The 288,358-nt window shown below is 42.4% G+C and overlaps 3 protein-coding genes and 1 long non-coding RNA gene across 5 annotated transcripts; 3 read left to right on the top strand and 1 right to left on the bottom strand.

The window, feature by feature from the left end:
- The first annotated feature begins 2,966 nt into the window (after positions 1 to 2,966).
- On the top strand, positions 2,967 to 4,607 carry olig3 (oligodendrocyte transcription factor 3). Its single transcript, XM_055635914.1, has one exon. It carries the CDS (start codon positions 3,061 to 3,063, stop codon positions 3,853 to 3,855), a length of 795 nt encoding a protein of 264 aa, XP_055491889.1. The 5' UTR covers positions 2,967 to 3,060; the 3' UTR covers positions 3,856 to 4,607.
- Positions 4,608 to 75,659: 71,052 nt separating this feature from the next.
- LOC129697407 (uncharacterized) lies at positions 75,660 to 229,602 on the bottom strand. The gene is made up of 4 exons (XR_008723520.1): positions 229,513 to 229,602; positions 131,080 to 131,193; positions 95,796 to 95,903; positions 75,660 to 78,737 (listed from the first exon to the last, which is right to left on the bottom strand). It is a non-coding gene; the product is annotated as an uncharacterized LOC129697407 (long non-coding RNA).
- LOC129697406 (interleukin-22 receptor subunit alpha-2-like) lies at positions 182,716 to 218,982 on the top strand. The gene is made up of 7 exons (XM_055635915.1): positions 182,716 to 183,103; positions 208,193 to 208,322; positions 208,424 to 208,605; positions 209,908 to 210,068; positions 212,918 to 213,074; positions 216,185 to 216,291; positions 218,632 to 218,982. Exons 1-7 carry the CDS (start codon positions 183,010 to 183,012, stop codon positions 218,860 to 218,862), a joined length of 1,062 nt encoding a protein of 353 aa, XP_055491890.1. The 5' UTR covers positions 182,716 to 183,009; the 3' UTR covers positions 218,863 to 218,982.
- Positions 229,603 to 241,090: 11,488 nt separating the features above from the next.
- Positions 241,091 to 272,426, top strand: LOC129697409 (interferon gamma receptor 1-like). Of its 2 annotated transcripts, XM_055635917.1 has the most exons (8): positions 241,091 to 241,308; positions 249,821 to 249,947; positions 253,037 to 253,212; positions 255,085 to 255,233; positions 257,829 to 257,973; positions 264,626 to 264,871; positions 269,967 to 270,079; positions 271,645 to 272,426. In XM_055635917.1, exons 1-8 carry the CDS (start codon positions 241,230 to 241,232, stop codon positions 272,059 to 272,061), a joined length of 1,452 nt encoding a protein of 483 aa, XP_055491892.1. In that variant the 5' UTR covers positions 241,091 to 241,229; the 3' UTR covers positions 272,062 to 272,426. The 2 variants fall into 2 exon arrangements, with proteins under 2 accessions (XP_055491892.1, XP_055491893.1); XM_055635918.1 differs by lacking the exon at positions 264,626 to 264,871 and having other exon boundaries at positions 241,092 to 241,308.
- Positions 272,427 to 288,358: the final 15,932 nt, after the last annotated feature.

Here is a 288,358-nt window from a genome sequence, read left to right on the forward strand (position 1 = left end):
GTTCATCTTAATTATCTGAACATGCGATTAGTATTCGAATGATTTTGGATGCGAGTTTCTCCACGTTTTTGATGAACCCGTGTGATTCGTGTACTGGAATAATGGTTATTTTGATTACTTCTGCATCCAACTGCTAAACGGTTGCAGGGGTTTCATCAATAAACTAACCGTTATGTTTTATAAATATGAAGTTTACAAATACAATAAGAACGTGCGTGTGTTCGGTATCCCGCTAAATATTTCCGGCTTTATCGGTAAAACAAATACGTCCCATTTCCATAAAAAATGTCCAGGAGCATAGATTACTGATCGCTTGAGTGTTTATTCCAATCACCGGGAACTAAAGATTCCAACGAAACCCAAGGTACCATTCCCAAACACACTTAACCGTGGCATTTTTGTCGTCACCCATGTTCTACTAAAACATTGGCATTCACAATAAACATCAATGCAAAGAGATCGGTGACATGAGTGAATAAAGAGCTCATCTTCTATATAGACCACAGATCAGGAACTTCGACATCACGTCGTTGACCAAGAGCCCTCTCCTTTTGACCGCCAGTTGGCAAACACATTAGTTTTGAAGTCCAGTAGAACTTTCTCCTTCGGTTAAAAAAAAAAGTAAAACAGGAATATAAATTTAAAATGGGACCATTGAACTTTAGTGTCGCTTCTTGAAACCTCTATATCCCGTCTTCTCCGTATCTGGTTTATTTCCCTATTGGTAGCTAGTCCTCTTCAGAAATGACCAATACGTTGACTAACAAGCGGGACAAATCATTCCTCGCTGTGTGTGTGATTACAAACAAGCTACCGCAGTTGTTTATAAAGGCATAATATCGGGAAGGATAAAGGTGAAGTTGAAACTTTAACTCGGCCTACAGTTTCTGCAGGAAACCGTAACACATTTAAACATAATTTCGTTCCATCGCTCAAAAGTATGGAATTGTGAATTATGCTTTATGGATTGCAGTTTTGTACTATAGGGATTGTTTTCTCCCCCCCTCTGAGTATGTTTATAATAAGAATGAAGGAGAGCCGGAGGGAAAATCTGACAGTCAGCCCTATTTACCTCAGTGTGCGCCTTCCCTCTAATGATACACTTATACAGTTACTACACACAACATACAAATAATAAAACACATCACCTCTTTGACGCGCGCACAAACAACCAGTTCAAATCTGACACAGAAACATATACAGACGCAAGGAGAGGTAAACACATGTAGTCACGGGTGCATATAGGATATATAAACTGTTCGCGGCCCCGAACACTGCAAATTGAGAGCGTCCGCCAAGAACTTCCTCCAATATATCCACAACCTTGCGAATTATCGATTCTGAAAACAAGTTACAGATCGCTTACGGCCGTGGAAAGGGCGTTCAGGAACCGCCGCATATTTTACTAAACGTTGACGCGCACATTCAACCATTCTGCGAACTCTTTTGATTTTCGATTGCCTTTAATGTAAAAGGCGCTGCTGACAAAGGAAGAATTAAAAAAAAACAATTAATTGTTTTGCAATAACCAGGGTACTGATTTGGATGGCAACGAGTCAACAGTTTTAGAGACTCAATTTCACCGGGAATGAAGCATGTAGCATATAGTCGACCCATTGTTGTAGATCAGGAAACTGGAATAAGTTACAGGCAACCATAAAATATGGCATTACGACGTTAAATCCATTTGATCAAAATGTTACAGATCTCATCATTTATACATGACAACTATAAACACGAATTATGTGCATACAACATTTTCAGTGCCGTTGAAGATTATTCCGTTTATGTTTGTGTTGAAACACTCTTACTACAAGCTTCCCATACACTGATACGCATCATCCAACTTATTTTATCCCAAGCATCTTCTGAAAGAAAATGTTCTCGTTTTCACCAATTAGACTCTCAAGTTTTTGAGAGCTTCGTAGTTCTGCCCTCCTCCCCCCCCCCCCCTCCCCCCCTCTCTGACTATAGCTCTCGCTCCCCCCCCCCCCCCCCCCCCCCCCCACCTTTCTCTCCCTCTCCCTCTCCCCTCGGCTCTGCGCTGATCTGTCGCTGGGAGGCGCGTGCTTTCTCTTTGCTTGAAGCCTTGTTCAGTTTCATCTTCCACATGCTGGCTCTATAATCCCTCCTTTCTTGCCACATTGCCCCGTTCCGTGATATGAATTGCTATATTTTTGCGCGGGGGGGGGGGGGGGGGGGGGGGGGGTGTCTGTTTTACGGTGTTTGTCCAATTGTAAACAGACATTGTCGTACTGTTTCAGGCATTTCAATGTAAAATACATATGGTATAGATTAATTTTTCCAAAAACAATCACGAAACAGCAGTCGACCAGTTACATCTTTTCCGAGTTAGTGTCAGCAATTGCGTGTTTTAGTTAAGTTATATAAAGTTACAATTGTTTCGTTTAAAAATATCGATTCGTGTATTTTTTATAACGTTAAACATATTAGCTATAATTTTAAATTAAAACGATTTAACGTGGACGTCAAGATTTGATTTGTGATTTAGCCGAATTTGTAATCTTGGTATAAATGGTAAGTTTAAATTGATCTGAATTACAAACTTAAAGGACTGGGGTCAGTGCGCATACTGCTATTTAAACGTCCACTTGCTGCGAGGTAGCAGCCTCCTCCTCTCTCTCTCTCTCTCTCTCTCTCTCTCTCTCCACATCACCCATGGTAGGGCGTCCCGTAAAGAGAAAGCACAATGAATATGAATAAGACAGAGCTAAATGGAACCGTCAAAGCTGCACCGCCCTCTAAGATCTCCACGTCATACTAACAAGACCATTATGTATAGGAGGGAGCTTTTGTTTCCCTGCACTCTGCACCTCTATAAAAAGCTTCTTTTAAAACCAAAATTCGTTCAACATCACAACTGGCCAAGAGGTCCAGCCCGTTCGGGGGAGCGCTTCTGAGTTAATAGGAGACGCCTGCGTGTGTGTGTGTGTGTTTTTTTTAGTTGCTTGTTTTTGTCATTGACGTTGTAGGTTGGCAACAAAACAAGATCTCAAGCTATTGACTAGAGAATATCTCATAATAACGAGAGGCATTAAAATGAATTCCGACTCAAGTTCTCTGTCTAGCAGAGCTTCTTCGCCAGACGTGGACGATATTTATTTGCGAAACCATCTCCAGCACCAGGACTCCAGGATGAACTCAGTTTCTTCCACGCAGAGTGATCTGCTCCAGCAGCTCGCCAACGAACACAACATCACAGCCCTCAGCAATGTAGATGATAAGTCGGGGGGCAAGTTCAAAGTGAAAAAGCTCCTCTCGGAACAAGACCTGCAGAACCTCCGGTTGAAGATCAACGGGAGAGAGCGCAAGAGGATGCATGACTTGAACCTAGCGATGGACGGTCTCCGGGAGGTCATGCCTTACGCCCACGGACCGTCAGTGAGGAAACTTTCCAAAATTGCTACTTTGCTGTTGGCCAGAAATTACATCCTGATGCTGTCGAACTCTCTGGAAGAGATGAAAAGACTAGTGGGGGAGATTTATGGCGGGCACCATTCTGCTTTTCACTGCGGGACTGTTGGACATTCTGCCGGGCACCCGGGACACCCCACATCTGCCCACCAGATCCATCCCATATTGAGCAGCGCCTTGACCTCTTCCCCTTCATCGATTTCAGCTTCGCTGCCGGGGATCAGCGCGGTAAGGCCCCCTCATTCGCTGTTGAAAACGTCTCAGGTGCCCCCTGCACCGTTAGGTAACACCTTCCAACACTGGGCAGGTTTACCGTGCCCTTGCACCATCTGCCAGGTGCCACCGCCACCGCACATCTCAGCCCTAAGCACAGCGAGCATGGCAAGGCTCTCTACAGATGGTAAAGACTTAATGAAGTAAGGTCTAATTTTGCCAGCGGTGATTGTTATTACACAAAAAGACGCCTTGTTGCATAAGAAGACTGATCTTATGCTGCGTTTTTTTTAAAGAAAGACTATCAGCTAACTCCAGCGACCAGATCTGATTGCATGCATGCTTGAAGTTTTTTTTTATAAATTGTGAATTTTCTTTTTCCGAAACGATATCTCGTGTAGCCAAGCAAGTTATGAAAAAAGGGCATTTCCTTGTAACAAGGATTTGGCACTTGAGTATTTATTTGACTGTATAAATAACTACACGTGGGAAGAAGCATGGGAAACAGTGCAAATAGAGTAAGAAAGTGTGTGTGTGAGAGAGAGAGAGAGAGAGAAAGAGAGAGAGAGATAGAGCGCGATAGACATAGAGGCAGTGAAAGAGAGAGAGAGAGAGAGGGAGAGGGAGAGAGACAGAGAGAAACAGTGAGCGAGAGAGGGAAACAGAGAGCGAGAGAGAGAGAGACAGACAGAATGTGATTTTGTCATTATTAGAATCCCAATAGCGCCAGAGGTAATGAGATTGCTGAAACGTAGTTATTAGCGGAGGTGTGTCTGTGTTGTCCATGTTGCTTGGACCTGCATGGCCTGTGCATACAAATTTGTTGTAAAATAACTCACTCGTTCTCCAACATTTGCTGCAACGATTTTGTTACACATCCAAGACAACACCCGTATCTTTTATTTTTGTATTATCGCGATGATTTATGGATATATTTATTAAAGCCCAGTGTCCTTGAATGATCACGTTTGAATAAAAGTCAATTTAAAACGAATTGAAGCAAGAATTCTTTTTTATGTTTATTTTTGTGTTGTCCATTGGCATACGACCGACTCCTGCACGCAGCTTGTCATTGGATTAAACTCCGTGCAATTGACCAAAAGTTTTTTTTTACGATGACCTTCTAATGTTGTAGACAATTAGATAAATCGCACTGTTTAGCTAACTGCATTTACCGTTTATTGCTACATAACGCATGCATTGAAGTTACCTTAAACACCTTAAATTTGACAGATAGATTATGCAATATCTTACTTGTAGAAACCTTCCCTGCTAATACTGCATGTTGTAGCAAATCTGGCATTTGCTTTCAGGGTGTTTTTCAGTGATCGGATAATGGACCGGTGCATTGTCAGTGATAATGATATTTATGCTGTCGCATTGGCGTTTGAACGGTCTCCGTACAAATGGAGCCACACTTGTAAACACCCCCTTAACAAATGTGTTTCTTAAACCCACCGCTGCATTAACAGGTTAATGGACACGAGAGAGCGAGCGTGAATGGTGAATGGCCCCAGCCCAGATAAAATCGGGTTTTTGATAAATTAATCTTTAATTTGGATTGTACCTGTAACTGATATAACACGCACTCACAGCGACAGTGGACATGATGCTTAAAATGGTGGGGAACCAACTCGCTCCAAACACGCGAAGTTTCAGTTCTCGCTTTTAGCTCACCCATGGACACAGAGCTGCGTGTGTCGCTCGCACGCCTTTGGTGGTTAGTCCACAACATCTGAGATTTCAGAAGTATCGGTGGCCGAAGTCTTCAAGTTCAAGCTTGTCAGCAAGAAGCGAGTGGGAGGCGACAGCTTCCCCTGGTCAAAGTCGCTGCGATGAGTCGCGGAAGAAAGGATGCGAATCGAACGAAGCAGAGTTCTAAATTGGGAGTACATTATGAAATGATTTAGAATAATATCGCACAGAATACATCGACGTTAGGTTTTGCTTCACTAGCTTCATATCGAGTCTGTTGACTAAGTGTTTTGGGCGTAAGAACGCTTCAGAGATTTCTATAACAATAACAATAATATATGATATAAAGGAAACAATTGGGTTAAATCAGAACTATTGGAAAGTATTATAGACACAAAATACTGGAGGAATTACTCGGTGGGACAGTGTGTGTAGGAAGGAACTGCAGATGCTCTTTTAAGTAACTTCGTTTCTCGGTTGAGCCGGGGATAAATGGAAACTTAGTCAATGTCTCGGCAATGTTTTAAGATGTTTTTGCTTTTACTATCTCTGAACTCATCCACAAAACAATTGACAAAGGGCTGGTTTAGCGAAAAAAAAACACAATTCGGGCCAAGCATTGAAACCGCCAGCCGCGGATTGACAGTTTCCTGACTATTTTGTCTCACGACTAGACACAAAATGCTGGAGCAACTCAGCATCTCCGGATAGAGCAGTTTGTGTCTATCTTCGGTTTAAACCAGCACCTGCAGATCCTTCCTACACATGTTGGCTTGTCTCATGAACATCCACTGCCCCATTGCAAGAAGCAAATTAAAAACACCAGACTCTGCTGTCAACGGAAAGGGATCTTTAAGTCCTAAAAACACGAATCTTTCTTCCCACTGCTCACTGCCAGTCTTCCGGGTTATTTACAAAAGCCTACAGTTCAAAAGCTTTAATACAGGCTTACGGTTTCCGCCTTTCCTATACGCGCACTTGTCCAAAATATATAATAAATATAAAAAGTGATATGTGCTCACGTTTCTGTGTCGATGTAGTTCGGACGTTCAAAAAACTACTTTTCATAAACTGGGTCAGGTAAGAGCAACACAATCCAACACATCATCTTTATTTAACAATTGAGATGAGAGTTAAAATGTTTCCTGATTGGAAATTAAAGTGATGCAACATCATACAGACACGACAATGTAACTGCTGAACATCGGGGGAGATGAATTACAAAATCTCGTGAAATTGATTACATTTCCTGTTTCTTATTTACTGGCTGGGCCTGTTCGCTACATTCCGCGCAAGGTTTGGGGAAATCCACGAAAGAGCCAGTAAGCGGAGAATGTAAGTAAATTCTTGCGGGTGAATAATGGGAGGAAGTACTGAGGGGAGTCGGCGGAGTGTACATCACACACTCGTTAGTTGAAGCAAGCTCAATGCAAGACTACACATTCCATCCACTTGTTAAGTGGTGCAAATAAAAGAGCGGATTGAGTTCCTGTTGTACGTTTATAGGTTGGAAGCCTCTTGTTTAGTCCCCGTCCCCCCGTCCCCCAGATTTACTGCTAACAATAAAGGCTTGTCATTTAGCATTTCGGTTTCGGCTGCAAACAGCACTGAACAGCAGCAGAGGCGCAGAATGGACTGGCAGATGGAGCAAGATTAACTACATGCAAATGTATTCCTTTTGCTTGTGGTGGTGGCCAGCTTATTCGCAAATAATTGTCATTTTTACTATCCCCATTTAATTCATAGTTCACCGAAGAAAGTGCCAGCCGTTGGATTAAATCTCGGATATATTGCACGTATGAAATGATTTCAGCGTTTCCTTAAACTATTATTTATTGGATCCTCGGAATAATTCCTGTTTCAATGTACATCAGTTCTCGTTTTATATGTCATGAAAAGCAACAGCCAATTAACTAACTACACGTTCCCTAACAATTGGCAAGTGGTTACTTACGCTTAATTAAACACCTTTGTTATCAGAAAATTAAAAAAAAACGAAATTCTCCAGTAAATAAGTGAAGTGAATGTACAGATATCGGGTACCTTTGACTGAAATAATCAATAAAATCACTGCTGGATCGTTGTTCGTTTATTGCTGTTTTCCAGACAAGGAAATTCTGAAATAAAGGTGTTTTTTTAAAGTTTATTTTTGTTAAGATTTACTGTGAATATCTCACAATCGCTTTAGTTTCACAAATCATTGCCACTCCTAATGGGTACTGGTTATTCCACTTGCACATGGATCACTGATCGGATGCTGTCGAATAAATGCTTCTCATTGACTTTTCATTCACTTTTCAAATTCTTCTCATTGAAGCCGAACACCACGTTTTTCGATTTTATACTTTGCTTCTATTGGCGGAACAAATCGCCGGTAAACAGAATTTTAGCTTCCAATTAATTTTAATTGAAGATAAGCCTGATAACCAAGCCTGAGCGCCCGATCACATTAACTTAAGGCGTTGGACTAGTGTCGGTCTCGCGTTGACTCAAAACATAGACAGGCTTAAATAAAAACATCCTAACCAACCAGAAATAAATGTTTTGAGGCTGCTAAACCGTTTTATTTTCGAAGATCTAACCTTTAAAAAAAAACTCGGTATATCATCGTGGTCAAAATTAGAAAAAAATTGTCGATAATAACTTTTGCAGTGGATTAGAAAAGACTTGTTTTAATTACCACACCCTTTAGTTTTCTAGAAATTGTCAAATCATTCCGAATCGTTATCTTAACACACCCATCTAGAAACGTTTTATATGTTTCGTGTTTTTCTTTTCTAAATCCTCAGCCGAACAATGTCAACATTATCAGGGCGCTTTGGGATGGGAGCGAATAATTTTTCTTTAGTTTTTTTTTAATCGTAGAAACCCCCACGCATCTCACCAGTGGCCACTAAGTAGATAAATCTGCTAAATTAGATGCGAAATGTTTCGCTGTTTTCTCCAAATTCTCAAAGGACACACCTGTTGTCTAAGCAGTTTTTAACCAGCTTGCTAAGCAGATTTGACAGATCAAAGGAATCGAGCGCTACACATGAACTTTAATAATAGAATAGCCCTTAGCTAGAGCTACAGTCAGGCCGTGGCTTGTGCCAGGGACATTAAGCTTGCAATTGAAAATAAATTTTATTTGAATAAGGACCTCTGCCTGATCAGAGGGTTCGCCGACCCTGAAACAAAGGCAGTTGGAGATAACTTATTGACTCAATTGACAGCCTGAATGCAGTTCATTATACTTGCACACTCTCACTAAATGTGGCAGGTTTTAAAAGTGAATTAGGCGGCAGGTGCACAAACCATTTCTCTTTTCTCTTGGGAGAGCAGTGGACCAGATATCACCTGATTCCGTATGTACTAGTGTTCGCAGTTCGCGCTTCCTCTTTCCCGTGCCCGCTCCTTAAACGCCGACATTGGAGCTGACCAGAATTTCGTGATATTTTAGTTTGTATTTCTCAATGCCCGGTTCTTAGTTCCGACGATGTTGCATTTCGCCCCCTTGTTTTGTTGCTGCTGCTAAAGCAGATGGCGTTGGTCACAAATGGCTGTCATTGAGTGTTTGTCTGCCTGCCAGTAACCTATAGTTCAGGGAATCCCTCAGAGAGTGTATCAGCACTCGGTCCACGGATAGAACAATCGGCGCCAGCCAACTGCACTGTCTTATGATCCACACGACCATGTTTATTGGGCAGCATATCACAGAAAAACTGTTGCCACGACTTGTGCGCTTACTTTAAAGACATCTTGAAGTGTGTTCCGTGATTGTGTTACACTTCCTCCCCCCCACCACCACCACCGCCCCAAAAATAAGCATTTGCACCACTCGCGAAAGTGGTACATTGGGTTAACTTTTGCTGCGTTCTCGCAGTTGCTGGATGAAGGCTCCTTTCAACTGACATCGATGTGAGGTGCAAATCAGGGTGGAGGTGGGAGGGGTGGGGCGGTGGGTAGAGGGACAGAAGCGGTTCCCATTTCAGGACATCAAGGCGAACTTGTGGCCCTAATGTCACTTGCACATTTCTTAAGGACTACTGTTCCCAATTTCAAATTTCACGTTTTGCCACTGTACCCCTTGAACATGCCTAACAAAGCAAAACAAACGACAACATTCCCTTCTTTCTTTTAATAAAACTGAGCTGCGAGTGGCTCGCTTAAAAAATCCTTCGTTGTTTTTAAGCTTAAACGATACAATTTTGACCAAACGCGCAGTAACACAATTGTACGTTGAAATCTTGTGAACAACAATAAGAATTAAACAGTTTGCTTTGGGACTGCTGTGAAGTCGCTACATGTCTGATGTATTTCTACTCTCGTTAGCCATAGGCCTTCTCAGCATCTTTATATTAAACACAACGCATAAAAAAAAATAATATTTCCATGGCGTATCTCTAAAACAAAAACCAAATATGCTCAAGTTTCCCCTAGCCTCTCAATATCTGTAGGAGAACTGGAGTAAGTATAGGGATGAACTGTAGATGCTGGTTTACACCGAAGATATACCTCAAATGCTGGAGTACTCAGCGCGTCAGGCAGCATCTCTGGAGAAAATGAATAGGTGATATTTCGGGTCGCGACCCTTCATCAGACTGGTTCATATTTAATTTTAGTTTTTCATCTTATATTCTTTTTGTCTTATATTTGGGCATGCTGACACAGAATCTCACGCACCTACTTACATCCACCAAAGAGATTAGATATAGTTTCAGTATATAACTAATGAACATAGATTCAGTTTCAGTTTAATTTATTGTCACGTGTACCGAGGTACGGTGAAAGACAATACATGATTACAATCGAGACAGTGTATATATACGTGATAAGGGAGTAACGTTTAATGCAAGGTTTAGCCAGCAAAGCCCGGTCAAGGATAGTCGGAGGGTCACCAAAGAGATAGATAGTAGTTCAGGACTGATCTTTGGTTGTGGTAGGACGATTCAGTTGACTGATAACAGCTGGGAAGAAACTGTCTCTGAATCTGAATCTACGCTACTCGAAATTTCAGTATATCTCACTCGCGTGCAATATTAATGGACTATAACATGTTTGAACCTGTGAGAAGAAGGAAGGGGAGGAGGGGGCTTTCTGAAATATCTTCTGAAACCTGATAAATATTGAATAATAAAAGGAAGCTACAAATCTGTGAAAGGAACAGGTCGCTGAATAATTTCCACTGGGTTTGGTTGATGCTTGGACCAAGAGAAATGTACACTTCGTACACTGGCAAGATTGCAGCGTTGTGCAGTGACGTGGTGTGGTGCCAGGTCTGTTCGTGCCCAGTACTGTAAAGTGTTGACTGGAGTGTGTAGCGAGATACAAATGCGCCAAGCCTTGTTTACGGGCTAAGACCTTGGTGGGGTTGGGGGTTGTTGGGAGGAAAAAAAATGACAAAGCAATATTTACCGTGCATCAGTGTATAAAGAGTAATGGAGGGTCGCCGTAAGTGTTTGTAAATTATTGATCACTTTGATTCAACAGAGAAACATTTAGCAGACTGTGATAGCATTTGGCTGCAGTGCAGAAGGGAACCTGCGTGCACATAAAGTCACTGCAATGAGAAAATGGTAAGATCATTCTTATTTCTACTGATCGACCGATTTGATTACTAAAAGGCATAAAAAGCCACGAGCAGCAAATGAAGAAACGCATGCGAATTTGTTTAAAAATTCTGGACAGTTAAAAGATGGAATGCTTGCAAATTGAATTCGCCAAAGCTTAGACGGGGCAGTGAAAATATTTTGCATTTTAAGGAGCAGGGGAGAGGATAGTGGAGTGAGGTTTTGTTCAGTGTTTCAGCAATAGTACTGATCCAAAGTCAAATGGTCTAATTTTTTATTGCAGGTTTCTATGATTTTGTTTTAGTTAATCCATGGAACACAGCTTTAACTTGGTATTTTTTCTTTATTTTTGTTTTTTTGAGAAGGGGGTGGCTAGGCACTTTCCTGAACAGTGAATTTGGCATGTTATCACATTGCTTTCCAGTAAACCTATTGGAGCTGACGCCTTTCTCCTTTTCTTCATATATAGTCACAGTGTGGGATATAATGAAACATCTAGATGAGTAGACGTTTCATTATAATTTGTACAATCTTGATCTCTTTAGACTTTTAGATTAAATCTCTTTAGACTTTTAGATATTTTAGATTTTAGAGATACAGCGCGGAAACAGGCCCTTCGGCTCACCGAGTCCACGCCGACCAGCGATCACCCCCGTACACTAACACTATCCTACACAGTATGGACATTTTTAAAACAATTTTACAGAAGCCAAACCTGTACGCCTTTGGCGTGCGGAAGGAAACCGGAGCACCCGGAGAAAAACCCACGCGGTCACCGGGAAAAGGTACAAACTCCGTACAGACAACATCCGTAGTCAGGATGGAACCCGGGTCTCTGTCGCTGTAAGGCAGCAACTCGAACAGCAACTCGAACATTGCAGCTCTTACAGTTTTAACATTACATTTTTTTTAATGAGAGTCCTGGAAAAAGAAAATACTTTTGAAAAATGTACTTTTTTGCTTATTATTCCGATAATTATATGTGTTCAGATACTGATATCAATAATGATATCCAGAGTTCGATCAGTTCTAAATTGTTATCAATCTTCAAACTTTGGAAGGTAACCCTGCATTTGTTTTTAGATTGTACTAAATTCTAATAGTGGTCATTGGCTTGACTCTGTAATGTTAATTTACTACTCTGTCTTCAAAATGTAGATCAGCAATCCACCTTCCAGTTTTGTTTTTGCCATTCATTGTCTTTAGTGATTTGGGAGTTTAACCCCACAATTCTCTTACAGTGTTGTGGTTTTGATTCTTAAAAACAGGACATTAAAAATAAGTACTTAGTTTGTGGTAACAAAAGCAGTGCTTCGCCAGAAAGTACCCTGTAGTAAACTACCTGTTTAAGTGATAGATAAGGAAGGATTGAAACACATCATGGACACTGCCATGTACAATAGATTATCATACATTCAGTATCTGGAAATTTCTTCCTCACTGTAGGTGTTTAGTTTTGTTTAGAGATACCACATGGAAACGGGCCCTTTGGCCCACAGAATACATGCCAACCATAGATCACCCAATGTTATTCCACTTTCTCATTCACAATAGTGGTAATTTATAGAGATCAAGTCATCTACAAACCAGCACATCTTTGGAAGGAAACAGGAGCGCCCGGAGGAAACCCACATAGTTACAGGGAGAATGTGCAGATTCCACACAGACGGACCTCAAGATCGGATCGAACCTGGGTCTCTAGCGCTGAGGCAGCAACTCTACCAGCTGCACCACTGTGTTTGGATTAATTTAATTTTATATGGTAACATCTTCTTGTAAGATTGTTAAGAATCCATTTCATTTGCATTTTCCGTAAGTTTTATTATAGAATGTTTTAAATATAGTGTTTGAATTCTGCTGATCCATCTGCTCCCGACATTGGTTTTGAGATGTTTTCAAACTTGTTACATAAAGTTGAAAGTTTACCATTATTAGGTTTGGTAATTTATAGTCTACATTGTTGTATTTTAATTTACTCAACCTTCAACTAAAATCGGAATTATCGGTAAAGAATGCCTATGGAAGATTAGATCCACGCACATTCCCCAGCCCTTCACCCCATATCCTTCCCTTCAGAAGAAGGTTACACACTACAATGGTCTCACCTATTTAATTATATTGGTATCCATTCTTATGGTCTACTGGATTCAGTCTGACCATTTTTAAAACAGTTAGGATCAATGTAAAATTATTCTTTGTGAAATCTCAAGGCAGCAAAATGGATGAAATGTCACCACGTAAATACTCATGATTACAATCTTTTTGTTTTACAGGCCAGTAGAGATGTCAAATGTTGAATAGTTTCCTCTCACTTTTGGCTCAAAACATTAATTGTTTTAACAGTTCTGATTGCATTCCATCACAGCAAGCAACAATTTCATCAACTGAATTGAATTAATATCATGTTCATAAGTCATAGGAGCAGCATTAGGCCATTCGCCCCATCAAGTCTACCCCTTCATTCAATCATGGCTGATCTATCTTGCCCACTTAACCCCATTTTCCTGCCTTCTCCCTGTAACCCCTGACACCCGTACTAATCACAAATCTGTTAATCTCCATCTTGAAATGTCCATTAACCTGGCCTCCATGGCCTTCTGTGGAAATAAATTCCACAGATTCACCACCCTCTGACTAAAGAAATACCTCCTGTGACAATGTGACAACAGGTGCCATGTCAGTGTGACAGGTATTGATGACTGCCAGCCCCCCCCAGTAATGATTTATCAAATATTTATACGTGGCTGCAAGAACATTAAAACCTTTACAATAAATACAATTTGACCGGCTTATCCACCGATGACCACACTTCATCTTGATGCTTTAAAAGTATTGCATTGGCTGGAAAGCACTAACATATGTCCAAAAGTACTTGACAGTAAAGATAACAAGGGACATCCTGAAGTTGTGAAAGATGCTGTAAAACTGAAGAGCCAATGAGTCACAATGGCACAAAAGGAAGCCCCAATTCAGCCTTCAAGCACCAATATAATTTCCATTTGATATTAATGATCATCTCAGCTTCTGTAGGCTGCGAGAACTAGGTCCCTACGATTTGCTGCATTGAAAACAACTCCCTCACATTGTTCCTGTTTCACTTGTTCAATATTCGGTATCTGTTTTCTCTTATCTTCGGACGGCACTGTGGCGCAGCAGTAGAGTTGCTGCCTTAACGCAGCGGAGACCCGTGTTCGATCCTGATCACTGGTACTGTCTGTTTGGAGTTTGTACATTCTTCCCCTGATAGATTGTGTTTTCTCCGGGTGCTCTGGTTTCCTCCCACACTCCAATGACATACAGGTTTGTAGGTTAATTTGCTTCGGTAAAATTGTAAATTGTCCTTAGTGTCGGCACGGACTTGGTGGCAAGAGCGGAACTCGCTATCAAAACATGGAGGGGACGGGAGACACAATTTTTTGGCGGCCACGCGCGCATGCGCACACTCACACACACACAGGGGTCACAGTTTAAGGATAAGGGGGAAATCTTTTAGGACCGAGATGAGGAAAACCTTTTTCACACAGAGAGTGTTGAATCTCTGGAACTCTCTGCCACAGAAGGTAGTAGAGGCCAGTTCATTGGCTACATTTAAGAGGGAGTTAGATATGGCCCTTGTGGCTAAAGGGATCAGGGGGGTATGGAGAGAAGGCAGGAACAGGATACTGAGTTGGATGATCAGCCATGATCATATTGAATGGCGGTGCAGGCTCGAAGGGCCGAATGGCCTATTCCTGCACCTATTTTCTATGTTTCTATGTTTCTATGTTTCTCACACTCACACACACACACGCGTGAGGCTTCGGAGGCTCAATCCAGCTCTAAATGCAGCTCAATTTTGCCTGTCTCACCGGGTTAACCAACAGGCCTGCCTGGACTGACGGGACACCAGTGCTACTTCTCCACGCTGGCCATATTTCCCGCAAGTCCAGGGAGGGCTGTAGGTTCACTTGGTGGGACAGGCAGAGTTGAGCTGGGTTTAGCGCTGTTTCTCTGCGCTGGCTGTGGGCCTGGAGGTACAGCTCTCATCTGACTGCCGACCTCTCTGGCCACCCATGGGAAGGGGGGGGGGGAGCACTCGGGACAGCGCCGGAGACCCGGCCAGGATCGATCCTGCCTGCGGATGAGGCGCAGGTCTGTGCCACGTCTCCTTCCTCCAATCGCCGCGCTCTATCCTCAGTCCCACTGCCCCCCCACTCCTCCCTCCTCCAATCATCGCGCCCTCGATCATCAGTCCCACCCCCACTGTCTCGCGGAAAGCGGATATTTTAGAATCCGGATCCCAAAAACTTGGGGGGGATGTCCCCTACCTCTCAAAACATGGGGGGGACGTGTCCCCTCTGGGCCCCCCCGGGTTTTCCGTCCCTGCTCGGTGGGCCGACAGGCCTGTTCCCGCACTGTATTTCTAAAGTCTAAAGACTAAAGCAACTTATCATTACGTGTTTAAGAAGGAACCGCAGATGCTGGAAAATTGAAGGTAGACAAAAAAGCTGGAGAAACACAGCAGGCGAGGCAGCATCTATGGAGCGAAGGAAATTGGCAACGTTTCGAGTCTGAAGAAGGATCTCGACCAGAAACGTTGCCTATTTCCTTCGCTCAATAGATGCTGCCTCACCCGCTGAGTTTCTCCAGCTTTTTTGTCTACCTTATCATTATGCGTGTATTCTTGCATATTCACATTTTTTTATCTACCATATCTAAATCTGCCATTATCTCATCAACACGTCCATGTCTTCCCTCAACCTTCTTGTCCAAAGAGAACAACGCCATATCTCAGCAACCTAACGGTAAAATACACGAAACTATTCTGATATATCTCGCCTGCAGGCTCTCGTACCTTAATATTTTTTCCTAACGTGTGCTGAGCAGAAATAGATGCAAGATTGTGGCCAAACCAGAGCTGTTATAATGGTTCAGCATAACCTCCATGTTTACGCATGGATCACCTCAATTTAAGAAGTCAAGGGCATCAAATTGAAGTCAATTTAAGGGTGACACAGTGGCGCAGTGGCACAGCAGTAGGGTTGCTGCTTTACAGTGCCAGAGACCCAAGTTCGATCCTGACTATGGGTGCTGTCTGTACGGACTTTGTACTTTCTCCCTGTGACCGGCTTGGGTTTTCTCCAGGTTCTCTGCACTCCTTCCACATTCCAAAGACGTACAGGTTTGTAGGTTAATTGGTTTTGGTAAATTGTAATATTGTCCCTAGTATGTAAGATAGTGTTAGTGTACAGAGTGATCACTGGTCAGCGCAGACACAGTGGGCTGAAACGCCTGATTCTGCGCTATATCTCCAAAGTCTAAAGTCCAAAATCCCTAATACTTTACTAACTACTTTCTCCATATGTCTTTCCACTTTCAATGCACGTAAACTTCCAGGTCTCTCTATTCCTGCAGCATACCAGCCATTTGTCAACCACTAACTTTATATTGAAGTTGTTTTAATCATCTTTGCATGTGGCCTAGTTAAATGCATCTTAACAATTGTAATTTAATTGAAAGGGATCTAAGAACGATAAGAAATTTGTCCCTTTACCCTTCTCCAATCTGGAGTATGGAGTGAAATGTGACAGGCCTTTGTTGTCTTTTTGACGCAGCTACTCACTACTTTCACCAATTAGGACAATGATAATCCCATCCTTACAATCTTCAATAATCAGTTGCATCTATACTAGATTAGAATGGTTCTTTCGATGTCTGCCATCTTCCAGTCCCTCAGTGGGCAGCACGGTGGTGTCAAGAGTCAAGAGTGTTTTATTGTCATAAGTCCCGGATGGAACAATTAAATTGTAGAGCTACTGCCTTACAGTACCAGAGACCGGTATTTGTCTGTATGGAGTTTGTACGTTCTCCCCGTGACCTGCGTGGGTTTCCTCTGAGATCTTCGGTTTCCTCCCACACTCCAAAGGTTTATATGTTAATTGGCTTGGTATAAATGTCAAATTGTCCCTAGTGTGTTTTGGGTAGTGTTAATGTGTGGTGATCGCTGATCGGTGTGGACTCGGTGGGCCGAAGGTCCTGTTTCCGTGCTGTATCTCTAAACTAAACTAAAAGTCAAGAAACTGCCCTTCCATGTATTGATGCAGACAGGGTGCAAGGTGATGTGATCAAACATATTGCCAGACCCTCAACTAATCAAAATCCAACTCCCACATATGGGAGTCAATGGACACTGTGATCACAGATGAGAAACTTGTTTACACTCATCTCTTGAATCAAAGCATAGTGAGAACAGTCACAATATCCCTGTGTGAAGTGAGAACTCGGGGACTTGGACTTTACGACTCAACTATTTCCTACTTTGACTATCTGAGCCATTGAGAGCCAGCCCCACACTAGCAAATCACAGCACATAAAGCAATAAATCTTTAATATATATATATATATATATATAAATATCACTAACTTTGCATTCTACACATTTAAAGATTATGCAGACTTTTCCCCAGATATTATCACTTTTAACATTTCAAAATTGATGTCCTTTACTGAAAAATTGAACCCCTAATTTTGGAAAGTTTAAAAAATATATAGGTTTAAATATATCAATTTTATTTTTGCAATTTTGATGACTGCATGGGTAACACAAAACCCCCCCATAATTTGATATGAAATAGAAAGTGACAACAGTGTACCTGCAGTTCGATGTAAAAACATTGTTTTTTTAACATGCTAATTGAGTGAAAATATACAGATAATGCTGGGAAAAAAAACCTCCTGTTAAAAATATGGCCACAGTTGCTGAATGTAGGTAAGAATTGTGTTTGTAGTGAAAGAAGACCATTACGGAACTGAAATCAGAGATGATATCGGAGATTAGATGACCATATTGGCCGAATCTCAAGGGAGGTGTGTGAAATGAATCAGATTAAATGAAATTGATACAGTGAATACTTAATCAAACAGACAAAGGTAGTCTGCACAGCTAATTAGGGGCAAATAGTGTGTCCCTCTTGTACCTCATTTAACTGACAAATTGTGCAGACAATTTTAATGGTAAATCTGTTTAGTAAAGAGATGGCTGATCAACTGACAGCTTGGCAAAATGTGGTTTCTGCAACACCACATGATGCTTATGTAAATGAAGCTGGGTACAGCTGATCTCAAAGACTGACAATATCTGTTTGAACCAATGTCAGATGGGGTTCCTACATGGAGTTTATTGTATACTTCCATTATTTTTACTTCCTTTCTTTTAATTACAGACACCTAGGCTAGATTTAATTAGCCTTCTTTCGAATCACATAACATATAATACCTTTCACATTTTTTAAGTGCATCTCACATGAATCCACCACAGCAAAAACAGTTTATGACGAGTCTGTATTTATAGGACTGAAAGCTGTGTCATACTGTGTTTCTTAAGGTTTCTGGTGAATGCAGTATTACCTCCACTTTGTGTACTTCTTGTTGTTTTTATTACTCTTTGTAAGATTTTCTGATAAGCCTTTCCTGACCTACAATCTACCTCATTGGAGACCCTCAGACTATCATTAATTGGACTTTACTGGGCTTTATTTTGTTTAAATGTTATTCCCTTTGTCGTGTATAGTCATGTGTAGTCTTCCTGCCGACTGGATAACATGCAACATTGGAGACCCTCGAACTATCTTTGATCCCTTTATCTTGTATCTGTTCACTGTGGATGGCTCGATTGTAATCGTGCATAGTCCTTCGGTTGGCTGGATGGTACACAACAAAGAACTTATCACTGTACCATGTGACAATAAATAAAACTAAACTAAGATAAGGATAAAAATACATATTTTTAAAAGATGGAATAAGCTATGTACAATATATTATAGAATGCAGCTGATTTTCGGCCATGGGTTTAAAAATTAAACCCAAGGGAAAGACTTACTTGTTAAAATGCTGAAATGTACAGAACAGTTTGAGCTGCTTGAGGACAGTGAGGTTAAGCCTTGCTCAATGATGCTCCTTGACATCAGTGATGCAGAAAGAGTATCCTGTGCAATGTAAAATGGCTCTGTTGAACCTTATGGGATGAGACTGGCTTGATCATGATCTTTCCCAGAAGGCCATCCTAGGAGCTGAGACAACTAACTTCCCAGCAGGCAGTAGAAGCGGCTCCTAACTGACATTCAATCCAAAGAGAGACACAAAATGTTGGAGTCATTCAGCAGATCGGGCAACATCCCTGGGGAAAAGGAATAGATGACTTTTCGGGTCGAAACCCTTCGTCAGACTGAGAGTCAGGGAGAGGGAAAATAGAGTTATGGGATGGTGCAGAACAAAGCAGAGCCCGCATCGATGACTCAGGAAAAGTGGAGCCCACAATAGTTCATTGTTGGCTGGGGATGAAGTCTGCAAAATGCTTCTTGCGTTTTATAAAGACCAGGGTACTTTAGAAGTAATCAGTAGGTCGAACAGCAAGCAGGGGGAAAGAAAAGGAATTACATCTTTGGGCCAAGGACCCTTCCCCACAACTAAAAAATAAAACAAGTTATGTAGCAATGAGGGGAAGAGGTGGAGGGAATGTTTGCAATAGTATGCAGACCACATTTGACAAAATAATAATTATTTGAAAGTTCGGCAGCTGGAAACAGAAATGAAAAAGGAAGCAAACTGACGTATGTATGGAGAGAGAATAAAACACTTTGGATGCACCTAATACCATTTTCCTCTGTTCCCTCTGTCCTTCCTTTCTCTGCAACATAACAAGCTTGTTTGCTTATTTTTTGCTCTTCAGATTAAGGGTACTTGATCAAAACATCAATTCTGTTTCTTTCCCCATTGATGCCATTTGAACGCAAGAATAAGAATTCAATTCATTTGTTGAATTTCTGATTTATATATTAACTGTGTGTATTGGGTTTAGGGTTAGGTTTCTCACATGTGCAGTGAACAGCTTTGTTTTGCATGATATCCAAACAGATCAGATATACCATACATAAATACAATCAAGTTAAACTCAAATACAATAGATAGAGCAAAGGGGACGAGGCAGAGTGCGGAATTAGAGTGCATGGTTTAAAAGTGAGAGGGGAAAGATTTAATAGGAACATGAGAGGTAGCTTTTTCACAGAGGATAGTGGATATATGAAATGAGTAGCCAAAGGAAGTAGTGGAGGCAGTTAGAATAACAACATTTAAAAAACATTTGAACATGTACATGGATAGGAAAGGTTTTGGAGGGATACAATCAAACACAGGTAAATGGGACTAACTTCGATGGGGCAATTTCGTCAGCTTAGATGAGTTGGACTAAAAGGCATGTTTCTGTGTTGTATGATCTATGACTCATATTTCATTGCTACAATATATTATCTTTAGTTTAGAGATACAGCGCGAAAACAGGTCCTTCAGCCCTCCGAGTCCATGTCGACCAGCGATCCCCGCACATTAACACTATCCTACACCAACTAGTAGCGTTGTTACAAAACCTACCATCAGCGGCGCTCCAGCTCTGCCACTGCGTGCAATTCCCGAGGCTTGGGGGGGGGGGATTGAAATGCAGGTTTGCATTGGTTGTCGGAGAGGGATTTCCTCGGGCTGTTAGCTGATGAAGAAAAATCGTACGCGCTTCCCTTCCCGGTTTAAAAAAGCATTTGCTGGACGATTGCATCGCTGGATTGAACTTAAACACGACTATAAACACCTTCAACATCACGGATCACAATATCAGGACAAAACAAAAGGTATGTCATTTATTTAACATATTATTTTGCTTTTTGGTGTGGCTTCATTTTAATCTTATAGTGGAAAAAATGTTATTTAGGCCCACATACGAACCGGCCGTGTCTTGCCTGCCGATATGGGCTTAAATTTATGGCAACGGCCACATTCCAATTGATCACATTCCAGAAACATCCACTCTCAAGATAATCAAATCATTATTTTTTTTGCACAATCATGTCAAAAGAACATCTAAATCATCAATATTTTGTGTTATTGTCCATCCATGATCAATATTTTCATACTAAGTATCCACAATACAATTTTAGTCACATGTATTGTGCAAAAAATAATGATTTTGATCATCTTGAGAGTGAATGTTTCTGGATTAATTTATGGGAATTAAACATTAAATTCCTTCCATTTGGCATATAAATTCATGACAAAGTGAGATTTAAAAATCATGTTATATTGCGAATTCTTGTGTGAATGGGAGCAGTTTGTTACTTGTTATTTGGATGCTTAGGCTTTTTTAATTTGTTATCCTTTTCTTAAGAATTGGATAGATGTTTAGATCTAGTAATTGAATTCAGATTAATTTAATTGATTAGATGAATTTAATTGATTTGATGAAACTGATGAATATGAATTTTTTGTTGGGTATTTATTATTTGTTTTAGCATTTAATTTTTATCATTTCTACCTTTTTTTCTAAAACTGCAAATAATAATGTTTCTGTTAATGCTGTTCAGTGAGTTTTTTTTCTTTACATTTTAAACAGATGTCTCCGAAGAAGAAATGCAAAATTGTCAATCCAAATGCCCAGCAAAAGAGACTGATTTAGACAGCATTCGCAAAGATCCTCCGAACTTGGACTACTCCAAATGTGATGATCTACAGGACATTCTTAATGGGAAAGTAGTGGGCAGAAAGGCATGTCATGTATTTGAAGACCAAAAACTTGTAGTTTACAATGCCAAAATTGAAAAGTTGAGGAAAAACAAGGTGTTCAGAGTTGCTTATTGGTTACAATTTGAGAAGTATGATGATGCTACTGATTTAAAAAAAAATAATTGCACTACTATGACTGTATGCATGTAAATATATTAATTTATTGCTCATATTCTATGTCGCTCTTCTAGGGAGATGCTAACTGCATTTTGTTGTCTCTGTACTGTACACTGCACAATGACAATAAAGTTTGAATCTGAATCTGAATCTTATGATATGCCAATGTGATCTTCTCCATAAAGACTTGGTCTTTTGCTAGAAATTGACATTTCTTTACCTATCTGTTACAGCGTTTATTACTATTTCCGTCACAACGGTCAATTTTGTAATTAGCTACATTGAGGTAACTAACTAATTATATGCTTTAATTTCAGGTCATCCAAGTAAGATGTTTCATATTTGTTTCAGAATGCTTCAATCTATAATAACTGAAAACTTAATTGCTCTCTTAATTTTTAAGAAAGTTATGGGCTTTTGACTGTCCTCGATCACAGCTTTTGTGTTAAGTCAATGGAAAAGTAATAGGGAACAAGATGCTAATTAGGTATCAAATTAAAGTTCATGCTTTTTTATGTTAATTTATGGGATAAATTGCAGGCTTGATTTTTTAAATCTCAAAATGTTGTAACATTCCTACTACTAGTGACAATTTACATACACCAAGCCAATTAACCTACATACCTGTACGTCTTTGGAGTGTGAAGGGAAATCGAAGATCTCGGAGAAAACCCATGCAGGTCATGGGGAGAACGTGCAAACGCTGTACAGCCAGCACCCGTAGTTGGGGTCTTCTGTTGAAACATTTTCAATGTATGACTAGTACTTTCATTAAAAAGTATATACATACTAGACTCACAGTATCAGTGTGCAAGTCTAGTTTTCTTTAGTTTTCAACCATCTTGAGGATAACGCAGTAATAATATCACTGTTTTATGCTACACTTATGCAGTATGCTACCCACTGGTATAATAGCATGGCATACCTACTCGTCAGAAGTCAATTTTCTTGCAATCAGAGCCTTCATGAACAAGGGCCTGGGTGGGCTTTCATATTATTTCAGCTCCAGGATAACAGCCGGTTAAGTCAATGTAATGTGGATTAATCTGATTTACCTCATTAGTTGCAGAAGTCTAACATTCCCACCTGGGAGAATAAACTGGCACTGGTAGTACAGTTGCTTTCATGTGTTCTGGGTAAAGCCAGACACAGTTAGCACTCCAATTGGATGCACAACTGAGAAAGCCAATCCACATGACCAGGCTAAGCATGATGAAACTTTAAGGGTGTTCAATTTGGCATGACAGATAAAAATGCAGCTAAAATCTGCTTTGTTCGCCTCTAAATAAAGTTGTTATATCAGTGTGTCAATTAAATTGAATGATGCCCATGTTATCTCAAGTCCACCCCGTACCTTTCTCATATCTGAATCAAGAGGCTAGAGACTCAAGTCCCATTCTGGAGCAGAATGCCACAATACAGGTTGACAATCCAGCGCAGTAGTGAGGCAGTGCCACTGTGCAGGAGCTACAGCTGTACAGATCGTACCTTAAAATGAGCGCCTGCCAGCTCTCCAATACGGATGAAAGAAAAAATCTCCAAACAGCACAAGTTATCCCAGGTCTCTCTCAGCCAACACTTATCCTTCGTTCAATGTAACCGAAATTGATTATCTGGTCTCAGGGAAGAACTTAAACAAGAAGTTAAGGAAACTAAAATAGGCCATGATCATATTGAATGGCGGTGCAGGCTCGAAGGGCCGAATGGCCTACTCCTGCACCTATTTTTTATGTTTCTATGTTTCTATGTTCTGGGCAAGTAAGATTAGAGAGAGTGATCAGCCATGATTACATATATTAAAAAAAAGTATTAATCTTGCTGTTGCAATTAACTCAAAAGGGGTATTGTAATAATAGTTTCATTTCAACCTCAATTTACAATGTCATTTTTTTGTTGGACATGAGGATTATAAATGAATTCTGCGATATAGAAACATAGAAAATAGGTGCAGGACTAGGTCTTTCGGCCCTTCGAGCCTGCACGGCCATTCAATATGATCATGTGCTGATCATCACACTCAGTATCCTGCACCAGCCTTCTCTCCATTCCCCCTGATCCATTTAGCCACAAGGGCCACATCTAACTCCCTCTTAAATATAGCCAATGAACTGGCCTCAACTACCTTCTGTGGCAGAGAATTCCACAGATTCACCACTCTCTGTGTAAAAAATGATTTTCTCATCTCGGTCCTAAAAGACTTCCCCTTATCCTTAAACTGTGACCCCCTGTTCTGGACTTCCCCAACATCAGGAATAATCTTCCTGCATCTAGCCTGTCCAACTCCTTAATAATTTTGTAAGTTTCTATAAGATCCCCCCTCAATCTTCTAAATTCTAGCAAGTACAAGCCGAGTCTATCCAATCTTTCTTCATATGAAAGTCCTGCCATCCCTGGAATCAGTCTGGTGAACCTTTTCTGTACTCCCTCTATGGCAAGAATGTCTTTCCTCAGATTAGGAGACCAAAACTGTACGCAATACTCCAGGTGTGGTCTCACCAAGACCCTGTACAACTGCAGTAGAACCTCCCTGCTCATATACTCAAATCCTTTTGCTATGAATGCTAACATACCATTCGCTTTCTTCACTGCCTGCTGCACCTGCATGCCTACTTTCAATGACTGGTGTACTATGACACCCAGATCTCATTGCATCTCCCCTTTTCCTAATCAGCCACCATTCAGATATATTCCTATTTAAAAGTCTTTTGATTTACTTATACGTCACATTTAAGAAAAGTATAGGTAAAAACTGCAGAACCTGGTTTAAACCGAAGATAAACACAAAATGCTGGAGTAACTCAGCAGGACAGGCAGCATCTAAGAAAAGATTTGATCTAGATTTGGCTCAGCAGAGACCTGGATTCGATCCTGACTACGGGTGCTGTCTGTGAGGAATTTGTACGTTTTCCCCGTGACCTGCGCGAGTTTTCTCTGGGTGTTCCGGTTTCTTCCCACACTCCATAGGTGTACAGGTATGTAGATTAATTGGCTTTGGTAAAATGGTCCCTAGCATGTAGGATAGTTCTAGTGTACGGAGATCATTGGTCGGCGTGGGCTCAGCGGGCTGAAATGTTTGTTTCCACGCTATATCTCTAAACTAAACTAAACTAATCAGAAAAAGCTGCCAATCTGTGAATAAAAAGCTTAATTCGTCTGAAGCAAGTCTGAACGTGGTGTTGCATTCACAGAACCTTGTAATAGAAACCATTGAGCTGATAATGAGGAATAATTGCTGGCTTCAGGCTCTCACAGCCCATCAAGCTTTACCAAAATGTAAGTGTGTAGCCAGGGGCTAAAGAATAAAAACCAGAGGAGAGAGCCTCAGGCGAGCCAGCCATTGTTCACACGCACTGTGCTAAGATTGATCACAGAGGCAAAACCTTTGTCATTCATCAGTACATCAGTGTTACTGATGCAGTCTTGTTTACAGCTGCCACAATGTTTCGTATTGAAATGCTAGAGAGAGAGCTACCGTCTACCTCATTGGAGACCCTCGGACTATCTTGATCTGACTTTACAGGACTTTATCTTGCACTAAACCTTATTCACATTATTCCCTTTATCATCTATCTTGGCTAAATTGTAATCATGTAATGCCTTTCTGCTGACTGGTTAGCACCCAACAAAAGCTTTTCACTGTACCTTGGTGCATCTGACAGTAAATGGAACCAAACCAAACCTAAACTAAACTAAACAAAATGGTGTACTTTAGTTTAGCTTCCTTTAGTTTACTTTACTTTAGTTTAGTTTAGTTAAGTTAGTTTAGTTTAGTTTAGAGATTCTGGGTTCGATCCTGACTATAGATGCTGTCTGTACAGAGTGTATACATTCTCCCTGTGACTGTATGGTTCCGGTTTCCTCCCACACTCTAAAGACGTACAGGTTTGCAGGATAATTGGCTTCCATAAATTGTAAATTGTCTACTGTGCGTAGCATAGTGTTAATGTACAGATGAAGTGATCGCTGACTGGCGTGCAATCAGTGGGACGAAGGGCCTGTTTTCCCTCCGTATTTCTAAACTCTAAAGTTAATCCCATCTGCATGTGTTTGACTCCTAACCAGCAGGCAGTGAGGAAAGCGAATGGTATGTTAGCATTCATAGCAAAAGGATTTGAGTATAGGAGCAGGGAGGTTCTACTGCAGTTGTACATGGTCTTGGTGAGACCACACCTGGAGTATTGCATACAGTTCTGGTCTCCTAATCTGAGGAAAGACATTCTTGCCATAGAGGGAGTACAGAGAAGGTTCACCAGACTGATTCCTGGGATGTCAGGACATCATATGAAGAAAGACTGGATAGACTTGGCTTGGACATGCTAGAATTTAGAAGATTGAGGGGGGATCTTATAGAAACTTACAAAATTCTTAAGATGTTGGACAGGCTAGATGCAGGAAGATTATTCCCGATGTTGGGGAAGTCCAGAACAAAGGGTCACAGTTTAAGGATAAGAGGGAAGTCTTTTAGGACCAAGATGAGAAAATCATTTTTTACACAGAGAGTGGTGAATCTGTGGAATTCTCTGCCACAGAAGGTAGTTGAGGCCAGTTCATTGACTATATTTAAGAGGGAGTTAGATGTGGCCCTTGTGGCTAAAGGGATCAGGGGGTATGGAGAGAAGGCAGGTATGGGATACTGAGTGGGATGATCAGCCATGATCATTTTGAATGGCGGTGCAGGCTCGAAGGGCCGAATGGCCTACTCCTGCACCTATTTTCTATGTTTCTATGTATCTAACCCTCTAAATCTTTCATAGAAACATAGAAACATAGAAAGTAGGTCATTTGGCCCTTCAAGCCAGCACTGTCATTCAATATGATCATGGCTGATCATCTAAAATCAGTATCCCGATCCTACTTTCTCCCCATATCCCTTGATTTTGTTAGTCCTAAGAGCTAAATCTAACTCTCTCTTGAAAACATCCAGTGAATTGGCCTCCACTGTCTTCTGTAGTAGAGAATTCCACAGATTCACAACTCTCTGGGTGAAAAGGTTTGTCCTCATCTCAGTCCTAAATGGCCTACCCCTTATTCTTAAACTGTGACCCTGTGGGACTGGACTGCCCCAACATCGGGAACTTTTTTTCTGCATCTAGCCTGTCTAACCTCTTAATAATTTTATATGTTTCTATAAGATACCCTCTCATCCTTCTAAATTCCAGTGAATATAAGCTCAGTAGATCCACTCTTTCATCAAATGTCAGTCCCGCCATCCCGGGTATTAACCTGGTGAACCTATGCTGCACTCCCTCAATAACAAGAATGTCCTTCCTCAAATTAGGAGTCCAAAACGGCACATAATTCTCCAGGATTACACTACTCTGTGCACCTACCGATCTATTCCTCTCATGATTTTATACACCTCTATGAGATCACTTCTCTCATAAATGATAGTTCAGTGCTTTGAGCTGCCAATACAAAACACAAGGAAACAGGTACAGCACCTTACATTTTACACGTGTTTGATTTCACTTATTCAATGATTTGATGGTTCAATGGTCCTTTATTACCACATGTACCTAGGTACAGTGAAATGCTTTGTTTTGCATCCAACCTTGTAAATACATGCAGCACACCTCTCCTGGGCCGTGTAAATTCATGCACCACACCTCTCCTGGGCAGTACACAAGAGTCACCATGGTTTTGGTGCTGACAAAGTTACAAAAGGTTCATTGAACAATTTTATCTTCTGCTTGCAGCAATGAACCAGGCCTGCCACTGCTTTTGGCCATAGTTTATGCGTTGAAATAATAGAAACATAGAAACAGGAAATAGGTGCAGGAGTAGGCCATCCGGCCTTTCAATGTGATCACGGCTGATCATCCAGTCAATACCCCGTTCCTGCTTTCTCCCCCTATCCCTTGATTCCATTAGTCCTAAGAACAATACCTAACTCTCTCTTGAAAACATCCAGCGAATTGAGGCAGAGAATTTCACAAATAACGCACTTGTTTAACTAATACCAAAAGCTATTTTGCACGCTGTATTTTTTAAATAATGTGCTCAAATTTATGCCTATTTAAATGTTTAAATGTATATGTTTAATTTATACTTTGTTGAATTACACCCTGCTTTTCATGAACATAACCCCCAGATAAAACACAAGGTGACTGTACTGTAATCAGTCTGAAGAAGGATCCTGACCCAAAATGTCGCTTATCCATGCCCTCCAGAGATGTGCCTGACCCACTGAGTTAATCCAGCACCTTATGTCATTTCTTCAGTTACCCAGAATTTGGAGTTCACCTATTTTTGCTGCAGGGCAATAAGGTCGAACGTCTAACCAGGAGATCCACAAAAAGTTGCTAAATTATTGAAATTTAACGAAATTTTTTCAGCTGTCGACGTCCCTTAAAAATAATCCCACATGTTGAATATGCCTCATTTTGTGGACACACCTCGAGTCCAGAATCTTGGGCCACAGTTTAAGAATGAGGGGTAGGCCATTTAGGACTGAGATGAGGAAAAACTTTTTTACCCAGAGAGTTGTGAATCTGTGGAATTTTCTGCCACTGAAGGCAGTGGAAGATTATTCACTGGATGTTTCCAAGAGTTAGATATAGCTCTTAGGGCTAAATAAATCAAGGAATTTGGGGAGGAAACAGGAACAGGGTACTGATTTTGGATGATCAGCCATGATCATATTGATGCTTGCAGGGCCAAATTGCCTACTGCAAATTTTCTATGTTTCTATGTTTTGCTGAATTAAAACACTGACCATCACAATTCCTGATGGAAGCTGCCTGCACAGATCACAGCCAAGATTGATGCCAGGAATTAAGAGGAGCCTGTCAGATCTTCAAAGTGCATTCTCCACAGCAGTCACAGCAGCTGCACAGAGTACTGACGTGGAGAGAATGGAAAACACAGGGGAGGAGGGGACACTGGCCTTCACTGCGACTGACCACATCTGGACTACAGCGCAATCCAGCGATTGCATCCACATGTTCACTCCTGTACATGTCCAAGCTACTGTCTAGAGGGATCAAAACTTATAGGAGGTTGTTTAGGCCATTCGGCCCATCAATCTACTTTTCCATCCAATAATGGCTGATCTATCTTTCCCTCCCAACCCTCTTCTCCTGCCTTCTTCCCTTAAGCCCATACTAATCAAGAATCTGTCAATCCCTGCCTTAAAACTAGGTACAGGACAGCACAATGGCGTAGCTAGTAGAGCTACTGCCTCACAGCACCAGAGATCCCGTATGGATCCTGACCTTGGGTGCTTTCTGTGTGGAGTTTACATGTTCTCCCTGTGACCGCATGGGTTTCCTCAGGTTTCACAAGTTGCCAAGTTATAGGAGTTGACTTAGGCCATTCGGCCCATGGCTGATCTCTGCCTCCTAATCCCATTTTCCTGCCTTTTCCCCATAACCCTTGACACCCGTTTGAATCTCCCGTTTCCTCCCATATCCCAAAGACATGCAAGTTTGTAGCTTAATTGGCCTCTTGGCTCAATGGCCCCTGTGTGTAGGAATAAGGGTGTGGGATGACAAAGTGGAATAACATAGAACTAGTGTGAACGGGTGATCAATGGTTTGGTGGGTCAAAGGGCCTGTTTCTACACTGTATCCCGGAACTTGCATCTGCCTAAGTGAACCCAATTTCTTGATCAAGCTTTCACATTTATAATTTCCTGGCAGTTGTGCTTCGAATGATCGGACTATCTGGAGGGGATTTTAAAGGTAGAATGGTCATTTCATTGCACAAACGGAGGAAAGAGAAGTCATTTTGGCAGGCTTGCGGAAGAGTCTGGCTTCTGATATAATCGATTAACCAGCTAATGAGATTTGTCAGAGAAATGTCAGAGATATTTACGTATGTTATTATTTGTGGCAAAAAAGTTTAGAACAAACTTCAAAAAGAGGCACCAAAACGTCCCTGGTAGCATCTATAGCCTTAAAATATTCTACATAATTTCAGTAAGGCCAAGTCTTTTAAAATACTAATATTTTACGTACATCAAAAGCCTGATTTGCACAACTTTGCTGCAGAATATTTTAAACCAAAGGTTACACTGCGTTAGAAAATGCCATCTGCCTAACGTAATTTTAATTTCTTGGGATTTCAGCCAATTCCTCGTGGGTTGCCACAGATAGAGTTAATAATGGCACTAAATTAGTGTTGACCAATAAACAGAAGTGACAGCACCAGTGGTCTAATCCCACGGTGTCATTGAACAGTGGTTCTGGCCTGTATGTTTTGCATACATAACTAATCACAAAGAAACAAAGAAGTAGATGCAGTATCTGCACCGGCAGAACTTGTTTACAGGGAAAGTCAACAAACTATTTGATCGTTAATCGCAATATAAAAACCGTGATCATTTGATACAATCGGTTTGGAGGCTAAAATGATTTCACTCTGCAAAATTTTATTTGCACAGTGCTAAATCGTATTGTTTAAGATTAGATTCACTTAAATATCATTACCTGGTGGATCCTGTGGAATAAAAACAATTTTTGAGTGAGATCTCATTGGAATTTTCTCTCTTCTTTTTCTTTTAATGATGGCTCATGCATTTCAGTTACATTTACATTTACGGTTCAGAGGTACAGTGTGGAAACAGGCCCTTTGGCCTACGAAGTCCGCGCCGATCAGCGATCCCTGTACACTAGCACTATCCTACACACTTGTGCCAATATACTATTTGCTTTACCGAAGCCAATTAACCTACAAACCTGTGGTCGTTGGAGTGTGGGAGGAAAGGAGAGCACCCGGAGAAAACCCACGCAGTCACGGGGAAAACGTGCAAACTCCATACAGCCAAGCTCCCCTAGTCAGGACACAAGTCTTGGTCTCTGGTGCTGTAAGGCAGCAACTCTACCACTGCGCCACTGTGCCGCCCCATGGTATTTTTGCAGTATTTTCTCAGCATTGGACGATTTGCTGTGCAACAGCGCAGAGAATCGCGCAGGTTGGCCTGAGGAAAGAGACATTTCAGTGTTGGAACTGCCAATTAAAACTGACAGCATTGAAATCTGTGTTAATGTCTTCAAAAGCTGGGTGAGCCAACAATTAATGAGGTGATTTGCTTGAGCAGAAGCCAGACACACCGCCGGCAAATGTGTATCTTCTCAAACGTAAACATTAATTGTTGTGTAACCCAATAGAATAACAGCATTGCAGAAGGAATTGGAACAATGTATCAACGCACTGCTACTCTTACACATTTCTCTCAAGTTAGTCCAAACATCTTCTGTGGCCATTAGCCCAACAGCCCAGCCTCTCTCGATACCACCCAACCGGAAGTACTGTGTTGCGGAAATTCTGATCCATTCATTTTGCCTCCCCAAAAGGGGAGGAAACTGGCATTTAAAATGAGACTTTAAGAAAATCCCCACCAGTCTGAGTGTAGGTTATTGACGAGAGAGTAAAATTAATTCACCAGTCTTGTAGAGACAGGCCGAATGTGGTGTCCGAATTTTAAAATTATGTTTTGAAAGAAAAATCATGGAAAAAAATCTAGATTATAGTACCTAAAATTACGGATACCTAAAATCAGGTTCCTATTAAATCTTTCCCCCTCACCTTGACCCTATAACCTCTCGTTCTCGATTCCCCTACTCTGTGCGTTTACTCATCTTCTGCTCTTCAAGGATTAGAATCCTAGCCTGCTCAACCTCTCTCTATAGCTCAGGGCCTTGAGTCCTGACAACATTCTTGTAAATCTTCTCTGCACCCTTCCCAGCTTGATATCATCTTCCCTAAAACATGGTGCGCAGAACTGAACACAATACTCTAAATGTGGCCTCACCAACATCTTATACAACCAGCAGACTTCCCAACCTCTATATTCAATGCTGTATTATAGAAACATAGAAACATAGAAAATAGGTGCAGGAGGAGGCCATTTGGCCCTTCGAGGCAGCACCGCCATTCATTGCGATCATGGTTGATCGTCCCCTATCAACAACCCGTGCCTGCCTTCTCCCCACATCCCTTCTCCACTAGCCCCCAGAGCTCTATCCAGCTCTCTCTTAAATCCATCCAGTGACTTGGCCTCCACTGCCCTCTGTGGCAGGGAATTCCATAAATTCACAACTCTCTGGGTGAAATTTTTTTTTCTCACCTCAGTCTTAAATGACCTCCCCTTTACTCTAAGACTGTGGCCCTCTGGTTCTGGACTCGCCCAACATTGGGGACATTTTTCCTGCATCTAGCTTGTCCAGTCCTTTTATAATTTTATATGTTTCTATAAGAATTTACCCTCATCCTTCTAAACTCCAGTGAATACAAGCCTAGTCTTTTCAACCTTTCCTCATATGACAGTACTGCCATCCCAGGGATCAATCTCGGGAACCTGCGCTGCACTGCCTCAATCACAAGGATGTCCTTCCTCAAATTAAGAGACCAAAACTGTACACAATACTGCAGATGTGGGCTCACCAGAGCCCTATTGAGAAAATTGTGATCCATACATCTTGCCTCCATGATCCTTATGGCTAAAGGGATCAGGGTGTATGGAGAGAAGGCAGGTACAGGATACTGAGTTGGATGATCAGCCATGATCATATTGAATGGCAGTGCAGGCTCGAAGGGCCGAATGGCCTACTCCTGCACCTATTTTCTATGTTTCCATGTTTCCCTGCATCAGTCCCCACCCCATTTCCCTCCGCAGCATCAGTTCTTCCCCTGCATCAGGCCACTCGGCTGCATAGGTCTCTTCCCCACATTAGACCCTCCCCTCCATCAGCCCTTTCCCTTCATCAGTTGTCCCTCAAAGCCTCCACCCCACATCAGTAGCTGATTAATCTTATGAAGTTCCCATTATTCGACACGGGCTGGGGTGGCATCAGTAGCTGTCCGTACGTCTGTCCACTATAACCAAAATCCGTTATAAAGAGATCCGTTAAAATGAAGGTTTAGTGTACTTTTATTTAGAACACCTGCTTGAAGTGGTAATTTGTTTTATTGTATGATGTCCTTCTGTAAAAATAATTGTATCCAGCTTGAGAATGTGAACATAATCAGCACAAATTGGACAGTCCTGTTCGATAACAATTTCTGCCTCTCATTAAACCTAACAAGATAATTTGTGTTTTATCTCTAGCTGCAGCTAATGACGCAGTTTAATCCTACATTCTAGGTTGTGTTACATTTTTCTGAGTATCTAGAGAGAAATGATTCAGTGTCAATGTGGATATTGCAATACCGCCTGGGAGAGGATGTTCATACTGGTGTCAATGTCATCTGTTCCAGTTAGCTTGCAGCTTCTGTATAAGGCAAGCTGCTCTAGTCAAAGTTAACTAGGTGTATTTCAATTCATATTTCATTGGGCAGCACGGTGGCATGGTGGTAGAGCTATTGCCTTACAGCGCCAGCGACCCGTGTTCGATCCTGACTAAGGGTGCTGTCTGTATGGAGGTTGTACATTCTCCCCGTGACCTGCGTGGGTTTTCTTCGAGATCTTCGGTTTCCTCTCATAATCCAAATATGTACAGGTTTGTAGGTTAATTGGGTTGGTATAAATGTAAAATTGGCCCTAGTGTGTGTAGAGTATTGATATTGTGAGATATCGCCGGTCTGTGCGGACTCGGTGGGCCGAAGAGCCTGTTTGCTCACTGCATCTCTAAACTAACCTAAACTAAACTAGACTAAACTAAACTAAACTAAACTAAACTAAACTAAACTAAACTAAACTATACTAAACACATTTCAGTAGTTGAAAAGTCACATTTCAGTAGTTGAAAAGAGTCCCCAATGTCAACACTAAACAATAAAACATTTAGGAAGCCTTAAGGGTAAAGACTGAAATGAAATACTATCTTCTCCACCACCATTGAGATGGGGATAAACAGTGAATATTGCAAAATCAGAGTGAAGAGGTTGACACCACAGTATAGGAAACCCAAATAGAGCCTGCTGGACCAGAAGCATGTTGCTAGTGGAGTTAGCAATGGGATTTAGGAAGGGAGAGTTGGAAACGTAAGGGACAGAGTGGGAAAGGGAGGAAAAGAGGAGAGAGGACAGGAAAGACGAGGGTTACAGAGACAAAGGATGAGGGAGAGTTTAGAGAGAGGAGGGCAGGCTCTGGATGGAAGGGGGGATGGAAGGGGAATGAGAGAGTTTTCAAGAGAGAAGTAGGTTTAGCTCTTCGGGCTAAGGGAATCAAGAGATATGTGGAGAAAGCCGGAACGGGGTAATAATTTTTGATGATCAGCCATGATCATATTGAAAGGCGGTGCAGGCTCGAAGGGCTGAATGGCCTACTCCTGCACCTATTTTCTATGTTTCTATGTTTTTATAGTAGGGAAAGTGCAAGGGGGAAAGGGAGGGTTTGAGGAGCTGAGCATAGAGCAAATGTGTCTCAAAACAAGGCATTTGCCAAAATGATGTTACTTGCCAATGTATAATAGGCGAGAGAGATACTGAACATCAAACAGAAGGATAGAACAAAATATAATTGTAGAATATTGCATCCATAATACATCTCATGCCATTACAAGCCTTTGGTACATTTTATTCTGTGAAAGTACAAGCTTTAGCAACAAAACAATCCTCCACCTTGAAGCACATAGTATTTAGATGAAGATGGTCACAAAATGCTGGAGCAACTCAACTGGGTCAGGCAGCATCTCTGGAGAAAAAGAATAGATGATGTATCGGGTCAACACCCTTTTTCAGACTGAGAGACGGGGAGAGGGAAACTAAAGATATGAAAAGGTACAAAGAACAAATGAATAAAAGGTATGAAAAGAACAAATCAAAGCCAGCAACGATTATCGAGCCCACAATGGCCAATTGTTGGAGCCAAGATGGAGCCCACAATGGCCAATTGTTGACTGTGGAAAAGGTGATAACAAGTGGATACAAACAGTGAAATTAAGCAGGATGACAGTGAAACTAGTGGGCCAACTAGGGTGAGGGAGGGACACAGGAGAGAGGGAATGCAGGGTTACTTGAAATTAAAGAAGTAAATATTCATACTGTTGAGTTAAGCTGCCCTAGCAAAATATTTTGTGTTTGGCTCCACTCTGACAGCGGAGGAGGGGCAGGACAAAAAGGTCTGTGTGAATGGGGGGGGGGGAGTTAAAGTGTTTGGCAACCGGGAGATCGCATAGGCCTAGGTTGCTCTAGCATTTTGAGTCTATCTTCGGTGTAAACCAGCATCTGCAGTTCCTTCCTACATATTTAGAAGAAGCATGTATCATCTATTTTCAGATTCTTGGTACAGAATCTAATAAATAGAGAAAGGCCTCCGCCTTTTAGCCTCCACCTACCAAAACGATGCAAACGTATTGGTGTTATTGATTGATTATAGCAATTAGTCTCTACAAATGGTCTGCAATAGGTCCTGATCCAAATAAAACTGTAATGCTGGCACATACTTTAAACCATGGATCCAAAGTTACTCTTTACTGCCAAGAACACATTCATCCACCATTCCTGCCACAAATTATACATGCTCTGTGTCCCGAAATTGTAGTACATTCTATATTATAGAACCTTTCAAACCCATCCACAAGATACAGTTGACTAAAAGCATTTATTCAGTTATGAAATTAGGTGGTGCAGGGCATTCGAAGTTTTGTTGAAATGTTTTCAGTATTTGGTCTCTTGAGTGTGATTATACCAATTATATCAAGATTTTCACAAATTTCTTCTAATGCAAATGTGTCCTACCAGCTCACACTGTGGCTGGTATCTAAAAATGATACAGTATCATTTTGTATATCTGAAGAAGGGTTCAGACCCGAAACGTCACCCATCCTTTTTCTCCAGAGATGCTGCCTGGCCCGCTGAGTCACTCCAGCACATTGTGTATAAATTACATTTTGTTTTCCCTTTGATTATACCCAGCTAGTTTGTTCATCCCATTTCTATAATACACCGGTATTATGACTGTGTAACTCATAGCACTTACTCAGAAGCAGTGAGCTCTATCAATTTTGTCAACCTATTAAAAGTGACCATTTTATCAACTGCAATTAATGGTATTGGAAATTGTCTATCTTAAAACAGAGATTGAAGAAGGAAGATGATGCTAACTTGCATGATATGGAAAACACAGTAATTTAAAAAGGAAATTGGAAGTTAATCTAATGAAAGATGTGAAGATAAATATAAATGGTAATAATAGCCAAGAGATAATTGAAGGATAACAAATTAGACTAAAACAAGCATAAGAAAAGTGTTAATATAGTCATTTCTTATATTAAAATGTATTCTAAGTGCAAAATGTACTAGTCAAGGTTATAATGTTGTAATAATTTCCTGATATTCCAAATATTTAAGTAGAATGCATTAACATTGGCATATAATTCTGAATGATGCATTGATATTTGGATGAGAACATACAGGGCAAGATTAGCAAGTTCGTTGATGATACAAAAGTTAGTGGTTTTGTAGATGGTTGTGAACGATTGCAGCAGGATCTGGACCGATTGGCCAGGTGGGTGGAGGAATGGTTGATGGAATTTAATACAGAGGAGTGAGTGTGAGGTGGTTTATTTTGGGATGTTGAATAACGGCAGGACCTACACAGTAAATGGCAGGCCTCTGGGCAGTGTTGTAGAGCAGAGGGATCTAGGAGCACAGGTGCATGGTTCCTTGAAGGCCGAGTCGCAGGTAGATAAGGTGGGCAAAAAGGCTTTTCGCACTTTGGCTTTCATCAGTCAGAATATTGAGTATAGAAGTCGGGAGGTCATGTTTCAGTTGTACAAGACATTGGTGAGACCGTATTTTACTGTAGAACATTGTGTTCAGTTCTGGGCACCATGTTATAGGAAAGATAATGTCAAGCTTGAAAGGGTTCAGAAAATATTTATGAGGATGTTGCCAGGACTAGAGGGTGTGAGCTGTAGGGAGAGATTGAGTAGGCTGGCTCTCTATTCCATGGAGCACAGGAGGATAAGGGGTGATCTTATAGAGGTGTATAAGATCATGAGAGGAATGGATCTGGTAGATGCACAGAGTCTTTTGCCCAGTGTAGGGGAATCGAGGACCAGAGAACATAGGTTCAAGGTGAAGGGGAAAAGATTTAATAGGAATCCGAGGGGTAACATTTCACACAAAGGGTGGTGGGTGTATGGAACAAGCTGCCAGAGGAGGTAGTTGAGGCTGGGACTATCCCATCGTTTAAGAAACAGTTACATGGATAGGGCAGGTTTGGAGTGATATGGACCAAGTGCGGGCAAGTGCGACTAGTGTAGCTGGGACATTGTTGGCCAGTGTGGGCGATTTTGGCCGAAGGGCCTGTTTCCACACTGTATCACTCTATGACTCTATGTCTCTATGACTGATTTGCCTTGCATGTCATCATGAAATGTTTCTTCTGACTGTGAAATGTCTCTAGAGATTTGTTAATACATACAAAATTGAATGTTTGAAAACATCACAAGCCAACATGTGCCACGAAAGCATGTCAAAACCATTACTTCCTCAAAGGTCTAAGGAAATGAATAAGATTAATTGGTGAGATTGGTAAGAAATATCCTATTTCGTTACAGAAATAGGACGCTTTCTATTGTGATGTATCCTGAAAGAAAGCATCCTATGTGGATGCATCACAGCTTGGTTTGATGACTGCCCTGCCCAAGATGATGAGAAATCGCAGGGGGTTTTGGACGCAGCCCAGTCCATCACGCAAACCATCTCTCTCCCCCCCTCACCCCTCACCTCCCCTGCTCCGGATCAACTCTACAATTCCATCTACACTTCACACTGCCTCAGGAAAGCAGCCAACATAATAAAGGGGCCATGGACAACCCACCCATTCCCTCTTCTTCCCTCTCCCGATGAGCAGAAGATATTAAATGCATTACAGCCCGTATCATCAGATTGACGATCAACTCCTTCCTCACTGTTATCAGGCTACTGAACACAGCTCTCATCCGCCAAGGATGCAGTCCCAGTCTCTCAATCTATGTTATTGTGGCTCTTGCATTTTTTTTAAATCTGCACTTTCTTTGCAACTATAACTCTACATTTTGCACTTGTTTTCTTTCTTTTTTTTTGCACTGCCTGCTGTACTTGTGTATTGTTTGATTGTTCTCATGTAGTGTATGATTTGCTTGCATGAGATGCATAACAAGGTTTTTCCACCATATCTCAGTAACAATAATAGATCAATACCAATATGAAGAATTCAGACAATTCTAAAATGATCTAATTACCCACTCATAGTGTAAAGAAGTGAATCTCACACACTTGTAACTTTACTTAACTCTTTAATAAACACACAGGTTAAACATGATCCAGCACTAACTGCATTCAGTCTGTCACCGTGCTGGAGAGAGAGATAGAGATAGGAAGAGAGAGTGTTATTATACTTGACAACTAAGGCGTGGTTAGTGGTACTGAGGTAGCTACATTATTGGTTGCATGCATAAATCATTAACATATAGTTTATATTATATCATCCATGAGATGACTGCCTGCTTATTTTTCCCAGGTATTTCACATTCCCTGTTTAATACTTTGAGGTTGTATTTTTGTTTCATTGCAAAGTATGGATTATGAACGTGGCTGAGAGTTGATGGTGTCTTGTTCATCGATCTTACTGAAATGGTTGTGTCTAGGGGAGACACGGTGGTGCAGCGGTAGAGTTGCTGCCTTACAACTCTTGAGACCCTCTTCGATCCTGACGAAGGATGCTTGTCTGTACAGAGTTTGTACGTTCTCCCCGTGACCTGTGTGGGTTTTCTTCAGTTTCCTCCCACACTCCAAAGACATACAGGTTTGTAGGGTCATTGACTTGGTATGATTGTAAATTGTCTCTCGTGTCCAGCGATCGCTGGTCGGCGAGGACTCGGTGGGCCGAAGGGCCTGTTTCCGCGCTTACTTAAACCTGATCTGAAAAACATTTGAGTATTTAAGCCACAATCTCGGCAAGCATTTAGATGTAGTTTGGAAAATCTGGTGGACGAAACCCATTTTTAACGGCGCACTTCATTACGACTTTCGGCAGAGTTTGGTGTGATGCTTGACGAGGTTCGCAGCCCAGATGCTGACGGCTTGATTGACTTGACTGTTGGTGGTGACACTCCAGGAGGTTGCGACACTGATGGAAAGTGATTGATGACCCTGACAAAGTACCCACCCTGGCCACTTAACCATGTGCATCACAGTAGTTTCCCTAGGCCCAGGTTGAGCAATGGAACAATGACTAAAATAAGTATTCAAATGTGTTAAAACAATGCAGTCGGATCCAACCGGGTTTTTTTTCCACACAGATTTATATCCACTAATGAGTTGCTAATGTGAAAATAATTTTCTTTTCTGACTGAAGTGCAGGAAATAAAGACAGACGTAGGGAACCTATTGGGCTGATGGGGGCTTTGTAAGTAGTTCAATAAATGTAAAAGAAAAATCTGAACCTTCTGTTTCTGAAGAGTGACAGCAACCACACTTGTCACTTTCACTTGTCAACAAGACTGTCACGCCAGCTCTGAAACAATTTATCTTGGTAAAGAAAGCATCTTGTTAAAATGCAAGTTTCCAGTAGGAGATTCCAGGAAGGGCTTGAATATTCCAATTGGAAACAATTCCAGTTGCAGACAATTACATTGTTTGCTGCTGATTACTTGAGACTGCAATACTTGAGAGCATTAAAGAAAGCACCTGATTTGCTGCCATTTCTTTTCCTGTACTGGGGGTGTTCATTGGGTTTGCTCCACTCTTAGGGGCGGCACGGTGGTGCAGCGGTAGAGTAGCTGCCTTACGGCGCCAGAGACCCAGGTTCGATCATGCTGTCTGTAGGGAGTTTGTACCTTCTCCCCTTGACCACGTGGGTTTTCTCCGGGTGCTCCAGTTTCCTTCCACCTTCCAAAGATGTCCAGGTTTGTAGGTTAATTGGCTTTGGTTAAATTGTAAATTGTCCCTAGTACGTGTAGGATAGTGCTGGTGTATGGGGTGATCATTGGTTGGTGTACACTCGGTGGGCCGAAATGCCTGTTCCCCCAATGTATCTTTAAACCAAACTACATCTTCCTGACATGGTTTACAGCTTTTATTTTTCTCATTGCTAATATTGTCCTTTTCTCTCCTAGGTTACTACTGGTTCTGAAAAAGGCACCACACTCAAAACTTTATAATCAATGGTGCTGCTAGAAATCATAGCAGACTTTACATCATTAATATAATTCCCATGCATACCAAAATGAAATAACACTAATTTTGTCATCTATCTTGATATGTACCTAAGGGATCAAATTCCATTCTTTGATAATGGTTTGGTCTTGAGGGGGGTCAAAGACTTTAAAGGTGGAAGCATCTTCTTATGAGTTATCAATGCTTTCTATACTGAACATAGAATAGACTGCAGATTTAAGATAAGGGTGATCTGAATGCATAGCTAATTTAATACTAACCTGGGAATTAGTAATGAACACATAATTATATATGTAGCTTTATTGGTATAATAACTACAATACAAGGTTTCACTATAACACGAAGAGGTGAAAATGCAGCTGCGACATATCTTTAACTGGGATACTGATGTATTACTCATCATTTTGTTTATTTCTTGTAAGATGCTCACTCACTTACTTCAAATATGTAAATGTTGTTTCATAGAATTTAAAAGTCAAGTTTCCCTAGTGAATAATTTCAAATACCTTTTCAAGAATTAGAAAAATTCATTTAAACACATCAGTCAACATATTTTACTCATCATATAGGATTTCATTTTGCAAGATTAGAAGATGGTAATATAACTGTGAAGGAAGGAACTGCAGATGCTGATTTACACTGAAGATGGACACAAAACGCTGGAGTAACTCAGCGGGTCAGGCAGCATCACTGGAGAAAGGGAATAGGTGACATTTCGGGTCGAGACCCTTCTTCAGACTGAGAGTCAGGGGAAAGGGAAACAAGAGATATGAAAAGATTCAGAACAAATATGACCTGCACCGATGATCAAGAGCAGATGGAGCCCACAAATGTCCATTGCTGGCTGTGGAAGAGGTGATAACGAAGGAATATATGGATGCAAACAGTGGGACTAGCAGTACGGCTAGGATGGGGGGAGGGGCAGAGAGGGAATGCAAGGGTGACTTGAAATTAGAGAAATCAATATTGATACATTTGGGTTGAAAGCTTCCCAAGCTGCCCAATAAAACTAAACTTTTCCGATAGCTTTTATTTTGCAAGCTATACTTTACAGGATTTACACACACTTCATTTTCTACGGTCTTCATTTAAGAAATGTATTAACTTTTAGAGCAATGTATTCCTTGGAGGCCTTCCTTCTGGTGAATGTCCCTGATCATTTGTATGACTGTTGTGCATTGGAATTGCTTTTAATTCGCTGCATTGCTATCTATTTTACTCACAGTGTTTTTAGCAACAGTGTTGAGCAACTGAGAACAACATCATACTGAGTTTTCCAGGGTGGCAATAGCTGTAAATTGCGTAAACTAATTTGGGGGGGGGGGTGGTTCCTCACATGGTAGTCATATAGAAGTCAGGCAAGGTTACTGCACATAATCCATGTGTACTTCAATAAGAGCTACAGGCACTGCAAATACCTTTCATGTGTAAGAAGGAACTGCAGATGATGGTTTACCCTGAAAATAGACACAAAATGCGGGAGTAACTTAGAGGATCAGGCAACATCTCTGGAGAAAAGGAATAAGGTGGCACAGTGGCAGAGTGGTGCTGCCCTTAGAGACCCGAGGGTTGTCGTATCCCGACGGGAGATCTTCAGTTTCCTCAAGACCCAAACGTCACTAGGTATTCCTTTTAAATCCAAAGAATTGATGTTGCTGGTTACCCGGGGATCGCTGGCCTGCGCGTACTCCAAGGCATTTATCTCTAAACTAAACTAAAGGTGACGTTTTGGGTCAAACCCAAACGTCACCTATTCCTTTTCTCCAAAGATGTTGCTGGACCCGCTGAGTTACTCCAGCATTTTGTGTCTATCTTCCAAATACCTTTCATTTTGTTGCATTTCTTTCTCATAATAGTGCGTGTGGAGGTACTATAAAAGTGTGTTTAAATGACTGGACTAGCACCAAGGGACCTGGAATATTAATCAGTTTGAATCCTGTCACTGCCGTTGGAAAATTCAAATTCCAGTAGATAAATAATAATGTGGACCAGGAAGGTGGACCTTGACACTACATAACTGTTGCAAAATCAATCTCATCAAAGAATCTGAATCAGAAGAAGGGTCTCAACCTGAAACATCACCTATTCCTTCGCTCCATAGATGCTGCCTCATCCGCTGAGTTTCTCCAGCATTTTTGTCTACCTTTGTTTTTTTCAGCATCTGATGTTCTTTCTTAAACTATAACTTTCCATGATCAATTTTCAACCCTAATTCTTGTGCTTCCCCCAATGTTCAGCGCTGTACCATCTTTTCAGCTTTCGTTCTCTGGAATTCCCTCCCTGAGCGTCCTCAACTCTTCATTTCAGGGTCTTCCTTACAGAACATATTTGGGTGACATTTTGTTCACCTGATATCTCCTCCTGTGATATAGTGTTAAATTCTGTTTGATGATGATGATGAAGACGATGATGATGATGATGATGCTTCCTGGGACATCTAACAATGTTATAATCACTGATTAATTGCAAGCTGTTGCTGTTGTATCTCAATGCCTACCACAATCAAATGTTAATGAATTCAGTCTTGTCAGGGTCATGGCTGCAGGTTTGATGGCTATTGGGTTACACCAAGATTCAGAGTCCCTGCTTTCTGCATTGATGTGACTCCACATGGTTTATTTAACTGACTAGCTCTCTGACTGTGGGGTATATTCCAATGGAAAATCACCCCCTGCTGTAACTTGGTCCCTGATGGAGTCCCAGTTTCTGACCTTGTTGAGGAGGAAGAGTGAATTGGGCATTGTTGGGACTGAGAACCAGCTCTTCAAATCCAGGAAGAAGCAATCTTCTTTCAACACCCTCTTCATCTTCTTTCAATTGCTTTGTTTCCAGGAATCTGGCAAAATGAAAGCTGCAAAGCTGGTTAGGCCAGAGGCTGCTCATCTCATCAAAACATTTATCAAAAAAACTGATGAAAGGCCATTGTCCTGAAACATTATCTATTTGTCTCTTCACAGATGTCGCTTGACCTGCTAATTATATTTGGCAGTTTTGAGTCTGATGAAGGGTCTTGACCCGAAACGCCACCTATTCCTTTTCTCCAGTGATGCTGCCTGACCCGCTGAATTACTCTTTGTCTCTACCTTTTTTTTGGCATTTTCTTGTTTTTATTTCATTGATATATTTGATCTGTTCACCTGAGTTTTGATTGGCTTCCCACTCACTATCTCAACTACACTAGGCGGTAGGTCAAAGAGAACTGATGTAGACTGAGAGACGGAGAGCTTTAAATGTTTTTATCATCTTACCTAATCACAAAACAGAATAAGATTCAACCTATATCTTATTACAATAAGCAATCAGACGAAGAACACATTATTTTTGGCATTCTGAATTGGATTTAATCATGGGTTCTAGAGTTGAAAGGCAAGTGGCTTACCATTCCTTTGCACCCAGTGCTGGGTAAAGCCTCCCCTTAAAGTGGTTTCCTGCACCCCATGAGACACTAGCATCATCCCTCTTACACTACAGTACTGCTATGAAACTTGGTGTCATTGTGTACATATTACAATATAAATGTGACACAGGAGGATTCGCATTGAATTGTAAAGGCGGCTTTCTAATCGTGTACTAAGTGTTGAGAAAGATGTTGTAATCAGTCACAGTGATGATATTGATCTCACTGGAATCTAATGTACATTAATTGGTTGCATAAAAACCACTTCATCAGGATTTGTCGCGTGATTGTGACTTACCGCCGCAACTGCTCTCAGCTCAAACTTCCCCGTGCGAACAAGTGCACTGAGTGAACCGTTTGTCCGTGAATAGTTCCAAGGTAGCTGCAGCCATCCATGACACCTCATTAATTCACTTTTACAATTGCAGTGAGCAATCGCACACTGTGATAAATCTACACACGTTCGTATGGGAAAATATGCAAAAGGTGACAGCTGTAAAGGCAGGAATGGTGTCGTCTGATAGACAAAACATCCAGAAGAGCTGGATTATCCAGGCGGAGTTTGTAAAAAAAAATGTAGGAAGGCACACATGCAGGATCAGAATAATTTTTGGCAGATAAATTATTTATTGTCCTTAATTAGAATATCTTAATGTTATGATCAGAAAACTATGAGGATATTCAATTTCCCAAATCAAAACTGCACTCCTGCCATGTTGAATATGTTCAGATAAATACAATATATTTGTCAAGAAATATCTAAAAGTGCACATGCGGGGCCTTTTCTCGATAAAATGGTCTTTCAACAGCAGATAAATAAATTCCGCTGATGGATGGTAAATGAAAGATGAAAGAATTGGGCCAACCTACAGCATGAGTCCCCTTTTTATTTACTGTACTTTCATCTCTTTACACGTAAGTGCTTGTGAACCCATTTCATATGTTCGCTGAAGAGAGGCAAAGCTGCACAAAAGGTGTGAAATCGTAGCTGTCTGATAACTGGATGTGGCTGATTAATAGAAATTTCTCGGTGAGGCTCCTGCAGCTCAGGGCTTGAGCCTTGTGGGGGTGACTGGAATGGAGCAGCTGTAGAGACATCAGGAGCAAGGAGGACAGCTTGACCAGCCCTTCCATGGTAAGCACAAGTAGAAGGACAAATAAGCTCTTTAGCTTACAGCATTAGCAAGAGTGACAGTGAGCCATGCTAATTGGTCTTTAGCATACCAATAACGCATCAGTCCCCTGCTTACTCCACCGGTTTAGAAAATGATTTAAAGCAGTTCAGTCAACTTTGTTTAGATATACAATTCCCGTTCGATTAAGCAGCTTCAAAATTGATTTAAGCCTGAATTTCTGGCCCTGCACTGTTAAATTGACTGCTCCAAATGTAAAATTGAGTTGCTTGTTTGAAACCCTTTCTCAGTCTTTTTTCGAGGCAGTGGGAACATTTTAATTTCAGGTGGCCAAAGCATTGACGAGTATTACAGGTTTAGGTTTTACTTTCTGAAAGCATTCAACGAGCAATTTACATTCGATCGTCTACATTTAAATGAAATGTAACGTTCTCTGTCATTTCTGATGTAGATTCATGTGGGATTCAGGGACAGTTTCTCCCTAGCTGTTATCAGGCAACTGAACACTCCTCTCCGAAGAAAGTTACAAAAAGCTGGAGAAACTCAGCGGGTCAGGCAGCATCTCAGGAGAAAAAGAATAGGCGACCCGAAATGTTACCTATTCCTTTTCTCCAGAGGTGCTGCCTCACCCACTGAGTTATTCCAGCTTTTTGTGTCAATCTTCATTTTAAACCAGCTCCTTCCTATAAGAACAGTCCTCTCATCAGCTAGAGTGTGGTCCTGACATCCCATCAACTACATTGGAGGCCTTTGAACTATCTTTAATCAGACTTTATCAGAGTATGCTTTGCACTAAATGTTGTCCCCTTTATAATTTACATTTGCACTGTGAATGGCTTGATAGTAATCATGTATAGCCTTTTCTTTGACTGGATAGAACGCAAACATATACTTTTCACTGTACCTTGGTACACATGACAATAATAAACCAAATTAAATTAAACAATTATATGAAGATTTTCATTCCATCTTCAAGATGTCTCATTGCTGATAAGAAATCTCATCATCTTGATTTCAAGGGAATGGCTTTAAGGAGATGGAATACAAAAGCTCTACCTCGTCGCTGACCAATGTGGGAAAACTGCCCTGTGATGAATGTTGTAACCACTGATAACTTTCACCATAAAAGTCAGAACTTCCCATTTAAATTTTTATAGCAATTTAGATTTGAAATAGCACAGTTAGAATGTCAAGTGCTTTTTATTAACTGGGTAAGTTCTCACCTGAGTTAGTTATCCAGAGGAGATACTAAAATATTTATTTTAACTTATCAACAGGTAAATCTTTTACAGCCGATTAAAATTCTTTACGCTGTTCAATGCTGTCACAGGAAACCATTGTGGAGGGTGGGGTGGGGAGGGGGAGGGAAACCCTCTTTGCAATAACACCAGCTGTAGCTTAAATTATCACTTCACAACCCGATGACCACAGGATGATGCCATCTAAATTGCTTTGGTTTCAAATGTACCTAACGATGACAGAATAAAACACAGCCAAGGCCCGTGAGAAGAGAACTGGCCACCACTGTTAAACAGCGAGTGGGTGCTTAAAAAGGCCGCTCGACTACAGGTCAAGCACAGAGGTATCTGCATGCAAATGCATTGCTTTAAACGAGTTCAAAGGAAGGCATCAAAGTAAGTGGCCCCAACCTGACATCAAGATAAAAATAATAGCGACCTAGCAGTCAGAGGCAGACTTTTCCAATGCTGAAACTAAATCAAAACTTTCCCAACAATGGGGACCTTGTGACATTGATGTATATTTGTGAAGCAAAAGGTGACAACGTGAGGAAGGTCATTCGTTCTCTGAGCCAAAGGACAGCATCCGAACGTCCCAGAAAGGGAGCAGTCAGTTCAGCAATGATACAGGGAGCGCGGTGTAAGGCTGATAGCAAATATTTTCACAACATTACGAGCTTAAGGCATCAATACATCTATGGGTGCACAAGACACGTGGCAGAAAAATCTGAAGGGTGTGAAATTGGCATGATTAATAATTAGAATTATTAGCACATATGCCAGCTGCTCATGTATGAGCTAGTCTTTGATTTATGGCATCATGAGATTCTATATCAGTAGTAGCAGAAAGCCAGACTATAAAACTCTAGGCATTTCTCTCTCAGGCTCTGGGGTATCCTTTCCATCTATGCTCTCTAGACTAGGATCTGTTTCCTTTTACATTTTTTTTTTTTTTAATAATCATTTTCACCCGGCTTATGGGATACATGAACCGGGTTGTTTAATGACGGAGGACGGATGGGGGAAGAGTGGGATCCGGGATGATGTTCAAGCTACTAAAAGGGGCTGGCAGACTCTCACTTCAAACTGTTGCCAGGCTGCAAACAAGTACTTCATGGGAGATAGAGGAGGTACGAAAGGAAAGACCATTTACATTAACAATAGAAATAATAGCTGATACCACAGGGGTTGTAAACAAGGGCATCTTTTTTTCCAGCGTTAGTTTGATGCATTTATTAAACTGTCACTATATATTTCTGTATCAAAGTACTTATATATCAAAGTAGTTTCTCACTCTTAGAATGGACAGTATCATTTTATCACCCCTGCAGTGGCCAAGCAATTCCTCTTGGTTGTATTTCAAAACTTAACAACAAAGAAATCTACATGACATGGTGTTTTCAGCCCTGCTACATCTTTATTGGGTTACAATTATTCAAATCAGTTGGGAAGCAGTAAAAAAAAAATTAAAGATGGGTAGATCTGGTTTAGAAAGTAAATAAAATGTAGAATTTTATACCTTTTGCAGAAATTGCGATTGGGAAGGTTATTTTATGCTGATTTTGGATGTGGTTTAGCATTAATGCTCTTCAAAATCTTATGCATAGTGCTACGAGGCAACATAAAACATCCAAGACAACTGCAACTTGCAAAGGGAGTTCTTGTTAAAAACTTTATGAAATGTAGGTCTTTACTATGCAGCTATTGCCTTCAAGAGGCATTTGGGGATACCTGCAACACCAAAAGAGATAATTGTGGATGATCCTGCAACATATCTGCAATGTAGTGAGAAGTTCACGCTGGTTCGGTTTTCAGATTTTCAACCCCTGATTGAAGTTGCTCCGTTGTATGTCTATGCAGATTCCATTTGCATTGTGTCGACCTGCAGTGAAATGTGATATACTGGCCTTGCTTAACCTACCATTTTACTGAATATCTTCCCTCTCCCATCACGAATTGACACAGGGGATCAGAACATAAAATGGACAAATTTAGCAGAGAGGAAATTCAGTAGAAATATTCTAAAATATGACATGTATAGACAAAAAATATAGAGAAACTGGTTTGATTTATGTTATGACTGAAGACTAGAGAAGACAAATGTTATTTGATTGTCAAAAGGACTAAACAGACAGAAGTATTTTTTTTTTCACAGAATAAATAGTTACAACCTGAAATGTACTGTGTGATAGTGGAAGAAAATTCAACGCAGTTTTCAAAAATAAATTGCATAAATGCTTGAAGGTAAAGATAATTGCAGGGTGTGGGGAAAGAGGTGAGAAATTGATCTAATTGAATTAATCAGGGCAGTTACGGTGGCACAGCGCGAGAGTTGCTGCCTTACAGCAAAATGCAGCGCCAGTGACCCAGGTTCAATCCCGACTACGGGTGCTGTCTGTATGGAGTTTGTACGTTCTCCTCGTGATCTGCGTGGGTTTTCTCCGAGATCTTCGGTTTCCTCCGACACTCCAAAGATGTACAGGTTTGTAGGTTAATTGGCTTGATAAAAATGTAACATTTTCCAAGTTGCCGATATGCAGAGTACTGTCCTGTGGCCTCATTCTGTGCTATAACCGTTCTTTGAGTCTATGAAACAGGATGCTATGAACGTAAAGCAACATTACCGACATGAAACACATTACAAAACACACCAACAGAGCTAACATAACCTTCTTGGAAGATTATATTTTGATTTGTGTGGTAGTATAAAATGAATTATCACAAATCAACAAACAATTTTATGAATGATCAATTTTTACTTTAATTGAAGGCGACAGAAATAAAAATCAAGACAAGTGTGCATTGGGTCACCAACATATTGCTTCCTGTTTTACAGTGCTGCTCAAAGCCAAACAATGTCATTAGGGAGATGGGTTGGAAATAAGTGTTTCATTGGTGCCCTGCTTATTTGAAAGCTCGTATATAGCACATAAGCCAACAATTCACACAATAACATCTCGTGGAAATATGTCGCCCGTACTTCATCACCACGGAGTTGAAATTCTGAATCTCCCTACCAACAGATTTGTGCAAGTACCTTAAGAAAGCATCTCACCACCACCTTCTCAAGGAATGAACAATAAGTGTCTGCCATATTAGCGATTTCCAGATCACCCAAAAAATGGTAATGAAAATATCATGGTCCTGATTGCTGATCATTTTGATTTGAAGAATGAAGCCATATATATATATATATCAGGTTGACCACAAGTGCTGACTAGGCACATTTTCTGTGCAGTGCTAAAGTGGGCTCCTCTCCATAATGCCATGAATTTGCTGTGCCTGGTGCAAAGCAGCATGTTGAGGATAAGTTAGGGATCAAGGGAGCTGGCGGATAGGTCCTTCAATGTGGAATTGGGGAGACCTATGGAGGTCCATAGGGGGAGGGTGAATCCTGTATATTCCAAGTGAAAGAGGCCATTTCACCCTTCTCAGACCTCTGAGCCTCCCTCCTGTTTAGTTTCGTTTTTAGTTTAATTTAATTTAATTTAGTTTAGTTTAGTTTAGTTTAGTTTAGTATAGTTTAAACTCCCTCTTTCAGTGACTGCTAAATGGGGAGTGGTAAACTATAACATGACGTGAAGTAATGTCTTCATCAATGTGGATCGTAAATATTGTTAACACCCTGGTAAAGTGAGCTAAGGAACTGCCCTAATGTGAGTAAGAGTTCTTAAAGGCTGTAGGTATATACAAATATGAAGTTATGAATTTTAATTATAGAATATAATTGATATGAATGCTGTTTACTCCCACACATCGGGTTGTTATGGAAGTGGGCATCAGAACATGAAACAGTACAGGACAGGATTAGGTTATTTGTCAAGTTAAAGTGATCTAATCTGTCTGTACACGATCCATATCTATCCATTCCTTACACTTCCATGTGCCTATCTAAAAGCCCCTTAAACACCACTATTGTACTTAGTATCTAGCCACTATTGTTTCAGCTGAATGCTGATTACCAAAGTGCTGCTCAGACAATAGACAATAGACAGTAGGTGCAGGAATAGGCCATTCGCCCCTTCAAGCCAGCACCGCCATTCAATGTGATCATGGCTGATCATCCACAATCAGTACCTCGTTTCTGCCTTCTCCCCACATTCCCTCACTCCGCTATCTTTAAGAGCCCTATCTAGCTCTCTCTTGAAAGTATCCAGAGAACCGTCCTCCACCGCCCTCTGAGGCAGAGAATTCCACAGACTCTCAACTCTCTGTGAGAAAAAGGGTTTCCTCGTCTCCGTTTTAAATGGCTTACCCCTTATTCTTAAACTGTGGCCCCTGGTTCTGGACTCCCCCAAAATTGGGAACATGTTTCCTGCCTCTAACATGTCCAAACCCTTACTAATCTTATATGTTTCAATAAGATATCCTCTCATCCTTCTAAACTACAGAGTATGCAAGCCCAGTCGCTCCATTCTCTAGCATATGACAGTCCCGCCACCCCGGGATTTAACCTTGTAAACCTCTGCTGCACCCCCTCAATAGCAAGAATGTCCTTCCTCAAATTAGGGGAAGGTTCCTCAGGTTCTTTAATGATTGCCAGCAGACATGTTAAGTAGCAATCAATCACTTAACAGGTCTCCAGGAGATAACAGCCACCTTCAATTATTTTTCCCAGGGAGAATCTTGTGCTAACTATGAGCTAAGCTCATCATCTCAACAACTCTGAAATACCTCAAATATTCTGTTAAAACTGATTTGCAAGACCTACCACAGCAGCAAGACAAATAGTTTAAATTCAATGTTATCATGCATTACTTTTTCAGGTATTTCCCCTTCTTCAATTCTCATATTTCCAACTTGGACTATTAGCTTTGGGTCAGAGGTAGTCCATTTTCCACTGTGTCACTGATAGGGAGGTCTCAGATTCTAGCCTTCACTCTGTAGACTGGAGTCATAATCCACTCAGACTCCCAGGTGCAGTAATAAGAGTCCAAATCACTCTACCTATTTCCTTCTGTGTGTGATGGCAGATGTATGCATTTTCCTGCCTTCTCAGGTGCATGTACAGAAATCCTGTAGCAATACTCTAAGAGCCTGAGTAGTGCCAGGCAAATATTTCTTGCTTGATCAATGTTATTATCAAGTAGTTTATCTGGCTGCTTATATTTGCACTATTGTTCTTGGAACTGTAGACTTTACTTTAGACCTTAGAAATAAAGCACGGAAATAGGCCCTTCATCCCACCATGTCCGCGCCAATCAGGTATCACCCAGTACGCTAGCACCATCCTACACACTGGGGACAATTTACAATTTTTTTACCGAAGCCAGTTAATCTACAAACCAGTACGTCTTTGGAGTGTGAGAGGAAACCAGAGCACCCGGAGCAAACCCATGCACTCACTGGAATAACGTACAAACTCCTGACAGAGAGCACCCATAGTCAGGATTGACCCTGGGTCTCTGGTGCTTTTCAGCAGCATCTCTACCGCTGGACCACTGTGCAACCCTTTTCTTGGGTACAGTGAATGGTTCTATAAGTGTAGACACATAGTTCCATGATAGCAGCATCACAGTGGTCAATAAGGTTTTCAGCACATTGGCATTCATCAGTCAGAGTATTGAGTATAGAAGTTGGTAGTTCATGTTAGAGTTGTACAAGACAATGGTGAGGCCACATTTAGAGCATAGTTTTCAGATGTAGTTGAGGAGGAAAAGGTACAAAGAAGATTTACAACGATGTTGCCAGGACATGTGGACCTGAGCTATAGGGAGAAGTTGAGCTGGCTGAGACTTTATTTCTTGAAAGGCAGGAGAATGAGGGTTGATCTTATAGAAGTTTATAAGATCATGAGAGGAATAGATAGGGTAAATGCACAGAGTATTTTACCCAGAGTAAGGGAATCAAGAACCATTGGACATAGATTTAAGGTGAGGTGGGGGGGGGGGGGAAGTTCAATAGGAAGCTGAGGGGCAGCTTTTTTACACAAACAGTGGTAGGTACATGGAGCAAGCTGTCGGAGGAGGTAGTTGAGGCAGGTATTATCACAACATTTAAAAAAACATTTGGACAGGTGCATGGATAGGATAGGTTTAGAGGGATTTGGTCCAAATGTAGGCAGTAGGACTAGTGTAGATGGAGCATGTTGGGCCATGTGGACATGATGGGCTGAAGGGCCTGATTCCATGCTCTATGACTTCAAGTCTCTATGACTCTAATTCAGCTGCTGATTTTCTTGGCATTACAACAGTAGCTACGTCAGAAGTTGTGTGTTAGAATGGTCTGGAGACATGAAAACACCTAATAAATGCGTGTTTATTTCATCTTCCTCAGGATTAGACATCATGCAATAGAATCAATACACCATGTGTTGTAGATTTTATTGTGTCAGGCAACTGAAGAAATTAAGTGATATTGTAATAAAGAAAATAATAAAGATGAAGACTTTAACATTATAATTTTATGCACATTCTAACTCTTTAATGGCTCACATATTTAATTTGTTAGACCATTTAAACTTCTAACATATTTTATGCGAAATCTAGAAATGTCAATGGACTAACAAATTAAATACGTGAGCCATTAAATTGCAAGTGTAGGGACTTAATATGTTGGCTCTATTGGTTGCTCAATTTGCCAGAGTTTTAGAAATGATCTGGGTGTAATGAAGGCCACTTTGTTCCCTGATTTGTGTGCAATGCATGGGTGGACATTTGTAGCAGGAGTCATGGAACCTGCCATTTTACCAGAGACATGGTGGCACTTTCACCCCTGGAAATATGTAGGGCTGGCAGATAATTACGGCAGTCATTGGGAAAAGCTCATTTAGCGAAAGCGCTGCCAATTGAGACCTTGGCGATTCAGCTATTGCCATTCATTAAGAACATACAACAGAATACACAAGAAGGAAAGGACCCCATCTGTAATGGTTAAAGAGATGGTTAGGTTCCTTCAGATTAGTGGCTGGTTTGGGTACAGTGATATTTGATACTTACAGATATCCTTCGAGCTTGCAAAGTTGACAGGAAATGAGACCTGCCTTAAATCCATTGTAATGCCTAAATCAGACATGAGCATGAGAATGCGGTGTGGCTGGGAGAAATTTCAGGTGCCACGAGCAAGGTGATATGCTAGAAAACGAATAAATGTGATTCAGGGGCAAGAATGAATCACGGAGTTACGGAACTGGAGGACATTTTGGATATAAGGAAAGGAGAGGTCATGGATGAATTTGCTTGTCATTCCCTGTAATTATCAGTCTAAAGATAGATCCTGACTAGAAACGTCGCCTATTCCTTTTCTCCAGAGATACTGCCTGATCAGCTGAGTTACTCCAGCACCTTATGTCTTTTTTATGTCAGGTTGTAAATGATCACCTGCAGTTCCTTGTGTCTCTCATTTATCCTCTTTCTTGATAGGATATACTTTCAATTATTACATAATTGAGTCATCAAATGCTTTAACTGACAAGAGTTTGTAGCGTTATAGAGTCATACAGCATGGAAACAGGCCCTTTTGCCCAACCATGGCAACCAAAACGCCCCATCTGTACTACCTGCCTGCCTTTGGTCCGTATCCCTCTAAACCTTTCCAGTCCATGTACCAGTGCAAATGTATTTTAAATGTTGTTATACGACCTGGCTCAATGACCTCCACTGGTAGCTCATTCCATATACCCACCACCCTCCGTGTGAAATAGTTGCATCTCAGGTTCCTATCAAATCTTTCTTCTCTCACCTTAAACCTGTGACCTCTAGTTCTTAATTCACCTTATCTGGATAAAAAAAACCTCCCCTATCTATTCCCCTCATGATCTTATACACCTCTATAGGATCATCCCTCATCCAGCTGCGCTCCAAGGAATAAAGTCCTAGCCTGCCTAACCTCAGGCCCTTGAGTCCTAGCAACATCCTCATAAGCCTTCTCTGCACCCTTTCCAGTTTAACAACATCTGAACACAATACTCTGTATGTGGCCTCACCAATGTCTTGTACAACTATAACATGGCCTCACAACCTCTATACTCAATACTCTGATTGATGAACGCCAATGTGCTGATAGCCTTCTTGACCACCCTAGTGACCTGTGATGCCCCTTTCAAGAAGCTATGTACCTGCACTTAAAGATTTTGGATTTTTATGGCACTTATGGATTGTTTGCACACAGGGAACACCGACAGGGGAACAGGTTGCATTACAGTGCAGTATAGAAGAAAAAAGGACCACAATGATTTAAAAAATCAGCTTCCAGTCACTTAAATCCAACCTGATATTCAATGACATGCATATATCCTCTGCATCATCACTGGCTGTAAGTTTCAAAACAAGCAACATAACAATCTTTAGCAATACCACAACCTTCCAAAGATCATATAAGAATGTAACAGGATTCCTGGAACATGCACCTTTTATAACCAAACTGTGCTTGAAAACTTTAAATGTTTCCTATTGTCTTTGTGCACACAATGTTGGCAAGGGGGCTGGATACTGCTAGTGAGCATCAATGGGTTTGTAGCGGTGCAATAATAGGCTGGGCATATGAATACAGCATTACTACATCATTTCATATTCCATGTTTAACACCAACAGCTGTGGCACTGGGATAACTATATCAGCATTGTCACTGCTGAGCTTTTCAGCAAGCCTCCTTTATTGGGGAAATATGAACAAGCATGGACAGATGTGGATGAGCAGAATGTAGTGTCTATCATTTCAGAAATAAACAATAAATTAATGGGTCCATTAATCACCATCAAACTGTATTGGCTGTGATGATAGGCAAAGAGAGCTTATCTGAATTTGTCTGTCCGTAAACCTGTCCGGATTGTAATGCAATTACCACCCTGCCTGCATCTGGGGCACTTCTGGGGTGATTTTTGATGAAATTAAGTAGACAAGCCATTCAAGCGTATAATAGATATCTAAATCACGACAAACATGCAAAAGAAGGACATTTACCAAAAGGAGATAATTTTAAATAAACTGACATAGGAGGGAAAGTTGCCAATGTTTCACCCCACTTTTTTGTATAAAGCCAATACTTTTATTCACTAATATTATTTATATTTCCCTCTGGTTGCTTCATTAATCTCATAAACATGATACTGCATAGATTTAAATTAAGCATCATACGTGTGCCCTGACTCATCAAAAATCAAATCTGATTCCCCCCCCCTCCACTCTCCGTTCTAGCAATGCAGCTGAGGACTGGGGTGTATATTAAATACTGCGGTATGTTTTGTTCAATCAACCACACTATATCAGGCACCACTGTGTGGTTCAAACATGTACCTATAATTGCATTATACCCCTGTGATTGTCTTACCTGTTACAGGTTAGTGAGCTGTACACTTTCACATGGGCGTGAGAATGCAGGGTTAGTTTTTAAAAAACAATACATTTATTTTTCCTGTCGCATATTTTTAACTAAATTATATGGTGAAATAATCTTAAGCGGAAACTCAAAAGTTCTCACAGCTGTAAGCAATATTCCAGATAAATATCTGCCCGTGAAAATACATTGTTAAAAACTCTGGCGCCCGGGCAACGCTGTAGATAATGAAAATATAGCATCGTACTGTTGGCAATTTCATTATTTATTGAAGACTTAAGGATGCCAATAATGACATGTATACTGGCCACTGAAACCAATAATTCTTAGGCCGGGTGCCAGTACCATTGTGTTCTCCAGACTATTATGACTACATCACTGTCCTTCTGCCTGTACTAAGGAGCTTGGCCCTGTTTACAAAAATGCCTCGGGGTGAGGAAAGCTGCCATTCACAGGACTGTGCCTGCGGGCCACCTCATTCTACCTGACATCCCTTTGCAGATGGGCTTTTCCCCAGGTAGTCCTGGCAAAGCTCTCTCCATTAATCATTGCTTAAACCACTCTCAAAGGGAAGACCTCAGGTTAGTCATCATTTGAAAGCAAATTGGGTGAAAAATAGTGCTGGCAATCAGAAGGTTATGTTGTAATCCCCAGTGAGACTCGAGCAAATGCAAGAACCAGACTCTTCCTTGCAAGCAAGTAATCTGTCAGTCAGTGAACTACATCATAATCCAGTTTAATATCATAACAAACAATACAAATTACAACTTGATTTACTTTCCTTGTCCCTTGATTTATTTTGCTTTGAAATATACGGAGCCAAGGGACTATGTAAAAGGAAACAAAAAGGGTAATTTATATAAATTGCGATAAACCTACCTAATAGATCTGGTGTAGTTTAAAATTTAGATCATTCTTATTTCCGTATGTATGTAGAAGGCTCTGCAATCAGGCTAAATTCTGAATCAGAACACGAGAGCTTACTTCAGTATTTTTATCCACAGAAGCTGCATCTAGCTGTGACCAAAGAGGCAACATCCCTCGATTATAGCTAGAGAAATAAATCTAGTTACCCTTTGAAGGCTGTGATCGAATCGGTATACCGTGCCCCAAGACATTACAAGACTGATTGAATGAAAGATACAGCATTGAAAAAAGCCTTCAACCAACCAAGTACACTTCGACCGTCGATTATCCATTCACGTTAGTTTTCTTCACACCCAGTCTGAAGAAAGATCTCAGCCTGAAACATTACCTATCCACGTTCTCCAGAGATGCTGCCTGACTCGCTGAGTTACTCTAGCACTTTGTGTCTTTCTCTACATTATCCCAGTTTTACATTAATTCCCTTTACACTAGGGCCAGTTTACAGAGGCCTTTAAGCCTGCACGTCTTTGGGATGTGGGAGGAAATCAAAGCACTTGGAGGAAAACCCACAGTGTCACAGGGAGAACGTGCAAACTTCACACAGACAGCACCGAAGGTTGGGATCAACCCGGGTCTCTTGTGCTGTGAGGCAGCAGCTCTACCAGCTGCACCACTGTGTCGTCCAATATATTTTCCCACATTTATTTTGCAGCTGTTCTGTGTTATTCATAGTTTGTTATTCTATAATAATTGCCATTTTATTCTAACATTTCATGTTAACCAATTGAGAATGTTTGATTCGCACATTGCATACCTTCCTTTGAATGGTGACAATGGTTTGATTGCTCACACTCACTTCTGAGTCAGTTAGTTGTATAACCATATAACCATATAACAATTACAGCACGGAAACAGGCCATCTCGACCCTTCTAGTCCGTGCCGAACACATAATCTCCCCTAGTCCCATATACCTGCGCTCAGACCATAACCCTCCATTCCCTTCCCATCCATATAACTATCCAATTTATTTGTAAATGATAAAAACGAACCTGCCTCCACCACCTTCACTGGAAGCTCATTCCACACAGCTACCACTCTCTGAGTAAAGAAGTTCCCCCTCATGTTACCCCTAAACTTCAGTCCCTTAATTCTCATGTCATGTCCCCTTGTTTGAATCTTCCCTATTCTCAGTGGGAAAAGCTTTTCCACGTCAACTCTGTCTATCCCTCTCATCATTTTAAAAACCTCTATCAAGTCCCCCCTTAACCTTCTGCGCTCCAAAGAATAAAGCCCTAACTTGTTCAACCTTTCTCTGTAACTTAGTTGCTGAAACCCAGGCAACATTCATGTTCAAGCCCTACTCCAACAGCTTTAGAACAAAAAATCCAGGTTGACACTAAAATATCAAAGTGCTGCAAATTTGGAAGCACCGCCTTTCAGATGTTGTATTGAGAAGAACAAGGGACCCATCTATGGTGTCACAGCCTATGTTACCAAATGATTCATGAATGCAGTCCCATGATTAGTTTAGTTTAGTTTAATTTAGACATATAGAGCGTAAACAGGCCCTTCGGCCCACCGAGTCTGCACCGACCAGCGATCTTTGCACACTAACACTAACCTAAACACACTAGGGACAATTTACACTTATGCCAAGCCAATTAATCTACAAACCTGCACATTTTTGGATTGCGGGAGGAAACCGCAGATTCCGGAGAAATCCATGCGGTCACTGGGAGAAAGTATAAACTCCGTGTTTAATAGATATTGATACATTGATAAAAAATACATCTATTGATGCTCTTGAACACATCATCAGTGATGTAACGTGGGGTCATTGGGTGTTTCGGGTCTTTCAACATCAGACACCCTCACCCAGGTGACCCAGCCGTGGTTGATCAGACCACGATTTGTGTTCAGGTGGCATTCGCTCCTCCCCATGGACCTCCTCTCCTGATCCAGAGCCATCTCAAAGCTTTCTTTGCTGTCTCTGTGGTGTTCTTGATGGCTCTTCTCCTCTCCATTCCATTGCACTCAAGGCTTTGTAGAGCGATTGCCCTGCAAAACCTCTGCAGCCAACCTCGATGGCCGTATGCACACCTTGCCTTCCTGCCCTGCTTACGGCATGTCTATGTTTAACAAGGTTAAATGTGTAGGAAGGAACTGCAGCTGTTAGTTTATATCAACGATAGACACAAAGTGCTGGGGCAACTGAATGGGTCAGGCAGCATCTCTGGAGAAAAGGAATAGGTGACGTTTTTCAAGATTAACGCCATTTGAATGTTGCATATAGAAACAAACTACAGTATTATGTTTGCCAGAAATCTTAAATCCAAACAGAAGGTGATGCATAGCATCTCAGGCAGCACCTATGAAAGTGAAAGAGGGTTAATGCCTGAAGAAAGGTCCCAACCTAAAACGTTACCTATCCATTTTCTCTGGAGATGTTGCCTAACCCACTGAGTGACTACAACATTTTTTGGTCTACCTTTAACATTTCAGGTTGTTGGCCTTTTGTCCAACCCAATACGATAGAAATGTATGATGCATCATAGTAGTTACAAAGTTAATTTTCAGGTATAGATTATGAATGGGCGACCATGGTAAAGGTTAGAAGAACTTAGCTGAACAGACATGGATAAACAAACACTAATATTAGACTGTAGGGTACAATCTTGTCATTTGTTTTTTCTCTAGGTGACTATGGACGATTCCAAAAAGGCAGATACATTTTCAGATCAAGTCAGACTTTGAATGTAAGATTTAAATTGGCTTTCATTCACATGAGGCCTGAAATTCATTAATTACCTGTAATCCTCGCTTGAGGGTGAGGGAAGAAATATCAGAGGATCTTGCTAAATATTTTCAAATCCACTTTCACTGTAGCTCTGGTACCAAAGGTCGCGAAAGATGTTAATGTGGTGATGGGTGCATTATTTGTTCGTAAATGTTTAAAATGCATAGATTGATCAACGACAGTCTGTGGGCAACTGTTAAAAGAAAGTCATGTTTGATCGAGATATTCATTTTATTTCAAATGAGCATACCTGGATGGTTGAAAAGTGGAGTATATTTCATGGAGATAAAATAATTCAGTACATGGTCCCATAGAACAGAATGATCCAAGAGAAAGTGGGGTTTGTTAAAAAAAATTCTCCCAATTTCAGAAAGCTATAGGTAGTTATTGGAGTTGCTGTTTCTCTGTTGTTGGAGAGTTTCACAGGCCTCAGTACTGAGTCAATTCCCTTTGATGGTAGATATCTATGTGTAGGACAAATGGAGAGGCCATGATTAAGATGCTAGGTAATGATATCAAAGTCAGGTGTGTGGTGAGGCTTCAATGGACTTAGCACTGGCAGAAAAGTGGTAAACAGAGTTCAGATTAGAGAAGTGTGAGATAATGCATTTGGAAAAGCCAAAGTCCACACTGACCATCGATCACCCATGCACTAGTTCCATATCCTACACACTAGCCGCAATTGACAGAAGCCAATTAACCTACCAACCTACACGTCTTTGGAATGTGGGAGGAAACCGGAGCACCTGGTGAAAGGGAGAACGGACAAACTCCACACAGCCAGCACCCGTTGTCAGGAATCTGGGTGTCTGGAGCTACGAGGCAGCAGCTCAACGACATATAATATAAGGGTGGTCAGACGAGGACATTCTTGTATGAAGTACAATTGAAGTTTCAGCCAAAATACAGTTCTAGTCACCAAACTGCAGAAGTTATATGATAACAGTGGCTGAGGAGATTGCCAGTCTCAAGATTATCCTGGCTTGTTCCATTTTTCCGTCGGAAAAGGATTATTGAGTGTAGATTTATTCCATGTGTGTAAAATTATCAAAGGGATACAAGGAATAAGCAAGATGCACCTATTCCACAGGTGGAGTGGTCAGTTAGTGTGGCATATATTTAACAATATTGGTAGCAGAACCTTTTTGATCCTATTTAAAAATATTGGTGGTGGGAGATTTTTTTTCAACAGAGTAGTTAGTGGGGGTGGGGAGGAAGAGGGGAGGAAGGATTCAAGCTCAGTAGATGAAAGGTTGGTCATGGCAGAACCTATCATCATATTTACAAATGATCCAGATAAGCACGTGATGTATCTCAGCCTCCAGGGCTATAGATCAGTGGCTGGAACGTGCAATTAGTCTTAGTTCTTCCTTGTGAACATCGAAAAGGTGTGTTGAATGTCCTCTTTTATTGCCACATGATTCTGTTATTTAATTACCACATTTCCCTTTGTATCGCTTTGTATCCCTTTTGCTCTTTCTGCTCCTCTTTTTTTCTGCATTTCAAAAACAAACTTTTCTCCCTTTTCAGTTTTGCTTGAAGGTCATCAGTGTGAAACAGCGACCCTGATTATTTCTCTCTACATTTGCTGCTTTGGCTGCTGAGTATTTCCTCATCTCTTATCATATGCAATATCATATTTTCCCTGAGCCGATAAGATACAGGAGAAAACATACATTTTATTCAAGAAAATTTGATAAACAGATGTGAATTACAAGACAATAGTATAAGCCAATATATGGATTAAAATGTCATCATGGGGCTCAGTTCATGCACTTGCCTAGGTTCTTACCTATGATTTCTAATATATTAAAATACCGAATTTTTTGGTAAATTTCGCCTTTTGATTTTAAAAACTGTTTATTGTGAATTTATTAACCAATCACCGAATGTTAGCTTATGTCAGATGCTAAATAAAGTATTGCATGTTTCTCTATATGATTTTGGAATGTGCTAAAAAGATAGATATGATTTCACAACTATGAATGTGAGTCTTAAAAAATCTATTGGTCATTTGATCTCTGAAATTCAATCACCACTTGTAATCTTCTCCCATATTACATGAAACTGGGATGATCATTATTGTTAATGCCAATGATTTTACATGACGCAAATTAACACATGATCTAATAGACACCCATTATATACCACATAGCAATGCTTTCTCATTGTCTTTCTTAATTATGTTGACCAACAGGCAATCTTTATTTCAACACAAATATTTCATCATAAATGCTTATGTTGGAATCTATCCAGGGAAATTATTTAGCTTAGTTTAGTTTAGTTTAGTTTAGAGATAAAGCGTGGAAACAGGCCCTTCGGCCCACCGAGTCTGTGCCAATCAATGATCACGTACACTAATTCTATGTTATCTCAGTTTTGCATCTGGCACAGTAGGGGCAATTTACAGAAGACAATTAACCTACAAACTCAACAGACAAGAGTCAAATGTGTTTTATTGTCACACGTCCCAGATAGAACAATGAACTGTTTTAAATATCTGTGAGTCCAAATCTCTGAGGATATGACATGGTCATCACACGCCTCAGCACTGGTGAGTAAGGCAAGGCAGCGCCTTTACCACCTCAGGCAATTGAGGAAATTCAGAGTGTCTCCGAGGATCCTACAGTGTTTCTACGCAGTGGCGGTGGAAAGCATCTTGTCCGGGAACATTACCATCTGGTTCGGGAATTGCTCTGCCAAGGACAAGAAGGCTCTGCAGAGAGTAGTGCGTTCGGCCGAACGCACTATGGGAACTTCACTCACCCCCCTGCAGGAACTATACAACAGCGAGGTGCAACTCCAGAGCAAACAAAAATCATGAGAGACCTCTTCCACCCCTGCAACGGACTGTTCCAGCCGCTACGGTCAGGCAAACGCCTCCGTTGCCATGCAGTGAGAACGGAGAGGTTGAGAAGGAGTTTCTTCCCAGAGGCAATTCGGACTGTAAACGCCCATCTCACCAGGGACTAACTCTACAGAACGTTTTTCCTTCTATTATTTATTATGTAAAAGAATATGTGTGTTATGATTGTGTTTATAATTTGTTTGGTTGTTTTGTTGTTTGTCTTTTGCACAAAAGTCCGCGAGCATTGCCACTTTCATTTCACTGCACATCTCGTATGTGTATGTGACAAATAAACTTGACTTGACGTTGACGTGACTTGACTTGAAATTCTTACTTGCTGCAGCACAACAGAATATGCAAACACAGTACACTGTAAACAATATGATAAATGAGACAAAAAGTATATATACATATACACATACACACACATGCACACACGTACACAATAAAAACAAACAATAATAGTGCAATAATAATAATAATAATAATAATAATAATAATAATAATAATAATAATAATAATAATAACAATAATAATAATAGTCTATTGGAGTTCAGAGGTTGTAGTATTTGATAGCCTGATGGCTGGAGGGAAGAAGCTGTTCCTGAACCTGGACATTACAGTTTTCAGGCTCCTGTACCTTCCTCCCGATGGCAGGGGTGAAATGATTGTGTGGCCAGGACGGTGTGGGTCTCTGATGTTGCTGGCTGTCTTTTTGAGGCAGCAACTCTGATAAATCCCCTCGATGGTGGGGAGGTCAGAGCTGGTGATGGACTGAGCAGTGTTCACAACTTTTTGCATTCTATATAACTTAATAACCCTGTAGAATTTGAAATGGTCATGCAAACTTGCAATGAAGCATGAAATTAGTCACCAAGAGATTAGAAAAAGCATCTTAACAAGCAGCAAAACGCCCCCTCCCCCTTATTACCATATCAGAAATAATAATCCTATCCATACAATGATTAAAAATGCCTAAACCAATTCAGCTCTAAACTGTGAAATCCAATAACCTATTGGGACTTGGTGAATAAAAATATAATTATTGATTATTTTGAGACATCTCTTACAAGAACAACATGATAGTTGTTTTTCCACCTTTATTTGTTCTTAGGTTGGATTACAAATAAATAGGACTGTGAACAGAGCGTATGAATTGTATTTCCATTCCTATATGCTACATATACATTACCGTTTACATTTGCCACTAGCTTCTAATTAATATTAGCAACCTATAGTTAGGCTGTTGTAGACTGCACATGTTTCTTCCTGAATCTTAAGGAGAAATTAGCTTCATGTTTTCCCATAAACCTAAGAAATATTGTACCCGTGTAGTCTTCTCTGGATGAGTATATACATAAATTGATGTCAAACGGCAACATTTGAACAACATTCTTTTGTTCTCCTTCCGTGTGGTGCTGCACTCTGAGAACAAAGCTGGCAAGGCATTGTTTCTCTTCTACAATATGTATGATGCACATATTTAAGTCCTGGTTTTCAATCATTGATGTGACATCTGGTCGGAGTTGGAAACAGTAGCTATTGAAAACACACACCCATAAGCAATATGGATAATTGTAAACGACATCTGCGTCGCCGCATTTACGAACGTTTCATACAATAAAACCGATATAAGGTACATAGGGTGGATATCGATTAATTCTAGACAACAGATTTTAAAAAAAAATCGACCCTCATTAATTCACCCTGGGTGTATTATGATGTGATCTCCTGTATGAAGTGTACAGCAAAACTTGTACTTCCAGAGAGGTCTATCTTGTCGTTTTTCAGCGGACCACAAATTTGTTTTAAGAGCAAAACATAAAGTGTGGAGGGTTCTTCAGCAGGTGTGGAGGGTCGGAAGAAGGGTCTCGACCCAAAAAGCCATCTATTCCTTCTTTGAGTTACTCCAGCATTTTGTGTCTATCTATGGAGGGGAGGGGATGGCAAGGCGAGGGTCCCTTCTTCAGACATTTTTTAAAGGGCTCGGAAAGATCTAAATTTTCACTTGTATTTAAATATGTTGTTAAGAATATAATTAGCAGTGTGGGAGGAAATTTCATGAGCCACAATTGCCACATACATACCCAAAAGTAGAAACGTAGAAAGTTACAGTGTGTAAAAAAAATAGATATTACGAGCTTTGTAGTCTCCTTGTACCAATCAAACGGCAAATTCAAAATTCGATCTATATTTTGAAAACGGGTGAAGCAAAAAGTAGCATGTTCTCTAGAAAGGCTTATCCTAAAATAAATGATCGGAAGAGTGCGATTTTCAATCAGGAGTCTGTATCACTTCCCTTTTCTTTTATCCATTCATTTTTTTCACCTATTTGTTCTTTCACCTTTTTCTTCGCATACCCCTTCTATCCAGAGATGCTGCCTGGACCGCTCAGTTACTTCTGTATTTTGTGTCTATCTTCACTCTTGGTGAAACGGTTAGCAAACCTTTCGTCACTTTGCAGAACTGATGACTAAAACCACACCAGGTTTTTCAACACCATCAGAAAATAGTGAAAGTTGAGAAGATTACTGTTATTTTACACGTGAATTTGATCGGACTGTTTCCTTTGATATGTAACAACATCGAAGAGGAATAATGGAATGAAGATCGTCACAAAAAGTTGGAGTAATTCAGCTCAGCGGTCAGGCAGCATCTATGGAGAAAAAGATGGGTGTCAGTCTGAAGAAGGGTCCCGACCCGAAATGTCACCCATCCCTTTTCTCCAGAGATGTTGCCTAACCCGCAGAGATACTCCAGCACTTTGTGTCTATCTTTGGCCTAAACTAGCCTCTGCAGTTCCTGATACAGTTCCTGCAAAACTGTTTAGGCCGTTCTCCAATCTTCATCTTGTTCAAAGTCACCAACTTAAATCTGAAAAATTAAAACAGATGTTTCATGCTTGTGATAAAACAGATTAAAAAAAAACTTCTCTGCACACGACAAAGGTTACTGTGCCATTGCTGCCAAACATTGCTCAGCGGTAGAGTTGCTGCCTTACAGCGCCAGAGACCCGGGTTCGATCCTGACTACGGGTGCTGTTTGTACGCTCTCCCCGTGACCTGCGTGGGGTTTCCCCGGGTCCTCCGGTTTCATCCCACACTCCAAAGATATACAGAGTTTGCAGGTTATTGGTTTCAGTAAAGATTGTAAATTGTCTCTAGTGTTTTCGATAGTGCTGGTGTACTGGATAGGATAAAGATTGTAAATTGTCCCTAGTGTGCATAGGATAGTGCTAGTGTATGGGGTGATCGCTGGTCGGCGCGGACTCGGTGGCATGAAAATACTTTTTCCGTGATGTATCTCTAGATTAAACTAAAATTGTGCCAATGGACATCATCAAACGAGAGATTGAACGATAAATGTACTACGAATTAGGTCCAATGTTTGCAAAATTAAAATATATATATAATGCATTAAAACATTGTTCTCGAATATGTTTCGTGATTGAGAAATCCTTTCGGGTTGTTGAAGATGTTTGAAGTACCTGGGCTAAGCAGGCAGACAGACACCCATCTGATTAGTGGTGTTTAGACGCCATATTGCAGTCAGATTTCCCTCGGTCATGCCAATCAGAAGGGCAAGGTGTTGAGTTAGCAAGGCCGCCGTTGCAATCGTACAGCCTCAATATGCTTGTTCTTCCCCCGCAGTCCCCCAGAGATAACCTGCAGCCTGCCTCAACCATCATGCCGGATTATTAGGTTGACTGCACCGGCGTGGCAACCCAGAACAGCGGCTATCAGCGGCAAGATTTATTGCTTCATTTGACAAACATAGATTTGCAAACCACGCATGACACTCCGGGGACCGAGATTTAGCACCAGGACACAACCGAAGTTTTCTAAATAAAAAAAACGCCACGAATCCAGTCTTTCGTCCGGCTGCATTAGCATAGAATGGCATCTGGCTTTCACTGTAAACTCCATGTAATAATTAAAAAAAAAGCAGCTTTGATCGCTCTCATACGTTTCCTTAGGCAGCGCAAGGAGAACAAGTAGCCAGTGAGACTCTATGGAGTGAAAAAGAGACAGGACTCCCGGTGTAAGTGTGTCCAATATGGTTTTCTTTCCCATTCTCCACAGTGAAGGGCACAACATGGGGCTCTCATCTGTCACGGAGGCCCTGCTCTACCTGCCTCCTCTCTGAATCTCTCAGCTGCCAGCTCACGATGAGATCCTCTGTCTGTCTCCACATAAAATATTACACTGTCATCTGCTGACCTGATTGTGGTCCTACTTCAGAAATCAAAGGATCGACACTAAACAAGATGTCAAAGATAAAAGCATAAGACGGTAATTGTTCCCTATTGTCCACTTAGGATTCAGTCCTCCTTTAAGAAGGATTATGCATAATAGATCACGGATCCCGTTTTGATACAGGGTCTTGTGTACATTGTCTTTAACATCTCCGTGTCTACAGTTTTCTATTTTTCTACGTGAAACATTGGGGATTTGAATCATATCACAGCAGAACAAATGATTACAATGGGAGAGTAAGATGCACTATATTCGAACCAAGGATACCAATAACAAGTGGGGTGGTATAATTGGGGAATCGATCTAAGTGACCCAGGGAGCCAACGGTATGAGCTTTCTTTCTCCATTGTTAGTAGACCTTGCCATAGGCTCATGTTTAAGGGAAGGTGAGAGTACCCTAACCTGGCTCTCGGTGCGAGCGAGCAGTGAATGCACGCTATGCCACAAGTGTCTTCACATAAGTCATCTGGCCGCTGCTAATTTTGTAATACTTCAGTAAGGGGAGAAAAAAACACACCATTCAAATGATGGCCGGTAAACTTAGAAAGAAAGATAGAAAACGGATACCGTCACTGCCCGTTAATGGAAAATTAGCCGAACCAGAAAGAAGGACTGGGCATTTCAATGATTTTATTACAGGAATGAGGCGTCAATAGGAAATGGCAAAAGAGAAAGTAAACAGCAGAGGAGATGGGGGGGGGGACTTGTGGTAAAGGACTTGCTTCACGTTGTGTTTTGCTCAAGATCCCAGCACCTGATGTGCCTTCTTATGTCTGTGTTTTATTTTGCAATAATCTTGTAATCTTTTGTAAATGTGTTTCGCTTTCACTTGTAAGCTCTAACTCCCATTCTCTGTCTTTGCACCTTAGAGCACTTTGGCAAGGATTCACCACATGATTTCTCTCGCAACCGACCCCGGGCGCAGGTAACAGACCGACTGGATTCATTTCAACCGATTATTTAACTTGTTTGCTAAATTGTTGAATGGATTTTCTCCCCACAGTGTTCACTTTTTATCATGGCTCGGTTCGTGGAGAAAGAGTGAAGTAAATGATAACGTGAACAACACACACGCACAAGACGCGTGGAGACGAACAAACACTCAGGAAGTTCTTGCTTTGATGCGCGGGGGCGATCCAATGCAGAGAGCGAGGCCGGCGGTGAGTCGCTGATTGCAATTGTCAGTGCAGTTATAATTAGAGATTGAAGTGTTTGCATTGAACTATTTCAATGTCACTTTGCGGCTCCCCCCCCCCCCCCCTCTTTCTTTTTCTAAAACAAAACAAAAGCTCGCATCTTTACAGTCACAAAGCTAAAGTTAAAATTAACAGCTCGCCATTAGTTCCGCCCTGACGGATAAAAGCTAAATATTTTCAGGTTGACTGAAAGTTTAACTTTCCTAAACTATTTATTTTGCAGAAAATCCACCGTGACGTGGCACGCGCGTAAGAAAGAAATCCCATCGCCATTTAACAAATTACTTGTTTTTTTCATCTTCCGGAGGGTGCGAAAATGCAGCGGTCGGTCCCCGCCTTGTTGTTGTGGTGTTTCTTCATTTGTGCGAAATTAATAGCGTCAGTAAAGGGGACTGAAAGGATGAGATTAGTTAGTCCTTTGTGTAGCGGGGACAGTCTTTGTAGAAAACTTCACTCGGGCCCACTGAGCAGAATACAGCGAGAATACAGAGGATTACAAACCACCGATATATATATATATATATAGCCATTTGTTAAAGTGAGGATAAAGGCAGACAACAGGCGCATCTAACATTAGTCGATAGTCCTAGAAAATGTATCATATATCAGTGCTTCATCATATTAAAAACAAAATCATAATAGGAATTTAGTTTAGAAATCAGTAGCAAGTCTGTTTTTACACTATTCACGTTTAAAAACACGGGGGAAATAACTTTGTCGATTCTTTCTGTAGTGTCTGTAGACCGGGACTAATGTTTTAACACTATCGAGATATAAACATATTTTACAGGTTTAGGGACACGATCGTGCAAAGTTAGAAATGTTAGGGTGTGACGATTTTAGTAATATTAGTTAGAAACAGTAAGGAACAGCAGACGCCGGTTCACCAAAAGAGATACAAAGTGCTGAAGTAACTCAGCGGGTCAGGCAGCATCACTTACTCCGGAGAACATACTTGATCCGTTGAATTATTCCAACACTTTGTGTCTTTTAAAACAATATATAGTTATAGTTAATTTAATTAATACAGTTAAAGGCATACGCTTCAAGGATACCGGCTACTTTGACTTGAAGCGCGCGGTTCGTAATATGGTCAAAGGATAATAAATGAATGATGTGAGTTAAAATTGGAAGTTATATATTTAACTGGTTGACGAGGAGTGGCAGGTCACAAAGAAAAGGGGGTGTACAGGGCTGATATGAAACGAAGCCATTTCTCTCCTGTCATTATATTTACACCGTGTCTCCCACACAACAATGCCATTATTTACTGCCCCTTGTCCTGATCACGTTAATATTTTCCAGTTGGCCTGAGCTGGTTTGTTCAGCCCCTGTAGCCCTGGATCCCTCCTGAGTTGCTGCCCATTATCTCCACCCCCGCCCGAACGTGTTCAATCACCCAACAACTACCCTTCCCGTTTATCACACGGCCGCTTTCCAGGAAAAGAACAGCAAAGATGAAACGAAGGGAGGAGGGAGAGGAGATGGGAGGGGAGGGGGGTGAGAGAGAGGGGGACACAATTAGGAAACAAGCGACAGATCTTCCAAGCTGAAAACCTCAAGCCAATTGTAGCAGTTATATTTGATATTAGACACAAAAATGCTGGAGTCACTCAGCGAGACAGGGAGCATCTCTGGATAGAAGGAATGGGCGAACGTTTCTCGTCGAGAGCCTTCACCAATCTATTCGATAGATAGTTGTAATATTCGGTAGTTCAAAGTGATCATCGGTTGCAAAGAAGGGGGAAATAAATCAACGGATAAAGGTGCTCAGAATCTGCCCACTTCTACTTTATTTGTCAAGACGCTACGATGAACCAGGGCATGGCGTCCACTGAAATTTACTTGACATAGTATGTTTGTTTCTTTCAAAACAGGTATCGCGTTTCATCTTAGACACAATATTGTAATTCCAGCAATCTAGGAGAGACTCGGCGTGAGAAGACACGGGGCTCCGAACTTATATTTAGGTCCTGATAAATTGCGACGTGTTTTCTGTTTTCCCAGGTCAGTGACCAGGTCTCGGCTCAACTCGCCACTGCCGCTTCCCCGGGGCGGAGAGGGCGCTTCCTTTCATATTGCCTCCGATTCAAAGCTAAAGGTAGTGTTGAAGCCCGGCCCTTTCTCTGGCCCTAACTGAGGTGACAAGCCACTCGGGGTAATGGATTGCTGTCCCGAGTCTGAACCCACTGCCCAGCCGTGCATCAGTTCCAGAAACCCCCAGCAATTCCACCCCGCCTCTCAGCGTCCTATTCGTTTTTAGTGCATCTGAATGTTGCGATGGCAATGACTTCAATATTACTCCGTCACCTAACGTTAAATTGCCGATATATATATATATATATATATACATATATATACCTGTGTGTATGTGTTTGTTGCATCCCGCAAGTTTACGTACAAATCTCCGGGAGAGAGCGCCGACTTTTGCAGTTTGTTCAGGTGGAGTTAGAACTAAAATTCTCCACCTGGTTGATGATAATTTCAAAGCTGAAAGCATATTCAATAATCGCAACGAGTTTTCAAACGCACAGTTTGAAGCACAGGCTCCACTTTCCTCATCTCTTCCTGTCTTAATCCGAGATTTCCCCATAAATAAATGTATGTTATTGCTGTGTGCTTTTGTTTCTACAAGTCGATTTTTGTTTAGACGTTGAATCAAGGAAGTAACTCAGCGGGTCAGGCAGCATCTCTGGAGGCCATGGATGGGCGCCGTTTCAGACCGGGACCCTTCTTCAGACTGTCTTGATGTTTTGGGACGATTGTATTGCATTTAAATTAAAAACAGCAATTGTTCACAGTTTGAAAGAGTGCTTAAACCGTTCACTGTGTTAACAAACTCCCCTCTTAGTTTGCCTCTCATTGTGCCCCATTTATTTATCTTAATTTTTTTTTCTTTTCGCGTCTCTAATTGGGACGCTTAAAATGGACCAATTCTGGGTTCAAAAACACTGCAACCAAATTCAACGAGATTTGGAAAAAGATCTTTACAAAAGTGATTTGGGTGCAGTTACACTGAAAGTGATCCATGCAGAGGTAGACCAGTGCTACTACCCTAAAGACAAGACATGCTGGAACAGTGGGAAGGGGTCTGGAGAAAATCAGGATGGAAGTGATGTCATAGCTTAGAAGGCGCTCTTTTAGAAAGGAGGTGAACTAGCCAGAGCCTAGTTAATCTGTGGAACTCATTGCCACAGAGGGCTGTGGGGGCCAAGTCAGTGGATATTTTTAAGGCAGAGATAGACAAATTCTTGATTAGAACAGATCAAGGGTTATGGGGAGAAGGCAGGAAAATGGGATCAGGAGGCAGAGATCAGTCAAGATTGTTTGATTGTCATATGTCCCAGATAGAGCAATGAAATTCTTACTTGCTGCAGCACAACAGAATATATGAGCATAGTACATAAACGGGAGAAAAAGGTTCAGTGTGTATATATACACATACTCAAAAAAACAAACAACTATAGTGCAATAATAATAGTCTGTTGTAGTTTGCTTGAATGATGGAATGCACTCGATGGCTGAATGGCCTAATTCTACTCCTATAACATGTGAACTTGTAAATATAATCTGCTGGTGAAAAGCCAATAGTTTCCCCCAGGTGAACACCTAAGCTATGTTTTTGGCCAAAGATGGTGCCAGAGCCAGGTGACTCTGTGTGCTGGTCCAGAAGGAGAATTTGCCATAATTCTTTACAACCACTCCACTACTTTAAATCTTTACTTCAACAGCAGCATTTCTTACACTAACTATGCTCATCTTACCCTATTGGAGACCATTGAACTATCTTTAATGGGGCTTTACTGGGCTTCATCCTGCACTAAACATTATACCCTTTATCCTATATCTGTACACTGAGAAGGGCTTGATTGCAATCATGCATAGTCTTTTCGCTGACTGATAACATGCAACAAAAAAGCTTTTCACTGCTCCTCAGTACACATGACAATAATAACTAAACTAAACTAAACCAAGTTACCCTTGTACAGATTCTGATGTATCCACTCTGGATATTGTGTACAGCTGCTTTTATTTTTGAGTTCCAGTAATATTTAAAATATTTATTTGCAATATTTTTCTTCTCGCTTTCCCTACAAATTAATGGGAAAATACGTCGGAAATATGATTTCTGATTAAGATGTGCCCCGGAGAACACAGTGGTGCAGTGGTCGGGTTGCTGCCTCACAGCACCAGAGACCCGGGTTCAATCGCCAGCCAGATCAATGGTTCCTGCAAAAAAAAAAAACTGGTGCAATTTACAATTTTACCACTGAGGTTGGAAACGTTTATTCCCCCTTATTTACATTTATTCCCCCTTATTTTTCCCTTTTAAGCACACTTTGCAACCAAATGCAGAGACTTAACTTAGGCCGAAGCAGCATGGCTTTGTGAAAGGGATGTCTTGCTTGACACATTCTTTGATGAAGTAAATAGCAGGACAAAAGAGAGTCAGTAGAAGTTGTTTACTTAGATTTTCAGAAAGCCTTTGATAAGATGCCATACATTAGGCTGCTTAGGAAGATGAGAGCCCATGGTATCATGGGCAGATACTAGCATGGATAGCAGGTTGGGTGGATGGCAGAAGACAAAGAGTGGCCAAAAAGTGGGCTTTTACAGATTGGCCGGCCAGTGACTCGTGGAGTTCCGTAGGGGTCGGTGCTGGGGCCACTACTCTTCATTTTGTATACTCATGATTTGGACTTTGTGGCAAAGTTTTGTGAATGATACGAAAATAGGTGAAGGGAAAGTAGTGCAGAGAAAGCAGGGACTCTGCAGAAGGACTTGGACAACCTATGATGAGTGTTGGTCTGCATTGGGCCTGTACTCGCTGGTGTTTAGAAGAATGAGGGGGGACCTCATTGAAACGTACAGAATAGCAAAAGGTTTGGATAAAGTGGGTGTGGAGAGGAAGTTTCCACTAGTGGGAGAGTCTAGGACTAGAGGTCATAGCCTCAGAATTAAAAGACGTTATTTTAGGAAGGAGATGAGGAGAAATGTCTTTAGTCAGAGGGGGGTGAATCTGTGGAATTCTTTGCCACAGAAGGCTGTGGAGGCCGTCAGTGGATATTTTTAAGGCAGAGGTACAGTAGATAGATTCTTGATTAGTACAGGAGTCAGAAGTTATGGGGAGAAGGCAGGAGAATGGGGTTAGGAGGGAGAGATAGATCAGCCATGATTGAATGGCATAGACTTGATGGGCTGAATGGCTTAATTCTACCTATTCCTTATGACCTTAATTTCATCCACCAGTGCCGCATTGCCAGAAGTACTGTCTTTTTGGTGGTTACACATGACATTAAAGTTAAAGATGAGAACAGCCCAAACCCTGATCTACCTAACAGCTAATGGAGATGAGTGTTTAATCCCATCAATGTAGCGTGAGTTTACATCTGAGTGCTGCAGATGACTAGGGAGCGACAGATAGTATTTACACGCACTAGATCAACTTTTCAAAACACATCATATTTAGCCATGCTTTAAGGTAATGCATGGCTGGTATAATGTTTTCTCAGAAAATTGCTACTTACGGTATAGTAACATATTAAAACATATTGGACGTCAATTTGAATATTCTTATGGCACATACGTTCCCTCATTTTTTTATTGCAATTTAGTAGATAGCTATTCCATTAACAATCCTAACTTGAATATAATATACACAGAGAGTGCTGGAGTTACTCTTTTTGGTGTAAACCAGCATCTGCAGTTCCTTTTTGTGACTCTCTATCTCTCGCTGTTTCTCTTTCTCTCGCTGTTCATGTATATGCTTCCAGACTTTATACTCATATTCCATACTTCTCTTGAAAATGGAGCAATCCCCTCTAGAATTTTATGAAATTACAATAATTTATCTTGTATATTCAGCATTAACTCATGCCGTGCATGAAGAAATTTATGTTTTTTTCTTATAGGTGATGAGTGCAGTTGAATGCAGGAGTAAGTATATAGGGGACTGGTATATAGTAAATAGGTGCAGTTGGAGTATTATACATCGTTTTGATCTCCCTATGTACATACCAGGGAGCGAATGCTAGTAAGCTTCATTTGACTAATTCTGGGGAGAGTATATTTGCTCTATGAGGAGAGACAGAGTAGACTAAACTATGTTCTCCAGAGTTTGAAAGAATGAGAAGACTTACTGGAAATGAAAATTGTAAAACTGCCAGTCCTGGAGGTCTCATATTGTCATAACGTCATAAGGTCATAAGTGAAAGGAGGACAATTAGGCCATTTGGCCCATCAAGTCTACTCTGCCATTCAATCAGGGCTGATCTATCTTTCCCTCCTAACCCCATTCTCCTGCATTCTCCCCATAACCTCTGACATGTGTACTAATCAAAAATCTATCTCTGCCTTAAAAATATCCACTGACTTGGCCTACACAACCGTTCTGTGGCAAATAATTCCTCAGATACACCACCCTCTGACTAAACAAATTTATCCTCTTTTCCTTCTAAAAGAACGTCCTTTAATTCTGAGGTTAACCTACTCATTCTAGTAAATGTCCTCTGGACCCTCTCTGGAGCCAACTCATCCTTCCTCAGATATGGTGCCCAAAATTGCTCACAATATTCCAAATGCAGTCTTCCCAGCGCCTTATAGAGCATCAGCATTACATCCCTGTTTTTGTATACAAACCCTCTTGAAATAAACATTATGAGGTCATTATGCGTTTATTGTCATTGCTTACAGATCATCTACATTTCAGTCCTGGATAAACCTCAGTTTCACTGTCCTGTTATCCAGTTATAGTCATACAGCATGGAAACCGGTCCTTCAGTGCAACTCATATATGCTGACAAAAGTAACCATATGTTCTAGTCCCATCTGCCCATGTTTGGCCCTTATCCTTTTAAACCTTTCCTATGCATGTACCTGTCCAAATGCTCTTTAAATGTTGTTATTGTACCATCCTCAACTATGTAATCTGGCTGAAGATAGACACAAAATGCTGGAGTAACTCAACGGATCAGGCAGCATCTCTGGAGAAAAGGAGTAGGTGATGTTTTGGGTTGAGACCCTTCATCAGACTGGCTGCTTGATCCATAAGTCATCTTCCTCTATGTGAAAATGATTCAGGTTCCTATTAATCTTTCCCCTCTCACCTTAAACTTGCCCTCTCATGCTTGATTCCACAACCCTGGGAAAAAGTCCTAGACTGCTCGACCTCTCCCTATAACTCAGTCCCTCAAGGCCTTGCAGCATGTTCTTTACTGCATACTTTCCACCTTAAGTTTGGAGCAGAACTGGCAGCTCAAACTGGGCATTCACGAGGTGCCATGGGCCATAACCAGCAGCACAAATTTACGCCACCACAAATCACCTCTTGGCTTTGCATAGGCCTCACTCTATCATTACTTTCAAGCCAACACTCCAGCTAAGGATGAACACAAAATGCTGGAGTAACTCAGCGGGCCAGGCAGCATCTCTGGAGAACAGGAATGGGTGACGTTTCGGGTTGAAACCCTAGCTAAAGAATCTACTCTGATTTAATGTGTCCAAGAAGGAACTGCAGATGCTGGAAAATCGAAGGTACACAAAAATGCTGGAGAAACTCAGCGGGTGCAGCAGCATCTATGGAGCGAAGGAAATAGGCAACGTTTCGGCCCGAAACGTTGCCTATTTCCTTCGCTCCATAGATGCTGCTGCACCCGCTGAGTTTCTCCAGCATTTTTGTGTACTCTGATTTAATGTAGAGTGCAGGAGAACATGCACGAAGCAGTACCAGGAATACTGGGAAATGATGAGGTGCAGTCACATGAATCAGCAACACAGCATTGCATATGTGCTGAACTGAAAGAGACAGCACATGATCTACAGACTTAAGCAATCTCAATAGCAATAAATAGATCTGCTGTCTTAACATATTGAGTTGTGAATACGGGTGGACAATGAAGCATCAAACAGGAGATGGAGGATCTATGAAAAAATCCATCCTCAATGATGGCGAGCCCAGCACCCGAGTAAAGACGAGGATGGAGCATTTTCAACCAGATTCAGTCACGTGGCAAATAGATGACTCTTAGTCCAAAGAAGATTCTCGACCCAAAATGTCACCTATTTCTTTTCTCCAGTGGTGTGGCCAGACTCATTGAGTTACTCCAGCTTTTTGTGTCTATCTTTGGCAAATAGATGATCCAGCTTAGCTTCTTCTTGAGATCCCCACAAGTGCAGAAGTTGGTCTCTGGCTGATTCGGTTCAATCATGATACAACTTTGAGCACTGGATACATCTAAGGCGATGGGATGCAAGTACCCATTGCAAGTACTGGAGCTCTCTGCTACCGATCTAGCCCCATCACTACCCAATCCGTCATGCATAGTTACAACACTATACTGTGTGTTAGTGTGAGATTACCCAGTATGTCCCATTCACAAAAACCCAATCAAGCTAATTACCAGTTATCCTCAATCATCAGTCAAGTAGTGTACTTTGGCATTGACAGTAATAAAAAGACACACTTCCTCACCAATAAACTGCATACTGATGTAGAAACAAGGAACTGCTGATGCTGTTTTACAAAAAACGACACAAGATGCTGGAGTAACTTAGCAGGACCTGCATGCTGATGCCCAATTTGGGTTTCACCAGGACTGTTCAACTTCTAGAGATGAAGTGAGAGTAACTGCCGACATCAATGCAGCATTTGACCAGCCGCAGCATCAAGGCACCAGGTGAAACTCAGATCAATGGGCATCAAAGTGAAACATATCCAGTGGTTGGAGTTGTAACTCACATAAAGGAGGATGATTGTTGTTCCCAGATATCGATCATCGCTGCCCCAGGACATCATTGCCCTGTCAATGATGGTCTTTCTACCCTAAGGTTCAGAAGTGTAGGGATCTTTGATGATGGATTACGCAATATTCAATTCTATCTCCAGAATCAGGGACAGTTTATTCTCAGCTGTTAACAGGCAACTGAACCATCCTATCAACAACTGGAGAGCGGCCCTGAGCTACAATCCACTTCACTTGAAGACCCTTGGACCATTTTTAATCAGACTTTACTGGACTTTATCTTGCACTAAACTTTATTCCCTTTATCATGTATCAGTACACTGTGGATGGCTCGATTGTAATCATGTGTAGTCTTTCTGAAAACACAAAAAAAGCTTTTCACTGTACCTCAGTAGACTTGAAAATGAGCTAAACTAAAACTAAACCCAAACCATTTCAGCAATTAATATAGTCCATATCTGCTTGCAGCATGTCTAAGAGCTGATGACCTGATAAATTAAAGTAACATTTGCACTACCTAAATGACCAGGCAATCTCCATCTCCAATCTGAAAGAATCAAACCCTCCCACCCTTAATATTCATTGAAATGATCATCATTGTGTCCCACATCATCAATATCCTGGGAGACATCATTGACCAGACAGTCAAATAAACCAGCCATGTCCACAAGAGAAAATTTGAGGCTATGTATTCAGTGGCTAGGGAGTCACCCCCTGACACCACAAGGTCTGTCTGCCATCTTACAAGGCATAGATCGGAAGCCTCATTGAATATTGTCCACTTCCCTAGATGAATACAGCTCCAACACCTCTCATGAAGTCCAACACCATTCAGGACAAAGCATCCCATTTGACTGGTACCCAACAACCACCATTTATTTCCTTCACCATTGGTACACAGTGGCTGCAAAGTGCACATCCGCAACATGTAGGGTGGTGAATCTGTGGAGTCCTTTGCCACAGATGGCTGTGCAAGCCAAGTCATTGGGTATCTTTAAAGCGGAAATTGATGGGTTCTTGATTAATAAGGGCGTCAAAGGTTACGGGGAGAAGGCAGGAGAATGGGGTTGAGAGGTAAAAATAGACCAGCCATGATTAAATGGTGGAGCATAATCGATGGGCCAAATGGCCTAATTCTGCTTATTGTCATATGGTCTTTATGGTTAGTTGAATGACCGGTTGCAGTTTAGTTTAGTTTAGTTTAGAGATACAGTGCCCACCAAATGCACACTGACCAGCAATCCCTGCACTTTGACACTATCCAACATTCCAGGGACAATTTGCACATACCAATCCAATTAACCTACTAACCTGTACGTCTTTGGAGAGTGGGAGGAAACCGAAGATCTCGGAGAAAACCCACTTGATCACGGGGGGAACATCCAAACTCAGTACAGACAGCACTCGTAGTCAGGATCGAACCCGGGTCTCTGACGCTGTAAGGCAGCAACTCTACCGCTGTGCCATCGTGCCACTCTTGGAGGCATAAAAAAACGTTACTTTTAATTGATTTCTGTCTCCTCATGCCAGCGATTCCCAACATGACCACATGGAAATGTGTCAAAGTTCAACACTACTTAGTTGGCACTGGTTATATGATGCAGTGCATACATCAGTTTCAGGAATGTCCTGCACCAGTTCAAATCGCATAGGTTACTCATTCAAAATGGATCCAGTACAGATTTTGTTCTGGATCTATTATGGTTGAATGCTTCCCCACAAAATATATTCACTTCTTTATCCAAGATATGACACTGCCGTATACCTATGACTATCCTCATACCAGTCAATACATTATTGTTATGACATTGCTGATAAAATATGACGAATTTTAAGATTTGTGCAGAGTTCCTTCTGGCATTGTAACTTTGGTAATGAGAATAATGCTGAACTATACACGAGACTCTACATTAGTTTCATAACATTTTATTATCATATACTGTTATGGAGCTCATTTTACCCTTCAGATTTAGGTTTATATGTAATCAGTTTTGAAAAATACTGCAGCATTCAATCATACAAACTTTACATATCAATAAAGGGCTTTAACCATATAAATTGTCATTTTCCCCTGGTCTATCTGGTATTTTGCTCAAACCATCAAGATAAGATATGAAGGATCTTGAAATAATTATCGAGTTATCAGAACAAAGGTCCGCATTTTTACTTAAAAATATAAAATGGTCAATGTTTAAAAATAATAGAGCAGAACCAAAAAGAACTGAGTGATGCTGGGCTACTTTGTATGAATAGATTGTTAGCAACTGGCAAGGCACTGTGGCGCAGCGGTAGAGTTGCTGCCTTACAGCGCCAGAGATCCCGGTTTGATCCTGACTACGGGCGCTGTCTGTACGGAGTTTGTACGTTCTCTGTGTGACCACGTGGGTTTTCTCCAGGTGCTCCGGTTTCCTGCCACACACCAAAGACGTTCAGGTTTGTAGGTTAACTGGTTTCTGTAAATTGTAAATTGTCCCTAGTGTGTAGGATAGCGCTAGTGTACGGGGTGATCGCTGGTCGGCCAAGCCTCGATGAACCGAACGGCCAGTTTCCATACAGTATCTCTAAAGTCTGAAGTCAAGATGATGTATTTTTAAACGATTTGCTGTATTATGTTTAGAATTTACAATGAGAAACAATTATCTTACCTAATTTTACTAAAAATGTAGCATCTTATTGTCCTACAAATGGAGGAGTGCTTCAGCTCATTGAACTGCCTTAAAATGCCTCGGTTGTAAGTACATCAAGCCAGTTGGTTCTGAACCACTGGTTCTTAAACTTTTCACCTCTTTGTAATTGTACTCTAAACTCATTTTCCAACCACTTTTCCTTAGATCAGTTCAAGTGGGCCTGAAGTCTGATTGATTCTGACATGAACACTCTTGAAGTACTTCTAATGGGACTCTTTTGCATTTTATTCCTTTGAAACCATTGCAGTGTGTTTACTGGTATTTACATTTTGTGGCCTAAAAATGAACCATGGAAATTAGAAAACAAACTCCTATTCAACATTTCATGTCAAAGGTGATGGCCATGCCTGTGTGTTGTCTGTGGGACAAACATTTTCTGTGATCTTCAGGCCTCTGTTCTGCAGTGTTGCACTCTCCCCAGTTACATACCTGTCTGGGGGGAGTGCTGCAACTTATCTTGTCAATGTGGGAAGTCCTAGACGATGCCATCAAACTGATGGATGGCAGAGATGCTCCTTTGACACGCGCACAATAGCGCTGGCAGAGAAGAAAGAAAGTGAGCCATTCTTTAAACAATGTTGCTTTTGAGTTGTACAAAATTCACACTCGCTGAATGAAACAGTTGCCGTGTTCCGAAGTTCACTTTGTACTTCGACCTTCAAGGGGAGAGAGAGAAAAAAAAATCACGCAAGGCTCCTGTGCAACTTGCAAAGTGCTTAATTTAGTTAATTTAACCATCAGCTACACTGAGCACATAGACTGCTGCAGAGTGCACCTGTTAGGCTCTGTAGCGTGGTGCCTCCGGCTGTTTGCTTTTGTTTTCAATCACAATTGTGGACTGTTAGTGCTGTTGCCTGATTATCGCAGTTATCATATAAAACAGTCATTAAGGACTAATGTGCACCTGCTATAGGAAATGCATGAATCAAGTATGGTCTCATTTCATTCCCTGCTGCACAGATTCATAGATTTCACTCATTGAATCCCGACAATGCCCTGGGCAGCAGAAGATAGGTCGACACATACCTTTTCTGCAATAAAACAGATTTCAGACATTTAATATAAATGTTCCAAGCTCTCAGGACGCTAACTCTTCTAGTCGGCAAGTTAGAAACTCTTTCGGAGTCCCATCACCATAAGACTGGGCAGCAATTGGTGACATGTTTAGGTGGGTACGAATGTTAACTCTGGGATGGCTGAAAACCAGTAGAAGTGCGGTAAAAAAGGTAGACGAGAGAAAAAAGGGCTTTGAAAACAGATCCTCTAAAATTGTTGTCAGGGCCTTGACGACGTATGAATGGAATGCTGTTTCATTTATGTGTTCCTCTTCAGAACTGGAGATTTCCGACAAGATAGTGCATGAGCTTTCTGAAAGGGGAAAGCTTTTTGTTTTTTCACACAAACATGCTCAGACATAGCTTTCCTTTCAGCTAATTAAACCGTTTTGAAGGAAACTGGTTAAACAGTGACATCTTTGTGGGGAGCCTCGGAATAAATAGCGCAATATAGAAGAGGGGACATTTAAAGGGTGACTTCTGCCATTGTCTGTGCTGGAGGAATCTTTTCTACTTGGTCAATGCCGCCAGAGTGACCTTTCACAATGGAGAGAATTTGTAGCCAATAACCTCGAGAGATGCCATTAAGAGGACAATCTCAGAATAACATTTCATGGTAGGGAGCCAAGCTTGCTTTCTCTCGGCCCATGATGCTTTCAACATTTCACATGCATGGTTGTTTGCTGCTTACATGGTGTTGGTGCCCAAACAGTTTCAGATCATTTTTCACAGCTTCTGCGTCTTTTTGAAGTGTGTGTTTAAAACATGACAGAGTTTAAGTACAATCAGACACAATCTGCTTCGCATAAATCAGGCGCTTTTAAAAAATGTTAAATTTAAATCTGCAAGGACTGGAAATAACATTAAGCACTTAACCAACATTTTGAGAGATTATGCATTATGCATAACAAGCATTATTCACATCATATATATTTAGTCAATGGCAAATCAGAAAGTTTTTATGAGATTTATCAAAGTATTTGTTTCAAATAATGTTAAGATTTTATTCTCAATTCTTTGTTTTATCTTTTCTCTACAGCTTGTGGTCTCAATTAAGTCTTACATGCTCAACTCAACTTAAACAAGAATGTTTCAAATTCACAGAGAATAATAATTCTCTATTTTGCTTAAATTGGCAGAACAATCTGAAACCATAGACATCAGCCATCTGAAATTAGAGTAGAATTGCAAACTGAACTGACAAAACAGAATGTTAATATGTATTAAACAGCAGGGAAGTCCAAAATAACACTTTATTAAAATTAATTGGTAAAAAGATAATTTGCCTGAACCTTTTCAAAAACCTGTGAGAAATGTGGAAACAAGAAACTTCAAATGCTGGTTTATTTTTAAAAAAAGGCACACAGTGCTGGAGTAATTTAGCAGGTTCATGTTCATAAGCGATAGGAGCAGAGTTAGTCCATTCGGCCCATCATGTCTACTCCACCATTCAATCATGGCTGATCTCCCCTTCAACCCCATTACCTTGCCTTCTCCCCATAATCCTTAACACACATACTAATCAAGAATTTATCTATCTCTGCCTTACAAATATCAATTGATGGCCTCCACATCCTTCTGTGTCAATGAATTCCACAGATCCACCACCTTCTGAATAAAAAAAAAATCTTCCTCATCTCCTTCCTGCAGGAACATCCTTTTATTCTGAGGTTATGACCTCTGGTCCTAGACTCTCCCACTAGTGGAAAAATCTTCTCCACATCCACTCTATCCAAGCCTTTCACTATTCGGTCAGCTTCCAAACTTCAGCTAGTCGAGGCCCAGCGCCTAGGGTCAGGCTGCATCTCTGGAGGACATGATATTTCAACTTCATCACGCCTTGCTTGGCTGAAGAATACATTTCAACACTTGCAAACTATTCCTGGTAAGACTGTGCATTGCAGGAATGGTCCTGGAATGGTAGGAGGACCAAAAGGTGCTGCAGCTCTGTGTCAGGTCTGTAGAGTATAACCAATTCATCATGCCAGCCTTTAATCTACTGATTTGTTTGAGGAGGTAGTTTAGGTCCATCCTTCCTCTATCTTCATAGGAAACTGCTTAGTCACCCTGATGCCGTAACTGACCAAATCAACAAAGTCTCCAGGTCATTCCTCCCACACCTTCTTGAATGATTTTGCCAGTACAGAGTTTACTACTTCTGTTGAGAGAAACTCCTGCATCTCTTTAGGCATTTTGCAATCTCGGTGTTTGGTCTTGGCACTGGTTTATTATTGTCACATGTACTGAGATATAGTGAAAGGCTTTTGTTTGCATGCTGTTCAATTAAATCGGATCATACTATTCATGAGTACAATCAAGTTAGACACAATTACAACAAGTAGTGCAAGCTGAAAAATACCAGAATGCTGAATATAGTTTTACAGTATTGGAGCATTACAGTTCCAGAGAAAAAGTCCAAGTGTGGAAGAAGCTGTTCCTGAGTCTTCTGACCTCACGAGAGGGGAGAAGAGAGAATGAACGGGGCAAGAAAGATAGTTAATTTTGTTGGCTGCTTTACACACAGAGGCAGCAAGTGTAGGTGGAATTGGTGATGGGAACGCTGGTCTGTGTGATGGACTGGACACCTCTCTGCAATTTCTTGCAGTCTTGGGCAGAGAGGACCCAATATCTGCCCACCTATTCCTCTCTGCTATACAAGCCTATACACCAAAATGGGCCAAACCCAGGCAGGTGGGACTAGTGTAGCTGGGACATGTTGACCAATGTGGGTGAGTTGGGCTGAAGGGCCTGTTTCCAAACTGTATCACTCTATGACTCTATCATCATGTTAAGCACAAAACACTTGGTCCCCTGATCAAATATTTGATATAGGTTATGAAAAGTCAGGGCCCCAGCAGAGGTTGTCATACATTCTACTAGTTGTTCCTCGCCAACTTGAAAATCACACATTTATACCTACTTTCTGTCTGTCCATCTCAATTAATGTCATTCAATTCTATGTGATCCATCTAGTTTTGCATTACATCCTCTTGATTGATATCTTAATAAAGTCCTTATGAAAGTGCAAATCCAGGAGATACACAGGTTCAGCCAAATCTATTCTGCTCGTCCAACATCAAAAAGGCACTTAAGCAGATTCATCAAATTGACTTCCTTTTCATAAATCCAAGTTGGTTCCACCCAGACTAATTAATATTTTCTAAGTGTCTTTTTGATACTTCCTTAATATTAGCTTCTAGCATTTTCCATACCAACAATGTCAGGCCAACAGATCTGTAGTTGCCAAGGTTCTCTATCCTTCATTTCTCATATAATGGGGTTACATTTACTATCTTCCCATCTTTCAGGACCAACTAGAATCCATGGTATTTTGGAAGAATACATCCAATTAATCCACTGCAAATCTATGTTAAATTAATGCATATTGATACATTGAGGTTTACCATACAATTCTTTGGCTAACTGTATAAAATATATAGTCTGAATCTTAGATAGACACAAAATGCTGGAGTAACTCAGCGGGACAGGCAGCATCTCTGAAGAGAAGGAATGGGTGACTGCCTTCTGGAATTCTCTGCCACAGAAGGTAGTTGAGGCCAGTTCATTGGCTATATTTAAGAGGGTTAGATGTGGCCCTTGTGGCTAAAGGGATCAGGGGGTATGGAGGCAGGTACAGGATACTGAGTTGGATGATCAGCCATGATCATATTGAATGGCAGTGCAGGCTCGAAGGGCCGAATGGCCTACTCCTGCACCTATTTTCTATGTTTCTATGTTTCTATGTTTCTATGTGACGTTTCGGGTTGAGACCCTTCTTCAGTCTGATTCTTAGTCTGATGAAGTGTCTCGACCCGAAATGTCACCTATTCCTTTCCTCCAGAGATGCTGCTTTACCCGCTGAGTTACTTCAGCATTTTGTGCCTATCTTCAGTATTACAGCATCTGCAATTCCTTCTTCCATTTATAAAATATATATCTGTAAGCAGTTTGCTAACGGTCTCCATCATCATGGACTGGGAGTTCACTGAGTGCTGGCATCAACACTTTGCAGAAAGTGATGCCATTTTAACTCCTCGATTAGATTACTGCCTTCTAATTGTTCCCAGATAACCATTATTTCTGATTTATTTTCAGCGAGGAAACAAAAGTACATTGGGAATATCTCTTCAATCAAAGCAATCCTATTCATTTAGGAATATAGTATTCCCACCATATACTTTTGTGTTGTTGCTCCATGGACTTAAATTTTCCTGCTATTATTGAAACTTAAATATTGCCTAACTCCATCAAGGACCACTATACATTATGCCCACTGTCCACTTTATTTCAATTTCCTTTAATTATAAATGGACAAGGCGGGTGTAGTTATTCTGAAATTAAGTCTTAGAAAGATCCTAGCCCAAAATATGAGTTCCCTCTTTCAGGTAGCTGCAAAGTTATCTTCACTGATTATTCTGGTGTATCATTAGGGCACTGAGCACGAATGATTGTTCGATGCTTATCATTGAGAGCTGGAAGGTAAGATGAGGATTTTCCATCAAACTATATCTTTTTTTTTTTAATTTAATTTATTAGAAGTAAGTACAATACAGTGGTACCTTTTTACAGCTTCCCAAAATTATGTTAGCATAATACATTATCTGTACAAGAGAGATAAGAAAGAAAGAGATAGTAAAGAATAGAGGAAAATCTAATGTGTGTGGAAAAAAAGAGAGAAAACGAGCTAGTAAAGAAAAGAAATGTAGGAAAGTGAAGCAGGAGGGAGATTATCCACTCGCCACAAGGAGATGCTTTTTTATATTCTTGATCATCTAATTCACCCATACCTGAAACTTTTAATTTTTACAATACTGTTGCACCACATGAATCCAAAAAAACAATAAATGGAGATCAACTCGTTAAGAATTGGTCTTGTTTGTCTATTAGGAGGAGTCTCATTTCTTCCAAGTGTGCTGTGTCCAACATATTACTGGTCCACATTTTAAATGTTGGTATAGTAGCATTTTTCCAAAATTTAAGTATGTTTTTTTGCTGTTATTAAACCATAATTAAAAATGAATTTTGGGGTATATTTAATTTGTTCCCATCTCCCATTACTCCGAATATAATAATTTCAGTATTAGGTTCCATTTTTATCTTAAGTAGACTAGTGAATATATCAAATATATCACACCAATATTTATGAAGTTTTGTACAAGAAATAAAAGAGTGTGTGATTATTGGCATTTTGAGAAAGATATTTGTCACAGATGGGAGAAATATTTGGGTAGAATTTATTCAACCTAGTTTTTGAATAATATTTATCTGTGTAATATTTCAAATTGATTTTAAATTGTGTCTAGCATTAATCGAACATTTATGTATATATATCAAATACTTTTCCCATGTTTCTTTGGAAATTTTTATCATTAATTAATTTTCCCAGTCTTCTCTAATTGCCTCTGTTGATGGCAATTCTCTGTTAAGAATACTATTATATAGATATGATATTAATTTTTGTGTGTCCGCCTTAATATTCATTGCTTCTTCCAGTGGGTCTATCATTATGCTCTGAAATCTTGGTATGTATTTCTTCATAAAGTCACATATCTGTAAATATTTAAAGTATTGGTTGTTATTCAGTTTAAATTTTGATTTTAATTGTTGAAATGATAATAAATTTCCCATTTCATACATGTCACCCACCTTTTTAATTCCCAATCTTTCCCATTGTCTATATGTTTTATCCATAAGAGATGGTTTAAATACCGGGTTATTCACTATTGGTGTTAGTGCTGATAGGTTTCTTAATTTTAAAGTTAATTTTATTTGTTTCCAAATTCGTATTATATTATGTATAATTGGATTCTTTTTATATAATGTATTGTTCAATTTTATCGGGGAGAAGAGGATCGCTCCTAAATCGTACGGAGAACAATCCTCTTTCTCCATTCTTATCCATTCCATCTGTTGAGAAGGACTATCCAACCAATAAATTATATTCTTAATATGCACTGCCCAATGATAATATAAAAACTTAGGCAGTGCAAGTCCCCCTACCTCTTTGGGTTTGCACAAGTGGTTTCTTTTAATTCTATGTGCTTTATAGTCCCAGATAAAATTGGTAATATTACAGTCTAATTTTTTTTTTTAATGTTTTGGTATATATATATATGGGTTGAAATAAGTATATTATTTGTGGTAGAACTATCATTTTATAGCGTTTATTCTGCCAATTAATGATAATGGGAGCGTTTTCCAAAATTTAATCATTCAATTTATTTAATAATGGAGTAAAATTAGCGTTAAATAAAGATTTATATCTTCTAGTAACTTGAATACCCAGATACTTGAATTTTTCAGTTGCAATTTTAAATGGAAATTTTAATAGGTGATTCGCTTTCTGCGGGTTTAGTGAAATAATTTCACTTTTGTTCCAGTTTATTCTATATCCAGAAAAAGAACCAAATTCCTCTATTAAATTTAGTAAATTCGGGATACTCGTTTGTGAATTTGTAATATATAAAAGTATATAATCCGCATATAATGACATTTTGTTATTAGAGTCATTAGTATTATATCCCTGAATATTCAGATGCGTTCTTATCCTTTCAGCCAAAGGCTCTATCATAAGGGCAAATAGCAGGGGTGATAAAACACATCCCTGCCTATTGCCCCTTGATAATTGGAATTTTGGAGATAACATATTATTAGTTAATATTCTTGCCATCGGTTTATCATATAGTAATTTTACCCATCTAATAAAATTATCTCCCATATTAAATTTTTGGAGTACTATGTATAAATACTGCCACTCTACCTGATCAAATGCTTTCTCTGCATCCAAAGATATAACTAATAAGTCTTCCTTTTCCATTTTATGTGAATACATTATATTAAAAAGTCGTCTCAGATTATTAGATGATTGTCTTTTAGGTATAAACCCCGTTTGGTCCAGGTTTATCAATTTATTAATATATTTACTCAATCTTCTTACTAAAGTCTTTGCTAAAATTTTCTAATCTGTATTTAAAAGTGATATGGCTCTATATGAGCCCGGATCTTCTAAATCTTTATTTTTTTTAGTATAAGCGCGATTGTAGATTCTGCTAGTGTTTCTGGTAATTTCTTTTCGGTAAAGGCAAACATGTATAATTTAAGTAACCGTGGGACCATTAACTCCTGAAATCTTTTATAAAATTCATTATTAAAACCGTCTGGTCCTGGCATCTTCCCATTTTTCAGTTCTTTTATTGTTTCTATTATTTCTTCACGTGATCTGAGCCCCTAATTCCTCTTGTTCTAAGATATCCAATTTTGGCAGATTACAATTATCTAAAAAATTTATAATTTTAATGTCTTCCATTTTAGTTTTAGATGTATATAAGTTTTGATAGAATTGAGCAAACCTTTTATTAATGTCCTTGGGTAGAGTTAATAGTTCCCCATTCTCTGATTTGATTTTAATAATAGTATTTTCCTTTTCTTGCTTCTTCAATTGTCGCGCTAGTTTATGTGGTTTATCGTCAAATTCAAACTGTACCTGTTTTGTAATCTGAAATAATCTTATTACTCTTGCCGATAATATTCGATTAAGTTTCAATTTCAATAATGTAATCTTATTATGTTTATCTATAGTTGGGTCTTTTGTGTTATCTAATTCTAATAGTTTAATTTCCTTTTCTAACGTCCATTGTTCTGTCCTATTATTTTTATTTTTGAAAACTTTGATATGAAATTATAACTCCACGGATGAATGCCTTAAAAGTTTCACATAATAAAGATGGTGAAATACCTGGTGTCTCGTTTGTCTCAAAAAAAAAATAATTTGTTGTTTTAAATACTCGTAACCTTGTGGGTTATTAGCTACTTGTGTATTAAATCTCCAAAAAGATTTTATACCTGGCATTCCCTCAAGTTTTAAAGTAAAAGTGATCAGAAATTACACTATTATGATATGTAGAATTAATCGTGTATGGGATTAATTTTGTATCCCCTAAAAAATAATCAATTCTTGAGTGGGTTTTGTGTACCGATGAGTAGAACGAGTATTCCCTTCCAGTTGGATTAACTATTCTCCATACATCTGTTGTATTATTGTTTTTTATATATGTGTTTAAAAATTCACTAGTCTTGGATTTGACGCTGCCCTTCCTTAGTTTTATTGATTTGTCTAAATATGAATCTATAACACAGTTAAAGCTCCCCCCCCCCCCCCCCCCCCCCCCCCCCTAATATTACATTTTGGTAATTATACTCATCTATTATATCCGTGATTTTCTTAAAAAATTGGGGGTTATCAAAATTTGGAGCATAGATATTTATCAGTCAATGGTGTAGAGTAAATTTCTCCCGCAACTATGGTGAACCTTCCTTCTTTATCAGATATAGTATTCTTCAATATAAATGGTATACCTTTCCGAATAATAATAACCGTTCCTCTAGCTTTAGAGGTAAATGACGAGTGATAAGTTTGACCTATCCAGTTTGCCCTCAGTCTCATCTGTGTTTGTAGTTTCGTATGAGTTTCTTGCAGAAAAGCTATGTCCACATTTAAAGATTTTAACTGGGCCAGAATCTTGCCCCTCTGAATTGGGTCATTCACACCCCTAATATTCCAACTACAGAATGTGATTCCTCCATTCTTTTTTTTGCTATTGTCTTGCATTGTTAATTGGTTTTGGTGATTTTGATTCATGTGGTGCAGTTAAATACCTCAGGATTTTGGGTCGTCCCGTGCTTCTGACGTTATTTTACATCTCCTCCGTCTATTGAACCTCCATGAGAAAAAGAGAAATGTGTATTGAAAGATAGAAGAAAAAAAGAAAATTTATTGAATGAACCACATAAAAACGAATTTAAAAAAAAAGTGACTTTAAGGTATCAAAAAGGTGATACCTTAAATTCGAGATGCCATCTATGTTGGCCAAAAATTGATTGACCTCCGAAGTTGGAATTATACATTGAGCTCAGCCCCCTAGATAAGATGTCATAGACGACAACATGCCGCTTCCTCTTAATATATCAAAAAATCATTTAAAAAAAAGTTTCATCAATAGAGAGTTATCATCATCTGCACTATTTCAAATATTCTCTTATGTACCCAGGCTTTAAACCTTCTATAGTGCTTACTCAGTATCATAGAGTCCATCTTCAGTAATATAGCATCTGCAATTCCTTCTTACATTTATAAAATATATATCTGTAAGCAGTTTGCTAACGGTCTTCATCTTCATGGACAGAGAGTTCACTGACTGCTGGCATCAACACTTTGCAGAACGTGATGCCATTTTAACTCCGCGATTAGATTACTGCCTTCTAATTGTTCCCATTGATTTATTTTCAGCAAGGAAACAAAAGTACTTTGGAAATATCTCTTCCTCCAAAGCAATCTTATTCATTTAGGAATATAGTATTCCCACCATATACTTTTGTGTTGTTGCTCCATGGACTTAAATTTTCCTGCTATTATTGAAACACTTAAATATTGCCTAACTCCATCAAGGCCCACTATAAATTATGCCCACTGTCCACTTTATTTCAATTTCCTTTAATTATAAATGGACAAGGTGGCTGTCGTTATTCTGAAATTAAGTCTTAGAAAGATCCTAGCCCAAAATATGAGTTCCCTCTTTCAGGTAGCTGCAAAGTTATCTTCACTGATTATTCTGGTGTATCGTTAGGGCACTGAGCACGAATGATTGTTAGACTCTTATCATTGAGAGCTGGAAGGTAAGATGAGGATTTTCTGTAGGGTTGTGATTCAACTGGGTGAGACTTTCCTGCTAAACTTGCACTTTTTGCATGCAGCATGATTTTTAAAGTTTGAACAATTTATCATTGGAATTCCACTCAACACGGGAGAAGGAAGTAGAATGATATACATTTTTTTTAAAAATTAGAGGCATCTGCATATCATAGTCCAAACGAATACAAACTTTGTTTAACGATTACATATTAAATATCCAGGATTCCAGGGACCCAGTTACCAAAGTAGCTGGGATCCTCCTTTATCGGTTACATATTAACATTGCCTCTAATTATTTATTTATATTTATAGATAGGAAAAAGAAGGAAAAAAAGAAATTAGAAATGTAGGATAAACTATCAATAATACAACTTAGGAAAAAGGTCCGTAGGTCAGATAACATAACTATCCATCTAGTCCTGGATTCAGGTTTCAGAATAATTTTGGAGAACATGAGGGTATATTGGAGAATATGGCATGCTTGCTTTATAGATCAGGGCATTGAGTATAAGAGGTCATGTTGTAGCTTGATAAGAATTTGGTAAGACTGCATTAGGAGTATTGCATGCAATTCTGGTCACCCCATGAAGGCTTTGGAAAGGGTGCAGAGGAGGTTTATCAGGATGATGCCTAGATTAGGGAGTAGTAGCTACGGAGAGAGGTTGGACAGGTTTGGATTATTTTCTCTGGAATGCCAAATATTGCAGGGGAACCTGATAGAAGTGTATAAAATTATACAGATAGTCGTAGGTGCAGTTGTAGTCGGGTCGCCATGTAGTTTTAGGTAGTCATAGGTAGTTTTAGTTTATCGCCTTTGCTGACTGGCCATTTTCATTGGCTCATTTGGGGAAAAAAACATAAGCAGGAGTTTTCAGAACCAAGGAAAACCGACCGGTAATGTTAAATGTCCGCCGATCTTCACAGCTGTGTTTCTCTGGCTTATTAAAAGTTGTCTCCACTCCTTCTCCTCCCTTCTCCTCCCCCCCCTCTTTTAAAGGACTCACCGTACACTGTGCTAGCCATCTTAATTACAGCGCCAACCTTCCTGTTCATCGCGGAGTGTGTCTCTATCACCTTGGTTTTGTACCGTGCGAATTTCAGACAGCGCTCCCCCCGCTTGCCCTGGCCCCCACCTTTGCAATGTGTGTGTGTGTGTGTGTGTGTTCCATTCTGACAGTCGCCATTCCAATTCCCGGTTTCTCAGGCGACTGCCGGCAACTTGACAGACGTCGGCAGTCCGCTGAAAAAAAATTGCCTAAGTGGTCAGGCCCATAGCTCTCTCTTGAAATTAAAGAGATTCAATTAAATCTTTCCCCTCGCACTTTAAACCTATGTCCTCTTGTTCTTGCTTCCCCTAATATGGGTAAAAGCCTGCATTCACCCTCGTTTTCCCCTCGTGATTCCCTGATTCCCCTACTGCCTCCTCACAAACCTCCATAGTTAATCAACACACAATTTGCCTTGACAAATCTTTGCTGATCTTTCTAATTTAATCCATATATTTTGAAATGTCAATTACTTTTGCTTAGATTTTTGGCTCTGAAAGGCTTCCTTCCCACTGATGTCAGGCAAGAAGTTGCTGAGTGCAGCCATCTGTTGAATTTAAGCAGAGGTTTAACAAGTACAATATTCCGAACCTCTGTCTCAATTCCACAGCTAAAGGGATTTGGAAAATTGTGGTCAAGGTCTCTGCACTTTCCATCTTTCTCTCCACCAGCAGCTGAGCAATCAAACACTGCGACTTCTTCTTAAGTTGTGCCAACTCTTAAATGCTTCTAGTATTTTTGCTTTTTTTCCTATTTCTCTACTGCTTCTGCTTTAACTCTGCCATTTACAGCATTTTTTTCTGCAGTGATGGATTCATTCCTAAAGATTCCTTAGGAACATTGGGAAGATTCCTTAGCCTCACAGTGCCAGAGACCCGGGTTCGATCCTGACCTCAGGTGTCTGTGTGGAATTTACACGATCACCCCGTGACCACGAGGATTTCCACGTCCAGATTCAGGGACAGTTTATTTTCAGCTGTTATCAGGCAACTGAACTATCCTACCAACAACTAGAGAGCAGTCTTGAACTACTATCTACCTCATTGGAGACCCACAGACTATCTTTGATCGGACTTTATTGGACTTTATCTTGCACTAAACGTTATTCATGTTATTCCTTTAATCATGGATTTGTACTGTGAATGACTCGATTGTAATCATGTATTGTCTTTCCGCTGACTGGATAGCATTCAACAAAAGCTTTTCACTGTACCTCGTACACGTGACAATAAACTAAACTCAACTCAACTCTTCTGGGTGTTCTGGTGGTCTCCCACACCCCAAAGACATGCAGGTTTGTAAGCTGATTGGCCTCTGAATTGCCGCTAGTGTTTTGGGAGTAGAGAAAGTGGGATTACATAGAACTAGTGTGAACCAGTGATCAATGGTCAGCGTGGAGGCGGGGGGCCAAAGGATCTGTTTCCATGCTGTATCTCTAAACTAAACTAAACTAAGCAGACCACTTCAAGGAAAAATAAAATCATTAATGTTGAATTAAAAAAGGAATCTCTCAAACACATGGCAATTTATTTTTGTATCCTAATATTTAGTTTAGTTTAATTTAGTTTAATTTAATTTAATTTAGTTTAGTTTAGTTTAGTTTAGTTTAATTTAATTTAGTTTAGTTTAGTTGAATTTAGTTTAGTTTAGTTTAGTTTAATTTGATTTAGTTTAGTTTAATTTAGTTTAGTTTAGTTTAATTTAGTTTAGTTTAGTTTAGTTTAGTTTAGTTTAGTTTCGAGATACAGAGTGGAAACAGGCCCTTCGGCCCACCAAATCTGTGCCAACCAACGATCACCCTTACACTAACTAGATCTATCCTATCCACTAGGGACAATTTACAAAAGCCAATTAACCTACAAACGTGAAGGAAACCCAGGTGATCACAGGGAGAACGTGCAAACTTCGTACAGACAGCACCCCTAGTCAGGATCAAACCCGGGTCCCTGGCGCTGTGGCAGCAACTTTACTGCTGTGCCACCATTTAATGAAAGAGTTTGAGCTCTCATTAATGCTACACTTTCCCCATCTTACTTCTGATACAAACTTGTCCATGTTCAGGAAACCTTTTCAGCTGACATCTTACAGCACCACCCCTATTGTGGTCGAGGCTGCCATGCCAGGACTTGAGAAGGGGTGTTTGTACAGGAAGAGTGGTTTCTGGTGTCAGCCAACACACTGCATGGACTCTAGTGCTCACCTGGATTGTACTCGCTAAAATTTAGAAGATTGAGGGGGGATCTTATAGAAACTTACAAAATTCTTAAGGGGGTGGACAGGCTAGATGCAGGAAGATTGTTCCCGATGTTGGGGAAGTCCAGAACAAGGGGTCACAGTTTAAGGATAAGGGGGAAAGCCTTTTAGGACCAAGATGAGAAAAACATTTTTCACACAGAGAGTGGTGAATCTCTGGAATTCTCTGCCACAGAAGGTAGTTGAGGCCAGTTCATTGGCTATATTTAAGAGGGAGTTAGATGTGGCCCTTGTGGCTAAAGAGATCAGGGGGTATGGAGAGAAGGCAGATACAGGATACTGAGTTGGATGATCAGCCATGATCATATTGAATGGCTATGCAGGCTCGAAGGGCCGAATGGCCTACTCCTGCACCTATTTTCTATGTTTCTATGTTTCTATTTACGTTTCAATTTCCTTTCTCATAGCTCCCGTAAACCTCACAACATCGTGATCATTGCTTTATAAATGGGCCCTCAATGGAAAAACGCGCCATTTATTTCACTTCTGTCCTACCGATTAATTCAGCATTTCTCCTTTTTTTTTATATCAAAATTAAATGTATTCAATTATTTACAATAATAATTAGAAAACAAACAATAACAACACACTCTCCACCATAATACAGACATTGCCAAGTATTCTTATTGTACTAAGTGTCAAATTATTATGTTACTATCCTGATCCAGTAGACAGTCAAGCCCGCTCAGTGCCCAGCGGTCCCGGAAATCACCCACGGTGCACGTGGATATCGCGTGCTCTTTCTCACGGGACATCCGGGTGCGGATGTAGCCCCCAAAAATGGAACAGGCGGGTCATGGTGGAGCATGATGAGGCATAGGAGAGAAGGGGGAGAATGGGGTGGGTGTTACCTAAAATTGGAGAATTGGAGAATTAAATGTTCACGCTGTTGGGCTGTAAGTTACCCAAGTGGGATATGAGGAGCTGTTCCTCCAGTTTGCATGTGGCCCCACTCGGGCATGGAAGAAAGTCCAGGGCAGAAAGATCGGAAAGTCCAGCGGGTCTTGGTGGAACTAGGCCAAGTGTGAAACGGTCGGCTGGTCTACGCCAGGTCATGTCATTGTACAGGCGGCCACATCAGGAACACCGCATGCAGTGGGTGAGGTGAGAGGAGATGGGCTTGGAACAGATCTAGCAGCTCAAAATGTGGCATCTGTGGACCATCAATAGCAGCAGGCATTTATGCCACCACAATCTTTTCCCCAAGTGGAAATGTCAAATACGAGAGGGCACAGCTTTAATGTGAAAGGGCAAAAGTTGCAAGGAGATTTACAAGAGGGGGTTTGAACATGGAGAGTGGTTGGTGTCTGGAATAAACAGCCAGGGAAGATGGTATAAACAGATAGCAATGTTTAAGAGGCATGTGTACAGATCTATAGACGACGTGTAGGCAGATGAGATTAGTTAAAATTGGCATCATTGTCTGCTTAGATATTGTGGGCCATTGAAGCCTGTTCCTGTTTTCTAGAAATGGCCTCCAGGGAAGCAAAACTGAAATAACATTTCTTCAGTTCAAAATTAACTTCCAAGGGAAAGAGTAACAAGAGTAACGAGTAAAATAAAATAAGTCTGTTATAATTATCGAAGGGCTTGTGATAAATGTCTAGCCCAAAAGGCAACTATAACACACTCCTTAGTTTCCTGCATAAAACTTTATAGATTTTGGAATGATATTTTTGAAATATTTACAAAATTATTCAAGACAAGAATGGAACCTAATACTGAAATGATTATATTTGGTGTAATGGAAGATGGGAATAAATTGATCACATCTCAAAATCTATTCCTTAACTATGGTTTAATAATAGCAAAAAAATTAATACTTAAATTTTGGAAGGGTACATCAATATCATCGCTTAAAATGTGGATTGCAAGTATGTTGGACACCGCTCATCTTGAGGAAATGCAATTCCTCCTAATGGATAAATCAGACCAATTCATAACGAGTTACAATACAGTGTGGAAACAGGCCCTTCGGCCCAACTTGCCCACAACGACCAACATGCCCTATCTCCACTAGTCCCTCCTGCATGCGTTTGCCCATATCTCTCTAAACCTGTCCTATCCTTCAGGGGATATGGGGAGAAGGCAGGAACGGGGTACTGATTGTGGATGATCAGCCATGATCACATTGAATGGCGGTGCTGGCTCGAAGGGCTGAATGGCCGACTCCTGCACCCATTGTCTATTGTCTATAATCTAATTTGGTATTCAAGCTTTCTGCTTAAGGGTGAACATTCAAATCCTGTCATATGTTTTTCTCTCCTAGACCACTCTGAGATCCTTAATAATTTAATTAACTGAATGATTTCTGGTAAATGAATCTGTCCAAGACTGCTGTAGACTTTTAAATGACTCGGAGTGGGGCCTAACATCGCCCGGCATGGCTTAAATGGCCACGGGACTTACCATCGCCCGCCGGTGGCTTTAACATTGTGAGCCCCAGTCACCTCGATGCTGCAGTTGGACTGCTGGACCGCGGGAGAAGAACAAAGGGAAGAGATAAGACTTTTCCCTTCCATCACAGTGGGGGGGGGGGGGGGGGGGGGGGGGGGGGGGGGATTCAAGAATTCACTGTGATTGTGTCGACCGTGGGAACTCTTTAACTCAGCAGGGATTGTGTTAAGTGTGTGTCTTGGTTATTTTTGTAATGTCATGGCTGCAGGAATGAAATTTCATTCAAACCATGTCTGTTTGAATGACAATAAAAGGAATTATTTTATTCTATATCATTTGTTTTCTTCACTGCCTGCTGTACCTGCATGCTTACTTTCCTTTTCCAAATCTAACACCATTCAGATAATAATTTGCCTCTTGTTCTTGCCACCTAAGTGGATAACCTCACATTTATCCACATTATACTGCATTTGCTATGCATCTGCCCAATCGCCCAACCTGTCCATCATCCTGCAGCCTCATAGCATCCTCATCACAGCTCACACTGTCACCCAGCTTTGTGTCATCTGCAAACTTGGAGAAGTTACATTTAATTCCTTCATCTAAATCATTAATATATATCGTAAATAACTGGGCCCAGCACTGAGCATTGCTGCACCCCATTAGTCATTGCCTGCCATTCTGAAAAGGACTTGTTAATTCCTACTCTTTACTTCCTGTCTGCCAACCAGTTCTCTAATCATGTCAAATATCATCAGCCCTAATTTTGCACACTTATGGGACCTTGTCAAATGCTTTTTGAAAGTCCAGATACATCACATTCACTGGCTCTCCCTTATCCATTCTACTTGTTACATCCACAAAACAATTCCGGAAGATTAGTCAAGGATAATTTCTCCTTCATAAGTCCATGCTATTCGCTGATGATTGTTTGCTGTACCGTCCAATTAAGTCAGCTGATGATAAAGATGCTCTCCAAAAAGATCTCGCTACTATGGTTGAGTGGTCACAACAATGGGGCATGCAGTTCAATCCTTCCAAATGTGAAACTATGCGTGTCACAAGAAAGAGGAATCCAGGCCAAACATCATACAATATACTTGGTGCCACCCTTGAAGAATCCAAACAGACCAAGTATCTTGGCATCAAATTACAGAACGATCTACGTTGGAATGGTCAGACTCATCATGCAACGGTGAAAGCAACAGGTGTCCTAAACGTTCGGAGCGCAACTTTCATCATTGTTCAACATCTATCAAGGAGGTTATACTTCACCCTCGTTAGACCACATTTGGACTGTGCAGTTGCAGCATGGGATCCATACACAAATAGAAACATTTCTTCCAATGTCCAAAGACAGGCAACTCGATTTGTTACAAATACCTATGAGAGAGAAGCAAGTGTTACCAAACTTCTGAATTCACTGGGGTGGAACCCTCTCCAAGACAGACGTAAAGCTGACCGTTTGACCTGTTTTTACAAAATGTTAAATGGTCAGCTCGACATAGATAACCAAACCTACACCAAACCCAAATCTTTTAGGTTACACAAAAAAGCTGGAGAAACTCATCAGCGGGTGCAGCAGCATCTATGGAGCGAAGGAAATAGGCAACGTTTCCGGCCGAAACCCTTCTTCAGACTGATCGGGGGCGGGGGTGGGCGGGGACAAGAAAGGGAAAAGGAGGAGGAGCCCGAAGGCTGGGGGATGGGAGGAGACAGCAGGGGGGCTGAGGAAGGGGAGGAGACAGCAAGGACTAACAAAATTGGGAGAATTCGATGTTCATGCCCCCGGGATGCAGACTACCAAGATAGATGTGTACAACAATTAATTCTTCCCCCGCACAATTAAAGCATGGAATAGTCTTCACCCTACCATAGTTACTCAACCAGATGCAACTAAATTTAAGGTAGCTCTTCTTCTCCAAGAATCCTTTTTTGCCTAAGTCCACCCTCCGCCACCTCCAGTTTAAATTCCATTTGATATATTTTGGAGGATCAAGCACCAAGAACCAAGATGCTGACTTTGACCGATCCTGTCACTGCTTTCCAAATGGCTACACAGTCATGGTTTTAGAGTGGCAGCACAGTGACACAGCTGGTTGAGTTGCTGCCTCACAGCGGCAGAATCTTAGGCCCGAACCTCACTTAAGAGAGTTTGCTGACTGTGTGGAGTTTGCCTGTTCTCCCTGTGACTGTGTGGATTTCCTCTGGATGCTCCGTTTTCCTCCCATGTCCCAAAGACATGTGATTGTAGGTTAGTTGGCCTCTGTAAATTGTCCCTGACATGTAGGGAGTGGATGAGGAAGTCGGATAACAAAGACCTAGTGTGAACAGGTAATGGAAGGTCGGTGAACTGAAGGGCCTGTTTCCCTGCTGTACCCCATAAACTAAACTAAACCAAACTAAAGCGAGTCAAACTGGGGACTGAACACATAGCCTGTGCTGATGGTGCTCCTGTGCTGATGATTATTGAGGAAGAAGTGTTGTTGCCCATACATCCTGATTGTGGTCTGTCGATGAAGAAATTGAGGATCCAGTTGCAAAGGGATGCACAGAGACCCAGTTCTCTAAGCTTGGCAACTAGTTTGGAGGGGATGATGGTGTTCAACGCCAAGCTGTAGTCAATGAACTTCAGCTCTCTGGGCCGAAGGGCCTGTGTCCATTCTGTAAGGCTAAAATCTAAAGTTTAAAGTCAGAAAGATGTGTGGGGGGGATGGAAGAGCACTGTGAACATCTACTTAGTAGAGAGCACTGGTGTTTTTTTTGTGAGATATGGAGCTATGAACATGGTTTTTAAAAACACCTATAAATGTTCTGCTTGTTAAGAGAGCTGCCAGAGCATTCCCAGACATAGCGTGGTGCATTTGTTCACATACATGCTCCTTATGTGTACAATTTTTTTGGTTTCTGATGAGATCGAGCGCAGTGTGAAGTTACAAAAATGTCTATTCTGAAAGATGTTCTCTGACCACCTGCCACCATTGCTACATATTTGCATATTAACTACAATGCTTTACTCTACAGAAGCCATGTGTTATCATAATGAAACATCATTTAACTAAAGTGTTTTGTGCAGTTTCACCCGAGACAGAACATGAATAATAATACAGAACAATTAAAGGGCTACTTTTTACATTTGTTTGGCAGTTAAAACATGGACAACTTTTAGTTTAATGTCACATTCAATAAGACCATACTGAGGTAATAAAATGGGATGTTCAGTTCTATCTCCTCTTAATAGAACGAAAATAATCTCTTTTTTTTCCATTTTGGCAGCGAAATGCCCACGCACATTGCTGCGGCGTCTGTGGCAGCATGTGTTTCTAGGATTGTTCTGGAAGAGAAAATGCCAAAACAGCAGGGAGCAGGAGATAAACAGGCAATTCGTGACTCATTAAAACAGCCAACAGCAGCCAACATTGTGGAGCATGCAAGGACCCAGATCCAGCTCAGCCATAAACTTTTTTCCCACCAGCTGGACCTAGCATCTGTCAGAGTTTGGAGGGCAGATAATCTGGTACAAACGATTTCAGTGTATTGCATTTAGAAACCTGCCGGCCTGCATAACAGTGCTGATTGGGAACCCAGGGAACTCTTTAAATGATGACACAGCTTCTCGATGTGATGTTATAATTATTCCTATTAAAACATTTTACCACCTGTTTCCTTTCTCCGACAGTACTTTAAAATGTTATTTCGGAAACAGAATTCACAGCGGTGTATTCTGCAAACATGATTACAGTAGGTTCTGGAAAGGATGTCTCCTCCGCCCGCCATTTTGTCTTTGACTCTGCTTGATTGGCTTTATTAACGCTGTACCCAATCTATTCAAAAAAAAACTAACATATGGTTAACCATAGCTCTGGGATATGGAAAAAAATATATAACAAAGTTCAGAGCACAATGCACTAAAGACATCTCTTAGTAATATCCAAGGCTCATTTATTCCCTCAGAGCACATGCTCGGCCCCAGCACTCTTTGAGAGAGTCATGAAATTTCTCTCCCAGAAAAACCTGTTCTGAAGCCAGTAACAAATGTTACATTATCAACCGAGGATTAAAGCTTGCGTACTATTGCCAAAGGTTGGGTCCCAGATGCCTCGGTGAGTAAGATTAAAAATCTGCTACATCACGTCCGTGAATTTCAATATTTATAGCGTTCAATAAAATGTTTCACTGTCAAAGGGAGATATGGCAGCTCACTTCCTTGCAGCAGATGGGATGCAATATGGCACAGTTACATGGACCAGCTGTGCTGTGCAGGATTGAATGCTGGTCGGAGGCAGAAGACAGACAGCACATCTGGATTGCTGACAGACTGGCTGACATATCCATTGAAAAGTTTGTTGCACTACACCAATCAATGGTTTAAATGGGCTCCTCCGTTTACCTTCCCCGTAGCAAGAGGCACCGTTAACATGAACATCAATGGTTGTTATTTGTAGGAAGGAACTGCAGATGCTGGTTTAAACTGAACATAGACACAAAATGCCGGAGTAACTCAATGGGAATGGATGATGTTTTGGCTCGAGACCCTTCCTCAGACTACTCAGGGGAAAGGGAGAAGAGAGATATGGACAGTGATGTGGAGGGATAGAGAACAAATGAATGAAAGATATGCAAAAAAACAACGATGATAAAGGTTGTTATTTTCTGTGCCTGGGCTTTCTCTGTACGACATCGTGTGGTAGGGTAATCAGTCGGGTGCATTGGCAATTAACTAGTTTAAAGATGCAATGTCCTTGTTGTAATCCTGCTGAGATCGCTGGCTGTTAGATTCCAGTTTCAGGTTTAGGGTATCATTTGATGATATTTCCTCTATTCAAAATGTTCGAATGATAATGGCTTCTGCTGTACCTTTTTATTTAAGAAGAAATTTACTACATACAACTTATTAACAAGTTGTCACCTTAAGAGGAGAAGCCAGCTAGCAATATCTTGACAAACCAAAATCTGGCAATCTTATTATACAATGTAGAATACATGCCAAAGAACAATAGAGCATAGGAACAGGCCCTTTGGGCCACAAGGTCCCTGCCGAACATGTTGTCAAGTTAAACTAATCCCCTCTGTTTGTATGTAATCAATATCTCTCCATTCTGTGAATATAAATGAATGAATGAATGAATTAATGATGAATAAGTTTATTGGCCAAGTATGTTCACATACAAGGAATTTGCCTTGGTGCTCCGCCCGCAAGTGACAACATCACATGCAATGACAGTTATGAATGACACATAAAACATTAATAATAAAACATTATCGATTAAACATGTGGATTAAATAAAATCCAGAACAAAAGGAAGCTACAGATTTTTGGCTGTTGAGTAGAACCACTGCTCATGGAATAAAGCTGTTTTCATGCCTGGTTGTGGCAGCTTTGACAGTCCGGAGTCGCCTTTCAGAGGGAAGTGATTCAAAGAGTTTGTGGCCAGGGTGAGAGGGGTCGGAGATGATCTCACCCGCTCGCTTCCTGGCCCTTGCAGTGCACAGTTCGTCAATAGGAGGGAAGGTTGCAGCCAATAACCTTCTCAGCTGATCGGACTATTCACTACAGCGTCTGAATGTTGTGCTTGGTGGCTGAACCAAACCAGAACATGATGGAGAAGATGAGGACAGACTCTACGATGGCCGTGTAGAATTGGACCATCATTGCCTGTGGCAGATTTTGCTTCCTCAGCTGTCGCAGGAAGTACCTCTGTTGTGGTTTTTTGACTGTGGAGTTGATGGAGGCCCCCCATTTAATATCCATGTTCCTACACAAAAGTCTCTTAATTGCTACTATTGAATCTGCCCTCACCATCTCCCCTAGCAGCGCACTCTGAGCACCCACTATCTTCCGTGTAAAAAAACTTTCCCCGCATTTCTCTTTTAAATTTTGCCCCTCAAACCTTAAACCTATGTCTTCTAGACGTTGACATTTCCACTCTGGGGAAAAAGGCTTGGACTGTGTATGCTATCTATGGTTCTCATAATCTTTTATACTTTTAGCAGGGTTCCCCTGAATTAAAGGACGCTCCTTTAGGAAGGAGATGAGGAGAAATGTCTTTAGTCAGAGGGTGGTGAATCTGTGTATTTCTTTGATACAGAAGGCTGGGGAGGCCGTGTCAGTGGATATGTTTAAGGCATAGATAGATAGATTCATGATTAGCACAGGTGTCAGAGGTTATGGGGAGAAGGTAGTAGAATGGGGTTAGGAAGGAGAGATAGATCAGCCAAGATTGAATGGCAGTTGACTTGATGGGCCGAATGGCCTAATTCTACTACTATTCCTTATGACCTTATGACCCTTAGCCTCCAACATTCCAAACAACACAATCCAAGTTTGCTATGAATGACAACAGTGTCATGACCAACTTTGTCAAACTTTTTTCCAGTTTTAGGTTTCTTTTCCTATGAGTAAATATATAACTAAACAATTAGAACATATGAACCACATCAGGGTGAGGAATCATGCCAGGAGGAGAGCTTTTCAGCCTAGTTTGCTGCCTAGTTTCTTTTCTCCAGCTGTTGGTCTTTGTCTTGTAGATCAGGAGACTTCAAGTACATATTGAAGTACCTTATAAATATGATGAGGATTCAGACTCTGGGTGAAAAGATTTTGTTAATCTCATCCCTTCTAACAACTACCTTCAAATTAATACTGCCAATACATTGGGACATTATGAGAAATGTCTTGGGTATTCGTTCTTCTCCCTGCTCCCATCAACCATAAGGTACAGAAACTTGAAAGTGTGCACCATTAGGCTCAGGCACAGTTCCCCCCCCACCTCTGTTATCAGGCTTCTGAACGGTCCTTCCATAAGCTGGGGATACTGTTTGATTCACCTCTACCCCATTGTAGACATTAGATGGAACAGATGTGTTACAATGCTGAGAACTACATCCTGCACTCTGTACCTTCTCTTTTGAAGTATCTATTCTGTCTGAGTTTGGCAATGATTGTATTTATGTGTAGTATATCTGATTTGAGAGGGCAGCATGCAAAATAAAGCTTTTCACATTACCTCAGCACACATGACAATAATAAACCTAAAGCCAAACCTAAATCCATCATTTCTATCCTCTCTGTGTCAAAAATTCCATATCTCGGTTTTAAAGTTACCTCTCGGCTACTTTGTTCCAAAGAAAACCTAATATTGAGTTGAAATATTAAGCTGCAAAGGATGCAGAGAAGATTTAAGGGCCTGTCCCATTAGGCGAATTTCTAGGCAACTGTGGCGACAGTCACTGTCGTGGCGTGACGCTGGAAATGCGCCTATCCAGTCTTTCTTCACGACAAGTCCTGACATCCCAGGACACAGTCTGGTGAACTTTCTCTGCACTCCCTCTATGGCAATAATGTCCTTCCTCAGATTTGGTGACAAAACTGCACGCAATACTCCAGGTGTGGTCTCACCAAGACCCTGTACAACTGCAGTAGAACCTCCCTGCTCCTATACTCAAATCCTCTTGCTATGAAAGCTAACATACCATTGGCTTTCTTCACTGCCTGCTGCACCTGCATGCCTACCTTCAATGACTGGTGTACCATGACACCCAGGTCTCGCTGCATCTCCCCCTGTAGGTTGTCACCAATGGAATTCACCTTTCCCGTCATGACCCAAAATGGACAGCCAACGTCATCTTGGCTGCATCCTGCCAATCATACCTACGACAGCACGCCTATGACAAGTCAAGATAGGCAATAGTCTGGCAACGTAACACTGCCCCCTGTCGCTGAGTGTCATCCGCAAATTTGGAGATATCCTGCAATTCCCTCATCCAGATCATTAAATATATATTGTACTTGCTGGAGACCGCTCACGAGCCTTGCGGTACCCCACTAGTCACTGCCTGCCATTGTGAAAAGGCACCCGTTTACTCCTACTCTTTGCTTCCTGTTGCCAGCCAGTTCTCTATCCACATCAATACTGAACCCCCAATGCCATGTGCTTTAAGTTTGTATACTAATCTCTGCCAGGGGACATGGTCGAAAGCCTTCTGGAAGTCCAGATACACCACATCCACTGGTTCTCCCCTATCCAGCGCTACTAGTTACATCCTCGAAAAATTCTATAAGATTCGTCAGACATGATTTACCTTCAGTAAGGAATGCTGACTTTGTCCAATAAGAGCACTCTTTCCCAAATGTGAAGGGCTATCCCATCTTTAATAACATACTCTAGCAGTTTCCCCACTACCGATGTTAGGCTAACTGGTCAGTAAATTCCCCGTTTTCTCTCTCCCACAGCTTCTTAAAAAGTGGGGTTAAATTTGCTACAAGTAGGGCAAAATGGAACTACTCCAGAATCTAATAGAGTTTTGAAAGAACCCACTAATGAAACTATTTCTGGAGACTACTTCCTTAAGTACTCTGGTTGCAGCCTATTGGCCCTGGGGATTTATCGGCTTTTAATCCATTCAATTTACCCAACACCACTTCCCGACTAACCTGGATTTCACTCAATTCCTCCAACTCCTTTGACCCGCGGTCCCCTGCTATTTCCTGTAAATTATTTATGTCCTCCTTAGTGACGACGGAACCAAAGTAGTTATTCAATTGATCAGCCATATCCTGGTTCTCCATGATCACCTCACCTGTTTCTGACTGCAAGTGCCCTACATTTGTTTTAACTAATCTCTTTCTTTTCACATATCTATTAAAAAGTTTGCAGTCAGTTTTTATGTTCACTGCCAGTTTTCTTTCATAATCCATTTTTCATTTCATAATTAAGCCCTTCGTCCTCCTCTAGTTGGGCTCTGAATTTCCCCCAGTCCTCCGGTATGCTGCTTTTTCTGGCTAGTTTGTACGCATCATCCTTTGCTTTGTTACTATCTTTGATTTCCCTTGTTATCCATGGATGCACTACCTTCCCTGATTTATTCTTTTGCCAAAAAACTGGGATGAACAATTTTTGTAGTTCATCCATGCAGTCTTTAAATGCCTTCCATTGCTATCCACCGTCAACCCTTTTAGAATTAATTGCCAGTCAAGTCTTGGCCAATTCACGTCTCATAGAGAGTTACCTGCTTCTTTAAGTTCAAAGACCATTGTTTCTGAATTAACAATGTCACTCTCCATCCTAATGAAGAACATCAACCATATTATGGTCACTCTTGTGGGGCCACGCACAACAATATGTTTATTGTAACTCTCCTCATTACTCAATACCCAGTCTAACATAGCCAGCTCTCACGTTGGGTTCCTCGCCATGTTGGTTTAGATAAAGAGATCCCGTATACATTCCAAGAAATCCTCTTCCTCAGCACCCCTGCCAGTTTGATTCACCCAATCTATATGTAGATTGAAGTCACCCATTATAACTGCTTTGCCTTTGTCGCAAGCATTTCTAATTTCCTGTTTGATGCCATCCCAAACATCACTACTACTGTTAGGTGGCCTGTACACAACACCCACCAGCGTTTTCCTGCCCCTTATTGTTTCGCAGCTCAAACCCATACCGATTCCACATCCTCCAAACTAATGTCCTTCCTTTCCATTGCGTTAATCTCCTCTCTAACCAGCAACACTACCCCACCTCCTTTTCCTTTCTCTCTATCCCTCCTGAATATTGAATATCCCGGGATGTTCAGCTCCCAGCCTTGGTCACCCTGGAGCCATGTCTCCGTGATCCCAACTATATCATAATCATTAATGGCTATCTGCACGTTCAACTCATCCACCTTATTACGAATACTCCTTGCATTGAGACAAAAAGCCTTCAGGCTTGTTTTTTACCACGCTCTTACCCCTTATACAATTATGTTGAAAAGTGGCCCTTTTTGATTTTTGCCCTGGTTTTGTCTGCCTGCCACTTTTACTTTTCACCTTGCTACCTATTGCTTCTACCTTCATTTTACACCCCCCTGCCCCTCTGCTCTTGTACCCATCCCCCTGCCACATTAGTTTAAATCCTCCCCGACAGCAGTAGCAAACACCCCCCCAAGGACATTGGTTCCATTCCAGCCCAGGTGCAGACCGTCCTGTTTGTACTGGTCCCACCTCCCCCAGAACTGGTTCCAATGCCCTAAAAATTTGAATCCCTCCCCCTTGCACCATTTTTCAAGCCACGTATTCATCTGCAATATCCTCCTATTTCTGCTCTGACTGGCCCGTGGTACTGGTAGTAATCCAGAGATTATTACCTTTGAGGTCACCTCTACCCCATTGTAGACATTAGAACAGATGTGTTACAATGCTGAGAACTACATCCTGCACTCTGTACCTTCTCTTTTGAAGTATCTATTCTGTCTGAGTTTGGCAATGATTGTATTTATGTGTAGTATATCTGATTTGAGAGGGCAGCATGCAAAATAAAGCTTTTCACATTACCTCAGCACACATGACAATAATAAACCTAAAGCCAAACCTAAATCCATCATTTCTATCCAGTCTCTTCACCAATTCCATATGTTTCATTATGTTACCTCTCGGCTACTTTGTTCCAAAGAAAACCTAATATTGAGTTGAAACATTAAGCTGCAAAGGATGCAGAGAAGATTTAAGGGCCTGTCCCACTTAGGCAAATTTTTATGCAACTATGGCGACAGTCACTGTCGTGGCGTGACGCTGGAAATGCGCCCACCCCACGACAATGTCCACGACAAACTACGTCAACCAGCGACACAATTCCTCGTGACTCGGGACGTCCACCTACGACACCACCTTCGACAACCTACGACAACCTTATACAAGACAGGCGACAACCTACGACACCTGAAGTCAACCTACCTCCACCAGCGGCAAGCTACGACAAGCTATGACTCTGTCGGCGACAAATGAAGACAAGTGAATACTTCTCTTGACGTCGGAACTGTCGCCGGTTGACGTATGATGACGTAGGTTGTCACCAATGGAATTCACCGAGGTCATGACCCGGTGACAGCCAACGTCATCTTGACGACATCCTGGCGACAACCTACGACAGCACGTATGACAGGAGAAGATAGGCAATGTCAGGCAACGTCAAGCCCTCTGTCGCCGAGAGGTTTTGAACATTTCAAAATCCAGCGGTGACAAGAAATAAGTAATGACACTTGAGGAGACCGCTCACGACAATACAGGCGTCACCCCGCATCACACCGCAATCATGTGGCAACAGCCTATTTTTCGGCTGTCGCCAAAAAAATTGCCTAAGTGTGACAGGCCCTTTACGAGAATGTTGCCAGGACCCATGGGCCTGAGCTCCAGGGAGAGGTTGAGTCGGCTGGGACACTATTCCTTGGAGCGCAGGAGGATGAGGAGTGATCTTATAGAGGTGTATAAAATCAGAAGGAATTGATTGTGTAGATGTACAGAGCCTCTTGCCCAGAGAAGGGGAATCGAGGTCCAAAGGCCATAGGTTTAAGGTGAGGCAATTTTATCTGTCAACTCAGCTACAATTCTTTGATGTCTGTCCCACAATTAAGCTAATTATTAAGCAAGGCAAATGAAGGACAAGTAGGGCAAAATGAAAACTTAAGTCTCACATAGAAGTTATAGAACCCAGAAGAAATGGAGTGGTGACAACTTGCAGCAAATATTGTTTCCATATTGGACAAAACTAGAGCTACTTAGGTTATGCTCTCATCCCTGCTCCATAGAGCTGTGAATCGTGCAGATATCAATTGTTTTTGACATTTAACAGTTCAAAATAGATGAAACTCTGCAATGACCTCCCAGATTGTGGAGGAACAAGACTGTATAAAATCATGAGAGGAATAGATCGGGTAGATGCACAGAGTCTCTTGCCCAGAGTAGGTGAATCAAGGATCAGAGGACATAGGTTTAAGTTAAAGGGGAAAAGATTTAATGGGAATCTGAGGGGTAGCTTTTTCACACAAAGGGTGGTGGGTGGATGGAATAAGCTGCCAGAGGAGGTAGTTGAGGCAGGGACTATCCCAACATTTAAGACACAGTTAGACAGGTACATGGATAGGACAGGTTTGGAGGGGTATGGACCAAACACGGGCAGGTGGGATATGTTGGCAGGTGTGGGCAAGTTGGGACGAAGGGTCTGTTTCCAATCTGAATCACTCAATGACTATGACTGACACGTGAAGCTGAGTTTCAGTTTAGTTTCATTTATTGTCATGTGTACAGAGGTACAGCAAAGAGAGTTTGCTGCTTGCTATCCAGTCGGGGGAAAGACAATGTATGATTACAATCGAACCATTACATATCGCGTGCATAGATAGAGATTTAAGAGTGTGGAGCAATTGCAATATGTTTATTGTAGATCTGCTTCTGTGGCTAACATGGCAATAGTCACCAGGGTTGGGCGCCATCTTGGAAATGGTAAAGAGAGGGGTAATTACCCAGTGGATCTTCTCATGGACTTCTTCCAAACATCCATGCAAGGGAGTCATTTAAGTGGATGGTACCAGGCAAAACAATTTTGGATTCCACGCAACAACATCCTTCCAAACCCAGTCAATCCTTTTTGGTTTGTTGCTGGTCGCTGGCTGAAAAAAATTCTCCTTCGCCTTATAGTCCAATTACCGACTAAAAAGGCCTCGCACTAACCTGCTGGAAAGTGGTAGGTTTTGCGGGTTTAGCAACAAAACAGAAAGAAATCATTGACGTTACAGATTCAGCAGCAGGGGCCAAAAACCTTGCAACATTCCCTGGCTTCAAACCCACACTGTTGTGAGCCTTTTTATAAAGATTACTTCCTAACACACAGCATCATTATGGTAAAGCACACCTTACACTGTACCAATGATTTTAAAATGTATGCTCTTCTGCTGAAATTGAAAAATAACAACAAAGAAAAATAAATCAAGGTTAAAATTAATTTAATGAACTCAGCTAAAAACTTTATCGAATGGTATGGGACTATTGATGATGAAATTTGCAGCATGCAATTGTCCAGTGAGATTATATTCTTCAGTGCAGTGACTGGGAAGCAGCAATATCAGTCAATTTTTACTCCCTGATTCTTCTACACTGTCCTCTGCTGGAGAATGCCTTTGTATACAGATATCTAAGGATGGGGTTCCATCAGAGGCAAAGGACAATTCCTGGACTAATGCTTTCTGTGAATAGTCACTCACTGTGTGAAAATAGACTGAGGTCTGCTGTGATACCTTAAACAGATGATTCGTCTGACGATGCTCACTGCAGGAGCTCATACTTCATGTACATGCCCTGCTGATCAAGGTATCTGAAGTATTGTTACCCGCAGTGAGGATCTGAAGTATTGTTACCCACAGTAGGAATACCTTCAGGAATTGAGAAAGGGGACAGATTGAATGGAAACTGAGTGTCATTATCATTCAAAATGTACATTGGAAACAGAAGCTGAAGTAAGAGTCCAAGTCAATGGATATTTGAAGGCAGAGATAGAACGATTCTTGATTAGTACGGGTGTCGGGGTTATGGGGAGAAGGTAGGAGAATGGGGTTAGAGGGAAATATAGATCAGCCATGATTGAATGGCAGAGTAGACTTGATTGGCCAAATGGCCTAATTCTGCTCCTATCACGTGAACTTATGAACTTATGGAGAAAACTGATCTCGTAATCATGTTCTGTAGAAGAGCGTTTCCTCAGTGGATTGTGTAGATGAACTACATACATCGGCACACTCGATTCTTTGTATAACTCTGAAGATAGACACAAAATGCTGGAGTAACTGAATGGGACAGGCAGCATCTCTGGGGAGAAGGAGAGACAGCGTTTCGGGTCACGACTCTTCTTCAGATGGCCCATTGGGGGTTCCTCTGATAAGCCCTGTGGAAATTCAAGGCAAGTGTATCATCAGCCACATCGTGCTCCATGTAGCATTTCAATATATGTGAACCACAGGAAGCATCCACCTGTTATGAATGTGAACTTTGGGTCTTCTCTACTGCCGGTAAAAATCCACAGGCCGGGTAATCTGGCTACATAACTTGCTCCCTCATGAGTCAACTGTTCACGACTTCTCTTAATCAATCACATATTTTATTGTCTTCAATACTGTTGTAAAAGTGTATTGAAGATACGCTTGAAGAGTAAATGGAATCGTTCAATTTCTTTAGAAAAGCAATCTGATATGAAGATTACCACAATCGGAATTACATTTCAATGGACTTTGAATAGTAAAACACATGTCAAAACAAAAAAAATCAAATACTTCATTGGTTGTCGTGAACTGTCCACAATGAACACCAAATGAATGATTTTCTTTCTTAATGATTTCTTGCTTACACTAGAATATTGATTTCCTCTTATGCATTAGCTGTAACCAACTTGCATTTCACTCTCTCTGCGAGTACGTGGGTTTCCTATGGATGCTCTAGTTTCACATCCCCACTTCCGAAAAACGTGCCGGTTTGTGGGTTTCCCCTACTCTGGCCAAGAACCCTCTGTGCGGCTACACAATCAATTCCTCACATGATTTTATAGTTACAGTAAAAAACAACTATTCTTAATGTGCCCAGGGAGTGGATGAGAAAATGGGAAAACCTTGAACTAGTGTGAAAATGTGATTGATGATCAGCGTGGACTCGATAGGCCAAATGGCATCTTTTCATGCTTTATCTCCAAGACTAAAACTAAACTCTAGACGGGCATGCATACATAAAGGAGAGTTGGCATTCAAAAGGTAGATGCTTCTTGTATCGATTAGCGAACAATTGAGGGAACACATGCTTTGTTCCCTCAATAAGTTAATAAGTTGTTAAAGAGAAGTATTTTCCTTGGCCTGATCCTGCCTTGTTCCAATGGACATGACAATCTGAAGAAGCACTGCTCCACAGTTACCAACTCTCCCGACAGGAACAGTCTCACAAGTCTACAATCACTTACTCACCCTTGTAACAACAACCCCCACCGTTGGTCCCTGGACTTGACATTGCCAATTCCAGATGTGTAAAAAACATCCACTCCCCCCCCCCCCCCCCCCCAACCTCCACCCAACTCTCCCTCCCTCCCTCAACCCTCCTTCCCCCACTCCTCCCTCCCTCCCTCAACCCTCCCCCCCTTCCCTCCCTCCCTCCCTCCCTCCCTCCGTTCCGCAACTATCATTACCTTTACCTATTTCACAGCTTGTGATCATCAATTGCTGAAATGCCTTCGCTACACCCCAATTACCAACCATCTGTGATCCTTCCATGTAATCCTGTCCGGCTCCACCTTCAAATACATCCCATGATCAACCACCAACTGAGTCCACAGTCACCACCAACACACGGTCGCTAGATCCCCGTCTTCATGATCACCTCCCGGATTGATCTTACAACCATCAAAACCCCAATGACCTACCCCTCCCTTCATCACCTCCAAGCCACCGACCCAAGTAAATGTTCAGAAGTTATATGAGCAGAATTAGGCCAAATCTACTCTGCCATTCAATCATGGCTGATCTATCTTTCCTTCTCAAACTTATTCTCCTGCCTTCTCGCCGTATCCCCTAACACATGTAATCATAGACTCTCTTGTACCTTCTCTGATCTCTTTATCATTGACACCCAACACACAATTCTCAATACCTGATCATCACAGATTCATCCAGGCAAACAATGATCACCAGATAATCTTACAATCTGTAACTCTCCCAACAATCATGATCCCCCTACAAATCACAAGGATTCATAAGATCATGTGATTGGAGTAGAATTAGCCATTTAGCCCATCAAGTCTACTCCGCTATTCAATCATGGCTGATCGATTTCTCCCTCCTAATCCCATTCTCCTGCCTTCTCCCCATAACTTCTGACACACTGGAGAAAAGGAATAGGTGACATTTAGGATCGAGATCCTTCTTCAGACTGCTTTCCAAACGTGGACATAGAGCTGGCGAGCAGGAGGAATCACACAGAGGAAGCAGCAAGAGAGGATGTTGTAGAATTCTCATCGGGGAGAGGAGGAGAACTTCTTCAAAGTAGACATAACAAGGAGAAGATAACTTCATTCTGAAAAAGTGTCTTGATCCGAAAAGTCACCTATTCCTGACCCGCTGAGTTACTCCAGCTTTTTGTTGTTTATCTGAATAATGTATTTTCTTCTGTCTCAACCATATTTGCTAGTTCCATCATGCCTCACCTTACACACGTAGGATTGGTGGCTTTCTCTTAATTTTGTTTTCTCAAAGTCCTGCATTACCTGGTCTCCAAGATAGATGTCACTCTTGCCTATGTATCATGAGGTGCCATTATTTCTTTCAGCTTTGCAGCTTCACCCTCTTCTTAATGTTCCTATTCTCAAAAGCAATGGTCTTCTATTCAGCCCGTCATTTGCCATCCACCTCTCACATCTCACCTATCATCATGATCATTGTCTGAAAAAGGGTCCCGACCCGGAACGTTACCTATCCATATGCTGCTGCCTGACCCGCTGAGATACTTGAGCATTTTGTGCCATGCCTTGGTAAACTAGAATCTGCAGTTCCTTGTTTCTATACCATGATTATTGTCTTCCTGTCTATTGTTGATGTGTCTTGATCCTCCATCCTTTACCCCTAGCACTCCTTGTGCCTCTTTATTAAAGTAGGAGTAAGAAAATGAGGCAGAGAAATGTTGCCAGATTGAGCATCAGGGTTAGAGGGCAGAGAAGGGATAGGGGAGATATCAGGATAAGGGGCTTTAGAGCAAATATGGGGCAAAAGCTATCGATCCCCATGATTTTCACAAAGTTTTATAGACTTGGCACCCTGTAATTTGGACTTGACTCCATCATCTGACATCCCCTTAGATCGAATCAAAACAAAACTACATGTGCTGGAAATCTAAAATAAATTAACACAAAATGAAAATACTCACAGGTCAGGCTACATCTGTGGGAAGAGAAACAGTCAATGTTTCAGGTATAGGATCTTTCATCAAACAGCCTGATGGATGGTTTCTGGCCTGAAATATTACCTCTGGTTCTCTTCCCACTAACGCAGCTTGATCACTGAGTAATTCCACCATTTCCTGTTTACATTTTACCAGTGGACTGAAAGGTGCCAGTACACACATCAATTAAAAAGGTAAACTGTTTTTTCCATTAATATACCCCCCTATTAAAAGTATAAAATCAACACGTGTTAAAAATTAAACAGAATAAAATAATACGTAACTATACACTTAAATGGTTTGAAAATTTGAAAATCAAAGTTCATAACATTTAGTGTCACAAGTACTTCATACTGACATATACTGTATTTAAATAAGCATGGCATCTCAGTTTTCTGTAGTATACTAGTGACAAGGAGAAAATATTAATATTAACTTAGTTGTTCTTTCCCCTCTTTTTTTATGCGAGTTCACATTTACTCACCAATCCTAAGGAGCTTTGCAGCCATGGGAAGATTTTTCCCCTGAAGAGCACTTTGAACTGAATCAGAGTCTGACCTTGGGACTCATACTCTGAGTCGGAGTCAGTAAGATTCTTAGCCTATTTGCTACTCCCACCCACCCTTATTTGCAGGAGCTCACCAACGTTGGGTTGTTAGAGAAATTATAACAATTTATTTATTCAGCGTCTTTCAATGTAACCGGTATCCTAAGATGCTTCACAAATGTTGATTCATTCACATAGAGGAATATTAGGAATGGTGTGCAAAAGCTTATAGATATAGGTTTAGTTTAGTTTGGTTTAATTTAGTTGAGAGATGCAGCGCGGAAACGGGCCCTTCGACCCACCGAGTCCTCACCGACCAGCGATCTCCGTACACTAGTACTATTCTTCACATTAGCGACAATTTACAATTTTTACCAAAGCCAATTAACCTACAAATCTGTCCATCTTTTGGAGTGTGGGGGGAAATCGGAGCACTTGGGGAGAACCCACACGGTCACAGGAAGTACAAACTCCGTACAGACAACACCCTTAGACAGGATGGAACACGGGTCTCTGGCACTGTAAGGCAGCAACTCTACTGTTGCGCCACCGTGGCGAGGTGTGAGGATTACCTGGTCCAATTCTCCCAATGGGCATGTAGGTCCAAGGTTTTGTCGTACAAAGGATTTGTCAAGGAGGACTCACTCTAACTTCTACAGGTGCACAGTCGAGAGCATGCTGACCGGTTGCATCGTGGCTTGGTTCGGCAACTTGAGCGCCCTGGAGAGGAAGAGACTACAAAAAGTAGTAAACACTGCCCAGTCCATCATCGGCTCTGACCTTCCTTCCATCGAGGGGATTTATCGAAGTCGCTGCCTCAAAAAGGCTGGCAGTATCATCAAAGACCCACACCATCCTGGCCACACACTCATCTCCCCGCTACCTTCAGGTAGAAGGTACAGGAGCTTGAAGACTGCAACAACCAGGTTCAGGAATAGCTACTTCCCCACAGCCATCAGGCTATTAAACCTGCCTCGGCCAAAACTCTGAACATTAATAACCCATTATTTGTTATTTGCACTTTATCAGTTTATTTATTCATGTGTTTTGTAGTCAATGCCTATTATGATCTGTGTGCTGAAGCAAAGCAAGAATTCCATTGTCCTATCAAGGACACATGACAATAAACTTGAACTTGAACTTGTTCACAGGATGAGGGTGTCACCAGCAAAACAAAATAAATTATTGTATTTTCAGTCCCAGTATGCAACATAGCCTGCATTGATGAGTCTGGAACTACATGTGGGCTTGACCTGGCAAGGATGGCAACTTTCTATCCCCAATCCCCACTCGGAAAACAGAGTAGTTTAATTTAGTTTAGTTTAGTTTAGTTTAGTTTATTGTCACGCTTATCGATATACAGTGAAAAGCACTTGTTGCAGGTTAACCAGCACAGATACATGATAAAAGAAATAATGTGAATAATGTTTAGCGCAAGGTAAAGTCCAGTAAACTCCGATTAAAGATAGTCTGAGTATAATAATAGTAATAATAATAATAAATTTTATTTATGGGCGCCTTTCAAGAGTCTCAAGGACACCTTACAAAAATTTAGCAGGTAGAGGAAAAACATGTAAGGGGAATGAAATAAATAGTAGAGACATGACTAGTGCACAGATTAAAGACAGAATTCAATTCAAAACACAATATGAGGCAATTCATGCACAGATGAAAAGGGAGGGGGACGTGGGGCTAAAGATAGGCAGAGGTGAAGAGATGGGTCTTGAGGCGGGACTGGAAGATGGTGAAGGACACGGAATTGCGGATCAGTTGGGGGAGGGCGTTCCAGAGCCTGGGAGCTGCCCTGGAGAAGGCTCTGTCCCCAAAACTGCGGAGGTTGGACTTGTGGATGGAGAGGAGACCGGCTGATGTGGATCTGAGGGACTGTGAGGGTTGGTAGGGGGAGAGGAGGTCAGTGAGATATGGGGGGGGGGGCAGATGGTGGAGGGCTTTGTAGGTGAGGATCAGGATTTTGTAGGTGATCCGGTGGGAGATGGGAAGCCAGTGAAGTTGTTTGAGGACTGGAGTGATGTGATGCCAGGATTTGTTGTGGGTGATGAGTCGGGCGGCTGCGTTCTTGACCAGTTGGAGTCGGTTGATGTAGGTGGAGCTGATGCCAAGGAGAAGTGAGTTGCAATAGTCCAGTCGGGAGGAGATGAAGGCATGGTATGATATGGTATGAGTATGATACTGATGCCAACCATTTAATCTCAAATTGATTTAATTACTTGATTTTTAATTCCCCCAATAACCTGCTGAGATTTGAACGTGCGTTTTTGGATTCAGACGAACCATTGAGTAACGTACCACTATACTATCATCATACCTCTATGGTGGAAGTGTAGTCAAATCGTCAATTATTTTAGATTTTTTCCCCCATTATATCGTCAGAACCAAATATAAATTGCGCCAAGACCATTAGAAAGAGGGCAACTGGTTGCTCATAATTCAGTCGTCTTATTTCTCTATCATCTTCAGAATATCATTCTGAAATATTTCAGAATAATTTTCTGAAATATCTTTTCTGAGGTTAGTTAAATCTGACATATTTATGCAGACTGACTCATGAAAGACCCAGAGGGTGAGACTGACTTCTAGGCATCTGCTCAATGGAACGTGACAGGCACACTCACCCAGGCTGGGAGCAAAGAGACCAAGAGACCATTTTAAGGCCTGAGCCTCAATTAAATAGACCCAGCGAACTGCAGCTGCCAAAGTACCATGCTGATGCAGCTTGTTGAATCCGGGAAAGCTCAAAATGGAGATTGTGCAGAGATAACTGGCCAGCAGGTGACCAGGTCCAGTTGAAGGATTTCACGACGGCAAGAGAATCTTGGGGTTTGGGGAGGCCGTGAGGCAGATGCAGACCAGATTATTTCTGAGGATCCTGCAAGAATGCCCATGGCCTTTGCAGCTCCATGGACAGAACTTGAAAGTCTGAAGAAACATAGAAACATTGAATATGGGTGCAGGAGTAGGCGATTCGGCCCTTCGAACCAGCACCGCTGATCATCCAAAATCAATACCCTGTTCCTGCTTTCTCCCCATATCCCTTGATTCCTTTAGCCATAGAACTAAATCTAACTCTCTCTCTTGAACACACCCAGTGAATTGGCCTCCACTGCCCTCTGTGGCAGAGAATTCCACAGATTCACAACTCTCTGGGTGAAAAAGTTTTTCCTCATCTCAGTCCTAAATGGCCTACCCCTTATTCTTAAACTGTGACCCCTAGTTCTGGACTCCCCCAACATTGGGAACATTTTTCCTGCATCTAGCCTGTCCAATCCTCTAAGAATTTTAAATGTTTCCATAAGATCCCCTCCCATCTTAAATTCCGGACAATACAAGCCCAGTTGATTCATTCTTTCATCGTATGTCAAAATACTGTGCTGCCCATCCTTCAATGCATCTTTGCAAGGAATGGTGTCGATGTCAGCTGGGGGGGGGGGGGGGGGGGGGGGGGGGGGGGAGGAGTAAAAAACACAGCAATGCCAAAGTTTTCTCTCTCCATGTTACCTCTGCATTTTCTATTATTGAGATGCTTTTCAACTGTGAGGACAATTACAAATTATTTATTCCAAGTCTGCTGTTCCCTTATGCCCCTGTCCCCCTTTTCTCGTCAGGGTCTCCCGGTTGGTTTTAGGAAACCTGGGCGAACGGAAAGCCTCTGGAGATTTTGTGCCCGGGTCACCCAAGATTTGGCCGAGACCGGAGCGGGTGGAGCTGTGCGGCTGCTGCCCGGAGGCTGCTGCCGCTGTGCTGCAGTGCGAAGGCTGCAACTGCGGGTCCCGGCGGCACCAGGAGCCCGCGGATACCGCTGCTCCTGCAACGGCGAATTCTCCCGCCCGTGTTGCGGGGTTTGAAGAGCTCCTGGACGGGGCCTGGCACCACCCCCGCCGGCCGCGGGACCTCCAACACCAAGGGAACCGCACCACCCGGCGTGGCTTCAATGGCCGCGGGACAATCGCCATCGGGGGGGCTTTGGGACATCGCGGGGGGGGGGGAAAGTGCAAAGTCTCCAGCTAGGTTTCCGTTCAGGTGTTCCTAAGAAACGGCATTTCGTTTGGGACAGGGGCATGACAATATTGACTCCACTTACTTCAGGAACCAAAACCTTGGGTTTATAGCTTAGACGGGGCATGGTAAGCTTAGACTTAAGGCTTTGTGCTCCACAGGATCTTGCTCGTCAAGTCAGAGCCAGCTTCTGGAACTGGTTGCTAAAGGAGGTTTGTGTTAAGGGATATTTTAGTGTAGGGAACTGAGCAGCAGCTCAAGCTGAAGACCTTCTGAGTTGGTGGGGTTTTTTAGAACATAAAATACGGGCAAGGATCAAAGCAGGTGATCTTGTTTATTCATTGGAAGAGACCCTCAGATATTAATCAACAAAGAGAAGGAAGCTTTATTGCTTCAGAGCATCCTTGGAATTTTATTATGGTTCTGAAAATGAGTGTTAAATACTACTTGATGATGCAACTGATGTAGTGTTTCTGTACTGCAGATGTGCCGCTACAGAGAGTAACTGAAATAGAGTCATGGAATCATAGAGCTTTACAGCATGAACACAAGCCCTTGGGCCCAACTTGCCCACATCAGCCAACATGGCCCATCTACACAAGTCCCACCTGCCGCTGTTTGGCCCATATCCCTCAAAACCTGCCCTGTCCACGTGCCTGTCTAAATGAAATATTGCAATGTTTTACAGCATTAGTCTGGAAAGATTAATATTTATTTCTTAGTCAGGTCTTGGGCATGCATTGGAAATATTACCACGTGAACTGATATCGCCAGTGGAGCAGACTGATCGGAAAAGGATACAATCCAAGCCATTGCTGCTTCAATGATTCCACAGAATCTCTGTCTCCCTCCATTCACTTTCATGATATATGAATAATTATGTCTTTAGTCTGGACTCCAATTCCAATATTCTTTGGAACGTGCATCCATGGATCCTCAATTGTTGGAAAGATTTTTAAGATGATTTGAATTACAAGACACAAGATAATGGTCTGAAGAAAGGTTCTGAACTGAAACGCCACCTACCCACATTCTCCAGAGACACAGCCTGAGCCTCTGAGTTACTCCAGCACTTTGTGTCCTTTTGGCTAAATGAGAGTTGTGAATTTGTGGAATTCCCTGCCACAGAGGGCAGTGGAGGCAAAATCACTGGATGGATTTAAGAGAGAGTTAGATAGAGCTCTAGGGGCGAGTGGAATCAAGGGATTTAGTGGAATCAAGGGATTAAGAGGGAGTTAGATGTGGCCCTTGTGGCTAAAGGGATCAGGGGGTATGCAGAGAAGGCCGGTACAGGATACTGAGTTGGATTATCAGCCATGATCATATTGAATGGCGGTGCAGGCTCAAAGGGCCGAATGGCCTACTCCTGCACCTATTTTCTATGTTTCTATGTTTCTATGATATGGGGAGAAGGCAGGCACGGGTTATTGATTGGGGACGATCAGCCATGATGACAATGAATGGCGGTGCTGGCTCGAAGGGCTGAATGGCCTCCTGTACCTATTTTATATGTTTAGCATCTGTAGATTTTTGTTTCCACTATAAAATGATTCCTTTTATTAACCAAGACATAGAATATAAGAGCAGAGAGACTTCACTACAACACTAGGCTGGACCTCACTTTAACAATTATATACAATTAGTGCAACCATATATCTTTGCTGGTTTATTGGAGAAGATGCCATGACTGGTCTGTTGAACAGGGTAATATCAAAATTTTTAATATTTTGGTTTGGGGGTTAAACAAATAATTCATAAAGTAAGAAATTAGTTTGAATAGATGAACTCGACAAAGCATTGCAATACCCTCTACAGTGAATAGATGGGATAGAGGTTGTGGGCATGCCTGCAGGAGGAGGGTGTAGTCCTACATGTGATGCCTTGAGCCTGCCATCGTGTAAGTGAATGAGTGAGCAGGTGTCTGTTTGTCCAAAAGCACAAAAAAAGTGTATGCATTGTGGATCACGACAGGATAGTCCAGCTTACATCTCAGGGGTCAACTTTTAATATTACATTTTAAGATAGAAACCAGGCAGCATTTACAGATGCTGTTAACAAGCATCCTTATGAACAGATGGTACTTTAATACTCCCCATGAACAAGAGTTGTCTCTCCTCTCTCAACCGAGGTGACCAGCTGCTAAGTTTCCAAAGCAAGGATAAAGTATTGAGTTTGGTGTGTCTATCTGGACCCCAAATATCACTTGTTTCAGCAATGAGCCATGGAAATGGCACTTACATCCATCTCCAACATTAAAATTCAGGTTTAAATTTTCCACGTACAGAACTGAAAGCTGCTCACTCAGAATTGCTTCAGACAGGCTCAGCGGGCTGCAGTGCTGCAGTTCCGCTAGATTGGCCCTGATGTCCAAAGTGGAAGAGGATGGAAAATAACTTATGAGTCCACTCAAGGATTAAATCTGCACGTTTCTGTTACCACAGACAATGCTTCGGGCAGTGATCTTCCCCAATAGGTGTTGACTTCTGCGCCACAATAAAGGGATGACAGAGATCTGCAGAGTGTGACGCGCGTGTAGATCAAATAACGAATAATCAGAACTGCAGCTGTCCATCAGGCAGTCTCCGCAGCAGTGCAAGTGTCTGGACTCAACATGCAACGGTCACAGGCTGGTAGGCAGTGGCATTTTCCCACCTTGTAGGAGGTCGAGGGCCACCTTAAGAAAGCAAAGAACAAGTACAAATCCAATCCAACATGGACACAAAATGAATCACAATGTGCAAACAGTGTTTATAGATAACAATGTCCTCTCTGATAGTCACTACCATGTTAATATCTCCCATCAGGCAAGAGGTAAAGAAGTGTGGAAACGTGCATGTCCACATTCAGGCACAGTTTCTTCCCAGTTGTTGAACCATCCTACCACAACCAGAGAGCTGTCCTGAACTACTATATACCTCATTGGAGACCCTCCGACTATCTTTGATCAGACTTTACTGGACTTTATCTTACACTAAATGTTATTCGTTGTCTCTGTACTGCACTGACAATGACAATTAAAATTGAATCTCTGAATCTCTGATTCCCTTTGTCATGTATCTGTACACTGTGGATGGCTTGTTTGTAATCATGTATTGTCTTTCCACTGACTGGTTAGCACGCAACAAAAGCTTTTCACTGTACCTCGGTACACGTGACAATAAACTAAAGTCAAACTGAAACTCAAACAAGGAAGATTGCACACCAAACATAGATATATACCCACTTTCCATTTACTGAGTTGACAATAAATTAGTATAATTTTGAGGTCAGGTTTCAATTTGCCTTCATGATCCATCTATGTCTAACCCGTCAGCGTGGCAGTGATATATTGCTTGATTTCCACACCGTCTGTGAAATCCTTCCAAAACGACTTTTCAAGCCAACTTTCCCACTTTAACAACACACTTTGGTTCTTACAGGGTATAGTCCTAGAGTTGTAGAGGCATACAGCATGGAAACAGGCCTTACTGCTGAACTCGTCCATGCTGACCAAGATGCCCCATCTAAAGGGCCTGTCCCACTTGGCCGTCATTTACGCGACAGGCCGGTAGTGACTGTCCCGCGCGCCATCATGTATCTTCATGCGGCAGTACAGCCATCTGGAGCGCGTGATGTCATTTGAATACCCAGTGGAAAGTTATTTAGTGCATAATAATGTATATTCTTTCGAATTATGGTGTAATTCAGAAAATTGGTCACTTTGGGTTATGTTTTCATCCTCCTCTCCCACCCGCAACGGAATATACATGTTTGCTCCATGCTCAGTACAAATGGTATTGGTTCCAATCGCTGTATTGCGTATGGTACCCCGCACTGAGGAAATGGCGTACGCAATACGTCACGCCGGAGGCGCGCAAAGATTTTGTGCACTACAAAATCCTGGAGCGCCGCGCGATACCACGTGCAACTCCATACCGCTCAGCACTTCACCATGCGACTATCCCGCGCCGTCCACACGCTACCCGTGCATCTCAATGCGATGACGAGGTCGCGTAAATGGCGCACAAATGACGCCCAAGTGGGACAGGCCCTTAAGCCTGTTGCATTTGCACGTAATAAACATAAACAGTTTTAGTAAGACTTTGGATCATTCAGATGCTTTCTGAATATGCATAATTTATGGTCAAAAGTTGAAGTTGTGTCTGGGTGTGAGTAGCAGCATGTAGCATTTTCTGCTATCGCCCGGAATACAATTGTCAGCCGATGACAGGAACTGCAGATGCTGGTTAATACCAAAGATAGGCACGAAATGCTAGACTAACTCAGCAGGTTGGACAGTTTTTCTGGGTGTGCCTGTTTCCTCCCACATCCCAAAGACAAGTAAATTGTTAGTATAGTTAGTTTTTTGTTTAGAGATACACCGCGGAAACAGGCCCTTTGGCCCACCAAGACCATGCCAAACACCAATTTCCGCACACTAACACTATCTTAAACACACTAGGGACATGAGCATCTGGGGGCTCTGCATGATGGCTGCCTCTGCCTACAGTCTGTTTGTTTTTCTATCTTTTTTTATTTTTAGTTTGTGTAAAGTATGTTTTAGGGGGATTTTTTCAGTATTTCATGTGGGGGAGGGGGTTAGTGTAAGGGAGAAACCGTTTTTCAGTCACTTCCTGGCGAGGATGCGACTATTCTCCGAGTCGCGCCCTCGCCCCACTCCTCGCGGCTTATCAACTGGATTGACGCTGCCTTTCCTGCCGGGGACCGGACCAGAGCTTCAGCAGCGGCGGTGCAGCGCTGGATACATCGCAGAGCTGTGGTTTGCAGAGCTCCCAGCGTGGGCGGCGCTGACCAACATCGCAGAGTCCTGGGTCCCATTGCCGAGGGCCGCCAGCATTGAATCTCCGCCCAGCTCGGCCTGTGGACTTCGGGAGCAGCAGACTTCGGTAGGATGTGGCCGATTCGGAGGTCCAAGCCGCTGAGGATGTTCTTCCGTTCCGACGTCGGAGTTCCATCATCCCGGCGAGAGGGCCTGAACATCGGGTCGCCCGTAGTGGTGACTGCGGGAGGGCTCAGGAGGCCCCAACCACGGTTGAACATCAAAGAACATCAACGAGGAGGTTCACTAAACGTTGGTGCCTTCCCTCACAGTGGGAAACTGTGATACCGCTGTGGGGATTTTTATGTTACAGTCTATCGTGTTCTGTGTTTTTATCTATCTATTTATTTATTTATTTTATTCGCATGGCTGTAGGGGAAAAGCATTTCATTGTCTCAGTACTGGATAATGACAATAAAGTTGAATCAAATCAAAATCAAAAAAAATTATAATATTACCAAGCCAACTGGCCTACAAACCTGTACATCTTTGGAGTGTGGGAGGAAACCAAAGCACCAGGAGAAAACCCACGCAGGCCATGATGAGAACGTACAAACTCCATAGTTCATTTAAGTGAGACAGGAGCACAGTCTGCACAACTCATAATGTAAATGTTGCCAAGTAATGAACCAGGTGAGTTAGGAGCTTGTTATAATGCTCATTGCTTTTGCTCATCTTTGATTTCTTCAATCCTCGCGAATGAGTCCTGGACATTTGAGGGCAGCATATTTGCACAGTGGTAGAGTTGCTGCCTCACAGCCCTAGAGACCTAGGTTTGATCCTGACTATGGTGCTGCCCGTACCGAGTTTGCACATTGGCCTTGTGACCGCGCGGGTTTTCACTGGGTGTTCTGGTTTCCTTCCACACTCCAAATATATACAGGTTTGTAAACTAATTGGCTTTGGTAAAAGTGTAAATCATCCGTAATGTGTGTAGGATAGTGCTAGTGTATGGGGTAATCTTTAGTCAGCACAGACTTGGTGGGCCGAATGACCTGTTTCCATGCTGTCTGAAGACTAAAGTCTAAAGGTTTTAAATACGTAGAGGGCTTGGTTTCTATCCTCAATCTCTGTTGAATTTGCCAACAGGAGTTGAGTTAGACACAACAGGCTGAAGTAACTCAGCGAGACAGGCAGCATCTCTGGAGAGAAAGAATGGGTGACGTTTCGGGTCGAGACCCTTCTTCAGTTGCTGTCAATAGTCTTGATGATTCTTATTAACAAGAGCAATTACAGGAAATTGGCACCTGGCGATTTCTGATAACAGCAGGATTTGTCACGGCATTCTGGATCCCAGCTCTGGCCATAAACCACCCACACCTCCTGGTGACACCTGGTACTTCGACACTGATCCCAACTCCTATTGCACATGCAACCCACACTCCAGACACTGGCTGCAGCCACACACTGATTATTTATTTCACTACTTGCCAACGTAAAGCATCAAACAAAATACATTTCATGTCCAGTCTGAAAAGGGCTCTGACCCAAAATGTCACCTATCCATGTTATAATCATAGTCATACATCGTAGTGTGGAAACAGACCCTTCAGCTAAACTTGCCCAAGCAGACCAACATGCCCAATCTACACTGGTCCCCTATGTCTGTGTTTGGCCCATATCCCTCTAAACCTATCCTATCCATGTACCTGTCTAAATTTTTCTTAAATGTTGTGATAGTCTCTGCCTCAACTACCTCCTCTGGCAGCTCGTTCCATACACCCAACAACCTTTACGTAAAAAAGTTACCCCTCACGTTCCTGGTAAATCTTTCCCCCCCTCACCTTAAACCTGTGTCCTCTGGTTCTCGATTCCCCTGAATGACACTATGACTCCATAACATGGATAGGTGATGTTTCTAGTTGGAAGCGTTCGACAGGGATGCTGCTTGACCAACTGAGCTACTTTAGCATTTAGTGTCTTTCTACATTTCATGTTAAATGAGATTCACTGGACACCATACTAGAGGGCACTGGAGGAATGCACTCTATTTACCAATGCATGCTGTAATACACGGTCAACTTTATGAGTGTACAACCTGTGGATAGTAAGTCAACAGATAATGAGTACAAAGTGTATCATTCTATTACATGTCTTCCCCGAGTTATGAATGAGCAACTTAAGGACATCCACACATACAATCGACCATTTGGGAAACCAGCGTGATGGGTGGGAATGGGTTTGCTGGCTGCAGTGAGGCTGTGAGAGAACGGGGCAAGGGTTGGCAACATAGACAGGCTGGTTTGTAAGTTTTCAGATCACTCCAAGATTGCTGGGGTCACGGTTTTCGAGGAAGGCTGTCAAAGTATACCCCAGGGTATAGATCAGTTACAGAAATGTGCAGGGAAATGGGAGTTGGAGTTTAATCTGAGCAAGTGTGAGGTGTTCCATTTTGGGTGGTCAAATGTAAGGGGAAAACGTAGAATTAATTTAGTTTAGTTTAGTTTATTGTCATGTTTACCGAGGTACAGTGAAAAGCTTTTTGTTGCGTGCTAACCAGTCAGCGGTAGGACAATACATGATTACAATCACGCAGTCCACGGTGTACAGATACAGTACATGATAAAGGGAATAACGTTTAGTGTAAGATAAAGTCCAGTAAAGTCCAATTAAAGATAGTCTGAGGGTCTCCAATGAAGTAGATCGTAGCTCAGGACCACTCTCCAGTTGTTGGTAGGATGGTTCAATTGCCTGGTAACACTGGGAAGAAAGTCTCTGAATCTGGAGGTGTGTGTTTTCACACTTCTGTACCTCTTGCCTGATGGGAGAGGGCAGACGAGGGAGTGACTGGGATAATGGCATGACCCTTAACAGCATTGATGTACATAAGGATCTTGGGGTCCAAGTCCAGGATTCCCTGAAAGTGGAAACATAGCACATGGTATGTTTGCTTTCATAGGTCAGATTTAGATTAGATTAAATTAGATTCAACTTTATTGTCATTGCACAAATACAAGTACAGGTACTACAAAATGCAGTTTAGCATCAAACCAGAGTGCAAAGTCGTAAAATGCAGATTAAAACAATATATACAAATGAGGATATATTGATCTATGTACATATATACAGATAAAAGATTAACATGTGCTATATTCTGGTGAACAGAGCTTAACTGTAAATCATATAAACTATAAATAATACTGATGAGAAGGGGGGGCTAGCGCCGGGCCTGTGAGTTCAGTAGGGTAATAGTGTTTTGGAAGAAGCTGTTCCTTAGCCTGCTGGTGCGAGACCTGAGGCTCCTGTACCGCCTCCCTCATGGGAGGAGGGCAAACAGTCGATGGTTGGGGTGTGAAGGGTCCTCAAGGTCAGGACATTGAGTATAAGAATATACGAGTCAAGAAGTTATGATGCACTTTTATAAGACTTTGGTATGGCCCCATTTGGAGCATTGCATGCAGTTCTGGTTGTCCCATTACAGGAAGGATGTGGATGCTTTGGAAAGGGTGCAGAGGAGGCTTGCCAGAATGATGCCTGGATTAGCTGGCATTAGCGATAGGGAGAGGTTGGACAGATTCGGATTGTTTTCTCTGGAATGGCAAGGGTTGTGGGGAGACCTGCAATAAAGTTATGAAAGACGTGGATGGAGTTGACAGTCAAAACTTTTTTTCCCAGAATGAAAAATATTAAATACAAGAGGGCATAACTTTAAGGTGAGAGTGACAAAGTGCGGGGCATGTTTTTCCACAGCGGGTGGTGAGTGCCTGGAATGTGTTGCCAGGGGTGGTGATTGAGGCAGATATTCTGGGGTCAATTACAAAATGTTTGGATAGGCAAACAAATAAGCAGGGAATTGGGCGGGGGAGGGGGGGAGGAGGGGGCTGTGGGTTATGTACAGATAGATAAGAGGTGGTCTTGATGTCATGTTTGGCACAGACATTGTGGGCCGAAGGGCCTATTCTTATGCTGTACTATTCTATGTTCTGTGTGACAACTGCAAATGCAGAAGACAGAAGCAATAGATGCATTTTTATCATAATCTCCCTTTAACTCTCAAGCTACTTAACATTATTCAATTTCCATTATGAAACTTGCACTTTTGTGCTGCAAAAGGGCGTGCTGTTCACTTTAAATATTTGGTTTAATTTCAGAGTTTCAGCACTCATTCTAATCTTTACCATTTTACTCATACCTATTCACTTGGGACTCAGATGAAAATTGATGACAATATTTTAAAGGATTTGGATTATACATTAATCTATCACTTGAACAGTCATGATATTTGGTAACTGATTTTGAAAAACACTGCATATATTTCCAAGAATTATTTATATATTTAACACCTTTAAGACAGTAGAATATAGGATTCTTCAAAAGCAAACTTAGATAAACACTGAAAGTCAAATAAGTAATAAAAAAGGGAGAAAGGAATGAATAAATTAAAAGGGCATTGAGGGAGATCATCAGAGGGTAAAACAACATTAATCAATAACATGCTCCATATTCCATTGTATTAAAGGCATTCATTGTTCAGGCCCAAAGATTTAGTAAGTCACATCAATGTTGCACTTGGTGTTCATACAGTGCCCCTGCACATGTGGATAAACTCTTGTGGTGCAAAATACTGTGCATAGGGAGCTAGTGGAGCCAGGAGCTGCCTTTAGATTGACAGCAGAAAAGAGGATTTACATTGTGTCTATGAATGCTGAACCTTCACATGAAAAACCTTCTAATGGCCCCAGACAGAAAGACCTGACCTTTTCGACAAGACTGATTTGACATGGGTAAAAGTTATCTTCATCTCCCTCCCTTAACAGCTTTACCTAGGAGACAACCCCTTTATCACTTCCCCAAACACAGACATACAGCAATGAAGGGTAGTTGAAAATAAAACTACCTTAAGCTTCAATTTTGTTTTGAATAAATACAATAGGTTTTTCAATGCCTTTCAGGCCTTGAAAGGTTCTTTTTATACCTTTTTTGAATTTAATTGTCACGAATCAAGGGAGCAAACTCTCTATTGCTGAGTGCAAAATGTAATAGTGATACCAAAAACAATTGCAAACCAGTTAAGCATAATGCACATATAAAAGTATTGTCATATCAACTACATTTTGATGCATATGTGGCCCATTCATCTGCATAATGTGCTAGAATGAGCAGTACTTGGTAACTGCAATTTGGAAAACTTAATAACACACCAGAAAACCGACAAAATATTCTGGTAATAATCTTGGCACTTTTCATGCTCAGATCGGTCAACTTAAAATAAAGGATAGATAGAGTTGGACCATCTAAAACAAACCAGGTGAATGAGAGGGCTCTGCATGAGCTCTCCGTGTGGAGTGCAATGTTTCCCCCCTTGAAAATGACCACAAAATAAAAGCTGGACATTCACGCTATGTTTGACAGGCATATTAAAACTGAACTGAGTACTAAATTAATATTATTTTCCAAAATTGCTTTTCCTGACATGTATATGATAACCATAATTTTTATAAATGTAAAAGGTGAGGTTTTATTTCATTTTATTGATTAACGCACTAGAAAAACATAGGTGAACCATGAATTTGATGGCACAGTAGCGCAGCTAATAGAGCTGCTGCCTCACAGCAGCAGAGACCTAAATTTGATCCTGGCAGATGCTGCCTGCGTGGAATTGTCCATTCTCCCTGTGACTGTGTGGGTTCCCTCCGGGTGCTCTGGTTTCCTCCCTCATCTCAAAGATGGGTTTGTAGGTTAATTGGCCTCTGTGAAAATTGCCCGTAATGTGTGGTTAGTAGATTAGAAAGTGGGATAACATAGACCTAGTGATGAACAGGTGATGAATGGTCGGCATGGACTCGGTGGGCCGAAGGGCCTGCTTCCATGCTGGATCTCTAAAACTCAAAGCTGAATTCCAAAAAAATGAAAAAGTTTGAATGAATCTAACGGTTTGTCATTCTTTACTGCAGAATTGATAATGTCAGTTTTCAAAAATATAACAAATTTTCACATTCGTTCATCAGAATAAAATGACCATTTCAATAGCTGAAAATGAGGCCAATGTAAAAGAACAGTGGCCCACAGCAAGGATCACTAGGCCTGGTAGAAGCACTACCTAAAATGCAATTTCCCATTTACTGATGATGCCTGTTGAATTTCAAACGCTTCCCATTCCATCATGGATTTTGACATCTCATAAAATCTCATTGTGAATGGGCCTCTTACAAAGTATGCAGCTCAATATTATTCTGATAATTCTTCAATGTACACTTAATCTATAAAACAAAATGTCTGTAGCATTTGGTTAGCAAGCCCAAATTTAACACTCCGTCTCACCTACATAACCTCCTGTTCTCTGGGGTGAAGTGAGAATGTCATTGCTAGTATAGCCCACTTGGAGAGAACAGTCACAATTCTGCAAAGAGCTATGTCGTATTTGGTTGCCTCAAAGTGAAAATATTGGGGTAGGTTATCCCATCATTCATGGCAAGCAGAGGCACAGGCAGAAATGTACATGTGGCTGCCTTTGGATGGTCATGTTAAAACACACTCATCATAATATGCTTCACTGAACTGTTTACAAAAAAAAAGAATTTCACTGTACACGTGACAAACCGCTGAACAAACATGCTAATCTTTAACATGCGATGATTACTGGGGGAGGCACAAAGGAACCTATTGGTAACTGACTGCCCACCACAACCCCCCTCCCTTCAACCTGATAAGGCAAGAAAGCTGAACTGTCACAAACATAAATCAGAAGTTTTTCGTCAGGTGGTTTTCTGATACAGGCCCATCACTGCTCAGGTACCATTAGGCAGCAATGCCCATTCTGTGAAGAATATGCACTGACAGGCAATATAATAAGGGTTAAAAAAAACAGTTGCAACTTGAAGGAGTTATAACATACTATTAGGTTTAGGGTAAGTATGTGAATGGCTGCATTCAAGAGAGAATTATATTCTTTACAGTACATTGAAGAAACCAAAGAAGTTATGATTGCTATACACAAAGTGCTGGGGTAATTCAGCGGATCGGGCAACTTCTCTGGAGAACATGGATAGGTGACGTTTTGCGTCAGACTGGTTGTTGTAGTGGGAGGGAGAAAGCTGGAAGAGAGGTGGGGGTAAGACAAAGCCGGAACGTGATAGGTAGATACAGATGAGGGGGTATGGATGGGAATTTGATGAATTTATACAGAATAAGCTTTGGCTGGTTATTATGACAAAAAATATATATTTCAGATGCCCACTGTCAATGGCTGGAACCACCTGTAATACAAACCTACAGACCTGTGGTTACATTAATAGCCATTCATAAATAGATTTAGTTTTTAGTTTTAGTTTTTAGTTTTAGAGATACAGCGTGGTAACAATCCCTTTGGACCACCAAGTTTGTGTATATCTTTCTATAGATAATATATATTCAGTGTGTAGATTGGTTTATGCATGCAACCAATCATGTATAGGTTAGCATCACTAACCCCGCCTTACTGTATCATTTATATTAACACCCACTTCCTATGCTAGGCGGTTCGGGTAGCAGACAGGATGCAGTGACAACTAACATGCTACTGTGCTGTTAAGTCTGTATTTAGATTAAAGATAATCTTAAATTACATGCCGTGTATATGTCGTATCTACATGGGATACAGTAAGGCGGGGTTAGTGATGCTAACCAATATATGATTGGTTGCATGCATAAACCAATCTACACAGTGATCTCATCAGAGGCACACAGCTTCCCAGAAGATGTGTATAAGGAAATCCCCAGATAGTTTTTGGATAGCAAAAATGTTTAGATTCACTTAAGCCATGCCTGGTTTTATCAATTAAATGCTTCCACTATGTCAGTATGTAGATTGGTTATTTCCTACTAACCAATTGTAGTGCTTGTTAGTAGTTGCTCTGCCTAGTATGCAATTCATATTACCAAGAGCTTGCTTACGTAATTCAGTCTGAGTAGTTACTGTAATGTCCTGCAGACCGATCCTGTAAGTGGACTTTAATAAACATGTCTTGTATCTTGATGTGTGTCCGACTCGACTCATTACAACTGACAGAACATGTAAACTGGCAATTTGTCAGAACTTTATCAAAATACTGATGGAGACATGGTAGCTTCAGATGCAAACAGGTTAACATCCAGAGTCTTTAACCCAGGGCAGGGGAATCAAGAACCAAAGGACATAGGGTTACGATGCAAGGGACCTAAGGGCAACTTTAAGTTAATAGGAACTCAAGGGCCAATTATTACATTCAGAGCATTGTGGGTATATGGAACAAACTATCAGAGGAGATAGTTCAGGCAGGTACTATAACAGCTTTTAAAAGACACTGGGCAGGTACATAGAGGACTGGACAGAGTGGGTGTGGAGAGGATGTTTCCACTAGTGGGAGACTATGGGACCAGAGGCAATAGAGGACGTACTTTTAGGAAGGAGATGAGAAATAATTTATTTCATCAGAGGGTGGTGAATCTGTGGAATTCATTGTCACACATGGCTGTGGAGGCCACGTCAATGGATAGTTTTAAGGCAGAGATAGATAGATTCTTGATTAGTATGGGTTTCAGGGGTTATGGGGAGAAGGCAGGAGAATAAGGTTGAGCGGGAAAGATTGATCAGCCATGTGCCACCCCACTGACTAAGGTGATGGTTGAAATTGGATTGATTTGGTGGTTATTATTCAGATTTGATTAGCTTGGGGTTTTGGTGAGTGGGACATATGTGTGCAAATGTCCACATTGTTGTTTTAATGCCAACATTGTAAATTAACAGGTTGTTCAGTGAACAGCTGGGATTTTAACAGTTCTCAGAGCCTTTGCTATATCTAGGCTTCTCAAAATTGGACTGGCTGAAAACTGGCTTCTGCAAACATGAGGTTCTGAGAAGAAAGTAAGGTTGATCATCTGGCTGGACGTGGATGAGAAATGCTTAAACCAGGCTTTAATACTGGGCCTTGCCATGCCATTATTGTGGATAGGATTGTTCTTGGAGCGACCTTTTCTTGTTAGCTATTTATGTGTCCAGCATAATTAACATCTAGATATGAAAAGGCCTTTTCATGCTTTTTTAAAGATTTATTAACGTCATCATGTGCTACAGATTCATGTTCGGTTCTTCACTTTCATTCCTTGCATTACTTCTGTTATGCCATTCTGCACCCCTCAATGAATAAACAATGATGAAGTGAGGAATATATGAAACCTGATGTTATCATTTGTAATCTGATCCTGTTGTGGCAAATGATTCCCAGTTTTGAGCCGCCGGATCTGTTCCGAGTCTTGTTCGGAATTAATTTGGAATTGGACAGAATAGTGAAAGCTTGGATAGAGTGGATGTGGAGAGGATGTTTCCACTAGTGGGAGAGTCTAGGACTAGAGGTCATAGCCTCAGAATTAAAAGACGTTCTTTTAGGAAGGAGATGAGAAGAAATGTCTTTGGTCAGTGGGTGGTGAATCTGTGGAATTATTTGTCACAGAAGGTTGTGGAGGTCGTCAGTGGATATTTCGAAGGCAGAGATAGATTGATTCTTGATTAGTATGGGTGTCAGGGGTTATAGGGTCAAGGCAGGAGAATGGGGTTAGGAGGGAAAGACAGATCAGCTATGATTGAATGGCGGACTTAATGGGCAGAATAGCCGAATTCTACACCTATCCCTTTTGACCTTGTGAATCGCTGTGCCCCAAATACAATGTAGGGAGTCCTCAGTGTGAAGATGTTTTTTTGTCTCTGAAAGGACTGTGTTGGTCACTTCTACCTGCATTATTGGGGACAGATGCATTTACCACTGGGGTGGATGTGAGAATTATGTCAAGTAGGTTTTTCCATCATTTTGATTCACTCTGGTCCTGTCAATCTGCCCTTCAGGCCTCTGCCAGGATGGGTGAAGGTAAAAAAGGTAACGTTTTTGCACCCATGTTTGAACTAACATAGATCATAGAGTAATCTGGCACAGAAACAGGCTCTTCAGCCTACCAAATACATGCGGACCATCAACCATCTAGTTACACTAGTAAAATTAATAATGTTTTTTTTTAATTATTAAAACCTTATGGTCAGCATGTCATGGGTTATGGGGCAAAGGCAGGAGAATGGGGTTGAGAGGGACAGATAGACCAGGCATGATTGAACGGCAAAGCAGACTTGATGGGCTGAATGGCCTCATTCTATTCCTAGAACTTATGAAATTATGAACTTATGAACCTTAAATGATCACAGATCATTTAACAAAATAATTGGGAAAACCAGCTCACTCTTTCAAACAAAGAGAACTAGTTATAATTTAATGGAACAATATATACCCGAAATAAAGTTCAATGCCCTAAGGTCATTAAGGAAATGTGCTTTTTGATGAATAATATGAAGGATAAAAACTAAAGATGGTATACTATAACTCATGCAGATTCGTAGCAGTTTAAGATCGTAAAAAAACCATTGTTAAATCTATGTGGTTATATCATTCACCCTAACCAGCTTCTGAACCGAGCAATTCACAGATGTTTGTAAAATGGACATTTCACAGCAACTCACCAGTCGAAACATGTTCAGAAACGAGTCGGCTTCTCTACAGAGATGTCCAACAGGCTGGGGTGAGCATTCACCAGCAAAGGGACTATTTATGCAGCTGACAGAGATCAGGTGGCCCTGGAAAACATAAAATGTTTTAATATTTGTAGTCCATTTTTGGGGGAGGTTCTGCACACAACTCTTTGAAGGTAAGTTGCTTACTGCCCGGGAGGAGGATTTAGGTATCTGTTTTTGGAGTTAAACAGTTTTTTGGCTGAAAGAGGCAGAGTTAACAGTTGCATACTTAATGGTGCACCTTAGAATTGAATTAGACAGTACCTGATCACTCAATAAAGGACTGCAAACATCTTCTGCTATTAAACTGGAACCTATCTGAGGCAAGAACCTGCCAGACTGCGGTTTGAAATCGCTTTTTGGAATAAAGTGCAAGTAGATTCTAATGATATAATTTTACTTCTGATTTGGCATGTTCCCATAGAGGTAGTATAATACGGAGGTAGTTTAGGCTTGCATTTGTTGGTTATGTGGTGAGAGGAGCATGTGAAATCAACGAAGGAATATTTTGGCTGAGTAGGCTGTTTAACAAGATTTTTATTTTGTGGTACACAATTTCTTTGCATGCAACGCACAGACAGTGATGTGAGTTTGTTTGGTTCTCTGCTTACATCCAATGGAAGAAAAAAAGTAGAATAGAGCAAGATGCAATAGTTGCATAATAAACAATGGAAGTATTTTACAGAACGGAATTAAAGAAAAAATACAGTTGATTATCCCTTTTTTCTGGACATCATTATAGCAGAATTGAAACAATTGTGCCATGTCTTTGAATCATATTATAAACAGATATTCAATCATTCTATATTTATGAACTGACAAAAAAAAACACTGCCTAAAATGTTGCATATAATGTCAGAAGCATTTCGGTCAGACTTAGAGAATTGCATCCAGGATTGTGATTTTTGCCTCATGTCTGAAATTGCCAGGAGCCTGAACATTATACAGCACATAAACAAGCTGCACTGATGCAGTGCATGTCTTTATTCTGAAATAAAGATCGACAATTAAGCTTCATGTTTCTTTACTCAGCTTTTTATTCCTCACAAAGCTTTCACGCTTGATGCCTTTAAATGTGCTATAAAGAAAGCGAGTTAACATTAAGGGCTCCTGTAACAAGCATAGTGGAGTATTTGTTGTTTTTGCTAAATCAAGGTATTCACACCCAGTGTTCGAGCTATCAGTTTGATTTATTTGTCCACAATGACCCATATTGAGCCTTTAATTATCCTTGTATAATGTTTCGAGAGTATCATGACACACAGATAAAGACAATTGGTAATGTTCAGTCAACCAACTGTTGACCTGATGGCTAAAATGATGACTGTGGGCCAAGGGTCACTTGCCTTTTGAAAAACCCATTCTATTCTTTAGTGGCCTAGCTGGAGTCTCTAAGCCTAAATAAAGCTGATGGAGTAGTCAATCTGCACAGCAAGGAGCAAGGTGTGACTTCTATTCCCTATAAAGTGCCATACCATATAATTCAAAATTCTTCAGTGGATGGAAAGCTGAAGGAAGAGTGGAAATCACGCCCAGGTCTCAGTCTGCCAACGAACCTTTCTTCTTTCAGTCACTTATACTGGCTGCAAAAACTTCCAGGATTTGCCTCTTTCAAAACTCTCCAGCTGATAGTACACCTAAATTAAAGATGACTTCTTTCTTTGCAATTCACAAACACTTTAGCAACATGCTTAATATCAAACTAGAACTCCTACTGTTTCCAGTTACCTGGGAGTCTAGGTCCTGTGGTTTGAATAATGTTTTACTTACAAAAGCAATGACAGCAGAAGTGTGGAGAGACAGATGGGGCTTCCTGCAGCCCTAGCCTTTATGGTTCAACTGATTCATTTTCTGGTTTTGTCTTTTCTTAACAGTAGAAAAAGTCCCTTCACAAATCTGCTTGAATATTTTTGCTTTGATGAACGTGCAGAGCAGTTTTTAATCATGTAAATAATTGACTAAAAACCACATCAAGTATGATCCCCTCTGCTCTGCTGGAAATAGCTTACAGAGCACACAGTCATTGACTGGGTATAAATTATTGCAACAAGTCCTGCCACACACTTGCCAAATCATTAAAAGTCTTTGCTCAACTGATTTGTGTGAACAATTGTGACCACCATTCACTGAGAGCCGTACAATACAAGGCTTGATATGCCACTGGATTTTACTTTTCATTCCCATGTTCTGGGCTTGTTTTCTACAATTGTGTTAGATATTTAGTGAAATTTCAACACTTTTTAATGCATGTTCCATGTCAGTGCGGGCATTAATTGATAGTGGCACAACTTCTGTCATAAGATTCAAACGTAAACATCGTCATGACTGCAAACAACCTTTCACAGAATACGGAAAATGCATGGGAGAGGTTTCCTGAGTGGTAAATGGGTGTGAAAGTTTGAATTTCAAGGTGTGACCACTATCTTTGCTTGTGTCAAGGCAACACTGACCGGTGAAGACAGTGAAGATTGAAACATGTAAATAAGCATTATGACCATCTGTGGACATGACTGCGGATTTTGGCCGCATTGAATGGAGCATTTGCTGAGGATCCCCAACAATTATTGAGACTTAACCAAGTAACTCAGATTGAAGATAGATACAAAAAGCTGGAGTAACTCAGCAGGACAGGCAGTATCCTTGGAGAGAAGGAATGGGTGACATTTCATGTCGAGATCCTTCTTCAAACTGGTTAGGGATAAGGGAAATGAGAGATATAGACAATGATGTAGAGAGATAAAGAACAATGAATGAGAGATAGGCAAAAAAAGTAACAATGGTAAAGGGAACAGGCCATTGACGTAGGGACAGGTGGATAAGGAGTATTCATGACAGTTCCACAGATTGCTGAAAATTGGTATTGTTCTGTGTTCACCCCACCCTGTTCAGCTTACTTCCTCCAATCTCACCAGATACTTTTTTGAAAGTTGTTATTGGTGTGACAGATAGCCCAAACTTGAGCCTTAACCTATTATGCGCAATATCCATACCATACCATGCTAAACCATGCCAAACCATGCCAAACCATACTATATCATGCCAAACCATACCAAACCATGCCAAACCATGCCAAACCATATCATACCATGCCAAACCATACCAAACCATGCCAAACCATGCCAAACCATGCCAAACCATACCATGCCATGCCAAACCATGCCAAACCATACCATGCCATGCCATACCGTACCGTACCGTACCGTACTGCACTGTACCGTACCGTACCGCACCATACCGTACCGTACCATACTGTACCGTTCCATATCATACCATATCATACCATACCATACCATACCATACCATACCATACCATACCATACCATACCATACCATACCATACATTGTGATGGAATTATATTGGTGATGTCCAAAGGGTTCAACATCATTCAGGTCTCCAGACTGAAGATGTGCTGACGATTTTGAGCCCGAATAAATTTCCTGGGCATTTATTATGTCATTATAGACCATCTCAGATGCTAATTAACCTCACTTTGTAAATATGTTATAAGACATTATTTCAGTGGTTCTGAGGACATATGCACTGGTTGATGTAGCTGCCATTGCAAGATAATACAGAACTCAAATGAAAGATGAGTTGAGGTTGAGACCCCAATCTCCCAAGAAAGGAGAGGGAGAATAATAATACTCCTAATGTCCAATTGCTTTGATTGTGCGTTTGTCTTGATGTTGGATAATGACAGAATTGGACTTTCCTAAGCTGCCTTCCATATTCAAGCAGTTGGCCAACATTCACTGCTGAACTTCACACATAAAAAAACGGTGAGTTTCTACAGTGCTGCCATCCATTGAGAAACTCCACCAGGAATCGGCACCTTCAATTCAGGACTCGGTATTAACTGCTTATTTCCTCCTGGGCTGATAAACAATTGAGTAAAGATTCAGACCTGAAACAACAGGACATGCATCAAAAACAAGAGGGCGTAGATTTAGCATGAGATAAAGGTGTTTTTAAGGGCATTTGAGGGGAAAGTTCTGTTTCTACAGTGTTGGTGCTGTCTGGAATGTATTACCAGAGAAAGGTAGAATCAGATACAGGTATTATGCTTAAAAAACATTCAGACTGACACTTGAATAGAGAAAGACATAGAAGGGTACAGTACTAATGCGGGCAAATGGGATTAATGTAGATGGCAAAAAGGTTGTGTGCTGAAGGCCCATTTCTGTGCTGTTTAAATACGGGACCTTGTGAAACATTGTGATTCAGAGAGGTTCTCCTGCACCTCCGTTTCAGCAATTCTGAGCAAAGTATAAATTGCTGCTGTAGAAATAAATAGAAATAAAATAAAGAATGTATTGTTAATCAGAAATGAAATCATCTCAGAATCTGGTGTGATTTTCATAAAAGTAGCACATAAAACTTGGAGGCCTGAAGCCACAGAGAGTGGTGAGTACTGCCCAGTCCGTCACAGGCTGGTCACTTCCTTCCATCCAGCCTATCTTCACAGTGCATAGAAGGATGGAAGAATCATCGAGGATGCCCACCATCTGGGACATTCACTTTTCTTTCTTCTACCTTCTGGGAAAAGATCCAGGAGCTTAAGAACTCAGCTGTCCAGAGTTAAGAACAGCTTCTTCCCCACTGCTATCAGTCCCCTGAACCAATCATGTATTTCACATCCCCTTCCCAGAGGTGCTGCCACATATTCTTACTCTTAACACTACCTCATTTGGTTGTTCCATTATTGTTCGTTAACTCTTAAGGAGACAAGGAGGTGTTTCTTTTGTCAGAGGGTGGTGAATATGTGGAATTAATTGCCACAGAAGGATGTGGAGCCGTCAATGGATATTTTTAAGGCGGAGATTGATAGATTCTTGATTAGGATGGGTGTCAGGGGTTATGGGGAGAAGGCGGAGGAATGGGGATGAGAAGGAGAGATAGATCTGCCATGATTGAATGGTAGAGTGGACTTGATGTGGCCAATGGCCTTATTCTGCTCCTATCACTTATGAACTTCTGAACTTGTTTTGGACTTTTTCAAATTGCAATAAAATATTGTACCATTCTGCTGCTTGAACTTGTTGCATTTAATGTTGTATTGATAATTCCTCTATGTATATTGTTAAATCTGTGTAAACTAGGAATTTCAGAGCACCCTGGAATATATGACAATAAGCCAATCTGAATTTAAATCTGACTGCCTAAAGTGGTTTTTAGTATTAAGGATGCTTTTCATTCCACAATTGCAGCGTGTAGATACACATGAACATTCATTTTCAAAATCTGGTTTAATTATTTTTAATTTTTTTTTTTAAATTATGCAATCAGGCATTAATCCATTTTACTTGAAAGAGTTAATGCCTCTACTATACAGATGAGAGAGAAAAATATCCAGTAGCATTGCTCGTGGTCTACCCTGCCTCATATTCTTTAACCACCATTTTTTTTGCAAGTTGCAGATGAAGGTTAAAAATTCACTACTTGTGTCATTCCGAAATGTTCTGCTTCCAAAGAGTTAACGTCCACAAAGATGAGAAAACAACCATTCAACAGCGACCCTATGTATTCGTAGCTATGAAAGCTTTGAGCAGCTTCCCTGGTTCAGGTCCAGTGAAATCCATATTCTGTGTTCCTTGTTGCCACAGCAATAAGGTCTGGAAAACAGCATGCGGAATCAGCACTGATGTCTAGCAGAAGAATGGGGAAAGCCTTGAATGTTCATGTTTGATATTGTCTGAAAAGTTGCCCATCATGTTGCTGCTTGGAAACCCTGGCAGTCGGAGATGACACGGTCCGGCTTCCCTATTAGGTCCCCTGCGTTCACACAACAATATGAACTGCAGGCTCCCAGCCAAGCACATACACTTGCAAACTGCCGCCAGTCAGTTCCCAAGGCCAGAGGCTGGATACCATTGACAAAGGAGATGTGAATCAGGGCTTAGCCCAGCTCATTCTCCCTGCAGAGCAAGTGGCGCTTCTCATGGAGTTCTATAGGGCCGGACCTCCTGTCAGCTTTGGGGTGTTGACTGCAAAGAGTAATTTTGTATTCAACGGACTAATATTTTAAAGCAACGAGATTGAATGTGACTTTGAAGTAATGAAGCCGCAACATCTTTCCTGCATGCTCCATTGCATCGTCAAAGAACTGAGACTGAGCCATGGGATTCTCTACCTGCTTCAAACCATGTTTTTGTTAAAAAAAAAATTTGTAAGTCTGGTGTGGTCTCCGATTTTAGTCATTTTCTGGTCAATCACTGGATATTTGCAGAGTCATCGCACCCATGGGCTCCAAATTCAGTATGTGACTCTGGTACAGTTGCAGTCATGTAACATTACCTTGTGCAAAAAGACCCGCCATGTTATTTGACAAAACGATTCTGAGAGAAACATTGAAGTTTATTTCTGAACTTAAATTCATTCCTATTGTATTTTACAACATCAGTTTTCAGATCAAGGGTCGTTTATGTCAGCTTATGTTTCCATTTTCAACAAATGCATGATTAAAATGTCATGGGCAGGTTCTGGGGGAGGGAATGGGCCTAATGCTTTTGCTGCCATTTTCCTACATTTCCTATGCAACCTGATTCCTTTATATGCTCAAATCACTTGCTTAGATTATCTGTAAAAAGCAATGGTGTGCAATGATATCAAAACATTTCCAAAAGAAGCATTAATCATCCCGAAGCACAATTTACTTTTTTTCTCACTCGTATTCCATATTTGTTCCTAACCGTAATCCACAGTTTCTGTTTTTATTCCAGATTTTCCAACATGTGCAGTATTTTGCTTTTATTCTTAAAGCACCATTTGACACATAATCTATGTTAAAACAGCCCTGGTGGAAATGCTGAATCTCATGGTGCACAAGAAGGCTTTTCCATGTACTGATAGATATCCACTAAATTACCTCACCTCGCCCTTTTCCCATTGCTCTTGAACAGTATTTACCTTTCTGCTGATTCAATTTCCTTTTGAAAGTCCTGATCAACTCTGATTTCAAATTGAACAGATAATCTTTATGAGTGAAAAACTTTCCTGGACATTTAATGTCACTCAGAGCTTAAGCCCACCACAGTGATTAAATCCTGCCTATAACATGCAATCGAGAGCAGTCAGAATGTCAACCATTTGGTAATGAAAACTCAAGCAACGAGCTGGATTTCATCTTTCTGAAATTGTAAAAGCATCTATTTTCTCCCACATTCATTTATTGCTATGAATTTCTGATCATAGCCACTCAAACACAATGAGAATGTTTTTTCTCATTGCCCACTTGTATTTTAAGTTTACGTTCTTTGATTCTTGAAACATCTGCTAATAGAAAACAGCCTCTCTCACTCTATCTGATCTAAAGCAGCGTTGTTCTTGCACATCCCCACCCTATCAATTAAGTCGCAGAACTACTTTTCATCCACCTGCTAGTGCTCAGAGCTGTGCTTAATAAGGATTGTAACACAGGCCATCTGTAACCCATGGTAATCCTGCCTCATTGCCAAATCTCGAGGTCAAAATTATTTGCTGATAAAGTGTCACCTCAAGTTGACGGCACACAACAAATTGATCACCCAACATTTTTAAAAAGCCGTTTGGTCAAACGTTCATAGTAAATAACACATAAGATGCACAAGATAGTAGCAAAAGTGGTTTACAGCCTTTGATGATCATCCTCTAGTTGAAGGTCTGCTGAGGTATAATATATATCCATCCTGTCTATCACCGAATCTGAATGGGGTCAAGGAAAGAGCGTTCACGTCACGGCCCTGTTTTCACCAAACTTTCCACCACCACACACAAAAAGCGCAAGACAGACACCATTGTGTGCAGATGTCAAGAAGTGTGTTCAGCTCTGGCTGAACAACTTCTAATCTTATGTGTGGACTCGAAGACAAAGAAGACCGAATCTGAATCCTTTTACCTAAGGATTATTGAAATTATAATACTCGATGTTTTCCAGATGTAAGGAAATGATCATCATTATGCTTGGAAAGAAAAGCACAAAGTTCTGGAGTAACTCAGCAGGTCAAGCAGCATCAATGGAGAACATGGATAGGTTGATTCCACATGAATCGATGAACAGGACAGATGCTGCCTGACCCATTGAGTTACTCCAACACTTTGTGTCTTTTTTTTGTAAACCAGCATCTACAGTTCCTTGTATTTTTCATTATGCTTGCATTTACTGTAACCTTTTTGGACACTATGTCAACTTCAGGCACAAGACTAAAATCCCATCAAAGAAAACTGCATATTCATCTGTGGAAATATTTCCTGTTAACTTGGTTCTGTTTAAAAGATACTAATGCACATACACATATGAGTTCAAACATTTCTCCCATCTTGAAACAGAGCGTTCTGCTTGATTTTTGTTGCAGACAGGCCAATAAAAACTAAAATGATGAATTTATATTTGATCGCGACAATGGTTAGCTGACAGACAAATCACATTAAAAGGTGCTAAATGTATTGCGATGCCGAACTTCAAACCAAGAAGCAGACAGTTCAGATTTAATCTCAAGCTGGACTTTTCCACACACTTCTTGAAGAGTTTTTGACCTGTGCTACTGATTGATTCACTAAATGCCACCATGGGCAGCTGACCTCAGGGCGATCACACCTCCTCCTCTCACACATCCTTCTAATGAGCAACCATACTACAAACGTTTTGAAGCGACATATTGATTCTTTCATCTGACAGCCTTTATCTGCACCTTTTGGGGCCATTTGGTAGATAGAACTGACAGAGTTGTTGCTTTATCATGACTGGGAAATGCAAAGGGAACAAACTGAGTGTGGTAACAAATAACACAGAAATAGAGTCACATTCGGTTTAAACAAACACTTATTACCTTTTTGTGATTGGTGTTGAGTCGGTGTGGACAAACTACGAACATCTCAGAAAATAGTTAAAAATTACAGTTGCCTTTTCATAATTTTAGCATTAATTTTTGCAAGTAACCAATACTCACGTTAAATCAAAGTCTCATCAAATGTGGTCGCCAAGTGTATTTTAGTTTCCATTACAAATTCTGTTCTTACAGTAAGGGGCTAATCTTGCAAGGAATTAGCATCAGGATAAACTGTTTTAATTCCAACTCGAACTCTCTGGGAGCACAACTTCTCCTTGTGCGTGTCGATTAAGGAATTACTAAGTGGAAGCAAAGCTGCAACAATCAGTACTTTAGGACCATGGCACAGTGTGGGACAGAAGTGTGAGGAGTAACGGGTTGGTGAACTAGATTCATAGTGATGAAAGTAAATATGTACCTCAATTCTCACTCTGCCCTTCCCCCAACATGCTCATGCATCAATACAGACCCTTTGGCTAGTCACATTTGGCCCATAGCCCTCTCAACCCTTCCTAACCATATATTTGTCCAAATATATTTTAAAAGTTGTAATTGTACCCACGTCCACAGCTTCATCTGGCAGCTTTTTCCAGATATGAACTACCCTCTGAGTGAAAACGATGGCCCTGAGGTCCCTCTTAAATATCTTTCCTCTCACCTAAACATGCGCCCTCTCGTTTTAGAATCCTCTACTCTGGGAAAAAGACTGTGAGCGCTTACTTTATCCATGCCCCTCCTGATCTTCTACACCCCAATATGGTAACCGCTCAGATTCATGTGCTCCAACAAAAAATGTCCCAGCCCATCCAACATCTCCCTCTAGCTCAAGTCCGCATGCCCGGGTAACATGTGGTGAATCTCTTCTACACCTTTCCAACTTAATAACATCCTTCCTGTAGCTGGCCGATGATAACTGCACACAATTCTCCTAGTGTGGTCTCACCAATGTCTTGTACAGCTGCATCATGATGTCCCAACTTTCCCAATGAAGGCAAGCATGCCAAATGCCTTATTCACCACGTTGTTCACCTGACTTGTCATTTTGAGGACAAATCACAAGTTTACAAGTTATAGGAGTAGAATTACGCCATTCAGCCCATCGATTCTACTCCACCATCCAACCATGGTTGATTTCTGCCTCTTAATCTCATTTTCCTGCCTTCTCCCCATAATCCTTGACACCCGTTCTAATCAAGAATTTGTCCATCTTTAACTTAAAAATATCCACTAACTTGGCCTCCACAGCCCTCTGTGGCAATGAGTTCCACGGATTAACTACCCTCTGACTAAAGAAGTTCCTCCTCACCTCTTTTCTAAAAGAGTGCCCTATAATTCTGAAGCTATGACCTCTGGTCCTCTAGTGCATGTTTCCACTGGTCCACCCCACCAGTGGAAACATCCTTTCCACATCCATTTCATGTCCTCTATTTTGCCCTTCTGATTGCTTTCTTAAGTTTCCTCATTATACCTATACAATTATTATACTTGCAAAGTGGTTCACTTGATCCCGACTGCCTAAATCTGACATATGCCACCTTTTTCCTGACCAGACCCTCAGCATCTCCCTGCAACAAAGGTTCCTGAAACTTGCCAGCTTTACCCTTCACCCTATCATGAATATGGCTATATCTTGCTATCTCACTTTTGAAAGCCTCCCATTTGCTAGTCATATCCTTACCTACATTATGACCCTCCTGCCTAGTGCCGCCAAAATCAATCTTGACCCAATTCAGGACCTTAATTTGTGGTCCAGTCCTATCCTTCTCTGTAACTACTTTACGACTGATAGAATTATGGTCTCAATGTGTTCCCCTACTGACATCTCAGTCACTTGCCCTACATTGTTCCCTAAGAGGAGGTTTAGTGTTGCACTTTCTAGTAGGCCCGAGTACCCCCTCTGTATATTGATAAGGAAGCTTTCTTGGCCAAATTGAATAAATTCCACCTCTCCCGAGCCCTTTACACTTTGGATCATCCAATCATTTTATAGGAAGTTGAAATCTTCGCTACTGCTGCCCTATTGTTTTTACAGCTATCTGCAATCTCCCTTCACATCCGTTCCTTTAATTCATGCTGACTGTTGAGAGGCCTGAAATACAATCACATCAATATAATCATTCCCTGCTTGTTTATAGGTTCTACCTATTAAGCCTCACTGGACAATCCCCCAGGAATATCCTCTAGATGTGGACAGGATGATTCCACTAGTGGGAGAGTCTAGGACCAGAGGCCATAGCCTCAGATGAAAATGATGTACCTTTAGAAAGGAGATGCAAAGAGGAATTACTTTAGTCAGAGGTGGTGAATCTGTGGAATTCATTGCCACAGAAGGCTGTGGAGGACAAGTCAATGAATATTTTTAAGACAGAGATTGATAGATTATTAATTAGTACGGGTGTCAGAGGTTAATGAGAGAAGGCAGGAGAACAGGGTTGAGAGGGAATGATAGATCAGCCATGATTGAATGGCGGAATATACTTCATGAGCTGAATGGCCCAATTCTGCTCCTATATTAACATGAATATGCTTTTTGAGCACTGTAGTTATGTCCTCCCTGATCAAAAGGCAACCCCACCACCCCTCCTCTCTTTCCTGCATCTCCATCTTGCCTGTAGCATCTGTACCCTGGAATACTGAGCTGCCTGTCCTACCCTTCTCTCAGCCATGAACCATCGGTCCTTCCTCTCTCTTTGCTATACAACCACCTGTCCTGTCTGGCTCATCTTGCTATTTACGACGACAGCATTTCCCCCCCCGACCTCTCATCTGCCTCCTTTCTGTTCTGGGACCTCTTCCCTGCCAATCCAGTCAAACCCTCCCGAGTAGCACCAGCAAATCTCCCTCCCGGGATATTAGTTTCCCTCCAGTTCAGGTCAACTCATTCCTCTTGTACAAATCTCCTCTGCCTCAGAGAGATCTTGTTGATCCTAAAACCACTTCAGCAGTGGTAGAGTTGCTGCTTTACAGTGGCAGAGACCTGAGTTTGATCCTGACTGCGGGTGCTGTCTCAATGGAGTTTGGACGTTCTCTCTATGACCATGTAGGTTTTTTCCCGGTGCTCCGGTTTCCTCCCACACTCCAAAGATGTACAGGTTTGGAGGTTAATTGGATTCTGTAAATTCTAAATTGGCCCTAGCATGTAGGATTATTTTCGGCGCATATGACAATTAAATACCCTTGACTCTTGAAATGATGGGGCAATTTATTTACATAGAGGATTGTGAGATTGTGAAATTCTCTACCTCAGAAAGCTGTGGATGACCAGATATTAAGTATATTGAAGGTTGATATTCACAGATTTTTGCCAACTCAGAAACACAAATGGGGGAGATGGGCAAAGAGGGACTGAGACAGATGACCTCAAGTGACATTATTGAATGTCAGGCCTACACCTTCATTTATCATGTCCTTATTGTCAACCTCCTCGATCTTGTCATTGTACAGCTAGGCAAGAGTGGTTGCATGATAAACCATTATCAGTTAGCAAAATGTCTGATTATTTTCCTCCTCCTGTCCATCATGAATGAAAATCAAATAGATTCGATTTCTACTGCAGCTGAAACTGCCTGCTCTAAGATCAACATCTTACTCTTAGAATATCATAAAATTTGGGTTGACGGTACATCACTTTTGAGGCATGTTGCATGCAATGGCATCCCAGATATTTTATTAATACATTTAAAGCCAAAAACAAACAAGACAATGTCTCTATGCAGGAAAATCTTCGAATTATATCTGATCCCTCAACACTTAAAAATATATATTTTTCTAAAAGATAGCAAAATGGCTGCAACCTTGGACACAATAATGCTTGTAATTATTTCATAACTGAATGAATTGCAACCCTGGATGACATTACAACTCAGGCACAACTGATAAATTATGGCAGAAAGCAGAACATAATGTTATTTCACTGCCAACTTTGTAATTGTACTCTCCTTTATGTGTTATTAAGAGAACTGAAGCTAGTGATAGTCACAATTTAAAGTAATTCCATTTGGTTTCTTCATCAGCACTACTAAAATTCTAGCAATACTTAACTACAAATGGGAGATGAAGGAAAATATGCTGTGATTTTAATGGCATGGAGTTTTCAGCATTGTATTGATTGATAACGTACGATTAAAATATTGAAAGAAAAGCCTCACATAAAGTCATTTAGTAAAATATGGTCTGAAGTAATTTATGGCACTGAAGCAAGTTGGTGTTTGAATGCCTTTTCCCTGTGATCCACCCATGAATAACCCTGAGAAAGTGAATAGGGAACAGACTGAGCTGGAGACAGACACATGCAGAAACAGGAGACAGGGAATGAATCTGCGTGCCCCTGCTTTACACTCCCTCTTGTTTCCACAGAAATGTCACAGAGTGACCATGGGATCAGTTCACAGCCCAGCATGGGGACTCAGTGCAACTCAGTGCAACGTTATGTGTGACATGATATCTAACAATTCCCATCCGTGGCAACAACAGAAGAATGCTGCTCAGCCTAGCGTGCAACAAAAATGTATGAAATCGCATTTAAAAAACAAGATTTCTTGGTCTGCAGAGAGAAAGATTCTTTTATTTAAAATTCTGTTAAAGCCTCATTGGTAATGTGGTTCAGGCAGGATAAATAGGTAACTCCACCGTATCTTTTCAGTAACATTGAGCAAAAGCACGTTCTGACTTTGCATTTTTTGGTGATCTTTAATTCTCCTTATCAATTTTCAAAAATAACATCTTGGGGTTGTGGAATGCAATCACAGCAGGAGTGGGTTTTGAATAAACGTTTCAGCACTTAGTTTGTCTTCTAAAGAAGGTACCAAGTATTTGGATTTTATGTAGTTGCCAGTAGTGGAATATCAGAATGTCAACATGAAAAGGAAAATCACAAATGCCAAATGTCTTATGTACTGTAAATACATGGCAGGATGGAAATAACTGCACATCAGGCAACATTGAAAAACGGGAAAAATAATTTAAGGTTTTGGGTGCATTATTTCATCAAGACCATCTTTGCCTTTTAATTGCCAATTGCCCCCAAATAAGCAATTCTGATGCAGGAAAACAATTGCACAAAGTTTCATGCAATTATTTTTTAATGCCCAAGCAAAACATTTTTTTTTTACAGAACTATTAACAGGTATTAAATGGTGAGCAAGCACACTGGATTAGTAATTTGATCATTTCAAACGTCTATTTTCACAACAAATAGATAAAAATATTCACTGGGCATTCCAACTCACAATTGGAAACAACTAAACAGTTTTTGATTTTTTGTAAACAAATTCAATTTTTTTTGTTGACTTAATGCAACCCTTTGCAGACTAAAGCAAATGCATAAATGTTACTAAAGCATGTGCAATTAAAAAAACAAAACAAATTGCAATAACCTCTGTATAAATAACCATTCAACCTAAGGATACAAGGAAAACTTCAATATTATAAATTATCAATTAAAATATTTTTTTTTGGCATTTTCTGTTCTTTCTTTCATTACAATTATATTAGTTTAACATTGTATTGCTTTCGATTCTAAAACTGTTTTGATGTTGGTTGTTTATGATATAACTGCAGAAGTTGTGTCTGTGAAAGATTATGGGAAGAACGCATATTGCCAATGAGGTTGGCATTGAACAATTTCAACAAGCCAGACTTCTTTGCATCTATAACCCTGAATGTTCAGCTAAAGTGGATTCCTTAAATTTCCATATTAATTACATGTTTTTGGCATTATCTGTATGCATCACAGTTCTGAGATCCTGGAATTAGCTTTGCAATCACCGATCTCAAGAATATAAGACATTTGTTTGGATTATTAATTCTGCTTTACTGAAAACACAAATGTGAAGCATTATAAATCACTATCTACTGTGTAATGAAAGATACAGTCTACATTCAATTATAGAACTTCAAAAACAGATCTGTTTGAAATTAGTGAACTCAAGATATACCTTCCAAATAGCATTTAAATAGGGGGAATTTTCGAGACTCAAGATATACCTTCCAAATAGTACTTTTACAAAATTATCTACATTTTAGATGAAACTAAATACAATTAAATGATTATGATTAATATAATTGATCTGTCCATTCAATTGCTGCTAATCCACAAAACAGATCAGCCAACCAAAGAAAAAAAATAGTACCAGCAGCAATAAGTCAAATAATGGTTATAGTGGCTCCTCTCTGAAATAGTAGCTGAACACTTTAATCATCTCTTTGATTGGGGAAGCTGGAGGTAATGGCAGCAGAACCATCCTGTCATTTAGGCAGGTTTGGGGTTTTATTTGTTGTATGTGTATGTGTGCCTTGATTTTGACTGAAGTAAACTCATTCCAAATTCACTCCTGGTATCGACAAGCATAAAGGAGAATTCAGCGATATTAAATAATAAGCCTGAGATCAAGGGGAGGAGCCGAGACTGTGTCTTGACAGTCAGGAGGGATCGAAGGGGTCATGTTGGCCGGGATGTAAGGTTGACAATTCTTTTTGAACAGTGGTGCACTCTCAATCAGCAGAACAGAGGAGCGACTAGTAACCACTTCCTGCAGTGTAAGTGCTCAACGAGAATGGTTGAATTTTGTACTCTTCGCAATGAAGTCTATCAACGGTCAAAATTGTTTTACAGCTTTCCACCCAATATCAGCACCAAGTGCTCCCAAATCAGTTCCAACACAAGAAGTTAAGTTATTTTAAATCAGTCATCTTAAACGTTAACAGTTATTTTACAGCTGTAGTCATTAGTATTAGATTGCCATTCAGGCATCTGTGCAGTTAGAGAGCTGGAATGCAATTACTCAGTCCTGCCTCCTGCTGGTCACAAAGGAAAATAAACTGAAACTGTATTCTGGCTGAAGACAGATTGTTTAAAAAAAACTGAACTTACATTTTATAAAGAGGTCCATGTAGGTGGTGTCCATTGAATCATACGTTTCAGAAACAATCCCTCGGCACTAAGTCCACGTTGACCATTGAGTGACTATTGTGCTAATCCCATTTGCTCCAAAGCCTTCCATCCACTGACAATTTAAGTGCTCAACCAGATATGTCTTCTTAGTTGTGAGAGTACCTGCCTTCACCATCCACTCAAGCCATGCTTTACAGATTCCAATTAGAGTCATAGCCATGCAGCACAGAAACATCTCATCTATGCTAACCACACTGCCTCATCCATTTACCTCTCCAAATATCTTTTCAATTATGTTCAAGAAGGAACTGCAGATGCTGGACGATCGAAGGTACACAAAATTGCTTGAGAAACTCAGCGGGTGCAGCAGCATCTATGGAGCGAAGAAAATAGGCGACGTTTCGGGCCGAAACCCTTCTTCAGACTGATGGGGGGTGGGAGGGGAGAAGAAAGGAAAAGGGGGAGGAGGAGGAGCCCGAGGGCAGGGGGATGGGAGGAGACAGCTCGAGGGTTAAGGAAGGGGAGGAGACAGCAAGGGCTAGCAAAATTGGGAGAATTCAACATTCATGCCATCAGGATGCAAGCTGCCCAGGCGGAATATGAGGTGCTGTTCCTCCAATTTCCGGTGTTGCTCACTCTGGCAATGGAGGAGACCCAGGACAGAGAGGTCGGATTGGGAATGGGAGGGGGAGTTGAAGTGCTGAGCCACCGGGAGTTTAGGTAGGTTATTGCGGACTGACCGGAGGTTTTCGGCGAAACGATCGCCAACCGCCGCTTAGTCTCCCCGATATAAATCAGCTGACATCTAGAGCAGCGGATGCAGTAGATGAGGTTGGAGGAGATACAGGTGAACCTTTGTCGCACCTGGAACGACTGCTTAGGACCTTGAATGGAGTCGAGGGGGGAGGTGAAGGGACAGGTGTTGCATTTCTTGCGGTTGCAACAAATCTTTTCAATTATGTTGCTGTACCTGCCTCAACTCCTTCCTCTGCAGCTTATTCCATAAACCCACCACCCTCTGTGTGAAAATAAACCCACCAACCTCTGTGTTACATGCAAGGATTCCCAATGAATCTTTCCTCTCTCACTACCCTCACTACCCTCTCATCAATACCCTCTGGTTCTTGATTCACCTACCATTGGAAGAACACACTGTGCATTCAACCTATCTATTCCACTCATGATTTTATAGACAAGATCAACCTAAAGTCTCAACTTTCCTAACATCTTCGGGCCTCATAGCTCGGAGCCTTAAGTCTGGCAAAATCTAACTTCATATTATCTTTCCAAGAGCATGGTGTCCAAAACTGAACACAATCCTCCATGTCTTGTACAACTGAAACATAATGTCCCAGCTTCTGTACTTAGTTCCCTGACTGATGATGGTCAGCCTACCAAAAGCCTACTTCACCACCCTTTCTACCAACAAGGTGAAACATTATTCCTCAGATCTCCTCTAAACTGCCAATCCTTTATCTTAAGCCAATTCTCTGTGGTTTTCAATATCTCTGCGATGGAGAAAATGTTCTTAATGCCTAGTCCCCCATTGTATTCTACATTGTAGTCATGGCCCTGCACCCCAGCCTCTGCCACACCAAGGTATACAAACCCAGCTTGTCTCTCTTCAATACTGAAACAGGCAACACCCTGGAGAATGTCTTCATCTGCTTCACTGGTATAATCATGTTGACATTATTGTGGTGACTAGAGCTCCATACCGTTCCCCTTGTGTGGTCTAGCCAAGGTTTCCTACACTTGCTCTTATAGTTATACCAGCTATTTGACTTCTACTCACCTTATCTATTTGTTCATCACTTAACCTTAACTTGTACATCAAGGCTCTGCTGTTCCTTGATACTACCCAGGACCCTATTAGTCATGGTATATTACTCCATATTGATTCTTCCAAAATGCATCAGGATTAAATTCCATCTAACATTTCTCTGCCCATCTTACCAACTCATCGAGATCATGCTGTAGCCTTGGACTACCTCGGACAGAAGTTAAAGTCTCCTGGTACTTAGTTATTGACTTTCTCTTCTCTGACCAATTATTCCAAGCCATTCGCATCCTCCTGGTAATCATCACCATTACAATGCAGATTGACATGTTTGCCAAGGCTTCAGGTGATTCTTGGTTCTCTGAGGAAAGGTCCAACGTGCTATTCATAAATAATTCTGTCTGCTATTTGTATTTCATGACTATTAAGAGGAAGTAAAGCAGAAATCAGAACTATTCCTAGCATAAACTCAATTGGCCAAATGGCCTTTTTCAGTGCTGTAGCTGTCTATGCTTCTAACAAAAGTCATGCAACTTATTTTACTTTTATTGTTGACTATTTATTGCGTGAATTTAGCTCATGATGAACCGAGTAAGTTAACTCACCCTCATGTTAATAATTCATTCAAAATGATTATTTCACACATTTGCACAAAATCGCCTTTACCTCAATGTACCAAGTGAGTTGAACATCCATGTTTATTGATCCAGATCTATGTTTGAGTCTGCAGCGGTAGAACTAGTTCAACAATTATTTGTATTTACTGGGGGAGGGGGTTGGTATAATTTCACTTGTAGAACATTTTCCTTTGTTTTCTTTTTACCTTTTTCTCATTTTGTACTAATTCCCCTGGATTTTTATTCCATTAAACATTTAAACATACATTTTAGTTAATACTAAATCTTGGGGAGATGCAGTTTCTAGGTTTTACATTTTGCAACCCCAGGCATGCTAACAAATGGACCATATTAACATATTATGGGTGTTACATATGAATGGAAACAATTAATTTTAAAAAATTGCATAATTTAGCAGAGAAAGGCTTTGCTATAAGAGTCAATGGAACAGCGGGGAATTAAACAAGTGTCTATGCAATTGAAAGAAAATCACCTTTCAACATTCCCTAGAACGAACACTGCACAGTGCTCTATCAATAAGCACTGTATTGCCAATGTCAATCTCATGCCTGCTGGTGGGAGGAGGATGTGCTTCTATAGTCCTGGAGATACATTGGCACAGTCACTGGATACTTAAACATCACTTCTGTTGTTCATCATCTTGTTTAACCTAAATACAGTGTGACTGCCCTCGCATCAATAATGAGAAATCTTTCTGTGAAATCCACCCGTGAAATTGGAAAATGGGATGTAACTAAAGCTTTGCAACACTGGGTTATCTATCTGTATTCATCTGAAAGTACACTCTCACAACTAATTAAAAATGTCAATTATAAATGATTTTTTTATTTTAAATAAAGACATTATTACCATGCAGTGGCTGCTGTACTGATTGGGGTTGTCAGTTTTCTCCTGTTGCCAAAGCTAGGCTAGGAAACAGGATGTTACCAGCCTAGTCTCTCGGTGATCACTGCTGCCCATTGTTACACATGGAGCATCGATGAGAGCTAGATGCCAGGACTAGGTGGGGAAATATCATTTATCAGAACATCCCATAAAGATGGCAGTGCCCAGCAAGCGGCCAGCTGGCACATGGTGTGTTATAAAAGAGACATTTATGTCCTTTAACCCTCCATTGTCAGGCAGAGATTTGGAACTTGGTTTATAAATGTGAAGAGCAATATTTTCAGCAACATACCCAAATTAATGGTCCAAACCTGTGTTTGTAAAGTGGTTTTCTCCCCAAAATGAATAATTTCATTTCCCTTTGTAAAACAGCAATAATCCTCCTTTAGCAAACTTTACCTTCATTATTAACTCAACACCTACAAAAGTTAGTCAATGTTATAAAATCAATGCTGAGTAATGGAAAAGTGACTGAAATTGCAGGTTGGAAATGTAATTCTTTAACCACAATGTTTCTTTACATCCTAAAGATACAAGTAGAACTTAGAGAAACAGCAATAAATGTCTTGCTGACCTTGGAGATTGCTGGAAATAGTGCTTGTAATAATTGTTAAGCACATCAAGATACAAGCAAATGTCCCATATTGTTGTTCACGGAGAAATAACCGTAGTCTGATTGAATGATGGAGCAAGCAACCAAGGTGCTGAAATGTCTGTTCTCATTCTTTTGTTCCTTTCTATGCTTCAGCGACACTGGGGCAACTATTGATGGTTAACTTTGCATTTGAATCCTGCCTTTCAAGGGCAGGGTTCCAGGTAACAGCAGTCCTTGAGCTCCTCAGCCAGGAGAAGCAGCATGAAGCACCAGTGCTGGTATTTCTGTGCTAATATTTTTGACTGATGCAAAACAATGTGCTGCCATTGCAGTGAATGGATATTAAGTCTAGACACTAGAACGAGTTTGTGAAATCAAATGATCGTAGCATTAGTTGAAAATTGAAACATGGTTCTCATTCTATTCCTGCCCATTTCCCTCCAAAGATGCTGCTTGATCTGTTGAGTTCCTCCAGCAGTTTGTTTTTTGCTTATTATTCAGTGACACTGACCTCCCAGTAGTTAAGTAGTTTCTGAATAACCTGTGCTCACTGTATGCGTGTGCATATGCATGCATGTGAATGTGGATTAAGTGGTGTCTGAATAGTACAGTTTCATCAGTTTAGTTTATTGTCACGTGTACCGAAATACAATGAAAAACGTTTGACCTCTAGCCAGTAAAATAGCTTGTATTGCCAACTGTATGCATGTGTAGACCAGCATTTCTTTATGTGTGTTTATGTGTGTGTGTGGATGGGTGTGTGTGTGTGTGTGTGTGCATGGGTGTGTGTGTGTGTGTGTGTGTGTGTGTGTGTGTGTGTGTGTGTGTGTGTGTGTGTGTGTGTGTGTGTGTGTGTGTGTGTGAGTGTGTGTGTGTGTGTGTGTGTGTGTGTGAGTGTGAGTGTGTGAGTGTGTGTGTGTGTGTGTGTGTGTGTGTGTGTGTGTGTGTGTGTGTGTGTGTGTGTGTGTGTGTGTGTGTGTGTGTGTGTGTGTGAGTGTGTGTGTGTGTGTGTGTGTGTGTGTGTGTGTGTGTGTGTGTGTGTGTGTGTGTGTGTGTGTGTGTGTGTGTGTGTGTGTGTGTGTGTGTGTGTGTGCGTGCGTGCGTGTGTGTGTGTGTGTGTGTGTGTGCGTGTGTTAGTGTGTGTTTGTGTGTGTGTGTGTGTGTGTGTGTGTGTGTGTGTGTGTGTGTGTGTGTGTGTGTGTGTGTGTGTGTGTGTGTGTGTGTGTGTGTGTGTGTGTGTGTGTGTGTGTGTGTGTGTGTGTGTGTGTGTGTGTGTGTGTGTGTGTGCGTGTGTGTGTGTGTGTGTATATGGGGGGAGGGAGGATGGTGCTTGGTCGCTTGGACATCACGAAATGTAGGAGTAAAGAATCACTGAGTGACAGAACAACCAAGAACATGTTAACATGCTAATGTTTCCCCCCAACTTATTGCCGAAATCAACCATTGAAAATGCTTATATCCTTTACAGTGATGTGTTCCTCAATGGCAATGACCAGCATTTACAGCCCATCACCAATCCACAGAAGGAGAGGATGTTCATATCTGCAATCCAAATTACCTCTCGTTAAAATAACCATTAAATTGAATTTCATTCAGAGCAGGAAAAAACGTGTTCATACATAGAAACACAGAAACATAGATACATAGAAACATAGAAACATAGAAAAATAGCGCAGGAGTAGGCTATGATCATAGCTGATTATTGGAAATCAGTACCCCATTCCTGCTTTTTCCCCATATCCCTTGATTCCATTAGCCCAGCCTGAGCTAAATCTAACTCTCTTGAAAATATCCAGTGAATTGACCTCCACTGCCTTCTGTGGCAGAGATTTCCACAGATCCACAACTCTCTGTGTGATTCACAACTCTGCTTCATTGTAAAACATGATTCTTGAGGATGAAATTATTGCAGTGCTTGTTGTACTGTTGGGCAATAGAAGTTCAATTATTCTGTGGACTGAATCAAAGTAATAACCATTTCTCAATCATTTCAAACATTCGAAAATTCAACTGGACATACCCTATTCAGATTAGTTTAGTTTAGAGATACAAGGCGGAAACAGGCCCTTCAGCCCACGGACTACGCACCAACTTGAATCTCCACACATTGACACTATCCTACACACATTAGGCACTAGCTGTGCATCATTGGAGTGTGGGAGGAAACCGAAGATCTTGGAGAAAACCCATGCAGGTCACGGGGAGAACGTACAAACTCTGTACAAATAGCACCCGTAGTCAGGATCGAACCCGGGTCTCCAGCGCTGTAAGGCAGCAACTCTACAGTTACACCACTGTACCACTGGCCTATTATCAATCATCCTTGCAAAATTGACATAACATGATTTCTGGGTCAGAGGATGCAGGATGTGGGAGCATTGCAGAATTTGGACGTTTCCATGACAGCTCCCATCATTGGGCGATCTTGGATATTGGTCTTTATGCTGCAATGCTGAACTGAGAAAGCCACAGAATACGGGAAATAGTTGCCTGTATCCTTGGACCCTCTTATTTCACTGAGATGTCCTTACCACCAGATCTCTGTAATGAGAGGTTGACGATGTCTGCAAAACCCCCAGCTAGTTGGCCTGCGCAGGTTTTAAGAACTCAACCAGGTATAGCATCAGGTCCAGGGCGTTTTCCAAGGGTTCACCCCCCTGAAGGATCTCCTGACGCCAGCCTCTGTGACTCGGATTGTAATGCCATCAGGGGGCTAAGGGGGCTCGGGAAGGCACATCAGTGTTCACCATATAAAAGTGTGCTTAGAACGTGTTGAGATCATCTGGGAGCGATGATTCACTGTCACTTGAGCTGTCCCCTGGCTTTGCCTTGCAGGAAGTGGTAGCGTACAAGCCCTTCCACAGCTGCCGAACATCTGCATCATCCTCCTGCTTAGAGTGAAAGTTTAGAGGAGGATGGAAGCTGAAAGGAAAGTGGCCTGGGTTTAAGAGATGCGTAGGAAGGAACTGAAGATGCTGGTTTAAACCAAAGATAGACACAAATTGCTGGAGTAACTCAGCCAGATAGGCAGCTTCTCTGGAGAGAAGGAATGGGCGATGTTTCGGGTTGAGACCCTTCTTCAGACTGTTCTATATCTCTCTACATCATCGTCTTTATCTCTTGTTTCCCTTTCCTTTGACTTTCAGTCTGAAGAAGGGTCTCAACACGAAACATCACCCATTCCTTATCTCCAGAGATGCTGCTAGTCCCACAGAGTTACTCCTGCTTTTTGTGTCTATTCTGGGTTTAAGAGAGGAATTTACAGAAAATGGAGACCCAAGGAACTGCAGATGCTGCAAACTTGAGTAGGACATAAAGCACAAAATGCCCAAATGACCAGCTGAGTTACTGTTTCACTCACATTACAGAGAATATTTATTTGGTACCTGAAAGCATGACCACCATAGGGGAGGTGATGAGAGGGGTGGATTCAGAAAAGAAAGATTGACATTAATATAGTGCCTTTCAGACAGCTAATTAAGACATTTAATGAAGCACTGTTGAAGTATTGTTATTGTTGCCAGATAAGAAACAGGGCAGACACAGTAACATCCCACAATGACTGGATAATCTGGGTTTTTGCTTGCTAATGTTCTGTTTAAGAATAAAGAATAAATAGGGGCCAGGACAGTTCTGATAGCTGATTCTTATGAAATGTGAAATTACAGGTTCAGAGCTGTGGAGATATATAATGCTGGGAAAGATTACATCAGGAAGCAAAACAGAAGGTACTTGCACACTCATTGGATCAGGCAGCATCTCTGGAAAGAGAAATAGTCAGCGTTTCGTGCTGCCTGACCTGCTGAGATTTTGCAACATTTTCTGTTTTTGTTTCAGACCCGGAGCATCAGTAGCTGTTTTGGATTGTTATTACTTGTGTGCATGTTAAAATTGTGAAATGGAAAGCAGTAAATCCAGTAACTGAAGTTCTGCTTCTGCAATTCCCATGAAAGCTGCCAAGACCGTTGAATGAATCCAACTGACGTGCCACAGGGAGAGATACCCGCCATCTGGCATATGGACGACTCACATCTTTCATGCTTGAATCATAGTCCGCTGTGTTTTGCCTCCTTAATTTTAGTTTAGTTTAATTTAGAGATACAGTCCGGAAGCAGGCCCTTCGGCCCATCAGGTCCTCGTTGACCAGCGATCCCCGCACATTAACACTATCCTACACCCTCTAGGGACAATTTTTACATTTACCCAGCCAATTAACCTATAAACCTGTACATCTTTGGAATGTGGGAGGACCGAAGATCGCGGAGAAAACCCACGCAGGTCACAGGGAGAACGTGCAAACTCCGTACAGACAGCACCCGTAGTCGGAATCGATTACAACTACGGATAATGACAGTCTTTATTCTTAAAATTGGCGAATACAAAATGCTCAATGACACATTTTTACAACGTGATACTTCTTAAAAAAAATATCCATTTGCGGGATTAAGGGAGTGTCACCATTGTGTCCACATCTTATTGCCGTGGGAGGATAATGGTGAATCATCTTTTTGAATCACTTGAATTTCGAGTGAAGTTTCCCCCAGTATGTTGTGGTTGGCAGTTCCAGTATTTGGATACAGTGAGGATGAAGAACTAACGATGAAAGTTTCTCATTCCCTTTCATAGAAACATAGAAAATAAGTGCAGGAGTAGGCCCTTTGGCCCTTCGAGCCAGCACGAACATTCAGTATGATCATGGCTGATCATCCAAAATCAGTAACCCGTTCCTGCTTTTCCCCCATATCCCTTGATTCCGTTAGCCCCAAGAACTATATCTAACTCTCTCTTGAAAACATCAGTGAATTGGCATCCACTGCTTTCTGCGGCAGAGAATTCCACAGATTCATAAAGAGCCTGTTCCACTTAGGCGGCTTTTTAGGCGAGTGCAGGAGACTCTGTGCTCGCCTCATGATCTCCACATGGTCGCCACATGTTCACTGGTGCGTCTCCTTCATGGTCGCGAGGAGTTCCCGCATTCTGGGAACTAGTCGCTGCCTCAGTATGGTCGCAGCAAATTTTTCAACATGGTCGCCACGGAGAAAATCGATACTTTTGTAGTCGTAGGTGCAGTGGTAGTCGGGTCGCCATGTCATTGTAGGTAGTCGAGGTAGCCGTAGGTAGTTTTAGTTAATCTCCTTTGCTGACCGGTCATTTTCATTGGCTCATTGGGGGAAAAAAACATAAGCACGAGTTTTCAGAACCAAGGAAAACCGACCGGTAATGATAAATGCCCGCTAAACTTCACAGCTGTGTATCTCTGGCTTATTAAAAGTTGTCTGGCTTCTTAAAAGTATGTCCACTCCTTCTCCCCCATTCTTCCACCCCTTCTCCCCCACTTCTCCCCCCCCCCCCCCCCCCCCCCCCCCCCCACCTGTGGACATCGGGAGCCGCGGACTCCGGTGGAAGGTGGCCGACGAGAGGTTGCCGATGAGAGATTCCCGGCGAGAAGGCCTGAACATCAGGCCGCCCGTAGCGGCGACTACGGGGGGCTCGGGAGGCCCCGACCACGGGTGAACATTGGGGAACATCAGCGAGGAGGTTGACTGGAACTTGGTTCCTTCCCTCACAGTGGGGAACTTTGGTGCCGCTGTGGGGATGTTTGTGTTGTGGACTACTGTGTTCTGTGCTTTGTGGTTCTTTTATTTTATTTTTTTTGTATGACTAAGGGAAAAATAATTTTGTTGTCTCTTCATTGAAGACAATGACAATAAATTAAATCAAATCAAATCAAATCAACTTGGCTTTGCTGCATGTGAATTTCAGACAGCGCTCCCCCGCTTTCCCTGGACCCTGCCATTGCAGTGTGTGTGTGTGTGTGTGTGTGTGTGTGTATGTTTGTGTGTGTGTGTGTGTGTGTGTGTGTGTGTGTGTGTGTGTGTGTGTGTGTGTGTGTGTGTGTGTGTGTGTGTGTGTGTGTGTGTGTATGTTTGTGTGTGTGTGTGTGTATGTATGTGTGTGTGTGTGTGTATATATGTGTGTGTGTGTGTGTGTGTGTGTGTGTGTGTGTGTGTATGTTTGTGTGTGTGTGTGTGTGTGCGCGCGTGCGTGCATGTGTGTGTGTGTGTGTGTGTGTGTGCGCGTGTGCGTGTGTGTGTGTGTGTGCGCGTGCGTGCGTGTGTGTGTGTGTGTGTGTGTGTGTGTGTGCGCGTGTGTGTGTGTGTGTGCGTGTGCGTGCGTGCGCGTGCGCGCGTGCGTGCGTGCGTGCGTGTGTGTGTGTGTGTGCGCGCGCGTGCGTGCGTGTGTGTGTGTGTGTGTGTGCGTGTGTGTGTGTGCGCGCGCGTGCGTGTGTGTGTTCCACTCTTGACAGTCGTTCCTGGTTTTTCAGCGAGTGCCGCGAGCATGACACTCGCCGGCAGTCCGCTGAAAAATTGTCTAAGTGGGACAGGCCCTTAACTCTCTGGGTGAAATTTTTTTCCACACATCCTTTATTCTTACACTGAGACCCCTGGTTACGGACTCCCCCATTGGGAGCATTTTTCCTGCATCTACCCTGTCCAATTCCTTTAAGAATTTTATATGTTTATATAAGATTCTCTCTCATCCTTCTAAATTCCAGTGAATACAAGCCCAGTTGACGCATTCTTTCATCATATGTCAGTCCAGCCATCCCGGGAATTAACCTGGTGAACCTACGCTACACTCTCTCAATAACAAGAATGTCCTTCCTCAAATTAGGAGACCAAAACTGCACACAATACTCCAGGTAGTCTCACCAGGGCCCTGTACAACTATATTCAAATCCTCTCGCTATGAATGCTCCTATGCTCAAATCCTCTCACTGTGAAAGGCTATACCTGTAGTACAGTTCAAGTTTCAAAAAAACCACGGGGATGTCATACACATGCACCCATTCTGAAGAGCTTCAGGCTTTCAATTTATCACTCCGGCTTATGACAGCAAAAAAATGTTTAATTTTCCTGATTTATTATTTCCGAGTTTAATTTGTGGAGGCTCCAAACCTAGTTTGTGAAATTGTTAGTTGAATATATAACCAAAGCTCATTCCTTGTTTACTTGTTGGTGATGGTCCAATGAACCTAATATATCTGCAGCCTCTGATGCTTCAATGGTTCTTTACAGTCATGTATGCACTGCACTGCACAGTGAAATTCTTGCATTCATCACCATATATTGGCGCCATTTACAAAATAAAAATAAAAGGTCCACATTCCAAAGTCTGGTTGACAAACTCCTTCCTACCTAGTCATCACATGCATGATTTAAGATTGAAAGTGATGGCAGTTGGTTGTGAGGACCTTATGGCCCTTAATCTAGTATCGGGGATGAGTTATACTTCAGAAGTCTGAAGCTCTTCAGAATGGGTGCATGTGTATAGCTTCCCTGTTGGTTTTCCGAAACTTGGACTGAACTACAAGGATTGCCTTGCACAGGGACCAGGGGTAGGAGACACGAGGGGCCTTGCAATCTTAGACCTTGCCGCCCAGATTCTTCCTGAGCCATCATCTTCTCAGGGAATCAGGGATGGCCCAGGCTGCAACCTTGATCTCTCCAAGAAGTTGTATTTACAGATACTAAAGTTCACCAAGACTGTCAGCATAGAGACTTGCACTTTCCAAACCTCCATTGTCCATCGTGTACAAAAGGACACTGCTTATGTAATGTGCTTGTACTAAGTGCCACCAAGAAAGTAATGGCTGGAAAAAATGCAGCCTGTCTTCGGATAGTGATTCAAAGAACTGCAGATTTTAGTTTACAACCAAAGACACAAAGTGATGGAGTAACTCACCAGATCAGGCAGCATCTCTGGAGAACATGGATAGGTGGCCTTATGGGTCGGGATCCTTCTTCAGACTGTCTTTGGATAGACGGTGTGTATGTATACTTTTTCAATTGATTGTATTGTATAAAATTTGTATTTTAGTTTGTAAAAAAGCAGAAAACATCAAACGATTTTACAGAATCAAGTGGTAGTGTGCTTGGTCTGTCAAGGACTAAAACTCATCACATATCTAGTTGTGCTTTTGATTTTCTTTCTATATAAATCCTTACATAAAGATATCCACTGAGACAGACAGTTAAGGTTTGCATGTAAAAGCTGATTCACATCTAAAATGCCAGAGACTGTGTTTGGGTAAATCATTTCCATAGCTTTTTCATATAGGAGGCTGGTTTGGCCAACTTGAAGACTGATTTAAGGATTGTTGCTGGCAGTCTAGGGTAGGTATCTAGGGTAGAGTATCTCGAGCATAATATTAGCAGTAGTTGTGCTCTTTGGCACCCATCTGCTTTGTTCAAGTTATGACCATCATGGATCCTTACAGACTTACAATCAATATGAGAGGTCAGAGGCGGTGGGATGCTGGTATTCACAGCATGATGTACCATAGAGTTGTAACTGCAGCGCAGTGGCACATTGGTAGCGGTGCTGCCTCACAGAGCCAGAGACCCAGGTTCGATCCTAACCTCGGGTTCTGGCTGCGTGGCGTTTGCACGTTCTCCTTGTGACAGCGCGGGTTTCCACCCAGTGCTCTGGTTTCCTCCCTCATTCCAAAGATACGAGTTGTTGTAGATTACTTGGCCATTTTTAATTGCCCCTCGTATGTGGATGAGAAAGTGGGATAAGATAGAACTAGTGTGAATGGGCATCGGAGGTTCTGTTACTCAGTGGGCGAATGAGCATATTTCCATGCTGTATCTCTAAACTAAACTAAACCACATGGGGTTTTTTTTTTGCCAACTTCACCACTCCTGACAGCAACTAAGAAAAATGAATTTAAAAAGCCCAGGGTCTACTTACATATATTTATCATTGCCTTTACAAGAATATCAAATGTCATAAATCACCCAAGTATCTTGTCACTTACACTTCTGGTTTTAGTGTTTGCCACTTAAAACTCCACTTCCTACAAAAACTAGTTGATTCCGCTGTTTCTACCCATTGCTGGAATTTCCCCTTTACCCTTCCTCAGAGAGTATCATAAGTAAACAAATACAGCAGCGGCTTTTCTCAGCTACTGAATGCAAGCCCAAAACAAACTGTCCACTCTGGGGGTCAACAACGAAACAAGTGCAAGAAAGGAGCGTTTGTTTAAATCAGCATTTTTTGTGTGTGGAACGCAAGATGAGAGAGGAAGAGATTTGTGTCTGCATTCGTATGTGTGTGTGTGCGTACATGTGAATATGTGCGTGTGTGTATACACATGTGAAGCATGTTTGAGTGTCTGGTGTTATCTCATATATCTCTGAAGATCTTTGCAGGACTCGAGGGCCTGAGCTATAGGGCGAGGTTGGGTAGACTAAGACTTCATTCCTTGGAGTGTAGGAGTGATAGGACTGAGCTGTACAAAATCTTGAGAGGAATACATTGAGTGAATGCACGGAGAGTTTTTCCCAGAGTAGAGGATTCAATTACTGAAGGGCATAGATTTAAGGTGAGAGGGGGAAAATCTAATAGGAATCCAAGGGTCAACTCACACAGAGGGTGATGGATATATTGCATCTTATTGTATCGTTATATATGAAACAAGTTGCCAATGGAAGTGGTTGCAGCAGGTACAATAACAACATTAATAGACATTTGGAACGGTACATAGATAGGAAAGGTTAGAGGAATTTGGGCCAAATGCAGGTAAATGCTTGGAGGCAGGGCATCCGAGAGGAATTTTATCAGTGGGTACAAAGTTTATTTCGGGCCCCCTTCTTTTCTCCATTAGTCATCCTGTTTTTATCCACTACGGTTTTATGCCATGAGCTGTAGCCTGTAAGGCCAAAAAGGGTATGGAAGATGAGAGAGGGGAGGAATGGAGCGCTCTGTTGATTTTCTGCATTTGAGGCCTTTTGCTCCTATCCTCCCTCCATGATAAATATAAATAAATATAATTAAAACAAAAGGATCAGAGAGAAGAAAGAACATTTGTTTTGAACATCTTTGTTTATGCTACAATACATAAGGAGAAAGAATTCACTTTCAGATCTCAATGCAGATCAGTTCATCAGAAGACATAATTATTAGTAAAAAGTTTTTTAAAAAAAGGTAGATAGGCTGAATATTTACTTTAAATAAAGAGCTTTCCGTGGCCTTTTTTAGTGAAAATTTTTGAATCACAGCATGCATATGTATTGTTCTGGCAATGTTTGATTCAATACTTAGCCTGGCCAAATCAACAAGACGTTCCTGAGACATTGTAGACCTTAAATAATTCTTAATCAGCTTGAGTTTGCTAAATGACCTCTCTGCAGAAACTACTGTTGCTGAAATTGTTAATACAGGTGCACAACCTTTTATCCGAAAGCCTTGGGACCAGACACTTTTCGTAATTCGGAATTTTTCGGCTTTCGGATTGGAAGATTTTTAGCGTAGATTTTAACGGCTGGCTCAGTGGTAGAGTGCTCGGCTCATATCCGCAAGGTCGCGAATTTGCGCCTCGATCCCGGCAGTTACTCGATCGCGAGTATGTCAGGACCAACAGGACCAACAGGAACCCCACTCCCCCGCTCCCCGATGCGCCGCTACGGCGACAAGTGGCAGTTCGCCCACAGCCCGAGCTGCGCCCCCTCATCCGCAACCCGGGTTCCTCTGGAGTTGGAGCGGGGCTGGGCTAGAGTTGCTGCTGGCTGTGAGTCTCTGGGATCTCCGTGCTTACAGTCGGTGTCCCGTTGGTCCTGTTGGTCCCGTCTCCGGCCACCCCCCTGGACAGGAGCTGAGACTGTGAACTGTACCGCCCTTGCCTCCTCCCTCTGCAACTGCAAACAACCCCACTCTCCTGCTCACCTGCAAGGGCGGTACAGTTCCCAGTCTCAGCTCCTGTACAGGGGGGTGGCTGGAGACGTCACAGCCCGAGCTGCGCCCCCTCATCTGCAACCCCAAGAACAAGATGTACCTTGCACACCATCAGCTTCTGTCCCTATGGGAAGCGTGTTCTTCTGGAGTTGGAACGGGGCTGGGCTGCTGCTGGCTGTGGGTCTCTGGGATCTCTGTGCTTGCAGTGGGCCTGGGGGTTGGTGTCCCGTTGGCCCTGACGTCTCCGGTTACTGGCATTGTATGCTGGCATCGCCAACGTGAAGACAGTGCAAAGCCCCCGTGCCGGTGCAATGGGCAGGGAACTGGAGAGGGGAAGGAAGGGGTCACACACATGGCCGGGGAGCAGAGGGGTGTAGGTGGGGTGAAACTGAAGGGAGCGACAATCTGCTGCTGCCTGCCAGCTGAGTTAAAACGTTCCTACGCAAGACTCACGATACACTGTGTACCGTGAGTCTACCGTGGGAACTTTTTAACTCAGCCGGCAGGCAGCAGCAGATTATCAATTATTAACCCTCCCGCGCAATATACCCTCACCTCTTTTATGAATGGGGATTTAGTTCCCCTTTCTTCGAGGACCGACCGGAGGTTCCGCTGTCACCTCTGCGGGCCGCCCTCGGTAAACGTCTTCAAGGGCCTTTCTTCAAGGACTGAAAAAATGTCCGCTATTCGGAGCTTTTCGTTATTTAGATCTTCGGATAAAAGGTTGTGCACCTGTAGTATTCTTAAGCTAACACAAACATTTGGAAACAGGTCACCAAGTCTGTACTCTGTTAACAAGTTCAACGATCTAATGGCTTTAACTGTGCATTTACAAAATTTGCTTTATGTACTGAGGGTAAATGTTGCATTTCTTTGTGCAAAAGATGTCACATATAATAAAATTCCATGGACTTAATTTCTTGTTTTGGCCATCAAATTTAATTCTATAAGCACACGTAGGTATTATTATATCCCATTAAAGGGTGCATTAATACTTTGTGAACAAAATCGAACAAAAGCGATGTGGGCAGCGGGTGGTCTCAGACTGACTCCATAGCTTCCCCATTAAATCCTCATTAAATCATACTGATGCAGTGATGCTATGATGAAAGCAAATAATATTATTCATTATATCTCTACATTTCCCAACACTACATAATATTATGGATCATAATTTCTATGACCTGGCCTTGCACTAACAGGACTTTCTTAAATCTCGCGCACTGCTTCTCCTCTCAGCTGCTTGCCCACAAGTGAAACTGACTGGGAATAGGCCTGCTCACCTGGGATGCTCAGTCCACAGCCGCAGCCCACTAGTTCTGAAGTCTGAAGAAGGCTTCCACCCAAAAACGTCACCTGTTCCTTTTTCTCCAGAGATGCTGCCCGACCCCCTGAGTTGTTCCAGCACTTTTTGTCTATCCACTAGTTCTCAGTGAACGGTTCACTGAATGATATGCTACTTTGGCCATCCAACCTAAGTCCTCCCAGAGAGGAAATATGTACATTAAACTATGAATTCCTTCATCCTTGGCAGACTGGGTTTGCTTCTAAATTTTTGACGGTAGGATTTTCAAAACCACTAAAGCGAATGTTACTTTCCTGTGTTTCAAATATTAGTTACTTTAGAGGCATGGAGTTGTACAGCATAGGAACAGGGCCATTGGCCCATCTCATCCATACTGACCAAGTTGCTAACCAGAGAGACGGTAGTTACATTTTCCATCATTTGGCCCATTTGTTCTATATCCATCCTATATTTCTATCCATGTACCTGTCCATATGTACTTTGTGCAGAAAATATATTACTAGTTCTCTGCTCCAGGCTTGTCAGCAGAAACATTTCCACCAGTCATGTTTTAGATAAATGATTACTTGTGTGAAGTTTTGTGTTCTTAATGGGAGACTTAATTGGTGGTTGGGGACCAATGCTGAGGGGTCATTTTCTATTTCTTAGTTTTATTTTCTGGAAGCCAATAATGGGGAAAGTGAAAAAAAAACACACAATATTCCAAAACTGAGGGCATAAAATGAGCAAAAAGAGCTTTGAATATAACAGAGTAGCAAATGAATATTAAAATAAATAAAACACATGATAGCTAGAAATCCTGTGAAACAGAAAATGTTGGAATTAATTAGAATTGATGTTACAAGTCGATACAAGTAACATATGATGAACGTTTGACAGCACTGAGCCTGTACTCGCTGGAGCTTTAGAAGAACGCGGGGGCATTTCATTAAAACATACCGAATAGTGAAAGGTTTGGATAGAGTGGATGTGAAGAGAATGTTTCCACTAGTGGGAGAGTCTAGGATCAGAGGTCATAATCTTAGAATTAAAGGATATTTATTTAGGAAGGAGATTAGGAGGAATTTCTTTAGTCAGAGGGTGGTGAATCTGTGGAATTCTTTGCCACAGAGGGCTGTGGAGACCGTCAATGGATATTTATATGGCAGAGATAGATAGATTCTTGATTAGTATGGGTGTCAGGTGTTATGGGGAGAAGGCAAGAGAATGGGGTTAGGGGGAAGAGATAGATCAGCTATGATTTAATGGTGGAGTTGATTTCATGTGCCAAATGGCATGGTTCTGCCCCTATCACTTATGACTTTATGACATGATAACCTTTCAACAAACTGTAAAAGTTAAGAAACGAAACATACTTTAAGTTGCAGAGAAAGAGGAGAGTGGAGAGGACACAGAGTATGTCTACGAGAGTGGAAATTGCGAGAGACTGAATGACACAAACAGTGATGGTGCCGGAAGGAAGGTCAAGTCATTAATCACAAATTATCTGTCTGGAGGAGATGTAAATAAAGGGATGACGAACAACAATAGAGGAACAAGAATCAAAAATTACTGGAACTGTGAAATGCAAGACGCTGCGATTGGTGGAAATCTGAAAAAAAAAGAGAATACTGTGGTTATTTGGTGTGGCAATATCAATGAGGGTTAAATAATCAGATTGGTTGATGACACAGTGGTGCAACTGGCCAGGCTGCCAGAAACACAGGTTCAATCCTGACTTCAGGAGTTTTGCACGTTCTCCCTGTGACCGCGTGGGTTTCCTCCAGGTGCTCTGGTTTCCTCACACATCCCAAAGACATATGAGTTCTTAGGTTGATTGGCTTCTGTTAACTCAAAAATAAATCTGCTTGCTTCAGTAACTTTAGGAAAGTAGTTTTGAGTTAAATTACTTTGCAAAAGCATTTATGAACTGCAAACAAAGTTGGTGCTCTGGTTAATATGGCTGCAACATATCCAAACTTAACCCCACACTGAATCATTTCCTGGATCACGTTGTTAAAACGTCATTATACTTTATTGTATTATGTAATTGGTAAAACCAGTAACCGGTACTACTTAACAGCTCTAAGAGCCACTTGAAAACTCAACATAGAACCATAGCAACAATACATGATTAAAAAAAGTAACCAAATTGTGCTCGGAAGTGACCTCAGTGCGAAACAGCTTATATATGTAACTTCTGTGAAAATGGATATTGGTGGTAAATGGGAAAACTATTTCAAAGAATGGATTCAATGACATTACTCAGTATGTACAGAGAGCTGGAGTGCTGCAAATGTTTATCATACAATTAGTAGCCACAGTAATCATTTGTTATCTAGTTAGCTCTCACCAATAGCTTGTTCATGTATCAGAGTTTTATTAATGCCAAAATATTTCATAATATAACTCGGAATACTGGGCCCCTAAAACCATAACAACTGTTTTATTTTGAGAAAGGGATGGGTAAAATGGAAGCACTTCACAAGCATATTTTATTCTTTTTAAAATTAACTTTAATCTGGACTATTATTTTCTTCCAGAACCATTCAGCCTTATCCATTTGGCTGGAAAATGTGAACACGATTGATAATAATCTTGAATGTAAACATACGGTGGTGCCACAAAATAGTTTGCCGTGACTCAAATTTAATAAACATGATGAGGAGTGATCTTCTAGAGGTCTATAAAACCATGAAAGGAATAGATCGGGTAGATGCACAGTCGCTTGCCCAGAGTAAAGGAATCAGGGGCAAGAGGACATAGGTTTATGGTGAAGGGGGAAAGATTTAATAGGAAGCTGAGGGGTAACCTTTTCACATAAAGGGTGGTGGAGTATGGAACAAGCTGCCAGAGGAGATAGTTGAGACAGGGACTATCCCAACGTTTAAAGAACAGTTAGACAGATACATGGTTAGGACAGGTTTGAAGGGATATGGACCAAATGCAGGCAGGTGAACTCGCGTAGCTGGGACATGTGGGCTGGTGTAGGCAGGTTGGGCCAAATGCAGGCAGGTGAACTCACGTAGCTGGGACATGTGGGCTGGTGTAGGTAGGATGGGCCAAAGGGCCTGTTTCCATACTTTATCACTATATGACTTTATGACACTATGACAATTATTTAGGGAAATACAAAAGTCTATTTGTCTAAATAGTCTATGGCACAATGGGCTAAGTGTTCGGCTGGCGACCGGAAGGTAGCCGGTTCGAATCCCGCTTGGAGTGCATACTGTCGTTGTGTCCTTGGGGCAAGACACTTCACCCACCTTTGCCTGTGTGTAAATGTAATGTAATTATGTGAAGCACTTTGGGGTCAATGCAAATTGACTAAAAATGTGCTATATAAATAAGATTATTATATTATTATTATTATATATTTGACGTCTTTTCCAATAGCTGTCCTTCTGCTATTCCTCCCCCTCCCCATTTCCGAGCCTAATTATTAACTTTGGGACAGGTTCTGTATCAACAGAATCAACAGAAGCTGGATGAAGTCTATGGATGGTACATGCCAAAGTAAAAATACCTTGTATCTGTGGACTATGAACAAGCTCTCTCTGTTTCATGTTACAGCAGTGTGAAGTTTTCAGACCAAAGCAACAGGGATCATTCTCAGTTAGAACATAAGAAATAGAAAAGGGAGTAGGTCATTTAATATCTCATGTCTACTCTGCTATTCAGTAAGATTATGGCTGATCTCGTACCTCATCTCTGCTTTTTAGTTTAGTTTAGTTTGGTTTATTGTCAGGTGTACTGAGGAACAGTGAAAAGCTGTGAGGTATGAGGAGGTGTCTAAGGGCTGCCATATAGCCTCTGCTAGGTAGAGATCAGGCTGTCAGACAACAACACCACCCTCTTGCTTGTCGGTTTGATGACTAGGTTGGGATTGGTGCCAAGTGAGTAAAGGTCATAAGTGAAAGGACCTTCAAGTCTACTTCAGCATTCAATCATGGCTGATCTATCTCTCCCTCCTAACCCCATTCTCCTGCCTTCTCCCCATAACCCCTGACACTCGTACTAATCAATAATCTATCTATCTCTGCCTTAGAAATATCCATTGACAGCCTCCACAGCCTTCTGTGGCAAAGAATTACACTAAATCCTGGGATCATTCTTGTAAACCTTCTCTGGACCCTCTCCAGGGTCAGCACAACCTTCTTCAGATAAGGTGCCCAAAATTGCTTACATTACTCCAAATGCGGTCTGACCAGTGCCTTATAGAGCCTCAGTATTACATCCCTGTTTTTGTATTCTAGCCCTCTTGAAATAAATGCCAGCATTGAGTAAAGAGCTTGGTGTTCAGAGGAGGTGAGGATGGAATGGGTGAGGGGATTGGAGAATTCACTGGAATCCCAACTTTCGTTTACTATATTTTTGACTGGCTTACATTTGAAACTGGTGATTTGCTATGAAACCTGAGCATGGAACATGGAACAGAACAGCACAAAATCAAGCTCTATGGCCTACAATGTCTGTGCCTCTGTTCAAGTGGTTACCATAATTCCTGCATAACTGTTTAAAATTATTTGAGTGTCCTGATGGGCTGGAATTTTCCTTGTTAATGGAATGACCTGGATAAAATTGGGACAAGTGATGTGACAGTCTCTGTTTACCCAGGTGTTCTTCCACTGAACACTAGGTGGGGCTGTCATCCACTTTATCAGCATGAAAGCCAGTAAGCTGACGAGAGTGTACGAGAGGGAGCAAACTCATTCACCTCTCACAGCATGAAACATTCAACTGCAGAGCTGCCAACTCGCACACATTGAGCGTGAGACTCACGCATTTCACCCAATTCCCTCGCTCTCACGCTGATCACGGAATTTCTCACGCTCTGCCGTGAGAAACTTTGTGATCAACGAGAAGTTCAAAACTAATATCAACAGCTTGTGTGCGCGTCTGTTGACGAGACAGCAGCATTCTTATGCTCTGTTATTCTCACTTGACCGAACGTCACACACCTCCAAAGCATGTCCCCATGCAAATTTACGTTGAAAGACACAGACCGGGCTGTGAATGAGTGTCACCCAGCGCAACAAGTAAGGCCATGTCCTGCTCCCAGCAACAGCCGGAATTTAAGGATTTGCAGGAAGCGGCTGACATGAGCGAGGCCGGCGAGTAGCAGGAGAGAGGTACATGGGCCACGGAACCAGGGGTGCCGGGGGGCTGCAGCCACCCCCACATTTTTGGCTAGACATGTTTCAATGTCTCCGGCTTTGGACGAGGCGCTGCTGTGCTCTGAGCAACCTGTTCATGGGTGTTGGAGAGCCGGGGCGGAGGGAGGGATGGAAGCAGAAGCAGCGGCGGGGGCAGATGCAGACGGGGAACCAGGGCTGGCGAGTGTTTGCTGGGCTGGCGAGTCGCTCGCTGCAGCTCCGGCCATGGAGCGCCTTAGTGCAAGAGTCCCGGGCCGTCAGAGGCATCGGAAGCGTTGCGCCGCTGCCGTGAGAGTCTCTGCGCCGAATTCACCCTGGTGACCGGCCTGGACCAGGCTGCGACTCAGAGCATCCTGGAGGACAACCAGTGCCTGCTGGAAGTAGGTAGCAAGCACTGGGTAGAAGCAGTGGAAGATAGTGGCCTTCCAATGGGGGTGGTTGGAGAAAGCATCCTGCTTGCCTGCTAGATTTTCACTTACTGTAACTGCAGGAAAAAAATTCCTGATGTTGGTGAGTTCAGAACCAGGGGTCACAGTTTAAGAATAAGGGGTAGGTCATTTAGAACTGAGATGAGGACAAACTTTTTCACCCAGAGAGTTGTGAATCTGTGGAATTCTCTGTCACAGAAGGCAGTGGTGGCCAATTCACTGGATGTTTTCAAGAGAGAGTTACATTTAACTAACGGAATCAAAGGATATGGGGAAAAAACAGGAAAGAGGTACTGATTTTAGATGAACAGCTATGATCATATTGAATGGCTGTGCTGGCTCGAAAGGCCAAATGGCCTATTCCTGCACCTATTTTCTATGTTTCTATGCTTGAGTATATGGCAATAAAACTCGACCACTTGATTTTGAAGCATTCATGCATGGTGGTGGTATAATGTAGTCATAGAGTGATACAGTGTGAAAACAGGCCCTTCGGCCCAACTTGCCCACACCCGCCAACATGTCCCAGCTACACTACCTGCTTTTGGTCCATATCCCTCCAAACCTGTCCTATCCATGTATCAGTTTAACTGTTTCTTAAATGTTGGGATAATCCCTGCCTTAACTACCTACACAGGCAGCTTGTTCCATACATCCATCACCCTTTGTGTGGAAAAGGTTACCCCTTAAAAAGTTACCTCTTAAAAATATTTCAAACAAAAGACATTGAAATCATACTTCTACAATGCACTAAAACATGATTTTAATACATTAAATTTCAAAAAGTCCTTACCATGGGAGGGGGCACCCCCATCCTTCTCCCTCCCCCCACTGGGTCGCTCCACTCCCTCGCCGATTACTCCCAAGGCGAGTGATCATTGATCGCTCAGCCCCCCCCCCCCCCCCCCCCACTTTCAAAAACGCTCTGCGGCCCCTGGTTCAGATGGAGAGCACTGCCAGATGTGAGCGGGGAACTAAGGCCAGTTGTCCATGATGTCTGGATCCCAATGCTCAGCGCTTCATGTTTCAGAGTTGGCTAATGTTATTGATTTGTAATTAGCCTGATTTGTAATTAGTTGACAAAACCTTAATTTATTAATCCGGAATATCCAGGGGAATGGGATAAGTGTAACATTAAAATGACATTGAAGGTGCAGGCAGTCTGTCACAACATACAGCCCCGATAACCCATTATTTCCTTCAGTTAAATATTGGGAAAGTAACCCTATTGTCATTTGCCACTCAACTATTGTTTGTTTACCTCACTGACTATTTCTAACCCCCCCCCCCCCCCCCCCCCAAATTCCTTTGACAAGTTGAATAGAAATGTCCCCAATCTCGTTGTTTTATTAATTGAACACGTAGATGAACATCATCAAGGAGTGTAATCAAATGGAAACTGATTCAGATGTGATGTTTAAGAGCTTGTTCAAAGAAGGGGCATATTTTAAAGGAGCGACAGAGATACTTGCAGGGGAATGTGTGAGGAGGTTATTATTTGTCTTTAGTTTTAGCTTGAACCAGGACATCTGAAGACTCAAAGTTTAATATAGTAATTGTGCTGATACTGACTCCAGCCAACCACGTAATGAATATCATCCATTCCGGAGATTTTATATTTCTGATGCCATTTAAATCTCACTTGGATTTCAATCACTTCAATGTAAAAGTAATTGGGAATGGGGAGCATTGGAACAAAAATTTGCCCTCGGTAACTGTAATATAATAATGTATGCATGTTGGTAGGTGCAATCAAAACAAAGATATGTTTTATCATTGAAGTGTTATGAATACCACAGAAAATATTTTGTACTCTCAAGATCACATTAAATAGAATATTATTGCTTTAAATATATATTGTTTTTGGTCTTTGCATTTCGGAAAAGTCCCAGCTGAGAGGAAGACAGCAAAATACTGAAAATATTGGGGGTGGAAATTACTTCAGGACAATTTGTTAGGAAAATGAAAGAAATGGTAACAGAATACTTATACAGCTGAGTGAGTATAATTTTATGGATGAGAAATTGTGTTCAACCAATTGTTGACTTCTTTGACAAAGTAACTAGCATGTTAGATAACAAGGAAGCCAATGGATGTAGCAAATGTTGTTATACAAAATTTGGTCCGTGAAGTGCCCCATAAAAGATTACTGCATTAGATAAGCACCTGTGGACTTGAACGTAATAGGTTAGGTCCAGGGGGGTCAGATATGGGGCGTTATGTGTGGGCCAGATATATTGTCAGTGCAGAGGGGCTAGGAACAAGGCCAAGTGTGCATCCAGAGTCAAGGTCTGGAATAGTACTAGGTGTGCAGTCAAAGCTGGGACAATGGGAGTGTTCAGCACTGGGAACCTAATCAGGTAAGCAGCTATGATCAGGGTAGAATAGGGGACAGGTGTAAGGCTGGACAGGTTCAGGAATGAGAGAAGGTATGCAACTGGAGGCAGGGTTAGGAGTAGTACCAGGTGTGCAGTAAGACCCAGGTTAGTCAACATGGGCCAAGTGTTTGATTATACTGGATCTACTGTGGAATGTAATTAGGAATGTAATTTAGCCTAACCTTATTCATAGCTAATCCAATTTAAAGCATAAATGTTGCATTCAAGTGTAAATTAAAAAAACTTGCTACAGTATGCACCAGATTGCACAATTTCAAGCTGAAAATGCAAAAGCTCCATACCAATGGGAGGGGGGACACTTCCCTCATCCCCGGTCGCTACAGTCCCTCAGGCTTGGTCTCTCACAATTTCTCACTCCCAACTCTCACCCAATGTTGGCAGCCCTGCAACTGGAATTTGGCAGTATGAGGTTCTGAGCTCGTATTGAAATTGTCATTTGCACACTAAGATAGGCCGTTGTTCAGTTTTTGACTTGCACTTGTTCCAAGCTCCAGTCTCATTAGATAGAGCATTACAGCACAAGGAAAGGCCTTTCAGTTCACAATGTATGTGCCAAACGTGATGCCATGATGATCTCTTACCTATCTGCACATAATCCTTATCCCTCCATTCCCTGCATGTCCATGTACCTATCGAAAAGTCTCACATATGCCACTATCGTATCTGCCTCAACCACCAACCTTGCTATGCAATGGGCAGAGGCTATGCAATGGGCAGTGGCTGCAGAGTGTAGGTTTGTTTGGCATTGAGAATATTAATGGGAGATTTAATCAAGTTATTTAAAATGTTGATAAAATACCAAAGGAGATATGGCTTCAGTTGGCAGAACAGTCAGTAATCAAAGTGTAGAGGGCTGAAAGGCATTTTTATGCACCATAACAATTCTGCAGTCCTCTGTCTTGAAACTTCCCAGTACATATCATGAAACTGGTCGCAGGGTAGTGAACAGCAGGCTCTGGAGGAGCCACAGGTGCTTACCACCCATTATAGTTATTTAAATTGGATCGAGGCCACAACTGCAGTTCGCCCACCACCACAACAGGTCTCCCTGGCCCTACACTCATCCCTGGAACACCTGGATAAGAAGGACACCTACCTCAGACTCCTATTCATTGAATATAGCTCTGCTTTCAATACCATTATCCCAACCAAGATCATCTCAAAATGTGTGGAACTTGGAGTCAGCACTCCCCTCTGCAACTGGATCCTCGACTTCCTGACCAACAGGCAACAATCAGTGGGAATAGGTGACAAGTCATCCTCCATAATGATTCTCAACACTGGTGCTCCGCAAGCCCCTTACTGTACTCCTTATACACTCATGGCTGTGCGGCTAAATACCAATCCAACTCAATTTACAAGTTTGCAGACGATACCACCATAGTGGGGCAGATGTCAGATAATGACGAAACAGAGTACAGAAAGGTGATTGAGAATCTTGTAACCTGGTGCCAAGACAACAACCTCTCCCTCAATGTTAGCAAGACAAAAGAGATTGTGGTTGACTTCAAGAAGCGAATCTGTACACACATCACAGTATACAATGATGGTACCAAAGTAGAGATGGTCAAAGGTTTCTAGTTCCTACCAATAAATATCACCAGCAATTTGTCCTGGACCAACCACAACGAAGCTGTGGCTGAGAAAGCACGCTAATTCCTCTACTTCCTTAGAAGGCTTAGTACGTTCGGCATGTTCCCAACAACCCTCACCAACTCCTACAGATGCACCGGCCGTAGAAAGCATTTTACCGGGATGCATCACAGCTCCATCCCAGACCGCGAGAAATTGCAGAGGTTTGTGGACCATCACACAAACCAACCTCCTTCCCAGTGACTCCATCTACAATTCAAGCTGCCTCAGCAAGGCCAGCAGCATAATCAAGGGCAAGCCTCACCCCGGGCACTCCCTCTTCTCCCCTCTCCCATCAAGATGGAGGTATTGAAGTTTGTAAACGCATAACTCCAGATTCAGGGACAGCTTCTTCCCACTGTTATCAAGCAGCTGAATTATGCTCTCATCAGCGGTTCTGTGCGGTTCTGACCTCCCATCTACCTCATTGGAGACCTTTGAAGTATCTTTAATCGGACCTTATCCTTTATCTGTGCACTGTGGACAGCTTGAATTTTTCTTTGACTGGATAGATTTCCACTATATATCTGTACACGTGACAATAATAAGCTAAACTTAATTATGTTTCAGGACCAGATTCAGAAAATCTGGGAGCACGCTGCGGAAAAGCTGCTCAATTTGTATCCTTAGCTGAACACTAACCAGTTTTTAGCCCTTATGTAGGATGCACTTCACTGTAGTGTTTCCTTAAGTTTTTACATAATAACATAGACCCATCACCAGAAAACTTGAAAGACTGCAGAAAAGATTCACCAGGATGAGGACTTTATTTATGAATAAAGATTGACCAATCTAGGTTTATTTCTCATTGGAACATAGGAGGCTGAAGGGTGCCCTGGGTAGAAATTATAACATAGATAGGAAAGGTTTAAAGGTTTAAAGGCACATGGGCCAGGCACAAAAACAGGCAAGACTAGCTCAGTTAGGCATCTTGGCCAACACCAATGAAATGGGCCGAAGGGTCTTTCTCCTTGCTGTATACTCTATGGCATAAAGGTTTATACAATGATGCAGGCATAAATAGGGTAGATAGCCAGAATCCTTTACCTAGCTGGTCTAAAGCTGTGGACACAGGTTAAATGGGTGAGAGAAGAAATTTAAAGGAGATCTGGGGGCAGGTTTTCTCAACAGAGGGTGATACGTATACGGAACAAACTGGTTGAGCAATTGGTTGAGGTGCGAACAATTAGAACATTTATATGTTATTTGGACAAATACTTGGAAAAGGAAGGAATTGAGGGATACTTGTCTAATACAAGCAAATGGGAATAGTGTAGATAGGCATCACGGTCGGCAAGAACCAAGTAGGCCATCGGGCCTGTTTCTAGGCCGTTTAACTCTATGACTATGAATTAAAAGATTTTTTTGATCAGTAATACATCCACAGCCTTTCATATAATTTAGTCTCACTACAAAACCCTTCTGCAGCGATGGCATTTTAGATAAAGTTTACATTAACAGTTTGGGTCAGTGTCCAATAGACAAGATCACAGTGACACCAAGTGGAATGTAATGGCGTAGCCTAATGAATGATTTTGGTGCAGTGATGATTGGGCCTACGTTCCAATAATTTGTGCCTAGTCACAGGAACAGCAATTCGGCCTCTTGTGTCAGTCCCACATTTAATCATGCATTGGTTGATTTGTGTTGCAATCCGATTTACCTTCTGTTTAACCCCCAACATCTCCAATGAGTGACAAGTCAGCTGTTGGTGGTCCCTGATGCTCACTCTGGTTTGGAGTGGGTTCTAGTTGATTAGGATGGAGGCAGAATGCCTAATCTGGTCAGAGGACCAACCGTGGTTTAATGAAGAATCCCAAAGGATCTGCTGGGAGAGCAATCAGACACATCTTTAGTCTGAAGAAGGGTCTCCACCCAAAATGTCACACATTCCTTCTCTCCAGAGATGCTGCATATCCCGCTGAGTTACTCCAGCTTTTTGTGTCTATCTTCGGTTTAAACCAGCATCTGCAGTTCCTTCTTACACAAAGCTGCAATAAAGACTATCTGAGCATTAAATAGTAAAAACAGCTTGGAATTGATAAACTAACAAGTCAGCAAAAAAATGTCCAAGGTCATGCGGCACCAATCATGAATGATAGTGAACAATGAAATGCTAATAAGAGGAGGAACCACCAACAACATCCCCATTGCCAATAATGCTGATGTCACCGGCAGAATAATGGAAGCTGTTGTCAATTGTACTATTAAGTCTCACTTACTCCCAACAACCGGTTCACTACTCTTCCGCTTGGACTTTAGCGCTCTTAATATCTTGACATAGATGTCTTCAGGCACTGGGAATGGATCTATCTTAATGCTCTTCTCGGGCCCCAACACCACCTCCTTCTTGATCTCAAATTGTCCTTGCATATCCGTATTCTCCATATTGATCCCATTGTCCTCCAGATCCTTCTGACTGACCTCGCTGTCCTCCATGTCCTGCTCTTGAACCAAGGATTTATTTCTGATCTTCCAATCAATCTTTTGCAGTCCATGCACTTTTTATCTGGACTTTCTCTGCAGTTGTAAGCCTTTATCCTGCACTATGTTATTTTTTGGAATACCTGTTGTGCAAGAGCATGGTATGATTGCACTCTGTAATGTATGATTTACTAGGATGATATGTAAAACAAAGATGTTCACTGTATCTCGCTACGTGATTAATAAAACTGCCAATATTAAGTGAATTTTAGAAATAAGGACCTGATTATTTATTAGTCCAAAAAATCAAAATAAACAAATGAAATGAAGCAATGAAACAATTACAGTATAGTTTTTAATAATATTAAACTCAATGTCCAAAAGTAGACACATTTCCATGAACACTCCATTGATTCCTTTAAAATCTGACTTTAAAATCTCCTCAAGCAATTAGACTTGTCTTGACCAGTTGATACATGCAAGTTGAGCACAGTGCATTCCTCTCAAAAAAATTATGGAGTCATTCTATTGATACCTGTACTGAATCACTAATTCAATTTATTTAATTGAATTTAAGGTCAAGCGTCAAGAGTGTTTTATTGTCACATGTCCCTGATAGAACAATGAAATTGTTACTTGCAGCAGCACAACAGAATATGTAAACATAGTACACTGTAAACAATCGAAAGAAAGCATCGATCCAATTGAACCATTGGGATTTTATCGTGAAATGTAAGAACAGGATGGGGATATTGTAAAAAGTTTTTCTCAAAAGATTTACTAACCCACTCGCCAGAAAATGTGTCTGCAAACTGAGCACACGCCATACAATTTCACACATAATAACTGTCCATGTGGGCAATTACCCATGCAATTTATTTACTAACTGGAGGTGCCTTCAAACCCAACAAAGTCGCTGACTGTGACTGGAAACTCACCACCCATGCCCACAGAAAGCTTCTGCCATTGGCAGAAATGGTGGTGGAAGGAGTCATCGGCAATACACTGGGCCAGGCCATTCCCCACATCATCAACCCAGTGACAGCAGGACACCAGGCCTGAAAGTGAGAAATGTAAGAATTGCATATATCCTTTGGCCCAGATCGGATGCTGCAAAGACTTGGAAGTTGCAAAATAGCAGCGGAACGTGGCAACTCTGCATGCTTTTCCATAAGAGCATCAAGTATGGTATGCAAAAAAGCTGGAGAAACTCAGCGGGTGCAGCAGCATCTATGGAGCGAAGGAAATAGGCAACGTTTCGGGCCGAAACCCAAGTATGGTATGATTTGATGGATAACATGCAGCACCAGCATTTCACAGTATCATCACAATCATAATAATCATAATCATAATTATACTTTGTTAGCTAAGTATGTTTTGCAACATACGAGGAATTTGATTTGCCATACAGTCATACCATTAAAAAGCAACAAAACACACAAAATACATTTTAACATGAACATCCACCACAGTGACTCCTCCACATTCTTCACCGTCATGGAAGGCAAAAAAAAGTTCAATCTCTTCTCTTCCTTGTTCTCCCGCTGTCGGGGGCCTCGGGCCTTCCGTTGATGGAACGATCTTGACTCACTTAGCCGGCGGTGGGCCCTCCGCGTTGGGGCAATCAAGCTCCTGCATCGGGGGGATGTCAGCACCTTGCGCCGGGCGATCTGTCCCCGGGTCGAAACTTTCTGCGACTTTGGAGTTCCCGACTCGGTCTCTACCCGAGACTTCAAGCTCCTTGATGTTAAATTCCGCAGGCCCTGGTTGGAGCTTCGATCCCAGGGCAGGAATCGGCTCCAGTTGTAAGTCCACGCCCCGCGGTGGGGTTCACAGTCAGTCCCGAGAAGACCTTTAGCTCCATAATGTTAGGCCACAGACCAACCGGAGATACGAGCCGGAAAATAATTGGATCTCCGGCAAGGTAAGATTGAAAAAAATGTTTACCCCGATCCTCTCCCCAACATAAAACAAACCAGAGAACATTAACGCAAACACACTAAAAATAACAAAAAAAGACTAAAAGACAGACAGACTGGTGGCAAGGCTGCCATCGCGGCGCCACCCGGTGGTATCTCTGCACACATGCCAATAAAGAAAGCATTGAACCAATTGACCAATTGTGGTCTGATCGTGAAACGTGAGAACAGGGTGGGATATTGTGAAAAGTTATTCACAAAAGATTTACTAACCCACTCACCAGAAAATGTGTTACCTAACTTAGCACCCGCCATGCAAATTCAGCGCTAATAATTGTCCATTTGAGCAATTACTCATACAGTGATCAATCCCTGAAAAGCAGTAATAAGCTCAGTGAAGGGCAAGTGAGATATTATGTGTACTAGCAGGATTGTTCACCTTCATGTGGCTTTCAATGAGAGTGCGCTTTAGTTGTTGGGTCACTACATTCATACAAAACCTGCAATGTAACAGCGGTTTTAAGAAGCTGGTTTCAGGATGTCTTGAGGTTTGGGGGAAAGTCTAAGAATATCTGCAGAAGGTTTCTCTGGTTTCACACCTGCTGTTGTTTAACCATAGGTGTGAAAAAGTAATAAGCAGACTTCTGTAGAAACAAAGCTCCATCAGTTTTACACTTCAAGTTTATTCGGTCTTCAGATTGTCTAATTATCAGATGGCACTGGGGGCCATGGAAACAAAAGGTATGATTGAGGAGCCTGCAAATAGTTTGCAAGTGAGAATTATGTGGTGTCATTTTATTTACCTTCTGGAATCAGACAATCAATGGACAAACAATTTTAAATGAAGAAATGTGTAGGGAGGAACTGCAGATGCTGGTTTAAACCAAAGATAGACACAAAATGCTGGAGTAACTGAGTGGGACAGGCAGCATCTCTGGAGAGAAGGAATGGATGACGTTTCAGATCATGATCCTTCTTTGATGGGATGGCAATCATAGAACCTACATCATATCAATGCTGCTGTATGTTTACCTCAACAACAAAACCTTTACATTTTCAAATCTCTCTGTGCAGTCGTTCTATCACTGCCACGTGGCTCCAACACTTCTTCTATCACTTCTGCTGCCTTCTTCCAGCCCAACAAGGTTCTCGGTCCCTGTGCTTTTGCCTCCTTTGTGCTTTTGAATAGCTGATTCCTTGGAAATTGGCGCTAAACCCTGAGTTTAGTGCCAATCTTCTCCTTTTAAGATGATCTTTTAAATTCTCTCTGATCAAGTCTTTAATCTTCTGATTTGATATCTTTTTTCTGTAACTTTACATTATCTTGGTTTGTTGTTTACTTATACCACTGTTAAGCAAATTGAGTTGCTTAATTGCATAGATATTATATTAATGCAATTTGTTTTTGATGACATTAATCACTGTTTCATAAAATTGATGTTTTATGAAGTTAGATGCCATGGAAAAGCCGAAGATGCCCAGTGTATAAACTGTCACTAATCTTTCATTCCACTTTATTTTTCCTTGTGACAAGTTTGTGATGTGTGTCTTTAAACCTGGACTTTTGTTAAATTTGTTCAAAGGACGGAGAGATCCCTACAATGCAGTGAATGTTATCTCGAGCTGACTTGGCAGCTACAAACCAACTATGTAAGTGGCCTGGAGGCACACAATAGTGCGGTGACCATCCTCTTCGGGCCAGTGCAGGGGTGCGAGCGGATGGCCAGTGTAGACCACTGGCAGCAACGTTACCCCACCCACGTGGCCGATGTGGCCCTGGTGTGCCGGCAGCTGTCCGAGCGATGGCTACAGGTCAGTGCCCCCCCCTCCCCTCCCCTCCCTCTCCAACGCTCACACCCCCTCCCCCCCTACCTATCAGCTCGTTCCATATACCCACCATTCTCTGAGTAACACCGACCTCCCCTCCCCATAAATCTTGTACCATCACTCACCCCCCCCCCCCCCTCCCATGTCCTACTCACCACCCCCCCCCGTCCTGGCATCACTCAATCCCCATCCACGTGCCTTGATGTGTCAGCAGCTGTCCGAGCACCACCCGTGGGTGTAGAGCCCCAACCCCCGATCCCCTCCCTCTCCCCCACCCGGGAGAGAGGGAGGGGAGGTGGGTGGCAGTGGGGAAGTGAGCGAGGGGGAGAGATGGGGGGGGTAGAGGGAGAACAGTTGACTGTAAACTATCACAGCTGGAATCTTGCTTTGCTTTACTGTGCGGTCCCTCTGCTGATGCGGAATACCTCCCTACTGGACTCCTCGGTCAGTGGGGTTTTCCACTGGTTTGGCAATGAGCAGATGACCAAGTTCCAGATCGCTTGCACCATGGCAGACGTCTTCAGACTCCCCAATGCCCACCTGCGCCCGGTAAGTGTGTGTGGTGGGGGTGGGGGGGGCAGGCTAGAGTGGCTGAGTGGCCTCTGGCATCCTGCTTCCAACGCTCTGATACCTGGAACTGAAAAGGATTGGCACATAGAACTCAAGACACATAAAAACATAATTTACATAAAACATTTTAAAAAGTCAATGCCAAAAAAATTTCAAAGGCATACATCTGCTTCTCGATGGCCTCCTTTCAGCCGGTGTTGTGCTCAACCCATATTACCGTTCGCAAGAGTTCCCACGGTACCCGCATGAGTCATTACGGATATCGCACGGATATCGCACTGGCATCTGCGTTCATACAATGTTGCAACGCTGCTCAAGTCACTCTTGGAGAAATTCAAAAATGTTTGAATTTTCTCCCGACCTTAACAAGTCACACGACTGCCTGCTGTCAGCGCCACGGAGGTCCTCGGTGGTCCACGAATGCCGTACTGTTATCGCAGGAGGTTCCCACGATGTTAAACTCTTGCACCGTGAGAAAGCCCTTTAAGGCCAACAGGTTTCTTCCTCCAAAGGAAGTCAATGAACCAAATGTTTTTTAGACAATCCTATAATTTTGCTATAGTATTACTGAGACTGTTTAGTTTTAATACCAGATTCAAATACCTGAAATTTAAACTCCCCTAATTCCTCTGAATCAATGGTCCAGATTCTGGTCGCTGATCCAGATTGTGCTCATAGAACTCATTATACCAGAGGATCATTAGTTACTATTTTTTTCTTCTGAATCCTCCTGGAATCCTCATCGCACAACAGCCTCTATTCTTCATGTTACTTCAAGGATTGATGAGGCTAGTCCACGATGTTCCTATGTACCTGCCGTGCCTCAGAACTGTATGCTGGTTCTGCTAGACTGCTGATCAGTGAGAAAACTGAAAAAAAATATGGATTCATACTGTACAGAAACAGGCCTTTTAGCCCAATTGTTCATGATGACCCATCTAAGCTAGTTCCATGTGCCTCTATTTGGTTAATATCCCACTCAACCTTTCCTATCTAAATACCTGTCCAAGTGTCTTTTAAACGCTGTTTTAGTATCTGCCTCAACTACCTATTCTGGCAGCTTGTTCCATATACGCACCATTCTCTGAGTAAGTTGCCCCTTAGGTTCGTATTAAATCTTGTACCGCTCACCTTAAACATATGCCCTCTTTTTTTGGATTTCCCTACACTGGTTAAAAGACTGGGCATTCATCCTATCAATTCCCCTCATAATCCTCTAGAAGATAACCCTTCAGCCTCATACACGGCATGGAATACTGTCCTAGTCTGCTGAACTCTCACTATCACTCAGCCCCACGTCCTGGCAACATCTTTATAACTCTTCTCTGGTCTCCTTCCAAATTAATGATAATTAAGTTGTGCCAATCAGATCAGGTAGGTCATTAGAAAATGATTCTCCGCAACCATTCATCATGTCCACTTGAGAAGTAGCCCACTTATTTGGTGCCTAAACCTCCATGAGAGACATGTGTTCATTTATCCCAGCAACCAAAATTATCTTCATCATGGAGCTATTAGGAGCTTCCCATTACTGTGATGTGTGGCACGATAATCGTCATGAATGGAATAGACTCAAAATTGATCTGACTTCTCAAATCTAGAGCACTGTGGACCAACAGCAGTACCAGGCGTGCACACCAGCACAATCTGTAACCTCATTTCCAAGCAGTTCTCTCCCTCTGCCTTTACTATCAAGCCAAAGGATCAATTATGGTTCAACGGAGGGCTTGCCAGGAACAACATCGGGTGTATGTAAAAGTTCTGAACTGCCAGTCTTGTGCAAAGGTAGATACATGCCAAAAAGTACTTGCAATAGGCAGAGATAAGCAATCCAACAACCAACACATTTGCATTTGAATCACATCTAGAGTCATCGATTCAGAGTGATACAGTGTGGAAACAGAGCCTTCGGCCCAATTTGCCCACACGTACCAACAATGTCCCAGCTACACTAGTCTCACCTGCATGCACTTGGTCCATATCCATCCAAACTTGTCCCATGCATGTACCTGTCTAACTGTCTCTTAAACAATGGGATAGTCCCAGCCTCAACTAACTCCTCTGGCAGCTTCTTCCATACACCCACCACCCTTTGTGTGAAAAAGTTACTCCTCGGATTCCTATTAAATCTTTTCCCCTTCACCTTGAACCTATGTCCTCTGGCCCTCGATTCCTATATTCTGGGCAAAATACTCTGTGCATCCACCCAATCTAATCCTCTTATGATCTTGTACACCTCTAAAAGATCTCCCCTTATCTTCCATGCGCTCCATCGAGTGGAGACCCAACCTACTCTACCTTTCCCTATAGCTCACACCCTCTAGTCCTGGCAAAGTCCTCATAAATCTTCTCTGAACTCTTTCAAGCTTGACAACATATTTCCTATAACGTGGTGCCCAGAACTGAACACAATATTCTAAATGCGGTCTCACCAATGTTTTATACAACTGCCACATGGCCTCACTGTACTGAATTGAATGCTTTATTGTCAGATGTGACAAGTCACAGTGGAATTCTTTGCATGCATGCCCAAGGTATGCAAATAGTCACTCATAAAGGGCGCTTACAAAGTTACAAATTCCCCCCCCCACCCCCCCTCCTCACGGCGTTCCCTCAAGCCAGGTCCTTCATTATCCATTGGCATTTGTCCATTTGACAATAATCTCACAAATTCACAGGTTATAGGAATAGAATTGGGCCATTTGGCCCATCGAGTCTACTCCACTATTCAATCATGGCTGATCTCTGTCTCCTAATCCCATTTTCCTGCCTTCTCCCCATAACCCTTGACACCCATTCTAATCGAGAATTTGTCTACCTCTGCCTTAAAAATACCTACTGTCTTGGACTCCACAGCCCTCTGCGGCAATGAGTTCCACAGATTAGCAACCCTCTGACTAAAGAAGTTCCTCCCTCCTCACCTCCTTTCTAAAAGAGCACCCTTTCATTCTGAGGCTATGACCTCTGGCCCCAGACTCTCCCACCAGTGGAAACATCCTCTCCAAATCCACTCTATCTATGTCTTTCATTATTCTGTAAATTTCAATGAGGTCCCCCCTCAACCTTCTAAACTTCAGCAAGTAGAGACCCAGTGCTGTCATACGCTCATCATATTCTAACCCACTCATTCCCGGAATCATCCCCTGGACCCTCTCCAGAGCCAGCACATCCCTCAGATATGGGGCCCAGATTTGCTCACAGTACTCCAAATGTGATCTGACCAGTGCCTTATAGAGCCTCAGCATTACATCTCTGTTTTTGTATTCCAGTCCTCTTGATATACATGCTTTCTAGGCTTGATCTGGTGTCCAAGTGAATGAGCAGCCTAATTGATCCCTTACAGGAAGGCTGAGTTCCTTCACCACTGTAGCTGTGTTGATTACTACGGGTGCCAGGGGTTTATGGGGAGAAGGCAGGAGAATGGGGTTGAGAGATCAAAGGAGATCAGCCACGATTGAATGGCGGAGTAGACTTGATGGGCCGAATGACCCAATCCTACTCCTATAATTTATGAATTGATGAACTGTGTGCCTGCGGATTTAGTCTACACAATTTCACGTTAAGTAAGTGTCATATTATCCCCCTCTGGGCTAGATGAAAATCAGCCCATTTCTGTCCAGCGAAAGGCTGGATATCCTGGACAGGGGAATGCCCATTTTTAAAAAAACTGTATAAAAAAGTACTGATTTGCCAGTAAAGACAGCCGTGGGGTAAATTTGCGGCTGACGTCTCATTCCTCTCTACTGCATGGAGTAGGGAAGTCCCGGATACTTTAGTAATAAAATCCGAGGCGCTGGCGAGCTGGGAAATCATTTAGTGAAAGCGAAACTTTGAGATCTGTCACCCTGCAGAGAAGCGTTGTGTGGAAGGGGGGTGGGTGACTCTCTGAAGACGGCCGGGCGGCATGTTTGGGACTGGGATTGTGAGCCTTTATTTCTGCCTTTGTTGTTTAACCAAGGACGGTCTGGTGGTTTCGGCACTTGGACAGGAAAACTCGGGTAAGCGATCGCGCCAGATTGTTAGCGAGGTCGATAATAATCAGGAAACTTTTTTTGTAAAATAGAAATTATTCGGCCTCTTTATTGGATCAGAATATTTCAGGTCGGTTCTATTTTCAGGACAGTGGGTGATTCTTAGTGTCATTGTCAGGACATTCTTATCGTTCTGTTTGCTAAACAAGTAAAATTTAAACCGAGGCATCAAATAGCTCAGGTTACACTGTGTGAGTTACATTTTGATCTCAGTTTGACTGCTTTATCTGTGCAAATTATTCGGACGCGGAAAAAGTAAGCATTTCATTCCGTTTTTCGGTAAATTGGCCATGCGTTGATGTGAAACGAAATTGAAAGGATTTTCTTGTGAATCGGCTTTCAACGAACTTCTCCTTGGATTCCGAAGAATAACGAGGCTCATCCCGGTCACTCCCCCCTTCACTCAAGCGGTACAAACGTTTGAAAGTGAATATCTCCAGGTTCAGGGGCGGTTTCTTCCCAGCTGTTATCAGGCAACTCTTATCAGCTGGAAAGCTGTCCTGACCTACTATCTACCTCTTTGGAGACCTCTCTCTGCATTATCTTTAATTGGATTTTATCCAACTTCAATGTTACTTCTTGCACTGAGGCGGAACAGTGGCGCAGCGGTACATCTGCTGTCTTACAGCGCCATGTAAGACGTGGGTTCGATCCTGACTAAGGGTACTGTCTGTACCGAGTTTGTACCTTCTCCCCGTGACCGCGTGGGGTTTCTCGGGGTGATCCAGTTTCCTCCAACGCTCTAAAGACATACAAGTTTGTAGGTTAATTGTATTTGGTAAAAATTGCCCCTAGTTTGTAGGATGTATTAGTGCATGGGATAATCGCTGGTTGGCACGGACTCGGTGGGACAAAGGATCTGTTTCCGAGCTATATCTGTAGCATAAACTAAATGTTGTACCTTTTCTCCTTTATCTGTCTGCTTGACTGTATTCATGTATTGAATTTTGTTTGACTGAATAGCACGCAAACAGAAGCTTTTCACTGTACCTCTGTACCCGTGACAGTAAACGAAACTAAAAATGTATTGCAGTTAAAAGTAGAGGAACAGTTACTTACTTACAACTATCATATTCCTGATTCACGCCTTAGCTTGTTGGGATTGGACTATATGCCTCCAAATTCAATGGGAGCATAAATATGCCAGGAAATTGCAGGCAGCTACAATGGTGTTGTCGGAGTAGGGGTTACACACTGGGACTGCCATAATGCCAAGGGGAGGGATTTTCAGGAAAGTTTCCTCAGGCATGTAAGGAGATCTACAGGAGAGAGGACAAAGCATGACCAATGCCGAGGGAATTAGGAAGGGCGAGTGACAAAAGTGTCAGTGGACAAGCCTTTTTGGTCCAGTGACCACCATTCTATTAGCTTTAAAATAGTTATGGATGTCAAGTTCTAAATTGGGGCAAGGCCAACTTTGATGGTATTAGATGTGAACTGGCAAAAGTTGACTGTAGTAGGTTGTTTGTGGGCAAAAGGAATGTGGGATGCTTTTAAATGTGTGATAACGAGTATTCAACGCACGCATGTTCCTGTTGAGCAAAGGGCACGGCATGTAGGAGTAAGGACACATAGATGATGAGAAAAGAATGAGGCTCTGGACAAGAAAAAGGAGGCAGCGGTTAGGAGAGGCAATGGAATTGTACATCCCTGAGGAGTATCGGGATAGAGGATGAAAATCAGTAGGGCAAAAAGTGGACGTGACATAAAATTGGCAGATATGATTTAGGAGAATTCAGAGATATGTGTATGCACTGTGGCAGCTCAGACCCTGTACCCAACATCCAGTTGTGTAAAACCTGCCCCTCAAATCCTCTTTAAATCTTCCCTCTCTCGTACTAAGCCCAGGCTCCCTGGCCTTAGATCCTGCCGATTTGGGAAAACATTGCGACCATCAACCTTTTCTATGACCATCATAATTTTATAAATCTCAGCTCCTTCTTTGGTTTAGGTTTATTAATGTCACATGTACTGACTGAGGTACAAAGAAAAGCTTTTTTTTTGCATGCTATATCAAATAATACAATCAAACAATACAATAAATACAATCAAGGCAAACTCAAGTACAATTGATAGAATGAAGGCAAAGATACAGAGAGCAGAATCTAATTTAGTTTAGATTAGACAGTGCAGAAACAGGCCCTTCGGCCCACCAACTTCACGCCGACCAGCGATCCCCACACACTAACACTATCCCACACACACCAGGGACAATTTACAAATTTACCAACCCAATTACCCTACAAACCTGTACGCCTGTGTAGTGTGGGAGAAAACTGGAGTACCTGGAGAATACCCACGCAGGTCACGGGGAGAACGTGCAAACTCCATACAGACAGCACCCGTAGTTAGTATTGAACCCGGGTCTCTTAGGCTGAGGGCCGAGCGTCGAAAATGTGTCTCGAATTTAACTTTCGTGACCTATGTCTGGGAACTACTTGAAATTTTGCACAGATAACATATAATTGATATAATTGATATAATTTAATTGCCACACAACCAAGGTCGGTGGAATTTGGGTTGCCAGCAGCGGTACAGTAATAAAGAACACACAACCACAATAAAAATTTTACAAACATCCACCACAGCATTCATCACTGTGGTGGAAGGCACAGAACTTGGCCAGTCCTAACCAAGGAAGTCATAACTAGTCAGTGCCAAAAGTTGCACATTAATTAATTACGCTAATTAGAAAGTGAGATTGAAAATGTAAGCGCCATCTAGTGTTCAATTCTCATATTACTCCATGTGGAGCCTAATTCCATGCTGCTGTCTATTTAAACCATAATTGTGAGTGTGTATTTAGAATGAGACTGCTGCAGAGGTCTGGCTCCTGAACCCACCTAATTAATGGATGAGGGCAGTTCCTGTGGGTTCCCCCGTTTACTGAACCTCATGACTGACAGTGTGCAGAGTGGGGGTCACGGCTATAGTGGGACTGGGGCAGTGCCGGGCTGGGGGAAGGCTAAGGGATCTTCCACTGACAGGAAAATGCTTAACCCTAACCTTAACTCACCCCTCTTCCAGAGCTGCCCACGACTGGAGCAGGAGCCGCTTTGGGACCGGCTGTGGGCTCCGTAAGTGTGGCCTCTCAGCGTGTCCACCTCGCCCAGCATGCCCTTCCGGATCATCATGGTGATGATTGTGGGGAGCAAGCCTGCCCTGCATGCCGCCCGGGCTGCCTTCAGCACCGGCTCCGTCAGCCCGACCGACCACTCGCAGCACCCACCGGCAGCCCGACAGCCCGACCAATCCTGCACAGCACTCACCGGCCTACCAACAGCCTGACTGACTGACTGATCGACTGACTGACCTGACTGACTGACTGACCAACTTCTGACCTCACTGACTGACCGACCAACTGACTGACCATAATCCTGATCCTAACCCTAGCTTTTGTCATTTATAATTTGTATTTAACAGTTCACATCATAACTTTACAAAGATACATCAATTGTAAAACAACATTATCAGCAAGGTTAGCATTACCTTTATTCCTTCGAAACCTTGCTATTGTTTTGATGTAATTAGGAGGTAGGCATGATCCCAGCGTGCTCGCTGCCTAGCTACCATGAAACAAAGTGCATGATTGGTCAATTGGCGTCTGACGCAATGTCAAACATGCATTGATTGGACAATTACTACTCAGAAAATTTGATTTTTTTCTCATATTTTAACAATATGTGCAGGTTTTGTTCTTGATGAGTTTCAGTTATGATTTATATAACATTTTTACACAATATGTTAAAAATTCAGGTAGTTAAGTGATTTGAGTCATGAACTTAAACGAAAAAGCACCTCGGCCCACAGTCTATCTATCTGGCGCTGTAAGGCATCAACTTTACAGCTGCGACACCGTGCCTCCCTTAGTTCTAGGCATCATAGTGCAACAGTTTCACAGACAAAGTCCAATGGGGTAAAGGAGAATCAGTGTACCCTAGCCTATGGAGTGATCATTCAAATGTCTGATAACTGAGGGGAAGAAGCTATTCCTGGGTCTGGCCTTGCATGATTTCATGCTTCTGCTTCTTCTGGCCAACGGGAGCGGGATGAAGATTGAATGGCCCGGGGTGGGAAAGATATTTGATTATGTTGGCTGCTTTCTAGACACAGAGTCGGGAAAGGTGTTCTAGCCTATTCAATCTCCCATTATAACTCAAGACTTCCAGTCCAAACAATAGTCACGTGAATATTTATTGTACCATCTCTGGCTTAACTGCATTCTTCACTTTACCTCTATAAATACAAGAAAAAAGGCCTCCTCATTGGAACCAAATCCAAGTAATGGCAATGGCAAGAAATGGTGTGTGTGAAACGAGTTATTGAAATCAGTGTAAAGGGAAAAAGTGCTGGAAAGAGTCAGTGGGTCAGACAATTGCTGTGGAACCAGAGTTAACATTTGTGGTCAAAGAACTGTAGGAATCAGCATGCTAATGACACAGGCAGCACGGTGGTGCAGTGGTAGAGTTAATGCCTTTACTGCGCCAGAAACTGCGGGTTCGATCCTGACCATGGGTGCTGTCTGTACAGAGTTTTTACGTTCTCCATGTGACCTGCATGGGTTTTCTCCGAGATCTCCGGTTTCCTCCCACACTCGAGGGCGTACAGGTTTGTATGTTAATTGGCTTTGGTAAACTTGTAAATTGTCCCTAGTGTGTAGGATAGTGTTAAAGTGTGCCTGTTTCTGCTCTGTATCTCCAAACTAAACTAAAAACGAAATACTTACCAAAATTTAGATGCCAACTTCCTAATAATTGAGGCCAATGATCAATTTGCCCTATATAGTCACACTTTGTTCCTGATGCGCTAGGAAATGTACACAAAGAAACACAAATGAACATTACAGGTTGATGATGTATCATCAGATTCTTTCAGTCTTGCTTAAGAAAGAACTGCAGATGCTGGGAAAATCAAAGGTAGACAAAGATGTTGGAGAAACTCAGCGGGTGTGGCAGCATCTATGGAGCAAAGGAATGGATGACATTTCGGGTCGAGACCCTTCTTCAGACTGATGTGGGGGTGGGAAGAAGAAAGGAAGAGGCAGAGACAGAATGTTGTGTGAGAGCTGGGTTTAAGTAATGGAGGAGACGAAGAGTGCGTGAGGTGTCTTGGACATAGGTAGGGAGGGATTTGACCAGGGGGGATTAGCTGGTCGAGGTATGTGGAAATAAGTTTGGTGGGACAAGAACAAGCAGAAACAATGGATCTGCCAGGACAGTCAGGTTTGTGGATTTTGGGGAAAAGGTAAAATCGGGCCGTGCGGGGCTGGGGAACGATGAAGTTGGAGTTACACAAAAAAGCTGGAGAAACTCAGCGGGTGCAGCAGCATCTATGGAGAGAAGGAAAAAGGCAACGTTTCGGGCCGAAACCCTTCTTCCTGATGAAGTTGGAGTATTGGGAGGGCAGGGAGCCGGAAGTGATGAAGCCAGTGATGGTGTTTGAGAGAATGGCCTGGTGCTCGTCTGTGGGGTCATGGTCCAAGGATAAGTAGGTGTCTGACAGTTGGCGCCTGGCCTCAGAGGTCAGCGCGCCACACTACCACGGCACCTCCCTTTTCGGCAGGTTTGATCACCCAGTCGGGGTTGTTGCAGAGTGAGTGGAGGGGTGGGTGTTCGGGGGAGGGGAAGTTAGAGTGAGAAAGGGGAGTGGAAAAGTTGAGGAGGTTGATGTCCCACTGGCAGTTTTAAATAAAAGAGTCTAAAGCAGGTATTTCAGTCTTGCTAATTTGCAAGCACTTCTTCTTGAAATGAAACACAGTAACAACTATTTCTAAAAATAAAAACAGAAAGTATTGAAAATACTCAGCAGACCAAGCATCTGGTTATTGATCTGGAACTAGAAATTCTGGACAAATTTTAGCTGATGTTTTCAACCATATATGGGCCTTATAATGAAACTCTGATTGTTCCCATGATATTAAATTAGTTTAGTTTTAGCTTAGTTTATTTATTGTCACGTGTACGAGGTACAGTGAGAACCTTTTTTGCGTGCTAACCAGTCAGTGAAAAGACAATACAAGATTACAATTGAGCTATTGACAGTGTACAGATACACGATAAACGGAATAACGTGAATAAAGTTTAGCGCGTGATAAAGTCAGTAACGTCCAATCAAAGATCACCCATCCTTTTTTCTCCAGAGATGCTGCCTGACTTGCTGAGTTACTCCAGCACTTTGTGTCTATCTTGGTAAAAACCAGCATCAACCATTCTTTGTTTCTACATCAAATGATATGTTGGCATTTGAACAGAGAAGAGAATAAATTAGTTTGGGCCTTGTGTTTGTTGGGCGGCACGGTGGCACAGCGGTAGTTGTTGTTTAAACCGGGTTCACTCCCGACTACGGGTGCAGTCTGTACAGAGTTTGTGCATTCTACCCGTAACTGCATTAAGCGGTTCATAAGAGATACTTGCTGAGTCACCCTAGCATTTTCATGTGAGTGATAGGAGCAGAATTAGACCATTCGGCTCATCAAGTCTACTCCGCCATTAAATCATGGCTGATCTGTCTCTCCCTCTTAACGACATTCACTTGCCTTCTCCCCATAACCTCTGACACCCGTATTAATCAAGAATCGCTGCCTTAAATATAAACACTGACTTGGCCTCCACAGCCTTCTGTGTCAAAGAACTCCACAGATTCACCACACTCTGACTAAAGAAATTCCTCCGCATCTTCCTAAAAGCATGTCCTTATTTCTATGACCTCTAGTGCTAGACTCTCCCATTAGTGGAAACATCCTCTCCACATCCACTCTATCCAGGACTTTCACTATTCTGTACGTTTCAATGAGGTTCTTCTAAAATCATTCTTCTAAACTCCAGCAAGTACTGACAAACGTTCATCATAGGTTAACCTACTCATTCCTGGTAGACAAAAATGCTGGAGAAACTCAGCGGGTGAGGCAGCATCTATGGAGCCTTTTTGGGTGAGGTTTCAGGTCGAGATCCTTCTTCAGACTAATGTGCGGGTGGGGGGCGGGAAGAAGAAAGGAAGAGGTGGAGATACTGGGCTGTGGGAGAGATGGGAAGGAGAGGGGAAGGAGGGAGAAAGCAAGGACTAACTGAAATTGGAAAAGTCAATGTTCATACCGTTGGGGTGTAAACTACCCAAGCGAAATATGAGGTGCTGCTCCAACAATTTGTGGTGGGACTCACTCTGGCCATGGAAGAGGCCCAGGACAGAATGGTCAGATTCGGAATGGGAGGGGGGAGTTGAAGTGCTGAGCCACCGGGAGATCAGGTTGGTTAAGGCAAACTGTGTGGAGGTGTTGGGCGAAGCGATCAATCTCACCGATGTAGAGTAGTTGACACCTAGAGCAGCGGATGCAATAGATGAGGTTGGAGGAGATGCAGGTGAACCTCTGCCTCACCTGGAAAGACAGCTTAGGTCCTTGGATGGAGTCAAGGGAGAAGGTAAAGCGACAAGTGTCCATTTCCTGCGGTTGCAAGGGAAAGCACCAGGGGAGGGGGTGGTTTGGGTGGGAAGGGACAAATTGACCAGGGAGTTATGGAGGGACCGGTCTCTGCGGAAAGCCGAAAGGGGAGGAGATGGGAAGATGTGGCCAGTGGTGTGATCCCGTTGGAGGGATCACCTCCAGTTTAAATTCCATTTGGAATATTTTGGAGGACCAAGAAACCAAGAACCAAGGAGGTGGCGAAAATGTCGGAGGATTATCTGTTATCTGTATCCTCTAGCATCTTTGTCTGTAAGAGGGAAAGCAGTGCATTAGAAGGAACTGCAGATGCTGTTTACACAGAATGCTGGAGTAACCCAGCGGGTCAGTAATTTGCCTGGGTAAGGTGTGAAATATCTCATATTCCATCTCTAGTCTCCCTCTCACTTGAGTCTCAGTCTGAAGAAGGGTCTCGATTCAAAATTATGTGTCTATTTAAAGGAGTTTCAGTTTAGTTTGAGTTCAGTTGCGAAAAGCTTTTGTTGCGAAAGGAAAGCAATTTAATTTTTGATCTGAAGAAGGGTCCCGACCCGCAATGTCACCTACCTATTTTCTCCAGAGATGCTGCCTGACCCGCTGAGTTACTCAGGCATTTTGTGTTTATTTATCTCTGGTATAAACCAGCATCTCCAGTTCCTTGTTGTTGCAATTATTCCCCCCCCCCTCCCCATCATTCATAACTATCCCTTTACATTCTGTAGCATTGCAAATTAATTGGTGAAAACACATTTTCTTGAAAAAGCAAAGTTTTGCTGATAATCAAATTCCGCCGATTCCCAATGGGCTTTCAACGTGTATTTACAGACATGAGACGGATTGGGAACTCCACTGTACAATGGAGCAGTGACAATTATAATCATCAGATGGCGACATTTCTGCACAGCTGCAATGTTTGGATCGGTTACCGGGACATTTAATTCTCTCCATTCAAGTCTCCGTAATGTTATTTGGAAACAGTAATCAATCTGCTCAAATATCGTAAATTAAAACATGATCATTTATCGTCGGGGTATTACGTAGTGCATGCAGACACATAGTTAAAATAACTTAATATTTCAGCACTGTTCCACCATGATAGAAAATTTCAGAGAATGCATTGGGCAGCATTATTCTGATATTTTCTTTCAAAAGACATGCCAGAAGCAATATTTCTAAACAAAAGCATTTTAGGTGATTCTTTTCTTGCATTGATACATGTTATGCATGTCTGAGCACAGGTAAATTTCATAGTCATAGTTATAGAATGATACAGCCCAACTTGCCCACACCGGCCAACATGTCCCAGCTACACTAGTCCCACATGCTGGCATTCGGTCCATATCTCCCCCCTCAAACCTGCCCTATCCATGTACCAGTCTAACTGTTTATTAAATGTCAGGATAGCCCCTGCCTCAACGACCTCCTCTGGCAGCTTGTTCCATACACCCACTACTCTTTGTATGAAAACGTTGAAATCTTTTCCACTTCATCTTGTTGCCTGGTCCTCGATTCACCTGCTCTAGACTCTGCATCTACCCGATCTATTCTCTCAAGACCATATACATCTCTATAAGATCACCCCTAATCCTCCTGAATTCCCAAGGAATAGAGTCCCAGCCTATTCAACCTCTGCCTATAGCTCAGACCCTCTAGTCCTGGCAACATCCCTGTAAAAGATTCCCGGCAACCTGGCAACATCCTCGTTCACTTTGGCAAGCGTTGCAATATCTAAAACTTTTGCCCACCAAGCGCTATTATCTTTCAACTTTCCTGTCACTATCATTCCTTCCAATAACTTCCTTTTCTCTTTTTTTTCCAATTCATGTGGTAACTTCTTAGCCAAAGTCTTAGCGTTGTCCCCTGATGCCTCACCTCCATAAGCCCTTTCATTGCTCTCACTTTTATTCCCACTCCTCTGGCCAGAATCGGCCTCACTGGTCTCGTGGATCCGAGGTTACATTTCTTCCTTTACCCTCCTTCTTGCTATTTCACCTCGAAACATTTTCAAGAGAAAAATAGAATTGACCACCGGACTATCCTACACACTACTACCAAAGCCAATTAACCTACAAACATATAGGTCTTTGGAGTGTGGGAGGAAATCGGAGCACCAGAGAAAACCCACACAGTCACGGGGAGAAGGTACAAACACTGTAAAGACAGCACCATAGTCAGAATCAAACCCGTGTCTCTGGCGCTGTAAGGCAGCAACTTAACCACGGCACCACCATTCCACCTCTTTCTACCAGTCTCATTTACTTAAGCATATCTCCCTCAACTCCCAACCTAACCTGTTACTGAAGAAGAGCCTCGACCCAAAATGTCGCCCATTTCGTCTCTCCAGAGATGCTGCCTCACTCGCTGAGTTACTCCAGCATTTTGTGTCTACCTATCATTTCTTTCCTGGTCCGATATCCACCATCACCACATTCTGATCATGAATTGTCATAGATTGACCAAACGTTACTTTCATCCTTCCAACTTCTTCCAAATGAATAGTGCTGCCGTGGGAACCTCTATAGATTTGAGCAAAGTCATTTTTCCATAAGATACGCAGAACACTGTCCAGTTCTATGCTAGATCCTACGAATTAATTATTCTTCACCTCTGTCCTGCATTCTCTTTTATGCATGATCTGGCAGATTTCATCAACTTTTCCCCCCTCTCTGCCTTCACAGTTTATGTTTCAGATATCACCCTTCCAAGTTTTCAAAATTTGCATTGCCGGCACAGGTTGTCACCCAATAACCAATGCAATCCGGAGGCGGTCACAGTGGCGCAGCGATAGAGTTGCTGCCTTACAACGAATGCAGCGCCGGAGATCCGGGTTCGATCCTGACTACGGAATGCTGTCTGTACGGAGTTTGTACATTCTCCCCGTGATCTGCATAGGTTTTCACCGAGATCTTCGGTTTCCTCCCACACTCCAAAGACGTACAGGTTTGTAGGTTAATTGGCTTGGTAAATGTAAAGATTGTCCCTTGTGAGTGTAGGATAGCGTTAATGTGCGGAGATCGCTGGTCGACACGGATCCGGTGGGCCAAAGGGCCTGTTTCCGCACTGTATCTCCAAACTAAACTAAACTAAAATTCCACAGCTTCATTGATTATATTTTCTCCCAACTCGTAAGGACTCTATTACATAGAAGCGGTTTTCAGAGGATATGGATAAGTGGAGTGAATGAATGGGTGGGAAAATGGCAGGTGGAATATTATGTGGAAAAATGTGAGGTCATCCGCTTTGGTGAACAAAACAGAAATTCAGCGGTAAGAGATTAAGTATTGATTGCTTTTCAAAGGGAGCTAGATGTGCATGTATACAAGTCAATCAAGGTTAATGTGCAAGTCAAGCTAAATAATTAGAAATTATTTGCAACAAATTTATCATTTTTGATCATTTCTAATGTTGCTCCCCCCCCCCCCATTTGCTGTGAATAGCGTTTAGAAGCTGCAAAATTCTCAACAATTCTGCTGTCATGTTTTTGTGGATAATCATCCACCACTTTTCTGAGTAACTAAAGATGTGTAAGTAACCCATGTCTGCTTCTCCTGATAACATTGCTACTTGGTTTCCTATTCACTATGGAGATGTAGAGTCATACAGCATGGAAACAGACCCTTCGGCCCAATTCGTCCAAGCCGACCAAGATGAAGATGCCTCACCTAGGCTTTGTCTCGTACGGCTGCTTTTGGCCCATATCCCTCTAAACCTTTCCTATCCATGTATTCTTGGACCACATTGCCTACTCACATTTCTATTTTTTATGTTCCAGTTTCATTATCTCCTTTGCCTCTCGACTTTCAACTTTCAAATGTCAACTTTCACATCATCTTTTAACAACCACTCAAATTCAATTTTATTTAACACCATGTATGTTTAATTTTTTTCATGCCATTTTATTACAGGCCGTACTTTTACCATTATAACTGATTATGTTATATTTTTAGCCATAGTGCAAGATTAAAATGCCAAAAATCTATTTTGTTTTCTGTGTGACAATGTGTTTTAGTCACCAAAACTCGCATTATTAGTTTTGGGTACTATGTAGTCTGCAGTGCATATTTATAAAAATTCCTCTTTAATTGTGGTGAAATTGAGACAGCATCATAAACTCATACAGCAGCCAAACGATCATTTTGGCCCACCATAACAATACCATCCGTTAAGTACCCATTAAGTACTGTGTCGATATTAAATGCACTCAATGTGCGTGCAACTGTAAACCCACTTCCTGTTTTAAATAAACAGCAGGAAGCATGGATCTGATAGATACAGTTAGATTGTGGCTGATACGGTTTTGCTGAATGACACCAATTACCATAAACCAGAAATACCTGGTGGAAACTTAACAACGTTGAGCAAGCTTGATACGTGAACATATGACATTCACTTCCTTCCCAACTGAACTTTCCTTCCAGCCAACTCGAAGGGAGCACTCAAAATTACTTTCAGCAGCAGTATCCTTCAGTAAAAAGGTCCCCTTTAAGAACTGTCCGTTAACACAGGATCATTGCACGGCTGCATGCTTAGTTATTACAAGTTCTGCACACCATACGCAGGAAAATGCAGGAATTCTTGATGAGTACAGATGTCAGAGGTTATGGGGAGAAGGCAGGAGAATGGGGTTAAGAGGGAGAGATACATCAGCCATGATCAAATGGCGGAGTAAACATGACAGGCCGAATGGCCTAATATCACATGACCTTATGGCCTAATTAGTGTGTAAAATCATGAGGGGTAAACATAGGGTGAATGTATAGTCTTCTATCCATGGTTAGTGAATCATGAATCAGGGAATATGAGTTTAGTGAGAGGGGAAGATTTAACAGGGTTTTCTCCAGGTACTATGGTTTCCCACATTCCAAAGACATGCAGGTTTGTAGGTTAATTGGCTTCTGTAAATTATCGCTAGTGTATAGGATAGTACTAGTGCACGGACATCACTGGTCGGCGTGGACTCGGTGGACTGAAGGGCCTGTATCCACACTGAATCTTTGAGCCCGCTCTGCCAGTTAATAAGATCATGGCTATCTCATTTCATAATCAATATCACAGCATGGTTTTGTGCGTGGGGAATCGTGTCTCACTCTCTCCCTCTACCTTTCCCCTCCCCCTCTTCCTCCCCCTCTCCTCTCCCCTCTCCCCCTCCTCCCCCACCCTGCTCCTCTCCCCATCTTCACCTTTCCTCTCCCCTACCCTTCCCCCACCCCTCTACCCCCTCACCCAACCTTCCCCCCTCTACCACCCCCTTCCCCCTACCACTGTCTCCCCTTCACCCTTCCCACTCTCCTCCCCTCCCCATCCTCATCCTCCTCCTCTCTCTCCCTTCCTCCCTCTCCTCCCCCTCCCCACCTTCCCCCTCCCCACTCTCTCCCCATCTCCTCCTCCCCTCCTCACTCTCACCCCATTTTAAAAAAAACTAACAACACTTTTATCTTTCATTGATGGGAAGAATTCTCTGCATCTGCTCAGCGGAGGGGGACTGAGTAAGATGGCCAAAAATCACAGCCGTAAGTGGAAGCGATTTATTTAAAATCAATATACAGTGCAAACAGGAAGTAAGTGCATTAACAGTAGTGCCTTTTAACTTCAAGCCAAAGCACAGAAGCCACCATTTGCAGTAAGTAGTGCATTTCAACTTCATGCCACCATTTGCAGTAAGTGGTGCCTTTCAATTTTAAGCCAATGCACCCACGCCACCATTTGCAGTAAGTACTGCATTTTAACTTCAAGCCATTGCATCCAAGCCACCATTTGCAGTAAGTAGTCGCTTTCAACTTCAAACCACACCCAAGCCACCATTAGCAGTAAGAGGTGCCTTTCAACTTCAAGTCAAAGCTCCCAAGCCACCATTTGCAGTAAGTAGTGCCTTTCAACTTCAAACCAAAGCAACCAAGCCACCATTTGCAGTAAGTAGTGCCTTTCAACTTCAAGCCACACCCAAGCCACCATTTGCAGTAAGTAGTGCCTTTCAACTTCAAGCCAAAGCAACCAAGCCACCATTTGCAATAAGTAGTGCCTTTCAACTTCATGCCACCATTTGCAATAAGTAATGCCTTTCAACTTCATGCCATCATTTGCAGTAAGTAGTGCTTACAACCGATAGACATTTTTTCTGCAAGCTTTAGAACCAATAGACACTTTTTGCAAGCTTTAGAACCAATAGACATTTTTTGAAAGCTTTAGAACCAATAGACATGTTTTGCAAGCTTTAGAACCAATAGACATATTTTTGCAAGCTTTAGAACCAATAGACATATTTTTGCAAGCTTTAGAACCAATAGACATTTTTTTTGCAAGCTTTAGAACCAATAGAGACATTTTTTTGCAATCTTTAGAACCAATTTTTAGAGACAATTTTTGCAAGCTTTAGAACCAATAGACATTTTTTTGCAAGCTTTAGAACCAATAGACATTTTTTTGCAAGCTTTAGAACCAATAGACATTTTTTTGCAAGCTTTAGAACCAATAGACATTTTTTTTTAGCAAGCTTTAGAACCAATAGACATTTTTTTGCAAGCTTTAGAACCAATAGATACATTCTGCAAGCATTTTAGAACCACTAAGGGCACTTACATTTGAGTAGACATGTGTTCAGTGTTATTCACAGCTCAGAGAAACGTGACCCTCTGCCTTCTCCATCTTGAAGAGACTGTGTGGCACACCATTTCCTGGTTTTATAGTCCCTCCTCCCTGCCGCCAGCGGGGGCAGCAGAGAGACTGGGGAATTTTGTAGAAACATTAATATCTCTGTCATTTTTAATCGACGGGAAAAATCCTCGGCACACATGCGGCGAAGGGGGGCTCTGAGCAAGGTGGCCACAAATGATGGCCGTAGGTGGCGGCATTCTCTCGGAAATCGCAGCACAGATGGCCAAAACCGGTCAAGAACAGACTTTAAGTAATACAGATACTCTGACTAATGAGAACATTGAAAATACCTAAAGAACAAAATAACATGGAAGAAATCACATTGATTTTGGATATAGTTCAGTTTTATTTGATGTTTCTATCAGGATAATCAAAAGTGTTGCACTGGAAGAATGAGACAGGATGTCACATGTTTCTCAGACCAAGAAACAGTACACCAGTGAACCAGATAGTTAACATCTATCTGAGTTAGCAAATCAATACATTGTACCTGCAGCTGTTGAGTAGATGCAAGACTTCCTTTTTAGAGGGACATCAGTGGTAAATTTCCGTAAATGTGTCACATGTGTGATACAATATTGTAACATGTTGTAATTTGGTTGTTAATCTTGAGTCAAAAGAAGAAAGTCTCAGCTCCTATTGTTTCTTAGTTTCTTCAATTCTAAACCCACCAGCTTGACAGTGGAACTGAAATAATGCCAGGGAATTTTACTTTAACGAGACTACTTCCATTTCAGACGTTGCTTAGATGTTATTCTTGATTTTCTCAAAATATTATTACATTAAGAATGAACGTTCTGAGTTCAATATCCTCTGCTTAGATTTGAGTAGTTTATCTCGAATCAAAGTCCAAGGATGGGTCACATTGTTGGATGCTTGCAGTCCTGAGCATAAGATGCTAAGCAGAACTTTATTCCAACTCTGCAGCACTATTTATGAAAACCAGGTGCCTCTTCTGGTTGATGTTAACCCATCAAGTTAACCATAAAATATTATATTATTATGCTGGAATGCAGGAAATACTCAACACATCAGGCAGCATCTGTGGATGGAGTGCAGAGTTAATATCTCAGGTCAATGTTTTTTTTTTAACCAGAAGCCTTCTCAATGAATAGCTCTTCTTCCACTAGCTTCATCTCCACACTTCATTGGCTAGGAGTCTTCACACTTGACCATGGACTCATTATCTTGTTCAAAATTCACAATCATCCTGGACCCCTACATTCAGCCTAATGTCTTTGTTATGTCTATTGTTTGCTGATCACTGGTCTAACATTGACCATGGCTCCTTTTCAAGCTCATTGTCCTCTGAACTCACAGCACACTCTTCTCAGTAGGACAATCTCAAGAATGTCATCAAAATCAATGCAAGGATGGTTTGACTCAAAGAATGCCAGTTCTTTGATATCTTATCCCACCCTCTCCCCTTCATGGCCCTACTACTGGGCATTGGACCACTGTCACCCCCCCCCCCCCCCCATCCCCCCAAATAAGTTATTGATTTAAATTCCCCTGATCCGCGACCTCCACCCCCATTGCCCTTCATGCCCATGTCTATCTCCATAAGCAAGACTTTCTTGGTTAAAAATAGCTTTTGATGAGAGATAAACAAGCATTAACCCTTTCTCTTTCCACAAAGTCTCCCTGCCCTGATGACTATTTCTAATATGTATTGTTTTTATTTCTGATTTCCAAAAACTGCAGTTCTATTTATTTCAAAGTCATATTCTCTGCCACAGAAGGCAGTGGAGGCCAATTCACTCTCTAAGAGAGAGTTAGATTTAGCTCTACTGGGCTACCGGAATCAGGGGATATGGGGAAAATGCAGGAAGGGGTTACTGATTTTGGATGATCAGCCATGATCATATTGAATGGCGGTGCTGGCTGGAAGGGCCGAATAGCCTACTCTTGCACCAATTGTCTATGTTTCTATGTTGCAACTGAGTCTTGGCTTCAAAGTGCTTTGTTGCCTTTAAAACAATTTGGGGTGAACTGAGGTAATGAAAGGCACACAATATATGCTTAACAAAACACGAGGGCTGTGTTATTCCAATGCACTTTACAAAGAATCCTTTGGAGGTATATTCACTGATTAAAATACAAACTATGATATCATTTTTCACACAGCAAGTTCCCACTACCAACACTGTGTAATGATCAGATAATAATGCTTTTAGTGCTTTTGTTTCAAGGCAGAATATTCTCTAAGATACTTGGAAAAACTCCCTTAGCTTTCTTTGGAATAGCACGATGTGTTCAATTACATCATCCTTTGGCCACAGGGCCAGGTTTGGTTTAATGTTGCATCTGAACGACAGCATCTGCGAAATTGATGGTCCAGGGAAAATGGTAAAAAAGATAAAACTGAAGGGTTCTTTATCTGAATGCACACAACAAATGGCTGAATTAATTACTCAAATTGGAATAAATGGATGCTGTTCAATAACCATTGCAGACATGTGCAAGGTTAGGAAGCAATTATTTCAGAATTGTTAACTTTTAGGAGGGAAATGATGAAGGAAATAAGACAGCTCTGATATTGAAGAATAGATTAAAAACAGGAGGTAAGAAGTATTTATCTTAAATAACGGGGAAGTAAAATCAATTTTGGCAGAAATTATGAATGGCTAGGGGTTGAAAACATTGGTGGTAGTTGTAAATATCGGCTCCAGAGTAGTGTGGTCATGTAGACAATGCATTCAATTAGAAAAAAGACACAAAGTGTTGGTGTAACTCAGCGGGTCGGGCAGCATTCCTGGAGAATATGGATAGGTGATGTTTTTGGTCGGGACCCTTCTCCGGACTGAAGGAGGGTCCCACCCCAAAGCGTCACCTTTCCATGTTCTCCAGAGACGCTGCCTGATCCGCTGAGTTACTCCAGCACTTTGTTCATATTTACGGGAATAAAACCTGCAAGTGATACGCGTGCAGAAGCTAGTTGTGAAAATTGAATCAAAAATGTATTATTTAATCTAACCGCATTACAGGTGGAACTCCACAGTTCTTCTTCATATTAACGTTCTGACTTCAGATGAATTTCTGCGCACCATCAAATTTAAAGTGCTACTTTTAGAGATTATTGTGGGTCCATGGGAAGGAGCATATAGAAGTGTCAGCCGCGTCTCCATTGACATTGGTCTTGTTTCTGAGGCACGTGTTTACTGGTTCAAGTCCAACACTGATGACATAAACAATAGAAAAAAATTTGGGTTGATAATCATAGAAACATAGAAACATAGAAATTAGGTGCAGGAGTAGGCCATTCGGCCCTTCGAGCCTGCACCGCCATTCAATATGATCATCGCTGATCATCCAACTCAGTATCCTGTACCTGCCTTCTCTCCATACCCTCTGATCCCCTTAGCCACAAGGGCCACATCTAACTCCCTCTTAAATATAGCCAATGAACTGGCCTCAACTACCCTCTGGCAGAGAGTTCCAGAGATTCACCACTCTCTGTGTGAAAAAAGTTCTTCTCATCTCGGTTTTAAAGGAATCAAAGAGTTTACATTGATTAAGTGTCCTGAGATGAATAAGTTGTTGCAGATCTGGCTTTGTCATGCTTCCTTCAGTCATGGAGGTATTAGTTAAAACAAAAATACCAGTCATTTTCCACTGCAGGATTAGCGGACTATGGTTTCACCTATTCTTATGATGTAGCTGCTCATTCCAAAGTCACATTGATACTGCTGGTACACTCCATATAAGGAAGGGCTGAAACAGGAAAGTACTGTTTGTACAGAACAATGTAGTAAGACTTTGGCATAACTTGGTCAGCATGGACAAATTTGAGTTGAAGGGCCGGATTCCGTGTTATATACCCTATGACTAAATCCATCAGGCAGGATGCCGGTATATTGATTCCAGGCAGCAGAGGTGCTCAAGTGAAAACATGCCTGAACATCGACAGCTTTACTCTGTTCCGTTTGAATCCACTGTCAGTCTATAGATGAATACCTGTGCTCTCTCAATGCTGACCTCAAGAGCTTGCAACAGCAAGCCCACGTCCCTTCTCAACTGGTAGTGAGAAGGTTCTTTCCTATCAGACTCTTCAGGGACAGATGAAGTATCATTAGCTCTGAACGATGATCACCAGACAGGGCTCTGCTGAGAATGAGACCTTCATTCATCCGCCTCTTGAAAGCACACTTGCTGAGATGCAGAGACGGAATCCGCTTTCAAAACATGGAGGGGACCATGGGTGGGGGGGGGGGACTATTTCTTGGCGGCTACGCGCGCATGCGCACACACGCAAGGCATCGGAAGCTTCAGCAGTGTGTCCTGAATTAGATTTAAAGCTTGTAACGTGAGGGGAACACGTCCCTCCTGGCCCCCCCGGGTTTCCCGTCAATGCTGAGATGGTCTGGAAAGTGTTGAAACATTATTTGTATAAGTCCTTCAGGAACACGGGCGGTAGAGTTACCGTGGTAGAGTTGCTGCTTTACAGCGCTTGCAGCGCCGGAGACCTGGGTTAGATTCCGACTACGGGTGCTGTCTGTATAGAGTTTGGACATTTTCCATGTGACCGCGTAGGTTTTCACCAAGATCTTCGGTTTCCTCCAATATTCCAAAGATATAAAGGTTTGTCAGTTAATTGGCTTGGGTTTGTAAACTTCGTATAAGTGTAAATTGTCCTTAGTGTGTGTAGGCTTGTGTTAATGTGCGGGGATCACTGGTCGGTGCGGACTCGATGGGCCGAAGGGCCTGTATCCACGCTGTATCTCTAAAACTAACCAGCTGTGTGACACAGGACTAGCACGTTCCATGATTCAGGAATAAATGCTGAGAGACTCATTGAATTTTGATGGTTTTATGAGAAAAGTCACCCCTTTTTGCCTTTCCAGCTTTGCACACTGAGAGCCTGACATGTTCATGTGATAGGAGGAGAATTAGGCCATTCGGCCCATCAAGTCTACTCCGCCATTCAATCACGGCTGATCTTTTTCTCTCTCTTAACCCCATTCTCCTGCCTTCTCCCCATTACCCCCAATACCCGTACTAATCAAGAATCTAGCTATCTCTGCCACATCTGTGTAATAATCCTTCAGACTGTTATTTCAAGGAATATATGCAATGGAAAATAGATGTCAAGCTGTCGTAATGTAAAGGAATGGCACGGTTTGGCCTGTAGAGTGTGACATGTGAGCATTGTGCATACAGTATTGGAAAATTGTATTATTAAATATTTAACCTAGTTTCCTTAGTGTTGACATTCTGGGTTCTGCCTGCTCAGTGAAAATTACTAGAGATGGGGCTTCCATCAGATAGCTACATTATTTTTTCCAAAGCTATTTATCCCGAACCATACAAACTAGCAGTAAAGATCACGGAACCTCAAAAGACTGTGTCGTTCTAGTTTCCATGATGTTTTATGCTTGTTTCAAAATATCCACCCACATAACTGATCGCAGCCAGATACCAAATTAATCATCACTGCCTTTTTTATCACCGATTGTGCCTCAATTTTTTTTTTCCTTTGATGGGGAATGAGGCACAAAATGTCATCTGTTAAAAAAATAAAAATGAAGACACACCTGAAACTGACTAATGTACACCGGTGACACAAGTAAATGTTTCCTTTAGTTTCAAAAATGAATGAAAGTATTCAAAACCAGGTTATTCACAGGGGCCCACCGAATCCACACCAACCAGCGATCCCCGCACATTAACACAAGCCTACATACACTAGGAGCAATTTACACTTATACCAAGTTTACAAACCCAAGCCAATTAACCTACAAACCTGTATATCTTTGGAGTGTGGCAGGAAACTGAGGAAATCCTCCAGGGAAAATGGCCATACTCTGTACAGACAGCACCCATAGATAAAAATGCATATTTTTGTGATCACTTCTAGTCATTTTCAGTTGTGTTAATTAAAATGAGTACTTATCAATAAAATAAACAAATCAATTTTATTCCATGCTCACATCCCCCTTGCTCCTAAAAGCTTTTATGTTCATGGTCTATGTTTGAGCGAGCCGACAACTTCCCTTGGAAAAATGCATTCAGATTTGAGTGCACTTTCACATTATTTGCTGACTACTCAGGGAAGAAGGCCAATCAGGAGGTGGTTATCTATTCATTAATGTAATTGTCATTCGGCCCATCAATTCTACTCTGCCAGTCAAGCATGACTGATCTATCTCCCCCTCCTAACCCCATTCCCTTGCCTTCTCCCTTAACCCCTGACACCCGTACTAATCAAGAATCTATCTATCTCTGCCTTAGAAATATCCATTGACGGCCTCCACAGCCCTCTGCGGCAAATAATTCCACAGATTCACCACCCTCTGTCTAAAGAAATTTCTCCTCATCTCCTTCCTAAAGAAACATCCTTTAATTCTGAGGCTATGATCTCTGGTCCTAGACTCCCCCACTAGTGGAAACATCCTCTCCACATCCACTCTATCCAAGCCTTTCACTATTCTGTATGTTTCAATGAGGTCCCCCCCTCATTCTTCTAAGCTCCAGCAAGTGCAGGCCCAGTGCCATTTAACACAGAAGTAGGTCACAAAAGTTTTCTGTGCAAAGAAAGGAGATGAGGAGGAATCTCTTTAGTCAGAGGGTGGTTAATCTGTGGAATTCATTGCCACAGATGGCTGTGGATGCCGTCAACGGATAGTTTTAAGGCGGAGATTGACAGATTCTTGATTAGTAAGTTATATTCTTGATTACTAATTAGTAAGGGGTTATGGGGAGAAGGCAGGAGAATGGGGTTGAGACGGAACGATAGATCAGCCATGATTGAATGGTGGAGTAGACCTGATGGGCTGAATGGCCTAATTCTGCTCCTAGAATTTATGAACAAAGAAAGGTAATGTACGGACCGTGTGAGAGATTTGCGAGGTTTGCAGTATTCCCCATGTTGTAGAGTACTTTTGATTATCTGCATCGGTATTAGCCTCTCGATGACACCATCATGTATTTAAACCATAAACAGTTTCACTCTCAACACACCATTGGTGTGTGACCACAGTGACACTTAGGTAAGTGCTAGTTTTTCGGTAGTAATCACATTGCTTTCATTCTGCGTCAGTGTTATGTGCCAACTGCACTTTAACCACCACTTCAAACCATAGTGGCTACCAGGAAGCAAGTGTTAGCCACCGTAACCTGTCTCAAGACACAAATGTTCATAGCAGGCACATAACAAGAACCACCGAAAGGCCACAGAAAATTGAATGCATCAATGCAATCCCAAAGCAACGGTAAAACTGGCTGGCCCCTGTCAAGAAAGTCGTACAGAACTCAAAAGTGAGATGAATGAATGATACTTTATAGTCACATGTGACAAGTCACAGAGATATTCTTTGTTTTGCATATCCAAGGTATACAAAGGCTCGCCACATAAAGGGGGGCCAGTACAAGTATCCCATTTTAACACAAACCGTTTTTAACACATTCCATTTGTGGCCACCCTTAGTCCTCGGTCGGGACCCCCACGTCGGGTCCTCCTATGTACTCCCTCTCGGCGAGGTGATTTCACGAATGCTGCATAACCTCACCATCATGATACTTGGCCTCTGGCACCCCCCCACTTAATGCAGCCGAAGGGACATACATGAAGAACAGCAAGAAGAAGAGGAATGGAGGCTGAAACATAGAGAGTCCCTTTCAGCCAGCTTTATATGAATAAATAAATGACATGGGTAGCAGCAAATTCAATCCTAGTTCCCCATGCACTACTGTACCACCCTATCTCTGTCACTCAGTTTTATCATGACACAAAGATACAATTCGGCACAGTAGCTAGTAGAGCTGCTACCTCATAGTGGCAGGGACGCAAATCAAATTCTGATCTTAAGAACTGTCGTTGTGGAGTATGCACATTCTCCTTGTCATTGCATATAGGTGGCCCAAATTTATATCACCTTCCAAAGCCATGTAGTTTATTTGAACGGAGATAGACACAAAAAGCTGGAGTAACTCAGCAGGACAGGCAGCATCTCTGGAGAGAAGGAATGGGTGACATTTTGGGTCAAGGTCATTCTTCAGACTGGTTAGGGATAAGGGAAACGAGAGATACAGACGATGATGTAGAGAGATAAAACGTAGTCATAGTCGGAGAGCAGGAGGCATCACAGACGGGGAGCAGCAGGAGAGGATGTTGCTCAACTCCCATTAGAGAGAGGAGGAAAACTTCTTCAAAGTAGACATACCTTGAAGAGATTTTGCAGTGGAAAAGACAGAATACTGTATGTAGGAAGGAATTGCATATTTGACCACTGTAAATTGCCCCTGGTGAGTGGTAGAATCTGAAGGTAGAATCTGAAGTTGAGAATGTGGGGTGATTAAAAGAAACAAGATTATATATAGGCTCAGTCCATGGGTGGCTTGTCGTCAGTGGGTTGAATGGCTATCTTTTTTCTGCTGGATGTTTAGACAATAGACAATAGGTGCAGGAGTAGGCCATTTGGCCCTTCGAGCCAGCACCGCCATTCAATATGATCATGGCTGATCATCCCCAATCAGTACCCCTTTCCTGCCTTTTCCCCATATCCCCTGACTCCGCTATTTTTAAGAGCCCTATCCAGTTTATCTGACAAATATAAATATCCCAAATCCATGCTAAATCAATGATATCAAGGTTTATAGAAAAATGAACTCACGTGTGTGTTCTTTACTTTTTGGTCCAAAAATGCATCAATATTACTCCTCCACTACCGCATATTCTTTCTTCAACAAAGGGAGCTGACAGAGGACGATGAATGGGAGTTAGGATTGTATCTTTGTGCTGTGTGTATGTCCTACGCTTTTCCACAACATAATTTCTGGATCAGCCTGCCAATGGCTATGTACAAAGAAGCATTAAGAGCTGCTGCATGCTAATCCTTGGGACAGTATCCAGCACCCTTTTCCGTTGGTAGGGACTTTCCAATGTGCTGTTTTGACAGGATGTCCAGCAGAGCATGGGATTTTTCATTCCTTTGAGAAATGCATACGCATACACATAATAGGGCTCATTTTTTTCAGATTTTTTAATACCAGTGTTCAGCAGAATAAAATAATTTAAATGAAGGTCTCTTCAAAATGCATAAGAATTCTTTATAAATGTAATTCTTTGCAGACAGTTGAGTCCAGGGTTGTTTTAGAGTCATAGAGTCCCGAGAACAGGAGTCGGCAACCTTGTTCTGCATAGGGGCCAGGCCCCATGTCTGTGAGCAGATGGCGGGCCACATCTATCACCATAGTGTGCCACTTGGTGTTGCTTTTTGCATTAGTTTTCACATTTTTCAATTCATTGGCGCGTGAGAAATAAATATGAACTTGAACTTGACTTTTACAATCAAACCATCCACTCTTTATCCTGTATCTGTATAGATACAGGATAAAGTATAACATCATTATTTCTCTTTATACAATCCTATGGTCAGGGAAGTTTAGGACCATAGGGCATAGACTCAGAATAAAAGGACGTACCTTTAGAAAGAAGATGAGGAGGAATTTCTTTAGTCAGAGGGTGGTAAATCTGTGGAATTCATTGCCACAAATGGCTGTGGAGAACAACAGCTTTCTCCTGTTTCTATTTCTTATATAAACTGAATATTTCTTCTATTTACTGTTTTTGCGTCATATTTCCAGGAACAGCATGGTTTCTTTTTTTTGTTGCTTTGAATGCATTCTGATCTGTATTGCTAGATGAGATACCAACAGATTGCTTCATTTGCAGTCCATAAGGTCAAACGGTCATAAGTGATAGGAGCGGAATTAGACCATTCGGCCGATCAAGTCTTCTCCACCATTCAATCATGGCTGATCTATCTCACGCTCCAAACATCATTCTCCTGCCTTCGCCCCATAAGCCTTGACACCCCTGATTAAAGTTATCCTTTAATTGTGCATTTTCACCATCATTTTCCCCCATTTAAAATTAATGGCTACAGTAATGTTAAGGGCTAGATATGGTCTAAGCTGTTTTCAAAGATGTCATAAGCTGCGACATAGTGGCGCAACATTATTGTTGCTGCCTTCCAGCGCAGGACACCCAGGTTCGATCCTGACTATGGGTGCTGTCTGTATGGAATTTGTATGTTCTCCCTGTGACCGCTGTGACTCCGAGTGCTCCGGTTTCCTCTCACCTACCAAAGAAATGCAGGTTTGTAGGTTAATTGGCTTCTGTAAATTGCCCCTAGTGTATACGATAGAACTAGTGTACGGGTGATCATTTGTCGGCATGGATTTGGTGGGCCAAAGGGCCAGTTTCCACACTGTATTTTCAAAAGATACAAAACTAATATTCAAATGTAAGTTCTTGCTATTTTACACACAAGCTTAGTATTTGAATAACTTTCCTTAGTCTTCAGATGAGATTGCCATTTGCCCACAATTCCAAAAGTCAACAATTTACGGGGCTGTCCCACTGCGGCGACCTAATCTGCGAGTTTAGAAGAGCTTGACCTCGACTCAAACTCGCAGCATGATTGACATGTGGTCCTAGGAGGTCCTATGAGGACACTGGAACTCTCCTTCATGCTCGAGGGAAGTTCCCGCATACTCGCAGCCTCAGCTAGGTCGCGGAAACATTTTCAGCATGTTGAAAAACTTTCCACGAGTATGAGTATAAACTTTCCGAGGTCGGCATGGTTCTTTTTAACTCGTCGTACAGTGTAGTGGGGTTAATAGTGTTTATTTGAATTTGATGGCCTGGCACCCGGCTTGAAGTGGTACGAAACTGCACTTGAATTTGATTGTTCTGCACCCTACTTGAAGTGGCATGAAACTGCACTTGAATTTGGTGGCCTTGCACCCTGCTTGAAATGGCAGGAAACTGCACTTGAATTTGGTGGCCTTGCACCCTGCTTGAAATGGCATGAAACTGCACTTGAATTTGGTGGCTAAACTAAAAAAACTAAGCTAAAATAACCAATTTTGTTGAAAAAAGTGGAAAAATTGTCAAAAAAATGTTGTACATGCAAGAATCTGTATTCTTTCATTTTCCTTACACTTTCATGTTATTTATTTTGCAGGTTATCATGAGCATCCTCCACCAGTGAACCTCTCTTTAACATCTTCCGATTTTAAGACCATTTTAACATGGGCTTATGCAGGCAAGCCGAGTAATGCAACAAAGTTTACTGTTGAAACCATGAATTACCGGTGTGTATTGTTTTGCATTTGTAACTGCTTAAAACTGCTTCACAAAACATTTGCTTCGACAAGTCAATCAGAAATGACTGCTGCCGTTTCTGTGTTTGCAGAACTGCACTCTCACAGCTGTTTTCACCATGCTCAAACATTCAATCATATTCCTGTGATGTCACAGAAGCCTTCAGCGTGAACCTGAGTGCGTTAAGTTCTTACTATGCAAAGGTCAAGGCGGTTACACATCACCACGAGTCACAGTTTGCTTCGACTGCCAGGTTCACGTTTAAAGAGAATGGTAAGTTGATATTGTCACTTAACAGAACTTGGCGGGGTGACTTTTATAGTCATTGAGCACAGAAGTAGATCGTTCACCCATTGTGTCTATGCAGACTCCAAATCCTTCTCCACCAATCTCACTTCTCCTCTCACATCCCTTTCAACTTTAGTAAAACACTAGACCAAGTGCAGACCCCCAACGCAATATTGCATCACTCACCTGTTCCCCCACCGCAATATTCGACCACTTTCTCTCTCCTCTCCCTCCCTCTCCCTTCCCTACCTTTCCTGGATGCGTAGGACTCAAGGGCCTGTTTCTCAGCAGTATGGTTCTCTGATTTGTTCAATAGACCAGGAATATTTGCTCTGTTGCATTATACTTTATACCAGTTGCTTTAAACTCCCAGGTGCTATAAAAATATTTCCTAAAAATATCCCGTAATTTTTCACTGACATCTGATCTCCAAAACGTCCTGAAATTGGGAGCACCTTAGTTTAAGCTATTGTTAGAGATTGCTGCATTTCCAGCCTGCTGAGGGTCTTTGCTGCAAGGAAGCTTGGACAATGATCACGGCCTCGAAGAGCCTCTCTCCACGGCAGCTACAGCAACAACTGCCATGGAGCTGAGAGACAATTTGAGTGGAAGGGTGGAATATGAGGCTATGGCGTTAGTATGTGCAGGTTCATCCCTCTGCCCTTGCTGATTGTCCTCACACCACTGCAAGACAAGGGTCTACTGTTCAAGCAGAGATTGCAACATATATCAGCTGTGCACAGTTTTGAATGTCTGCAATAAGCACTGTGCTTTCGCATGGCAAAGGCACGCGGCAGGCAGCTGTCACTGGGAACATAACAATTGCCAACAAGTTTTTACAAATAAATGTCCCATTTTTGGAGGTCCCGTTATATTTTTGTGGCATATTGCAGCAGAGAAAACATAATATTCCTCCCTCATTAATTATCGCCTGATACGGCGAGAATACCAAGAATGTAATGAAAACGTGCAGCATTAATAACACAAGTAGGAACATGTTGGTGGCATCCGGTGTTGCCGGCTCCCTCCTCTCCAGTTCTCCGATCCTCGGAGGATGAGTAGGGGTCAAGGCCAGCGATCGTTCCGGCCCCAAAACCTGTCCGTCCTTCCTTCTACTCCCCAGGGATCACTCCCCTGCTCCTTTTAGAAATAATATCATGGGGTCTATCACTTCAGAGATCACAAAGAGCCTGTGCTACTTATTATGAGCTGTAATTTCTGGGCTAAACATAGACTTAAAAGGCTTCTGAAAATTGCTCAATCACATTGGTACCTTATTTTACACAGGGACATTAAGTGCTCCAACTGTTAACATCACAGTCCGTGGCCAAAATGTTACTCTACGATGCATTTTTCCTCATATTGAAACAAGAACAGAGGCCGGCTTGAATGTAAACAAAGACTTTAAATGTAACATTTGTGTTGGACAGGAAGGACACAATATATTGGTATGTACTATTAAATAATTTCATGCCTTAACTAAGTGTTGATATGCATCAATTAGCAAATGCAAATTCACTGCTTCTGTTGAGCAGGGTTAATTATAATTGTCTGCTTCTTATTATGTTCTTAAAGTTTGTGTGATTAACAGTACATAACCAGATAACTGAAGCAGATTTATTTAAAAAATGTATACCATTATGTTTAGACCAGTTTTTTAATTGAAATATTAAAATGATCTCCACAATCTTTTTAAAAAGCTATTATAGATTCAGTTTCTACTTTTTGTGAATATTCCAATCCATCAACTAGCTACATTCATAAAAAATTCCCCAAGGTTATTGATTATGACATTCATTTCACTAGTCTTTGCGTTCAATGACGTCTTTACCAATTGGATACCATTACCAAATGCATCTTCCCTTTATCTTTCAGCAGTACAAAGGAACCTTTCCTTTAGCTACTCCTTAGTTCTCTCCTCAGCTACCCGACCTCCTCTGCTTTCTCTGGCTGTTTCCTATGCCAGTGCAGCGCAGTGCAAACCTGAGATATCTCTCTTCCCCTCCCCCCCTCCTCCCTCCTCCCTCTGTCCTGGGTTGCAAATGCCCCTTTGAAATAAATTTCTAATTCATCTGAATTTTTTTCAGGCTTAAGTCAATGCTCACAAGGTTGTCTTTGAAATTAGGGAGATTCAACACAGAATCAATGATTTTTTTGCAATACATCAACATTCAACCCGCAAGCATTCATACCCCACAACATCCAGTCACATGTTACTATATTTTTCAGCCCTTACCATTATATTCGATTGAAAAGACTAAGCTTGTATTCACTGGAGTTTAGAAGGATGAGAGGGAATCCTATAGAAACATATACAATTATAAAAGGACTGGACAAGCTAGATGCAGGAAAAATGTTCCCAATGTTGGGTGAGTCCAGAACCAGGGGGCACAGTCTTAGAATAAAGGGGAGGTCATTTAGGACTGAGGTGAGAAAAAACGTTTTCATCCAAAGAGTTGTGAATTTATGGAATTCCCTGCTACAGAGGGCAGTGGAGGCCAAGTAACTGGATGGATTTAAGAGAGTTAGATAGAGCTCTAGGGGCTAGTGGAGTCAAGGGATATGGGGAGAAGGCAGGCACGGGTTATTGAAAGGAGATGATCAGCCATGATCACAATGAATGGAGGTGCTGGCTTGAAGGGCCGAATGGCCTCCTCCTGCACCTATTTTCTATGTTTCTATGTTTATTCTGCCTGCTACAATATAAACTCCAGAATCAGCACTATAATTCTTGGAACAAGCACATTATGACCTTCTACATACAATAAAATCAGATGATGATTTTGCTATTCTCATTTATATCTGTTGTAGATCCATCTTGTGTTTCCTTATTACTCCCATTAAAATGTCAGATACATTGCATCATCACATCTGTGTCAATAAACATCCGGTTTGCACATCTTTTTGTCGATGTAATATGCAATATTGATAGAGGAACCAGTAGATGTTACGTAATTGGATTTCCAGAAAGTATTCTACAAGGTCACATAAGAGGTGTGATATATAGAATGGATAGAGGATTGGTTAACAAACAGAAAAAATGGAACAAAGACAAACAGCTCATCTTCAGATTTGAATCAGTGACTAGTGGATTATTAGGGTCATTTCTGGAGTCTCAAATATTTATAATCTACGATGAGTTTCATAAACTGTCTTCTGACAAGTTTGCTAATAATACAAAGTTAGCAATGCCCTTTCCAACATCTTTAAACTTGAACTCATTTGGAAGTCTTTTATCCACATCCAGTTTTCACCAAGTTCTTTTTATTCAAAACCTGTGTTAACTAACAAACATAGTTTGATCCCAGTTCAGCAACAGTTTCATTTTAAAATTTACATTCTCATTTTAAAATCTTTCCCTAGCTTTATTGTTCATTATTGTATCATACAACATGGAAATAGGCCCTTCGGCCCAACTTGCCCACATCGTCCCATCTACACTAGTCCAAGTTGCCTGTTACTCTGTAGTTATCTCCGTCACTTCCTGTACCTACAAAGCCTCCAATTATCTGTCTCTGGCCTTGTGTACACCAATTGTCATTACCTCGCTATTGCAGTGTTATATGCTGATTAATGCCCCTGTCCCACTTAGGAAACCTGAACGGAAACCTCTGGAGACTTTGCGCCCCACCCAAGGTTTCCCTGCGGTTCCCGGAGGTTGAAGGTGGTTGCAGGTAGTGGAAGCAGGTAGGGAGACTGACAAAAACCTCCGGGAACCGCACAAAAACCTTGGGTGGGGCGCAAAGTCTCCAGAGGTTTCCGTTCAGGTTTCCTAAGTGGGACAGGGGCGTAACAACCAAACTCATAGATTCCCTTGTTGTACCAATCTGCCTTTCGATGTCGGTGGGGCTTCCATCTTGTGCACAGGATCAAGATCAAAATTTTGGGCATCTATTCTGACATCTGAATTGATTCTGTGTTAATTTTGATATGAGCGGCATTCCTGTGAAGTACCATGGAACAATCGACTATGTTCAAAATTGTACAGTTATTTGTTACCACTGTTAATGAAAGGGATTTCATCTGAATATCTCTCTCTCTCTCTCTCTCTCTCTCTCTCTCACACTCACTCTCTCTCCCCTCCCTCCCTCACTGACCATCTGTGAATTTCAACCATTTTCTGTTTTGTTTCAGGTTTGCACATTTGACCGTCTAATCTTTGGTTTGTTTACCAGCATACTATTCTATAATTTTATATAATGGGACACTTTGATTAAGAACAGACTAACTGGAACATATAAATATCGGATACATTTTAGTAATCTCACCCCTTTTATTTTACTACCTAAAACAAAAGGCAAATTGCTCAATAAAGAGATCAAGATTGGAGCTTCGTGTAAGACAATCAAGAGTTACGTTATGCGTGATTGCTCAAGTGAATTCAGAAAGATGGAAAATGAAAGCAGAGTGGTCAAGTCAAAGATGCTTCCGAGTTCAGTCTTTGAATTTACAAGGTAACATGGTTATAAATGTTGCATATTTAGAATAGCACTCTGTATTACACTGCATGCTGCTACTATTCAGGCGTCATTGTAAAATGGCAATCACCTGAACAACCTGTTTCACCCGCAGATCCAGTTTATTAATGGATATTTAAATACTCCCATTTGTCAACAAAGATCTTTTCAATGGTAGTCAAAGTAATTATTTTTAACCTTTTGCATCTCACAGGTGATATCTTGACATGAATAAATGCCTGAACAAAGTAGATGTAAACAAAGCACATATAAATATAACAATTAAATAAAACAGCAGAATGTATTGGTTTCTCATTATTATGTTAATCCATGTAACCATTCATCTTGATTCTGTGAAAACATCTGACCTGTTTTGATTTCATAAAAATAATTATCACCCATCAACTTTATTTCTGATTCAGTTGTAAAATGTCAATGAAATGAGTGCAAATGCATTGATAGGTTACAAATGCTGTCTAATTAACTTGGCATAGGATATATGAGCAGAACCCCGCATACTGCTTAGGAACCTATCAAGTTGTGGAGCAACAGGGTAGGTTTGTGCTCCGTCACTGGCCTCCACGGCAGAACCAACTAACACACTTACTAGGTATAGGAAGAAACTGCAGATGCAGGTTTACACTGAAGATAGACACAAAATTGTTTGACGGCATGGGACCTCTATTCGTTGGATTTTTGGAGGATGAGGGGATACCTCATTGAAACCTACCAAGTAGTGAAAGGCCTGGAAAGAGTGGATGTGGAGAGGATGTTTCCACTAGTGGGAGAGTCTGGGACCAGAGGTCATAGTCGTAGTCATAGAGTGATACATTGTGGAAACAGACCCTTCAGCCCAACTCGCCCACACTGGCCAACAATGTCACTGCTACACTAGTCCCACTTGCCTGCGCTTGGTCCTTGTCCCTCCAAGCCTGTCCTATCTATGTTTCTAGCTGTTTCTTAAATGATGGGATAATCCAAGCCTCAACTACCTCCCTTGGCAGTTTGTTCCATACACCCACCACCCTTCACCTTGAACCTATGTCCTCTGGTCCTCGTTACCCTACTTTGGGCAAAAGACTCCGTGCATCTACCCAACCTATTCCTCATGATTTTATATACCTCCTCTATAGGGCCTTCCCTCACATATGGCCCAGCCTACTCGACCTCTCCCTATAGCTCACACTCTCTAGTCCTGGCAACATCCTCATGAATCTTTTCTGAACCCTTTCAAGCTTGGCAATATCTATCCTATATCATGGTGCCCAGAACCGAACACAATATTCTAAATGCGGTCTCACCAACGTCTTATACAACTGCAACATGACCTCCCAACTTCTATACTCAATACTCTAGATGAAGGCCAAAGTACCAAAAGCCTTTTTGACCACCTTATCTACCTGCGACTCGACCTTCAAGGAACCATGCACCTGTATTCCTAGATCCCTCTGCTCTACAGCACTACCCACAAGCCTACTATTTACTGTGTAGGCCCTGCCCTTGTTCGAAGTCACAAAATGCAACACCTCACACTTCTCTATATTAAATTCCATCAACCATTCCTCCGCCCATCTGGCCAATCAATGGTGCAGTCGTTCACAACTATCTTCACTGTCTGCAAAACCACTAACTTTTGTATCATCTGCAAACTTGCTAATCTTGCTCTGTATGTTCTCATCCAAATCATTGATGTAGATGACAAACAGTAACAGGCCCAGCACTGAACCCCAAGCCACACCACTAGTCACAGGCCTCCAGTCTGAGAAGCAACCTTCCACCATTACCCTCTGCTTCCTTCCATTGAGCCAATTTTCTGTCGATTCATCTATCTCTCCTTGGATCCCATGCGATATAGCATTCCAGAAGAGCCTACCATGTGGTCATAGCCTCAGAATAAAAGAACATTGCTTTAGGAAGGAGATGAGGAATTTCTTTCATCAGAGGGTGGCAAATCTATTGAATTCATCGCCACAGAAGGCAGTGGAGGCCAAGTAAATGGACAATTTCAAGACACAGATAGATTCTTGATTAGTACAGGTATCAGAGGTTATGGGGAGAAGGCGGGAGGATGTGGTTAAGAGGGAAAGATAGATCAGCCATGATTGAATGGCGGAGTAGACTTGGTGGGCCGAATGGCCTAATTCTGCTCCTATCACTCACTTATGAAAATGCTAGGGTGACTAAGCAAGTCAGGCAGCTTGTCTGGAGAAACGAAATAGGTGACGTTTCGGGTCGAGACCCTTCACATCGAGAGACCTTTTCTCCAGAAATGCTGCTCGACTGCTGAGTTACTACGGCATTTTGTGTCCACCGACAGACGTACTCGTGGAAAATGAGACTCCCAAATTCAGATGCATGTGCACATTTCAAACCCTACATTTGCTTGCAGTTCTGGATGATAAATGCTTGCACTTTACCATCTAAGCATCTAAGTATGTTTCAGCACCATATAGTTTATATTTCCAATTACGTATGATATACAGTACCGCATATATATTTATTTTAATTTAATTTAATATTATACACACTAAACTTCCTCAACCTGTGAGGACTTCAGCAGGCGAGGCTGCATTTGTGGAGGAAAATGAACAGACAGGTTTTGGGTCAGGACTCTTCTCCAGTCTGAAAAATGATCCCAACCCAATTCATTTCCCACCATAGAAGTTGCCTGGCCTGTTGAGTTCTGCCAGCAGTTTTCTGCTCAAGATTCCACCACCAGTCCAGCACTTCCACTTAGATTTGGAAGTGGTTTTAGATACACTCATTAATTTCTACCCATGATCTGACGGAAGTGCCATATTGCAACAAGTTCTGTGACATAGATTCAAATTAAATTATTCTTGCGTAACAGTATTATGCCGTGTGTAGGAAGGAACTGCAGATGCTGGTTTACACTGAAGATAGACACAAAATGCTGGAGTAATTTGGCAGGACAGGCATCATTTCTTGACAAAAGGAATGGGTGACGTTTCAGGTCATGACACTTCTTCAGACTCTGCAGTATTTTACATTACATTTTAAATACAATGACAGTGCTATTCCAATTTTATTTTCAGAAAATTTCTCACAGTGAGTGATAATCCACTTGTTTTTCCCCCCCCATCTAGATACATTAATTGTCCTTTTTGCTGTGGTTGGATTTATCTTGGGGCTTGCTAGTGTTATCATTCTCTGGAAGCTTTCAAAGAAGAAGTTGGTATTGCCAAAATCATTGGTAAGTTGTTCTGCAAATTAAAAATTAAAGGCCCAGGGGGACAGTTGGAGTGTCTGCATTATTCATGATCACATTACATTATTTTAGTCTGCACCTAAGCCATTGATCTGCTGTAAATTGACTTTACCAGTTCTGCTTTTTATGTAAATTTGGAAGTCAGTACAAAGCAGAAAAACACTGACACTGTGACTAATAACAGGAAGGAGAACATCCCCCATATGCAATTGGGTGAGATTCTGCAATGTTCAGCCACAGGAAGGAACCTGCTACTCTCGAATTAGAGGTTAAATAGTGATTTATCTATGTCGACTATGTCGGTATATGTTTCTCAATATGTTCGATGCTTCAAATTATACAAAACTGTAGGAGTTGTGCAGCAGGTGCAAAAAGATTTTGTCCTGATATGAAGAATTCTGCGCACACATGTTGCTTTCAAACATGTGTGGATTCACCTTGAAAGACTCTGTTACACAGCAAAGTGCACGTAAATCAGCACCAGAAATAAAGGGGAAGAAGTGGGAAAATTGAAGTTCAGGGAGCAATTCCCTTTTATACATGTCAGACAGAAGGTTTTCTGCCTGTGCTTTAACAAGAGTATCCTCACTGAAGTCTATTGCAACCCATAATATTAAACATTTTGAATTAGTTAAAACAACAAAAATATGTAATGTTGCACCAATCCATCAAGTTATCACACTTAAGTGTTCTTAGGTGTTCAGAGCAGAATAAGGCCATTTTGCCCATCAAGTCTACTCCACCATTCAATCATGGCTGATCCATCTTTCCCTCGTTCTCTCCATTCTCCTGCCTTCTCCCCATAACCCTTACTAATCAATTCTACTATTATTTTTCCAACTTGTGCTTTGTGCGACTACTACATGGGTAATGGAAGATGGCTGTATTTCAACAAATTACAACACAGAGTCCAGATGGTCCAATATATGACTAAACAGCATCTCAACTGGAGAAGTTGGATCAATTTGGCTAACTGCCAAGGGCAAGAGCATTGTCAAGGGTATGGGTGAAGGGGCAGTGTTGGGATAATGAAAAATAGACAATAGGAGCAGGAGTAGGCCATTTGGCCCTTCGAGCCAGCACCGCCGTTCAATGTGATCATGGCTGATCATCCACAATCAGTACCTCGTTCCTGCCTTCTCCCCATATCCGCTGACTCTGCTATCTTTAAGAACCCTATCTAGCTCTCTCTTGAAAGTATCCAGAGAACTGGCCTCCACTGCCCTCTGAGGCAGAGGATTCCACACTGACAAACTCTCTGTGTGAAAAAGTGTTTCCTCATCTCAGTTCTAAATGGCTTACCCCTTATTCTTAAAACTGCCATCCAAAGAGATTTCTTTGCATAGTGACATTCAGAGCCATGATGGAAATATCTTGACCTTGCATTAGATCTGAGCTTCCACTGGAGTATATAGACAATGGTCTATTTCTGCTTGCCATGCAAAAAATCTCAATTATCACCTATCCCATACTGCCAGAGGGTTGGATGCAGAAATATACAAATGGGGTTGAAAAGGATGGGTTCTAAGCAAACCTCTTTGTAAAGTTCTAGCTGGACATTCCTTGACTTTGCAAATTGACTGCTTGGAGACCTGCAATGCACCAAGCATTTTCTTAGGCTGGATGCATTTGGCATTCATGACTGTTCTCAGTCAACATGGATTCCATTGAGTTGTGAAAAGAATAATGGATATTTGAGATAACCCTCGGATATTTGAGATAATCCAGAGCAGTCTCAATGGATTTAAATTCCTACCTATATTATAGCGGATTAACCTTCTGCAGTCTTCAAAAGCACTGGTATTTTCACGGGAATGTAATTAAAGTATAAATGTGCACTTAATAAACAGTGCACACTTACACTTTAATTAAATGTTCAATAGTTCTTAATTATGTGTACCAAGGTACAGCAAAATTCTGTTCCTGCACACTGATCAAAAGATTATTACATTTCTCTGGAAATTTCACCACTGTAGAAGATTGAAGGTCAATCTGTCATGGAAGAAATCTCATAATATTGGGTGGAACTTGTTAATAAATAACTCCATAGATGTTACACAGCAGTGTTACCATATAGTTGTTTAGTCAATCCTCACACGTATGATGGTACTGAATATCTCATTGCTCTATTCTGAATTAAAAGGTCATAAGAGTTTGGAGCAGAATTAGGCCATTTGGCCCATCAAGTCTACACTGCCATTCAATCATGGCTGATCCATCTCTCTCCTAACCCCATTTTCCTGCCTTCTATCCACAACCCCACACACCCGTACTAATCAAGAATCTATCCATCTCTGTCTTAAAAATGTGACTTTTGTTTCCCAGATACTTATTGTAAAGGCCATCAACCCACTTATGGAGAAGATTGAGGAGGACACTGTATCTGTTGTGATTAAATATGAGGAACTGATTCCTGTGGCGCATGATCTCATTTCTGAGGAAGTTGCAAAACCCAGCACATGTGCAGAGAACCGTGAACCACCTGCCGTTGACCTGAAATATGCTGGGAAAATCTGTGCCTATGATAGGCCTCAAAATATGGAGAATTTTTGCTAATTCTTTATTGCCCAAGGATGCCGTTTGCTCTCTTTGCAACTCCTTGTCCTAGGTAGATGTTGTGCATCATTATTGCTACATGGTAGAATTGATTTTGGGGGGGGGGGGGGGGGGGGGGGGGGGGGGGGGGGGGGGGGGGGGGGGGGGGGGTGGGGGGGGGGGGGGGGGGGAAGCACAAATTGAATTTGAGTGTGTGCTGTGTAATGAATTAGTTAAATCCTCTTAGAAATTAATTTCTGGTGTGAGTCGAGCAATACAAGGGTCAGACAAAAATGCTGGAGAAACTCAGCGGGTGAGGCAGCATCTATGGAGCGGAGGAATAGGTGTCGTTTCAGGTTGAGACCCTTCTTCAGACTGATGTGGGGGTGGGGGGGGAGAGGAAGAAGAAAGGAAGAGGCGGAGACAGTGGGCTGTGGGAGAGCTGGGAAGGAGAGGGGAATACAAGGGTCAGAATCAGGTCAATGTTAGCTTTTCTGGTTGGCAGCAAGAACCTGCCTGGCGTTAAGAGAAGAATGTAACATCTGTTTGTTCAATATGTACATTTTAATAAAATAGAGAAAAACTTAAAAAATAAATGTTTGTGTCCAAAATAAATTTGCAGTCTCTTTTGAGATAGTCAATAGTGCTTTATCTGTCACATATGCAACTGCACAGTGAAATTCATTTTGCGTAAATTACACATGCGGGCGCCTCCATTTTTAGCGACATTGTCCAAAGTCCAGTCAACCTTGATGCACTGAGGCAGTTCCCACGAACCAACGTCCTTCTCCGCTCCTTAGTCAATGTTGCTATGAAGGCAGACACACAATTTCAGGCAGCAAGTGATAAAAATGACCCAAGTATTTCATTTTGATAAGATTGAATGAAGGATATGTGTTATCTGGGAAAAGAGAACTCCTGTACACACTGTTGCCTTTAATATCCAACCAGCAGCGACTTCACCCTCTCCGAAGACTACGTAAAGCAGGCCTCCCCACTACACACCTACGGACTTTTTATAGGGGGACTGTCGAGGCAGCAAGGTGGGAGCTGCAAAAACTAGACAGGATGACCCAAGTATTTCCCCTTTGCTGATAAGATTGAATCTCCAAGACCCTTATCGCATGACATTTTCTCCATCCTCCCATGGGGGAAGAGGTAAGGAGATTAGCTGCAAAACTCCTCAGCTTCTTCCCACAGGCTACACTGTTAAATGGACTTTAATATCGCGCAAACCAAACTGCAGCAGGCCACTTGATCTTTGTTTATAGAGTGTTAAAATGTGTTCAACATGATTTTTTTTTAATTTCTATTTATTTTTTCATGCACACTGAATGGACAGGTTGAGCAACGTGCTGGGTAAATACGAAATGGATACACAAAAAAACAGGTTGATCTTTATTGTCCAAGAAGGAACTGCAGATGCTGGAAGATCGAAGGTACACAAAAATGCTGGAGAAACTCAGCGGGTGCAGCAGCATCTATGGAGCGATGGAAATAGGTGACGTTTCATGCCAAAACCCTTCTTCAGTCTGAAGAAGGGTTTCGGCCCAAAACGTCGCCTATTTCCTTCGCTCCATAGATTCTGCTGCACACGCTGAGTTTCTCCAGCATTTTTGTGTACCTTTAATGAGATTCCAACCTGGTTGTAAATACTAGTTGGCTATCTCACTTAGGGCGACACAGTGGCACAGCGACACAGTGGCACAGGGGCACAGCGACACAGTGGCACAGTTGCTGCCTTGCAGCGCCACGGACCCCGGTTTGAGTCTGACTAAGGGTGCTCTCTATATGGAGTTTGCACGTTCTTCCTGTGACCACGTGGGCTTTCTCTGGTTTCCTTCCACATTCCAAAGACTATCCCTGTGAAACTGAATAGCAACTAAAACAACAGTAGTATAGCACAGGAATAGGCCATTCAGCCCTCACAGTCCATGCCGAACATGATGCCAAGTTAAACTAATCGCTATCTGCATGTGATCCATATGACTACCACCCCTGCCCGCACATCTCCATTAAACTTTTCCTCTTTCTCCTTAAAGCTGTTCCTTCAAGTCCCAACAAGCTATTGAGAAAATTGTCAGCACAAGATAGCCCTACACTGCATCTCACATGTGAAGGTATAGACTAAAAATATCACAACAAATTAATTCTGAGGAAATGAATGGTGCAGAATTTGCATACACATTCAATAACCTTATTATTACTGTGCCAATGTTTTCCTAAGAACTGACACAATGGCATTCATTGTATTTTGACCTCCATCAGCAGAGTCATTTTTTTTACAGATTTATCTTGCATTGACTGGAAGGAGTGGATAACACAGAAAGTTGGCACAATTCCTTTTGTTTAAGGAAACTGACAAAACCATGTTGGAAACTCTTCAGTTGCATTAGGCTTGGAATAATTTTCGAAATAAAAGCGTAACAGTGACTCTAATTAGCAAAGCTTTACTTTGTCAAATGGAGAAGGAGTGAACGGGGCAGTACAATGACGCAGGGGGTGGCACAGTGGTGCAGCAGTAGCGTTGCTGCCTTATAATGTCAGAGACTCGGGTTTGATCCTGACTACGGGTGCTGGCTGTTTTTGAACGGAGTTTGTACGTTCTCCCTGTGACCATGTGAGTTGTCTTTGGGTACTCCAGTTTCTTCCCACAATCTAAAGACCTTTAGGTTTGTAAGTTCATTGGCATTGGTAAAAAAAAATTGTAAATTGTCTCTAGTGTGTAGGATAGTGCTAGTGTTTGGGGTGATCGTTGGTCAGCGCAGACTCGGTGGGCTCAAGGGCTTGGTTTTGCACTTTATCTCTAGAGTTTAAAGTGAAAACATTTTAATCAGTCTGCAATCTAACATAACACACCATGGTGGGACAGATGATTTCTCTTTGTGGGCTCAACATTTTTAGATGTCCACAAATGGGGTGGAAGTTTCAGCTGAACACCTTGATTTTACAGGTCAAAACTTTAACAGGTTCATCCCAGACCTCACCAAGTTCAAATTATTGTTACAATTCATTTGTCTTCTTTTTCTTCCTTTCTTTAAGAAGGGGGATCAGGGTAATCCAACAAATTACAGGTGAGTACATTTGTGATAGGGAAATTATTTGAGAATACTCTTAGGGATAGGATTTAAGTGCATTTGGAAAAGTGTGGAGATATCAGGGATAGTCAGCAGAGCTTAGTGTCGAGGAGGTCACGCCTCACAACTTCATTGAATTTTTCAGGAAGTAAGAAAGATGATACATGGATTTTAGTAAAGCATTTTGCAATCTGTCTCATGGTAGACTGATCAATAAGATGCATGAAACCTAAAATAATTTGGTAGGCATAGGATAATGGTGGAGGACTGTTGTACTGGCTGGAGATCTATGAACAATAAAGTTCCATAGGGATCAATGTTGGACCTTTGTTGTATCTATGTATTTATTAATGATTTGGAAGAAAATGTAGGTGTTCTGACCAGTAAGCTTTCAAACACAAATATTGATGAATTGCACACATTGTGGGAAGTTGTTAAAGGACAGAGCAGGATATAGATCAGTTGGAAATGTTGGCGAAGATATTATACATGGTGTTTAAACTGGACAAGTGTGGGCTGATGTAACTTTAGAGATCAGATGCAAGATGAAAGTGGACAATAAATGGCAGGGCCCTGAAGAACATTGATGAGAGGAGGGATCTGGAGGTGCAAGTTCATAATGCCCTGAAAGTGGCAACATAAGTGTGGATAGGTTACTAAAGAAGGAATATGGCATAAGTGTGGATAGGTTACTAAAGAAGGAATATGGCATGTTTGTGTTCATTGATCAGTTTACCGAGTACAAAAGTTGAGCAACTTTGGAGTATTCTGTGCAGTTCTTATCATTGCAGGAAGGATATGGACGCCTTGATATGGTGCAGGTGCCCCTGCTCTATGATGCCTTGCCTAGCTTTCTCCTGCCCCTCCGCTCTTTCAACCCCCCCCCCCCCCCAACTGCAATCAATCTGAAGAAGGGCCCCAACCCGAACCATCATCTAACCATGTTCTGTAGAGATGGTGCCTAACCCACTGAGTTACTCCAGCACTACGTGTCTTTGTTTGGAAACCAACATCTGCAGTTCCTTGAGTCAACATATTGCTGTTCCATCGCAAAATCTCCTCAAGGTATGCCTACTTTGAAAAAGTTCTCCTCTTGTCTCTGATGTGAGATCTGTACGACACTCCCTTACTGCACCCACTCTGTGATTCCTGCTGATCACTATCACTCACTAGAATTCCCCCACCACAATCTGTTGCGAAGAAGGGTCCTGACCAAAAACATCAGCTATTCATGTTCTTCAGAGATGTTGCCTAACCTACTGAGCTACTTCAGCATTTTGCATCTTTTTTTGTAACCAACATCTGCAATTCCTTGTGACTTCACCAGGATGTTGGCTGACTTGGAGTATATTAGATATAGGAAGAGGTTTGACAAACTTGGATTGTTTTTGCTGGAGCGCTGGAGGCTGAGGAACATCTTGATAGAAGCACATGAAATTATTAGAGGCATTGATAGGATAAATAGTCAGAGTTTTTCTCTTAGGATGTAAATGCAAATGCTAGAGGGCCTAGGTCTAAGGTGAGAGAAGGAAAGTTTAAAGCTAATTGAGCAGGCGTTTATTTACACATTGGGTGATAGGTACCTTGAACCTATGTCAGGTAATATGGTAGAATCAGATATGATAGCAACATTTAAGAAGCATTTATACAGACACATGAAAAGGCAGGATATATGCAGGGATATGGACCTTGTGCAGGCAAAAAAATTAGTTTAGATTAGCATCATGGTCTGTGTGGCCATCATGGTGATGCGTGGGTGGTGGTGGTGAATGTGGTGTGACGGCTGGTGTGTGTGTGGTGTGTGTGTGTGTGTGTGTGTGTGTGTGTGTGTGTGTGTGTGTGTGTGTGTGTGTGTGTGTGTGTGTGTGTGTGTGTGTGTGTGTGTGTGTGGTGTGTGTGTGTGTGTGCGTGTGATGGAGGGTGCGTGTGGGTTTGTTCGTGTGTGTGCGTGTGTGTGTGTGTGTGCGTGTGTGTGCGTGTGTGTGTGTGTGTGTGTGTGTCAGAGTCTTAGGAGAAGGACTGAGATGAGGAGACATTTAAGACCAAGAGACATTGGAGCATAATTAGGCCATTAAGCCCGTCAAGTCTACTCCGCTAGTTAATCATGGCTGATCTATTTTTCCCTCTCAACCCCATTCTCCTGATCATAAACTTTTAATCAATCTCTACCTTAAAAATACCAAATGTCAGTCTCCACAGTCATCTGTGGCAATGAATTCCACAGATTCACCACCTTCTGGCTAAATAAATACTTCCTCATCTGCATTTTGAAGGTACATCTTTTTATTCTGAGGCTGTGTTCTCTGGTCCTCAATCCTCCCTAGACATCCTATCCATGTCCATTCTATCCAGGTCTTTCATTATCAGGTAAGTTTCAATGAGATCACTCCACGTCCTTCTAAACTCCAGCGAGTATAGGTCGAATGCTATAAAACGCTTATCAGACGTTAACCCAATCATCTCTATGATCATTCTTGTAAAGCTCCTCTGGATCCTCTCCAAAGCCAGCACATCCATCATCAGATATGGGGCCCATAATTGCTCACAATATTCCAAATGTGGCCTCACTGGGGCCTGATAATGCCCCAGCATTACATCCTTATTTTATATTCTAGTCCCCTCAAAATGAATGATAATGATAACATTGCATTAGCGTTGCTTACCGCTGACTCAACCTGCAAATTAACCTTTTGGGAATCTGGCACTAGCACTCCCAAGTCCCTTTACACCTCCGATTTCTAAAGCCACTCCCTATTTGGAAAGTAGTCGACACCTTTATTGCTTCTACCAAAGTGCATGATTGTGCACTTTGCCACCCTGTATTCCATTTGCCACTTCTTTGCCCACTCTCCCAACCTGTCCAAGTCCTTCTGCAGTCTCCCTGCTTCCTCAACACTACCGGTCCCTCTGCCTATCATTGTATCATCCACACACTTGGCCACAAAGCCATTCATTCCATCATCCAGATCATTAACATGTAAGGTGAAAAGTAGCAGACCCAACACCAAACTTGTAGACCACAATTGGTCAACAGCAGCCAGCCATAAAAGGCATCCTTTATTTCCACTCTTTGAGTTCTGCCTATCAGTCAATCTTCTTTCCATGCTAGTACCGTGCCTCTAATACCATTGGCTCCTATCTTGTTCAGCAGCCTCATGTATGACATCTTTTCAAAGGCCTTCTGAAAATCCAAGTAACCAACATCCACTGACTTATTTGTCTATCCTGCTTGTTACCTCCTCAAAAAACACCAACAGATTTGTCATGGAAAGATCTCCCCTTAAATAAAACCATGCTGACTTCGGCATATTTTATCATGCACTTCCAAGTACCGCCATACCTCATCCTTAATAATGGACTAAAATATTACCCACCACAGAATTGCTTTTTTTTTTTGGCCTCGTTGTGGTTATATTTGCGATTTTCCAGTCCTCTGGAAACTGTCTTGATTCTAGTGATTCTTGAAAGATCACTTCTAATGCCTCCACAATCTCCACAGCTACCTCTTTCTGAACCCTGGGTTGAAATTTATCAGGTCCAGGTGACTTATCCACCTTTAAACTATTCAGCATTCCAAGCACTTTCCCCTCTGTAATAGCGACTGTACTAACCTGCTCTGTGACTCTATTGAATTCCTGGCACATTGCTGGTGTCTTCCACTGTGAAGACTGACACAAAACAAATTCAGTTCATCTGCCATTTCTTTGTTCACCATTACCACTTACCCTATTACCAGCATCATTTTCCAGTGGTCTAATGTCCACTCTTGCCTCCTTTTTACTCCTTATATACAACTGCAACAAGTTGGTAACCCCTTTTATATTAATGGCCTGCCCACCTTCATAGTTCATCTTTTTTCCCTTATTGTTTTTTAGTTGCCTTCTGTTTGTTTGTGAAAGCTTCCCAATTCTCCAGCCACCAGATGTGATTGAGAAACTTTTCAGCTTGCATTGGTTAGGTCTCCATCAATTATGTCAATATTTTTTCAATGGTCCGTTCTTAGTTCATGCTCACTGTGTCAGTATCCACCTGTTGTCCTGCATGTTGATAAATGTGTTAATTAGCAGCATGGTGCTGAAGGGAAATCTCCTGCCGGATGCAGTGCAGGCCTGATGTGGCGGAGGGGGGCGGGGTGGGTGGTGCTGGAAAATCATTTCTCAATCGCTTCTGAAATTCTATTCTATTTCCTTCAAGCTGAGTCATTCTTTTACCGTATGCAACGAAGATGAATTTCTCCCCATGATGCTTATCAGAAGTCTGAAGTAATCTGATCTACAGTATGTGCTCAATGTCTAAATGCGTCGTTAAGAAATGATTCCAACAAATGCTGCAGCATTAAGCCGCTGATCACATATTGGTGCCAGCATAAAGCAATAGAAACAACGGTATATCTGACGGAATTAAACTTTTTTTTGGTCCTGTAACTATTAACATACTTGTTTTTTTGCAGATTTTTTTACATTTGCATTACATGAAAGTAAATGCACGTAGTACACACAGATATACAAATATACATATATATTTATGGGAGAATTTGGAAGGTTGCCAGGGAGACGGACAGGATCCAGTGCAGGAATGTGCAGATGAGAGGCTAGAAGTCAGTACTGAAGGTGATGAAAGCACATTTGGTATGCGGGATAGGCAGGAGCATGGCAATGAGCGAGTTAGGACTTGGATTACAATGCATGTATTTCAATGCTAGAGGCCTGAAGGGTATGATGGTGAACACAGGGTGTAGATACAGTAGGTATGTGCGACTAGGATATTGTAGCCGTCACTGGAACCTGAGCATCTTAACATTCCAGGGTGCAGGTGTTACAGACGATATAGAGGTGGGAGTAAAAGAGAAGGGGGAGTTGTTTTTTGATTAGAGAGAATGTCATGGCAGTAGTCCGAGATGACATTACTGATGGTTCGTCCAGTGAGGTTACATGGGTGGAGTTGAGAAATAACCAGGAGATCATTCCCTCACTGGAATTGTATTATAGGTCCTCAAAATAGTAAATGGGAATTTAGAAAAAACAAGTCAACTAGGAGATTATAGGCAGTTGCGTTTAATAGCCATGTCTTATTTGGGGATTTTAACTTTCCCAATACAGACTGGGACTGTCATAGTGCCAAGGGCTCAGATGGGATGGAATTTGTCAAATAGTTTTCAGGGACGTTTCCCTTGGCAATGAGTCTACCAGGAGAGGGCAAAGCTTGACCTACTCTTAGGAAATGGGAAGGGCAAGTGACTGAAGTATCCATGGGCGACCCTTAGGGGGGCAGCAAATACAATTCTATTAGCTTGAACATCATCGTGAATAAGGATAGGATAGGCCACGAGTTAAAGTTATGAGTCAAGGCAATGCAAACATTGGGAGGAGCTTGCTAAAGTTGATTGGGTTGAGTAGGTTGTTTGCAGGCAAAGAGACATCCAGAAAGTGGGATGCTTTTAAAAAACAAGATGGCGACAGTTCTGGAGGTAGTTGAAACAGGGACTATCGCAACGTTTAAGAAACAATCAGACAGGTACATGGGTAGGACAGGTTCAGAGGGATATGGGCCAAATGCGGGCAGGTGGGATTGGTGTAGCTGGGACATGTTGGCCAATGTGGGCAGGTTGGGCCGAAGGGCCTGTTTCCATGCTGTATGACTGAGAATAAATGGAAAAACTGGTGAAAGCCTGGATGATGAGAAAAATTGAGGCTCTGATTAGGAAAGAGAGGCCTTGGACAGTCATAGGTAGCTGGGATCAATTGTATCCCTGGAGTAGTTTAGGGAACTGAGCACGTTAGAAGGATATCAGAAGGGGGAAAAAAAGAGGGCAGGAGACAGCTCTGCCAGATAATATTAAGGTAATCCAAATATATTTTATAAATACATTAAGAGGAAGAGAATAACTAGAGAGAGGTTAAGGCCCCTCAGAATATAAATAGGTCATCTATGCATTGAGCTGCAGGCAATGGTCAAGGTCCTCAATGCGTATTTCTCCTCTTTTTTTGACCATGGAGAAAGACATAAGGAGTAGGGAACTTGGGACTGTTAATGGAGATGTATTGAGGATGGGCTGTATTAGGGACAAGGACGTCCAAGATGTATGAAGGTACATACATCTCCTGGGCCTGATCAGATATATCTAAGGACTGTGGGGAACTAGAGAACAAATTGCAGGCGTCCTGGCTGAGATGTATGAATCATCAATAGATACAGGTTAGGTGTTAGATGACTGGAGGGTGGCTAATGTTGTGCCTCTATTTAAGAAGGGCTGCAAGGAAAAGCCTGGGAAATATAGACCAGTGAGCTTTACAACTGTAGATGGACACCAAATGCTGGAGTAACAGCGAATCAGGCAGCATCTCCGGAGAAAATGAATAGGTGACGTTTCAGATTGGAACCCTTCTGCAGACCCTAAAGAAGATTCTGAACAAGGGTTCTGACCCAAAACGTCACCTATTCCTTTTCTCCTGAGATGCTGCCTGACCTTTCACCATTTTCTCCTACTATTTCCTTTGCCCTCCTCTACTTCCTCCAACTGCTCATGACCCTCCTCCCCCCTCCAGGTCAGCCATTTACCCCCCACTTCTCTCTCCCTCCTTCTCCCCCCAATTCCCATCTATCCACCATCCCTCAACCAGGTTCTACATATCACTCCTCGTCTTCCTTAGCAGATTCCACCCTTTACAACCATTTGATACATTCATTTGTCTTGATGAAGACGGGTGCTAACACTGCTTAATATGATGCTAGCAATATTGAATGTATACACACTGAGAATGGATTTAGACATTTTGCACAGTGTTTATTTTGTACATAAAAAAGACACAAATTGCTGGGGTATCTTAGTGAGTCAGGCAGCATATCTGGAGAACATGGATAGGCGGCGTTTTGGATTAGGATCCTTTCTCAGATAGATTGTATGAAGGGGGAGAAAGCTGAACGAGTGCTGGGTGAGGGGCAAAGTTTGGAAAGTAGATACAGGCGAGGGGAAGCTTTTGATTTTAGAAGCGTACAGTGCAGAGATGGGTAAAAGACAAAAGGCAGTGAAATAAGGAGAGGCGGCTTTAAATGTGAAGCTAGAGAAAGGGATATAGATGAAAGGGGAAGGATATAGATATAGAGATATATATATATAGATATATATATATATAGATAGATAGATATATAGAGATAGATATATAGAGATATAGAGATAGATATAGATATAGATATATAGATATATATACATTAGACTAAGTGGGACCCGTTGGGTCCCAGCTTCACACGGGAGGGCTGGTCCCCCAACACAATATTCCACCTCTCCAGGGGCTTTCTGGAGTGCTAGCATGGGTGTTGTGGGTCAAAGGGACTGGTTTCTAGAGGACTAGTGCGGACATTGTGGGCCGAATGGATTCTTGAGCTGGCAGCTCAGGCCTGGCAGCTCAGTAACTCAAGCCTGGCAGCTTGGTAACTCAAGCCTGGCAGCTCAGAAACTGCCAGAAATTCTACCGAAGACAGGTGAGAGACTGTGAGAGAGAAGGGGGAGAGGGTGGACAATCAATTTGAGACATTTTCATCTATTTTTACAGTTGCAAAAAAAAGCACAGTTTAAAAACATATGAAGGGCACTCACACGTCAGTATTCTCAGTGTTCTGTAGATTTCCAGCTCAGTCTTGATCCTCTCCCTCCCCCATCTTGCAGAGACTGAGCCACGCCCACACTTCCGGGTTTTATAGCTCCTCCTCCTCCCACCGGAAGGGGCAGGGCCTTCATGGCATGATTGACAGGAGAGAGAATCTCAACGTTTTTTAAACATTAATAAGTCTTTTATTTTTCATCAATGGGAAAAATCCTTTGGCCCAGACCGCTGGAGGGGGACTGAGTAAGGTGGCCAAAAATCACAGCCGTAAGTGGTTGCGTTTGTTTCTAAAATCAATATACAGTGCAAACAGGAAGTGGTCGTTTAGACTTTTAATTATATAGATATATGTGTATATATGTGTATATATATATATATATACGCATCGGTGTGTCTATATGTCTATACATATGTACTGTATATGTGTATATCCATGCGCACACATATATATACATATATACAATAAAACATTCTTGACTTGACATCGATATCTATCTATCTATCATTATATAAAAGTCTGTGGCTGCCGTCCGTCCGTCCGGCTGCCTGCCTGACTTGTGGTTGCCAGCCTTTAATTCGTTGCTACGCTGAAACCAGACGCGGAATCGCCGAGATTTTTTCCATTTCGGTAGAGATTTCACTTTTCATTCCAAGTATCCACTCCTGATTACATTTCGTTTATGTACACATTTTTAATCAATTCCTTCTCCCCTCCCCCCCCCCCCCCCACTCACTCATTTTGTCGGCTCCTGCTGACCAGCGACCATAACGGGTATGGAACGGCTGCGTTGGGGGAGCAGACCCAACGGGTCTGCACTTGATCTAGTAAACAATAAAACACTCGGGCAAGTTTGCTAATGCTACACGGGAGGGTTTAAACTAGATTGGCCAGGGGTGGGATCGCATACACAACAGAGGCAGGTGAGAGGTTATAAGTTGGTATGGACGGTGGTGTGGGAAAGGTTAATGGACAGAATAGGCAAGTGAAAGGAGAGTTGGATGGTTGGCTTCAACTGCACGTATTTGATGGGGGAAGGCAGATGAGGTGAGGGCGTGCATCGGTATGAGCGACTGGGACATTGTAGCCATGACTAAAACCTGGTTAAGGGAAGGGCATGACTGGCAGCTCAATGTTGAGGGGTACAGGAGCTTTAGGAGAGACAGGGGCAAATAAAAAAGAGGAGGGGGGGGGTTGCATTGTTGGTTAAGGAGGATGTCATAGCAGTGGTCAGAGATGACATAACGGACGGGTCGTCTAGTGAGACTATATGTACGGAGCTGAGGAACAAGAAAGGGATGATCATCTTGTTGGGGGTTGTTATTTATGTCCCTTATGATAATGAAGACCTCTTGCCATGTCAGGTTAAACACTGTTTATTCAAGACAAACAAGTACTAGATCTCACTTGGGAGTGTACTCCAAACTCGGAGCATAGCGGAATGCAACACTAATAAACTAGTAGGCATAACTGCAAAGCATGACTCATAACATGAGCCTCGAATCTACAACCCCGCCCTCTTAACAACGTAAAATAATTAACAACACTGCATACCCATAACTAAGCAAAGCAAATATCACAACCGATGACAAACATATGTAAAGTCAAACATAGTCAGGATACTTCATGACCGGCCTGCAAACACGGCCGGAGCGTGTACGATAAAGGCCATCTCCATTCTTTTTTTCCAGAGACAGAGCTGGTGATATCGCCGCCGTGGGGGAGTGGGCCAACGCCTCAGAGGTCGAATTAGGAGACGGTGGCGCAGGCAAAGATGGGACAGACGGAGGAACTGTCACAGGCATGGATTGTTGTGCTGGCAACAGCATGCGGGGGTCACCAGATGCAGATTGAAATTAACTTGTACGGTCAGGATAGTAAGGGGGAGGGATTGGCTCCTTCACAGGCAGAAGATGTTGTCTGTTTCGTTGGTAGGTGCCGCCATCGGCTCTAACAATGTACGAGCGTGGCTCCGAAACTTGACCAGAAATCACCTCAACACGGTCATGGCCTTTGTCAGTCTGTAAGCAGACCACCTGTCCTTTGGTCAATGGTAGCAGAGGCCTGCTCATCTTGTTGAACCATTTTTTCTGAATGTCACACTGGTTTGAATATCCTCAGGTGGAAAGACGTGTGGGATTAACGTTTGTTCTGCGACGTGCAACGGGTCTGCCTTGACAATAATCGTTGAGCAGGGGAACCCAAGGCAGGGTCACGGGAAATGTTGTGTAAGTTGAGCAAATCTAGGAATACGTCAGATTTAGCCCTGTGAGAGCGCTCCGTGAGTTGTTTCGCACTCCAGACAGCTCGTTCAGCCAGCCCATTAGACTGTGGATACTCAGGGCTGCTGGTAGTGTGGTGAAAATTCCATCGTCTTGCAAACTCTCTGAATTGTTGGCTGGTGAATTGGCTGCCATTGTCGGTCAACAGCTTGCCTGGGGATCCATGGATTGAAAAATGGCGAGATAATTTCGAAATCACGCCACTGGAAGTGGTGCTGCTGAGAAAATCAATGTCGAACCATCCTGAATACGAATCCACGAGCACCAGGTACTGCTTGCCGTGCCACTCAAACAAATCATCTGCCACTGTAGACCATGGGAGCGCGGGTACAGGATGTGGCAGAAGTGGTTGCTTTTGTTGATGAGGTGCCAGGCTATTGCACACCGCACAAGCTGCCACATTATCATTGATGTACTCGGCCATGCCAGGCCAGTAAAACATGCTTTTCGCCCATGAAACAGTGGCTTCAGCGCCTGGGTGACCTGCATGGACAGCGTCAAAATACCGGTGGTGTAGTGAAGCAGGAACCACGGCCTTGTGTCCTTTTAAAATCCCGTCTTGTAGCATTAATTCGTCCTGGACAGGGAAGAAAGGTCGGACTGGCAAAGGAACGATGTAGTGCTTGTCTGGCCAGCCATGCTTAATGACAGAGGTCAGGGACCGTAGGGTCTTGTCGGTGGCCGTGTGGGCAACTAAGTCCTCCATCCATGATGAAGGGATGAAGGATACGGACATCACGATAAAGCCATCATCCTTGCAGGTTTTCCGAGGTGCACGTGAAAGAGTGTCTGCCATATCCTTTCCACGTTTGTAGGTCAGGACAATGTCATATTTCTGTCGTAACATTCGTTGTAGACGTGCTGGAGAATTGTAAATTGATTTATTGAAAATTGATTTATTGAAAATGAATTGATAAGAGGCTGGTGATCAGTCTCCATTGTAACTGTGCGAACAAAGATGAAATTGTTTAACTTTTTGCAGGTAAAAACATCCACTAGCAATTCCTTTTCGATTTGGTCGTATCGTTGTTCTATGTCAGACATGGTGTGCGCGGCATAGGCGACAGGCCTATTGCCATGGCCGTCATTCTGAAGGCACGCAGCGCCCGGGCCATGCTGTGAGGAGTCACATGTAAGTGTAACAGGCAGTCTGTGATCAAAGTACGCTAGAGTAGGGGTGGCCGACATCTGCCGTTTAAGAGTGTCAAATGCTGTCTGTTGTTCATGCCCGGTCCAAGCCATGTATTTGTGTGTGAGAAGGCGTAATGGGGCTGAAGTTTTGCTGAAATCGGGTATGAATTTGCTCAAATAGTTTGCCATGCCAAGGAACCTCTGTAAGCTGGGCACATCAGTGGGTGCTGGGAGTTCATTAATGGCACTAGTTTTCGATGCATCGGTATTCAGGCCGTCCTTGGTAAATATATGGCCTAGGTATTTTACCTCATTCACTCTGAATTTGCAATTTTTGGGATGAGTTTGAGATGGATGTCCTCGGCACGCTTCAACAGTTTTGTCAGATTAGCGTTATGTTCCCCAATCGTTTTCCCAGCAAAGAGGATATCGTCCACTACGATGGAGCATGGGTATCCGGAAAACAATTGCTCCATGGATTGTTGAAACACTTCACTGGCAGGACTTATACCAAAGGGCATTCTCAAAAATTTATATAGTCCGAACGGTGTACTGAAAGTTGTCAGCTTGGAGGATTTATGTTCCAGTGGAATCTGCCAGAATGAGTTCTTGGCATCTAGCTCTGTGAATACAGTTGAATCGGCCATCTGTGCTGCAATCTCGTCCACTGAACGCATTGGATAACGTGGTCTCTTAATTGCTGTATTTAAGTCCTTAGGGTTAATGCAAATCCTTATCTCGTCTTTATTCTTTTTAATAGTGGCAACCATTGAGGAGACCCAGTCTGAGGGTTCAGTTACAGGAGTAAACTCACCAAGAGCCACCATTCTGTTAAGTTCACTTTGTACTCGATCCCGCATAGCATGGGGAATCCTGTGAGCTGAACGAACAACTGGTATTGCCCCAGGGTCAATAGTAATCGTGCATCAGGCAGGCAACCTGCCCAGCTCGTCATTAAACAAGTCCTTGTATTGTGTTAATATGTGATGTGTAAAATCACAGTCTACAGCCACTGGACAGATGGAAGGGCTGAAGGAAATCAAACCCATGTCATGATATGCGTCGGCACCCAGTATGGATGTCACCCAGTCTGGTCTCCAAGTGGAGGCGTGGGTTCGAATCCCACTTCTGACACCATGTTATTTATGTCCCTTGTGATAATAAAGACCTCTTGCCATATCATGTTAAACACTGTTTATTCAAGACAAACAAGTACAAGCTCTCACTTGGGACTGTACTCCAAACTGCGGAGCATAGCAGAATGCGACACTAATAAACTAGTAGGCGTGACTCATAACATGAGCCTCTAATCTACAGGGGTGTACTACAGGCCCCCAAATAGTCAACAGGAATTAGAAGAACAAATATGCCAGGATATTGCAGACAGCTGCAGGTCAAATAAGATTTTTGTTGGGGAGTAGGGAAGTTTAACTTTCCCAATATTGACTAGGAAAATCATAGTGTGAAGGGTTTAAATGGGGTGCAATTCTTCAAAAGTGATCAGGAGAGTTTTCTCAAGCAGTATGTAGCCGCCCCCACACGTGAGAAGGCAACACTGGATCTAGTATTGGGAAATTGGGAGGAGCAAGTTGATGAAGTGTTTGTGGACCAGTGACAACAGTTCGATTAGGATTAAGATAGTTATGGATAGGGACGGAGAGGGTCCACATGTTAAAATGCTCAACTGGGGTAAGGCCAACTTTGAGGGTATGAGAGAAAGTCTTGCTCAAGTTGATTGGAGGTTATTTGAGGGGAAAGGAACATAAGGCAAGTGGGATGATTTTAAAAGAGTGCGGACAAAAGCGCAGGATATGTACGTCCCCATTAGAATGAATGGCAAAGCAGGTAAACGTAAGAAAGCTTGGCTGACGACGGAAATTGAGGCATTGGTCAAAAACAAGGATGCATGGGAGAGATATATGTAGCTGGGATCAAGTGTATCCCTGGAGGAGTTTTGGGAACAAAGGAGTAAACTGAAAAAGGATATCATAAGGGCATAAAGGGGGCAGGAGATAGCTCTGGCAGGTAGTATTAAGGACAATATCAAAAGATTTTATAAATACATAAGGGGGAAAAGGGTAACTAGAGAGTGGGACCTCTCAGGAATCAAAGTGGTCTCCTCTGTGTGGAGCCACAGGAGATGGGCAAGGCCCTCAATGAGTATTTCTCCTCTGTATTTAGCGAGGAGAAAGACAGTAGGACGGAGGAACTTGGGGCTGTCAATGGAAGTGTCTTGAGAGCAGTCAGTGTTACAGATGAAGATGTACTGAAGGTACTATCATGAAGACAGACAAGTCTCCAGGGCATGATCAGATATATCCGGGGACATTGTGGGAAACCAGAGAGAAAATTGCGGGAGCGCTAGTTAAAATTTACAAGTCGTCCTTAAATACAGGAGAGGTTCCGGAAGACTGGAGGATGGCAAATGTTGTGCCTCTATTTAAGAAGGGCTGCAGGGAAAATGCTGGGAACTATAGGCTGGTGAGCTTAACATCTGCAGTTGGAAAGTTACTAGAGAGTATTCTGAGGGATAAGATATACGGGCATTTGGATGGGCAAGGGCTGATTAGGGATAGTCAGCGTGGTTTTGTACGTGGGTCGTGTCTCACAAATCTGATTGATTTTTTTGGAGACGTGGTCAAACAATTCGATGAGAGCAGAGCTGTAGATGTTATATGTATGGATTTCAGTAAGGCATTTGACAAGGTTCCCCATGGTAGGCTGCTCTGGAAGGTTAGTTCGCATGCGATCCAAGGAGAGATAACTGAATGGATATCAAATTGGCTTCATGGAAGGAAACAGAGGGTGATGTTGGAAGGTTGCTTCTCGAACTGGAGGCCTGTGACTAGTGGTGTACCTCAGGGTTTGGTGTTGGGCCCGTTACTGTTTGTCATCTACATCAATGATTTGCATGAGAACATACAGGGCAAGATTAGCAAGTTTGCTGATGATACCAAAGTGAGTGGTTAAGCAGATAGTGAAGATGGTTGTGATAGATTGCAGCAGGATCTGGATCGATTGGGCTGAGGAATGGTTCATGGAATTTAATACAGAGAAGTGTGAGGTGCTGCATTTTTGGACGTCTAACAAGGGGAGGACCTACATAGTGAATGGCAGGCCTCTGGAGAATGCTGCAGAGCAGAGGGATCTAGGAGTGCAGGTGCATGGTTCCTTGAAAGTCGAGTCGCAGGGAGATATGGTGGTCAAAAAGGCTTTTGGCACATTGGCCTTCAACAGTCAGAGTATTGAGTATAGAAGTTGGGAGGTCATGTTGCAGTTGTATAAGATGTTGGTTAGACCGCATTGAGAATATTGTATTCAGTTCTGGGCACCATCAACAAAGATTTACGAGGAGGTTGCCAGGACTAGTGGGTGTGAGCTATAGGTAGAGGTTGAATAGGCTGGGTCCCTATTCCTTGGAGCGCAAGAGGATGAAGGGTGATCTTATAGAGGTGTATAAAATCATGAGAGGAATAGATCGGGTAGATACACAGAGTCTCGTGCCCAGAGTAGGGGAATGGAGGACCAGAGGACATGTTCAAGGTGAAGGGGAAAAGTTTTAATAGGAACTAGACCAAGTGGGATCAGTTGTGTCCCTTCTCCCAATGCAGGGAGTGGGGTAGCACATGGCATCACAGGGGAGCGCTGGTCTTCAAAAGCAATATTGCACCACTCACCCATAGGTCCCAATACTCACCACTCCCTAGAGAGGGAGTGGGGTAGAGAGGGAGAGGTGGTAGAGAGGGGAGAGGGGGTAGAGAGGGACGGGGGAGGGGGTAGAGAGGGGAGGGGAGTAGAGAGGGAGGGGGGTAGAGAGGGAGGGAGAGGGGAGGGGGGGAAGAAAGGGATGAGAAGGGCGTAGAGAAGGAGGGGGGAGGGGTAGAAAGGTAGAGGGAGAAGATTAGAGAGGTAGGGTAGAGGGAGGGGGGTAGAGAGGGGAGGGGGTAGAGAGGGAGGGGGTAAAGATGGAGGGGGAGAGAGAGGGGCGTAGAAAGGGAGTTAGAGAGGGAGGGAGATGGGAGGGGGAAGAAAGGGAGGAGAAGGGAGTCGAGGGAGGGGGAGAGGTAGAAATGTAGAGGGAGAGGATTAGAGAGGTAGGGTAGAGGGAGGGGGAGTGGGGTAGAGAGGGAGAGGAGCAGAGAGGGAGTGGGGTAGAGAGGGAGAGGGGCAGAGAGGGAGTGGTGTAGAGACCCCACCCCATCTCCCTCCTACTCATTTCCCTCATCCTCCTCCCCTCACACCCATTCCCTGCCCCACCACCTACCCAGGTCATAGAGAAGTGCCAGGGCCTGGAACTCGTTCTGGTTCTCATACTCGGGCCGGCCCTGGCTGTAGATTGCAGCCATCAGCTTGGGCTGCAGTTTGGGCTGCAGTTCAGGCCCCGACTTCATCTCCGGGCACGTCCTTGATTCCACGGGCGGCATCTTTCACGGCTCCAGTCACGGCCCCATCCCAAGCCCCGTGCTCGACTCTCACTCCAACTCTGCCTTGTGAGTGCATTGTGACAGCATTCGGATTTATTTTTGCCGAACGTCGGTGAGTTTGGGCTGTTTTTTTAATTTCAAGGATCAATAATTTTGGGAATATAGGTGGAAATGTGACGGGAAGATGTTTATCACCTCCTCGGGGGAAAAAGTGAGTAGAATGTGTGAAAATGGGAAGGCTGTGGCCTAGCGTTTGGAAGCAAATAGGAATTAACCAGATTGTGCCCAGATGACACACACACACACACACACATAAACATACACACAAACAAGAGAAGAATTTTAGTAACATAGACTAGACTGAGTAGGACCCGTTGGGTCCCATCCCACAAACAAGGGGGGGGGGGGGGGGGGGGGGGGGGGGGGGGGGGGGGGGGGGGGGGGGGGGGGGGGGGGCTGGTACCGAGCGCAATATTCCACCACTCACCCATAGGTGCCAATACTCACCATTCCCTAGCGAGGGAGGGGGGGGGGTAGGTAGAGAGGGAGGTGGGGGGAGTAGAGAGGGAGATAGGTAGAGGGAGGGGGGGAGGGGGGTTTTAGAAAGGGCGGGGAAGGGGTGAAGGGGAGGGGGTTAGAGAGGAAGGGGAGAGGAGAGAGGGAGTGGAGAGGGTAGAGGGAGGAGGGGGAGGGAGAGGGAGTGGGAGAGTAGAGGGAGTGGGAGGGGGGTAGAGAGGGAGAGGGCCAGGGAGGGAGGGAGGGGGTAGAGACCCTACCCCATCTCCCGCCTCCTCATTTCCCTCATCCCTCACTCCCATTCCCTGCCTCAGGACCTACCCAGGTCGTAGAGCATTGCCAGGGCCTAGAACGGCCTGGTTCTCGCACTCGACCCGGCTCGGCCCTGGCTGTAAACCCAGGCTCGTCCTTGGTTCCAGCGGCAACCTCCAGCCGTCAGCTTGGCCGCCGCCTGGGCCACGGTGCAGGTTCCGACTTCACCATCTCTGACCCTGGACCGAGGCTCGTCCTTGGTTCCACCGGCGGCTTCTTTCTCGGTCCCGGTCACGGCCCCATTCCAAGCACCGGGCTCGGCCCTCACTTCAGCTCTAGGCTCGGCTCCAGCACGGGCCCAGTCGCTGGGCTCGGCCCCGCGGCAGCAGCCTCCCCACCAGGCACCGGGCAGCCGGCAGCCACCGCCACTCCTCATTCATCACGAGCGCTGTAGTGGCCCCTTCCTCCCGGAGTGTCCTGTCCTGCCTTGCGAGTGCATTGTGACATCAGTCGGGCATCGGGCCCCGGACTGTGAGCACTGGAGTGGCCCTCCCTCCCGGAGTGGCCCTCCCTCCCGGAGTGGCCCCTTCCTCCCGGAGTGTCCCTCCCTCCCGGAGTGTCTCTCCCTCCCGGAGTGTCCCTCCCTCCCGGAGTGTCTCTCCCTCCAGGAGTGTCCCTCCCTCCCGGAGTGTCCCTCCCTCCCGGAGTGGCCCCTTCCTCCCGAAGTGTCCCGTCCCTCCCGGAGTGTCCCGTCCTCCCGGAGTGTGCCGTCCTGCCTTGCAAGTGCATTGTGACGTCAGTCGGATTTTTTTCTCAAAATCGGTGAGTTTGGGCTGTTTTAAAAATTTCCAGTATCAAACAGTTCAGAAATATAGGTCGAACTGGGACGGGAAGATGTTTATCAGTTAGCTAACATCGGTAGTGGGGAAAACTGCTAGAGTCAGTTATTAAAGATGGGATAGCAGCACATTTGGAAAGTGGTGAAATCATTGGACAAAGTCAGCATGGATTTACGAAAGGTAAATCATGTCTGACGAATCTTATAGAATTTTTCGAGGAGGTAACTAGTAGCGTGGATAGGGGAGAACCAGTGGATGTGGTGTATCTGGACTTCCAGAAGGCTTTCGACAAGGTCCCACATAAGAGATTAGTATACAAACTTAAAGCACATGGCATTGGGGGCTCAGTATTGATGTGGATAGAGAACTGGCTGGCAAACAGGAAGCAAAGAGTAGGAGTAAACGGGTCCTTTTCACAATGGCAGGCAGTGACTAGTGGGGTACCGCAAGGCTCAGTACTGGGACCCCAGCTATTTACAATATATATTAATGATCTGGATGAGGGAATTGAAGGCAATATCTCCAAGTTTGCGGATGACACTAAGCTGGGAGGCAGTGTTAGGTGTGAGGAGGATGCTAGGAGACTGCAAGGTGACTTGGATAGGCTGGGTGAGTGGGCAAATGTTTGCAGATGCAGTTTAATGTGGATAAATGTGAGGTTATCCATTTTGGTGGCAAAAACGGGGAAAGCAGATTATTATCTAAACGGTGGCCGATTGGGAAAGGGGGGAGATGCAGCGAGACCTGGGTGTCATGGTACACCAGTCATTGAAGGTAGGCATGCAGGTGCAGCAGGCAGTAAAGAAAGCGAATGGCATGTTGGCTTTCATAGCAAGAGGATTTGAGTATAGGAGCAGGGAGGTTCTACTGCAGTTGTATAGGGTCTTGGTGAGACCACACCTGGAGTATTGCGTGCAGTTTTGGTCTCCAAATCTGAGGAAGGACATTATTGCCATAGAGGGAGTGCAGAGAAGGTTCACCAGACTGATTCCTGGGATGTCAGGACTGTCTTATGAAGAAAGACTGGATAGACTTGGTTTATACTCTCTAGAATTTAGGAGATTGAGAGGGGATCTTATAGAAACTTACAAAATTCTTAAGGGGTTGGACAGGCTAGATGCAGGAAGATTGTTCCCGATGTTGGGGAAGTCCAGGACAAGGGGTCACAGCTTAAGGATAAGGGGGAAAAAATCCTTTTAAAACCGAGATGAGGAGAAACTTTTTTCACACAGAGAGTAGTGAATCTCTGGAACTCTCTGCCACAGAGGGTAGTTGAGGCCAGTTCATTGGCTATATTTAAGAGGGAGTTAGATGTGGCCCTTGTGGCCAAGGGGATCAGAGGGTATGGAGAGAAGGTAGCTACAGGATACTGAGTTGGATGATCAGTCATGATCATATTAAATGGCGGTGCAGGCTCGAAGGGCCGAATGGCCTCTACTCCTGCACCTAATTTCTATGTTTTCTATGTTTCTATCACCTCCAGAGGGAAAAGGTGAGTAGGATGTGTGAAAATGGAAAGGCTGTGGCCTAATGTTTGGAAGAAAATAGGAATTAACCAGATTGTGCCCAGATGACACACGTATCCATCCACACAAACTTTTTCACACAGGGTGGCGGGTGAATGGAACAAGCTGCCAGAGGAGGTCGTTGAGGGTGGGACTATCCCAACGTTTAAGAAACAGTTAGAAAGATACATGGATAGTACAGGTGTGGAGGGATGTGAAAAACGCGCAGGCAGGTGGGACAAGTGTAGTTGGGACATTGTCTGAAGAAGGGTTTCGGCCCGAAACGTCGCCTATTTCCTTCGCTCCATAGATGCTGCTGCACCCGCTGAGTTTCTCCAGCAATTTTGTGTACCTTTGTAGTTGGGACATTGCTGGGCTGGGCGGTGTGGTCAAGTTGCGCCGAAGGGCCTGTTTCCACACTGTCTCTTTATGACTCGATATAGTGTTTTATTATCATATGCCCCAGATAGAACAATCCTGACGTAGTTTTTTATTATCTACAATCTCTTGTGTCGGTGTTTCTGCAGCCTGTCGGAGACGCCTGCAGTTTGAGAGCCAGCCCAGTATGATCCAGCCCACTGCGTAGCTCCGACACAGTTCAGCTCTGTGGCAGCAGCACTGACGCGTTAAAAACCCACCTCCCAACCCATGTTCACCGGCTGCTTCCTGTTCCCGGTTCATCCTGTGCGAGTGAATGCGGGCGGCGTGAAGGCAGAAGGGGGAGAGAGGTAAAGGAGCGGAGGGTGGCGGAGCCGGGTTAAAAATGTGGGGAGACCGAATACCGCAGCAGGTCGTGGTGCTGGCATCCGCCCTCTGCCTCTTGTTTTCAGCCCAGACCCAGGGTAAGTGTCGGATCCAAACTCTCTCCTTCTCTTTCACCCTCTCTCCCCTCACCCTCTCACCCTCTACCCCCCCCCCCCCCCCCCCCCCCCACTATTCCCCACTCTCTCCCCCCCCCCTCTCTCCCCCTCCCCTCTCTCCCCCCCCACTATTCCCCACCCTCTCCCCCCCCCCCCCCCCCCACTATTCCCTACTCTCTTCCCCACTCTCTCTCTCTCCCTCTATTCCCCACCCCACTCTCTCCCCTCTATTCCCCACCCTCTCTCCCCTCTATTCCTATTCCCCACCCTCTATCCCCACTATTCCTATTTCCCACCCTCTATCCCCTCTATTCCTATTCCCCACCCTCTATCCCCTCTATTCCTATTCCCACCCTCTCTCCTCTCTATTCCTATTCCCCTACCCTCTCCCCCCACTATTCCCCACCCTCTACCCCACCAAGCCTTCGACCCCTCTCGCTGCCAGCGTTTGGAGTGAGTTGTGCCGGGGTGGTGAACTGCAACCCCACTCCCACACCGCGATCTCCACTTTCTCACGCCCAGCTTCTCGTTCATTTCTGTGCCGGGCCTCTAACCCTCTCGTTCCCCTGCCCCTTGTACAGTAAAACCAGGCAGACTGTTGTTTTCGGCAGCTTCTGGGGAGATTCCCCGGTGACTAAGGCACGGACAAAGCAAGTTTAACCTTTCAATTGATCGGCATTTTGTTTAATTTTGGAGCGGGGGGTGGGGATTAAAACGCCTCCCAACAACATTAAAATATATTTTGGTGCCCCACATGCAGAAGAGTTTCATGAACTTTTTTTTTTACAAAATTGTAGTTATTGACTGGTTGGGTTTAATTTTACTGGCAAGCAGTGCCCGGAGGCTTCACCTTGTAGACATCATTTCTTGGCACAGGAGAGGGTGTGTTTGGTTGGTCATTTCCTGTTAGGAATACTGGCGGAGGCCAATAGAGCCTAGCCCAAAGATCTTATAGCGGAGATCTTTGGCCTAGCCTGACCTGATTGCATGATGTTGAATGATCTTTACATTGTGGCCAAACCTATGCTATTTATAATGGAGAATAGCAGGAATAGAGCAGAACCCCCCCCCCCCCCCCCCCCCCCCCCCCTTCTTTCGAAACATTGAGTGTAAAGTGACTCAGTACGTTACTGCAGCCCTGTGGGATCGGTGCCAGGAAAATTGCAACATACATTGTGAACGTGTGAAGTGGAGCCGGGTGGTGGTGCATTTGGCTCCGTGCCATTGCCTTTAGTTTCAAGTGACATTTTAGATTTGAGCACGTAGAACCAGACACATCCTGTACCATGCAGTAGGAGAGCAGCGTCGTCAGCTGAGATGCCCCCCCCCCCTCTGAACCTGACATCAGGGCACTGAGAAAAAGCAGAAGAAATAACAAATACGACTAGCTTTGTCCACTGAGCTGGCTGTGCTATTCAGTAACATCATGGTCGATGCAGTCAACACCATCTCTCTTCCATTTCGTATTACTCCACGACCCCCCCCCCCCCCCCCCCCCCCCCCCCTTGTCTGTCAAATGTATGTCAGTCTTTGTCTTTAAGAAGTAAAGAAATGCAAGGATTTACGACTGAGGGGGAAATAAAGGCCCTGTCCCACTTTCCTGAGTTACTCACGAACTCTACCAAGTTTTCCCCTTGATTCGAACTCAGAGAATTATGGTAATAGTCATTTGTAGGTACACGGGGCTATTTTTTTTTAGCTCGTGGACATTTTTCAATATGTTGAAAAAACGTCCCGACTTACCTGATGCCCCAAGTTCCTCCGGCTGGCATTACGAGCCACTACGAAACATCTACGGACTCTACGGCCTCCTATGAGCTCGCTACCGACATTCCCCGAGTTTGAATCAAGGGGAAAACTCCTGAGAGTTCGTGAGTAACTCGGGAAAGTGGGACATTTAATTCTAAAAGTATAAGATAACTGCACTAAGAAATGCATTCTTGAAGCATCAACCCTAACAATCCCGTCAGAATCTTGAATGTTTCAGATAGTTCACATCTTTCTTCCCAATGTCAGCGGACATTGGCTCAACTGTTATGCATCAATCCTTTCATGCTCAGTTGACCTTGTGATACTTAGATTCATTGCTGCCTCTTTGCTTCCCCCCGCTGCTGCCACCATGTAAAATATTCTTTATATATTATAGTGTAAAACTTTACATAATACAGTCCAACTGGGGCCATATAAAGTTGATTCGGAAGTCAGTGTTCCATTAGTCTTCCTAATTGCTTCGTGTGCTGGCAATCTAATGTGTTTCACGCACATGTGCGAGGACCCAGGTTATTTTCTGGTGTGCCATTCGTAGTTTCATTCCACTGAAATTAATTTTTTTTTGTTCTTCCACATTCTCATAAATTCTAACAAATTTGTCGAGAACGATTTTCCTTTTGTAGTACCCGGTTGACCCTGGTAGAACTAAGTTGACCTTAGTGAGACAAGGTTAATTATGCTTGTTTGTCTTGTACTTTAGTAAATGTTCTGAAATAACATTAGTGATGCTACCATTGTGGTGTTTCACATATGCTTGGGGGCCTATCCAAAATCTTGGTATTTTTACTATATCACAATCAATGATCCATGATCTCTGCGGTCGCTTCCTTACGGTTGATCATCCTGATGTTGACTTCTCGAAGTATGGTGGAGTACATCGACCCAATCAGCATCAATGGTGCAGAATGGGAAATGGTTGAGAGTTTCACCTTCGTTGGTGTTAATATTACCAATGATCTGCTGTGGGCCAACCAGGTTGGTGTAACAGCCTAGAGGTCACACCGACTTCCTGAGGAGATTGAAGAAATTTGGCATGGGTAGAGAATTCAAAAGATTTATTACTCTCTGATTGAAAAGATGTTTAGTCCTCTCTGGCCAGTGTTGTTGCACAGGGAGACATCTGTAGTTGGAGATAAATACAAATGATTTGGATGTAAATGTAAGTGGTTTGATTATGCATTTTGGCAGAATTGTGGATAGTGGGTGAGATTGTCAAAGAATACAGCAGGATATTGATCAGTTGGAAAAATAGCAAATGGAATTTAATCTGGACAAGTGTGAGATGTTGCACTTTGGGAGGTAAAATGCAAAATGAAAGTACACAGTAAATGACTAGGCCATTGGGAGCATTGATGTACAGAAGGATCTTGGGCTGCAAGCTCATACCGCCCTGAAAGTGGCAACACAAATAGGTTGGTTAAAGACATCCAGCATACTGATCTTCATCAGCAAGGGCATTGTGTAAAATTTGTTAAGTCAAGGTGCATCTTCATAAAACATTGGTTTGGCCATATTTCAAGTATTGTGTTCAGTTCTGGATACCACATTATAGAAAAGGATTCTTGCAATAATGTTTCAAGCTAGCAATTGTCAAATAAAATTAGTCCTCTTTCAGCAGGTCTTCAATGACTCTTACCATTTTCTACAGATGCATCCCCACAGTGTATAGTGCATCACAGCTTGGTATGGCAACTCCTCTGCCCAAGACCACAAGAAATTGCAGAGTGTTTCACATAAGTTCATCACATAAATCAACCATTGCCATGCCCTACACTGACTCCATCTACATTTCATGCGGCATCTGGAAGGCAGCCAACTTAAGCAAGGATCTCTACCACCTCTGCTGGCAGCTTGATCCATGTACCGACCACCCCACGTGTGGAAAGGCTTCCCATTCAGATCTTCTCTAAATTTCTCCCCCATTACCTTAAACTTATCTCCTCTAGTTTCAGATTCCCTTATCCTTGCAAAAGAATCCAGCTAGTCCCAACATTTACTCGCTCTTCTCTCCACCAGCTTTCTCTCCTCTACTCCCATCAGTCTGAAAAATGATCCTGACCCAAAATGCCATCTGTCCCTCCACGGATGCTGCCTGATCTGCTCACTTGCTCCACCAGTTTCTTTTGTTTTTGTTTTTTTGCTCATGATTCCATCAACTGCAGTCTATGTACCTTGGGTTGTTGTTGTGAAGAGTGGCTTAGGATGTCAATTGACGGAGATAATATTGCCTGGGAATCTGTGTTTTTAAATGTAACTGTTTGAAGAGTATTGCTGTCTTATCAATGTTTTTAGATGCAGTCACATCCATTTTATCTCAGGAGTATTGCATTTCAGCAATGAGTATAAGAAAGTCCCCAATATTTTCCTCTGGCTGTTTTATGTTAAACATGCAATATGATTTATTTTTAAAGTTTTCGTGGTAATCTTAAAATGTGATCTACTTTGTAAATGTAGTTTTTAAACAAAGATTATGACTAACACAACTTTTGCCAGGAAACTACAAATTAGTAACCCTTGCAATAGTGGTCAGCAAGATGTTGGAGAAGACTCTGAGTGATAGAATTTGTCTCCTTGGACAGGCAAGGAATGATTAGGAAGAATCAGTGTGGTTTTAGTGCAGGAAAATCGAGTCTCACAAGTCTTTTGTATTTTCGTAAAGTTCACCAAGAAAATTGTGTGGCACCATGGTGCAGCAGGTAGAGCTGCTGCCTCATAGTGACAGAGACCCAGGTTCAATCCTGACGTTAGACGCTGCCTGTGTGGGGTTTGCACGTTCTCCCTATGACCACGTAGGTTTATTTTGTGTGCTCTGGTTTCCTCCCATATCCCAAAGATTTGTAGGTTAATTGCTTCTATAAATTGCCTTTAATGGGTAGGGAAAGGATGCAAAAGTGGAATAACATTGACCTAGTGTGAACAAGGACCTGCGTCATAGGCTAGTCTAGGAGGTTGAATCACAAGGGATTTGGAGTATGTTGGTAAACTGGATTGTTTTCTTTGTGGTAGGAGGCATGGCTCTTTCTATAATTGGGAAACAACTCATAGAAATTTGTATGGCTGTATGGCATCTCAAATTTCACCGTACCAATTGGTGCATGTGGCAATAAATGTGAACATGAACTTGACAACTCCTGGTTCACTCTGTCCATGCTTCTTGGGATCCTGTACACCTCAAAAAGGTCACTCCTTTGCCTCCTCTGCTCCACGAGAAAAATCCCAGCCTATTGAACCTCTCCCTATAACTGAAGCCTGCAAGCTCAGGTAACATCTTGGTGAATCTCTTCGGCACACTTTCCAGATTAAAGACATCTTTCCTATAGCTGGATGACAAAACAGTGCACAGTTTTCCAAATGTGGTCTCGCTTGTCCAGCTACATCATTGATGTCACAACATTTGTACTCCATACTCTTCCCATTGAAGGCAAGTGTGGCGAAAGCCGCCTTCACCATACTGCCCACCCATACTGTCCACTGATTTGCTACTTTTTGGGAACCCCATGCACGTGAACTCCGACACTCTCCAGAGCTCTACTGTTTACTGTGCAAGTCCTTTCCTAATTGGACATACCAAGTGCCTCAAATACCTCACAATTGTTAGAGTTAAATTCCATTTGCCAATCTTTAGCCTACCTTCCCAACTGATCTAGATCCTATTGTAGATTTGGATAGCCTTCCTCACTTTTCATTATACCACCAATTTTAGTGTCTGCCAATTTACCAACAATGTTAACTACATTATCATGCAAATTGTTAGTGGATGACAATGTAGTTAAAGGCACTCCCTGCAACACTCCTTCTGGCCTCCAATCAGTAAACGACCCTTCACAGCCACCATTTGACTCCTTCCTCGAAGCCAATTTTGACTCCAGTTGGCTTGCTTACCTTGGATTCTATGAAATCTAACCTTCCAGACTAGCCTAGGGACTTTGTCAAAAGACATTGCAGATAATGTCCACTATCCTGCTCTCATCAATCCTCTTGTTGACCATTTCAAACAATTCTATCTGATTTGTGAGATCAGATTTCCTACACACAAAGCCATGCCGGTTATCCCTAACCAGTCCATGTCTATCCAAATGTTGGTAGATCTGGTCCATCAGAATCCCCTCTGGCAACTTTTCCCTGCTGATGCCAGGCCTGTTGTTCCCTAACGTCTCCTTGGTTACCTCCTTAACTGACGGTAAAACATTGATCACACTCCAGTCAAACATTGATTTGAGTATCTCTGCAAGCGCCTCTGCAATATCCTCCGCAGTTTCCCACCAGAATCAAAGATTCACTTGGCCAGGCCCTGGGGGTTTATCCACCTGAACGAGCCTTAAATAGCCAACCCCTGTTCTTTGGTAATTCAGTATGAATCAAGAGACAAATCAAATGCCTCAATCCCTGACCTTCCAGGATATTCTCAGTAAAAACAGATGAGGCATTTATATCTCCCCCCTCTCTCCCCCCCCCCCCTTCCCCCCCCCCCCCCCCCCCCCCCCCCCCCCCATCTATCGTGTCTACATAAGGACAGATCGTGGTGATCTTAAAAATACCTATTCTTTCTCAAATTACCCTTTAACTTTTTAATATATCTGTAGAATCTTTGGATTTTCCTTTACCTTGCCTGCTGCATTTTTTATCCTCTTTGTGGCCTCCTGTTGCCCTCTTAAGTGTCTTTCTACACCTACTCGTGGAGGTATTTGTTTATCCCAACTGCCTAAATCTGCCACATGCGTCTATGCCCCAGGTTTGTCCATTTTACATGTTAAGCCTCCATCTTACAGTTTAAACCTTTGGTCTTTCCTCCCTCTTTGTCGTGCCCCTATGTATCTTGTCTGTTACCCTTGCTCGCTTTGACTACAGTTTTTAGCTACATCTAGCTACATGCCTGCCGAGTAACAGAAGCAAATCTCCCTCGCAGAATATTGGTTCCCCTCCAGTTCAGGTGCAACTCGCCCCTTTTCAACAGGTCATTTCTGCTCGGAAGAAGTCCCAATTATCTGAAAAGTTGAACTTCTCTCCTCTGCACCAGCTCCTCAGTCACATATTCATCTGGCCTATCCTTCAATTCCTGCCCTTACTAGTCGTGGGATGGGAATTAATCCAGAGATTGCCATCTTTGGGAACCTTCTTTTTAAACTCTTTCCTATCTCCCTATATTCACTTTGCAGGACCTCTCTTTTCCAACCCATGTTATTTGCGCCGATATGCACAGCGACTTCTGGTTGCTCGTATTCCCCTTGAGCATGTTCTGCAGCAGCTCCAAGACATTCTGGACCCTGGCATCAGAACCATCAAGGAGTCTCATTTGTAGCCACAGAATCTCTTGTCTGCCCCCCTAACTGTGGAGTCTCCTAACACTACAGTAATGTCTCCCCACTCAGATTAACTAGTGCCACTGACCTGCCTGCTGCTGCTGCTTCTTGTGTTATCATCTCCAGCGGCATCTGAAAGTTTGGCTCTGTTTTTGAGAGGAAAGGCCAAAGGAGATTCCTGCACTCTGCGGTTACTCCATTTACCTTCCTGATCGCCCATCTACTTTCTACCTGTGCCTTGGGTGTGACCACCTCACTACAAAGTCTATGATGCGGTCAGCCACCTAGATGATTCTAGAAGGTACACAAAAATGCTGGCGAAACTCAGCGGGTGCAGCAGCATCTATGGAGCGAAGGAAATGCGTAACGTTTCGGGCTCGAAACCCTTCATCAGTCTGAAGAAGAGTTTCGGCCCAAAACGTTACCTATTTCCTTCGCTCCATAGATGCTGCTGCACCCGCTGAGTTTCTCCAGCTTTTTTGTGTACCTTCAATTTTCCAGCATCTGCAGTTCCTTCTTGAACACATAGATAATTCTGGAGTTGTCAAGCTGTAGTTCCACTTCCCTCACGTGGTCAACCATGAGCTGCTGCTGGAGGCACCTCTCACCGGAATAGGTTTCAGGGCCACTGCAAGTATCCCCTACTTCCACATTCTGTCGGATGAGCATTCCAGTTCCCTAACTCCACTCAAACCACAACATGCTGGAGTAACTCAGCGGGCCAGGCAGCATCTCTGGAGAGAAGGAATGGGTGACGTTTTGGGTCAAGATCCGTCTTCAGACTGAGAGTCGTCAGAGAGGGACACAGACATAAGGAAGGGTAATGTGTGTGAAAACCAAAAGATATGAAGATCAAGGAAAATGCAGAATAGATGATTGGTAGCTAGGAGAAGGTGACAACAAAGCAAACATAGCTTACCAAAAATAAAGACCGTGCCTTAACTTGCCATCACCCTTTGCTCAGCCTCCTTAATGCAGCTTCTCAAATCAAAGTCTTAACACTTATCCTCACACATAGCTCCTGCACCTCAACACACAGCATTTTCCAAAATGGTTCTGCGGCATCACTGCTTCTTCCAACTGACTACTTTATCAATGAGGAAATTAATCGGCACTCATTTAAACCTTCCCACTGCTGCTCTGCTCTGCTCCTGCTCACTGGAAACTCTCTAGTTTAGCTCTTGTCACAGTGCTCTGTTATACCTATTAAGGAAGCAATTAACTGTCATTTTTAATCTGCATATAATGCAACAGAATTAAGGGGAATGTTGGAAGAGTAAGCTTGTGATTTAAGCAAAAGATGGTTTGCTTCCAATATATGGGTTTTTGCTAACCCTCATTTTTCTTGTTGCTAATCTGAACAAGTAATTTAGGATGAGGTAAATAAAATCCTGACCACTTTTACTCAAAATTGTTTTGAACAGGTCAAGGTGCGATTCCGCCACCAGTGAATCTCTCAATAGAGTCTCGTGACTTCCACACGGTCCTGAAATGGGATGTAGCTGATGGAAATAGAACAACTAAGTTTAATGTCGACTATCGTGACTATGAGTAAGTTCATACATCTTTTTCTACAAATTTGTCAGAATAATGTGTTGGATTCTGAGGCTGATGGAGTGAACAATGAGGGCCAGGGGAGCACTGATTGTTCTGTGGGATGGTGGAGGGGAGAAGGAGAATGAGAGCATAACTGGGGACGGTGGAGATCCGGCTGTTGAGCTTCATCCAAGCAGCATACGGGAAACCACATTAACTGAAGGAGGAACTAGTATGGAAAATCTACCTTGGGAGCAGATTGGTGGAAATGGCAAATTGAGTGTAAAGGATGGCATTGTTGCAAGAGGCAGCGTGGGAAATTTCAAGGTAGCTGTGGGAGTCAGTGGGTTTATATTAGACTCAGGAGATAGTCTGTGCTCTGTAATTGAGTCGGAGAGATCGGGAAAAGGGAGAGAGGTGTCAGAGATAGTCCAGAGGGCAGGGTGGAAATTAGTGGTAATGTTGATGAAGTCAACAAGTTCTGCACAGATGCCGGACACGCAGACCGAATGCCGTCGATGTTGCAGGGTAAAACGTTGGGTATTGGTGCCAAGGTATAGTTGGGACAACATAACCAACAAAAAATCAGGCATAACTGGGGCCCATGCCTTTGACTTGAAGAAAGTGTCAATAGTCAATAGTGAAATGATTAAGGGTGCAAATAGATGCCTCCAGGCAGAAGAGAGCGTTAGTTAATGGGAAATGTCAATTAGAAACGGGAATAGTCCCCGAGGATTGGCGTACTGCGCATGTTGTTCCATTGTTTAAAAAGGGTTCTAAGAGTAAACCTAGCAATTACAAACCTGTTAGTTTGACTTCAGTGGTGGGCAAATTAATGGAAAAGATACTTAGAGACAATATATATAAGCATCTAGATAAACAGGGTCTGATTAGGAACAGTCAACATGGATTTGTGCCTGGAAGGTCATGTTTGACTAATCTTCTTGAATTTTTTGAAGAGGTTACTAGGGAAATTGACGAGGGTAAAGCAGTGGATGTTGTCTATATGGACTTTAGTAAGGCCTTTGACAAGGTTCCTCATGGAAGGTTGGTTAAGAAGGTTCAACTGTTGGGTATAAATGCAGGAATAGCAAGATGGATTCAACAGTGGCTGAATGGGAGAAGCCAGAGGGTAATGGTGGATGGCTGTTTATCGGGTTGGAGGCAGGTGACTAGTGGGGTGCCTCAGGGATCTGTGTTGGGTCCTTTGTTGTTTGTCATGTACATCAATGATCTGGATGAAGGTGTGGTAAATTGGATTAGTAAGTATGCAGATGATACCAAGATAGGGGGTGTTGTGGATAATGAAGAGGATTTCCAAAGTCTACAGAGTGATTTAGGCCATTTGGAAAAATGGGCTGAAAGATGGCAGATGGAGTTTAATGCTGATAAATGTGAGGTGCTACACCTTGGCAGGACAAATCAAAATAGGACGTACATGGTAAAATGGTAGGGAATTGAAGAATACAGTTGAACAGAGGGATCTGGGTATAACCGTGCATAGTTCCTTGAAGGTGGAATCTCATATAGATAGGGTGGTAAAGAAAGCTTTTGGTATGCTAGCCTTTATAAATCAGAGCATTGAGTATAGAAGCAGGGATGTAATGTTAAAATTGTACAAGGCATTGGTGAGACCAAATCTGGAGTATGGTGTACAATTTTGGTCGCCAAATTATAGGAAGGATGTCAACAAAATAGAGAGAGTACAGAGGAGATTTACTAGAATGTTGCCTGGGTTTCAACAACTAAGTTACAGAGATAGGTTGAATAAGTTAGGTCTTTATTCTCTGGAGCGCAGAAGGTTAAGGGGGGACCTGATAGAGGTCTTTAAAATGATGAGAGGGATAGACAGAGTTGATGTGGACAAGCTTTTCCCTTTGAGAATAGGGAAGATTCAAACAAGAGGACATGACTTCAGAATTAAGGGACAGAAGTTTAGGGGTAATATGAGGGGGAACTTCTTTACGCAGAGAGTGGTGGCGGTGTGGAATGAGCTCCCAGTGGAAGTGGTGGAGGCATGTTCATTGGTATCATTTAAAAATAAATTGGATAGGCATATGGATGAGAAGGGAATGGAGGGTTATGGTACGAGTGCAGGCAGGTGGGACTAAGGGGAAAAAAATTTGTTCGGCATGGACTTGTAGGGCCGAGATGGCCTGTTTCCGTGCTGTAATTGTTATATGGTTATATGGAACTAATTGGGTCTGTTCAAGGATGAACAGGAGACCCCTCAATCCTTCCCGGTGGGGAATGGAAGTGTAAAGGGACTGAACGGTCAGGGTAAAGATGAGGCAATGGTAGCCAAAGACTGGGTAGCCATTGAAGTGGACAAGGGGGACAAGATAGGATCAAGGTGTTTCAAGGTCAGACTGGCAGAAACGATGGGTTATTCAGGGCAGTCCTTTTTGTGGATTTTGAGAAGGAAGTAGAAACTGGCCATGTAGGGTTGGACAACTAAAGGCCCTGTCCCACTTGCGTGTCCTTGGCACGCAAATTACATGTCAGTGTTGAAGCGCGCAGGCATCGTGGCCGCGCGGGGCCAGTCCCACTGAGAAGCGCGGAGGGGTATGGAGTTGTGCGCGGTATCGCGCGGCGCTCCGACAGTTTGTAGCGAACAAAATCTTCGCTCGCCACTGGCCTGTCGCTTAACTGACGGCCAAAGTGGGACAGGCCCAAGACCCTGGCGCGACACAACGTCTCACCTCCAAAAGCAGCAGTAGCAGGCAAACGATCGCCGAACTCGGCCTGGGGCTCACGGCCGTTGTGGATCTGGTCCTCCCCCACTTCTACTACCGGAACGGGGCGAAGAAAATTGAAGATAGACACAAAATGCAGGAGTAACTCAGCAGCGATTGGAGAGAAGGAATGGATGACGATTTGGGTCAAGACCCTTCATTCAGACTGAAGAAGAGTCTTGACCCAAAACATCACCCATTCCTTCTCTCCAGAGATGCTGCCGGTCCCGCTGAGTTACTCCTGCATTTTGTGTCCATCTTCAAATGATGTGACGCGCTCCAGACGGCTGTGCGGACGCTGTGGAGGGGAGATTGCAACATGATCTGTGATGGGTGTGAATTATCTCATAGAATCTCTTGGTTTTTCAGAAATGACGTTTGGAAGCCGGTTTGTTTAAATATTTCAACACATTATTGTGATCTCAGTAATGTTTTTGTAGCTGCTCAAGAAGCAACAAGTGGTTATTATACCAAAGTTCAAGCAATCACAGCATCACAGGAGTCACAGATTGCTCTGACTAATCGGTTCACTTTTGGTCAAAATGGTAAGTTGGAATTTAAAGGATAACTCTGTTCTTTGTCTCTTGTCTCTTTTTTTTTAAGGAATAATAGCATATCGGTTGGGTTTGGACGCAAGGAAAGGAGCTTTTGAATTATTAACGCATTTTGATTCTATTCTCCTTTTTAAAAAAAAAAAAAAAAAAATGTTTCTTTAAGAATTCCATAAAAGATCTATAAAATATCAGTTGTGACATAACATGTATCTGTTGTGTCACTTTTCAGCTGGTTTCTTATTAGATATAATAAAACTAAAGGTAGACAGAAATGCTGGAGAAACTCAGCGGGTGAGGCAGCGTCTACGGCGTGAAGGAATAGGTGACGTTTCGGGTCGAGACCCTTCTTCAGACTGATGCGGGCGGGTGGGGGGGGGGGGATGCGGGAAGAAGAAAGGAAGAGGCGGAGACAGTAGACTGTGGGAGAGCTGGGAAGGAAAGGGGAGGGAAGGAAGGAGAAAGCAAGGACTACCTGAAATTGGAGAAGTCAATGTTCAATGTAAACTACCCAAGCGAAATACGAGGTGCTGCTCCTCCAATTTGTGGTAGGACTCACTCTGGCCATTGAAGAGGCCTAGGACAGAAAGGTCGGATTCAGTTGGGAGGGCGAGTTGAAGTGTTAAGCCACCGGGAGATCAGGTTGGATAATCCAAACTGAGCGGAGGTGTTGGGCGAAGCAATTGCCAAACCTGCACTTGGTCTCACCGATGTAGAGCAGTTAACACCTAGAGCAGCGGATGCAATAGGTGAGGTTGGAGGAGGTGCAGGTGAACCTCTGCCTCACCGAGAAGACTGTTTGGGTCCTTGGATGGAGTCGAGGGGGGAGGTAAAGTGACGAGTGTAGCATTTCCTGTGGTTGCAAGGAAAAGTACCAGGGGATGGGGTGGTTTGGGTGGGAAGGGACAAATAGACCAGGGAAAGCTAAAAGGGGAGGAGATGGGAAGATATGGCCAGTGGTGGAATCCCATTGGAGGTGGTGAAAATGTCGGGGGATTCTCTGTTGTATGTGACGGCTGGTAGGGTGGAAGGTGAGGACAAGGGGGGGAAAAAGCAGGAACGGGGGCACTGATTTTAGATGATCAGCCATGATCATATTGAATGGTGGTGCTGGCTCAAAGGGCCGAATGGCCTACTCCTACACCTATTTTTCTATGTTTCTATGGTAAGAAAGTTAGTAATTATGCTTCAGTACCAGTGGTTTATAATTTCATTATAACATCGCAATAAAATAATGAGCCCCATCTAAACTAGACCTGTGGAGGCCAAGGCATTGGGTACGTTTTAAGTGGAGATGGATAGGTTCTTGATTAATAAAGGTGTCAATGGTTACGGGTAGGAGATGGAAGGATGGGGTTGAGAGGAGAAAAATAGATCAACCATGATCGAATGGTGGCCTAATTCTGCCCCTGTGTCTTATGGTTTTATAATCTAAAAAAGGCTAAATGTGCCCACAATTCTGTGATAATTTCCATCAGTTATGTCCCTGCACAGAAATGACTGACATTGAGGCCAAGTAAAGATACAATAAAGAATATTTCCTCAAGACTGGGATTATAATTTATCAGGGTTAGGGTAGAAAGATTTATCTCCGGCTAACTTTCCATCCATAACCAGTGATTTTCAGCACTGGCAATTTCCCCTTATAACTTTGTGTATTTTAGTTACTTATTTAAAAATTAACTGATTAATAAACTTGTGATTGATTTCAAATGTGTTGCTCAAACTAAGATAATTTTCCTGCTCGTTGAAACATAATTGAGCTATTCCTCCTTTGACATATGACGGTGATGTTAGCTCAGTATTTATTACAACTTTCATGTGACAATTATTGTGTGTTCATAATTGTAACTTTGATTTCTACAGCCACCTTAAGCCCTCCCACTATATTGCTTGCAGCTAATGGCAATAAGTTAACAGTGGAAGTCAAGTATCCAGCTCTAAATTCCATATCAAGCAATGTGCCTTTCGACCTTTTATCATATAATGTATGCTACTCGTACCCCAGTAGACAGGTAAGACTTTTTAAAAACTATGTTGGGAGGTCATGTTGTGGTTATATAAGGGGTTGGTGAGTCCGCATTTAGAGTATTGTGCTCAGTTCTGGGCACCATGTTATAGGAAAGATGTTGTCACGTTGGAAAGGGTACAGAAGCGACTTATGAGGATGTTGCCAGGACTCGAGGGTCTGAGCAATGGGGAGAGGATGACTATTCCTTGGAGTGCAGGAGGAGGAGGGGTGATCTTATAGAGGTTTATAAAATCATGAGAGGAATAGATCGGGAAAACAATGGAAACATTGAAAATAGGTGTAGGAGTAGGCCATTTGGCCCTTCGAGCCAGCATTGCCATTCAATATGACCATGGCTGGTCATCCAAAATCAGTACCCTGTTCCTGCTTTTTCCCCTTATACTTTGATTCCAAAAGCTGCAAGAGCTATATCTAACTCTATCTTGAATACATGGGTAGACGCCTAGAGTCTCTTGCCCAGAATCTGATGTTTTGGGTCAGCATGCTTTATTCAGACAGATAAATATTTAACAGGCCAGAAACATGGGGGGTAACAAAATAAAAATCTATTCAAGTTAAATAACTTAGCATTGTAGAGGCCTGGACAAGGTCAGGAAAAGGCCAGATGCCAGGCAGGTTCAGAAGTCGTTTAATGAATCCAGGCAAACACACAGAACGCCCCTAGGTAGCTAGCGGGAAACCCCGTGGGCAGACTACCATCCCTGTCCCTCAAGAGCCGAGGGGAATGACCCAAGTAGTGGCCTAATCCCCAGGTACTGCCACAGCATTTGTATTTGGCAACTTATTATGTTGGAGCAGTTTGTTTAGAAATCCTTTCGCTCCTTTTCTTTTCAATTGGCTCTCCATGTTCATGTTATGAAACCATTTTGATTTAATGTGGAAAATATCAGCAAGGTAATTCCATTATTGTTGAACAGTACTGCCTCATTTTGTTGTTGCTGATTTTAAACTTGTGTTAACCTAAAATCTTCTTTGTTTTTTTTTGTCATCGCTACTTGACCATTGTTTGACTTTTTAACTGTCTCTTAGCTTATGATACATGAATAACAGTCCACCAGTTGTAATTTGAAGCCCCAGCAAGTGAAGCCATGAAACTGATGATTTGTGGGCAAAACATTGGGGATAGCCATTGGTTATTCTAAAGTGTGTAGGAAGGATCTGCAGCTGCTGGTTTACACCAAAGATAGACACAAAATGCTGAAGTAACTCAGCGGGTCAGTCAGCATCTCTGGAGATCATGGATTGATGAAGTTTTGGGTCGGGAGCCTTGTTCAACTTGATTTACCAAGATTGCGCCCAATCCAGGCGACTATTTGCCTGCGAGTCACGGAAGCAGATCTACAATCATATATTACAATCGCTCCACACTTTAAAATCTCTATACCCTGTGAATGGCTCGACTGTGATCATGTATTGCCTTTCCATTGACTGGTTAGCACGCAACAAAAGCTTTTCTCACTGTATCTCGGTACACCTGACAATAAACTAAACTGAGAAAAGGAATAGGTGACGTTTTGGTTTGAGACTCTCCATCAGTCTGATGAAAGGTTGCTCGAAAGCAGGGTTCGTCAACCTACGGCTCGCCCGAAATCATCCGGCCTGCAGGCGTAACACAAAATACACACCACTTATCCGAGAGTAGTGTACACGTACACGTACACCCACACGCACCACCAGGTGTGCTGGAGGAAAGCGAATCATCAGCGGGGTCGGTGAGGAATTCCGCTCCGGCCACAGTGTTGCACTTTGTCGTGGGGATCATTGTCTTTTTGTTACATTTTTGTTGCGATTAAAAAATAAAAAATAAATAAAATAAAAAAAAAACTATAATTAAATCATTATTAACGATGGCAATAGATATGGCCTGCCATCGGCTCACAGACATGGTTCCTGGCTCCTATGCAGAACTAGGTTGCCGAACCCTGCTCTAAAGTTACTGTCTCCCTCCCTGTCCATGCCATGCTGTATGGATCAAGCATAACTTCCAGTACAGAATCCCATTGGGACTCCAGCACCCAGCACCCTCTTTGAGTGATCCAGCTCAGTGCACAGATGTCTTAGGACAGGCACCTGCTTGCACTTGCAAACCCATCTGAACGGCCATAAGCCTCATCCTCAGGCTCATATCCTGTCAAAGCGGCAGGTATGATCTGGACCTTTTGAACATTTGTCTTTGACATTAACTAACATTCTCTAGCGCTCTTTCTCAGTAAAATGAAAGATTTTAATGTGAAGAATTTAAAAATAAAACTTGAATTTATACCTGAAATTACAATTCTTAAAACATATTCAGATATATCATCACAAATGCACAGTAATACACCAGCAAAACACTGGATGCTAGAAACCTGGGGGGAGGGGAAGGCAAAGCATTGGAAATATTCATCAGGTGAGGCAGCATCTGTGGTGAGAAAAATATTGGAGATGACAATTAGGATCCATGACTTGTTTACTTGAACTGTTCATTTTGTTTATTTCTCTGTGCTGTTGGCTGTACTTCTGACCATACCACACTGTGAGGTATTTCACCAGGATGTTATTTTGCTGCCTGACTGATACAACATTCAATTTGTTCCAGGAATGTATGAAAAACCAAAGCTCAAAGCGGTATTTTCAAGTCCCCAAAGGAGTTGTTTGCATATTTGCTGAAGTACATGCATTTGGTCTAAAGGGAAATAAATCCGAAGAAGCCTGCTTGGAAATTCACTTGAATAACCTGTCAGGTACATTTTTAAGCTTATCTGTTGCTGAAATTGAAATGTAGTTCGATTTTTTCCGTGCATCCCCATCATGCACAGTTCCAGCAGCACACTTGCAAACTGTACCAAAGGTGGATGTCGAATGGCAACAGACAAGTTGCTAACATTGATGCCTGGATAGAGTGGATGTGGAGAGGATGTTTCCACTAGTGGGAGAGTCTGAAGGGGCTGTCCCACTTGGGCGACCTAATCTGCAAGTTTAGAAGAGTGTCTTCGACCTTCAAACTCACAGCATGGTTGACACGCGGTCCTAGGAGGTCCTATGAGGTAGCATGGAACTCTATTTCATGCTCGAGGGAAGTTCCCGAATACTCGTGGCCTCAGCTAGGTTGCGGAAAAATTTTCAGCATGTTGATAAATCTTCCGCGAGTAAAATTTGGTCGGCATGGGTCTTTTTAACTCGTCGTACAGTGGAGTGGGGTCGCTATTTAGTTACAGGCAGACGAGGGCAGCCGCAGGCAATCTCCTTCGCTCACCGGGCATTTTGATTGGCTCATTGGAGTTTCAGGACCAAGGAAGATCTGCCGGTAGGTAAAATGCCTGCTAAACTTTATTAAACTTCTTAAAAGTGTCTCCTCTCCCCTCTCCCCCCCCCCCCCCCCCCCCCCCCCCCCCCCCCCCCCCCCCCCCCCCCCCCCCGCGGTCGGTTGATGCAGCTCGCGGTTCGGTCGCGGTTTCAATGCGGCCAGTCGATCCAGCTCGAGGCTTTCCAGGCGAATGCCCTCGAGCTTGAAGGTCGAGGACACTCTTCTGGACCCGCGGATTAGGTTGCCCAAGTGGGACAGCCCCTTAAGAACAGAGGCCGTAGCCTCAGAATAAAAGGATGTATCTTTAGGAAGGAGATGAGGAGGAATTTCTTTAGTCGGAGGATGGTGAATCTGTGGAATTCATTGCCACAGAAGGCCTTGGAGGCCAAGACAATGGATATTTTTAAGGCAGAGATTGATAGATTCATGATGGGAAGGCGGATGGAGAATGAGGTTGAGAGGGAAAGATAGATCAGCCATGATTGAATGGTGGAGTAGACTTGATGGCCCGAATGGCCTAATTCTGCTCTCTTCAGGGCAGAACAGAGGTAGAGAACCTGGTGAGCTGGAGCCGTGAGAACAACCTGATCCTCAACGCAGCAAAAACAAAGGAGATGATCCTGGACTTCAGGAGGAGACTGAAGACCTTCGTCCATCAGCCCATCACCATTAACGGCGAGACAGTGGAGGCTGTGCAGAACTTCAGGTACCTCGGGGTCAACATCAGCCACGACCTGACCTGGACCGTCAACATCACGGCGACGGCCAAGAAAGGACTTCAAAGGCTTCACTTCCTGAGGTGGCTTGAAGAGGGCACGTCTCCCACAACAGCTGCTGGTGAGCTTCTACAGGTCAGCCATCGAGTCAGTTCTCATATACAGTTCTCATCACAGTATGGTACTCTGGCTGCACCGCAGAGAACAGGAAAGCTCTCCCACGCGTCATTAAGACTGCTGAGAGGATCACTGGCACCCAGCTCCCCAGACTGGAGGACATCTACCGGACCCGCTGCATCCGGAGGGCCAAGGGCATCATTAGAGACAGCACACACCCTGGACACTGCCTCTTCACCCCCCTGCCCTCAGGAAGACGATACAGGACACTGAGCACCCGCACGACAAGACTAAAAAACAGCTTCTACCATAGAGCTGTGACACTACTGAACTCTATCCCCCTCCCACACTGATTCCCCCCCCCCCTCTCACACACCCCGCCCATACACCTATATGTTTATAGTCTAATTTTTTAATAGTTATTTTTTAAACATATTTTTATACTCGTATTCCTGTGCAGCTGGAGGACTGTCTTGTTTTGGTGTCTTGTACTATGACTATAAAGATTATTATTATTATTATTCACTTGTGATTCATAAGTTGTGAATGTATGAACATGAGTATCTCATTTATCAATCCTGTTCGCTATGCTGGTGCTGCCTAAATGAACTGATATTCCAGTTGCATCTGCAGTGCTTTGTCCATTGGTTTGTAACTAGGATTATACCTTAATGTCCAGATTTCATGCTACGTTAGACTATCAACCACTCTGTTAAACTAGGAGGAAGCCGCTCCCAAGCCTCGCACCAACATATTGTGATATCCTGGTCTGATCCTGAGGTTTAGTTTTTTGGCAAAGTATTACTAAAATTTTGATTAAAACGGGAATGATTAAACAAGAGAATAAATTAGCAAAATGGATTAAAAGAGCTATTACAAGAATATATGTATATTAAAAAAAAGAAAATCTAATCTGAATATTGGTGTCCTGTACACAGAACAAGCAATTAATTGTGTAGAATGAGGGAGCAACAGATTTGTTGAACAAATATTCTGAATCTGACTTCAGTGGATAGTGAGAAAGGTAAGCCAAAACAGTGGGAACTAAAGGGGAAGGTTATTGCCATTATTAATTTAGATTTTTAGTTGTGGATATTCAGCTCGGAAACAGACCCTTTGGCCCACTGAGTCCACGACAACCAGTGATTCCCGCAAACTAGCACTACCCTACACACACAAAGAATAATTTACAATTCAATTAACCTACAAACCTGAACGTTTTTGAGTTTGGGAGGAAACGGGAGATTTCATAGAAAATCCACGCCTTCACGGGGAGAATGTTCAAACTCCATACAGACAGCTGTTCTCAATTGTCCTTAGTCGGGATCAATCCCAGGTCTCTGGCACTGTAAGGCAGCAACTCTACTGCTGCGCCACTGTGCCACCCTAGAGCACCTGTAAATACCTTTGTTACAATAGATGAACTCATTGTTCTATAGAGAGCCAAATGCTGTGGGCCCGTTGGCCTATATCCTACGTTCCAGAAATTAACAACAGAACACTGTGTAAACCATAATATAATTAGGAAGTTTACTAATTATATTTTACCGAAAGGCAAAAATGCTTCAAAATGGGAACTCTAAGGATGATGGACATCAAGTTGGACAATGGGAACACGGAGGATGCAATGTATTTGGATATCATTAATGGTTTATTGTTCTCACGTGTTTAGTTTAGATTTGGTTATTGTCATGTATGCTGACTATGGAGAAAAGTTGCATGCTAATCAGTTTGTGGAAAGACTATACCTGAATACAATCAAGCTGCCCACAGTTTACAGTTAAAGGATAAAGAGAATAATGTTTATTGCAAGTTAGAGTCCGATTAAAGATAGCGCGAGGGTCTCCAATGAGGTAGATAGTAGTTCAGCACTGCTCTCCAGTTGTTGGTAGGATGGTTCAGTTGCCTGAAACAAACTGGAAAGAAACTGTACCTGAATCTGGAGGGTTGTTTTTTCACACTTGAATACCCCTTGCCTGTTGGGAAGAGGAAGTGGCCGGGGAGAAACTCATTCTTGATTATGCTGCTGGTCTTGCCAAGGCAGCGTGAGGTGTAAATGGTCAATGAAAGGGAGGTTGGTTGTGTGATGGTCTGCGCTGCGGCCACAATTCTCTGCAATTTCTTGTGGTCATGGATGGAACTGTTCTCAAACCAAGTTGTAATACATCTCGATAAAATGCTAAGATGTACATTTAAATCCCTATGATTTATTGCCATGACAGCTGGGAAATTGTAATTAATTAAATAATATTGAATGTAACGGTATTATTACTGAAGTGATATGGAAATCTAGTAGATTGTCAAAAAAAACACATCTGGTTCACAAATATCTGCTGTCCATAATCAGTTGTGTGTTGTTGGCTCAAGAGGCAATTCAAAACCCTCAATATAAGATGATGGGAATGGGTGAAAAATATTGACTTGCTTCTGGCAACTGTATCCAGTCATGAGAATGTCTGCTCCCTGCATGGTGTTGAGTCACTCTTTAGATGGAAAGATATGACGCAATCCTATCTCAAATCTATAAAATTCCACTGTAAACATTTGGCACATCTTCAGATCCGAAAAGTAAAAGCTACTGATTGCGCAAATCTGAACTAAAAGCTAAAATACTAAAACATTCAACATATCAACTAACTCGAATATCTTGTGTCTGTTCATTCTTGACCAACATTAGGAATATTTGTTACCGGGCATGTTTAGCTTATTTATTGTCACGTATGTCGAGGTGCAGTGAAAAGCTTTTGTTGCATGCTAAATGGTGTACCAAACTGCCCTGCAATAAAACAAATGCTTGGAGGTTTTTTTTTTTTTCCCCTCCCACCCCCAGCCCTGGACTTCCAGCACAAAACTCCCAGAGTTGTGTGTAGGAAAGAACTGCAGATGCTGGTTTACACCAAAGATAGACACAAAATGCTGGAGTAAAAGACAGCATCTCTGGATAGAAGGAATGTGTGATGTTACGGGTCAAGACCCTTCCCTTGAGTTCTGTCCCAATGTTCCCATGCGTCTGGAACTCTAACAGAGGGTAGTTGAGGCCAGTTCATTGCTATATTTAAGAGGGGAGTTAGATGTGGCCCTTGTGGCCAAGGGGATCAGAGGGTATGGAGAAAAGGCAGGTACGGGATACTGAGTTGGATGATCAGCCATGATCATATTAAATGGCGGTGCAGGCTCGAAGGGCCGAATGGCCTACTCCTGCACCTAATTTCTATGTTTCTATGTTTCTATGTCCCATGCGTAGCAGGTTGAGGTCAGCAAGATTTCCCCTTAGCCTCTTGTAAAGTTAAATATTGTATATGTCAAATGAATTTGCACTCGGATTTCCTCACCTGCACACAGATTGCCTCTAGCAATACAACTGCAGAAATTAGGATGACATAAAGATGACATTTGACTCGAGGATGTCTTGAGTATCACGGTTATAATTGCTGCAAATTTCATGGGCTCTAAAGAGGAGACATAGGGAGTGCAGATGCTGGAGTCGGGAGCAAAAAACAAACTGCTGGAACTGCGGAACTCAGTGGATCGAGGAGAATTTGTGGGGCCAAAGGGAAGGTCAACATTGCAGGTCAAAACTCTATATCACATCTGAGATTGTAGAGGGAAGATGGCCATTATATAGAATAAAGAACGAGGGGCGAGTCTGATGCTAGTAAGTTTGTGTTTAGTTTATCAGCACATGTACCGAGGTACAGTGAAAAGCATTTGTTGCGTGCTATCTATGCTGTACGTCGCATCTGTAGAAGTTGTTGAGAGCTGTTTGGAACATGCCAAACTTCCTTAGCCTTCTGAGGTAGAGGCATTGATGTGCTTCCTTGTCCATTGCTTCAATGTGCGTGTTAGAGTAGTGAGAGATTGGATCCAGATAAGCGATGGAGCGATGGACAGATGGAACTAGGTGGGGGAGTGGATAGGAAATATGAACCAAAGGGAAAGAAACATGGGTGGATATGTTTGTGGGTGAAGGGCAGGTGTAACAAGGTGGTTGAGGGTGGGGGAAGTCTGACTAATGAGGAATGGGGAGATGGAAAAGGTGATCAAAGGGAAGGAGAATCTGGTTGCACACTTGGGTGTCTGTTGGAAGCAGAAAAAAAAACCATGGGATGTGAATTAACTGGAATTGAAAAATTCAATGTTCATATCCGTGGGTTGTAGGCTATCCAAGTGGAATATGTAGTGTTGTTCTTCTCGCTTGTGTTTGGCCTTCGTGTGGCGACAGAGAAGGCAGCTGACAGGGAGTTTTATATGAGAGTGGAAAGGAGAGTTGAAATGGAATATATCCGGAAGCTCAAGGTAGACCGAAATAAGGTGCTGTGCAAGACAGTCGTGTGTTCGACACTTGGTCTCACCAATGTAGAGGAGGCCACACTGTGAGCACAAAATGCATTTAATTTACCATTTTGGAGGAGGCTACCATGAATCGTTGTCTCTTCTGGAATGAAGATTTAGTTCCTTCGATGCTAATGGGGGAGGTTTTGAAGTGATATGTACATGCTTATCTTGGACAAAACTGCTTTCAAGAGGCTGATGGGATTGCCAAAGTCAATAAGATCCACTCTAGGTGGCTGTGTGGAAATTATTGCTCCTTGATCCCATTTTATATTCGGTAATGGTCACTTATGTTTTTCAGTTTTGCCTCCCTTGACAATTCCTTTGAACTTGTCTGAATTGCATCTGTAGGTCAAAGAAACTTTGAGTATTGTCAAAGAAAATTGAGTGTTCTTTGAACTTGTGCACGGTTAATTCTAAAGAACCTTATTTGGAAGGTAAAACTGGGCTCAGCTGTGCCAAACCATTTGAAGACAAAGATGTGTTTATGATGTGTAAGAAAGCACTGCAGATGCTGGATAAAATCAAAGGTAGACACAAAATGCTGGAGTATCTCAGCAGATGAGGCAGCATTTATGGAGAGAAGGAATGGGTAATTCTGTCTTCTCTCCATAGATGCTGCCTTACCCGCTGAGTTACTCCAGCATTTTGTGTCTACCTTTGATTTTATCCAGCATCTGCAATTCTTTCTTACACATTTTGTGTCTACCTTCGGTGTGGTTATGATGATCAGTTCTCTCTCCTAAAACCATGATGTGGGAGGACTACTTGGGATAGGAAATGTAGATCTGCTTCAACTCTGACTGCAGCAGCTCTGACTGAAGGCAAATAATGATTTTCACATGGCCAGTACACCAACACCACTTGAAGTTCAGCCATGTGAAGGCAAGGATCGTTCATAAATGCCATACAATATTTTGACAGATTCGACCAACTTGACTTGGCCATCCCCCTTAAGGTATGAGGACAATATCACTTCTGACACTTATGACCACGGATACTATGATGATGATGAGTATGATGATGATGATGAGTATGATGATGAGTATGAGGAGGATGATGATGATGATGATGATGATGATGATGATGAAGACAATGAAGCACTGGGGGATAAGGAGGAGCATCCCCAGATCACAATGATCTCAGCTGATGATCCAAAGGATACCTCAGGTCAGTTGGAATCTGGTGTTGCACCTATATTGCAGCTAAAAGAACTTCAGTCCTCCAGAGGTGTGTAAATTCTGCTTGGGTGTGGGCCATTGCAACCAAAATGGAACACTGACATAAAAGTTCAGTGGAGCTGAATGCACTGCACTAGATTCAAAGTAGTGCAGATGAATTGCTGCTTCACCTGGGAGAAGGACTCTTTGGGTTCCTGGGTGGTGGAAAGGGAAGAGCTTTACAACAAGGTGTTACATCTCCTGCAGTTATGTGGACAAGTGATGTGGTGAGGGACGTAGTGGCTGCAGATGGAAAATGAGACCAGGTGTTCATGAAGGGAACTCTCCCATTTGAGATGCTGGGAGTGGCGTATGCGTTTGGTCTGAAAGGTGGTGGGGGAGATTGTTAACTGCTGACGCAGGCCATACATGAATTTAGAGAGGATAGGAGGCCAGAAGAAGGTGTCCAGAAGATTCTGGTGGAAAGTCTAGCAGATTCTATGCTCGTAATGGTGGGTGGCACGGTGACGCAGCGATAGAGTTGCTGCCTTGCAGCGCCAGAAAGCCAGGTTCGATTCTGACTGCGGATGCTGTTTGTACAGAGTTCGTACATTCTCCCCGTGACATGTGTAGGAATCATTTGGGAGCTCCCATTTCCTCCAGCATTCCAAAGATGTACTGGTTTGTATGGTAATTGGCTTGGTAAAATCGTAAATGTGTCCCTGGTGTGTGTAGGATAGTGCTAGTGTAAGGGTCAGCATGGACTCAGTGGGTCAAAGGGCCTGTTTCCACGCTGTATCTCTAAACTGAACTAAACCACAAATAAATGGGCACAGAGGCAGTGGACGAAGAGCTTCATTTGTATTCCCTTGCAACATATAAGGAAGCAATTGGGCCTACCGGTTCAATCAACTCCCATCCCAGATTCTCCCTTTGACCTAAACTTGGGGACAATTTACAGTGGGCGGAAACGCACATTGTCACGGGGAGAACTCCACGGCAGCACTGGAGATCAGGATTGAACCTGTGAAGTATTAACTCTACTGGGCGGCCACAGTGCCATTCAATGTCATGCTGAGGGCAGAATCTATACATAGAAACATAGAAATTAGGTGCAGGGGTAGGCCATTTGGCCCTTCGAGCCTGCACCGCCATTCAATATGATCATGGCTGATCATCCAACTCAGTGTCCCGTACCTGCCTTCTCTCCATACCCCCTGATCCCCTTAGCCACAAGGGCCACATCTAACTCCCTCTTAAATATAGCCAATGAACTGGCCTCAACTGCCCTCTGTGGCAGAGAGTTCCAGAGATTCACCACTCTCTGTGTGGAAAAAAAAAAACACAGGGAAGGAGAGATGAAATTCAGGCTCTGCTGAGGTTCTATTCATTTGGGATCGGGGAGGTGAAGGTGAAACTGCAGCAGAAGCTGATACTGAGAAGAGAAATGGGGATCAGAGGAAAGTGAAGGGAGAGAAAGATCCAGCAGTGTATTAGAATTTAAGACCGGTAGAATTTAAGACCTGTAGAAGTTTACGATCTTTGACTTCTGTAAGGAAGGAGGATAAAAATATCACATTATCAAATCCTGTCAGGGAAAAACTGCATATCACCAGTGGTTGATGGTGTTGCTGCAAAAAATGGTCAAGTGCATTTGTAAGCTAATAAATCGCGTTAAACATTGATCTTGGGATGCTATGAGTAGAAAATTGCTGAAGAAACACCCAATGGTTTGATCATACCTCTGTTCCCGAGTGGGAACCAGTTGGATCCATGAGACTGAGCTAGAGGCAGAGATAAGTCTGGAGACACTTTCCCACAGAACCTGCAGGTGATGCAACGCCTACTTTGTCATCTCTCGGCATCCAGGGACCCAAACGGCTCTTCCATGGGTGTAAGCAGCATTTCCTCAGCACTTCTGATCAAGTGCACAGCATTCTCTGTTCATAATACAAGAAACCAAACACAAATTGGTTGACATCATTGGATAATACATCTGTTCACTCTGTAGGGAGGCCTCAGTTTCCAGTTCCCCGTCACTTGAATTCGACATCTCACTTCCTGTCTGACGTTTCTGTCTTTGGTCTGTGAAGCTCACCATAAACTTGGACGGCAGCTGAGTCTGTTTAGGCACATTTGAGCATTAAGGATTCACTCAAATGGAAACATTTTCAGATCTCAAGAGCACTTGCTCATTCACTTTTTGTTTCAGTAACAGCTCTGCATTTCACAGCTCTACCGTTTCAATTTGATTATTTTCTCTCTCTTTGCTAATCTGTTGTCCAAGCAGCAATAAGGCAAATGGCTTCACCCAATCAGCAATTTTCCTATTTTGCTGTGCATTCTCCCCCCCCCCCCCCCCCCCCCCCCCCCCCCCCCCCCCCAACCTTTTCTACAGCTTGAAGCTAATTTATTTTCCCCTTTTCCCTGTTCTCATGATAGGTCACCTTGATGAAACGGGAAATTTGTTTCTTTTTTTCCACCATTGCTGACTAACTCGCTGATTGTTTCCGGCATCTTTTCTTTATTGATTTTTCAAAATAAAACACTAGTGCACCGGTAAAAAGCATGAGGACATTAAAAACAAAACAAATGTTACTTTCTTGAAAGGGTGAACTGGTTTCTTGCTGTCCACAGTTTACTGAACAATGCAGTTACAAGGCATGATGCAATTTCAGTCTTCTCATCTAGCACGGATGCAAGGCTGGTGGGATATAAGCCAAGTAAATAAAAGTTGCTTTGTACTTGCCTTTGACCAGAAGAAATAAGCAATTGGGTTACGTCACATTCCTGTGGATTTTCTTGACCCAATCCCACTGCAGTCCATGCAACTTGTTCTGTAGGAATAATTTATTTAGGAACTAAGGAACGATCCAAGGCACTAAGGCAGCTACTGTCTTTTCAAATGCCACTAAGTCGTATGCTGCTCGAGCTACATTGCTTTCTTTGTTTGACATGAGCTTCTGCCTGGGAACAGTCTTCAGTGTGCTGTTTTCATGTTGCATGGGCCGAATATGCAAAGACGCTTACTTCTACAGTTCAACCTTAGTTGCCTACAATAAAAACTCTTCAAACCTGGACTGCAACCTGACCACTCTCTATGCGGCTATAACATTGTATTGTCACAGGCATAATTTGTTCTGCTAAGCCCTTTTAACATAAAGTTGTTTTTTTTTAACATTTTGAGTTTGCTTTGTGCTGTTTGTTTTTATACACCGCCTTCCTAAACCACCTGTCTGTGTCGCTGATCAATAATGTGAATGTATATTGCGAGATAACAGGAAGATAGAAGAGCCAGTGGAATCGGCAGAGGCAGCACAGAATGACTAAATATGTACAAATTATCCAAGCAGGTAGATAAATGGCAGGTGAAGTTGACAGTAAATCTGTGTGATGGTCCATATCAAAGGGGGAGAAGTTGGGTGATCCACCTCCATTAATTGGAAAAAGTCCGAACATTTAACATATCCTGATGCAGGGCCTCGGCCTGAAACGTTTGCTTCTACAGATGCTGCTCAAGCTGCTATGTTTCTTCAGCAGTTTGTTTTTGCAAAATGTTTAATGTGCCAAAAACCATTCAGAATGTCTACCAGCTAATTCTGAGCATGTGTTGAGCTTGCTGACCCCATATCCCTGCGATCAAGAAGATTACCGGCTTCCACTATCTTTGCATCTGTGCTTGTGCCTCAGTCCATCTTCTGTTGAAACCCTTATCGTTACTTTTGTAGTCACCAAACATAACAATTCTAGTTCTCTTCTGGCTGACTTTCGTTACACCATTGATAAGTCGGAGCTTATTTAAAATATGGCTGCTCATCTCTTATAACAAGGAAGAACTACTCATCCATCACCTTAGTCTTGCTATAATACATTGGCTTCCTGGAAAAAAACACATCTAAATGTTAAAATGATCCTCCTTGTTTTCAAAGTCCTTTTTACTCCATTTTCATAAGTTATACGAGCAGAATTAGGCTATAAGGCTTGTCAAGTCTACTCTGCCATTCAATCATGGCTGATCTATCTTTCCCTCTCAACCCCATTCTCCTGCCTTATCCCCATAACCCATGATACCCATACTAATCAAGAATCTATCGATCGCCGCCTTAAACATTTACTTTGACTTGGCCTCCACAGCCTTCTGTGGCAATTAATTTCACGGATTCACCACCCTCTGACATCCTTACTAGACTTCAGAAATAGTCTGATCTTCTATTTTGGATCTTTGTGCATCTTACACTTTTTTTTTTCCCCTCAAAGGCTGTGCCTTCAATCATGCAATGCTAAATCTCCAGAATTTTAGAAATTCTAAATATAGAAATGTAGACATAACGACATAGCTTTTTATCACTATCTTTAATGTCACATTTCATTTATTCATTTTCCAGGATGTAGTTGTTACTGCCCGTCCAACATTTAAAATTCATAATAAAACTACACCCTCTCTCATTTAACCAATTAAAAGTGTCAATAGCCTATAATGTAATGCCACCTTTGGTATCTCATCAGCTTTGTGATGATTGGTATGATGACAGTTCTAAAAGACTCTTTATAAATCAGTAGCCTTTTAGCAACAATTTGTACTTGCATAACACCAATTAATGCATAAAATATTATGAAATCCTTTACAGAAAATTAACGTAACACCCTGGATACTATTTCTTTGAAAATTCAGCAATCCTTTAGACCGTACCCAGACGTGGCATCGAAGGACGAGATGCCGAAGCAAAAAAGTGGAAACCAAATAACCGAATGAAAACAACGCTGAAAAGCCAATTCATTGAAAGGGCGGATCGGTTAGTTGGCATTTCTGCAATCGGCCCATTCGGTTAGTTGGCTTTTCTGCAATCGGCCCATTCGGTTAGTTGGCTTTTCTGCAATCCGTCCATTCGGTTAGGGCTTTTCGGCGTCATTTCCGTTCGGTTATTTGGCTTCCACTTCTTCGCTTCGGCATCTCGTCCTTCGACGCCACGTCCGCACACGCCTTTAGACATGGTTAAATTGTACTACATTGTAATTCCATCGGTGCTATTGTCTATATGTTTCAATTGTGATAAATTGCCTATGTTCTTATGCTGTTGATCAACATTTCTTCCTTTGTGCTTCAGTTCCTGCAGTTGTGATTCCAACGGTATCGATCTTTGTCATTGTGGTCATTTCAATATGTGTTCTAATATACTTTCTCAAATGTAAAAAGAAGCTGGCATTACCCAAGTCTTTGGTGAGTATTACATTTTTTTAAAATTGGTACTATAAGTATATAATGGTGCTTATGGTTAAGTAAAACCTAGAAAACAGGATAGCTGCCAGAGCTGAAACTGTTAAAGGCTGTTAGCATATAATGTGCATTTGACAGCACTAGGCCTGTACTTGCGGGAATTTACAAGGATGAGGGGGGCCACTGAAACTTGCCAAATAGTGAAAAGCCTAGATAGAATGAATGTGCACAGGATGTTGCCACTGGTGGGAGCATCTAGGACCAGAGGCCTCAGCCTCAGAATAAACGGACGTACCTTTAGAAAGGAGATGTGGAGGAATTTCTTTAATCAGAGGTTGGTGAATCTGTGGAATTCATTGCCACAGACAGCTGTGGAGCCCAAAAAATATATTTAAGGTGGAGATTGACATATGTATGTTCAGTAAGGGTGTTGGGGGTTATGGGGAGAAGTCAGGAGAATGGGGTGAAGATGGAAGGATAGATCAGCCATGATTGAATGGTGGAGTAGACTTCATGGGACAAATGGCCCAATTCTGATCCAAAAACTTATGAACTTAGGAGCTATAGAACCAGATACAATTATGACATTGAAAAGACATTTTGACATGGATAGACAGGAAGAGTTTAGAGTTATGGGCAAATGGGACTAGCCCAATATGCCAACTTGGTCGGCATGGATGCAGTGGGCCAAAGAGCCTGTTACCATGCTGTATAGATCTATGACCGGAGTATAATTTGTTAACAATTATTTTTGTTATATTAACCATTCAGCCAGTATTATTGAGCTACTTTAAAACATATGTGGGTGCATTGGCCCCAACAGATTGCACAAAGAGAGGCAACTGCAGATCGGCCTGGTTGTAATTTAAGGGTAAGGATGAGATATTTAAAGGGCAAGGATGAGATATTTAAATGAAAACATTTGAGGCTGGGAGTTGGTGGTTGGCAGGTTAATTGATTGATTGGTTACAGCAAGATCAAGTGAGATTTGAAAAGATAATCAAGTTGAAGGGATATGAAGTAGAGGGCGAAATTTTAAAAGCCAGCTACAAATTATTTGAGAAAAATAGTCAACATTTTGAAAGTGAAAGTAGTGTTTTAATGGGTTTTTCCTCGGAGATGCTGTACAGGATTAAAATGTGTATATTGTTAAAGCACAGCTCTGAAAATTTTGCTTGGGCTCTTCTATATATATTTTTCTAGGTAAGGTGAAGGGGAAAATAGTTAATAAGAACCTGAGGGGCAACCTTTTACACAGAGGGTGGTAGGTGAATAGAACAAGCTGCCAGAAGAGTTAGTTGAGGCAGATACTATCACGTTTAAAAAATAATTTGGACAGGTACATGGATAGGATTGGTTTTGAGGGATATGGGCCAAACACAGGCAGGTGGGACTGGTGTAGATGGGGCATGTTGATCGTATTGGGCAAGTTGGACCAAAGAGCCTGTTTCTATGTAGTAATACAGGTTTTTATGCGTATTCGTTTTTTTTTTTTAATGCATGTGAAAATATTTTAAATGAGATTATTTGGCATTTAAATTTAACTGCAGTTGTCGTCTAACTTCCAGGCACACATCATTGTGAATGAAAAAATATACCATGTGATAAATCCAAAAACTGAGGAGAGCAGCGAATGTGTGCTCATAAAACCGGAGGAAATGACGAAAGATACTGAAATCGATTTGAATCGCGAGCTACAAGAGGAAGTTACATATTCTTCGGACAATGTGGGCTGTCATACAATTAATGCTGATGAAAGCAACAGCAACCTTGTAAATGCTGACTCGACCGATCTATATGCAGCTAAAATGAATATCAATGGCATCGATCTAAAGTGTGTCAGCCAAGACGATATCGAAGGAGGTATCAGTGATCAGGACAGCAGTCGCGATTCATGCCCGACACATCTTGACAGCATGAAACAAAATTTTACTCCAGCCAATTGGGGTTATGATAAACCTCAGATTCTACTCGATATGGTTTAAATAACTATGCATTTTACGAACTAATACAAAAAGAAAACATCTTTCTCTGCCATGGTGGGATGCATCTTGCTGAGCACATGAGACATTAATTTTGTTTTCATAACAGATGCTGTCATTGAACGCTCAGTCCTGCTAAGTTCCAGGTATTTTAAGGACTGATCATCTTAAGATGCTGCTTGGAAATATTGCTGTAGGTTCTGACCACACAGACAGTGGATAATAGTAGATTATACTTGCACATTCGCACAGTCTGAATGCTCTGTTGAATAACTAATTATTAAGTTATTTGCCTTTGTAATGGGAAGGCATTGAACCACAATAGTACACATGGTGCAGTAGAAAATAAATTTGCCTTCTAATTAAAAGGCTCGTGCATTCAAACCCCACACAAAAGATTTGAAGAAAACATCCAGTCTAGCACTTTGCAAACGTATTGAGAGAAAATGGCATCATGAATGCTGCAACTTTAAACATGATATTGAATACAAGTTGTTCTGTTATAACACCATTGCTGGGGGGGGGGGGGTTGGTGCTAAATGGTTTCAGACTTGTTGGGCCATATTTGGAGTATTGTGTGGAGTTCCTGTCACCCCATTACAGGATGGATGTGGGGGCATTGGAACCAGTGCAGGGAAGGTTTACCAGAACAATGCCTGGATTAGAAGATATTTGCTACAAGGAGCGGTTGGGTAGATTGGATGATTTTCTCTGGTATGCCGGAAGTTGAGGGGATACCTGATGTGCATTAATAGGGTAGACATAGAAACATAGAAAATAGGTGCAGTCAGAACATTATTTCTAGGTGGAAATATCATGTACAAGAGGGCATAGCTTTAAGGCAAGAGGGACAAAGTTTAAAGGAGATATGCATGGCAAGTTTTATTGTTTACATTTATGAGTCATACAGCATGCAATTAGGCCCTTCAGCCCAACTTGCCCATGCCCACCAAGATGCACCCCCCTCCATCTACACTAATCCCACCTGCCCGTCTAACCCATATCCCTCTAACCCTTTATGTACCTGTGCAAACATCTTTTAAATGTTACTATAGTACCAGCCTCAATTACCCCCTTTGGGCAGCTTGTTCCATATACCCACCCCCCTCTGTGGGAAAGGTTGCCCCTCACATTCCTATTAAATCATTCCCCTCTCGTAAATCTAAGTCACCAGGTTCTTGATGCCCCTTCTCTGGGTAAAAGACTGTGCATTTCCCTGATCTATTCCTCTCATAGAGATGCTGGGTGCCTGGAATGTACTGCCAGGGCAGGTAGTGGAAGCAGACATGATCAGCCATGATCATATTGAATGGCGGTGCAGGCTCGAAGGGCCGAATAGCCTACTCCTGCACCTATTTTCTATGTTTATAAAGGTGGCATTTGGATGGCTTTCTGATAGGATGGCTTTCAGATAGGCACATGGATATGGAGATACACACTATGTGCTTAGTCGAGAGCTTATCCTGGAGTTATAGCACAAGTACTTTGTATTTTAATTGTAATTTATTCTTGGCATCGTGTTCAACAGAAGGACCTGTTTCAATGTTCTAAGTGCCAATGGAAGTGATGGCTGACAAACTTAATGGCCTGCACTGAAACTGACAGACTTTGTTCTTAAGGGACTTGGTGTCTGCATGGGGTTTACATGTGAAGAGGTATTCCAATACTAATTTTTTTTTTTTCCCCAGACAACTTATTTTTCTACTATGTAATTTCCAAAGTAACCTTTAAATAGTTCTGTAGTTCCATTAAAATTTCATTATAAACAAGTTAGCCTGCTTAATATAAATAGTGAGACGCCAGAAACTGTAGATGCTGGAATCTTGCGTAAACCACAAAGTACTGGAGTAACTCAACAGGTTTAAGAAGGAACTGCTGATGCTGGAAAATCGAAGGTAGACAAAAATGCTGGAGAAACTCAGCGGGTGAGGCAGCATCTATGGAGCGAAGGACATAGGTGACATTTCGGGTCGAGACCCATTTCCTTCACTCCATAGATGCTGCTTCACCCGCTGAGTTTCTCCATCATTTTTGTCTAAGAAGGGTCTCGACCTGAAACGTCACCTATTTCCTTTGCTCCATAGATGCTGCCTCACCCGCTGAGTTTCTCCAGCATTTTTATCTACCTCGTTCAGAAGACTGATAACTTCATTAACCAAGTCTCCCAAATACTGTTTAATAATTCATCAGTTGTGTTTTGTCCAATTTGCATTATGAGAAGTAGGTAGGAAGGAACTGCAGATGCTGGTTGAGGTCTGTCTGATGAAGGGTCTCGACCCGAAACATTACCCATTCCTTCTCTCCAGCGATGCTGCCTGACCCGCTGAGTTACTCCAGCATTTTGGATCTATGTGTTGTGGAAACGTGTGTCAAAGTAGAAACTGCAATACATTAATATCAGATTGGCAACTCTTGCGATATTTTTGTTTTTTCTTTCCTTGAAGTCAATAATAAAAAAGAAAATATGAATTTGGAATGCTGTAAGGCTATTTGGAATTGCTATTCAAAACCTCATTCAACCTACACAAGATACAATAGTGTTTTTCAAATACGAGGAGTGGTCAGATTTATCCATCAATCATTAACATATCTAATTATTATCTTTGAAGTTTGGGATAGATAGAAAAATGATAATGACTTTTGATTCTACAACTGACTGCACTTCATTGGTTATGACATTTTTAAATGTTCAAAACTATATTCTTTAACCAACTTTTCTTTTAGTCTTAATTGTAACATGAACTGAAAAGATTCTAAGGCAGAGGTTTGTTCTTGGAAAGGTTTATGAATCCAAAGGGAGTTAACATGATGAAATAAGATGTTCTGTGTACGTAGTTATTTTGAAAATTTACTTTAACACAAGGTGCTGTTTTACAAAAAAAGACACAATGTGCTGGACTAACATTGGAGAACATAGATGGGTGATGTTTTGGGTCTGGTTCAATCTGGTTTGCTCCAGCACCATAAGACATAAGAGCCGAATTAGGCGATTCAGCCCATCGACTCTACTCATCTATTTTTCCCTTTCAACCTCATTCTCCTGGCTTTTCCCCGTGACCTTTGACACCCTTCCCCAACAAGATTCTATCTATCTCCGCCTTAAAAATACCCAAAGACATGGCCTCCACAGCCGTCTGTGGCAATGATTTGCCATCCCCTGGCTAAAGAAATTCCTCCTCGTCTCCATTCTGAAGGTATGGCATTTTATTTTGAGGCTGTGCCATCTGGTTCGAGGCTCTCCAATTACTGGGAACATCCACTCCACATAGGCCTTTCAATGAGATCTCCCCTCATCCTTCTTAACACTGTCTTATTTCAAAATTTAGTTTGTTTCCAATTAGATAATCAAAAAGGTGCTACATTTTCACTCTACGTTTTCAGGCAGTTTACAAGAGTGTTGTTATAATCAAAATCATTTTTCCACAACTTATTTCTCTATTATGTGATTTGACTTTTGTTTTGGACAATGAAAAACAAAAAACATCAGAGGTTATAATTATACATTTATGTTTGTATTTCATTGTTATGCAAATCTCCATCTAGAGAAAGTGACGTTCTAGACACAGGCATGATGTCCCAGAAGTCTGGAGGATAGTCAGTGTTGTAGGTGGCACGGTAGCACAGTGGTAGGTCGCTGCCTTACAGCGCCGGAGACCCAGGTTCAATCCTGACTTCGGGGCGCTGTTTGTACAGAGTTTGTACTTTCTCCCCGTGACCTGCATGGGTTTTCTCCAGATGCTCTGGTTTCCTCCCACATTCCAAAGACGTGCAGGTTTGAAGGTTAATTGGCTTCATTGTAATTGTAAATTGGCCCTAGTGTTAGTGCGTGGGGATCACTGGACGGTGTGGAATCAATGGGCTGAAAGGCCTGTTTCTGCACTGTATCTCTAAGCTAAACTCAAAAAAGGAGGGAATGCTGTGCATATTAAAGCATTAACCTGTAGCCACATATGTCCCATGGATATAAAGCCATGGATTGCACTAATTTGGGGAAGAGCCAAAAGCTACCCTGATATCCCGACTGATGTTTATTCCCTGATTACTCTGCAATAGTTGATACATTTTTTTTAAATCACCTTGCTATATGAGTCACCTTACAGTAGGAATTTGGTTGCTGTCTTTCCTTAACCGTGATGGGGTCTACAGCAGTCCACAAAACTAGCTTGCATTACTTTTTTTCCTCTGAGAAGCCTGCCACTTAAATTAAAAGATCCATTACTTTTCATTACCATCATTCATGGAGAATCAATAAATAAATGATGTTTTCTAGGAGATGTATGCTTTAGACTGTATTATAGTTGCATACTGGAATGGGCTCTAGTATAATGTGTAAATGTGTCCTAATATTTAGGCACAATATATACAGATTATTTGCAAAATCCTTGTGCAAGGTGACCTTTTGAACCATTGCTTGGGAGCTGAAGCTGGCTGATATAAACATAAAATGCTGGAGTAACAGCGGGACAGGCAGCATCTCTGAAGGGAAGGAATGGGTGACGTTTTGGGTCGAGACACTTCAGACACGACCCAAAACGCCACCCATTCCTTCTCTCCAGAGATGCTGCCTGTCCCGCTGAGTTACTCCAGCATTTTGTGTCTATCTTCGATTTAAATCAGCATCTGCAGTTCCTTCTTACACACTGGCTGATATAAATGTCTTTATTTGTCAGGAAACTTTCTTAAGATCAAAGATAATACCAGGTGATTCAATACATTGAAAATTATGTTGTTTATTTTAATTTATTTTGTCTGACAAAAGGTTCCATTGAACTCTTAGCTTAGTTTATTATTGTCATGTGTACCAAGGTACAATGAAGAACTTTTTTTATTGCATGCTATCCAGCCAAAGAAAATACTATACATGATTACAATCAAGCAACCCACAGTGTACATATAAAAGATAAAGGATACAACATGTAATGCAAGATAAAGTCTGCTAAAGTCCGATGAAAGATAGTTCAAGGTTTCCAATGAGGTAGATGGAAGGTCAGGACCACACTCTAGCTGGTGAGAGGATAGTTCCTGATAACAGCTGGGAAGAGAATCCCTGAATCTGGGGGCATGCATTTTCAAATTTCTGCACTTCTTGCCTGATGGGAGATGAGAAAAGAGGGATTTCTCTCTTTTGGGTTGTGGGGTGAGACTGGATCTTGATTATGCTGGTGGCCTTGCCGAAGTGGTGTGATGTGCAGATGGAATCAATGTAAGGTGGTTGGTTTGGGCTAGGTGTGATGGACTGGGCTCTGCAATTACACAATTACAATGTAATTGACAAGACCCCTCTGAATGTCTCAACACCTTTGCTGGTTTTCAAAGTAATTCTTGCAGATGGCCTAAAGCCTGCTTCTTGTTTTAAATTAATCGCTGCTGCATCAACGTAACTTTATAACGCCTGAATAATCCCTAACAAGCCTGAACAAGTGGAGAAATTCCCAGGACACAAACTGATTTGGATAGTTGGTCAATATTTCTGTTACAGAATGGTGAATCACAAGATGGTAAAATGAAAGTAACATGGATATAGCACAGGAGGGGAAATTCCATCATGAATATTCATGTTTTTCAGTTCATTCACATTGTCATTAAGATTTATAACGTGAATGAACAGGAAAACGGCAATATTCTTGCTGGATTTACCCTTCTGTGCAATGTACAGGTTTCTTTCATTATACCACCTTGTTATGGGGGAACAAGAAGATCAAATGTGTGTGTATCTCTTCTATGGAAACATTGGTGATATTTTCCAGAGGTGTGATCATGCAGTAGGAATTCATGCTTTTGTGATGAATGTAGATTAATAGAATGGTTAGATCACAGGAAGCCCCTTTGTATTCACCAACTCTCTAGTTATTTTCATTAGACGACTCTGGCCTCAATTTATTTTCTTACGCAATATATATTCAATTCCATCTTGAATGCCAAAATGGAGTCCACTTCCATCATTATTTATTACAGTGATTTGGATGAGAACGTACAAGCCAGGGTTAGTAAGTATGTAGATGACACTAAAGTGGGTAATATTGTAGATGGCAAAGGTGGTTATCAAAGGTTACAGCAGGATCTTGATTAGTTTAATGCTGATAAATGTGAGGTGTTGCATTTGGGAAGTATCTAGGGAAAGGACCTTCACAATAAATGGCAAGGTTCTGGGGAGTGTTGTAGTGCAGAGAAATCTATGAGTGCAGATACATAGTTCCTTGAAAGTGGCATCACAGGTAGATAAGGTGGTCAAGAAGGCATTCAGCACATTCACCTTCATCAGTCGGGGTATTGAGTATAGAAGTTGGGATATTATGTTACAGCGAAGATGGTTATCAAATATTACAGCTGGATCTTGAACAGTTGGGCAAGTGGGCTGAGTACAGGAAGGAGATTGAGAATCTCATAACCTGGTTTGAAGCCAACAACTGTTCTCTCAATGTCAGCAAGACAGAGGAGATAATTATCAACTTCAGGAAGTGAAGCGGTCCACATACCTTGATGTTACTAAAGTAGAGATTCTTGAAAGCTTCAAATTCCTAGGAGTAAATATCACCACCAATTGTCCTGGACCAACCATATCAAAGCAATGGCCAAAAAAAAGCACAAATTCCTTTAGTTAGAAGGCTTAGGAAGTTTGGCATGATCACAACAATTTCCCCCAACTTCTACAGATGTGTAATAGAAACCATTTTATCAGGATGCATCACAGCTTGGTTTGGGGAAAAGCTCCATTACCACAATAAATAAGGCCATACATGACAGGAGTAAGTTAGGCCATTCGGCCCATCGCGTCTAGTCTACTATTTCATCGTAACTGATTTATCTCTTTTGCACAAAAGTCCGCGAGCATTGCCACTTTCATTTCACTGCACATCTCGTATGTGTATGTGACAAATAAACTTGACTTGACTTGACTTGATTCCTAACCCCATTCTCCTGCTTTCTCCTCATAACCACCTGTATGAATCAAGAAAATTGTGGACGCAACTCAGACCATCAACAAACCAACCTCCCTTCCATTGACTCCATCTAGACTTCACACTGCCGCAACAAGGCCACCAGCATAACCATGGATGAGTCTCACCCTCTTCTCTGTCTCATCGGGCAAGAGGTACAGAAGTGTGGAAATTCTTACGTCCAGATTCAGGGACAGTTTCTTCCCAGCTGTTATCAGGCAATTGAACTATCCTATCACAAACTAGAGAGCGATCCTGAACTACTATCTACCTCATTGGAGAATGTCGGACTACCTTAATTGGTGTTTACTGCACTTTATCTTGCACTGAACATTATTCCCTTTAACCTGTATCTGTACACTGTGGACAGCTAGATTGTAATCATGTTATCTGCTGATTGGACAGCATGCAATAAAAAAGCTTTTTACTCTACCTTGCATGTGGCATTAAAATAAAATAAAATAAAGTAAGCTGTACAAGGCGCTGGTGAGACCACAGTTGGAGTATTGTGTTCAATTTTAGTCGCCCTGCTATAGGAAAGAGCAGCGGTAGACCGGTAGAGTTGCTGCCTTACAGCGCTTGCAGCGCCAAAGACCCGAGTTCGTTCCCGACTATGGGTGCTGTTTGTACGGAGTTTGTACGTTCTCCCTGTTACCGCATGGGAGAAGGTTGAAGGTGGGACTATCCAAACGTTTAAGAAACAGACAGGCACATGGATAGGACAAGTTTGGAGGGATATGGACCAAGCACAGGCAGGTGGGACTAGTGTAGCTGGGACATGTTGGCCGTTGTGGGCAACTTGGGCCAAAGGGCCTGTTTCCACACTGTATAACTCTATCTTCGGTTTCCTCCCACACTCTAAAGACATACAGGTTTGTAGGTTAATTGGCTTGGGTTTGTGTAAATAGTCCCTAGTGTGTGTAGGCGTGTGTTAATGCTGTGTTAATGTGCGGGTATCACTGGTCGGTGCGGACTCGGTTAGGCTGAAGGGCCTGTTTCCGCACTGTATCTCTAAACTAAAGGATCCTAAAGATGTTGTTAAGCTGGAAAGAGTGCAGAGATTTACAAGGTTGTTGTCATGACGATGGTTTGAGATATAGGGAGAGGTTAGACAGGCTGGAACTGTATTTCTTGTAACACAGGCAAATGAGAGGTGATCTTATAGAGGTGTGGAAGATCATGAGGAAATAGATAGGGTAAAGTGAAGAATTTGGGAAATTCCCTGATATGAGCAGCTGAATAATTGTGGACACAAGGTCGCCACCTAATGTTTGGGAGGGAACTGCAGATGCCGGTTTATACTGAAGATAGACACAAAATGCTAGTGTAACTCAGTGGGTCAGACAGGAGATAAAGGATGGATGTCACCTATTGGCATTGAGCACTTTCCCACTTAGTGCCTTTACTACTTTGCTTCTCAAATGGTCAGAAGGATCCAAGAGCTGTTCCACATGAACTGATGAGAAATGATCAGCTTCCAGAACTCCAATATGATTTTAAAAATATTATAGCTCATCCAATCCTTTTGAAGAGACTGGTTGTGGGTCTTTATTAAGAGATGTTTTTCAGTAATAAATTAAATTTTCACAATGTTAATTTCATTGTCTTCTGTACCTGTTTAATGATTCAAAGGTCAGTTTATTGTCATGTGTACCAATTAAGGTACAGTGAAATTCGATTTACCATACAGCCATACTAAAAAAAAGCAACAAGACACACAACTACATCAAAGTTAACATTTAAAATCCACCACAACGGATTCCCCACATTCCTCACTGTGATGGAAGGTAATAAAGTCTAACCTTCTTCCCCTTTATTCTCCCGTGGTCGGGGCAGTTAAACCATCTGCAGTTGGGGCGATCGAAGCTCCCCGCATCGGGGCGATCAAAGCCCCTGCATCGGGGCGATCGAAGCCCCTGCAGCTTGTAGCTCCCGAAGTCAGTCTCTAGCCAGAGACCACGAGCTCCACGATGTTAAAGTCCGCAGGCCCCCCTGGTTGGAGCTCCGAGGTCAATCCCCGACAGGGATGGCCAGCTCCACGATGTTAAGTCCTGCAGGTTTCTGCGGTATGAGCTCCCAAAATATGGCTCCAGCAAGAGGCCACAAACTCCTCGATGTTAGGCCGGAGTGCGGACGGAGATACGATAAGGAAAAACATTGCATCTCCGTCAAGGTAAGAGATTAACCCCCACACAAAACAAGCTAAAGAACACTAAAACATACATTTAACACATGCTAAAAAAGAACAAAGAAGGAGGGACAAACAGACTGCGGTGAGGCAGCCATTGTTGGCGCCACCTGGTGGAGAAGTTTGTTTCTGAGTTTTATATTGGTGGCCATATTTAATCACCTGGCATTGTTGGAGTGCCCACCATTTCTTTTTTTAATCCATACAGAAATAGGCCATTGTCTAGTTTAGTTTACTTTAGAGATACAGCGTGGAAATAGTCCATTCAGCCCACTGAGTCTGTGCCGACCCATACACCCATACACTTGTTCTATCCTTGCAAACAAAGAGAATGTGGAACAAAAAAACATCATGGTTGAGATATTATTGGCTGAATAAGGCTAAGAATGTCAGCATGTCGATATTAATAAGAATTAAATGGATGTTGGGAGGATATTTCCACTAGTGGGAGAGTCTCAGACCAGAGGGCACAGCCTCAGAATAAAAGGACTGACCTCCAAAAAGGAGATGAGGAGGAATTCCTTTAGTCAGAGGGCGGTGAATCTGTGGAATGCATTGCCACATATGGCTGTGGAGGCCAAGTCAGTGGATAGTTTTAAAGCAACTCAGATGCTCAGGAATGAAGGAGATAACAAAAAGTGGTGGAGGCTGCTTGTTCCATCAAGGGTACTGACGTCTCTACCAACGCACGATCTATAGGGGATACTGCCTCAAAAAGGCAGCCAACATCATCAAGCCCCACTCCACAATGGCCATGCTCTCATTTCATTCCTGCCATCAGGAATAAGGTATAGGAGTCCGAAAACTGTGACATCCAGGTTCAGGAATAGCTTCTTCGCAACATCCATCAAGATATTGAACACTACGAACTCAAACTAAACTTCAAACTACGAACTGTCTTTGTTGCACTAGGAACATTGGGCTTTGTTTTGTTTTGCACAATGTTGGGGTTTTTTATATATTGAACTTTTTTTGGGGTTGTATGTATATGTTATCGATTGAGTACGGTGTTTACTTACCTGTTGTGTTGCGTGTTGTGTTGTGCAAGAATTTCATTGTTCTACGTCGGTACATACAGCATTTAAACACTCTTGACACTTGACCAGGTGATGGCGATGTTGTCCTACATAAACCTTCATCGGTGACCAGCAAAACTAAGAAACCTCTGGAAGAGTTCCAGACACTTTAAAGTCAGATATCTGGAAATATTATTTTATCTGCACAGGGATCAATAAGTGCTGTCTGCAATTTACCAGAAAGAGGTTTAGCCAGACAGGACCTGCCAAAGGGTTTCCTTCTGTGCTGCTTCTATGATTCTATAAATTGGTGATCCTGGTGAACTTCTACCGCTGCACCATCGAGAGCATCCTTACCAACTGCATCACAGTATGGTATGGCAACTGCTCTGTCTCCGACCGGAAGGCATTGCAGAGGGTGGTGAAAATTGCCCAACGCATCACCGGTTCCTCGCTCCCCTCCATTGAGTCTGTCCAAAGCAAGCGCTGTCTGCGGAGGGCGCTCAGCATCGCCAAGGACTGCTCTCACCCCAACCATGGATTGTTTACCCTCCTACCATCCGGGAAGCGCTACAGGTCTCTCCGTTGCTGAACCAGCAGGTCGAGGAACAGCTTCTTTCCGGCGGCTGTCACTCTACTCAACAACGTACCTCGGTGACTGCCAATCACCACCCCCCCCCCGGACACTTATTATTATTTATTCAAATAGTTTGCTATGTCGCTCTTCCAGGGAGATGCTAAATGCATTTCGTTGTCTCTGTACTATACACTGACAATGACAATTAAAATTGAATCTGAATCTGAATCTGAATCTGAATCTGAAATTCTTATTGCGATGAACTCTGCCTATTTTGCATCACACCAGCAGTATCATCCTAAGCAATGCTCTGTGGCTCAAAGCCAACATATCCTTGATGTTCTCCAGGTATTACTCCAGGTAAAACTGCCCAATCGTGAGCCACTGACTTGAATCTTATGGCCCTTCGTAACTGTGCTCTGCAGGGGGGATCCAGGCTTGAAATCCAATGATCGTATATCTGATATATCGTATATAAAGTTCTATCGTAACGTATCGTTAAGTCATTCTGGTGAATCTGTATTAACTCGGGAATCCTTACCTCATTCTCAGACTCTTACCACTCCTGCAATGCAGAGAATTTAGAGTGGCATGGTGGAGCAGTGGTAGAGTTGCTACCTTCCAACGCCAGAGACCCGGGTTCAATCCTGATTACGGGTGCTGTCTGGCCCAGTACATCGCACAAACCAGCCACCCCCCTATCGATCCATCAAGTCTTCTCCACCACTTAGTCATGGCTGATCTATCTTCCCCTCTTAATCCCATTCTCCTGCCTTCACTCCATAACCCCTGACACCCTTACTAACCAAGAATCTATCTATCTCTGCCTTGCAAATATCCACTGACTTGGCCTCCACAGCCTTCTGTGGTAATTAATTCCACAGAATCACCACCCTCTGACTCAGGAAATTCTTCCTCATCTCCTTTCTAAACATATATCCTTTTATTTTGAGGCTATGGCTTCTGGTCCTAGACTCTCTCATTAGTAGAAACATCCTCTCCACATTCACTCTATCCAGGCTTGTCACTATTCGGTTAGTTTAAATGGGGTTTCCCCTCATCCTTCTAAACTCCATTTTTCGGTGAATCCTAATGAAAATTATTTATTTAGGACAACTCGTATACCTCCTGGCTCTGAACATAGATCACCCCTGTTGCCCTTAATGGTCCCTGGTTATTCTTTTCCCCTCAGTATATTTCCAGAATATTTTCGGATTAACCTAAACCTGTCGAACAGTGATATGTTGTGACATCTTTGCCTTCTGAGTTTCCATTTTAAGCACCTACCTACACTTTAGTTCTCCTGGCGTGCCTCGCCCATTTTTGGTTCCCCATAATTGGCATGGATCTCTTTTTTTATTTTTAGCCAACCCTCAATTACCTATCGACATCCAGGTCTCCCTTTACTTATTACCCCAGGCTTGTTCCCTGACAGAAACATGTTGGCCCTGAATTCAAGCTATTTCCCCTTTAAATGTTTCCCCATGTGCTGATATAGACTCACAGGTATGTAAACACTTAAGTGGACACAATGTGTAGGAAGGTACTGCCAATGCTGGCTTACAGCAAAGAAGAGTTCCAACCTGAAACATAACCTGGTATTTTTCTCCAAGGTGCTGCCTGACCCATTGAGATGCTCCAGCACTTTGTGTCTAATTTAAGTAGACACTTCCAAACAACTTCAACCAGGCCTGCCTTATTCTAATAAAATTGGTCTTCTCCCAGTATGAGATGGGGGGGAAAAAGCAAAGTAACTATTTCCTCTGGTTGAGAAATTACTAAGCAGTATCCATGAGTAACATTGGAGTACTGTAAATGTGGAACTATTTCCATAAAATTGCAGATACTTTGAATCATGCAGCACAGGAGCAGGCCCGAAGGCCCAACATGATTTAGAAGATTGAGGGGGGATCTTATAAAAACCTACAAAATTCTTAAGGGGTTGGACAGGCTAGATGCAGGAAGATTGTTCCCGATATTGGGGAAGTCCAGAACAAGGGGTCACAGTTTAAGGATAAAGGGGAAATCTTTTAGGACCGAGATGAGGAAAACATTTTTCACACAGAGAGTGGTGAATCTCTGGAATTCTCTGCCACAGAAGGTAGTTGAGGCCAGTTCATTGGCTATATTTAAGAGGGAGTTAGATGTGGCCCTTGTGGCTAAAGGGATCAGGGGGTATGGAGAGAAGGCAGGTACAGGATACTGAGTTGGATGATCAGCCATGATCATATTGAATGGCGGTGCAGGCTCAAAGGGTCAAATGGCCTACTCCTGCACCTATTTTTTATGTTTCTATGTTTCTATGACCAGGTGCACCATTGCACTTATCTGTTCTAGTCTGATTTACCTGAAATTGGTCCATGTCCTGTGTCTCAAAACTCAAGTGCTCATCTAGATGCTTCATAAATGTTGTGAGTGGACCTGCCTCCGCAATCACCTCAGGCAGCGTGTTCCGGAGTCAAACCATAGTCCATGTGAAAACGTTTCCTCTCAGTTCCCCACTAAAGCTACTACCACACACCTATCCCTCTTGTTTCAAATGCCCCAACCTTGGAAATAGAATTCTAACTACCTACCCTGTCTATCCCCTACATCATTTTATATATCTCTATCAGCCTCCACTGCTCCAATGTGAACGGCTTGATAATAATAATAATAATAATAATAATAATAATAATAATAATAATAATAACTTTATTTATAAAGCGCTTTTAGACAACATCAGTTACCACAAAGTGCTGTACATGGGAAGTCAACAAAAAGTTATTACAAACTACTAAAACCATTAAGACGACAGGACTATAAAAACAGTAAAAATTAAAAGACATTAAAAGCACTAAAACAGGAACAATGTCTCAGCCAGCGTCGAAAGCAAGTGAATAAAAGTGAGTTTTTAGGGAGGATTTAAAGATGGACAGTGAAGGGGCCTGTCTGATCTGCAGCGGCAAGGCGTTCCAGAGTGCCGGGGCAGCAACAGAAAAGGCTCTATCCCCTCTGAGCTTCCGCTTAGACCTTGGTACCTCAAGGAGCAGCTGATCCGCTGACCTGAGGCACCGGGTAGGAGCATATAGGTGGAGCAGCTCAGAGAGGTAAGGCGGGGCGAGGCCATTCAAAGATTTAAAAACAAATAAAAGAATTTTAAAATGAACTCGAAAGTGCACTGGAAGCCAGTGAAGGGAGGCCAAAATTGGCGTAATGTGCTCCCTCTTTCGAGTTCCGGTTAAAAGGCGAGCGGCAGCATTTTGGACCAACTGGAGACGAGCCAACGAAGCTCGTGAGACTCCAGAGTAGAGCGCGTTACAGTAATCCAGCCGAGATGAAATAAAGGCGTGAATTACTGTTTCAAAATGCTGCCGCTCGAGAATGGGCTTCACCTTTGCCAGCTTCCTTAGGTGAAAGAAGCTGGACTTAACCACTGCGCCTATTTGTTTATCTAATTTAAAATCACCGTCCATCATAAAACCCAGGTTTAAAACTGTTGGCTTTACGAACACTGCAAGTGGACCCAAGTCAACAGAGGGAGGTTCACGGCAGCCATTAGGGCCGAACAAAATCACTTCTGTCTTTTTTTCGTTAAGTCCCAGAAAGTTTAAGGCCATCCAGGACTTAATGTCCTCAAGACAAGACAGAAGTGATTTTAGGGAATAATTATCTTCTTTCCTGAGTGGCATGTACAACTGGCTATCATCCGCGTAAAAGTGAAAGGAGATGCCATGCCTTCTTAAAATTGAGCCCAGTGGAAGTAGATAAAGGGAGAAAAGCAGGGGCCCTAAAATTGAGCCCTGTGGAACCCCATATGCCAAGGGAGCAGAGGAGGATTCAAGGCCACCAAGGCTTACATTGATGGTAATCTACATGTAGTCTTGCTGCTGACTGGATAGCATGCAACACAAAAAGCTTTTCACTGTACCTCAGTACGCGTGACAATAAATTAACCTAAACTAAAGTAAATCCAAACTATCTGATTAACTGAAATGCTCCAATCCCGGCCACATCCTGCTGAAGAAAGGGAGAACTGCTGGAAAACTCAACGGCTAGGCATCATCTCCAGAAGGGATTGTTGGCATTTTGGGTTGATAACCTCCATCTGGATTGGGCGTAGCCAGGATAAAGAGGAAGTGGGGAAGGATTGGGGCAAAAACTAGCAAGTTACAGGTGAAGATCGACACAAAATGCTGGAGTAACTCAGCAGGTCAGGCAACATCTCTGGAGAAAAGAAATAGGTGACGTTTTGGGTCGAGACTCTTCTTCAGCCTGAAAAGGGGTCTCGATCCAAAACGTCACCTATTCCTTTTCTCGAGAGATGCTGCCTGACCCACTGAGTGACTCCAGCATTTTGTGTCGATCTGCGGTGTAAACGAGCATCTGCAGTTCCTTCCTACACAAGCTAAGTGTGAGTGGAGGTGAGGAGCGTCATGTCATCTGGTCCAACACCACTCACCCCTTTCTTGATCTCTCTGTCTCCATCTCAGGAGAGAAACGATCCACTGATATCTCCAACTAACCCACTGACTCCCACAGCAACCCAGACTAAACCTCCTACCACCCAGTCTCGTGTAAGGACGCCATCCTTATCTCTCAATTTCTCCATCTCCACCATGTCTGCTCTCAGGATGAGGCCTTCAGCACCAGGACAACTGAAATGATTTCCTATTGTAGTAAATTGGGCTTCGCTTCCATTGTGATTAACCAAACCCTCACCCGAATCTCTCCCACTCTTCTGTTCTCACCAACCCCTCCCTCACCCCCTCCTCTCCCCCAGACAGACGTGGGTAAAGTGTTCCCGTGCCGCGTAGGTTTATGGCTCTATAACTGCTTTTAATTGTCTTCTCTGAAGTGAAAATAATAATACACAAAATAGGGATTTTACAAGTGAATCTGGCCTGGAGAATATAATCCAGACAAAAGCAGAAACATGACACATTGTCAATGTGAAATGTTAACCTTGTTTCTCTCTCCCCAGAACTGGTTTGACCTGTAAATAACTTCTGTTTTTTTTTAGTTCTTATTCCAGGATTTTTGTATTGGCAAGATTTTGCCTTATTTAAAAAAAACAGTATCATCATTACTAGTACTAAATCAGTATTGATTGGTAAAAATCTATTGCAACCCAAGTTTCAATAATCTAGTCAAGAGTCAAGTGTGTTTTATTGTCTTTTGTCCCAAAACAGAACAATGAGATTCTTACTTGCAGAAGCACCAGAGGTATGTAAGCACACGACTCTAACCATAGTAACCTAATGTGCATGCAAATCTATCTATGACTGCACCCACAGCTCTCCCCACCCCCCTCTTCCTTTGCTTTGTCATTGTTGGCCAAGACAAGCTCTTACCCACATGGAGTGGCTTTTGAAATTCCTCCCGAAACAGTTTTATTCTTCATTTTCCCACCTCTCTATACTCTTTTAAAACACTCCTTGAAAATCCTTGTTATGTCCTTCACTGTATTTTCTAATGCCACAGCCATGCCACAATTGCTCTGCTTTCTCCTAATCAGTGGGCAATCTAGGCAGGAGATGCCCGTGTATTCTTAATGAGCTCTGGTGAGGGTGCTGAGGAAAACTACTGCAGATTTTAGTAG

This window comes from Leucoraja erinacea, chromosome 5 (assembly GCF_028641065.1).
Source record: "Leucoraja erinacea ecotype New England chromosome 5, Leri_hhj_1, whole genome shotgun sequence".
NCBI lineage: Eukaryota > Metazoa > Chordata > Chondrichthyes > Rajiformes > Rajidae > Leucoraja > Leucoraja erinaceus.

Excerpts from the sequence above, each read along its gene's own strand:
- LOC129697409 (XM_055635917.1), top strand. The coding sequence starts at position 241,230 with ATGTGGGGAGACCGAATACCGCAGCAGGTCGTGGTGCTGGCATCCGCC. Across the intron at positions 241,309-249,820 it reads GTTTTCAGCCCAGACCCAGG|GTCAAGGTGCGATTCCGCCA; the intron begins GTAAGTGTCGGA and ends TGTTTTGAACAG. Across the intron at positions 255,234-257,828 it reads ACTCGTACCCCAGTAGACAG|GAATGTATGAAAAACCAAAG; the intron begins GTAAGACTTTTT and ends AATTTGTTCCAG.
- olig3 (XM_055635914.1), top strand. The coding sequence starts at position 3,061 with ATGAATTCCGACTCAAGTTCTCTGTCTAGCAGAGCTTCTTCGCCAGAC.
- LOC129697406 (XM_055635915.1), top strand. The coding sequence starts at position 183,010 with ATGTTTGGGACTGGGATTGTGAGCCTTTATTTCTGCCTTTGTTGTTTA. Across the intron at positions 183,104-208,192 it reads ACTTGGACAGGAAAACTCGG|GTTATCATGAGCATCCTCCA; the intron begins GTAAGCGATCGC and ends TTTATTTTGCAG. Across the intron at positions 210,069-212,917 it reads AGGAAGGACACAATATATTG|GCAAATTGCTCAATAAAGAG; the intron begins GTATGTACTATT and ends CTAAAACAAAAG.